The following is a 288,358-nucleotide window of genomic DNA, read 5'->3' as shown; positions in this document are numbered from 1 at the left end:
TATTGGGGAGGTAGGGACCCTCTTCTCATAGTCAGGACACCAAACACGAGACTTCAACTGGGGAGGTAGGGACCCTCTTCTCATAGTCAGGACACCAAACTCGGGATCCTAATTGGGAGGTAGGGACCCTCTTCTCATAGTCAGGACACTAAACGCAGGACTTCAACTGGGGAGGTAGGGACCCTCTTCTCATAGTCAGGACACCAAACACGAGACTTCAACTGGGGAGGTAGGGACCCTCTTCTCATAGTCAGGACACCAAACGCGGGATCCTAATTGGGGAGGTAGGGACCCTCTTCTCATAGTCAGGACACCAAATGCAGGATCCTAATTGGGGAGGTAGGGGCCCTCTTCTCATAGTCAGGACACCAAACACGAGACTTCAACCGGGGAGGTAGGGACCCTCTTCTCATAGTCAGGACACCAAACGCGGGATCCTAATTGGGGAGGTAGGGACCCTCTTCTCATAGTCAGGACACCAAACGCGGGATCCTTATTGGGGAGGTAGGGGCCCTCTTCTCATAGTCAGGACACCAAACACGAGACTTCAACTGGGGAGGTAGGGACCCTCTTCTCATAGTCAGGACACCAAACGCGGGATCCTAATTGGGGAGGTAGGGACCCTCTTCTCATAGTCAGGACACTAAACCAGGACTTCATCCTTCTCATAGTCAGGACACTAAACGCAGGATCCTTATTGGGGAGGTAGGGACCCTCTTCTCATAGTCAGGACACCAAACGCGGGATCCTAATTGGGGAGGTAGGGACCCTCTTCTCATAGTCAGGACACCAAACGCGGGATCCTAATTGGGGAGGTAGGGACCCTTCTCTCATAGTCAGGACACTAAACCAGGGATCCTAATTGGGAGGTAGGGGCTCTTCTCATAGTCAGGACACCAACACAGAGACTTCAACCGGAGGTAGGGACCCTCTTCTCATAGTCAGGACACCAAACTGATCCTAATTGGGAGGTAGGGACCCTCTTCTCATAGTCAGGACACTAAACGCAGGATCCTTATTGGGGAGGTAGGGACCCTCTTCTCATAGTCAGGACACCAAACGCGGGATCCTAATTGGGGAGGTAGGGACCCTCTTCTCATAGTCAGGACACCAAACACGAGACTTCAACTGGGGAGGTAGGGACCCTCTGCTCATAGTCAGGACACCAAACGCGGGATCCTAATTGGGGAGGTAGGGGCGCTCTTCTCATAGTCAGGACACCAAACACGAGACTTCAACTGGGGAGGTAGGGACCCTCTTCTCATAGTCAGGACACCAAACGCGGGATCCTAATTGGGGAGGTAGGGCCGCTCTTCTCATAGTCAGGACACCAAACACGAGACTTCAACTGGGGAGGTAGGGACCCACTTCTCATAGTCAGGACACTAAACGCAGGATCCTTATTGGGGAGGTAGGGACCCTCTTCTGATAGTCAGGACACCAAACTCGGGATCCTAATTGGGGAGGAATGGACCCTCTTCTCATAGTCAGGACACTAAACGCAGGACTTCAACTGGGGAGGTAGGGACCCTCTTCTCATAGTCAGGACACCAAACACGAGACTTCAACTGGGGAGGTAGGGACCCTCTTCTCATAGTCAGGACACCAAACGCGGGATCCTAATGGGGAGGTAGGGACCCTCTTCTCATAGTCAGGACACTAAACGCAGGATCCTAATTGGGGAGGTAGGGGCGCTCTTCTCATAGTCAGGACACCAAACACGAGACTTCAACCGGGGAGGTAGGGACCCTCTTCTCATAGTCAGGACACCAAACGCGGGATCCTAATTGGGGAGGTAGGGACCCTCTTCTCATAGTCAGGACACCAAACACGGGATCCTTATTGGGGAGGTAGGGACCCTCTTCTCATAGTCAGGACACCAAACACGAGACTTCAACTGGGGAGGTAGGGACCCTCTTCTCATAGTCAGGACACCAAACGCGGGATCCTAATTGGGGAGGTAGGGACCCTCTTCTCATAGTCAGGACACTAAACCCAGGACTTCAACTGGGGAGGTAGGGACCCACTTCTCATAGTCAGGACACTAAACGCAGGATCCTTATTGGGGAGGTAGGGACCCTCTTCTCATAGTCAGGACACCAAACGCGGGATCCCTAATTGGGAGGTAGGGACCCTCTTCTCATAGTCAGGACACTAAACGCAGGACTTCAACTGGGGAGGTAGGGACCCTCTTCTCATAGTCAGGACACCAAACACGAGACTTCAACTGGGGAGATAGGGACCCTCTTCTCATAGTCAGGACACCAAACGCGGGATCCTAATTGGGGAGGTAGGGACCCTCTTCTCATAGTCAGGACACTAAACGCAGGATCCTAATTGGGGAGGTAGGGGCTCTCTTCTCATAGTCAGGACACCAAACACGAGACTTCAACCGGGGAGGTAGGGACCCTCTTCTGATAGTCAGGACACCAAACGCGGGATCCTAATTGGGGAGGTAGGACCCTCTTCTCATAGTCAGGACACTAAATGCAGGATCCTTATTGGGGAGGTAGGGACCCTCTTCTCATAGTCAGGACACCAAACGCGGGATCCTTATTGGGGAGGTAGGGGCCCTCTTCTCATAGTCAGGACACCAAACACGAGACTTCAACTGGGGAGGTAGGGACCCTCTTCTCATAGTCAGGACACCAAACGCTGGGATCCTTATTGGGGAGGTAGGGGCGCTCTTCTCATAGTCAGGAAACCAAACACGAGACTTCAACTGGGGAGGTAGGGACCCTCTTCTCATAGTCAGGACACCAAACGCGGGATCCTAATTGGGGAGGTAGGGACCCTCTTCTCATAGTCAGGACACCAAACACGAGACTTCAACTGGGGAGGTAGGGACCCTCTTCTCATAGTCAGGACACCAAACGCGGGATCCTATTTGGGAGGTAGGGACCCTCTTCTCATAGTCAGGACACCAAACGCGGGATCCTAATTGGGGAGGTAGGGACCCTCTTCTCATAGTCAGGACACCAAACGCGGGATCCTAATTGGGGAGGTAGGGGCCCTCTTCTCATAGTCAGGACACCAAACACGTAGACTTCAACTGGGGAGGTAGGGACCCTCTTCTCATAGTCAGGACACCAAACGCGGGATCCTAATTGGGGAGGTAGGGACCCTCTTCTCATAGTCAGGACACTAAACGCAGGGACTTCAACTGGGGAGGTAGGGACCCTCTTCTCATAGTCAGGACACCAAACGCGGGATCCTAATTGGGGAGGTAGGGGCGCTCTTCTCATAGTCAGGACACCAAACACGAGACTTCAACTGGGGAGGTAGGGACCCTCTTCTCATAGTCAGGACACCAAACGCGGGATCCTATTTGGGGAGGTAGGGACCCTCTTCTCATAGTCAGGACACTAAACGCAGGATCCTTATTGGGGAGGTAGGGACCCTCTTCTCATAGTCAGGACACCAAACGCGGGATCCTTATTGGGGAGGTAGGGGCCCTCTTCTCATAGTCAGGACACCAAACACGAGACTTCAACTGGGGAGGTAGGGACCCTCTTCTCATAGTCAGGACACCAAACGCGGGATCCTAATTGGGGAGGTAGGGGCGCTCTTCTCATAGTCAGGAAACCAAACACGAGACTTCAACTGGGGAGGTAGGGACCCTCTTCTCATAGTCAGGACACCAAACGCGGGATCCTAATTGGGGAGGTAGGGACCCTCTTCTCATAGTCAGGACACTAAACGCAGGATCCTTATTGGGGAGGTAGGGACCCTCTTCTCATAGTCAGGACACCAAATGCGAGACTTCAACTGGGGAGGTAGGGACCCTCTTCTCATAGTCAGGACACCAAACACGAGACTTCAACTGGGGAGGTAGGGACCCTCTTCTCATAGTCAGGACACCAAACATGAGACTTCAACTGGGGCGGTAGGGACCCTCTTCTCATAGTCAGGACACCAAACATGAGACTTCAACTGGGGAGGTAGGGACCCTCTTCTGAACACACTAGCCAGTCAACATATAGAAATTTATAATTCCCTTCTTGGCAGTGTACAAATAACACAGAGACATGGGTAAGGCCATTGCAAGATTAAACAACCTCTTACTTCTGTTTGTTTCATTTAGTAAGCGTTGTTACCTTTATCAGGTTTTGCACAAAGAGTCTTGGAGCAAGGAATTCATCCCCGAAATGGCAACAAGACTGATAATGCCCATCCCCCTATACACCCCATCAAGTACACGGCCACCCTACAGGTAACTACTGCACCAAGTCTGTCTGAATAGGTTACTCCTAACTGAGATGTTGTTTATATGTTAAAATGTAAAATGTTCATCCTTACAACTTTTTACTCTTTGATATTGATATTTTTAACCTTGTGAGCTTTTGAGGGGATTGAAATCAAGATGCAGTAAAGAAATCCAATAAGAAAAATATTTTTTACAAATTCACAAACAGATAATCTAGTCAATCCTGACTAAACTTCTTATTTTAGGTCTTCCTAACATGAGATAAGCTCAGAACAAACTTTCATCCAATCACTTAGAGTCACACTTGATCATGAAAGGTGAACTTAAAAATGTCAATAAGGGCTACCCGAACGACAGTTCCGAGCTGTACAACTAATTCCTTAAGTGACCTGTAATAGGATGTCCTCATCTTTGTGTAGCGATCACGACCACTAAGAATCTGATTTTTTTCGAGATGGTACATGAAGCTATTACTTTTTGTATTAAGTTGCTAAAACATCAAGTAGAATTGAACTCACCTTTGATTTGTAGACACATTTAGTAGTTACCACAGAGACTTTGATGTGTGTTACAGGGAAATGATCAGCGTGTGTATGAGTTCGTGGTTCGTCACTTTCTTGCATGCTGCTCCCAAGATGCCCAGGGTATGGAGACGACAGTTGATATCAACATAGCAGAGGAGAGGGTAGGAGAAATAACAATTGTTATCACCTAAAATCAGGCGAGGCTTTGTAAAAATGACGATGTTATTGGGTAAATATCTTCTGATGATCCACCTTGTAATCTTGCCCCCTCTGGGGATAACGTGGTAGAATTGGACCCCAATAACCAATGCTTGTCTTTTGAGTCAACTGAAATGTTTTGGGTAGCCAGTGTTGCTGATAGTGTGTCATCACACCCGGTCAGATCCGGGGTAGAATTGATCTTCAGCAACCCATGCTTGTCACAAAAGGCGACTATGTTTGTCGTAAGAGGCGACTAACGGGATCGGTTGGTCAGGCTCGCTGACTTGGTTGACACATGTCATCGGTTCCCAATTGCGTAGATCGATGCTCATGCTGTTGATCACTGGATTGTCTGGTCCAGACTCGATTATTTACAGACCACTGCCATATAGCTGGAATATTGCTGAGTGCGGCGTAAAACTAAACTCACTCGCTCACTCACTCATACCCGGTCATGCAGCATGGGTTGTAATTTGTTGCTCGTGCTGTCAATGACTGGTTTGTTTGATCTGGAATGATAACACTGGAATATTGCTGACTGCAGCATTAACAACACTGGCATGCTTGTGCTGATACCCGTGAAAATCCAGGTTAGAATTCATCTTCAGCAACTCATTCTTCTTGTAAGAGGCGACCAACAGGGTTGGTAGGTCAGGCTCGCTGACTTGGTTGATACATGTCATGTTGTCATAAATGGCGTAGATCGATCCTCATGTTGTTGATCACTTGATTATCTGGTCCAGATTTGATTGTTTACAAACTGCCGCCATATAGCTGGAATATTGCTGAGTGTGGCGTTAAGGCCAGACCATTTTTATTTCTTGTTTTATGGATCTGCCAGTCGCATTTTTTCAAGAATAAGAAAAAAATAAAATCTGAATGTAAACTTACAAGAAAATTGTTTTCAGATTGTATTTTGCACCATATGCACTTCATAAATTGCCAAACATAAAATACTTTTAGTATTTAGAAGGAATATTACTTTGACTGGTGATTTTTTTATTTTATTTTTTTTCCCTCCTGCCTTTAGGTTTTCTGAGGATAAAAATCCATAAAACAAGAAATAAAATTGGTCTGGCCTAAACAACAAACCAACTCTCTCGCTCATGTGCCATCTCTTTCACTTAATAAATGTATTAATGTTCAGTTTGCAGCCAGTGGTTTGATGATCATTGCCAGGAACTACCTTGAGGTCTACCCATATGAGAAATGGAATGCTAAGGTAGGATTGGTGACTTAAAAATAACAGCTTAATGTTCATTCTCACTACCTTTCTCACCCTTGAGTTGTCATAACTGTTTATGTGAAGCCCATTTCTGGTGTCCCCCGCCGTGATATTGCTGGAATATTGCTAAAAAGCGGCGTAGAACCATACTCACTCACTCACTCATAACTGTTTAAAGAGAGGAGCGTGAAGAATTTATAATGATCCCCTTTTCAAATGTTGACCTTTATACAATTGTTATACCACAACTGAGTTTACAAATAACTTGATCAGTCTCTTTTCGGAACATATTTTAATCTGAGCCAGTGTAAAAGATATGAGGCCTATATTGAACATAGTTTACAGTGAATTAATGTTTTTTGCTATAATGTGACATAGGTTGCTCATTCTCTTGACGACCTGATTTTGTTTGCCAACAATGTCAGATAGCTGAAATCCATTCATAGTGTCCCTTTCTATAACACCTAAAAATGGTCCACTTTGTGGAATGTTGGTGTGTTTTTTCAGTAATATCGTTAGCATGATTCCTCATATCTTTCTAAACACATACACCCATGAAGGTCCGGGTTAGAATTGATCTTCAGCAACCCATGCTTGTCGTAAGAGGCGACTAACGGGATGAGGGTGGTCAGGCTCGCTGATTTGGTTGACACATGTCATCGGTTCCCAATTGCGCAGATTGATGATCATGCTGTTGATCACTGGATTGTCTGGTCCAGACTCGATTATTTACATACCAGGGATAAATCTACCCCTGCGTCCCGCGTCTCTGACGCAACAGATTCTGACAGGACTCATATTTATTTTACATGTGCGTCCTCTTGGACGCAAGCTTTTTGATGAAACACTAATGTTTATTTTTGTGGAGAGGCAATATCAAAGTATACATGGCTAAATCTCCGTAGATTAACTTCCATTCTCAAATAATTGACATGAGCTAATAAGTACACATTATTTGTAAAACGATCGCAGCTTTCATTCGTCATGATATTAAGTTCATTTCCGCGTTTCCAAAAATAGACATCTAGGTCACACCAAGGGAGGTAAGCGGTATGCAAATGAGATCCCAAGATTCACTGCTCGAATGTTCCGTAACGTTTTGCCTATTGAACGCGGGGCAGAACTACTAACCTAGTTTTTACACTCTATAAATAGACACAAACAGGCTAAGGGAGGTAAGCGATATGCAAATGAGGTTTTTCAAGACAAACTGATTGGTCAATGAACATTGTGACTCTGAATCAACAGTGTGAGCACTCAGTACCAGTTAGAGAAAAGCAGGAAGCTTTAGTCAGTAGCTTAACAACTGTTAAATCTATCTGCATGTAATTTGAAAGTGAAAGTGACATTTGACAGGTTAAATTTCTGCTGAGACAGAATGTCATTCTGTTGTTTAAGGTTCTGCATCTCAAGTCCTGGGAAAGTAATCATATAAATGAATCATTTCATTTATAATTATGATGACATTTATGATATAATTTGTTTAATGTTAATAGTTAAAGTAAGACAGTTACTATTTGTGTTCATACTTGTTAAAGTGGCTTCCAGTTGGCATATTTCTTTTGATGTAATTTGTTTTTGAATCACTGAACAGAGTGAAGAAATAAAACAAAACTTTGGTTGGAATTGTAGAACTTTATGCACAAAATATTACAGTGAAGTTACATTGGTCTGGCTAGTAACTTTTTTATTTTTCTAGTAAAAGAAAACATTTGATTGTCAAAGGTCCAGAGCCCTGCTGTTATTTTTATAATATAGCAGTCAACATGCCGCCCAGATAGATACTGTCAGAAAACACAAAGTTAGGACATTTCAGTCAGGTTGGCCTGATACTCATCGGTTATGGCTGACTTATGACAGGGAAGGTGATTTAATATTTTGTACTATTTAATAACTATGTACTGAAAATAGTATGACACAAGATGCTAAATGCAGAAAGTTTTAAAATATAACTTTGACCAGACATCTCATCATAATGATAATAAACTGTCCGCTCAGGCTCCAAAACTTTGTGATGATTTCCAGGTTGCAACTGCTCGTATGTATGAAAACAAGACAAAGCAGCTGTCGCCTTTGATGAAATCTGTTCATTGGTTAGCTTGTGAAAACATCCCACTGACAAAGTTTAAACGCTTTGTTGACTTTTATATGAATTTGAAAACGAAGACACTGAAATTCTCAAGGAAGGTAAAATCAACTATGATTCTCCAACCACTGCCAGTGATCTGTTAACATCTGTGTTTGATGTGATAGGGTATGAACTACAAGTTAAAATGGAAGAGTCTCCATTTGTTACGATTTAGGTACTACCAGCTCTGTTCTGTGAAATATCCCAGACCGGTCAGACTCACCTGTGCAACCTATAGTAACAATAAACCAGTTTGAATAATATTGGTGGCATTAAGTTTTGTTAGGGACTCATAAAAGTTCTGAGGGACTCATAGTTATTCAGCTCAGTGAGTCCCGGGACTCAGGCAGTTGAATTTGTAGATTTATCACTGCAGACTGCCGCCATATAGCTGGAATATTGGTGAGTGCGGCGTAAAACTAAACTCACTCGCTCACTCACTCTAAACACATACACTTGTGAAGATCTGGGATAGAATTGGTCTTCAGCAACGCATGTTTGTTGTAAGTGGCGACTAATGGGATCGGGTGGTCAGTTTCACTGACTTGGTTGACACATGTCATCGTATCCCAGTTGCATAGAACGATGCTCATGATGGTGATCACTGGATTGTCTGTCCAGACACAATTATTTACAGACCATGAATATTACTGAGTGTGGTGTGTTAAACATCAAACCATCCAATCTAGACACGTACAGTGGAAGCTGTCTAAACCGGCACTCGTCGGGACTGAAGAAATAATCCGGTTTAGACAGCGTGTCGTATTGTAGAGCTAACACAGTTACCTACGACTAGAACTGAACCAGTTTTGTCACTCTCATATCCATGTGGTATCACATGGTTCTCTCAATTACTGCACACATTGTGTACTAGCCATGGACGGGACTGAGATTTTACGCTGGTATTGACAACTTGCCGGATTGAACAGCTGCAGATTTTGACAGCTTCCACTGTACTCACTCATTCACACCTATTCTATTCATAGGGTTAGCAAGTACATTAATACTTCATTATGTCTTTGCAGGAAATCCCCATCTACAAGCAGGGAGATCAGTTTGAACCAAGCCTGATGGAGGTAAGTAGGAATATTGTAAACCTCCAGTAAGTATGTGCGAAGGTATAATGTTGCAGAGAAACCTTTTTGATGTCATATGAACATTAATGTTTTTTTATCAATTGCCTAGCCAGAGTTTTCTTTCTCAAACAGATGGCATGTAGTGAGACAGTGCCCCCACCTTTGTTGTCTGAAGCAGACCTGATAGCTCTCATGGAGAAACATGGAATTGGTGGGTGAACAGTTTGTCACTATTTCAGTTATTGTTCAAGTGAAATATAACTCCCAAGTACATTGTCTATTTCCAGTTTATTATTTGGCCATTATATATGAATACATAAATGCCCATGACCCATTATCTTCATTTGGGAATGTCATCACCCCTGGTCATATCTTTGTCTTTCCTCACAAGGTCTCTGGCTCATGAGAGTAATTTGATTGCACATCTCTTTTTCCAGTAAACTATCATAGTGACGAAGTCCAGGGTAGTGATCCATATAAAATGGACATATTCAACACTGGACAATCAGAGACGCTTCAGATGCTGACTTGCAATCTTATAATGATATTTCAGGTACTGATGCCACACACGCAGATCACATTGAAACCATCAAAGTCCGGAGTTACGTCGGTCTTCGTCCTGATGGACGTTTTGTGCCTGGACAGCTCGGGATGGGACTTGTGGAAGGTCAGTAGGAGAATGTGATTGTGAGATGGTAGATGGTTATGTAGTCGTATATTCCACAAAGTAATCTAATCGAATATAAGGGCTACAACTTGTTATAGTGATGATGCTTGGTCCACAGTTCAGTGTAGTCGTGTCAATAACACTGGAGGAAATACATAGCAGTCCTTAACACTAGTCCCAGACGAGATATGATAAGACATTGGGGTACACACAGTCAACCAAGGCACCTTGCCAAACCCTTAATTAGCAAGCATAGGTTGAATAACTCATACGGGTTGAGCTAAACTACAGGTGTTGACTGTTTGTTGTAGGATATGATGAGATGGGATACCAAATGTCCAAGCCACACCTGAGATCTGAACTGGAGGCTGACTTGCAAAGGTAAAGATGAAAGTCTTTATAATCATTTTAGTTGAATGTTAACACAGCAAAAACGTCTTTGTTATATTATCATTTATAACATAGAAAATCGGCAAGTATGTTTGAAGAGTGAGTGAGAATGTTTTTACATGTTTTTTAGCATTATTCCATCAGTATCACAACAGGGGACTTTGAAAATGGCCTTCACACATTGTACCTATGTGGTGATTTAGACTGACAAGCAAACACTTTAACCACTAGGCTCCTCAGTTTGCGGTGAACACCACCCAAATGTGTTAAAATCAAAGATGTGTTTTTCTCTTGTGACAGTTCCACTCCAATTAATCTTTCCCTTTTGTAATACACAAAATCTCACTGCATGATATGTATTTCTTTTATAGGATATGTGAAGGTCGAAAAGACAAAAATAGTAAGTTGGTTTCACTGTCTTTAGTTCTTTAATATCAAAGGTCAGATGTTCAGTATATAATTTCCCATCAGTTCCATTTCATATAGTCCATGATAAAGCAGAGTTTATATATTTACCTACGTTACACGGTAGCTTGATAGGAACCATAATGAGAGTGTACTCCTTTACTTTCTAGTTGTACTGAGGGAGCAGATTGAGAAATACAAGGCTGTGTTTATAGAGGCGAGCCAGCAGGTAATGTAGCTGTGTTATCTCCCTTGACCACTGCATGTTTTTGTGATAAGTGACAAACTAGTTTACCCAAATGGAAACATTTCCAATTCTCCAGGGTGTGACATCTCCAATCTTTAGCAGGGCTCCAGATAATTTTTTCAACATCAGGAGTACGTACTCCTTATGTTTTCAATATAGGAGTACTGGAAAAACTTAAGAGTACATTTAGAGTACTGAATGGAATTTAATGGCATATCAGTAATCTTGTGTTTCGTTTCATAAATGCACCACAACATTGCTACTCTTGTGTAAACAGGTCTATAAACAATAAAACAGTACTTTTTCAGATAAATACGTCTGTAAATGATTTTAAGACCGTACACCATTGCTGTGGTGCGTATCTGCTACGTTTTCTAAATTATTTCCAATCGTATCGTGCATATTTTCTATCCGTACATACACTGATACGGCCCTTATCTGGAGCCCTGCTACAGTAATAAGTATCTAATGTAACCCATGCACCAGCATAGGTTTGAGTCTCATTCCAATGGCTTGTCACTGTGCTGTCCACTCATGTTCTGCTCATGAGCATGGCAATTCTGTTTGAAGATACTGATATGAGCAGTGGAATCGAGGCTGTAGGGGTGGATAACTCCAGGGTAGTTATCAGAGTACTCGAAACAATCACAGCTATGTCTTACTTATTTGACTGCTATTACAACCTTCGTTGGTTAAACTTTGACTTCTGATATTCTTCATTTGTGAGGTCACAAATAGGGTTGGGTATCGCCAAAATTTTCGTATTGCGATATGTGTTGGCGTATTGCAATACGTATTGCAATATATTGTGAAAGTGTAACACATGGTTTAGCTCTTTCAACACCAGTCAACCAGAGGCTTTTACTGCCATGACACTGAGTTCCCAGAGACTCTGAGGTCATAGATGAGGCCTATGTTTATCAAGGAAAATATCAACTTGTAAAACATCATTACTGCTACATGTCATGCACCATTTGAAAGGTTTAATCCCAACATATTTATAAATATGAAAGTTATTTTTTTATCATAGTATTCAAATAATAGAACAACAATTTGAATAAGTTAAGTTTTAATGAAAATGTAAGTTTACACATTATAATGTCTAGATAAACCACGAAGGAAGCAAAAAATAAAGCGATTTTTTTCCATTTGTAATATATCATAATATCCCCTTACCTTTTTCTTCTATGTTTTCATTTTTTACGAAAATTATTATAAAAAGGTATCTGAAATAATATGTATAGACAGCTATTTCCCGAAAACGGGATAAGAAGACTCGTACCTGTATAGTACGCCATTACTGCCAAAAATCGTGGCAATCGCGTGTAGTAAAATGTGAAATGAGTCAAATTCATTCGTGACCAATTCGTGCTATTCCGGACAAGCCGAATAGCGTAGGTCACAGAAAGAGGCAAGTAGTTTCGAATAGGGTCAAATAGTTGCTTTACGATTATCGATTTTCATTATTAGTTTCGGGATTATAAAATTATCTTTTTACTGATATTTGTTAACGACATAAGAAACGTATGTTTCTTATCTTTTACCTTTCAAGGAGTGGCCATGTTTGGAAATTCAGAGTTATCTATCTTTGGAAACATTCCTAGACTAAATCTTTGAAGGGCATTTAGAAGTGGAATGCATAAGATAGCAAGATAACATATAAGATATATATGAAGGAGCAAGCATACACTCCAAAACATCGTGTTGTCCACAATAAAGAAGATGACATCCATAAATCTTGCTTTTCTTATTCATAGACTAGTCGTGAACATGGCCACGAGAGAGGTACGAGACGCCATCCGGCTTGCCGAATGACACGAGTAGTTACGAATGTCTTCTATAAGGCTCGTGATTGGTCAAAATCATGCATGTGAGCTAAGGCAACCAATATTATTACAGCAATGGATACCGTCCTCATTAACGAAAACTTTAGATTTAGACGAAAGTTTCTGGGTAAAATCATCCTATTCTGAACGGGTTACGCACAAAATCACCACCTTATGGAACTTAGTTGTCGTATCGTGCTTGGTTATGACCTGTGACAAAAATGCTTCAAGCATATATTTTAGCATTAAACATCGTGTGCAAGCATGAAGTTCGAGGCGACGAAAGCCGAAATGTTATTTGGCTTACATTTCATGATCACACTCAAAAAGATGGAAAATAGTAACTTATGATGTACGCTTGACAACTTTTATGAGTACTGTTCTTGATTTTATTCTTTAATTTATTCAATTTGTTTAATTATTTCCTGGAAACATCGTTACTTTCCTCTTTGACAACTTTGATGTGGACCCATTGCCGAATCGTTTTTTGTTTTCAATAACATTGCGAAAAATAGTTAATAATTTTAATTCTGCCGATAATATGTGTTCATTTGAAATGTAATAAGTATTTTCAGACATTGTGAAAAGTGATAGACTTAATAAGTGAATCATATGTTAGGTAGGTTCCTAAAATTATATGTACCATTTTGATGCGCCTACTGCCAGGCCGGTAAACTTTCGGTGTCTGGGGACTTATGACATCTTGGCCGGTTTTCCGGCCTGTGGTGTTGAATGGGTTAACTAAGGTATGGAAAGTACTGTCTTCCTTTCATTTGAAACAATGCCACTGGCCACTGTCAGCACACAGATGTGATTGACCAATATACATTCTCAAAACTATTTATGTTGATGATATAAAATAAATACAAATCTGATTAGTATTTTTAACTACATCACGAAAATTACTGATCACGGTCACGGAATTGCCGATCGTATCGGGTGAACTGGTTCGCGAAAAGTGTACCGCATATATCGTATTGCGGAGTTCGAATTGCAATATTATCGCCCAACCCTAGTCACAAATGTAATTATAGGCGTAAACATTCCCTCTGGATTATGGTTGCCGTATTTCTGTGGTTACCACAGACACATACAGAAAACATGGAAAAGAAAAAACTATCCCTAAGTCATAGTTCCCCTGGTGGTATGCCCTTCCCCTAAGGAGTTATCTCCCCTTAAATCATGACGTAAGAGCACGCCCTTTTAAACCTCACAATTTTTCTGTATGTGCTACGCACAGGATGTTCTTAGGAATGTTGGAAAAGATTCTCCTGGTATTCGTTTATCATCGATTAATTGGGAATTTTCAAGATCAACTCAACAGATTGGTCAGTACAATCGCATTGGTTGGTGCAACAATCGCATTTATTAACTTTGTGACATTGATAATTATATTTCATTGTGACTGGTTATTTTCCCGTGCTATGGCGCAAATCAAGTGTTTACAGTCTCAAAAATATATGTCGGATCTCAATCCTCATGCCTTGTGTGCAGCGTGTCTCAAGCCTCCCTGTACCATAGACAGTAGGTGTTTATTGTGCTCAAGTCTCAGTTCTGACGACTGGATCAAAATGGACACCGCCAGGAATTCTGTTAAAAAGAGGAAATCTTCTGTGTCTTCTGATTCTCAAAAACGTGCTAAATCTTCCTCAGACTCCCAGTCTAGTAAATCGGATAGTACTAGCAAAAGTAGTTCACATTCCTCTAAAGCCAAGTCTTCTGCATCATTTGATCTGGCCGCCATTACTGATTTGTTTGATTCTCTTAGACACAAACTTTCAGGCATACATAATCCAGAGGGAATGTTTACGCCTATAATTAGGAACAATTACAAGTATTGTTAGTAATTGTTAGTAAACTTACCTCTGGATTATGGGGTTTAGCTTCCCTTCCCCCCCTTTTCTTTGTTTTTATCCTCCCCACTAATCATGGCAGAAGATTCTGTTATTCATAAAAATTGTGAGGTTTAAAAGGGCGCGCTCTTACGTCACAATTTAAGGAGAGATAACTCCTTAGGGGAAAGGCATACTACCAGGGGAACTATGACTTAGGGATAGTTTTTTCTTTTTTACTTTTTCTGTATGTGTCTTTGGTAACCACAGAAATAAGGCAACCATAATCCAGAGGTAAGTTTACTAACAATTACTAACAATACTTGTAATTGTTCCTTTTTCACTTATGTCAATGAGCTAAATGTCTGTTTTGTTTTTAGGTAGTTATGTTTTCAAATTACAGATTTTCAAATCTGATAAGTTCCTTTTTAGTCTAGCATTCATGTATAATGATGTTATTGTCAGGCCTTGAAGCTGGACGAGGCTCTGTCACAGTACTTTGGACAGGCTCATGCTCTCACAGGAGCCGAAGGTAGGTAGGATGATTGTGGAGATTCTTACATACTGAGTTGTTTGGGCCACACATTCGTTTTTGCTGCCTTAGGCTCTTCAAAAATCTTCTGAAGGAAATATGATTTGGGTGTGTAGGAAGTCTAGCTTAAGTTTACAAAGTATGAATAAATTTGTTTCCTTGTAGTTGCTACCAAAGTTGAAATCCTAAGTTGCCAAGTCCAAAGTTGATGAATAATGTTTTATAAAAATAATTTGTTAATTGTAAAGTGTCTATTTGATATCAATTATACATCTCAGATATGGAGACTATATTTTTCGTGCCTGACAAGTGGAGGGTCTAGTTTTGTAATACATTGACAGAATGTATTGCTTTCAGTTACAGACATTGCTGGTCCTGCTGTTGTCCGCAGATGTCCACAGTGTGGTCAGGACATGGCCCTGAAGGTGAAGAAAGATGGAAAAGGGTGAGTGGGGAGTGAGGGTCATGGATATTAATTCTGCTGTTTGGAGATACAGTTCTGTCTGTAGAGGGCTAAAGAAGTATATAAGACCAGGCTATGGCACATCCTATCAAGGTGAGTGAGTGTGAATGAGTTTAGTTTTATGTCGCTTTTAGCGTTATGCCAGCAATATCACAGTGGGGGACCAGAAATGGGCTTCACATATTATACCCATGTGGGGAACTGAAACCAAGTCTTTGGCATGTCAAGCAAATGATTAAAGCACAAGGCTACCCCATCACCCGCCGAGCAAGGTTCATTACATAGTTTTTCTCTGCACCATTCTTCAGAGTGTTTGTAGCGCCGGGACATTTGTAACTGCCGTACTTTAACGTAGATTTACGACAGTCATAACGAAGCAGTCGCTTTTAACTGATTTCCAGGTGAGATAAGCCATAGCAGTTTAACTGATTTACACAGATTCAGTGTCTCCATTTCAAACAGGTCACTATTTACAATGTCTAGACCTAGGCCCACTTGCACAATGTGAAGGCAATGCCACAACTACAGGAAGTCTATGTTAAACAGGTACAATCATTGCATCGAAGTTAGCTTTATGCAAATGGGCCATTGTACACTTCTTTAACACAATGGGGCGGTGGGGTAGCCTAATGGTTAAAGCGTTGGCTCGTCACGCCGAAGACCCGGGTTCGAATCCCCACATGGGCACATTGTGTGAAGCCCATTTCTGGTGTCCCCCGCCGTGATATTGCTGGAATATTGCTACAAGCGGCGTAAAACCATACTCACTCACTCACTCACTCTTTAACACAATGAGACTATTCACCCATTGACAAACAATTCAATTGCAAAATGTTAATCATTTCTTCTAGCACATAATCAGTGATGTAAAAAAAGCAACCTAAGAGTCTCATCCTGTGATGGTGTCCAGGACAGGTGTAGGAATCAGGTTGAAACCCTGGAATATTCTGTTCCATAATCATTGACACTGTTAAAACAATTCAGCCCTTCTAGTTTCGATGGAAATCTCTGACGTGCTCCAGTTTCTTGAGATTGTGAGACAAGATTAAATTCTTTAACATGTGTAATTAGTTACTGACATGATGCTCTTTTCAACTCAGCATTGTACCATGACAAGGGTCATTACTTGCATTTTTGTTTGATGTTTACTGCTTCATTCAGCCACATTCTCGTTCTGTAAGTCACTAGTGACTGTCAAATCATTAAGTGAGTGAGTGAGTTAATATTTAACGTCACATCGGCAATATCTCAGCCATATCGTGACGATCAAATCATTAAGTCACTATCATGGTTACGTAGATCGATGCTCATGCTGTTGATCACTGGATTGTCTTGTCCAGTCTCGATTATTTACTGACTAACACCGTATTACAGACTGCGGCATTAAACAACAAACAAAAACAAAAATAACATTTATTTTTCCTTATCCTGACTCATGCTCTTTTTGCTTGTCTTCTTCTTCTTGCGAACATAGTGGAACACTTGTATCTCCCTAATTGAAGCTCCCTTCAATTTAAAATCACTAATTAGTATTCACCACGAGTTACCTCCTTTCCACAAGCGCGGGAACGAGGGCGCCACCTCTACCCATGTGCCTCACTCTCTCCTTCTTCGCCCAGTGAGCTGGACGTGAGAGCGCCTGTGTCTCCCGACACACTATATCCTTTGAATTATATTTAGTTAGTTACCCTCAGATAGACATCTATAGAGGTTTAGCTAGTATCCTTCAACGATTATATATTGATATTTAGTCGCTTTTCTACAGTTTATTCACGGACGCCGTGTTTGTTTTCAGTGGATTACGCTGATGAAAATTCTGTACTATTGCAGATTACGCTTTTATGCTGCTGCTGATCCGCCTTTAATATGATGTACGCGCCATGTTTATTATATTCACATTGCAGTTGCGTACTAATTTATCCAATTCTACCTTTTATTAATATTTACTTTGCGCTTTGGTACGCACAGCAGATAGGTCGCTGCATGCAGAGTCTAGTATGACTGATACACCGAACCCCTCGCCAGTCTACTGCTGTTGGCCGACTCCTCCCGTGTGGTGTTCCGCTAGAGTGGTGGAGAGGTGTGGGGCGAGTCCGCCATCTCCAAGAAGCATCCTGCTTCCCCAGACATCCCATCGCCGCAGCAGAAGACTAGAGGGTTTTTCTACTACATCTCAACAGCCGGTGACCGCTCCTCATCGCAGTTTGGGCCTGTATGATGATCAGCCGGTCATCATACCAGATGTACATCAAAGATTGACCGATGTCGGCACAGATCAGCATGCAGCCTGATGTACCAACGCGAGATATGCGATGATCGGCCCTGAGGGTCCCATCATTACCAACACTCAACGCAGACGCCGCGACACCCAGGGCAGCGCCGACCTCTGAGGGAAAATCAACGGTCTACTAGGACTTTCTCAACCGAGATTGTTCCAGCCGATGACCTGGACCTCTCACGATGATCAGCTGATCATCATCCCGACGCGACGCCACAAGAAACGACGGGTGACAGCTAACGACATCAGCAGAGATCACCATGCAGCCTGATGCCTCTACACTGATGTCGGACGATTTTCCGTGGACCCTCCATTAACACCGCAGATAAAGCACCGACGCGACCTTTCGCCACAGAGACCATCCCCAGAAGACATGATGCTACAAATTATGAACATCATGGAGGACCACTATATCTGCGTAGCAGGGTCCGAAGCCGCTAAGGCTCCAACGTAGACAGCACCCCAGAGGCACCCCGTCAACGTAGCAGCCAGGACGATGTCACCTTCGGCGAAGGAAGTCACGGACCACCTTGGACGGCGGACCTAGATGTACAGCCTTCGCGGAAAGGCGAAAGAACCTAGATGTACAGCCTTCGCGAAGGACTTCGGCAGGCAGGATAGATCATCACCTTATCGCGGTTTCATCCCTAGATGTGGACTCGGACCATCAGACATCACGGAAGCCTTCGCGAAGGTCATATCGTCGTTCCCGACCGGACGCAGAGGAAGCTTCGCGAAGGCATGCGCCAAAGGACACCTGAATCCAGATCATCATCATCTAGAAGGACATCGAGGGACTATACAAGAGCTTCACTAAACTATCAACGCCCCCTCACAAGTCTCCCGAAGATCAACCCATAGACAAGTTGATCATCGATATCAAGTATAAGAACTACAATCGTATATTGGTTCTGTTGAATCCATGACGAGACGTATGTTCGCTGGCCTAAATAGATCTAGAACGATCAATTAGACACTTATCACCAGACTTCGTAACACGACTTCTGAATATGATAAGATGATCCATGCGCCCTATTTGGGCAAGCGCCGATCCCACATCCTGTTAAACACAGAGGCTGTTCACGAAGCAAGCCATATATATATTTATATATATATATATATACTAATCGGCTTTTGACTCTCGACACCTTCGCCATGGTCGCGAAGGCTAAGGGGCTCCAAGTCTACTTCACCCAGAAGATCTAGAAGGGATACTTCGAGAACTTCGCGAAGTCTCCGGCGTTCACCGAGGAAGTCTCCTCCAAGGTTTCCATATACTAGCCACTCGTCATATATAGCTACTCGTCAGTCCGTTCAAGACGTCGCATAAGTTGATTATCAACTGTATGCCAGATGCCAGCCTATAAGCCTACGCCAAGATAATTGCTCAGGCTATTTACAACACAGAACGCCGCTGTATTATTAGTCAACGACATTTCATAGATCTTCACAGAAATCAACTATTCGTATAAATTGCTAATATACAATCCCGGACGACGATACGATTATCTACATGCGACCATTACGCATATCTGCAGACAATTCAATATCGAAATTGAACAGCAGCCTTGTTACAGCGAGTATAACTCTTAATCGCCAAAGTTTCTGAGAAGAAATATGTACAACAAGTTCAACGTTAATTCTACAATTATGACGATACATTCATGTATACAGTCTACAAGCTCACAACTTGCAAGTTGTTATACCCTTATATATAAGGAAGTCGGAATTATATTCAAAACTGAAATTACTTTCACGACAACCAGGAAAATAACCTACCCAGCATAAAATTACAGAGCGAGATATTTCGCTACCGGAGGTTTCACAAGGATTACCATTTACCCTCGAAACACGTGGTCACTTTCGGATAACTTCGGGAAGCTACGGTGAAGACCGACGCTTTATGCTAATATCAACGGCGACAAGAGAATTTATTCAAGGTGGGTTTTTCCCTCGCCACACCGGTGACATCACAGCCGGGTATTATACAGAATCAAAATGCCTTGTTCTGATTGGACCATGAGGACAACGACCTACACAGAGGTCGATCTCAATTCACAGTTCAAGACTTACGTCACAAGTGACAACTATATATCAGTGAACGAGCAAGCCTCATTACAGTCCAGTTAACCTGAACATTCATGATTAAACTGCCTTTCTTCAAGTTAGAGACCTCCCCTGTCAAGTTAAGACGAGGGATCGGCAGTCAGGCGATTTTTACATAAAGTTCAACGAGGACAGACACACCTGGTTGTGCACCTACATCGCCAAGGACTTCTGTGAGCTAATTACCTAGACGAAAGATACAAGTGGATCTAAATCCACAGCGTTTCAGACTACAGCTGAATTTCATCAAGCTTAATTAACACAACTAGATGGTTAGTAAACCTACTAAACTTCTGTTTGGAGAATAAACGGAAATTTCACCCAACCTGGGATATGAATATAGTGCTCCAACACCTCACAAGTGAGGTTTATGAACACGCTTGGATGACATACTTGGACCCCATGATACGATGATTCTATCAAGATGGCCAGCAAGAGCACTGTAAATTTATCTCCACCAAACCAAACAGGAGGATAAAATGCAACAGATTATTTCCTCTATCATCAACTTCTACGCAGAGTGAAGTCTCATGTACTATATCTCCATTTGGATCAGAACTGTCATACTACGTGCATATGCGGATGGACCTATTCCGACCCTCCATGAGCTTAATACTCATGATATTATAGCTTAACTTCTACAATTGTTCTACACAAATGTGATTGAAATAATGGAGGGTTTATTTCTGAAATCGATATGGTGGTTGCAAACCATTATCTGAGAGATATCACCACCGAGGACGCCTCAGGTATACACCAATTCGATCCCATGGTCCTCGCACAACAGCTGACAGTTCTCGGAGAAGATAAGTCAATCTAACAGATTTTTACTTATCTTATAACAATACTAAATAGCTTCATGCTATGTATAATTTACTTAAGTTCCTTTTATCATCACAGTACTATGATTATTACATCATACAATATATAAGTTAACAACTATACAGAGTTTGTTATTATATATATTTACCTTAAGTTATTCATATCTTAAGAGTAATACTATGGTTACATGATAAATGCATTAGCTAACAAACTCTACAGAGTTTTTGGCTATTTTATACATAGCTTAAGCTAACAAACTCTACGGAGTTTTACTATTATATAGGTAACTTAAGCTAATTATACCTTAAGCATAGTACTATACTCATATTGTTAAAATATATTGGCTAACAAACTCTAAGGAGTTTTGCTATTATATAGGTAGCTTAAGCTTATTCATATCTTAAGCTTAGTACTATGTTTATATCATATAAGTAGATTAGCTAACAAACTCTAAAGAGTTTTTTGCTATTTGGCTTAAGTATCATCATATTTCTAAGCAATATGGTTATATTATAACATGTATTAGCTAACAAACTCTACAGAGTTTTAGCTATTATATATAAACTTAAGCTTATTCATATCTTAAGCTTAGTACTATGTTTATATCATATAGGTATATTAGCTATCAAAACTCTAAAAGAGGGTTTTGCTATTATATATTTCATTAAGTTTCATCATATTTTAAGCTTTATGGTTACATTATAACATGTATTAGCTAACAAACTCTCACGGAGTTCTTGCTATTATATATGTAGCTTAAGTTTTCCTTCATAAGCTCAATACTAGGTTTATATCATAGCTAACAAACTCTAAAGGGTTGTTTCGCTTATTATACAATTAGCTTAAGTTTCATCATATCTTAAGCAGTATGTTTACATTATAAAGGTATTAGCTAACAAAACTTCGATGGAGTTTTGTTATTATATATATAGCTTAAGTTTCATCATAACTTAAGCTCAGTACTATGTTTTTAACATAAAAGTATATTAGTTAATAAACTCTAAGGAGTTTATTTTGCTATATACATTTAGCTTAAGTCTAATCTTATCTTAAGCTTAGTACTATGGTTACACTATAAACATATTAGCTAATAAACTCTACAGAGTTTTTTGGCTATTATATATGTAGCTTAAGTTAATAATATCTTAAGCACAATACTATACTCATATTGTAAAATATATTAGCTAACAAACTCTACGGAGTTTTGCTATTATATATGTAGCTTAAGTTAATTATATCTTAAGCACACTACTATACTCATATTATAAAAATATATTAGCTAACAAACTCTACAGAGTTTGGCTATTATATATGTAGCTTAAGTTAATTATAGCTTAAGCACAGTACTATACTCATATTATAAAAATATATTAGCTAACAAACTCTACAGAGTTTTTGCTATTATATATGTAGCTAAAGCTTATTCATATCTTAAGCTCAGCATTATATCTATATCATATAAGTATATTAACTAACAAACTCTAAAGAGTTTGCTATTATATAATTAGCTTAAGTTTAATCATATCTTAAGCTTAGTACTATGTTATATCTTAAAGTATTTTAGCTAACAAACTCTAAGGAGTTTATACTAGCATATTAACAAGCTTAAGTCTATTAGTCTTAAGCATTGTATTAATGTTATATATACTTTATCATAATAAGTACATGGTAATAACCTTTATATGGCAGCTGATAAGTTAGCAGCAGGAATTCATCAGTTCAGTGCCTTTATGAAGTTCCCATAGGGTTATTACAATCATCACAGTTCAAATCACTAATTATTAAAAATCCAAAGTATTAGATATTCCCACCTCCGTTCTCAGAGGCTATGCTACAAGCAAAAGAGCATGAGTCAGGATAAGGAAAATATGTAATTTTGGAGTAAAATTGATATTTTATACTTATCCTGACTCATGAGGTCAGCCCTCCCATCCTCCCTAAATAACTTTTTAATGTATTTTTAATGAAGGTTTTACATTGGCTGTATGGGATACCCCCAGTGTCGGTCTGCCATGTGGCTGCCAGAGTCTGTCCTCCAGGCTGACTTGTCAGAGGATACCTGTCCTCAGGTAGGATAACACTGTCACACCTAGTTAACAGTAGATATTGAAATGGTATGGATGAAATGTTTTCACAGTGCTCTGGTGGCATGAATAAATTTATATAAGTAATACTCACCATGATTCATTTAATGAATGGGACTAATTTAACCAATTCAAATGATTCAAAACCTATTTTTGCACCCCAATCAAACTATTTGTCGAAGGCACTCTTAGTCTGGCAGTCTAACATATGCATGGCCACCCATGAAGCTATATAATCTGCAAAGGTTGTAGAAACTTTGGTTGTGCAATCGGCAGGGATGGTAAACCAAATCACTTTGTTACTGGGTCAAGGGATTGTTTTTGATCATCAAAAAGTATGGCCACACTTTTAAAAAAAATTGCATTTCTATCTTTGTAACTGTTACAGTGTATTTCTTCCCCTTCAGTGTGGTCCGGGGCCGGTGCATCTGATCAAGTTCAAGTTTAGACGAGGATCAACACCACCCATGATACCCTCTGAGTAAGATGGCTTTTTCATTATCCCCCGCCGCGTGTTTAGCGGCGAAGCGGGGGATATAGTATTAGTACCAGTAGCATCGCTGGCTTTTTTGAGTGCACTGTGTGTACTGTCGGAAATAGTACACATGTACTGAATGACATTGTAGGCAACCTCACGTGTTTGTGAATGAATGACTTGACCCCGTTTACCCAATTTAGAGTGCGACATGATAAGTTTCAAATACCTGCAGAGTTTAATACTCTTTTAACAGTCCACTTTACAAGATACTAGTATACAAATGATTGAGCAGAAATATGACGCTTCTGAATCATTGCGTAGAAAGTAATTACTGCAAGGATCACAAAAATCATGTGTGCAAAGTTTTCACACCTGTTCCCCCTTCAAGTGGGTAGTGAATCAGTTCACGGCACGCTCCCCCCTCTCCTTTCACAAACACGTCTTTCACGCACCTCATTCTAATGTTGGTTGGACAGTGGTACCATTTTTGCATATTTCATACACTATGGCATTCATGTCAAGGCCAAAGTCAGTCTTGAAAATATTTCTGTGTTTGAACAACTAAAGAGCAAGATATCAAGAGAGGTTGACTGGTCATGTTTTTGTTAACATTTAACTTCATCTTAAACTTTCAATACTTTTTAAGTTTGATTTGATAATTTGCGGCGGGGGATTATGTCACCTTAGTGACAATGCTTGTTATGTCAGGGATGGCAGACGTCAAAATTTGCAGACTTACCATACAAGTTACAAAAAAATCTGATCTTTATTTGGAACTGAAACTTGTTTTATGGCCGTTTAGTAGTGACATTTTAGCACAACAAAAATGATTATTAATTAATTCCTTGTTATATTGCTTATGTCCTGATTGCGACTTAACCGTATTGAAGATACCCTATACATTTATCCTGTTTGTCATAAGAGCTATGATTTGAATTTTGTAGGTCCCTGTCCTGAACATGATGACTCACAAGGCTCTGTAATACATGAATGTTTTATGTCCACATAGAGATTGTAGTAGGTTAGAATTCTCAGTGTCCTATGCTTGTGTTTTTGTATGACGCAACAGATCATATGGTCAGGCTTGGTAGCTTAGATTGGTGCTCATGTTATCAGTCATTAGGCCAAATATGTCACAAATAAGGCCAACAATGATGTTACAAAACACACTGTACACACTAGAAAGCAGCATATACTCTTTCTGTGTTAAAGCAATATTAGCAGACATATATTTTGGTTTCTCTTACCAGATACACGGGTTGTATTGGTGGTTGTGATCATATGCTGACTGAAGTCCTCAATATTCAGCCCCTCGCTGCCAGAAACAACAGTAAGTGGTTATAATAATGTTCATTTTTATAATGTGCCATGCACAAAGCACTGCATTATTACAGTGAATCAGAATGTACCCCTTTTTTAAATCTCAACTCCCTGGGGAGTATACAACCCAAACTGAATGTGAGACTTTATATGGTTAACATTACCATTCCATCTTGCTTGGTACCCATGTATCAGTGGATGAACAGAGGAATATTTTAAACAAAGTCACTAGTCACTTGCACACCTTATGTGCATCATTGCCAGGCTGAAGCGCTAGGAGTGAGTGAGTGAGCATTATAATTATCTGGGGGTGATGCTAAGATTACATTAAAAAAATGCAGACTGTTTTTTTCACTTCAAATTTGCTGCACCAACCCCTTAGTTTTACGCTGCTTTTAGCAATATTCCAGTAATATCACAGCCAGCACTCACCCGTCTAACTACTCTCCATGATTAGGGACCCTTACTCTTGTTCTGCAACTTTATTAAATATATTTTGTACATTGTTGGTGAATAATGTTTGTGAGATGGAATCATGAGTTAGATCAAATACTTGTGTCATGTTGGAATCTACTGACATAATGTTATGCTATGTAAAACTATGCACTGGGACCACTGTCATGTTTATGGAGTTTCTGTGTTCTTGCAAATGTCTTACATCCAGCCCTTGTTTCTATCACTGAAACTCCTTTTCAATTGGTATTTAGTTTTGATAATGTGTGTATATTCTTTTCAGCCAGTTCTCAAGCTAACACTTCACTGCCAAGGAGAAACAGCAACATGTTTGACAGTGGTTACAGCAGCAGCAGTAACTCAAGCATCACCAGCAATAACTCACAACAACGCCGACCACAGAACAGCAACAACACACAACAAAACAGACCACGGAACACCAACTCTCCCTCTAGTAGAAGCTTCACCACAAACACAAACTCTTCCTTCAATAATAGTGCAAGGAACAATGTATCTTTCACTGGTAACCAAAGGGGAGGTAACTCTCGACCACCACTGACAACCATGCCTCAGCCCAATTCAACAGCACCTGGTGGGAGATCAGGAGATTCTGGATCTGCCATTGTGTGTAACTGTGGCACTGATGCCATGCAGCTGACTGTCAGGAAAGAGGGACCAAATACAGGTGAGATCATATTTAAACCCATTGGAGAGTGATTAGAACTGGTCCCCAGCAACCTGTGCTTGATGAACTTGATCAGGTGTGTGTTCTTATACCTTGATGGCATGGAACATTTGTCATGATGTCAATCTCTGGTTTCTCTAGCCCACACTTACTGGCCAGTATATATCTGGTGTATATATAACTGTTTACTGGCCAGTATATATAGCTGTTTACTAGTCAGTCTATATCTGGTATGTATAACTGTTTACTGTCCAGTATAACTGGTATATATAACTGTTTACTAGAAGTAGTATACACAATGGGGCTACGAGATTAGGGATTAGTTAAATGTTTAACTGTTTAAAAATTGAGCCCCTAGAGGGGGACCTGGTCCTGTAGCCCCATTGTGTATACTACTCTAGTAAATCTATATCTGGTATATATAACTGTTTAGTAGTCAATCTATATCTGGTATGTATAACTGTTTACTAGTCCATCTATATCTGATATATATAACTGTTTACTGCTAAGTATATATCCAGTATATATAACTGTTTACTGGCCAGTATATATCTGGTATATAATACTGTTTACTGACCAGTATGTATCTGGTATATATAACTGCTTACTGGTCTATATATATATATATATATGGTATATATAACTGTTTACTGGCCAGTATATATCTTGTATATATAATTGTTTAATGGCAAGTACATATCTGGTATATATAACTGTTTACTGGCCAATATATATCAGGTATATATTACTGTTTACTGGCCAATATATCTGGACTAATATGTGTGGTGTTTTGAATACACAGGTACCAAGCTTTTACTTCCAGACAATCATAAATTTGACAAATCAAAGTTTGACACAACAGTGTTTCTACTGCATCAGGTGACATCAGTCATTGTATATGTGAGACTAAATCCTGTAACATTTCTTTGAAGCTCTTCTATGACAGGCAGAATTGTATGTTCTGTCCCATAACACTGCTTGTCTGATACACTAAAATTGATCAATTGGTTTACACTTCCCAAAGAATCCAAGTGTCTCATATATATTCTTGCCACAAATGTTTGTGCGACAATCTGTCCAAAACAGATGTGACGTATTACTACATGTTGACTTACGACAGGTATCTGTGTGTGACAGGTCGTCAGTTCTACAAGTGTAGCAAACCCAGTGGGACAGGCTGTACGTTCTTCTTGTGGGCTGATGAAAACAACCAGAGATCATCAGGAAACAGGTTGGTACTTCCAGTACAAACACATGCTACCTTTACAGCATGTTGACTTGTGTGATCAACCTAGTGGAACATATACCGGGTATAGGTCGGGAAGAACTATATCTTAGATAACTATTCACTATATCTGTAGATGTTGAAAGATACATGAGTCTAAGTGTATTTCATTTTTTCCTGGCAATTCTGTGGAACAATTAATCCAATGAAACTACTGGGAGGATAGTGAGTGAGTTAGTATGGTTTTATGCCATTTTTAGCAATATTCCAGCAATATCACGACAGCAGACATCAGAAATGGGCTTCACACATTGTATCCATGTGGGGAATTGAACCTGGGTCTTCAGAGTGACGAGCAGATGCTTTGTCCATTAGGCTACTACCTAGCTGCCCCAAAACGATAAGGATAGCACAGCAGACTTTTGGCAATGGTTAGCAACTGCAGAACAGATCAGTGGGTTGAAGTCCTAATTCTGCAGAGAGGCAGTTCTTGCCCTTGAATGGTACTGTAAATCTTGACTAAATCTTGACAATAAATACCACCTATTTACAGCTGTGAATATGTTGTTTTAGCTCAAGACTTGATAACAGTTGGTCTTCCTCGCGGCCTCCAAGTTCTAATCAGTCCACTAGTTCCTGGAATCAAAGTTCAGGACATGGAGATGCTGTTGTATGTAGATGTGGGCAGACAGCAAAGTTGTAAGTTGTGTGAATATGAACGCTTCAAGATTTCATTGAATACTTTCACCTGTTATATTTCACCCAACCAATGATACTGTTGAGAGATCTTTTTACAAAAAACACAAAGATATTTCTGAAATTCTACGTTGCATAGTAATTTATATTACAACCAGCCAGAGCATGGTTTTTTGGAAATGTATTGGTGAAAAAGAACGGCCTAATTAGTTTTAACATTATGAGAGGTGCTGTTCTTGTGTCACATGATAAAAATCAGTTCATTTTCTGGAGTTATTTGTTATCCCCCGCAACCCGTTTTGCGGGGGGTATTAAAATGGACTCCGTCCGTCCGTGCGTCCGTCCGTCCGTGCACATTTGTCTTTTCCGGAGCAGAACTCTACAACCGTTCAATGTTTCTTCACCAAACTTGGCACATACATAGATCTGGTCGTGTACTGGTGCCTTTTGGTAGTTTTGGAATTCTGAATAAAATATTTTTGGCGTTTCCGCGGCAACAAGTTTGACTTAGCCTGAACTTGGTGGTAGTGCTCTTTTCCGGAGCTGAACTCTAAAACCGTTCAATGTTTCTTCACCAAACTTGGCACATAGATTGATCTGGTGGTGTACTTGTGCCTTTGGTAGTTTTGGATTTCACTGTACTCTAAAACCGTTCAATGTTTCTTCAAAGATCTGGTGGTGTACTTGGAATAAATTATTTTTGGTGGCAGTGCACTGTACTCTAAAACCGAATGTTTCTTCACCAAACTTGGCACATAGATAGATCTGGTGGTGTACTGGCGCCTTTTGGTAGTATTGTATTTCTGAATAAATTATTTTTGGCATTTCCATGGCAACAACTTTGACTAAAACTGAAATTGGTGGTAGTGCTCTTTTCCGGAGCAGAACTCTAAAACCGTTCAATGTTTCTTCACCAAACTTGGCACATACATAGATCTGGTGGTGTACTGGTGCCTTTTGGTAGTTTTGGATTTCTGAATAAAATATTTTTGGCGTTTCCGTGGCAACAGGTTTGACTTAGCCTGAAATTGGTGGTAGAGCTCTTTTCCGGAGCTGAACTTTAAAAACCTTTCAATACTCTCCTTCCACTTTTCTATATACACACCTAAATATTTGACATAATCATGAAGAGTATTTAGCCATTGCGGGGGATATTGATGACTTTGTCTTCTTGTTTGTATATGTATGATCAACAATTTCTGTTTCCCTTCAGTCTCACTGTACAGAAGGAAGGCCCAAACAAAGGGAGACAATTCCATGGTTGCCCCAAACCCAGAGACCAGGGTTGTAACTTCTTCCAGTGGGCCGATGACGTGGGTAGTGGTGGAGGAGGAGGAGGAGGAGGTAGGAATACATTGGTGGCTCAAATATGCCTCTGTAAAGGAAAGATAAATGTTTTAAATACCAGATTATTCTTGCAGATCATTCGCATATCTCTGCACATTTGGGGGCATTGATGATACTATGGTGCAAGGGACTGGGTTCTGCTGTGTAGAGCTCATTCACCTAATTTGGGGCTGTGAATTTCATTACGCACATGCACACGCTCACGTAACATCCATTACATATATTCCGGCACCCTCACTACACAAAATAAAGTTCAATGATGGGTTCCTTGACACCATTCCTTGGTCGTGGACTTTTACAAATCTCATGCTTTGAGATTTTGTTAAATCTTCTGATCAAGGACACTTAACAATTAGGACCAGTAGTGACATTTTTTTATGGACTACCACATTTACTGTTAGGTAGATGGCAATTCTGCATCAGAGACCTTCATTGTGGACTATAGTCCTTTTGACTCAAAAGCGGACCGATGAATTGCAGTCTAACTCGAAAACTAATAAACATATAATACTCAATGAACGCTGATCATAATCAAAACATCAGACCAACTCAGTGAGGTTTTTGCAGAATGTATGTCCTAAAAATAAAAAAGTTGTTTAACAAACTATCATTAAAATATTGACACAGTTCACTATTTGTTACGAGGGAGGAGTGCATGGAAAAGGGACAGCCAGGTGTTCGAGAACGGATGGAGAAGGCACAGCACGGGTTAATGAATCAATAACTTTGTCGGTACTTGTGCACGTGCTTCTCTAACACCTGGATGTCCCTTGCTCTGCACTCCTCCCTCGTAACAAAAAGTGAACTGTGTCAAAATTTTAATGATAGTTTGTTAAACAACTTTTTTAATTTTAGGACATAAATTCTGCAAACAAATCACAGAGTTGGTCTGATGTTTTGATTATGATGAGTGTTTCATTGGGTATTATATGTTTATTAGTTTTCGAGTAAGATTGCAATTCATCGGTCCGCTTTTGAGCCAAACGGTCTATAGTGACACTAAACATCATTTCCTAGCCCATGGCCTGTTCCATAGGAGCTCGGGGCGGTGAGTAACCCAGTGGTTAAAGCGTTCGCTCATCACGCAGAAGACCCGGGTTCGATTCCCCACATGGGCACAATGTGTGAAGCCCATTTCTGGTGTCCCCCACCGTGATATTGCTGGAATAGTGCTAAAAGCGGCGTAAAACTAAACTCACTCACTCACTCCATAGGAGCTCACTTATTATGTCAGCATACCATGACATAACTTAATACTGTTCAAAGCTGTGTTGGAACATGACATCTTCATGTAAACAGTTGGTGGCTAAGCAAGCATTCATGAGTTAAATGGAGCACTAACTCACTATGGAAATGTAAACTGTTACACATTGTGTCATTAGATAAAGCCTGTATAATGTTGTAGGTGGGGGTGGAGGTGGAGGTGGATGGAGTGGTCCGAGTGGTGGCTATGGAGGAGGAGGAGGGAGGAAGAGAGCTGCTTCTGGAGAAGTTGGAGGTCCTTTAGGGAAGAAGAGAAAGTGCGGGTTGTGTGGAGTAGAAGGTGAGCACACTCTACAGCATGTTTATTAGCAGGGAGCTGTGTGGGTGAGAAGTAGAGACTTTCATTAGGTTTTGTTAAAGGTGAAGGTCATAATATATTCTGTATTCTGTTTCAATGGGACTTTTGATTTATGTAATCTTAATAATGGATTAGTACTGATTTTTAGCAAATGAAAACATTTACATGAGTGATGTGAGTTTACTTCATTTCTGAACATTGCATAAAAAACAATCAATATGAATGGCAACAGTTCACAGTCAGACATATCAGCCACTCTGTTCAAACACCTGAAAGTATGAAAATAAATTCAGTTCAGTGAAAAGGAGTGATCAGGCACTTTGGTTGTGCATGTATCCGAATGTACACTGAATGTACTAACATGGGTGTTTATATTTCAGGTCACACAAAACGAACATGCCCTCACAAAGACCCTGGTTGATGTGCACCAAGAACAGCTTTTGTATATTGTGTACATGTTGCTGATATGTATCTAACAGTGTATATAGTGTATAGATCTGTCGGACTGGCATGGAATAAACTTCATGTTTTGGCTGAAACAGTTGAGTTCATTAGTGAGTGAATGTTGTTTCATCATCTAATGGAGGGTGTTATCGGTGCAATAATGCAATCTAATAAATTTTGTATCCAAATCTGATAACTATGCAAATTATGTCAATCCACGAACTACTTTCACAAATCTCCATTGCGAATCCAAAAACGTTTAACATTTTATTGATGACATCTTCGCGAGTTTACATTGTTTGTAAACAGACATGGCTGCCCCCAGTCCACACCACTCCGGCGCAGTGATGACTTAGCATAACATCACTGCAACTAATTTGCATATCACGTGACCGGACTTTTCTCTTGTTTGTAAACAAACGCGCATATTCATAATAAGAAGAGACTGGCCCTACGCAAGCTTTTTGGCGCGCTCTTCATAATGTTTTAGGGGCGGTGGGGTAGCCTAGTGGTTAAAGCGTTGGCTCGTCACGCCGAAGACCCGGGTTCCATTCCCCACATGGGCACAATGTGTTAAGCCCATTTCTGGTGTCCCCCGCCGTGATATTGCTGGAATATTGCTAAAAGCGGCGTAAAACTAAACTCAGTCAGTCAGTCATAATGTTTTACATTGTTACATATATATTCTTCCACAACTGTGACAGTAAGGTTTATGATAGTACATATATAGATATCAAACTGGTTGCATCGTTTGCTCTTCGTCGGCTTCATTGACAGCAGGTGGAGCCCTACAACCTATGTAAACAAAGGATCGCTACGCAAATCGAAATAGTTTTACATGTTTTAGGATATTTTCTGAGTGAAACTAAACCATTCTATCAAAGATGTTTAATTAGATGTGTAGACTCGTCAAATATAAAAGAGTTAAAAAATATGTACATTATATTGAATGGACGGTGCAAGATGTGACCAGTCTTCACATCTTTCTGGCCTGTGGCAGAGGTACTATGCTGGCTGGCCGCATAGAACTCTGGGTAGGAGAGTGCCCCCCATTCTCAAAATTGGTGACTCAGTAAGAATTGATGATAGAGGTTCTGGAGTCGTTACTGCAGTAATTGACTTTGGAAAACATGAAACGGAGTACTTCGTTCGAACTGAAGGTACGGATTATGAGGCACGACTGAAAGGCAATCGTGTAAGAAAGGTACCAACGAAGGATTTCGATCACAATACAGACGACGAATCGATTCCGTCAGGTATCAGAAACTGATATTGATGAGGTGATTACCCGCAATGAAAATAGAAACATGTTGTTCTTTTTAGACAGACAGATCTTATTTCACCTTGGTGTACCGCTAAGTATCCTTACGCGAATGCTCGATTCTCTTAATATAAATTCAAGTACGATTTGCTTCTTTATTAAGAGTAATTTTAAGAATGACATTATATGATAAACAGATTATTAACCGAGTGTGTTTCCATATCATCAATATCATATATTAGGAATACAAATTATGTATTATGCTCGCCAATGGCTCGCATAATACAATTTTTATTCCTAATATATGATATTAATGACACGGACACACACTTGGTAAATAATCTCTATTTATGCCATCAGCAGAAAAACTGAAAAATTTATCAGGAAGCATGTTGGTGATTCTGACCAGAATTGGGGGCGGTGGGGTAGCCTAGTGGTTAAAGCGTGCGCTCGTCATGCCGAAGACCCGGTTTTCATTCCCCACATGGGTACAATGTGTGAAACCCATTTCTGGTGTCCCCCGCCGTGATGTTGCTGGAATATTGCTAAAAGCGGCGTAAAACTAAATTCACTCACTCACTCACTGACCAGAATAGCCAATAGACTAATACCCCTACAGTGGAGGCAGAGTGATATCAAAGCCTGGGTCCAGTGAGTGTTCAGACCAGTGAGCTCTCAGCTTACATCACATGAATGGCTATGCAGTATGATGTAACCTTGCAGCTGTTTTCACTAGACATTTCTTCAATGTCAGGCAGTGGTTGAGTATTAAACCTTTTTATTATCTTACATTAAAACAACCCAACGTTGCTACATTTATTTGCTTAACGCTGCTCTCAGCCATGTTCCAAATCGTATATAGTGGTGGTCTCTAAATAATTGAGTTTGGACCATACAATCCAGTGACTGACATTATGAGCATCGATGTATACCATTGGGATAAGATGACATGTCAGTCAACCTGAGCACCATTTAGTAGCCTTGGTAACTACCAACTGCAACCCCCATCTTCATGGGCTCGAAGAGCTTCTGCAATATTTGAAATGCATATGTGACGGTAGTAGTGCAGTGACCTCAGTATAAACTACATGAAAAATAGATTCATTAGTGCTAAAACATTGGGATACCAAGCAAAGTTTAATAGGATACCGGTCTCAGAGCCATTCATCACATGTTTTATTCCCTTAAAGCCAAGAGTGAGTGAGTGAGTATGGTTTTATGCCACTTTTCCAGCAATATCCCCGTGGGGTACACCAGAAATGGGCTTCAAACATTGTACCCATGTTGGGAATCGAATACAGGTTTTCAGGGTGATGAGCGGATGCTTTAACCATTAGGCTACCCCACGTCCCCTTAAAGCCAAGAGTGAGTGAGTGAGTTCAGTTTTACACCGCAATATTCAGCAATATTCAATCTATATGGCAGCGGTCTGTAAATAATCGGAGTCTGGACCAGACAATCCAGTGATCAACAGCATGAGCATCGGTCTTCTCAATTGGGAACCAATGACATGTGTCAACCAAGTCAGCAAACCTGACCACTGGATCCGTTAGTCGCCTCTTACGACAAGCATGGCTTACTGAAGATTAATATTCTAACCTGGACCTTCAGGGGTAGCACCCTTTTACAGCGAAAATGGATGCCCTGACTGGGCCACTGGCAGCTCGTGCGCCTTCCTTGTATTGCAGAATAGTAACGATATATGTTCAGTCAATGTCTTTTTGACATGTTCGGTGTATATTATTATTCATATGCAGTATTTGTCAATGGAGTTAAATACAAACGTATCATCATGAAACTCTGCAATGTTCAGTCTAGTACCCTGTTCGCATGCACATGACTTACATATGTGAGCATATTTACATATTTACATATATGCAAATAAACACAAATGTGTAGATGTAAATTTACTATGCGTTCGCATGATAGATAAGCAATATGTACGTAAATAGGGTATGTAAATATTATTTTCATTCAAGTATTAATTCACGATTTAGTCAAAAGCTTGACGTAGTGGACATACTGCAGAGCTATCGGAGAGAAAGGTTCCCTACCAAGACATGGTGGGACGATATGATTAGACGACGACAAAGATTGGTATGACAATTTTAGAACGACTAAAGATGGATTTGAGTTGGTTCATACCAAAGTGGAAGAGTATCCCAAAAGAAATCGATGTACATCTTCCTTTAGATACAAGAAAACGGTTGCTATTGATCTGTATTGGTTTGCCCCAACTTCAGAGTACAGAATAGTTTCAAATCTATTTGCAGTTGGTAAAACAACGGTCTTTGATCGTATTAATGTTTATTCAGATCTTGAAGATGTTCTACAAGACGAGTCCGTGGTTTTCCTTAAACATGAAGATATCCGAGACGTCATTCAAGGTTTCGAGAAGAAATGGAAATTTGACAAACTGTTTCGCGAGCAATAGACGGCTGCCATAATTGGTCCACAAAAGTCCCACGGGGACTACCTGAATAGAAAAGGGTGGCACTCACTGATACTTCAAGGAATATGTGATCAGAAGAATGTGTTCAGAGGCATTAACAGTGGGTGACCTGGTGGTGTCCACGACGCAAGATTGTTTTCAAAGTTTGAGATCTTTTTGTCGAGGTGAAGAATCTTTTTAATTTGCACAGAGGTCAAGGAAGATTATGCTCACCAACAAGGAGATGTCCTGACTTCCAGTAGTTAACCTGGGAGATCTTACATCCTAAGATCATGACTTCTGAAACCATATTTTCACAGAGATATGCTTTCAGATGAACAAAGGGTTATCAATTACAGACTTATAGGTCGTGCAAGAATGCAGTTTGCCTGCAGTATCATTGCTGCCATTGCATTTTGGTAAAATGTTTGTGAAATGCATAACTAGATATGTGATGATCAGTGGGATGAGCACCAGGACGAGGGGGAACCTAGGGATCCTGGGGACGATGCTACACCCTGTCGATCAGATGATCAGTGGGATGAGCACCAGGACGAGGAGGAACCCAGGGATCCTGGGGACGATGCTACACCCTGTCGATCAGATGAGCACCAGGACGAGGAGGAACCTAGGGATCCTGGGGACGATGCTACACCCTGTCGATCAGATGATCAGTGGGATGAGCACCAGGACGAGGAGGAACCTAGGGATCCTGGGGACGATGCTACACCCTGTCGATCAGATGATCAGTGGGATGAGCACCAGGACGAGGAGGAACCCAGGGATCCTGGGACGATGCTACACCCTGTCGATCAGATGAGCACCAGGACGAGGAGGAACCCAGGGATCCTGGGGACGATGCTACACCCTGTCGATCAGATGATGAGTGGGATGAGCACCAGGACGAGGAGGAACCACCCTGTCGAGGGAGCATCCGAGGGACGGATGCTACACCCTGTCGATCAGATGATGAGTGGGATGAGCACCAGGACGAGGAGGAACCCAGGGATCCTGGGGACGATGCTACACCCTGTCGATCAGATGATCAGTGGGATGAGCACCAGGACGAGGAGGAACCTAGGGATCCTGGGGACGATGCTACACCCTGTCGATCAGATGATCAGTGGGATGAGCACCAGGACGAGGAGGAACCCAGGGATCCTGGGGACGATGCTACACCCTGTCGATCAGATGATCAGTGGGATGAGCACCAGGACGAGGGGAACCCAGGGATCCTGGGGACGATGCTACACCCTGTCGATCAGATGATGCAGTGGGATGAGCACCAGGACGAGGAGGAACCTAGGGATCCTGGGGACGATGCTACACCCTGTCGATCAGATGATCAGTGGGATGAGCACCAGGACGAGGAGGAACCCAGGGATCCTGGGGACGATGCTACACCCTGTCGATCAGATGAGCACCAGGACGAGGAGGAACCTAGGGAACCTAGGGATCCTGGGGACGATGCTACACCCTGTCGATCAGATGATCAGTGGGATGAGCACCAGGACGAGGAGGAACCCAGGGATCCTGGGGACGATGCTACACCCTGTCGATCAGATGAGCACCAGGACGAGGAGGAACCCAGGGATCCTGGGGACGATGCTACACCCTGTCGATCAGATGATCAGTGGGATGAGCACCAGGACGAGGAGGAACCCAGGGATCCTGGGACGATGCTACACCCTGTCGATCAGATGATCAGTGGGACGAGCACCAGGACGAGGAGGACCCAGGGATCCTGGGGACGATGCTACACCCTGTCGATCAGATGATCAGTGGGATGAGCACCAGGACGAGGAGGAACCCAGGGATCCTGGGGACGATGCTACACCCTGTCGATCAGATGATCAGTGGGATGAGCACCAGGACGAGGAGGAACCCAGGGATCCTGGGGACGATGCTACACCCTGTCGATCAGATGATGAGCACCAGGACGAGGGGGAACCTAGCACCAGGGGACGAGGTCGGAACCCAGGGATCCCCAGGGGATCGGGATGCTACACCCTGTCGATCAGATGAGCACCAGGACGAGGAGGAACCCAGGGATCCTGGGGACGATGCTACACCCTGTCGATCAGATGATCAGTGGGATGAGCACCAGGACGAGGAGGAACCCAGGGATCCTGGGGACGATGCTACACCCTGTCGATCAGATGATCAGTGGGATGAGCACCAGGACGAGGAGGAACCCAGGGATCCTGGGGACGATGCTACACCCTGTCGATCAGATGATCAGTGGGATGAGCACCAGGACGAGGAGGAACCCAGGGATCCTGGGGACGATGCTACACCCTGTCGATCAGATGATCAGTGGGATGAGCACCAGGACGAGGGGGAACCTAGGGATCCTGGGGACGATGCTACACCCTGTCGATCAGATGATCAGTGGGATGAGCACCAGGACGAGGAGGAACCCAGGGATCCTGGGGACGATGCTACACCCTGTCGATCAGATGATCCCAGTGGGATGATGCACCAGGACGAGGGGAACCCAGGGATCCTGGGGACGATGCTACACCCTGTCGATCAGATGATCAGTGGGATGAGCACCAGGACGAGGAGGAACCCAGGGATCCTGGGACGATGCTACACCCTGTCGATCAGATGATCAGTGGGATGAGCACCAGGACGAGGAGGAACCCAGGGATCCTGGGGACGATGCTACACCCTGTCGATCAGATGATCAGTGGGATGCGCACCAGGACGAGGAGGAACCCAGGGATCCTGGGGACGATGCTACACCCTGTCGATCAGGTCATCAGGTCCAAAGTTAGCAACTTGTCTGCTGACTTATTGTCTAACGGACTATAACCTATAAAGTGGTAATCGCTGAATTGGCGTTACAAGGTCAACAATCACATTACAGTTACTTACCAACATGAGTCTAGACTTGGTACCAATGATTATCAGATACTGCTGTCATATGTTTCAGGTGTTAGGAGGTGAAACAGAATATACTAACTCCTAAGTTTAATAACACGTTAGAGTCTTGGCTCGACAATATCGCCATGATGACAGCGTTGACAAGTATGTTACCAATTTTTTTTACAAAATGGGGTATACATTATGTATAACAAAAGTCCTCATCTTTCAGGTTAGAATGATACCTTGTGAGTCTAACTTCTGATGTTTAAACATCAAAATATAAATTGTTTTGTTAATGAAATAACTTGGAATACACTCCCGTGTGTGTGTAAATACTAGTATACATGTACATGACCTCCAGACCACATGCAAATTTGCTCCTTGTGTAAATATACCCACGTGTGTAAGATGCGTTCGCATGACATGTTTACACACGGGTGTATTTTTTACATGGTGTGTAAATTAGCTCACGTGTGTAAACAAGTGCATGCGAACGGGGTATAATTAGACTGCAAAGTTGTAACTTTTTCGTTTGTTTGTTTGTTTGTTTGTTTAAAGCCGCACTCAGCAATATTCCAAATATATGGCGGCAGACTGTAAATAATCGAGTCTGGACCAAACAATCCAGTGATCAACAGCATGAGCATCGATCTGTGCGCTTTGGATACGATGACATGTTTCAATCACGTCAGCGAACCTGACCACCTGACCACGTTCGTGTAACGGCTCCTACAACAAGCACCTGTTGCTGGATCTTCCCGGGCAACAAAGTTGTAACTAAAAGTATTATGTTCCTGGGAATATATCTGCCGTCATGTTGTTTCGAATGTCTAGATGTGATTTCACTGATACCAGTAACTTAGTTAATTTTGTAGATTATCCCTGCTGATAGCATTAAGAATTAAGGGTCCTGCCCGGAGGGGAGTTTAGTAAGAGGGCTACACAGAATGATTGCTGAATACATTAAACAGACAAAGGGGATAGAATTATTTCGGTGCACTTTGAAACAATTATGTTGTTTGAATATATGAAGTTTTACAGAAACTTATTGAAATGGTTTACTCTATGAAACTTTTTTTCATGTGTATTGACTAAACTGATGTGCAAAAGAAAGTACACAGGTTGTGTTTCTTCCAATAAGATAAAAATAGCAAAACCTTTTGATGAAATGGAAAATGTATGTTGAAGCACACTGCAATGCACGTGTTTTATCAGCAAAATGACACTGTAACAATAAACAGCGATGTAGTGATGACCACTGCAGACGGTTCCTACGATGCTGGAAGGTAAAGGCCATTCCACGCAGCGGTCGGTAGGCCCACACATGCCAGCAGGACGAAGTCGTCTTGTCACTGTGAATCAGCATACGCGATGACCCAATGATGTGGCTGCTGATGACGTCACCGTCAACATCCAGTTGCGTAGGTGAATAACCCGCAGATAGCGATCCTCTTGGGGTGTTGTGACTCTGGAACGTCCACTTCCGGGTCGATCACATGTCTGGCCTGTCGTACTGAAACGGTTAAACAGCCGAATTGTGGTTTGTCTTGTGCAACCCAATGTCCTTGCAATATCGCTGTTGAAAGCACCCATTTGTGTCATTCCTTTGGTCCATTCTCGTTGCACCGACGTCAATCTTGGCATTTCCTCGTGAGCTTTCTGTCAAGTGATTGTTCAGTCTTCACGACAAACAGGTTTTATACACTCTGTCAGAAAAGTGCTGGTGCATTGGACAATAATCACAATTTTGCAAAAATTCGTGCAAAACACGTACAAATGTTTTTGGTTGCATTTTGGCAAATGAAACATGATGGTTGCGTTCTATACAATCAATGTTTTTCAATAATTTTATTAGTTAGAACGCATATTTAGGATTGCAACAACAATAACACCTGTGTACTTTCTTTTGCTCGTCAGTTTATGTCTCTATTGATTATCTTATCTTAGCTGATATCTCAATACCCCAGCCCAACCCCAACCACTGTCTGCGACACCCGTCCTGGTTTTGCTTTTGAGACGAACCCCCTACCTATTTCTTTTTATAGTGATAGTGAGAAGCCATGGTAGCTACATCCTTCATAGTTTCAGTATTTAAGTTATTATTTTTTACGTCTGCTATCGTTTATAATGAAGGTAAGTCTAATTTCAAAATGATCATTTAAAAAGTGTCCTTTGTAAGGGACCGTTCATAATTTATAGCTAGGGGGTTGATGATGATTTTAAGGGGGGACCCATTTTGTTCTGAGGAGCTGTGGGAGGGACATAAATTTTGTACACACGTACGGGGGGAGCAATTTTGTACATGAAGATATGTTTAAAATTATGCTTAGAAATTATGGGAAGGGGAGAGGGGGTCATTGATTTTGTACATAAACTTTAAGGGGGGGTCATTCACATTGTACATGCTGCTCCATAAAAATCATTTCTTCCCACACACACACACACCCCACACCCCCTCTAGCCATAACTTATGAACGGCCCCTAATACAATATCACCGCACACTAATTTGCATAAACCCAAGGTCTGTTCTAAATAATTCGCATTGAACCGCAATTGCTCATTTCTGCACTAATCTCTCCTCAGTAAAATCCTTCTTTTACGTTTCCTATCTCCCTCCCACCGCGACTGTAGTTAGGTCGAACTTGGTTCAACAGATATTCCACACTTTCACATATAAACTACCTAAATTGCAGGCATAAATGTGAAAAAAACAGTGTTTTTCTATTTCCGACAGTACTTTAGCAGTTGGTTGGTTAGTCTTCTCTAAAATAGCATTAATATGAGACTAACATTGACTAACATCGATGAAGAAAATACATTTCGAAGCAGCCATTGTTTATTTTCTCCACAGCATTTAGGTTTCGAATTTACTCGTATCCTCTTTGGATCTGCAAAAGTATTTTGTTCCCGCGTTTCATTTGCCAAGACACCAAGGAAGGATTTTACAGCTGCTTCTTTAAGGTTGATGGTTATCTCCCTTCCTAGATGGCGTATTTCACTTCCGGAAAGTTTATCTCCAAGTGTTGTCACTGTCATCAACTTTGACTTTTTATGAGAAGCACTCTCTGACGTATGTATTACCTAGATACTTCCGATGTGATATCAGTGTTGTAATTAGCTTTGTGGGTGTTTTGGTTGATTTGTGTGTAGTTGATTTGCGATCATGAGTAAATTAGTCTCACGGAATCATGCCGACATGCATGTTGCATCTTGTTCGCCAAGTCAGTTCCTATCATTATTTGCACATTGCAAAGCTAATTGGTTTTAACATAATGCATTTGGTCCGATTACTGGCTAGAATGCATTTTACCAGGCGCAGCCCTCGCTGCTCCCTTTACGATCCTTAGGGTTAGGGTTGTTGTTTGACTCTAGTCTAAAGATGCGTCAGCTCCCTAAGGATCGGAAATGGTGCTAGCCCTAAACCCTAAGGATCGGAAAGGTTCCCTAACACTAAACCCAAAGGATCGTAAAGGGTTGTTTGTTGATGGTTGACGCTATACCACAATAATTGCAACGCAGCGAGCAGAGAGGGCTGTGAGGTAAGTTCATTTCTAGCCGTCAAAATGGCCATAGAAAAAGTCTATGTAAAACATTCATATAGAACTTATGTTCTATAGTGTCCAAGATTTCACCCGTACATTTGACAGTCATAAACCTGTCACTCTGTACGGTTGTTGGAGCAAGTGGACAATTCGGTCTCTGCTGTATTTCTGTCTTGATGCACTTGCATTTGCCTGCTTACAGTTATGCCAAATAAAAATCAATGTAAATGGTTGATATGTACCATGTGTTGAAGAACTTAAACCTGAAACTAAAACATTCACATTTTGAAGATGATATATTTTTCCACAAAGCACATATAGTGTTATCAGAAAGCCTCTCATTCACCGAGCTGTCATTGACATTGAATGTACTAAATGCATCATACATAACTCACCATGTTCACCTTTTTGTTTTTGCTCATTTACAGTGATAGCGCCATCATGCAGGTTGAACTCATTCATATTTTTATGATCAAATACTATCCTGTCTATTTTGCAGATGTAGAGGTGTGATTATGTAGAAGTCATGGAATCATTGCTCATTATAAGTACTCCAGGATAGTGCCACTGTTAACCTGATAATGAGTCGTTAGGCTCTACTGTGCAATTTGTTGATTTACAAGATGTAAATATGTCAGTCATATCATGTACATGTTTGCTGTAGATCTGGCATCTACATTTTTAAAGAAAATATGAAATTAAACATGCTGAATAATCTGAACCAAGAGTCCTTAATTATTTGTTCATCATGTTCATCACATCTCTGTGGCCTTCTGTTTGAATTGTTATAAGAATTGATTGAATAAGCAGTAAATCATGATATGATCTTTACAAGCAAAATGTCCAAAAAGATTTCCATTGGAATAATACATCATCACACACCTATGATAATAGATTTTCCTTCTCAATCTCATAGCTACCATTAATCACAAAATATGCATTGTTTATCAAACTCATATATATTCTTGTGTTTCACTTGCACTTGTAGATGTGTGGTTATAGTGTATCTGTAATACCTACACTGGCGGCTCAGACAACAGTGGGTGTACTTAATGTAATCCTTGTCCCATTCAGTGATACACCATCAACAATGTTCATCACGAGTTCGAGTTGTCACAAGGCTTTCCACCGTTCTTCACTTTATGATCTTATCCCTTGTCATCACTCTTCATCCAGTTCATATCTTACAGTCATCTACATTTTCTATTTTCACGTCTTTGGATCACTAAACTGGATATGCTGAATCTAAATGAAATTGTAGAATTACATCTCTGGTGCGGCTTATGTTTAAATGAACAAATTGAAGAATTATGATTATATTGATACATTAAAAGGGTTTAATTGTGTGAACTTTGTGTGGGATTCATCATGCCAAGGACACACATACACTCAGGAGAAATGGCTGACTCCAGTAACTCAGGTTAAACATACCTAAAACAAATATTTACTGGACATGCTTGATGCCCTGGACAGAATATTTCCTAAAAAATAAATAATCGGTTGTCTCCTTGAACAAGTTGAAGCTGTGAATTAATTCTGTCTCTAACATATACTCTGTTTTGCTGCTGAAGTTGCAGCTGCTGCTATGCTTGCCATGAACAAGACAATTCCATTCAGATTAGCTTCAAACGTTACATTGAGCAAACTGGACTGATCCAATGGAACAATTTGAGATTGCACAGACTGTTTTGCACTTAATCACTTTTGAAGACTCATTTAATAGTGTTTAGTTACATCATCATAGTAACTTGTACATATAGCTTTTCTAAGACTTTTTAGTAATTAATCATTTGATACTCACCATGTTTAACCATGTCATTTTTGTACCAACTGGAATTTATCCTATGCATTGAGTGTGATGAATACTGCTTGTTCAACAGTTTTGGTGTGTTTTGTACTAAAGAACCTATTTTTCTTGCCACTTCAGTATGTAGTCATTATATTATTGGATTTTAGTTGTTAGTGAAACAGAACATTCTTTTTGGATGTCATGATTTTGTGTTGTGAATGTTGTACGAGCAGCTTTATATCATCTATATTGCATGTATCATGTATTGTGCTTGTATCATGTGTATTTTGTGTAGCAATATTGTAAGATTGTGAAATTAAAACAAAGTTATTTTTCATTTATTCAGGGAAAAGTAGATTGATTTGTCTTATTTGCATTAGTAATTAGAATTATGCTTGCCACAAGTAAACATGGAAAACTGATTTGATTTTGGTGTTACAGATGCCACTATTTGGAAATAAGTTCTCCCCCAAGAAGACACCACCCAGACGGGCCCAGTCTTTGTCCAACCTTCACCTTGATGCCACACAATCAAGGACAGAGTTTGGCCTTGACTATGGTCCAATCAAGGTCAATCTGGGTGGCAGTGAGGTAGCCTTTGAGAATGGTATATGGATTCCTGGTAAGAATACTTTAAAAATTACATTATTTTGATGATCAAAAGTCATGTGTTTACTGAAAAATATTTGCTGTGGCTATTCTTTTCAGTGGGATATAACTATTAAACTAACATAAGACTGAAGTAATACAAACAGCTACCCACACATAGTGTATAGGTGCAGTGATCTTTAACAGAATGTTCAACCCCAGTTTGCACCACCTCATCTCAGTATTCACCACCTGTTTAGGGACTGTTAATAATTTATGGCAAGGGGTGTGATGATGATTTTTATGGAGAAGCACGTACAAAATGATTGACCCCCCTAAGATTTATCTTCAAAGTAACTTTCCCCTGCATGTCATGTACAAAATGAATGACCCCCAACTCCCTATCATTTTTTAAATATATAATATATACAAAATTCTAGTGCACATGTACAACCGTGATGACCCCCTTCCTCTCCAGAACAAAATGGGTGACCCCAAAAAAAAAAAAAAACACAAATAAATAAATTAAATATTTAAAAAATCATCATCATCACACACACACACACACACTAGCCATAAATTATGAACAGTCCCTCAGCAAGTAATGTCACACCACCATCTCTCTATCTTATCACAGACTGTCTCTTTCTTGCGAGAGTATTTTGATGAAATGGCATTCTATGCTATTCAAATAATGCACAAGAAGATGCTAATGGGATCTGTACCTTTACCATTGTAAAACCATGTGATACAATACATTACTCTTATCAGCAGATGCTATCCAAATCACACTTTCATATTCTCTTGGAAAATACTCAGATATTGACATACTGATGCCGTGTTACCATGATTACAGAGAGTGGCGCTGGTGGAGCCAGCCACAAGGAGGTGAGTCGGCTGCGGAAGCAGAGCCAGCAGTTACAGGAAGAGAACAACCTCCTCAAGTTTAAGATCGACATCCTCCTAGACATGGTCAGTATTCAGGGTATACAGGTTTTTGTATATGGGCCAAATATTTGGGTACATGTAATCAGCCATTTTGCCCATTTAATTACGCATCACCCAACACAGGGAATTATTATTTGCTACTGTTTACTGATTTGCATTAAAAATAATACAAAATTTCTATGAAAACAGTTGTCTTATCTGTATTCTGCCAAAACAAAATAACCAAATAAATGCAGATATCTCACATTGTGAGTGATACAGTGAGAGTCCACTATTACAGCTGTTTCTTTGGTCAGTTACAGTAATCGATGATTTGTTTTGATCTGCATATGTACTTTTTGTACACGCCACATGTGGGAAGGGGATATAGGTTTGAGCTCTGTCAGTCCGTGCGAGATGATTGGGACAGATTTTCTTGGAAACTGTTATGGATACAGAAACCTGAATTTGATATGTGTTATCGCCGTTGTCATGCATTTCTTGACATAGTGCACGGTATCCCCAATGGGGACAGATTTTCTCAGAAACAATTGTAGATAGGGAAACCAAATGTGGTATGTGTTTTCATGACATGAATGTCGTGGTGGAGTTAAAAAAACAGGAATCAAATAGGAACAAAACACTGTGGCGGGAGATATTGATGACCAAATCCTTTTGTTATCATTGTTCTTAAATGGGTAATACACACTGTGTGTTCCTGATCATGCTGAAGTATTATATCCTGGACACTTGTTCTCTAAAACAATACATATCATCATTAATGTGCTAGATAACCTGTGGTTGGACTGCAGGTCAGTGGTGTTCCCCAGGGCCTTGCTCCTGTCTTAGATTGGGGATAGGGTTGTCAAGGCCTGTAAGTTGAGGGTTGGTATGATAGCCCAGTGGTTAAAGCATTCGCTCATCATGCCGAATGCCTGTTTTTGATTCCCCACATGGGTATAATGTGTGAATCCCATTTCTGGTGTCCCCTGCTGTGATATTGCTGGAATATTGTTAAAAGTGGCATAAAACCCAGCTCACTACTCACTCTGTTAGGTGTAATAATATTTTACCCGAATCCTGTCTAGCTTTCAAGCCATGAGTCACTTGTTTCCTGGTTCAAACCTAATATTTACAGGCTTCAATGATATTGCCAGTAGAGTAATGAGACATTCAAGTTAATGCTCATTTTCTTGGTGTACATATTTGATTTGATTCACTAGTTCAAATGATGCATTTTATTTTATTGAGACACAACTTAAGTAATCAGGAATCTTTGCCGTGCTTACTATTCGTTCTAGTAAGATCAGCTAATTGTTTATAACTTAATGTGTACAAAACAATTTTACTGAGATCCAAGTTTGGTACAGTGGACTAGAAAGTGTTTGGCACGGACTGTCATTTCCAATGTATATACACTTTACTCCAGCTTAAAGAAATATCTGTCACATCAATGGTTTTGTTAAACGTATATACACATTGTTCCACAGCTTGCAGAAACATCTGCCATGTCTCATTTTCATGAAAATGAACTGAAACAGCTGAGGGAGATGAAGTCCAAGAAGAGATGATGATATTCCTGACCGCATTCCTCATGACCCTCCATGTGTATGGCATGGATGTACACCAGCAGCGTCCAGCATCACCAACACTCGAACTGTGATACTATTCCGTCCTCATCCATTCTGTCCCTTGTGAGTGTCTGTGCCGCGACCTGGAAGGCACTACCTAGCATTGTTACATTTATAATGGACTTCATTCTGTGTATATACATATCATGTTTTAGATGGAATTTTTCAGCAAGTGATTCATGTCATTATTAGATTAATAAAAATTCTAAATGATTTTGCATTTTATAATACAGTTGAGCACCATTGTCTCGATATTCTTGGGACCAAGAAAAAATATCGAGTTATCCGAACTTCGAGACATCCGAGCAGGGCATATCATCACATATCACTATGAAAGAAAACACAACAAAAAGTAGATTTCATGTCTGTTTATTCATGTATATATATCTATTTACTCACAGGGATCGCAGCTTATGTTATAGTGTCCATCTTGAATTATACAAAGGTTGGATTTATTCAACGGATGAAACGGAGAATTCTGAAAGTTTAGATTGATGGGCATTTGGTGGTGGCATGAAAGCGATAGTAGCTAACCACTCTCGATACAACACAATAGCTTTCAAATTGACTCCTAATCCATATTTCTCAGTCCGCAATTTAGAAACAACTCAACAATCACATACTAGTCACGTGTTTGCACAAAACCCTCAATCGATTCTCAGCATGTTTGATTTAAAACTATAATCTGTTATCAGTAGTGTTTAGTCGTAACAGTGAGTACTTCCTAATTAATTCCTTCTTAGTTAATCCTAATTAAATAACAAACAACTGACACCTTCAACTCAATTAGCCCTAATTAGTTTACACTACCGCATCCCTTTGATTCATGCCGCACCGTGTGTAAACGTGTGGAAACAACCTCAGTTCAGAGGGATACTTGCCTATGAAAGGTAGGTGAATATCGAGTTTCTTTGCAAATATCAAGTTAAAAGAGTAATTTTGCTTGTTTGGACCATGAAATTATATCGAGATATCCGAAATATCGAGACATCCTTATCGAGTTAAAAGAGCTTGAATAATGATAAATTATCAAGGATTTCGCCGGGACCGAGATGTTATATCGAGACAACCTAGATAATAAGTTATCAGAGTTCGACACAACGGTGCTCAACTGTATATTTGTTTTGTCTTGATTTTATACCTGACAGACTAACTTCCTAAACCATCCCAACTTCCACTGATACTGGGTTTGAATCCCACATTTGGTCCAACACAATATGTGTTTATTAGGACTTTCTTCAAATATGTATAAATTTAGAATGTTTCTGTCTTCAAATGATTTGAGTTTATTGAGATAACTATCTCAACGTTATATATACATTACATATCAACACATTAATATAAATACTGGACTACTATAGTGTAAATCATGCAGGAAGTCACTTACTTCCGTTATATGCACATATGCAGTGTATAGACTGAAAAATAATTACAGATTAACAAACACATCCAAACAGACACAACATTTATAAATAGAGTAACACAATTTAGAGTATCAAATCATATAAAGTGACAGAAGTATTTACATTTTGCTGTGTACAAAAGGTACAAACATCAAATTGTCTGAATGAGTTTCTGATGTTGATTTAGAATAGTTTACAAAAATATGTAGTTTCATTAATACTTTAAAAGTTCCACTAATGTTGAGCCAAATCAAATGTCTTTTTTAGTACAGAGTGAACAGTCTCTTGATGAAGCTGAATACACTGGGGCAGCATGTTGTCTCAAGTGACTGTGGTAGGCTTGTTTCTCCAATGTCATTCATGTCAATAATGACAAAAGTCTCAGAGCTGACATGCTGTACTGCAAAGGGCCCAGTGGGATCTCCCAAGTCTATCTCGGGGATGTCTTCATCCAGGTTCATGGAGGAGCCATACAGAGAGCGAAGGGCAGGGTTTGGGGTGGGGGTCTGGGTTACAGGCTGGGAATTAACTTCAGCAGTTGGGAGCTTAGAGAGCAAAGAGAAGAGATTGTAGATAGTTTCCAGCATAAGTAAAGTGTACAGAAGTGTAAAATAAATATGAATGAGGTTACTTATAATCTAGAAATCATAATATTGAAATGTGTTAATCTGTGTAAACAAATGTCAAGGTGATTTAAATATGTTCACCAAAGAGCCAGTGTTCTATATTTAGTCACAAGCCCTCAGTTTAGACACAGCAGCAAAATTGTTTCCTAATGCTCTAGATGACCTACTGGGAGAGGACCAGGAAGGTCGGAGAGGGAGCCAGCAACGGTTGGTGGTCGAGACTTTCTCAACTCTTCCCAGGCTGCCGTGGGAAATGAAGCAGAAATACAAACTATGCAAAAAAGACATGACCCCTGAGAATGTTCTCATATAAATGTCAGAATAACACTCAAGGCTACTTTCGTAGAATATTGAGGTTACAAAGGACACTGATGATGATAGAAAAAGAAAGAAACTGAAGTAATAGTGGAACTAAAGTAATCCTGTGCTTTGAAATAAAAATGTAAATAAATTATAAATATATATATTTCCTAATTTTAATGCAGTTTCGATCATATGGCTAGACGTTTGTTGATCAACAGGAAAACGAATCCTTCGGTTCCAAAGATATTGATGTAGATCTATTTGAAAACAATGCAATATACCAACACAAGACTTTAATAAGATACCTTGATGATAAACGCTTGCAACGCTCGTAAACATGGTGCTGAGCTTGCGAGAAGTGTGTCACAAATCGCAAATTAATAGAAGAACTTTGAAGCTTGCAACAGTGGTGCTAAACAACAATGGCGTCGTTTACAGACCAAGTCACCATGGAGACCATGGATTCTCGCGAGATCAAAACGGTTTTTGATGAACTTGTACTCGGTATATGATGAACTGGTATCGTACATGTTGTGCGCAGAACGTTATTCAGTCTGAGTTTGGAATAGGCCGTATTCCAATCTCATTCAAGTCATATCACAACGGAGGGACACCAAGAATGTGTTTCATGGAAACATCTAAGGGATACAACTCTGTATAACAAATCCAAGGCATTAGATGAATGGCTGTCTGTTCTGTACTTAAATATTTTTGTCCACAATGAACATAACAATCCATCATTGCTCTTGACCTATTGATTCAGTACCAGAAAGATCGACACTGAATATGTCATAGTGGACTTTATTGATTGGATAGTTTGAAATTAAAGAATCTTTTCAAATTAATTGGTTCCAAATTTAGTAAATTTATTTGTTTTTCAATCAAGGTCAGTAAGCGTCAGAGACAGGCAAGCTTTTAAGTTCTGTATTGGTTTTCATTTTCTGCTTGTTGGGGTATTTAATGGTGGTCACTCACCTCCTCCCAGTACCTTTATTATGCCTTGACATGCACAGCTTGTGTAAAGCATCAGAGAGATCCCATATCAGGTTGATGATAATTAAGGTTTTGTGAAAATACTCATACTTTAGCCGAGTGGGAAAACAACAGCCACGGTCGTGTTTCAGCTGACCCTGGATTGAAGTGGACAAACCACAATATTTATAGTAGCTTGTAAAATGTAAATGCATGTACCAGACAAACATGTATTCTTAGTAATGAAAATATTTTTATAATTCTTAAATAAATTGTTCTCTAATAACTAATAGAAAGTATACCAGAGACTCTCTTCATTATCAGAAGAAATTTAAAGTTGCCAAAGTAAAGTTGCAGACTTGCTTGGGACCTTGAGATATTTTTGTTTTAGGATTAATATGCGAGGCTAATGTACCAAGCAACATTTCAGTTTTAATCTAATTAAATGCTAAATCTTGCAAAAGAAGATTTTATATATTTACCTAACTAGTACAGGTTCAAAGATGAAGTCCTATTCAACTAGATATATGGGGTGTGGTGGGCGAGCTGGCTAAGGCGCCAAGCTAGTGATTCAGCGAGCTTGAGGTGACGGGATCGAGCCCACCTGTGACCAGGTGTAAAAACCTTGGAGTCAACTTTGCGTGCAGACTCTATCAGTGTTGTCACAACTCCTAGTGTGCAGTACACAACCCTGTGCACTTAAAAGAACCCATGAATCCGTTGGTATATGACCAGATGGTGGCCACATGAATACGTGCAAACACTTAGTTGCGGGTACAGCAACGTGCAGTAAACTTGGACAAAATACTGTGACTACGTGTCCCAGTCCACCCAGCTGTGAATGGGTACCTCGTAAGGATTGGAAAGCCACATTAACTCTGTGCGCCTAGTGGCTGCAAGAGTTGTATGATCCCCAGGGAGTTGAGATTGATAATACGTTCAATGATCGAGGGGAAAACAAAGCGCCTCTGAGCAGGTGATCTGGATATTGGCGCTATATAAATATATAAATATAAATAAATAAAATAAATAAACATACAGAGATCACATCTGATGAGTGAAATTCCGAATCTCAAATGCATGGCATCATGTGGATGCGGTTCCAGTAAAATGTGTTTGTATTAATGCACTATGTAACACTGTCGTGATAACTGCATCCCATCCATCATACAATATGGATCTTGAAAGTCCATGTCAACCATTAGAGAACAAGAAGACTGGTTTCTTCTGGACATTGTGTTTTAGGAGATGATTGTTAGGGGTTTATGTTCTTGACCAACGAGCGAACAGGTTTGGTGTGAAGCTTTAGCTCAGAATAACCACTGACAGCTCTCAGCCTATAATGAGAGTGTTTATTAACATTGTGCCCTATGTTATAGGAAAAATGTCCAATCAAGTAGGCTAACAAAGTAATTGTTAGCTTTTCCTACTTATCTCCCTTTTGTGACTCTTTTAAGGTCTTAATCTTGGGTTCTAGACACTCAAGGGTGGGGATTACAGAATTCCGGTATTGAGGGGCAGGGGGTATCATGGCAGTCTGCAGGCATGGCAGGGGGTGTAGAAGTGACCTGATTGCTTACCCATAACTGTCATATTGTATGGACATAGGGTGGATTGGTAAGCTGAGACCAGAAGCAGAACATGCCTGGGGGCATTATACCAGAGACAGTGAAACACATACCGGTTTTCTTTACAGAGGGTATTTGTAAATCATGGGATTACTCCTTCAGGATGCTGATTCAAAGAAAGCAAACACAAATTTTGTATGACAGTGATTGAACGTGATAAAACTCTCGGTGACCTTCATCTCAGAGATAAGCATCTCTCTGCTCCATGTCTGTGTGACCTCGTTTTGCCATTGTTAAAGGTTTATGATGGAATTGCTTCGGTGCTCTATCCAACAACAAACAGAACATGATGATTAATGCAGTTCGACATTGTAACCGAGCAGGATATTGTTCTGCAGCAAGCAGCTGTATGTCCCTACCATTCACTTGCTTTGTTCAAAAATAGATAGAAAAGCTTGAATATACAATATGATACTACGTGATTTCTATTGTTTTTTATTTGTTATTTTATAGAATTTTGATGGTAATGTGCAGGTTTCCTTACAATTGACAGGCCAATGGAATGAAACCCAATATTGTGAAGTGAATATAGAAAATATTTAAGTGTTCATGAAACTAGTGCTGAAATTCTACCCCGCAACAGTGGTGCTATGTGACAGACTGATTGGAAATACACCTACAGGTTCAACAATGGAAACCATGGCAACCAGAGGGATGTAAAAACATCACAGCTCATGTCTTGTTAAAGTCAGTGATGTCTACATGGCTGCTGTATGAGGAGATCACACAGCTCAATTTCTATGTACTTGCCAGTTGTTCAGTAGCTGTTCAGGCCGTAACAATTTAATCTATACAGACTGATGCATCAGTCCATGTTACCTCCTCCGACAATGGTCAGTCCTCATGTTACCTCCTCCGACAATGGTCAGTCCTTGTTACCTCCTCCCACAATGGTCAGTCCTTGTTACCTCCTCCGACAATGGTCAGTCCTTGTTACCTCCTCCAATGGTCAGTCCTTGTTACCTCCTGACAATGGTCAGTCCTTGTTACCTCCTCTGACAATGGTCAGTCCATGTTACCTCCTCCGACAATGGTCAGTCCTTGTTACCTCCTCCGACAATGGTCAGTCCTTGTTACCTCCTCCGACAATGGTCAGTCCTTGTTACCTCCTCCGACAATGGTCAGTCCTTGTTACCTCCTCCGACAATGGTCTCCTTGTTACAATGGTCCTTGTTATCTCCTCCCTCCTCCTCCTCCGACAATGGTCAGTCCTTGTTACCTCCTCCTGACAATGGTCAGTCCTTGTTACCTCCTCTGACAATGGTCAGTCTTGTTACCTTACCTCCTCCGACAATGGTCAGTCCTTGTTACCTTCCGACAATGGTCAGTCCTCCTCTCGACAATGGTCAGTCCTTGTTACCTCCTCCGACAATGGTCAGTCCTTGTTACCTCCTCCGACAATGGGTCAGTTACCTTGTTACCTCCTCCGACAATGGTCAGTCCTTGTTACCTCCTCCGACAATGGTCGGTCCTTGTTACCTCCTCCGACAATGGTCAGTCCTTGTTACCTCCTCGACAATGGTCAGTCCTTGTTACCTCCTCCGACAATGGTCAGTCCTTGTTACCTCCTCCGACAATGGTCAGTCCTTGTTACCTCCTCCGACAATGGTCAGTCCTTGTTACCTCCTCCGACAATGGTCAGTCCTTGTTACCTCCTCCGACAATGGTCAGTCCTTGTTACCTCCTCCGACACCTCCTCCGACAATGGTCAGTCCTTGTTACCTCCTCCGACAATGGTCAGTCCTTGTTACCTCCTCCGACAATGGTCAGTCCTTGTTACCTCCTCCGACAATGGTCAGTCCTTGTTACCTCCTCCGACAATGGTCAGTCCTTGTTACCTCCTCCGACAATGGTCAGTCCTTGTTATCTCCTCCGACAATGGTCAGTCCTTGTTACCTCCTCCGACAATGGTCAGTCCTTGTTACCTCCTCCGACAATGGTCAGTCCTTGTTACCTCCTCAGTCCTTGTTACAATGACAATGGTCAGTCCTTGTTACCTCCTCCGACAATGGTTAGTATTTGTTACCTCCTCTGACAATGGTCAGTCCTTGTTATCTCGTCCGACAGTGGTCAGTCCTTGTTACCTCCTCCGACAATGGTCAGTCCTTGTTACCTCCTCCGACAGTGGTCAGTCCTCATAAGAACACAAGCCCTGGAGCCAGTCCTCATGGGTCAGCTCTACATCGGAGGGCTTGCAGGTATCATACCTACATTGACAGGGTACCAGGCATCATACCTACATTGACAGGGTAACAGGTATCATACCTACTAGTTGTGGTCCGATTAATTGAAATAATTGAAGATTGGTCACAGTGACTAAACGACCAAGCAATTGATCATGTGTCCTCATAATCGAACACAAACAATTTTTGAAGATTTGTTTGCATTAAGAATATTTTTCACAAGGTTCACATAACAGGTAAATTTGATAAATGGCACTAAACCAATTATTTTCGATGACTGCTTGGTTGTAATGGATCAATCATCAATTATGAGATTTTAACCAATTCCCAACACTAATACCTATGTATACATTGGCAGGGCCACAGGGCCACAGGTATCATACCCACATTGGCAGGTCCACAGGTATCATACCCAGGTCCACGGGTATCATTGGCAGGTCCACAGGTATCATACCCACATTGGCAGGTCCACATTATCATACCCACATTGGCAGGTCCACAGGTATCATACCCACATTGGCAGGTCCACAGGTATCATACCCACATTGGCAGGTCCACAGGTATCATACCCACATTGGCAGGTCCACATTATCATACCCACATTGGCAGGTCCACATTATCATACCCACATTGGCAGGTCCACATTATCATACCCACATTGGCAGGTCCACATTATCATACCCACATTGGCAGGTCCACATAATCATACCCACATTGGCAGGTCCACATTATCATACCCACATTGGCAGGTCCACATTATCATACCCACATTGGCAGGTCCACATTATCATACCCACATTGGCAGGTCCACATTATCATACCCACATTGGCAGGTCCACAGGTATCATACCCACATTGGCAGGTCCACATTATCATACCCACATTGGCAGGTCCACATTATCCACATACCCACATTGGCAGGTCCACATTATCATACCCACATTGGCAGGTCCACAGGTATCATACCCACATTGGCAGGTCCACATAATCATACCCACATTGGCAGGTCCACATAATCATACCCACATTGGCAGGTCCACATTATCATACCCACATTGGCAGGTCCACATTATCATACCCACATTGGCAGGTCCACATTATCATACCCACATTGGCAGGTCCACATTATCATACCAACATTGACAGGTCCACATTATCATACCCACATTGGCAGGTCCACATTATCATACCAACATTGGCAGATCTGCAAGTATCACGCCACCAGAAGTGCCAGCTTACGGACTTGAGTTGGCCATGTTTACTCACCCAATGAACATATTGTGTGTACACCAATCTCTTTAAAATATCTCGGTAGTGATTGAAATAACTCAGATAGATATCACTGCAGCTCATTCATTGTGATCCAGTGGATTAACTTTCCAATGGGTTCTGTGTGTATAGCACCAGTATAATGATCGGACATGTTTGTTGTGAGGGGGCAAGACCTCCCTGACCCAAGGGTAGTTTTTATCCCTCTACTTGAGATGTCAGCCTTGTTTGCCTTCAAATCAGGATCCCTCAGGGTCAGCTGAAAGAACGTTGTTCAATGCCTATTATGGCACTGGAAGTAGGGCAGAATTGTATGCCATGATGGAATATCAACAGGATTTGAAATGTTTGATTTCAAGCAACCTCATCACTGCAATGAATGAAATAGATGTCTACAGCCAGGTTGTATGTGACACTGCTCAAGGTTGTCAAAAATACTACAATGAAGAAAGAGGCTGACTGACCTTGTACCTATTTCCTAGGTATAGATTTATATGCCTTGTGTGAATCTGTGATCTTGTGGAATGTGATTAGTGTTCATTAACTCCATTACTTAATCATGTGGTCTGTTTTAAGAAGAGAAACAAATGGTGTTTGAAAAACTTGAATGAAACTTGCTTGATGTGTGTAATCAGAGACCATATAATAGATGGTGTAATGTCTCTACGCCTAATGAACAAAAACTGATTACAGATAGAGGCAGGCCTACTGTGGACAGGCCAGTGCAGATCACCAGCACTTGATATTACTGTGCACATACATACAGTTTGCAGCTGCAGATGCATCAAGCTGTTTAGTTTACGAGAGCATTAATTGATGATTGATTGAGTACATGAACACTTGCATATAGTGGTCAGACCAGTACTTAAGTACTCCAGCTTGCTCTTAAGTGCATCTTAAGTGAAGACCATAACTTGAATACTCGACCAAGGGAGATAACTCAGTCACACAGTCTTCTCACTGACTTCATTTCTTTAAATGTGATGTGTCTCAATGCACTTTGACTTGTAAAAAGACACAAATGTCACATTTTCTTTTTGATTCCATGTTTTCAAATGTAGTGTTGCAGATAGTGGCCCAATGTCTGATTGCTCTCTGGCTTACAGTTAAAGACAAAATGTTGATTGTGTGGCATAACTATTAATGTGTTGTCCTGTTTCATGGGCTGATGAAATAACAACATAGCACTACTCCAGTTAAACATCCCTGCTATAGTTTGTTTGTGTGTGTGTGTGTGTGTGCGATGTATGTCGCGTAAACACGTCCCCAAAAACAAAAAAAAACGTCGCCCCCAAAAACAACACAACTTACTAAAAAATTATATAAATAAATAAATAACATAAGCAACAAAGCTGTGTATTTTCAATGTTAGTTGCAAGAATTACAAAAAGTACCATAATGTAAAAGTAAAGAAATCACCATCTTATACAATGATGAGATATAAAACATAGCATTACATACATGTCTGGTTTTGATATGCAAATTTTCACATGGACATCAATTTCATTGCTTATGATGCCAGATGCCATTGGATGAAACGTGAGGGATAAACTCACTGCAACCAAGTCAGATGACTGTCAGCCTCTTCTCCAATCACATGCCTTAGTTCCATGAATAGTTAATAGTAGTAGTTATTGTAGTCGAAATGTACAGACCATTGACAGATTTTTTATGTATCCAATTAGTTCTTTGGCAGGTGTAGACAAGATTCTCTTGTCTTCTTTCGTGATGCCTTGATAGATAACTCAGCGAAAAGTTGTATTTTTCCAAAACCTGATGTTATATAACTACTTATATAACTGTGAATGTCTACCTTTGAAATCAGTTCAAATTTCAAAGGTGATGTCCATCATCAACTATTATTTTGTTTAATAGCTTATTTACTTTAAGATGTACAATTACTGTGAACTGTTATCTATTTTATTGTAATGTCACATCATGACTATGTATTTATATCTTAACAAGTGTAGTGAGTCCTAGCCCCCAGGTTGGAGACAAGCCACTGATTAGTACCTCTAGCCCATCTCATCCATTGCCCTGGTCCCCTGTTGTTCTGTTAGGTAGTACCTCTAGCCCTCGCCTCCTGGCTGTTCTGTTAGCTGTACTCACTTCCCTGTATCTGGATTAACTGCTACTAAGCTTGTTCGGTTAGGTGTTGGTTGTGAATCCAGCCAAGTACAGCTTTTGCAACTTAAGTGTGGACAGTCTGCTCCCAAACATTATGTGAAAGAAATCTTGACTCCTACCTGGACATATGATGGACAATATGTATGTTGCGTAAATAAACAACTGATCTGCATTCAAACAATGTGTCAAGATCTGAATTAATATAATGTGAATGTAAATAAATATAGAATCTTCATATTTGTTTTGTCAATTATTAGCAACAGTGGTCATCTACTGATCAATAATTATCACTGAGCCGTGATTCTCTATCTATACCAAGTACCCATCGTCACCTTCTCACAACCAACACCTGACCTAATGAGTTAGTTAATAGTAACAGTTAATCCAGTTACAGTACAGACAGGCGAGCGGCTAGAGGTACTAATTAGTAGCTTGTAACAAGAGTTAAGTGATTACCTCGATAAGCAGGTATGTCTGACTCGGCCTTCATTTGTCACTTAATGGAAGTCATCAGTCTCACACTGAGTTTGAGATTGATGTGAATACTTTTGGGTCAGTTGACCCAACTGTGAAATTGTCATCTGTTTTTGGCAGGGGTCATTAACTGGGCCCCTTGGCAGTCTTATGTGATGATCATATTATTTGAATTGTTTCATCTTTTAGTTGAAGACCCTCAATGGGATGTGTAGGTCACCTGGGTGCATTCAGAAGTACAAAGCATATGTGACTCTTGAACAGTATCAGGTTGGATGTTTCAATCTTTGATGTTTATACTGGTGAAGCTTTTGGAATGTCAAAGTTTTCGGAGAAGGTTTAATCCCAATACATGCAATGTAGCTGCCGAAGGCTTGATTTCACTAGTTTACTTTATGTACTGAGTGAGAGAGTATGATTTTAAGCTGCTTTTAGCAATATTCTCTCAATATCACGGTAGGGGACACCAGAAATGGGCTTGATACATTGTACCCATGTGGAGAATTGAACCCAGGTTTTCGGCGTGACTAGCGAATATTTGACCACTAGGCCACCACACCGCCCTGATAAAGTATTGAGGAAGAGTAAAATAGAATGAAGATTTTATTGCAACAGGTGCCATTATTACTATTATACAACATAACGGTAATAATGGAATTTGTTAAAAATATATCTTCCAACTATTGTGGTTCTAATCAAAGGACTGTCCTGTTACATTATAGTGATTGCCTCGGATTTTCCATTTACAAGTGTATAATGATGAATGACTGCCTGACTGCTGATGCGACAACATTCGTGATAAAACCAACCCAACCATGAAATATTTCCATTCAGATCATTAGTTCAAGATATTCATGCATTGAAGCATCACTGATGTAAAGTCATGCCTTCGATTGTGACACTTTCTTCAGTGAGCCACAAACAATTTCATTTACCTGTGTGCATAAACAAATGTGAATTATTAGATCAGCCTAAAGCATATAATTTTTTGCATCTGTCATATTTGTTAAAGTTATTTTTACTGCAATTTGTTAAGAAAATGCTGACATTGCACTTGTCAATGATGTTATGATGAGCTTCAATTTATGCATAGATTTGAAAAAATATTTTAAAAAGTTAAAAATATTTTCAGGAACAGCTGTTGTGTATGGTAAACCTGTCAAATCCAGGAATATTTATTATGCCTTGCTATTTGTGTTTAATGATCCAGGAATATAGTCATCACCGAAAATGATGTTACACCATGGTGATTTTACAGGAGTTTTTGTAAAATAGCATTTAGAAATTGCTCTGACATTTTACCTATTTTCAGGACCGTCAGCTGTTCACTGTAAGATTTTAGCAGAGAATTATTAATGCTGTTTGTAGTTAAATAGAGTCTTTCATTGAAGTTTGTTGAGGGTCATGTTATCAGGTGCTAAATGACCTTCTTTTATTGTTAATCAGCGAATTGTGTCCGCTTCACACACCTTGCCATCAGTGGCAGCAAACATTTGGTGTTCAAACCACCTGACGCTTACCCCAAGTTCAAATACCGTCTGCTTGGCGTAAATATTGTCAGGCTTCCATCAAACATGCACAAGTAACACATTCATACGCTGAGCAGTTGGATAAGATGGCTCTCCAAGCAGTCGAACATGTATGGCATGTGTGAAACTAATTCTTTTGTTGAGTTTTTTCACTTTTTTTCACTGACAGTTGGGTGTGATGTTTCATTCGGAGGGCTTTGCTAATTCTTCAGCATTTTATTTCTTTTGGAAACTCTTTTAAGAGAGAATACATAATGTTCACATTAAGCCTAATGAATAATGTATTGAGCTTGATAATAGCTGCAAAAGGGCTCTGCTTGGTTTATCTTTGTAGGACAAAGAGACGCTTTCTTGCATGCTTTACAAACTAAATTTGTTTGCATGGATTTGTTTGTCCTGATGTGTTCAGAAGACAAGACACTAATGTTTCCTGTTAGTGTGAGTCTTGACCTTGCCTCCATCTTCGCTGACACCATGTACAAAATGAAGTCTCCGTTCATAAGGAGAGGTCAACTATGGGGAAGAATCCATGACAAAATGGTTATTTATTCATCAGATGTTTTGTTAGGACCACAGGTGGCATTTAAGGAAATGATACATCGCTAGGAATGTCAGGCCAGTTTAACTTCTTGGGTAATAGATTTTCTTTGTCGATGCACAAAAGGAAAGGGGTAAATTTGGCTAAATTGTATAAAATTTTGCTTTGGAGTGTGTTGGGAAATGTAGGTTTTGACAAAATATAAAAACAATGAAATATGAAGTAAAACCATAACTTCAATTTGATTTGAATTTTGGGGGTGGGGGGCGGGAATAGATGGACTAATGTTGGAAGGCATGTGTTTAATACTAGTTATCAGAGTAGGCAAACTATTGTTTGATGGTATGAGTTTAATGCTAGTTATCAGAGTAGGCAAACCATTGCTAGAATGTATGAGTTTAATACTAGTTACCAGGCTAGACAAACCATTGTTGGATGGTATGAGTTTAATGCTAGTTATTGGAATAGACAACTCATTGTTGGATGGTTTGAGTTTAATACTAGTTATTGGAGTAGACAAACCATTGTTGGATGGTATGAGTTTAATACTAGTTATTGGAGTAGACAAACCATTGTTGGATGGTATGAGTTTAATACTAGTTATTGGAGTAGACAAACCATTGTTGGATGGTATGAGTTTAATACTAGTTATTGGAGTAGACAACTCATTGTTGGATGTTAGATGAGTTTAATACTAGTTATGTAGACAATCATTGTTGGATAATGAGTTTAATATTAGTTATTGGAGTAGACAAACCATTGTTGGTAATTATGAGTTTAAGTCATTGTTGCAGTTATTGGAGTAGAGTCAAACCATTGTTGCATGGTATGAGTTTAATACTAGTTATTGGGTAGACAACTCGAATTCATTGTTTGATAACATTGAGTTGAATAGACAAACCTAGTTATTGGAGTTAGACACAAACCATTGTTGGATGGTATGAGTTTAATAAAACTAGTTATCATCATAGTTATTTAAGTTTAGTAGACAACTCATTATACAAACCATTGTTGGATGGCATGAGTTGAATACTAGTTATTGGAATAGACAAACCATTGTTGGATGGTATGAGTTTAATACTAGTTATTAGTAGACAAAGCAGACAAATTACTACTAGTTATGTTAGAATTGTATGAGTGAATAATACTAGTTGACAAACCATTTGTTGGAGTAAGACAAATCAGTGTAAACAGTTATTGGTATGAGTTTAATACTAGTTATTCACAAATAGACAACTCATTGTTGGATGGTATTGGAGTTTACGATACTAGTTATTAGATGGTAGATAACCATTGTTGGATGGTATGGAAATTTGGATTAATCTACTAGTTATTGGAGTAGACAACTCATTGTTGGATGGTTTGAGTTTAATACTAGTTATTGGAGTAGACAAACCATTGTTGGATGGTATGAGTTTAATACTAGTTATTGGAGTAGACAACTTATTGTTTGATGGTATGAGTTTAATACTAGTTATTGGAGTAGACAAACCATTGTTGCTTGGTATGACTATGCCAAACTGCTGCTGGATGATTTACACGGGTTATTACGGCAATTCTATAATAAAATTAGAGCAAGATAGTTGATAGTTTTGGGTATTTACATTTCTTACATGTATTTAAACTTTCAAGTCCTTTACATGACTAGAAATTAGACTGACTGACTGAGTTTGGTTTCTATACCGCTTTTAGCAATATTCCAGCAACATCAATGACTGAGGGGACACCAGAAATGGGCCTGAAATTAGAAATAATTCAAAATAACAAAGACTTATAAATAAATCATGTTTGTCTAGCTTCTCTATATTAAGATTTAGCCAGATACATTACAGGAGATATTTAAGGTGTGGCTATACCCTGTGATTTACAGAAGTATATGCAGAAAAGTACATTGATTAACAGCAAAGATATGTTGTGTTTGAAGGTTTAGCAATACTGTATATCTCTAGCAGAACATAAATCAGTGCTCTAATTGGACATGAAAATAGATATTGTTTAGTATTGACGACAGTGATGAGAAAATATTTGTTATGAAAACCATGTATATAATATGTTAATGAAAAGTTAAATGTTTAAATACACCTGAAGGCCCACAACATTAGGTTTGTGGAAGTGAAATAAACTGACGTGTCCTGTCATGCAAGGTGTGTTTCAATTCATTTCAAGAAATTTCAAAAACAAATAAGTTTTTTTTCTGGATTGGCTTTGTGACAAAATTTGTCTGTTTTACATTGTTGATATGTTACTTAACATTCAAACAGAAAATATCAGCAGATTTACAAGAGGATTGTGTAGGTATTCCACTCTCCTCATGCCTGTTTCATGTCAAGCGTCAACCAACATAGACAGGTTTCACTGTGGCATACCAGGAAAAGTCTCATGGGAAAACATGTGGGCCCTCTGCAATGTAAATCATACTCGAATGTAGCATAGAAGTATATTATTGAATGTACACAATTGTATAGAGACACTTGCTTGCTCCCTCCCTCCTCTCCTCCCTTCCTAACTCACTCACTCCTCTCTCACGATTCTGTTCAATCTGCTCCTCTCCTCTCAACTCCTCTCCTCTCCGCTCCGCTCCACTCCGCTCCACTCCACTCCACTCCACTCCACTCCCTCCACTCCCTCCACTCCCCCCTCTCCACTCCACTCAGGCTGGTATGGGCCATCATTATTTAAGGTAAGGCCTGTATCATTTTCATGCTATATGGTTCAAACATTATTTCTGGAAAATACACTACCAAGCTTGAGCTTACGATTTCAAGTAGTTGGATGGTTTGTCGATGGATCACTCAAGACATCAAGGTGTCAGCTGACTGATGAGTATCTCTGAGGTCCACAAGAACTCACACCAGGAAATGGGAACGAATAAATGTTAAGACATTAACATATTGACAAATTTGATGGCTCTCTCCAACCAGATGACAGAGATGTTTTTATTGTGTGTCAGGAAGACAGGTGTCATAAGCCACAGGTTCTGGGGCTGACCTCATCTATCTAAATTAACATTAGTCATTTTGTCAAGTTTGTGTTAGTAATTTCCATGTGTGATTATAGATTCATTGTAAACAATAATACTAGTTCCTCGGGATTGGGTGGTCAGGCTCGCAGACTTGGTTGACACATGTCATCATATCCCAGTTGTATAGATCGATGCTCATGCTGTTGATCACTGCTGTTGATCACTGGCCCCCATATAGTTGGAATATTGCTGAGTGTGGCGTTCAACAACAAACAAACAAAACAAACCAAAATAAATCCTATGGAACTGACAACACAAAATCAAAGCCTTATAGAAGTAAATAAATGATAAATGGCTATTATTGACAGAGTACTTGTATGTTCATTTGCAACTGAGTTCAACTTCAACAGTTATTATGTCAAAAGACTTATATGCTCATAGAGAGATTTTCCACTTGAAAGCATTAGGTTTTTATTAAGAGTGGATGGCAGTGATGTAGTCTGGTGGTTAAGATGTGCAGTTCATACCCAGTCCCAGGTTCAAGCATCCACATGTGTACAATGTTCGAACCTGTTACTTGTGCCCCTGACTATGATAATGGTAATATTGAAGGTGGCTTTAAATGATAATCCTTCACAAGGAAATAATCGCCTGCAATCTTTTGACAGAAGAAAGGAAACTTGATCTATTTCTCTGAAAAGCCAACATTATGTTTTCATAAATGTGTTCACAAACTTACTGGTTGTTTTCTTAAATAATAATATGAAAACCAAATTAAGAATAAATTGAATCTGTTCATTTCTCTGCAGTGATGTGTTGATGTGAGCCTCACTTGCCCAAACAAACAAAATATATTTCCACTTAAAAGGGTCATGGTTTTTGGTGACAAATTCAGAAAATGAATCTTATCTTTGAATCAGTGAACGTCAGTGATAAGTGAGCTGGATAATATTTTAGCATCTGTTATTGTTTGCCGACACTTTTGATGTCTGACAAGATTGTCTGTCAGACGCCTGCTTCACCTGTCCAAATACACTTCTTCATAACTCAGCCTTCATAATGGATTATTATCATACAGCTGCCTCCATTAAAAAATGCATGTTTTTTCATACAAGTTATACTGTCTCTGACTATACAAGAGAGCTGGGGTTAGAGGAGTCCTTCTGCATGAGTGTTGCTGAGGTATTGAATCAAGCTATTCATGAGTGATGAGTTTTGTTGGCTTAGCAAGTCAGGCAGAACTTGAAAAAATATTGCATTTGAAACATCTTTGTTGTTCACCCTAATTTTGAACAAAGTTATTTTCTTGTTTGCATGTGAGGGAATGTTAGAGCACAGATTTTTGTTACAGCAGATGACAGATTGCTGATCTTTCCAATCCTCATCTCCAATGATGCAACAAAATACATCATATACATACAGTTTCAGTAAAACAGAACACTGATGGATTGAAATAGTATCCTCATTATCCACAAACTGTGATTGTGTAGCTGCTGGGATGAATTCTACTCTCAACAGCAGCTCACCCACACAGTCTTCTAGTAAGACACTTTGACTGGACCAAGCTGCCAGAGCCCTTCTGTGAGATGTTGGCTGTCATGTTCAATGTCAAGGCAAGGAAAGTGTCAAGAGACATACATGAATCTCACCACTACAGCTCCCAAGGTGCATAATTTGTGTGAATAACGGAATATTGATGCTCTGTCTGATTTGATCTTGCATAAACGAGACAGAAGAACATAGGAGACGGTAGAATATAGAATGTGGTCAAACAGACCTAGATTGAGGGTCAGGTGAATACCATTGAGGGTCTGAATTGCACAAGTAACCACCAGCTGTTTATTCTTCTGATGAAAGGACAGCAGGAATTCTATTGATTTCAGCAGGTAATTCCTGGTACATAACTGCAGGTTCCCTCCGGAGAAGTGTTTGATATTGTATTGTGCTTCAAGCCGAGAGAAATATGTTAATGCTGGTGGAATCTCACATTTCCTGACTTTCTCTGGAAGCAGCGACCATATTCAGTGAGTATGATGGATGACTTTATAACACTGATTTGTTAGCTTTTCATGCTTCGTGTCGTCTGCTTGTAAACATGCATCAATACAACTGGTTATGTTTTCTTGTACAAATTGACGTAGAATGAATTTCACATTTGCAGATAATTTCAATGGTGAACATTCCCACTCTTTCATACTCCTCACAGTGTGGGTGATCACTTAATGTATTTTTTCTCAATTAAGTGTTTTTAGGTTTTAGTAAGAGATGGCCTAAAATTCAAGAAATATCTTGATATATTTGCTTAACATTAAGTGGTGTGCATGAGTAACAGAATTGCAAGTTCTGCAAAATGAGTCACACTTATTCTGGTACAGATTTTGACCTTTAATACAATATTGAAGAGCCCCTATCTAAACATTTTATTATCAACCTCTCCCTTCAAAAACTTTGCCATTCAGTGTTGATTTGTGGTAGCTGGTTTGTTGAGATTTCTACAGCCGAGCTTGCTTGTAAGGCAGCCATTTGAATCTAAGATATTGTGTGTAGGTTTTCTATAGTAACATAATCATCCATTGAAGAAACCGTACAATATCCGGGGTATTTCCGGTCAAGTTTGATACAGTGTAATAATCTTCTATTTGGCTGTTTGAACAATCAGCACATGGTCCGTACATTGTGTTGTGCTTCTTTCCTGTTGGTCTCCCAGGGGAGTATCAGTTGGATTACAAGCAGACTATGCCCAGTTAACAAACTACAGATATCATTGTCAAGCTCTGGCGTTGTGAATCGCATTGTCTAAACATATTGGTTCTTTTTAACATTTGTGAGTGGAAGGTTCTTGTCTATGAAATATGAAAGTAGGGTAACTGCGGATTAGGACCGTGACATTTTGCCAGAATGTATGTGAATCACTCCCATGGGGCCGACAGTTTATTACGATGAATGTCTTTGCGTGTTTCCCTCTAGAGTAGTTTATGGTGGATTGACAATAACACAACTATCTACACATGGAGTCACGAGGCCTGTCCTTCCAGGGTGTCGACCCAGTGCTTTACAGATTTCATGCTTATTGTTGTCGTGCTAGGGGGGCAACTTTCTCTCTAGGAGTCAATCTGACAAATCCTTGATATGTACCTTTTCAAAGGCACAATCTGTTCCTGCAATTTGCCGCTGCAATCATTGAATTTATCAGGGTATTAGTTGCTGAGATATTGTATTGAAGGCTTGACTACTGCTTGTATCAGAAGTTACTCCCATACCTCTGTTGGTAAGATGAACTGCTTAGATTGATATTAGCTGTAACAAATCTGATTCAGGTTACGACGATTCATTGGATGGACATACTAATGCTATGCAATAGTGTTATAATGCATTTTATAATATATATTGTTATAGGTCCAAACTTTAAAATGAGAATCCAAAGCTTAAGAAAAGAAGGGGAGATGAATACCCCGAACCAACATTCTTTGAAAGTATTTGGCATGTAAACTGATATGTGGAGAAAACTGATAGAAATCAGCCACAAAATGTTTTCAGAGTTCTCTGCCAGTATGCCTGATGTAACAGAGAAATTGGAAAAATTGCAGAAATATTCACCAAATGAATAGATTGTTGGCAACGGAAACAAAAATGAATAGTTAAGTTTGTGACCATATGTAAAGAAAAGAATGTTAAAAGTGATCAGTATATATATACAGTTTGCTTGACATAGCTGGCAAAAAGAAAACAAAATCTATAACATCTGCCCTAAAAGTCATGGCCTGGACTGATTTTCCAAATTAAAAGGATATAATCAAATGTTAGCCAGATGATAACAGGATTTGGAAATTGCCTCCCACCATCTTCTGGTGACTTTGAGCATCCTATTGTCCTAGTTACCATGCATGGTGGTCTGTCAAACTATTATGAGCCCCATGGGCCTACAGTAGCTTATAGCAGTAACACCAGGCACCATCAGGCTCAACTAAGGATGCTGCATATATTATCTCCACACGACCAAGGAGTCCATTAAAAAAGGCAGTCAAGTCTTATTGACAGCTTTTCTGTATCTAATATCTGAAAGTATATCAATCTTTTATTTCGGAATGTATAAAACCACAACCAACAATATCTGAGGATGTTCAACAGAGTCCAACAATGTTTTAACATTTGCTATGTCAGTCTATCCACCAGTCATTTACACCTGAAATCTGCCACATCACCTCTGGAAATTGGGCTTTGCCCTTCTGCATGCAACTGAAATGAAATTATGTTTTCATCAATGTTCAATAGTCCTTAGTCATTAGACCAGACCTTAGTACTGAAAGACTAGACCTAAGTATTGAAAGGCAAGACTTTAGTATTGAATGACTAGACCTTAGTATGAAAAGACTAGACCTCAGTATTGAAAAGATTAAAGGTCTGAAAGGTCTGACCTTAGTTTGGACAGACTAGACCTTAGTATGAAAAGACTAGACCTTAGTATTGAAAGATTAGACCTTAGTATGGACAGACTAGACCTTAGTATCAAAAGACTAGGCCTTAATATCAAACGGCTAGACCTTAGTATCAACAGACAAGACCTTAGTATCAACAGACAAGACCTTAATAACAAAAGATTAGACTTAGTATCAAAAGACTAGGCCTTAGTATCAAAACACTAGACCTTAGTATAAAAAAATTGGACCTTAGTATTACTGACCTTGGTATCAAAAGATTAGACCTTAGACTAGTCCTGAGTAAGAATATGATCCAGCTTTCTCTGGAATTGCTATATTTTGGGATAAAAGTTATCACATGTCTACTTCTTTTTGATGCACATTTAAAAGAATATGGTTTGTGTTTTCATGAACAAATATAAAAATAATGCTATTTTTACATAGAACATTAATGTCATCCATTGTATTTTGAGGGTGAGAAAATAGATACACTCTGTTATCTTTGGACATAAAAAATTTGTCACACTTTAATATTAACGTAAACTAGCTCCATGTGGCCCTGCCTTGTAAGGTGCAGCAAGCTATTCACAGTGCGGAGTTGTTTCCCCAAGGTATACTAGGATCCTGTGATCACTGGTTCCAATCCCAGAATGCACTGGTTATCATTCATGGTTATTCACCATACTCATGCTTGTGGGTTTCATCAAAGTGCTTCACTTCCAAGACCTGCGTCATGTGAACAACTGATTCCCACATGATGCTGACACACCCACACAGAACAGATATACTGGTTGCGGTATCAACTCTCTCATACACTCCCCAGAAAATTAATATTCCTCTCTTTGCTTTGGTGCTCACAGTGAGGCAAGACCAATTTAGTTTCATGTTTAATGGATGATTGTACCTCAGTTTTTGCAAAAGGACAAACATCTGCATTTTTAACAATGCTGTGAGGAACAGAATAACATTTTGTTTGTACATATTTAAAAATGTTATTTTAAAAGGATGACCTCATATCAACAAAGTGGTGCTGTGTGGTCTTGTGCATAAAGCTCAGATCACAAATCAGTTGAAGTTAAGCAACGTTGTTTGGCAGCTTGACTCCTGAGAGTTTCTAGGACTTCAGTTCTGCCCCACAATGAAGCACATGTGATGCATGTAGTCTCACCTTAGGCAAGTGAGTTTGTTCAAAATTGCCCGTTCACCCAGCAGAAAATGGGTACCCGGTGGGATAAGTCATGTGACAACAGGCAGCTTGGGTTAGTCGGGGTCTAAATAATGTATTAGCGCTTTGAGCATGCACAAGCGTGTGGAAACAGGTGCTTTATAAATTGCAATTATTATTATTATGTTATATTTGCTCATTCTTTCTCCAGCTGTTTGGTATATAAATAAACAAAAAATCAAGACAAAACAAAACAAAAACTCCAAACAATGTATTTAAATAGCCTCTCTACTAAACAATATCAGCTCAAATGCTCCTTCCAGTATAAGAATATTCCTTATTTTCAAAGAATTGCTGATAATACCATGGACACCAACACTGATGAGTCCGACTTTTAGATAAAGCGCCAACACTGTGCATATGTAGGAGTATCCGACACCAATTGTCTGACAGAGGAGCCCAATCACCCTCCAACAGTGATAGTTTATTTATATTTATAACAGTCTCCTATGACAATGAATAGAAAGGGTGTCGGGACAAATCTCTAACGTCAACAAACCCAGTCTCTTCCTATACCCCTGTGTAGATGATACCCACTTAATGGAAGAGCAGAGTGATGTCACTAGTGGAAGAATGCATGGTAATCCTTGAACAAGCTCACGGCATATAAGCTTGCGATCTCACTGTGTGAACAACACACCTACGATCAAGTGATGGCCTCAGCCAATTTGCATTGGAAATAGGGATTGGGTGTGGTCAGGTTCACGTCTGATAGCATGACTATTTGATTTTTTCCCAGTTAATGATAAGTGGATACAGTGGACTGTTTAACCTGCCAGGTGAGATATCCTCAACCAATGAATCATTAACATACTCTTATGATATTTACCAAGGTATTTACCCAGATATTTACCCATTCTTTGCCATAGCTTCATTTCAGAAAGTGAAAAGTGTCACCAGAGAATAGAGATTCCAATGGACATGAAAGGCAAAATAGCTGTAAAATTATATGAATGGATCTCTGAAAATCTGTGTTGACACCAGGTGTTCATAAAACGGGTTGGCATGTCCTGCCCTAATGGAAGCACCCACAATCAACATTCTTGTTGTGAACGCAAGTTTCACATACATCCAAATTAAAAATATGTCCTCATGCCTGGATAAGCAAGCATTTAAGTTCAGTTAGTTTTAAAATCATTCTTTTAGTTGAAAAACAGGGAAAAGGAACTTATGTTTTAGCTAATGTTGCAAGTTGTGTTGGAGGAAGAAAACAACGAGGCTGATGGGGTGCTCTTGATATCCATGTTTGTTTAAAACCCAGACTGAAGAAGAAGTCACAGCCTCAAGGTTATATTGAAAGACAGTACTGATTTCTTTAAAGTTTTAATAGAGAATAGGTATTCTTGAAATCTGTAATGAAGTTACACTAAGTAACTCAAAAGCACTTGTAACCAAATTTGAAAAAACATATATACTGTTAACATTCAATCCCCTTACTCTACCAACAACCATAGCTATTGTTTTGCACAAGAATTCCAACTTGAAGACAATGATGAAAACCCCCACTATTTTCTTTAAATACAAACAAGCAATTCATTGTGAGATATTACTTAAATGAAGTTTGTTTCACTGTTATGACTATGTTCAAAAGTATTTTGGAGAAAGGGTATTCCTAAAAACTTATCTTACATGAAAATACACAATGCCTCATATGTTTGTATGTTCAACTCCCACATGGAATTCTATAATCTAAAAATATAACCACTGATTTTAATGAATGTATGACCTGTAGAGAAACGCTATGAAAATAGAAATTGAATGTAATTGACAGATTTATTTTTGAAGTAAATATGACTTGTCAGGAAAAGCAAGCTGAGCATCAACATTAAATCACAAATCTTTAGTGAGGCTGGACCAATTATATCCTTGACCTCTCATTACAGAGTTCGTCCTTATAACATGCTGTGATTACACCAATAAAGATATGAGCTATTCCTAGCTCCAGTGTTATTTCAGTTCCCATTTGGTAGATTATATTTCTTCAGAAGAAAACATGCAAAGACTCTAAGAGGAAGTAGACAGGCTGTGATGGGATGCAAGGGTTGTTTTTTTAGCACATCTATCCAGTGCAGTCTGGCAGTATTGAAGTGCATCACATGTATAATAGGATCTGTTTTTTCACGTCCTGGAAATAGTGGAATCTAGATTTTGAAATGAGTCTGCCAAAGATATCCAACTGACCTGTTGGAATAATTTCCCTTCGATCTGACTTTAGACTGTTTCCATGATGCTAATTTTGTCAGAACATCTTAAAGTGTTCATTGTCCTGGTGCTAAAAATGGTCTCCTTTACAATCAAGCTGAATTGTTTGCCTGAACTTTATGTCTGGTAATGATATTTTGTTTATATATGTGTAATATCATAAACATGTGAAGTAATGAATGAACATTTATATCCAATGTAATATAACTAATTCTAAATACATGACATGAATATAATGTAAATGACCTATGGATTTTATGGGTTTTGTGTAAGACTTGTTAGTTATTATGAATATGCATGTGATTGACTGACATACATCTGTAATAATGGGGGGAAATTGTTGGTGTCTGGTAAATATGGGTGAATGAGCTCAGTGGACCGATTGACAATATCATCAGTAGGCTCAATAGAGGTCATTACACATTTATACATGGTAGTTTGTTAGTCAGGAGAAAAGGGGGTTAATGCCAGATCGGTTAATGCCGAAAGTTATTGCACATATGTGGCACCATAATGGTACATATGTGCCTCTGCTGGTTGTACTATAGACTTTAGTCTCTAAATATATGTATATATTGTTGATCGAAACAATTCATTCCTTTTTGATTGACAAGTAGACCTAATGAGATGGGAGATTCAGAACCAGAGGAAATCTAGACTTTCTTCATTTAGGGCTTTAGCACTGCAGAAAGGCCTGGTTGGAAGGGAGAATAATGTGGTTCAGGGACTGTGAAACAGTCTACTTGTACTGGTCAGGACATCTTCCCACTGAGAAACCTTGTCACACTGGTTCTTACATAGACTATGCTTAGTCTCTGAATATGTATAATTTTAACAGAAACAAATAATTCTTGTTAAATTGAAAAGGAGCCCCAGTGAGATGGGAGAACATACATATGCCCATTTGGGTATAATTCAAATTACCTGTCTAGATAATATTTTTTTTTATGCTTCCAGTGTCATCTTTACTTTTTATGATTGAAGTCCTAGTTGCTGTCTGATTAAGAGGAACCAGCTCCTAAAATTCTTATTGCATTATTTGTCTCACTTTTAGAGAGAGAATGACTAAAGTGATGTGGAGACCAGCCAGCAATAGGGCCAGAACCTGATTGGACAATGATGCCAGGGCCAGTCACTGATTGGTTCCAATCCTCTCCTGAGGTATGGGACTTGGACAAGGAATTTCCAGAAGTATCAAGGTATGTTTATATTTACAGTGCTGTTTAATGTGTGCAGTATGTACTGATATCTGATCTGACACTCCTGTCAAAAAATCATGTACTCCTGAAAGACACAAGCTAATTTGCACATCAGTGGGATTCACTGTTACGTATTTTCATCTAAATGAGTCAATTTACCTTTGTCACTGGCACACAATTGTGACAGGTAAATAAACAAATGAATGATAAAACTACTTATGATTGTGCCTTTCAAGGATGGTTTTGTTACTATGAGTATGACAAATGTACGTGATAATTGTGAGAGACTGCTATGTCCCCTCATTTAGGATCAAGGTGTCTCAAGCACATTTAATTACCTGTGAAAATACCCATGAAGATCCGGGTTAGAATTGCTCTTCAGCAACCCATGCTTATGAGGTGGGTAATGGGATCATGTTGTCAGGCTTACAGAATTGGTTGACAGATGTGTTCATATCCCAACTTTGTAGATCGCTGCTAATGCTGTTGATCACTGGATTGTCTGGTCCAGACTTGATTATCAACAGACCGCCGCCGCCATATAGCTGGAATATTGTTGAGAGAAGTGTAAAATAAGAAACAAACAAACAAAACCTCTTTTGCTAATTGATTATAGTTTTCATAAACAATCCCTTTCTCAATGTTGTTTTTTATAAGTGCTCAGGACCCGTGGAGGTCCGGGTTAGAATGAATCTTCAGTAACCAATGCTTGTCGTAAGAGGCGAATAACAGGATCGGGTGGTCAGGCACGCTGACTTGGTTGACACATGTCATCGGTCCAATTGCGCAGATCAATGCTCATGCTGTTGATCACTGGATTGTATGGTCAAGACTCGATTATTTACAGACCACCGCCATATGGCTGGAATATTGCTGAGTGCGGCGTAAAGCTAAACTCACTCACTCACGAAGTGCTCAGGGTGCTTATTATAGTTATTGTGGTACATGTTGGATTACTGTTCTCCAGGAAGTGATGGAAAATGGGGGGAGGACATTTCATCAGCCTGACGAAGATCTACCACACTGGGGAGGGCTTATATTGAATTCAGATTTTCTGATAAGGAATTATGACCTGATATGTATCATATTTAGTGTTTGGGATATGACAGGAAGTGATAAATGGATCAGAGAGAAGCAATATTAATATATCGGGTCATATTTTTCAAAAGATACATCATATGATTATGTTTCATTTTCAATAAAAGGCAGCCTTATTGAAACAGAGTTTCTGTTTCTGTTATCTTTGGTATAATAAACTTTGATATCAAAATGTTCTAGAAATGTTTGGTTTTTCAATTATGTTCCAACTTCTTTTGAGTTACTTAGTGTGAGTTCATGTCACACTTATAAAATACCTGTTATCCATTAAAACTTTAAAGAAATCTGTAAAGTTCTTTCTATTTAACCTTGAAGAAGGGACTTCTTCTGTCTGGGTTTTAACAAATTGCCCTCTGTTGTCCAAAGTTATGCTCCTACATTTTCTACTGGATCAAATTTGTGTCAGTGAACTATACAAGTGTAAATGTCACATGTTTTGCATGTTGATAATATCCTCCAGCTTTCACATATAATAGACAATCATGCAGTACTTGGGAACTGTTGAAGTAAAGGATATCACAGTATTGTCAAAATTGGTTTTTGTTTGAAATTTGTAAATAACTATTTGATACTGATAGGCAGAGCAAGCTTGAGCAATCATGATTAATGACAGAATAAAACACTTTTCATGGGTGTCAAAACATTTATCAAACTGAATCAATCTCATGTGTATATTAAAGATACATGTTTGTCCTGTGTCGATGAAGAGGTACTTAACTTTTTAAAGTGTGTTTGTTGCAATTATTTAAATAGAGAACATAACAATTTCACAGAGTGATATGAGTTTGAATTGACTGCTGATGCAAAGATTTTATGAGGGGTTGAATCAAAGATGAAACTGATACTGGTTGAAATCAATTATTCATTATCTGCGAAGGACTGGTTGTGTCATTACATAATGAAAACATCATTTACTAAATGTTTTGCCGTTATTGTTTTGTTATGTTATGATTAGGTTTTCAAGTAAACAACTTACAGAAAATTTGAGTTATCTAAGGTGCTTTGTGGAGTTACTTCCCTTGGATGTACCAGAATTCACTAGTCATGTGTTTGAATCCTTAATTTAGTTCATTTCTGATTCTTGTCTGCCAGGTCCATATCCATACTAGCTTGTGTCAAACGTGATAAGCATCTAAGACCTGGATCACTTAAGAAATGGCTTCCTTCAAATGTGAAACTTAGATCCTATTCAAAGCTGTCATCGTATTCAAATTGCATAGATGCTGTTGATCACTGGATTGTCTGGTCCAGACTTGATTATTTACCGACCATACAGCTGGAATATTGCTGTGTGGGGCTTTAAACAACGAACAAACAAAAATAAAACAATTCAGAGCATCACACAATCCAACTCACTCACTCACTGCTAGGGCATATGACCAATCATTAAATATGATAGAAATTTCCCTCATACAAGGGTGGTACGTCTACATGAAACGAGTGTGACTTTCGAGGACTCTTCTGAAACATAATATCATATGAATTACTTGCATTTGTTCTCAGAAATGAATTATTGACACAAGACTTGGATGGCTTGCAGTATAATTTAGCTTCATCAGTTAATATTAACCCAGACTATTGTTTCTGTTCCCAGTAGACTGTCAAGAAGGGTCATCAGTGTGTCTGACATTTACACATAACTGCCAGTGTAATTAATCAAATCAAACCTCTATTCTGATCACAAACAGGTGCCCCTTGTGATTCATCCAATTGTCGTATTATGAAGACTATAGCTTGTAATCACCCCATACGTTATCCTACACTGTAATACATGATCTCCTATAATGACCCACGGGTATGGAGGTGTGTGGAAGGGGGATGAGTGGGAGGGAGTTTAGTTTTATGCCACTTTTAGCAATATTCTAGCAATATCATGGTGGTGGACACCAGAAAAGGGTTTCACACATTGTACCCACGTCTTTGGCGTGACGAGTAAACACTTTAACCACAATGCTACCCCACCGGCCCATGCATGGGATGAAGGGGTTAGGCGAGTAAAAGCTACTTCATCTCGATAAAAACCAAAAACAACAACAACAATTTAAATTGAATGGGAGCCCCAGTGAGTTGGGAGGAAATCTAGACTTGCTTCATTGAGGGCTTTAGCATTGCAGAATGGGCGGTCCAAAGGAAGAAAATTTACTTCAGGGGCTGTGACAGACTAACACTTAGTTCCTGAATATATATCATTTTGAAAGTAACAAATAAACCCATTTAACTGAAAAGGAGCCCCAGTGAGTTGGGAGATAACCTGAGGAATCTAGACTTGCTTCATTTAGAGCATAAGCATTGCAGGGAGTGGTAGGTAGTAGGGAAAATAATGTGATTCAGGGAGTGCGAGACAGACTAGAACTGTGAGACAGACTAGAGTTCTTTGCAGGGTTGTCTCCATTAGACACATGAGAAAGCAAATATTCTGGGTTCGAATCCTGGTTTTCTCTGATTTTGTTTCCAGGTTTGACATCACCATTTCCGTACTTATGACCTTTACTGAAGTGGTGGATATTTACAAATTGCATCACTTCAGGCGTTCCTTCATCAACCTCATGTGCTGAAACTCACTTGGTTAAAAACTTCTCCATAAATTTTGCTATTTTGTTAATTTTAAAATGTTAAAGATTCATTGAAATCTTTTTGAAAATGTGAATTCAACAGTGTCAGTCAAATAAATGAAAACTGCGAAAATAATGACTTAATAGCCATTTTGAAGTTAAGGAAAAACAAATGTTTTATTAAATTTGAAAATTTAACCTATGTTAATCTTAGCATAATTTCATTTTCCCCAGCTAGTTTAGCATGTTACTAGCTATTATATATGCAGCTTTCCTCTGGTCTGCGTAGGGTCTAGATGGTCAATCTCAGTAATGTAATCTGTGTAAGTGGCATTGTCACTGCAACAAACAGTAGTGGCACTGGGTGGCGCCCAACAGAGGGAGAAAGTTAACACCACATTTACCTTTATTTACCTGTGTGTTTACAGCTGATAGTTATCTAGTGAAGCATTCATGTCATTAACCTATAATACAAGCACAGATAAAACAGATAAGACATTTTGGGGGCTTTCAAACTGAAATGTTAAGTATAGGGTGAGAAAACAGCTGTGATAAAAGGAATAAGTATTAATTTGACATCACTTAAACAAATATAGAAATCTCAAAATGTTTTTGTTGTGTAGTAAGTTATTGACAGGAGATGGTATGTAGTCTCCTTAGGACGTTAAAGACGCTTACACAGGGGTGGAAATAACTTTAAAATTGATAGTGTACTCCGGTACAGTGGCACAAGTAAAGTCACTTGCCCTGATAATTTTTCCACTATACCGACCATTTTCTTGCTGATTTTTTAAATAAACAACATAATTAACATTGGAAAGTCAACTGGACACCGGTACAGTGTGATATACAAATTTGCTTGCCCGACAGACAAAAACACTGGACTCGGACGTTGGGCAATGGGTTATTTCCACCCCTGTTACATCCTTTATAGTTTCTATAATCTAATTCATGATATAAGCTTATTTGTGTGAATGACAATATGGTTTTACACATCGCTCTGTTTTCTTGTTCATGCAGAGTTTTTTTTCAATTTGCACAATTATATTGTTGATGTTTGTTTTTATTAGTATTTATTCCAGAAATTGTACAAATTGTACGCACATGAAATTCAGTCATGAACTGTGGCTGAGTACATGTCATCCTTTTACAGATATCATTCTATCCCATTACATTTTGTACATAAAGCCTACAACATGATTGTAAGTGATTGGTTAATATATTATTCAACACATGGACAATAACTAGCAGACTTATGAAAGTATTTTATCAGGGAGTGTTGTGTTGCCTTCTAGAACTGTTCAAATAATACAACCACTGGCATTGACGTAACACTCTTGTGGTGTAACAGGCCAAACTTCCCCCTGGCCAAACCTTTCCCGGGGAAGTAGCCTAGCTATGCCAGAAACTCCCCCTTTTGATAAAAAGAAGGGTGGGGAAGAAGTAGCCAAGCTAGAGCAAAATCTCCTCTTTTGACATAAGAACAAGGGTGGGGAAGAAGTAGCCAAGCTAGGGCAGAAACTCACCCTTTTGATATAAGACTATTAAGAGTAAGGGTGGGGAAGAAGTAGCCTAGCAAGGGCAGACACTCCCCTTTTTCATATAAGAACAAGGGTGGGGAAGAAGTAACCTAGCTAGGCCAGAATCACCCCCCTTTTGATATAAGAACAAGGGTGGGGAAGTAGCCAAGCTTGGCCAGAATCTCTCCCTTTTGATATAAGAGCAAGGTTGGGGAAGTAGCCAAGCTTGGCCAGAATCTCTCCCTTTTGATATAAGAACAAGGGTGGGGAAGTAGCCAAGCTAGGCCAGAATCTCTCCCTTTTGATATAAGAGCAAGGGTGGGGAAGTAGCCAAGCTAGGCCAGAATCTTTCCCTTTTGATATAAGAGCAAGGGTGGGGAAGAAGTAACCTAGCTAGGCCAGAATCACCCCCTTTGATATAAGAGCAGCAAGGGTGGGGAAGAAGTAACCTAGCTAGGCCAGAATCACCCCCCTTTTGATATAAGAGCAAGGGTGGGGAAGAAGTAACCTAGCTAGGCCAGAATCACCCCCCTTTTGATATAAGAGCAAGGGTGGGGAAGAAGTAACCTAGCTAGGCCAGAATCACCCCCCTTTTGATATAAGAGCAAGGGTGGGGAAGAAGTAACCTAGCTAGGCCAGAATCACCCCCCTTTTGATATAAGAGCAAGGGTGGGGAAGTAGCCAAGCTTGGCCAAAATCTTTCCCTTTTGATATAAGAGCAAGGGTGGGGAAGAAGTAACCTAGCTAGGCCAGAATCACCCCCCTTTTGATATAAGAGCAAGGGTGGGGAAGAAGTAGCCTAGCTAGGCCAGAATCTCTCCCTTTTGATATAAGAGCAAGGGTGGGAAAAAAGTAGCCAAGCTAGGCCAGAATCTCTCCCTTTTGATATAAGAGCAAGGGTGGGGAAGTAGCCAAGCTTGGCCAGAATCTCTCCCTTTTGATATGAGAGCAAGGGTGAGGAAGTAGCCAAGCTAGGCCAGAATCAACCCCCTTTTGATATAAGAGCAAGGGTGGGGAAGTAGCCAAGCTAGGCCAGAATCTCTCCCTTTTGATATAAGAGCAAGGTTGGGAAAAAAGTAGCCAAGCTAGGCCAGAACCTCCCCTCTTTTGATATAAGAACAAGGGTGGGGAAGAAGTAGCCTAGAGCCACTTCATAGAAAACAGAACAAAATGTCATAGTTTAAACAGGAGGAAACTTTGGCCTAGGGGGAAAACTTTAGCCTAGCCCAAACTCTCCCAGGGGTTAGACTATCCTAGGACAAAACTTCCCCGTGGAAAGTTTGGCCTAGGCCAGATTCTCCCCTGGGAAAGTTTAGACCGGGGAAGAAATGGCCTGTTACACCGTGTTCGCTTCCCCATATGGGTACAATGTGTGAAGCCCATTTCTGGTGTCCCCTGCCATGATATTGCTGGAATATTGATGAAAGTGGCATTAAACCTTATTTGCTTACTTGTCTCAATGTAATTTTTGCATTCAGAAAAAGACTGTTGTTCTTATAGAATGTGTTTGAAATTGTAGGGTTGACTAATTTATATATGAATCAAATCTGGTACCATTTAGTTCACTTCATTAGATTCTCAACTCACAAGATGCTATTTGACAAATGAAACAGCATCAATATTGGCACCTGCTTAAGCACTGAGCATTTTTGTCTGAAAATGTTACCAATGTTGAAGAGGAAAAAAGAAGTCATCTTGAGATAAATTTGAATGGATTGTATTCAAGATTGGGAGATCTTTCTGACTTTATCCCAATCTCTCGACATTTCAACCAAATGTTGTTTGATTGATTTATTGTTTAACACCACACTCAGCAATATTCCAGCTATATGGCGGAGTCTGTAAATAATCGAGTCTGGACCAGACAATCCATTGATCAACATCATGAACATCGTTCCCCACAACTGGAATACAATGACATGTGTCAACCAAGTCAGCGAGCCTGACCACCTAATCCCGTTAGTTGCCCCATACGGCAAGCATGGGTTACTGAAGAATTCTAACACAGATGAGACTTCACGGGTGTTCAACCATAGGAACCAAACAAGTAATGAGCTAGGTCTGATCATATACAGACTTTCTAAAGTGTCTGTATTAATGTCTACTACAGCAAACAGTAAGCAGTCAAACCAGCTCACATTATTGACTCACAAATGTAAGCTGTGGTAATGAATTCAAAGTATCATCATTGTCAGTGACACAAGTAAATGATAGTGCAGGAAGCAGTGTAAAATCTCCAATTCATGTGTCTCAGTTTTGATGTTACAATTACTCGAAGTGACGGTATATAGGAATTATGTGTAATAATCCTTAGATTAACCAGACAGCGTTTCTTAGAGATGAATTTGTGAGTAATATAAGCCAGGAATCATATATATGTCACATTCAATCCAAGCATATCTGATGTTGGACAGAGATGCATGTATTTATTCCTATTTAGTCTGGTCCCTGTCAGGAGGTGGTGCCATATCGTGAAGACATCTTGTCAGTTGCATCTATTGTTTTGCAGGAAGGAGGACCAAGAGGAACCGGAGTTGTACTGCTTTGAGGACTTCGTCCCCTCCCAGGTTCTGCTGAAGCCTTGCACTACAAGATGGCTGCAGGAAGTTGATGAGGATGAGGACGATGATGTCTTTCTCAGGTAGGCAGAGAATAACTTTTTATACCTTCTGCTGTATCATGGTTTTCATAGTTTTGAGGAACTGTGGGAATCAGGATTCTGTCTGACTGTCTGAAAAAGGAAAATCAGAAGAAACATTTTTACATTGTTTTTGTTGTGGAATTCAATTTCAGATTCCTGTGCCAGTGAATGGTTATTTCAAGAAACCATTGATTCGGTTTTCATGGACATTTGTTTTCTGCTGAATCAGCATCAGTTAGCAAGTATAGGGTAGGAAGAAGGACCAATCAGTGATGGTCTTGTGTGACATGGAGGCAGTGTTTCAGTCAGTAGTGCTGCTGAGGTAGTCACACTACTGAATTGTAATATTGATGAATTATAGCAAATTTTTAACCATTTAACAATCTAACAATAGTGTTCATTCTAGTTATTGCAAAGCCCATCATTTCAAAATGGGTGCACTTGCAAAGAAAATCAAGGAATCAAGTCAACAATTAAGATTACTTGCTCCAAGACATCACCATGTCATGTTGCTGCTTTCTTCTGTGACTTCGGAGCTTGATAAAGTTGAGTTTTATCCAAAATCTTTGTTTTCTCCATCTTTGCCTGTAGTTTGATTTTGAAAATAATCAAAATACCTCACTACTCCAGCCACCATGTTAATTTGTTCAATGTCTGACAAAGAGAGCTATTGTTGATCAGTCAGGTTACTTGAAGCCAGTAGTCACCTCCAGATCTATGTTCCAAATATTGCTGGAATGGGAATCATTTTATGTGTGACTCTTCTCTGCTGGCTTTGGGGGTGTTTTCAACTGATCTCATCCAAAGGAGAGTCATCCTTTTGTGTCGTCTTCAATAACATTTTCATATTTTACTCCTTCTCCATGATTACTTGACCTCAATCTAACATAAAGTAACAGATAGGTTTGTTTTCATTTAAAAATCATTATGAAATTCAGTCTGATTTTGTGAATGAGTGTCTATTAAATAATATTTGTATGAATCATTCCTGTAATACTTTTCTGATGAAACACAATGTGACATATTCACTTTGAAGTACTGAAAAGCAACATCACTTATCGAATAACATGGTTAGTTTCTTTGAGTGGCATTTTAGAAGTTGGGAAGTACAGGCATCCCTCGCCATAACGCAGGTCTTGGGGTCCATGGATGACCCCCCGCGTTATTAGACACCCGCGTTATAGTAACGATTACATAACGCGGAACAAAGGCCAAGTAAAATCGTATTTTCCATGGACTTAACAAAACTACTATTTCGTGTATTGTGCCCAGTCAAAACTATATCGTATTGTTGGAGGTGAAAAAACCCAAAACTTTGTAAATCAAAAATAGATGTGTGTACATGAAACTTGCAATCAAACATCAAAAGACATGATAATTCAATTGTTATTCCTGTCATGCTACCTGTTATTCAACTAAGCCGGAAAGGGAGACGGTGATTTCGTAGACAAAACCAGTTCGTAGACGCGGTGAATTCGTAACCCAGACCGGTTCGTAGACGGTGATTTCGTAGACGTGTATAAATAATTGAAAAATAGTATATATTAAGTCTGATTTTTACTTAGAATGTTTATAACGAAGTTGTTATGCTTTGTTTTCAGTGATACGAAACTAAGGGCAGCTAAAGACTCAAGAAAATGTGAATGAATATTTTCCCGTATGCTTTGTTTTCAGTGATACGAAACTAAGGGCAGCTGAGGACACAAGAAAAAACGAATATTTTCCCGTATCTTGTCTACCTTCCTGAGGTTTATATACCATAAGTGTGTGTACAGGTAAACTTTGTCGGCGGATTAGAGAAAATTAGTCTACTCATCATAATTGCCGACTGGTTTCATTGTTGTGGGAGAATTAACAGGTTTCACTGAGTTGTTGTGAATGTGGAAAGAGTTCCGCCTACCCCCCCTTCTAAAATATGATTAAAACGCAATGACAGTGGTAGGATTATAAAAAAATGCAACCAACATTCAATAACGTGAGGGCAAAATAGCAACTTAATACGATTAAGTAACACACCTGAAACACCCTCTGGGAATAGAACACTAGCATATTTTGTTATTTTATTATTTAAGGATATTTTCACCGCCGATCATACTTACCTGATATATTTTATTTATTTCACAAAATGCAAACACTTTTCGTCGATTTTCTTCATCATTGAGGGTGATCTTTTCCAATTTTAATAACGTCTACGAATTCACCGCTCAATCCGTCTACGAATCCACCGGATTTCCACGTCTACGAACCGGTTTTGGTTACGATTTCACCTACAGCCGCCGGAAATAGCAATCAGCTGGGCACACATCGATGTTTTGGTCCAATGTACCGGTGATTCAATTTAAAACGATCCGAAAATATAACATCCAAGAATTTCTGTTTCATAATCAGAATAATTTATATGTCAAGCAGTTATTCTAACAGAGATCTTATATATTGCTAACGTATAAGTATAATGCATGTTTTCTACGAACATATTTAACATAATAATAAGCATTGCTAAGCACTTTGGGTTACCTGGCTGGATACATTTTACGTAGGAGACAGTTTCACAAGTCACCGCTGACTTCCTGCGGTACGTGCCACTTTGATTGTAAAAACAAAATGTTAGCAATTAATTGTCAAATATGAGTTCAAAGAGTCAATAACGCGGGTCTTGGGGTCAATGGATGACAAGGCTGTAATCTGTTCGTGATTGCTGAGAAAAATGTAAAATTGGTGCTATCGCGGTAGGCGCGAAAAACGGACCCTCACGAATGTGGTAAGCTGGCGTTGTATGGAATGAGGTAATGCCATTTCACTCGCGGTTTCTCCGTTGTTATTGTAAACAGTTTTAATGAATGAAAATGGGATTGAATTTAATCAAATAAAATGTGTTTTCTGACATCATACATTCTCGGATGGCGGTGTGTTGCATCATAGCAAACGTAAGTACTCCGCTGATAATCGACATGTCTTCATGATAAAGTTATTACAATGTTTCGCTGTTCATCAATTTGTATTGAAAAAGACCCTGTATGTTTTAAGCATCTGAAAAACCATGGATATGTACGATAAACACTGTTAATTGCAATCCGCACTGAATTTCACTAGTTTACAATGTGATTAACTAGAGCTCAAGAGCGGATTTGTTGATGTGCTATTTTCGATGACGTGAATATGTGTGATCACTTGGCAACATTTTTTATGGGAGCCACGGATTACCCCGCGGTTTAACCGAATCCGCGATATCGCGAAGAGCGTTATTGCGAGGGATGACTGTACAATATAGAACAAACTTTATGGATAACAACTTATTTTTATTACAGTGACGGCGTTTGATACAGATTCTTGTACCGTTGTCATGCTTGACAACGGTACAAGAATCTGTATCGAAACGTCGCACTCACGAATAAAAAGAAGTTGTTATCCATAACGTTTGTTCTATATTGAACATGGTCAGTAACTGTTCCATGGCAACATTTATTTGACTAACCTTCCTCTTAATATTGTCTTTGTCTCAGACAGGCTTATAGACAGACAAAGTACATTCAGTGCAAATGATTTAAAGGGCACATTTTGTTTAATAGTATATAGTTTGTACTGGAACACTGTAAGAGTGGTGTTAAAGCAAACTCATGATAGTTTTCAAGAATATGTTTTCTTGATGTAAGTATGAGGTTGTGTTACATAGCATCAATGTTATTCTTATGTACCAGTGTCTCTTTAACAAACTTAGAGATATACAGAGAATGTCAGTGTAACGATCACAGAGATGTAAAACATGTTTCATTTCCAGAAGAGTTCAAACTTTTGAGATATGCATTATAGTTGTACTCCACCTTGTCCATATTGTTGTAAAATGACTGCATCTCAATGAAGAGATGACTACTTTCAAGAGTTGATGGATGTCAGAACATGAATATCCTTCTACACTGAAGAGTGTTTAAAGTGTTAGTGACGGTATGACTTTGAGGAATCATTTGTAGAGGACTGGCATGGGTTACTGAAGACCAGTTCTAACCCGGATCTTCACAGGTTGTTGTTAGGGATCACATACATCATATGACTTGAGAGAGTTGCTTTCACTTCACATTTAGCAATATTCCTGCTATATGATGGTGGGGGACACCAAAATGAGCTTCACACATTCTACCCATGTGGAGAATCGAACCCAGGTCTTTGGCGTGATGAGCAAATGCTTTAACCGCTAGGCCACCCCACCGCCCACATATGACTTGAACCACTACTTGTGTCTGTCTGTAACAACATGCTGTGTTCCTTTAACAATATTTCATCAATTATTGGTCCCATACACATGTCGTCTCACCTTAGGCATTAGTGAGTTTGTTATAAAATGTCTTTGTTCACCTTGCAATGAATGGGTAGCCAGGATATATGACTATTAACCATCTAGTGCCTCACAGGCAACTTGGATTAACCGGGGTAATAATGTCCATTATGTTGAATGTAGTTACAGCAGCCGTGGAGTTCAGCGTGGTATAAGTGACCTTAGTGTTATATATTGCACATTTATTCATTGAGATCAGTGCCATGTGTAAATGTTTCCAAATGTTACATGAAGATAAGGATGTATCAAAATATAAAAGTACCAGGAAACATCTGGACCTTCATATGTTTCATTACAATTTCTCTAACATGCCTATTTGTTACAGGCGATCAACTTTGCCTTTTATTCTATTTTGTTGTTGCTAGCACACCTTACTTCCATCTACAAATAGTTTACTGGAAACAATAAATCCTGACAATAAGCAGAATGTGTTCAATATATCTACAAGGATTCAGCATGGAGGCACAAACTAACGGAGGCTATAGTGTCAGACTATATGTTGAAAGATGCAACACTTTATAGTAAATTTTACTTTGTGAAATTTGTATATTTGCCTAGGACATCATAATGGTTCAACTGATGTAAAAAGAAAATCCTATTTAATTTCTATTTCCTATTATGGAGTTGTGGGGGTTTCAGTGGAAATCGGGAGGGTCACCAAAACTGTGATAGTCTTTGGGGGTGGGGGTGTGTCATACAGAAAAAAATGTACATATTCATGGAGTGTCATAGATAATTGACTTATTACAATAACTATAAAGTTCTTTTCTGTAAATATTTTCAAGGTCATCAAAAATATTGACAAGGACATTGGGAGGATGAGCACAAAAACACACAGTCATTAGGGGAGGTACTTTCTGTACATTTGTGCATCAGCAACCTCTGCCTATCCTTGTAAAAAAATCACAAGTTTGAAAATTCTTTATAATTTTCACGTATCTGGTAGTTCAGATTATTTTATGTTAACGGCTAGGATGTGCTTTACAATTTCAGTTCACGAAGAGAAATCTCATGAAGAATCGTCAGTGATACAGTCCTAGAAAATGTAGTACATGTTATAAGATTGATGGAAGCGTTATGTATATCTGGTCTTACTGAGTGAAGTGATGTAAAATCTCTAAACATAGCCACTTTGAAACACACGACAGATGGTTTTATGTAAAATCAAAGAATATACAAGAGCTGACAGCTTGATTACCTGTTGGAATAATGGTCAGAATTGTTCCATAAATCCGTCTGTTTGCTATTTCTCCGTCTAACTTGATGGAGTAGGACAAGTCTCATGCATAGATAGAAAGCTTGTACCAATGTGGACATGTGGGTATTTATTGCCTCTTTTCGTGTAAATCAGACTGACAATAAACAACTGTCTTTTGTATACATGCATATTGGAGCCACAACACCAGAAACAGTTAACATTGTCAGCTGTGTTCTAGGATTACACAGGTTGACATGACCTTCCCAAGTTCATGAAACGACCTAATCTTGATGCAGTTATTGAACAAGTTGTGCCAAGATTTGATGGATGGGATGAGTGCCTTGTGCAGCTTCTGAAGGTAGTCTGAGATTCTCAGTCCCAAGTTATGAATATTTACAACACAAGGATCTTGTTTTTTCCTCCTTCTGCAAAGGTAATCCAGGACTTGTGCAGCATCGGGAGCTGATGTATGGGGTTACCCCAGACACAACCGTGCTGATGGATTCAGAAGAGTGACCTTGCTCGTCCTATATCAGTCCCTGCGCTGTCTTTGCAGACGGTATGTTTATGGGTGCCGGTTTAGAAAATACCCCAGATTTTCATGTCAAGCTGTGTTTAGATTTGTGCTTGTAGGTTAATGGAATGTAATCAAATGATTGATGACTGGTTGGATCTGTATACACAAATTGTGTCCGGTGGCTGAGGGATTTATTTAACCAGTGCTTAGAAGGGGATCATATTTATCCTTTTTTCATCATTAAATTGGTGTCTACATGGAATAGAGTGATGATGATGATGATGATGATGATGATGATGATGATGATGATGATCCCACTTAATGGATCAGATGATATAAGACATGTATTTTGATGGTGATTGATGCTTTGGTGATTAAAACAGCAGGATGGGATGAGGGTGATGATGATGATGATGATGATGGTTGTAAAGTTTGAGTGAGTGTGTGAGTTTTAGTTTTACACTGCTTTAGCAATATTCCAGCAATATCAGGGCGGGGGCCACCAGAAATGGACTTCACACATGTGGGGAATCGAACTCAGATCTTCAGCGTGATAAGTGAACGTTTTAAGCACTAGGCTACTCCACTTCCCTGTAAAGTTGGATGTAGTAATAGTGTATCATAGCTGGGTGGAAATATGTCTATCATATCTAGATATGTAGGTTGTGGTTTTATATTTATACTGCTCCCTCCCTATATCACTTTTACTCTCTCTCCATTTTTGTCTCTTTCCCTTTTGTTTCTCTCTCTCTCTCTCTCTCTCATTGTGTCCAAGCTATATAGATCAATGGTGGATGTATTGATCTTTATTGACTCTTCTGCACCGTCACCAGAGTACTTGGGGACACCATGTCCCCGATAGCCACGTGACCTGTGGATTATAAACTGCATGTGTTCACATGAGGCAGCCATGTGACTTGGTCTGAAATCGATTCTGCACAGAGACTGTAATTGATGGGACATCAGGAGCTTCTCAATAAATCACATCATATTTCCTGCACCACTGCATTTATCCATTATCTATGTCAGGTTACTGTTTGCTGATTCATTGTCCTGTTTATGCAAGGATCTATTCATTTTGCTTTGCAGACAAGGTATTTTTTGGTTTTGATGTTTTTGCAATTGAAGAATCACGTGTTTATATTCCACACTGCTTGGCATGCGACTTGGTAGAAAGCTTTGTGTTTATTCATTGTTGTTTACAAGACAGCATTCCAGCCATATTCCAGCCATATTCCAGCAACATTCCAGCCATATTCCAGCCATATTCCAGCAACATTCCAGCCATATTCCAGCAATATTCCAGCCATTCCAGCCATATTCCAGCAACATTCCAGCCATATTCCAGCCATATTCCAGCAACATTCCAGCCATATGACAGACATCTGTAAAGAATCAGATCAGGACCAGACAAACCACTGGTTGACATCATGAGCATCAATCTAAGCTATTTGGATTTGATGGCAAGCATCAACAAGTCCGTGAACCTAAACACACCATCCTGTAAGTTGCCTCTTACAGCCAGCTTGGTTAGCTGAACACCTGGAGCATCATGGGTATACAATGTTCGAAACTTGTAAGGCATGTCAAGTAATTTGTTTTGTGGGTCCTCTCCCAGGATAAGGTAATGGGTGGTTAGAATAAGGTTAAAAGGCTTCATTGTCTGTAAAGTATAGACCAAATAAAAATCAACTATGTCAGTTTTGTTCACTATGTAATTGAATGCTATGGTATCTGCAAGAAAGAAGACCTGGGGAATAATGTCACAGATGAAGAAATACTAGGTGTGAAAACAAAATGGACAAAGTGTTGAAAAAGAGAAGAAAATAAAAGTCCATGCACATACAGTTAAGCTGTCTGAAATGTGCAAGGACACTTTCTCCAGATACCTAATAAGGTTAAGAGACCTTTTGGGTCTGTAATTGTATGCTGGCAACCAGTGGTTTGACCTATTGCAATGATTTCATCTTTTCACTAATGGTATGACCCAAATTGTCAACCCCCAACCTAGAGGCAGTGCTAAGAATGTGCTCTGTGGAGAAGACGAGGTCCCCAGTACCGCATGCTTGTCAGAAGAGCTGACTTTTGAGGATTGGATGGTCGGATTGGGTGACTTGGCTAACTGTGTGTCTGTTGGTGTCACACACCAATCACACATATAAAAATCTCACACATCTATACCACATCTATCACAGACTTTGCCCACTGATTTATCATATGCTTATGACATTTCAGACACATGCTTCACACTAAAACAAAGTGGCACCTGACACAGACCTGGGTTGGTGGGGTAGCCTAATTGTTAGAGAGTCCGCTCATCACGCTGAAGACCCGGGTTCGATTCCCAACATGGGTACAATGTGTGAAGCCCATTTCTGGTGTTTCCTGCTGTGATATTTCTGGAATATTGCTAAAATCAGCGTAAAACCATACTCACACTATCACAGACCAATAAAAAACGTCAGATGAAACGTTGATTTAAATTAAAGATGAACTCATCTATACAATTCACTGGTTTCATCATTCATGAATCAAATTTTCCATCACCTTAATTTATAATTGAAACTAATTCAGGAAGTTTGTTACAGTAATCCTATTGATGAAAAGAGGGAGGGAAGGAGGACATTTTATACACAGCTACTTTGTGGCACACAATGTCTTTACTAGTCCAAAAATGCTTCTAACATGCCCCGAAACCAGTTTAGCAATTAAGGAAGTGAAGATTCACTCAACAAAATAAATGATCAATCTCATTTTGCAGTTTTATTTCTTTTCTGTCACTTTTAATTTTATTTCATTTTGAAGTATTCTGGGGAAAACTAATTTGATGAACATGCAATTACACAATATCACATGAACAATTAAATATTAAACGGTGTGTGACAGGAACTGGGATATAGCTTTTCTTGCTCATCATTCCAGGATGAAATGTGTGAGAAACTGTTTACTTGATTAATGGGAAAATCATCAAGAATGGATAAATATCTTCAAAGTTTTTGTTACGAGAAAGGATTTAGTTTAATGATAAGCAGTAACAATGTTTCTGAAAAAAGCTCTCTTTGGTTTAAGTAGTAAAGATTTCTATGGAACACATTTTGATGAAAGGAATACTTAAGAGGCCGCCACCTTTGATGTACCTTAGATCGAGTGGTTTCTCTGTCGATCCAAGACAAGAGGTACTTGCTTAATCTTACTGAATCACAATTGATTTTCTGAGGAAGGGCCTCAACAGTTTTCAGATCATGCCAATCTCTTTATGCCATAAACAAAGGTTTAGACATCATTAAGCTTTCACTGGGAAGAACTAAAGTGCCTATTCACTTAAGCTGATTCTGGTTTCTACGGAAACGGGATGACTAAATTGTGTTATTTTGCTGATTGAAAAATCCTGCTAATTTGGTGGTTGGCAATTAGAACAATTTTTAGCTCACCTTGACATTTACACTGTGACGTTATGGGTCTTCGTACATTATCCGTCAATAGACAGATGTATCAGACACATACTATCTGTACTTGTCACATGTTCTTAAGAAATGCTTGTCATTAAATTTGAATGTGAAGGTCACTTTTAAACTACTTAAGACCACAATAATTTAATACTTTATGAAAGAATATTCAAAATGGGATCATTCGTGTTAATGGATATTTAACTGAATTAGGATATATACAAATAAAGAAGGGGCATCTATGGCTTAACATAATTTGTTAACATATTAAATTTTGTTGAGAATTCTCTCTAGCCACATGTTCTTGCCCTAATTCACACATCACACATTAGGTTCAGATCTAAACTGATTATCTGAAATAAGACAAATATAATAAGAAAATACATCAGTGACATGTCTCTATTCCACACCAAATAACCAACTGTGATGTTTGTAAGTAATAACCAAAGGGATCCATTGTAGACAGTAGTATGTGGGTTTACTGAACCATATTCATCCCACACAGGCTAAAACCTTTCTTGCAAGGGAGTGACTATTTGAGGTGAATGTTGCATACAAATTTAATCATCTAATAGTGTGAAGACTTTACTCTCCACCTTGATACTAAAAAAACCCATTGTTTCCAGCAAAAACTTAATTTGTAACAGTATTTTGGTTTGCCAAAATGAATGACTCACTAAGGCTGAATGTAGATCTCAGCTGATCTTTTGTTCAGAGGTTACACAAAACTAAATGGTCATAGACTTCCACAGTAACGTTATATGTTCTTAAAAAATAACCAGGATGTTTCAAGACATTACTTGTAGATATATGCACAATGTCACCTTAAAGCTGCAATAAAAACACAAATTCTGACTAGGTTAACCAGTTCCTTTTCCGAGTACAGGAAGCTGACCATACCAACCCTAGGTCCGCACCAAATGTCACCCACTTGAAAATATCTTGGCACACATTCGGTATAAGTCATTGTGTTAAAAAGTCAGCACTGGATATTTAAAAATGTGGTCAGTTGTAATTACTGGATGGATGTACATTTAAAAAAACATAAATATCTTACACAATGTCATCCAATCATACCTGTCACATGCCTCCATCAGAACTGAAGTTTATGTATGGTACTCGCTCAGGGAGCAATAGATTTGTATTAAGTGTAGTAGAACCTCAGAAGACTAATTTTGATATTTATTCAGTTGCCGTTCATGGCCAACAAATGATGTGCTAAATGTTAACAGTGGTGCAGAAAATGACATCACTTCCTGTACTAAGCTGTAATAGCAAGGGCAATGGACACTGATGTTATACACTGGATAATATGTATGGTGTCAGCTACTGTGGAACATCACTGTCAAGTGTGGAATAAATTTTCAAACTCAACAGTTATTGAGTTGGGTTTTACCCGCTTTTAGCAGTCTAAGTAAACTTAGGCTCAGTATTATTTGTTACACTGCATGCTATACTGAGTCTAACAAAACCTAGTAGAAGGTCGCATCAGCTAACCTTTTGGACTGACCAATCAGAACACAGCTTACCAAATCGCGAAAGTTAACATTCGCACATACCGTTTGAACCTTTACCTCAAAAACTCGAATGATTCCGAATGCTATTTTCCGCACGATCGCTTCCGAGTGATACACACAATGAGTTAATAGTCGCTGAAGATAGCGTTTTTGTCAATATTTTAGGATGTCATCTTGCGGATATATAAGCTAATAGTAACCATGTCATTAGAAACCCCTAAGAGTATATACTGCAGGTCAAATATCTGTGTTTTATACAGATTTTCGTTTGTTGATAGATCAGAGTCAGCGACCAGGAAGGAGAAAATCCAAAAACGGCGTTTTGTAAGTCCTGCCGAACACTAACAAGGAGTCGTTGTCTGATTGGTTAAATTCGTTCGTCCGTTTCGCGTTTGATTGGATGGTCATAGGTTGCTCAAAGGTTAGCTGACGTGACCTTCTACTGGGTTTTGTTACACTCAGTGTAACGAATAAAACTGAGCCTAAGTTTACTTAGACTGCCACTTTTAGCAATATCTCAGCAATATCAGAGCGGGGAACAAAAGAAATGGGCTTCACACATTATAACCATGTTGGGAATCGAACCCAGAACTTTGGCATGATGAGCGAACGCTTTAACCTCTGGGCTACCCCACTGCCCCTCAATCTCACAACAAGTGGTATTACTTTGGTTATATAAATTCTAACTTCACTTCCTCACATCTTCATGGCAGTTCTATTCTCATTCTATTCATTTCCATTTATCAATTGTTTTTTCATTGTGAAATGTCTTCAGAACTTAATACCATCATTATGTATTGAAGAAAACGTCAACCAAACCATCCTTTGAGTGAGTTATTATTAGTATGAATTGAGAGAAAGAAGAAACATCTATTTGATGGAAATATAAGTTTTTTGGTATCGCCAGTTTCTGTACGTGAAGAACCATCACGAATGAGCTGTTGGAACTATGAATGAGGCCTGCTTTCTTTTTACACGATTTAACCAATCTCTTTGATCAAAATTGCCTTTAATGTTCTTGAATTATTCATATGATTTGAAACCACAGAATATCAGATACAAAGATAAGAAGTTTTATGGCTTCATATGTTTTTGAGCCATTCAAGTCAGACTTGTGTAGAACTTGCATATATTTCATTCCCCTGATGAACATGCAGGCGTGGAAAGAACCCATTGCCCGACGTCCGAGTCCAGTGTTGTTGTTTTTTCTGTTGGGCAAGCACATTTGTATATCATGCTGAACCGGTGTGCAGTTGACATTCCCATGTTAATTATGTTGTTTGTTTAAAAAATCAGCAAGAAAATCGTCTGGTAGAGCGGAAAAATTATCAGGGCAAGTGATTTTACATGTGCCACTGTACCGGAGTATACTAGCAATTTTAAAGTTATTTCCACCCCTGACATGGAGGGTCCTGATGGGGGTGACATCATTAGAAGGCAGCCATGTGTAATGCCTTCAGTCAGTAGGCGGTTAGCTATATTTTGTAAAAATGGTGCAATGTGTTTGGAGAGCTGTTGGTTCTTTGTTTAACATGACATTGAGCAATATTCCAGCTATGTGACAGCAACCTGTATGTATTTAAGTCTGTCCCAAACCATCCAGTGGTTGATATGAGCATCAATCCATTCTGTTGATGGTATGATGACACACAATATACAGAATCACCAAGCAGGGCCCCGTTTCACAAAGCTCTCGTAAGCCTAAGATCTCGTAACTTTTCTCGTAGCATTCGTGCCTCCCATACTGTAACATATGAGGTACTAATGCTACGAGAAAAGTTACGAGATCTTAGGCTTACGTGAGCGTTATGAAACGGGGCCCAGGACCACACAGTCTATTTGAGCATCTATCCATTCTGTTGATGGTATGATGACAATTTGTTATTATTAGAATTACTTTTTATTATTTTATTATTAGAATTATTATATTGATGTATATATAACTTCATTCCTGTGAACTAACGGGATCGGGTGGTCAGTTTCGCTGACTTGGTTGACACATGTCATCGGTTCCCAATTGCGCAAATCGATGCTCATGCTGTTCATCACTGGATTGTCTGGTCCAGACTCGATTATTTACAGACCGCCGCCATATAGCTGGAATATTGCTGAGTGCGGCGTAAAACTAAACTCACTCACTCACTCACTCATTCCTGTGAAGATCTGAGTTAGAATTGACCTTCAGTAACCCATGCTTGTCGTAAGAGGCGACTAACGTGATCAGCTGACTTGGTTGACTTGTCATCGTATCCCAATTGTGTTGATTGATGCTCATGCTGTTGATCATTGGATTGTCTTATCTGGACTTGATTATTTACAGACTGCTGCAATGTAGCTGTAATGCTGCTGAGTGTAGCATTAAACAATAAACAAGTACATACACATTCAACTATGATTTTGTATTGATGCTCCCATTTACGTCTGAAAGATGAGAAAAAATTAATATCTATATACTGATTCAAAAATGTTTTTTAAGATAAACAAAATAACATCTAAGTATGTTTGTCAGGATGTAGCTAACTACATGGGATTCAAAAGTATTTTCAGAAGAGAAACAGCACGATATCTATCTATTAATGTTTGTGATTGTTAGCCAAGTCATTACTGTAATTGGAAACACAGCAGGTACTTGGAACTGATTTGTCAATATGTACACTACATGGCCTTCAAAATTACATCAGGAATCTTGCCTTAGATAATCATGACTGACACAGGAGTATTAAGAAAAGGAACATGAAATATTCTTTCATCCTGTTTATTGTATACTTGCTGCTTTCCATAACCTTTATCAATGGTCGGTCTTCATCCACATGGTTTGATGGATACAAACTAAAGCTGTGTTTACATATAGTTTGCTAGGCTAAAAAACAAGTGTGAGAAAGTTTTGTAGAGGATGAGAAATTACTGCAGCCAGATATCTAGAATCTAGAAATAAACCTGAATGTTAATAACACCTTGTGTTAATTCAGTAGATGGGCAAACCACTGTCTGGGTAAGCATCCTGCTTAACCCTATGATATTGACAGGTTCCACATTCTGATTGGATGAGGCTCCATTAAAAGATCTGTACAAATAGTCTGACGCTATGCTTTCTCTCAGCGGAATTGTCATAACAGTAAAGAAAGCATCTTCCCCTAAAAAACAGTTTCTTTTTTTAACTTCACCTTTTTCTTAGGCATGTTGAAAGAAAATACTTGAACAAGATTTGGTTGCATGGAACAATGAAATCCATCATTGATCAACAATAGAGAATACACAGAATGATCAGGATGGAAAGGGGATTACTGTCAGTCCTATTGGTCAGTTGACCTGATGTGGGGGTCACATCTACTCCAGGCGTATCAACTACCTGCTGTAGGGGACCGTGAAGATCAGGGTTAGAATTGATCTTCAGCACCCCATGCTTATCTTAAGAGGTGACTAACGGGATCGGGTGGTCTGGCTTGCTGACTTGGTTGACACATCTTATCTTAACCCAATTGTGTAGATTGATGCTCATGATGTTGATCACTGGATTGGTTCAAACTTGATTATTTACAGACTGCTGCCATATAGCTGGAACATTGCTCAGTGCAGTAACAACAAACAAACAACCCTGCTCAGAAACCTGTACTTTAATGAGAAAGTTGAATCCCAAATACAACATGTTACATTTGACCATTCTTTAAATGGCATTGTGTATTCATATACCAGCATTAGATTTGAGAACTGTTACTTGCTATATTTCCCTGATTAAATGTCAGCATGTACACTTCTTTTGACACTTTTTATCCTTACCATTTAATAACCCCAAAAATATTCGGGAGAAAACAGTGTCCCCAGAAATTGCCTGGTGTTAACTTGAGGAAATGGGGTAGATTTGAAGGATGATTTGACAAACTACATCCATCAATTCACATTTGATCAGAATTTATCAGTTATGTCTTGCTTTAGATACAGTAAGTTTAAACAGTGTAAAAACTGAAAATATGGCATACCAAAGAAGAAAGACTTTGTTCAGATTGTCTCATTTGGAAAATGAATTTCCATTAACATATGGTCAATATTTTCTTCTTGGTATGTCAACCCTGTTTGCATGTTTGGTTTGCTGTTGAATTATGCTAAAGTAAGCCTTCATATATGAACAATGTTTTAAGTGTGCAGAAACCAAAATCAGACAAAAGAAATTTCATTCCTATTTAATGATAAAATATGTGATTCCACTATCAAAACATTTTGTTGACTGGAGTGTGCTATTTGATTTTAATTGCCTAGATGTAGCAGAATTGGTCCCTTTAGAATGAGTGAGTGAGTATGGTTTTACGCCAATTTTAGCAATATTCCAGCAACATCATGGCGGGGGACACCAGAAATGGGCTTGTAAAACATCTTTAAAAACAATAAAATTAAAAAAAAGAAAAAAAAGAAATGGGCTTCACACATTGTATCTATGTGGGGAATCGAACACTTGCCTTGGGCGTGACGAGCAAACGCTTTAACTACTAGGCTACCCCACCGCCCTAGTCCCCTTAGACTATAATATAGGAAATCAGGTGGACAAAATGGCTGAAGGATTCTCACATTCTTGACTGCAGGTTTGTTTACTACATGCCTCAAAGAAACATGAAGCTGGAATATGAGCTTGATATCTTCTCTATTCATTCACTTTTGACATGTTCAGCTCACTCACTCACCCTTCTTCAGTCACTCATTGGAGAATTTGTCTCCAGGGATTTGACTCCACTGGAACATTAGATGGACTTAGTTTCTGTGTTCATAATTGCTGTTTGTGACAGTCTGAAGAATGGACTTGCCAGGAATTCTACCCTCACTGTCTAGTGATTTAGGACTTATCTGTCCATTACGAAGCAAAGCAGTATAGCTGTTTAAGCTTCATCTGTTTGTGTCCTGTGATTCCATGTTCCTGTCCCTCAGCTAGACCATTGATTCATTACAATCGAGTCTTTCAGATGAGCTCTTCCTTGCATCCATCAATTCCAAATCTCAATTCTTCCTGCTGCCTCAATTTAACCAGGAAAAAGTGTGGCACAGTTTCATAATTGCCTGCTTCTTCCCAGTGGTATGTGATTAGTGATAAGAAGTTTGGCAGAATACAGAGCTGTGGACATAATGACGCGGTGACCGTGTTGTTGACACTAATATCCTCACTGTTGCTGATGTGAAATGGCCAGAGGCACAACCGATGAAATCTTCCAATGAACAGATACCTTTTATCTCAATGCTCTTGCCAATGGATTTACATATGGCCGTTAATAGGGGATTTGTGGGTACCATGTGAAGGTGCTGTGAAGTTTGAATGAAATAGTCTTTCTGTTGTTTAAACACAGGATAAGTGCTCAGAGAAATATGTGTTTGGGGGATATCCTTCCATAAAAAAACATTCCAACTCATAGGTTTTCTTTTGGAACTGTAAACAAGCAAGGATGTTGGCTACTCCAATAATTGTTTTTTCCCAGGAGCTAGTCCACCATATCCTCAGGTATCTCACATTTCATCATGGATCCAAAATCATCTTAACCCTTACTGTAACATGCTTTCAACTGAAAAAATATATGAATTTCCCATGAATATTTGCTACTACCACCAAGATCTGCACCGGAGGCGGCTCCACTCAGACTCGTGCCCCAAGCTTCCATGCTCACCTTGGCGACCCTCCTACTGGTGGCGTGATTCCCCTGAGAAGTTCTGTAGGACAGCAGCGGTCCAGTACAGGTTCCAAACACCAAATCCTAAATCTTGCCTTTCCATGCTTTTAGCTTAAAAGACTATTTGATAATCATGTGACCAAAGGCTGTTAAGTACTGATACATTAAGCTTGCTTGTATTATAAATACTTTGGGGATTGAGTGTCCACAATGGCTCCTGAGTGATCACCCAAGGAAGATCACCTTGATTTTAATATAATACCATAACACAACAAAATAACACAAAATGCCTGACATACTGGTGGGATGGCTTGGAAATGATAACTGAAAATGATCACCACTTACTGAAATGTGACATGTCCTTTTATCTGTTGTTTATAAACAACTATCCACCGTAAGACCTCAACTCACTTCTGGCCTTACAAATTTCAGGAGTGAGAGAGTGAGTTTAGTTTTACGCCGCACTCAGCAATATTCCAGCTATATGGCGGCAATTTCAGGAGCCATTCTGCTTACTGCTTTTAACATCCTCTATCATCTGGTTACTACGTCTTTATTCTGTGAGATTTAATACCCAAGACATGTTCAATACCACAAATAGAGGATATTATATGAGTGCCCATGTCATACTATGTTTATTTAGGCACGAGTGTTGTAAATATAACATCATATTATAATTTAATATCTATTTATTACCGAAGTCATCAAATTGAGGAAAATAAACCCAAATCTACTTTCAAACATAGGCTGCCTATATATAGCTATAGCTATAGCTGCCATTGTAGAACGCAATGTCATAGAAGAATCGTGACGTCATAGCATTGTTCATGACGTAACGTCACCATGACAAAGTGATATTTTGCCCTAGGGCATCGTATGGAAAATATGAACCCCAATATTTTAGCCCTCTTCTCTTCTCCGATGTGTTCTACAACTGAATAAGGTCGCATGTCCATCGCAATGAATGTACCAATTGCACTGAATACAAGACATCTTCCTCTGACAGTGTAACAAGGGTGTCTGCATTTTTCCTGATATTCTTCACTGTGAGAGTGGCAAAAATTGCAGCTTGCTGCTCGAGATATCGCTGAAGCATGTTGTAGCTAGAATTCCATCTCGTAGAAACATCTTGGATCAGTTTGTGATCGGGCAATTCAAGAAGTAACTGTTTTGACCTGAGAACAGATGCAGCATGTGAGCTTCTATGATAGAATGAAACTATTCTTCTCACTCTCCCCAAAATTCTGGACATCTCCGGCACCTGCATGGCTTTTTGGCTTGCTATGTTAATTGTGTGCGCAAAGCACCTTATATGAGGTGCAAATCTCGACTGCTTTACAGCACTAACAATATTGCTAGCATTGTCTGTGCTAATGGCAATCTGAGAAAATTTGCCTAAGTTCCATTCTTCAACAGCTGATTCCAGGACATTAGCCCCAGTGTGGCTCTCTTGTAATGTTCATGTTTAAAGTACCGGATTTTAAAGTTGCCAGTCTTCGTTAACAGTGATCCGTGATGGTACCATAGCTCTCGGTGGAACGTGAGGTCCAACCATCAGTAGTGACAGCCATTGATGATGCACGAGCAATACTTTCCATCACTCTTGATTTTACTTTCTTGTACATTTCAGGTATCACATAATTTGTGAAGTGGGTTCTTGATGGGATTTCATATCTCGGTTCAAGTGTGTGGATGAGGTACTTGAAACCGATGTTCTCTACAACTGAATAAGGTCGCATGTCCATTGCAATGAATGTACCAATTCCATTTGTTATTGCTTGCGCCCGTGTCGAGCTAGACGACAGTTTGGTCTTGAAAGCCTCACTAAATCTAAGTTGACCTGCTAATGATGGGCGTTTCTTATCGTCAGAAATGTTCAAAGGTTTTGAACATTTTGATTGTCCATAATCAATATCGGGGTGATGTTGCTGAAGATGTGTGGACATGTTAGTTGTGCTCCCCGTGTACTTGATTCGCAGGTAACACAGACGACAGACGGTCTCGTCTTTTTTAACAAGTTTGTTACCGTCAATGTATTCAATTGGAAAAGCAAATGCTTGCCAAACAGAAGATTTTAATGAAGCCAGGTTTTTTTTACTTCACATTTGATTTCGCTGCTTACCAGTCCGTCTTCAGCCATTGTTTTGACAGCTCAAAAAGCACATTGCATCTGACAGTGAACTTGAGCTTGACATTCGCAGTAACGCGATCTGATTGGTCATTCATTTTACTGGCCACCAATGAGCAAACAGCATGGCTGTGTACTTTCGTTTTCCTGGAAAGGCGTGTTTGTGTGAAGTGTTTCGAGTCATGGTTTTCATGCAGAACATTTTATCATTAACAATTTATTGATTTCTATGAAAAGTAGTATATTCAGATGATAGGTATGCTTTATTGTTTGATGGAAAATATTAATGATCATAAACGTTTTGTCACTGAAAAAAAAGGCTGGATATTTTCGGAACATATAGTAAAAACATTTAAGCGATTACAGCAGTTTTATGCCAAACGTCGATCTAACTTGCACAACAGAGACAAATATAGACACACTGAGGTAAGATGCGTTTATTCAATTCAATCTAAACAACACGGACACTATATTATGTGAACAAGATCATTTACTGTAATTGACAGCACAAAAAATTACACTGTTTACAGTTTTGTATCGTAGCATATCCATTCACGGGCAAAAATGTATCACGCATCGTATCGTATGCCATAGATCGGAATGCACCGGTGTACCGGTGTATCGTTGCACCCTTACTATGTACACTCTTCTTTAGACTTGCTCAAGTCTCTAAGGTAAAAAGTAATAGTTCAAATCATAATCTCAAAAATAACAAATAACAGACTGAGGTCTTGTCCAGTTATGAAGACTTGACTCTTCCGAAAGATAGAATTACTATACATCCATGGGCTCAGCATTCAGTGCAGCCTTGGAGCAAGGCTAACTCTTCTAATAAGAAATCTCACTTAGTAATGACTTCAAATCTTTATGCAAATATCAGAGTTTTGGCAGCAGCCCAATTGGTTCAGAATTGCCAGTGGATGGCCAAATGCCAACTGTGAAAAGTGCCAACACTCAGGTGTGATCAGTTTATTGGTTTCCATTATCCATTTAAACTTTTTCAGCTGAGTGTGTCTACTTCAGCCATCATCCTCAGAGTATGGCCTGACTTGGGTCTCACCAGTCTTTATTGCAAGCACCATTTCTGAAATGAAACCATCCTATTTCAAACACCCTACCATCTTACCACTAAACCCCACCAATCATACACCCCCATCCCAAGCCCAACAAACCACTAAACCCCATCCATCATATCACCCTTCCCCACCCGCCATACCACAGAACCGAACCACCATGTATCCTGTATCCTAACAAACAACAATGTCACCTTAACCCAAACCCATGAAGATCTGGGTTAGAATTGATCTTCAGTATCTCATGTTTGTTGTAAGAGGCAACAAACAGGATTGGGTGGTCAAGCTTGCTGACTTTGTTGACACATGGCATCATATCCCAAATGCGTAGATTGATGCTCATGCTGTTTATCACTGGATTGTCTGGTTTCAGCACCCCAGCCATATAGCTGGAGTAATGCTGAGAGCAGCATAAAACAGAAAAAAACCCAACCACCTGTGTGCCAAATGACCAAATATTTTTGAAGCCATCCAGTGTTACATCTTCCTGCCATCATCAACCTCCCCACTCCTATCATCAAACCTCCTTTATATGACACTTCCCAGTGACTGTCATACATCCTTCCAGTGAACACCCCCACCCACTCCTCTCCACCCCCTGGTCAGTATTGACTGAGTCTAGCCTGGTGGTTGTAATGGTGTAAACACTGAGAACGTCTCGAATGGCTGCTAATGGTTCATGCAGCAACTACAGATGTCTGTCTGGTCTTTCACTCAACCGTCGTATAAGCTTCACAGACGGACAGGCTTACCTGGTTCCAAACGTCTGGGAGTCTACTTTCCATCAACACTCGGCACTTTCTTATCAGAAAATTATATCAACATGTGTATAAATGGCGAATTGTTATTTTTGAAACCTGTAAAACTCTTGTCTTCTTGAACTTCTGGAGAATTTGTTAAGTTTCTGAAAGTAGAAGAAGACAACAAACTTTAACACAGCTCTTTTTTGGTGCAATGTGCAGTATCTGGTTCCTCTTCTGTAGTTTGTGGAGTTAGAAATTACCTTGAAGGCATTGATTTCATTCAGTCTGCATAGTTTTTGCAGATGTCCAAGTTGTAATGCCAATTTATCAGTGAGGTTTGTGGTCTGATCGACTTCATGGCCTAACACTTGAAATAAGTCACCTGTAGACCAGGATACTAACGATTCATACCCTATAGTCATAGATCAATATGATTGGTCTGCTTCTGACCAAGGGGTACTCGATAGAATATGTTTGTGGAGTGGTACCCAGTTTCATGACAGTACCTATGATGGGAATGTGGTACTATAACCGGGTAAAGAACCATGATGTACCTTGCATGGGTGGGTACCTTGTAGAATGACATGGTAAAGTGAATGTGTTTGTTGTAGCATGACAGGGTAAAGTGAATGTGTTTGTTGTAGCATGACAGGGTAAAGTGAATGGGTTTTTTGTAGCATGACATGGTAAAGTGAATGCATACCTTGAAACTTGGGTTGCATACGGAATAAAGTCCATATTCAAAATACTAAATTAGTGCCATTGTGGTGGCCATAAAATGTTCTCAACCCGTGATGGGAACAAACCACAGACCTTCAGATCCAAGGTCGGATGCCTTAACCATATGACCAAAGAGGTGAACCCCTTGAGCAAGCTGACAAGGGAAAGATGTCGTCCTCTACACAGAGATGCCTCCCCTAACCTTATGGGCAAGGGTAGTGTTATATTTACAATGACTATCTCAAAGTTGGCTCCATTTTCCATCACCTGTTGTCCTGATGATATAAAAGGAGATTGTTTCCAAGCAAGTCAGCAAATTTACGCTGACAGACAAATCCATGGAAGTATGAAGTTCAAATTGGATTCTAATATTTCCTATTGCCACTCAACACTTTTTATGTTGCTGCCTTATTTTCCTTCTTTCATAACTTGTAAAAAATTATGTTTGAATATGTACATTCCTATGGAATACAGTGTAAAGTTTCCCTGGAGGAAAAGTCAATCTGTAAAGTCGATCTAGAAGGTTACCAAGAGCAATGATTACTGACAATATGGCCTACCATACCAAACCAAGAATGCCAAATAGGTGGCCATGTTTATATATATTTGCTATTGCCAAGATCATTTGGATGATGGTCATGTTTTAACAAATATCAAAAACATTTTTTTACAAAATATTCTTGTGAAATGTTAGTATTTAATGGACTTTTATGAAGTTCAACATGGTCAGTATCTACTGTTGAGCTCTAAGACTTTTAAGGTGTCCGATATCCCTGATCCCATGAGGACCATGGAGTCATCAACTGTCTGATTCTTCACTTCCCAATCAGTGTTAATTAAACTCAAAAGTAAATATTTTGCCAAGCACTGAAATTGAAAAACATTAATTCATAAATCGATAGGTCCAATTTATTTGTAATATAAAAATGCTCAGTTCCTTGGTCTTAGTGGACAAGTTTGTTGAGTATGATATGAATGGACAGTGTAAATGTGCTGCTTCCCTTGTGATGTGAACATGGCTTTGTGAGCACATTTCAGTCAGATACAGCTAACACTAAAAGTGCAGATGGCACTGGAAAATTGTCACAGATGAGTTTTGCCAAAAGGAAGGATATAATTGAGTACAGCTATCTCTTGCCTCGTGTATTGCCTCACGATGATGATAACTACATCCGATGTTATTGGCACAAAGTGTCTATCGCAACAGATTTCCTTTCAGTGAAGGAGAAGAATATATATCTTAATTTATATCTTGTCTGATTGAGTGGACACTGAGCTAAATGATCATACTAGTAATTCAAAACAGTTTGTTATGTAATTTTTATTATCATCTAATGGAGGGTGTTATCGGTGCAATAAAGCAATCTGATAAACTTGGTATCCAAATCTGATAACTATGCAAATTAGGTCAATCCACGAATGACTTTCACAAAACTCCATACACGCCAATCTGAATCCTAAAATGTTAATATTTCATTGATGACGTCGCCGCGAGTTTACATTATTTGTAAACAAACATGGCTGCCCCCATTCTCAAAATTGGTGATTCTGTAAGAATTGTTGACCGAGGTTCTGGAGTCGTTACTGCAGTAATTGACTTTGGAAAACATGAAACGGAGTACTTCGTTCACATTGAAGGTACGGATTATGAGGCACGACTGAAAGGCAATCGTCTAAGAAAGGTACCAACCATGCAAGGATTTCGATCTATCGATCACAATACTGACGATGAATCCGTTCCGTCAGGTATCAGAAACTGATATTGATGAGGTGATTACCCGCAATGAAAAAAGAAACACTGCCAAGAAAAACTTGCCCGATTTTGTTGTTCTTTTTAGACAGAAAGATCTTATTTTAAGCATGAGTTATTATTTTTGCACTGTATTTAGCAACTAGTCACAACTATATGCCATGGTCATGAACGACCTTCACCTTGGTGTACCGCTAAGTATTCTTACGCGAATGCTCGATTCTCTTCATGTACGATTTGCTTCTATTTTTAGAGTAATTTTAAGAATGACATTATATGATAAAGAGATTATTAACCGAGTGTGTTTCCATATCATTAATATCATATATTAGGAATAAAAATTATGTATTATGCTCGCCAAAAGCATCGCATAATACAATTTATATTCCTAATATATGAGTGCTTAATATTATGGGTGCTTTACAACTAACAAAATGATTGGTTTGTTGATTGGTTGAACGGCAATATTGTTTTTCATGACCATTCTTGGTTTGTATGTTTTAACATGCTGGTTTGTTTTATGACAAATGCTGTTGACTGTTTTGTCTCAGTCAAGTGAGTTCCTGGCATATAGCCCTCCATTGTATTTCTCTGGGTTTTATTTTTATAGAACTGGTTCCACGTGACAGGGATTTGATTATAAATTTAATGGTAAATAGTTCGAAAAGTTCGTTTTTCAAATGATGATGATTGTAGTGTAACGTGAGTAATGTCACTAGATCATCCAAATCGACAATGGCTAATACCAAGAAATACATTTGAAGTTGTGAATAATATTAATTAACCTTCTTCAAAACAATAACAGTTGCATTGACATTTTGCCCAAGGTTGAACTCTCCTATTTTTACTTCTCAAAGCTGTGAAGTTACACAAGATAGAAGCTTCTTTCCAGACCTATACTGTACTTTACATATACAAAGCAGTAAGTGTTTCATGTGCTATAAAACAGGGCCTATCCTAAAATTCTGTGGCCAATAATGGATCATATTGGTACATATCATGACTGCTATATCTAGATATAATCAAGATTGTTGACTTATTCATGGCGAGCCATAATGAATTATTTAGTATATTTTCACCCCCGTTGACCTCACGACCTCACATCTAACCAATAATTTCATTGTCTCCAAGTCCCTGCAGCTGAATCTCTGCAGGTGTTCCCATCTTCCTTTACTTGATGAAGGGTCCTGCCAAATATTTAAGGTACCGGGTACATGTTAATAACATTCGTTGACAATTAGTTATCAACAGATAAATGAAAAGCACCTCGAACAAATTTGCAATTTCGATGAAATTTTGTGAATCAGTTTATTCCAACCTTAATACTAATAGCATAAGTAAATATGAAGTTGCATTGAAAGTTTATTTCAGAAATACAAATTGCAGTTTGTATATATATTCTCTGATTGACCTTTTTGGTGTATGTTAAACACCATAACCCAGTTAGATCCCCATGAGCATAGATCAAGTTTCCCTCAGTTATTTACACACTGAACATGATACTTTAACGAAACATTACTTAGAGTGAGTGAGTGAGTTTAAATTTACGCCGCTTTTAGCAATATTCCAGCAATATCCCGGCGGGGACACCAGAAATGGAAATCACATATTGTACCCATGTGAGGAATCGAACCTGGGTCTTCGGCATGACAAGCAAACGCTTTAACCACCAGGCTACCCCACCGCCCCAATTATTTAAGAAAGTGATGATAAATGACTCTTCAACACTTTCATATTACCATAAACAGAGATAATTTTTCCAACTGATAAACAATTCTATTTTTATGCTATCCTTATCTATGACTGATGATGTTAGTCATGTAATGGAGTGAAAATTGGATGACATATTAGCTGCTCTATAAATGACAATATGAGAGCAAACTAATGTCGACATTTATCATGAACAGACAGAATATAAGTTTGCATAAAACATTAACAGACTGATGTGTAAAAAGTCATATAAATGACATAATGAGAGCAAACTAATGTCGATATATCTATCATTAACAGACAAAATATGAGTGTACATGTAGCATTAAACAGGCTGATCTGTGTAAAAAGTCATTTCATGTCCAGGAAATAGCTTTCTCCTTTTCATGATTTTATGATTGTGTTTTTCATCAATATAATGATCCTTAAAAGGACTGGCAATAATGTGTTTCAAGTATTCCAGGAATTGATATTTTTGTTTGGAAGATTTCCTCCCATGGATCAGGAAGAACAGCTTCCTGGTTTCATCGCTGGAACTGTAAACAAATCCTGCTGTTCACACTGTAATTTGTATCCCTCTGTTATAATGCTATCATTGTCGAGAGTATGTGAGTGATATCTTATTTGTACAGTACCCCACACCAACCTGCCAGTCAATACCTCGGAGAACAAAACACTCCCTACCTTGAATAATACAGTTCATTTACTGATAACATCTAATCATCAAATATACTACGTCACAGATGACATGCATGTTTTGTCTGACAAACATTTTGCTATGATTTACTGCTGACAAACCCACAGCTTTTAGCAAGGTAACTCAGAGCAAAATGAGGCAGTTATATTTTCCCTCCACTTGCATTGTGTACAAAGTGGGAAATTGATTGTGAAAACTGTTAGGGCTTTGACAGGCATTAACACATGACATCGATGTCTCGATAGACTTGGATGTTGTGAAGGAAGAAGTCAATCAGATACAACTATAAATTAGTGTATGTTCTTCAACTAGAACTTGAAACCAGGATGTGGAAACTCCACCTTGTTGTGCGATTTGTCTGAGTGGGAGGGATTGACGTAGGACTGCTTCTTCATTTTGTCTAACCATTTTCAGTTACCTATTTCTGATAAAATTTCTCACCAGTGTTTTCACATCAGTCAATCAATGTGTATTTTTATGAACCAAGGATGGGATAAATGGTAATTTGAGTTGATGGCGTCTGCTTCTGTGATTGCATTTTTTGCAACTCTGAGATTTGATTAATGTATGATTCAGAATAATGTTTTTAATAGTATTAAGACAGCTCAACTATAGAAACGTAAGAACATCATTCAAAATAGGAGGATGGGCTTGAGTTCCACTGCAAAGCAACGCTCTATTATGCCAAAAAACAGTAAAGTGGGTATGTGTGTCATTCTGATTTTGTTAGTTTCATTGGCATTCTAGAAGTCGGTGAGTCAATAATATAGCATATGACTTTGTGGATAACAACTTTTTTATTGCTGAGAGCTTTTAGCTTGAAAATGGTATAAGAATGTATAAACATCACTATACAATAAACAAGAAGTTGTTGTCCATAAAGTCGAATGCTTTATTATCATTCTGATTTCACAAAACAAGTTTCAATACATGCATACTGACTCAAGTTTCGCAACATCTGAGTAGATTCAAGGTAATAATATCTTTACCGTCCATGCTTCATGGTTAGATGGAAGGGGAAACACTTTATTACATACACTCTATTAAAGCCTGCAAACAGCGTTGAGAACACAAGTCACGTGATCAGAATTGAAAATGACATAAGTGGAGTTGATGTGTTATGTCAGCAACGTTGTATGTGTTTTATCATTGTACACAAGCTTCATATTGATTTTTATCAATTTTCTCACCTTGAGCCATTTGTTCAACAAAACTCGGTATGTCCACAGTGCCTTGCTATTGGATCATAAAGAGCAAAGTGCTTTCATTGATAACCCCTGGTTTTATTGACAAACTATAGAAATGATGCATCGTACTACATGCACACTCCCAGGCCAATCATTTGGAAGTCAATTCCTGGAAATGTTTACAGTCGACAAAAGATTGATCTTAAATTAATTCAAATTTATTTCATGAGTGATTGCTGCCTATTTTTGTGTATTTTAACTTTATTCAACATCAGTCAAAAGTTCAGAATTTGGCTGAAATGTGTGAAGACAAATGATCACATAGTTTTCAGGTGGTGCTTTTCAAATGTGTACACATGTACTAGTCAACACAACCCATACTCTTTTTCACAAGGAGTGAGTGAGTGAGTGTGTATGGTTTTACGCTGCTTTTAGCAATATTCCAGCAATATCACGGCTGGGGATACCAGAAATGGGCTTCACACATTGCACCCATGTGGGGAATCGAACCCGGGTATTCAACATGTCGAGCGGACGCTTTAACCATTAGGCTACCCCACCGCCACTTTTCACAAGGACAAATCTGACACTTGTTACATGTACAAGGGGTCATCTTCTTGAATTTCTCCCCATTAGTTATTGACTTTAGTTTGACCAATGAGTAAGAAAAAAACATCAAATACTGTTCATTCATAATAGATAAGAATATATAAAATAATGTTCACATCTTGCTCAGGATAGTCTGGTATAAGAGATATATATGTTGCCATTTTGTTACATCATTACCACTTGTTATTGTTGTACATATATTATCACTTGTTGGAGAAGCTTTGGTACTTAATAACACAATAAATTGATAACTTTCAAGGCACTGGTAATTGAAAGTGGAATCAACTGTTGTCTGTATGTGCTGAACTTTCTGCATGAAAATGTAATAAATACTAAATCTCTGGTCCACAGACGAGGATGTTAAGCTTATGGAGATATATTTCCATTTAGTGGGCTAAGAGCAACTACACGTTTGGCAAGAGGGTTTCAGTTACTTCACTGCTATATCCAATGGACATGAGGAATAAAAAATTAGTAGGATCTAATCTAAGACGCACATAAAAAGGAAATATTTCAGAAATGAAATAAGAAAGCCAAGGGCTTGTCTGATTCCTTTATTAAAGATATTTTTGGAATCTGAAAAACAGTGGTGGGTACCCATCCTATGAGAAAACATGGCTTGATTTCCTGGAAGTCTGCAGAGTTGTTTGTTTGTCCCCGATCCTACCAAACACATGTTGACTCATGAATGACTCACCGATTTCATATATCAGACAAGCCATTGCAGCAAGTCTTACTTTCTTCATCCAATTTTCTTTTGTGGTGTAATAATGCGGAAAAGATCGATACCCAAAGATCTTAGTAATGAAGTCGCCACAGACATTAGTGTCACTAGAGTATGTTGCATTTCCTTGTTGCAAGAACAACCCTGAGCTCCTTAGACATTACTTAAGATTTCAGGAGCCATGGATTGGAAATTTCCATCACATATTCCCCTTTTTTGTGGGCACTGTCAGTATGGAAGACTGTGATAAGTAAGCAGGTGACCAGGGAACCTGTACGTGTAATTGTGTTCTTGAATGTTTTCCTTGTCTGTGGTGCAGTCGTCAACAGAATCAACTTTATTGAGTTATTGGTCTAGAGCAGACGTACAGATGGTCATGGCAACTAGCCAAACTATATTGAAGGATTTCTGCTGTTTTGACAAGATATTTGTTAGAATTTCTTATGCTGAACCATTTCCCAAACATTTTCACTGAATTTGCTTCTGATCAATTTTATCATGAAGTTTCCAAGATGACAGTCTGACTTAAATGAACTGGCAAGTGGGCTTTTGATGAGAAAATCAATTGTGATACTTCAGCAAACCCAACAAGATTTGGGGAAGTGGGGCTGTTATGGACTTCATGAACAACATAGTCTCTTCTTTATTGGAGCAAAGCGGCGTAACGGTGACCGCTTTACTAAATCACTTTCCTCGCAGATATATGTGGCCATTGTCCCTTCCATCACAAATTCCCCCGCACTTGACCTATCATTCTGCCAGGCAACGGTCAATCTATTTTGGAATCCCAATGATGTCACTTTGAATGGAGATATTGTACTAATACGAATCAGCTGGTATATAAGGATATGTATTGATTTCAAAGGCGACAAATTTGGCAGCATATCTTATTTGTAGTACCTTGCTGTCCTGGCAGTATTAGATTCCAGGGTCAAAGATAATGATATTCGCCAGATGATTGGCAGCAGTTGTCAAGGGTTCCTCTTATCATTCCATGGCCACCAGACTCTCTCCTGGAATTACTGCCTGGACATTTTGACCCTGACATTTGACAAACAAGCATGGTTGTGTAATTCATTGGCTCCAGCAAATGGATTACTTTGACAAACCTACAGTATCAGCAGGGAAAGACCTCTGTACCATATTTAGTAGCACTAATGGTTTTATCATTGTTTTTTCCCAGTTAAAGTTTTTGAGAAAAAAACAGGGAAAAAACCCTTGGGAATTCTGAAAAAGTTAATCCCAATGGGAATTCGAATCTGGAATTAGAGTCACAAGATCCTAGCAAGGTTAAGGGATGCAACTCTCTAACTTGTAGTTCCTTAGACTGTATCAGTGCCATTTTAACCAGCACTGACCATTGTTACGACAGAAACCCTTACTGAAATTTATTTACTTTACAAAGTTTGGTTAATTTAGATAATAAAACTACTTAAGCTCTAATGCAATATCTTGTCACTATGTGGCTGAAACATTGCCAAAGTGACGTTAAAATTTAACTCACTCACTCACTCTAATGCAATATAAGTGCCATGAATAAACTTCATGCTTCTCTGAGCACAACTGAGTACAATAATTTTTCGTAGGTGTATTGATTGAAATGTGACAAATTTCCACTTGCACTTGACAGATTGACCTATCAATATGTATGTTATGCAATATGCCATTTTTCCTTATACAAGGACGATGGCCCAGTTTGTTGGACCTGTGACGGCTGAAGTTGATTGATGTTGCCGAACGTTTTCTGTCAGAATCAATGGCTGAAGTTGTGAATCATGCCAGATTAATCAATCATATTATTGAAACCTGCGCGGTTTACTCCAGACATTTTATGTTCAATATTCAATTTTCCCAACACCTTTTCATATTTGCGTGTATATGCAGCCGAAGCTATGCATGTCTTGGGTCTGTCTACACAAATTACATGCTCTAAATGCTCAAGTCTGGAATTATTTCTAATGTAAACACCGTCAAATAATTGAAATTTGTTGGAAGGGTGCCCCATTTTGGACCTGTGCCAGTGCTATTTCAGAGGAATATTGACTAATAATACAGAATCATGAATGTTCTATGAGTGCAAAGATGATTATCTTTTCAGACTATATTGTACATTGTACTATGTCTGTGTGTACAATGTTTCCATAAATAGAACTCACTTCAATAATTTTCTCATATCTAACCTGATAACCTAATCATGAGTTCAGTTTCAAACACAACATCAAAGTCTGCCGCCTGTATCTTGTTATTCTCTTCTATATTCTGTATATTCATATACCCATGATAATATGACTCTCGAAATTTGTCTGCCATGATAAGTGAGTCCATTGGTCTCAAGATGACCAGTCAAAGCTGTCAAGTTGTCTGTAGTGATCATTACATGGCTTCAGAAACACACACTCTCATTGGGTGCTTTGTGTATCAGTGAATTATCATTGGCTGCAAGAGATATCACTGAAATCCCTATTGGCAAGTTTGACTTAACTTGAGTATGTTCAGAGCAGGAAAAGATGGAATTCTTGATACTTCTGACAAAAAGGCAAATTTGCGATTATTTGTGCTCTGCATTGTATTAGGATTTTATCTACAGTCTGTGTTGTATGGTAAATCATTATTTGGAACAGCTAAACTTGTTCTAGTGCAGAACATACTCTTTTATGTCCAATTGTAGATTCAGACTTGATTTTGAATGCCTGATAACACTTTCTGTAACTGTGGAATCATTGGGTCATGTCAGTGCTCAGAGTACCTTTGGTGTATGTTATGTTGCAGTGGAACCCTACATATCCACCTCAAGATGTCAAACCTCCCCAGAGAATATTTATGTGAAAAGAATTATATACTGTTTTGAGGCTTCATTTATCTGTAATTCCTGTTTCTTGATCTGATTCATTATCCAACAGTGCAAAATGCACGGCATTGTGTCCAACATACCATAATTTCCATTTATCAGTGTATCGCTCCTCATCCAACATCAAAGGGATGGGTATCATGTGATCTCAGTGTTAATTTTGTCATGTTATTTCAAATAGTTTTAAAAATGGTTTGGATATATGAACTTTTGTTTTTAATATATTTGATTGATTTTACTCAAAATTTTGTTTAATATTGTGTACATTAATTTTAGCAAAATTGGGTGATGAGCCAACTACTCATTATATTCCCTCCAACCCCGGACATGTTTATCATGTACATATAAATAATCAACTAAAGAAGTTTGAACTCCTTCGTCAACATGTAGTAATGAGCTCGTTCCCCTGTTAACAATATATATGAGTTGACAATACCTTGAAACAAACTTGACACTTTACTTGTTAGACTTCATTTTTGGCGTAGCTGGACATGCCAACATAACACCCCATAGAAATAGTCTGCTGGACGAGTAAGAAGTCAAGGTAATATCCCTTGCTGTCATCTACTTGTGGATATGAACCCCAGTCACTGTGTATTGTCCTTAGTCTGTCATCATTTTAACTGTGTGAGTTTCACAAAGGTGGAAGATATCTATTACTTACATAATTTTTAGGGCCATTAGTAGTCATGCTGTGTTTTAAATAACAAATTGAGGCAGTATTAGCCTTCCAGAAAGAGAGGCCCAAAACACTACTCAGGCCACCTGCTAAATCCGAGGTCATTCATAACCAAATATTTCAGAATAAAAGCTATACCTCTCATTGTCAATGAAACTATGGGTAATTCAGAAGGAAATAGGTTTGACAGAGTTGGGTGGAAATGAATATTTCATAATGTTATTCTTATGTCTTAAAGGTCAACATTCATCTCTACTGGTTCCCATCAATTTGTCCCATTTACATTAACAATATTTTCAGTAAGATATTTGACTACAGTTCTTCTTCATTAGAAGACATTTATTCTTAACTCAAATTGCAGTGATCCAATTTGTTGGAATGGATTTAATCAATGTCTGTCATGAGAGGTTGGAGGAGATGCCGTGATTGGCGTGTGTGACTGAAGACAAGTGGAATGTAGGGCTGGCGTGCAACCCATCCACTGTGTTCTTGCTCTGTGGGATCTTGACTAGCCTTGCTCCAAGACTGTACTGAATGCTCAGCCCATGGATGTATAGTAATTCTATCCTTCGAAGAGGCTAGTCTAGATCAGCAGACAGCACAAAATCTAAGGACCCCAGTCTGTTATTTATTATTTTTTAGAAATGATCATTAAAACTATTATTTTTTACCTTGGAGACTTGTGCAAGTCTAGATCTTGATCTGCACTCATGAAGAGGCCATATTGGTTTTCTCCTTATATACACATAGATAGATGTTAATCTGTCTGCTAATTACAAGAATTTGGTTGATCTTCTACTGTCGGAATGATTAGACTCTCTGAATAAGTACCAAACTTGGTTACTGAGATAATTATAGAGTATTTGGGATATTTTCAGCCATGTGGAAATCTATTAGATATCAAAATCAATAATTGTAACCTGATTTTTTTATGGTTGTATTCCCCGAAGCCTGATATGGACACTGATCTTGTTGATTCTCTGTATCATTTCCAGAGTAACTTTGTAACAGTTTCTGTCTTATTGTTCAAAAAATGTATATACAGCCAAAGTATGGCAATGATGGTATATGTATCCATTCTCTCAACAAATGTTCACTTGAAGGCGTCATTAGTGGTAATCTGATATGAAAAAACAAATGTGTGAGTTCATGTGGTCGCTCACAATTTTGAAGAAACATATTGAATAAAATTTTATATAAAGTTAATAAAATAAATGTCAAACGTCAGTCTAGACATACAGTGAATACTTTATGTAACCAATATTTGTAATATCAGGATTTCACTAACGCTGCGATCTCACGCTACCTGTCCCTTTAATGTTGGAAGCAAGGTGATGAAGTGCGTTGTGCGTTGTTGGTTGCTGCCCAGAAACTGGGACATGATAGTGCGTATTTGGCATTGTTCATAGGCGGATCCAGAGAGAGGTGGGATGGGGGGTTTGTGTGTGTGTGAAAGTTTATTAAGTGACCATTGAAACTCTCGTGAAAATGAAGTGTGCACCCCAACTTTCTAAAGAGTGTCCATTCCTTCTTTCTCAAAAAGCTGTATCCGCCCCAGTTGTTGGTAATTGTTGGTCACTGACCAGATCTGGAAACTGGATTTCTGGATAAATAGATCATTTTATATAGTAAGTACCGGTATTTTGTTATATGAAAGTGTACATGTCCTACTGGCGAGGTTTCAGGATATCAAGGAATAAGTGGGATTCCACAGTAAAGGTTGCGTGTTGAGAAAGAAACATAAAGATATTCCGTTTTGAAAAGGATTTTTAGATACATTCTGTGGAAGACAAGTATATATATTGTTGGGAAAGATGTATGGATATAAATATATATAATCTTTGTTGGAAACGTGTATGTACATAAGAATGTACAGATAGAAAACTTGTTAATATCTGATCATGTTTATACAATTTCAATATTTGTTCGAACAATATGAAGATGGTCAGCCAATGTTGTTGACCACCACAACAGCAATATTCCAACTTTTTGTAGATCAATAGTTGATAGCTAAGGCAAAACCCCACATCGTTATGGTAACAAGACACACCCCAGCAAGGACACATACTGCAACCACCCAATTCTCATTTGTCAGCCAACCTAGGGGTTTCTGGGTAAATATTAATTCTCACAAACCAAGGTTGGATGTAAAAGATGACCAAGTGGATCATATGCTCCGACTTGGGTGGTTATTGTACCTGTAATAGCTGTTCACTATATCACTCCTTGGATTGTCTGGGCCTCATTTCACAAAGGCTAAGATCTCGTAACTTTCCTCGTAACATTCCTACCTCCTATACTGTAACATTTACTTACGATAATCGTAGGGCTACAAGAGCTTTGTGAAACGGGGCCCTGGTCAAGTCTCAGTTATTTACAAAGTAAGTGTAATTCTATCCTTGAAGAGGCTAGTCCTAGATCAGCGGGACAGCACAAAATCTAAGGACCCCAGTCTGTTATTTATTATTTTTAGAAATGATCATTAAAACTATTATTTTTACCTTGGAGACTTGTGCAAGTCCTAGATCTTGATCTGCTCTCATGAAGAGGCCATATTGGTTTTCTCCTTATACTTACACATAGATAGATGTTAATCTGTCTGCTAATTACAAGAATTTGGTTTGATCTTCTACTGTCGGAATGATTAGACTCTCTTGAATAAGTACCAAACTTGGTTACTGAGATAATTATAAGAGTATTTGGGATATTTTTTCAGCCATGTGGAAATCTATTAGATATCAAAAATCAATAATTGTAACCTGATTTTTATGGTTGTATTCCCGAAGCCTGATATGGACACTGATCTTGTTGATTCTCTGTAATCATTTCAGAGTAACTACTTGTAACAGTTTCTGTCTTATTGTTCAAAAATGTATATACAGCCAAAGTATGGCAATGATAGGTAGTATATGTATCATTCTCTCAACAAATGTTCACTCTTGAAGGCGCCATTAGTGGTAATCTGATATGAAAAACAAATGTGTGAGTTCATGTGGTCGCTCACAATTTTTGAAGAAACATATTGAATAAAATTTTATATAAAGTTAATAAAATAAATGTCAAACGCCAGTCTAGACATACAGTGAATAATCTTTATGTAACCAATATTTGTAATATCAGGATTTCACTAACGCCATGCGATCTCAATACCTGTCCCTTTAATGTTGGAAGCAAGGTGATGAAGTGCGTTGTGCGTTATTGGTTGCTGCCCAGTAACTGGGACATGATAGTGCGTATTTGGCATTGTTATAGGGCTGGATCAGAGAGAGGTGGGATGGGGGTTTGTGTGTGTGAAAGTTTATTAAGTGACCATTGAAACTCCGTGAAAATGAAGTGGAGCACCTAACTTTCTAAAGAGTGTCCATTCCTTCTTTTCTCAAAAGCTGTATCCTACCCCCAGTTGTTGGTAATTGTTGGTCACTGACCAGATCTGGAAACTGGATTTCTGGATAAATAGATCATTTTATATAGTAAGTACCGGTATTTTGTTATATGAAAGTGTACATGTCCTACTGGCGAGGTTTCAGGATATCAAGGAATAAGTGGGATTCCACAGTAAAGGTTGCGTGGTTGAGAAAGAAACATAAAGATATTCCGTTTTGAAAAGGATTTTTAGATACATTCTGTGGAAGACAAGTATATATATTGTTGGGAAAGATGTATGGATATAAATATATATAATCTTTGTTGGAAACGATGTATGTACATAAGAATGTACAGATGAAAACTTGTTAATATCTGATCATGTTTATACAATTTCAATATTTGTTCGAACAATATGAAGATGGTCAGCCAATGTTGTTGACCACCACAACAGCAATATTCCAACTTTTTGTAGATCAATAGTTGATAGCTAAGGCAAAACCCCACATCGTTATGGTAACAAGACACACCCCAGCAAGGACACATGCTGCAACCACCCAATTCTCATTTGTCAGCCAACCTAGGGGTTTCTGGGTAAATATTAATTCTCACAAACCAAGGTTGGATGTAAAAGATGACCAAGTGGATCATATGCTCCGACTTGGGTGGTTATTGTACCTGTAATAGCTGTTCACTATATCACTCCTTGGATTGTCTGGGCCTCATTTCACAAAGGCTAAGATCTCGTAACTTTCCTCGTAACATTCCTACCTCCTATACTGTAACATTTACTTACGATAATCGTAGCGCTACAAGAGCTTTGTGAAACGGGGCCCTGGTCAAGTCTCAGTTATTTACAAAGTAAGTTGAATGTTGCTGAGAGGAGTAGTAAACAACAAACACACACACATTTGCCAGTTATTACAATACACTTGAATAACAGAGACCTAACTATCCCACCATGAATTCCAATTTTGGGGGCAGTGTAGAGAATCACAACACCCATACAACCCCATTCCACAACATGCCAGTAATTGTGACAAGCAACATCACAATCCATGTCTTGTATTCATAATTAGATGATGAGCAATATCTGTGTCTTGTATTCATAATTATGATGAGCAATATCATCCATGTCTTGTATTCATAATTATGATGAGCAATATCACAGTCCATGTCTTGTATTCATAATTATGATGAGCAATATCTATGTCTTGTATTCATAATTATGATGAGCAATATCACAGTGTGTCTTGTATTCATAATTATGATGACCAATATCTCCATGTCTTGTATTCATAATTATGATGACCAATATCACAGTCCATGTCTTGTATTCATAATTATGATGACCAATATATGTGTCTTGTATTCATAATTATGATGACCAATATCTGTGTCTTGTATTCATAATTATGATGAGCAATATCTGTGTCTTGTATTCATAATTATGATGAGCAATATCACAGTCCATGTATTCAGATTTATAATTATGACGAGCAATATCACAGTCCATGTCTCAGATTTATAATTATGACGAGCAATATCTGTCTTGTATTCATAATTATGACAAGCAATATCACAATCCATGTCTCAGATTTATAATTATGACGAGCAATATCTATGTCTTGTATACATAATTATGACAAGCAATATCACAGTCCATGTCTCAAATTCATAATTATGACGAGCAATATCACAGTCCATGTCTCAAATTCATAATTATGACGAGCAATATCTGTGTCTTGTATTCATAATTATGAACAAGCAATATCTGTGTCTTGTATTCATAATTATGACAAGCAATATCTGTGTCTTGTATTCATAATTGTGACGAGCAATATCACAGTCCATGTCTTGTGTTTATTAGAGCGCACACTTTACGAGGACAACATGAAGTGTCCAGTGTCAAAAAATAGCATGTGGCATCTCCACAAGTGCTAATTAGCCTAATGGCTTGTTTCTCTTCAGCCCACAACAACAAGGGTCTGTTCTGGCTGGGAACCCTGTTTAATGAGACTGTGGCTACTTGGTCTGCTGTGGTCACCCTCAGTGTTACAAACTCTGACGTATATGACCTCAGCGTATGAATCATTCCATAAAAGTCCTGAATATAATACATCTCTGTTCAAAATTTTCTCTTAGCAAAATTTCCACAAATTCAGTGTCATTAAACAAGGGATAGGTTTGTCTATCTTTCAAATAGGACATTGACAAAAAACATACACTAAAGAATTTATGTTGAAGAAATGGTATTGTGACTATACCTTAGGAGTGACCAAATATTCTCAAAAGTTCAAACTATAATTCTGGAATTTAAATCAGATGTTTTACCCCAGTATCATAAAAGGCAGTGTATAGCCTAGACTAGTCTGTCTCACAGTCCCTGAACCACATTAATTTCCCTACTGCCAAGCCCTCTCTGCTGTGCTAAAGCCCTAAATAAAGCAAGTCTAGATTTCCTCAGGTTCAGGAATGAATCTCTGGTCTCCCTAGGGCTCCTTTTCAATATAAATGGGCTTGTTTGTTACTATCAAAATTAAATATATTCAGAGACTAAGCCTTAGTCTAAGCCTAGACTAACAACTAGTCTCTGAAATGAACATATTTTACTGAAAAAAGTTCATAGTAAAATAAAATAAAATATAATGAAAAGGAGCCCTGAGACTTTCTGTGCCTGAAGCTGAGGAAATCTAGACCTGCCACGTTTTCTAGACTTGCGTGGGCTTTCTTGGATATATTTACTTCAGGGTCTGTACGACAGACTATGTATAGCCTTGTGGTTACAGTGTAGCCATAGGAAGGGACAAGGATTGGATGCCAAACATTGGTACAATGTGTTAAGCCTATTTTTGTTATCCAAGACCAAGTTACGGCTGGAATATTGCAAAAAGCAGCATAAACTTTCATGATGGCGTAAATGTCACGTCAAAAATAGTCTTCCCCACCATCATTATTTTCAGTTGCATGAATTTTGCTGAAACCGTAAAACAATCTCCTCTGTTTGTGTTCATGCATGGTACATTTTGAAAATCTTTATAATGATTGTTTCCAAACCTTAACTGCCAAAACATATTGATCTTATTGATCATGCCATCATAATAAGTAAAACAGTCTCCTGGAAAGAATATGTTAGCTTAGTTAATTCATTTGGTAACTTTCAAATGTCAGACGTCCAGAATATAATTCAGTGTTCACCTCACGTCTCTTGAGAGTGGTGCATACATCACAAAATGGTCCACTTCATCTTGGGAATTAAACTGTTTCACTATCACAATGACACAACTATCAGAGACCTAAAGTCTGTGTTGACATGAGGTCGGAAAATGGAGGTGTTGCTCTCAACAATGATAGCTTGATAAAGACCCACTTTTTGTATTGATTTTGGTGAAATATACATAGTGCCTCATTAGATCTGATTGAAGCCAAATCAATCAGCTCATCCTCAGACAGGTGGACGTTTGATCAGTCAGAGCCACCGTACATCCCTGAAATCTTGTGCTTGCTTCAGGCCGTGATTAGTCCTGGCCATCAATGACTTCATAATGTCTCGTGCTGGGAAGTAGGTTAAGTTGGAGGAGGTAGTTTTTTATCACATACTTGAATAATTATGTTAACAAATGTCCTTCACAGATTTATGAGGTCGTATTTGTGATGCACTGTACTCATTCTCTCTGGAATAAATATAGAGATGCTGTTATCACTACTGTGTATGTAGATGCCATTCATGCGTCTTTATAAATTAGTATATCAGTTATGAGATTTTTATTCGCTGTTCTTAAGAATTTCAATAATGCAATATCTTTTTGTATTTATACTTACTATATAGTATTTTTTAAAGGTGAGTTTTCAAGCACCCTGAATTTTTTTTGGTTTCTATAGATTCATAGTTCAATGTTACTTAATGATATATTCCTTGCAGCTACGATGGGTATAGCATGCTAGTCCGATGGGTAATGTGTCTGCTACTAGTGGATGGTCTGGGTTTGGTTCCTCATATGGGTCATGCAATCTTCTTCCCATGATTGATGCTTAGATGTCGGTCATCCAAAAGGATGGTCTGCTGTATGAATAGAATGTTCATTTGAGGAGTGACAGTGAAATTTGGTCATTGTGCCTATAGACAAGGGTTCTTGAATTAGGTCAGGGACCAACAAGTACCATATTCTAACGTCTTTTGGTTTGACGCGGTCGGGGATCGAACCCACGACCTTCCGCTCTCCGGGCGGACGCTCTAACCACTACACCACAGAGGCGGTCTGATCTTCAGTAACCCATGCTTGTCGTAATAGGCGACTAACAGGAGATGGGTGGTCAGGCTCACTGACTTGGTTGACACATGTCATCGTATCCCAACTGCGTAGGTTGATGCTCATGCTGTTGATCACTGGATTGTCTGGTCCAGATTCGATTATTTACAGACCGCCTCCATATAGCTGGAATATTGCTGAGTGCGGCGTAAAACTAAACTCGCTCTCTACATTTATTGACTTTGAAAAACACATATGTGATGAACCTGTGTTCACTGATAACTTGGATAGTAGACTTGCACAAGGCTCTAAGGTAATAATTAATAGTTTAAATGATACTTTCTACAAAATATAAATATCCCTCTAACAAATTGGCATCCGTCTGCTTATCTAGACTTGCCTCTTTAAAGGATAGAAGTACTATACATCCATGGGCTTAGCCTTTAAGGCTAGTTCCAGAGGTGATCTCATCAATCTGAACATCTGCCCTACTTGCTTACCATCTCTTCCCAAAGTTCAGAAGTTCTTAAATAACTAATCTGTAGTGCATACATGGGATCAGAAACTTCTTATAAAAACCTGCAACTTGTGTAGCAAGACCTAGACTAACGCTTAGTCTCTGAATATATATAATTTTGATAGTAACAAACAAGCCCATTTAAATTGAAAAGGGGACCCAGGGAGACCAGAGATTCAGAACCTGAGGAAATCTAGACTTGCTTTATTTAGGGCTTTAGCACTGCAGATAGGGCTTGGCAGTAGGGGAAATAATGTGGTTCAGGGACTGTGAGACAGACTGTAGCAAGACCCTACAATTAAATAATCAGTAATTTGCTGCACACTGATTCCTACTGATGTCATCAATAATTACTCCTCATGACAAATAATCACAAAAGCAATGCCCATCCATTGCTGACACCTCTCTGACAGATGCATTTGTGTCTGTGGGCATTCATTTGGCCATACTGTTTCAGTTGTAATTTGTCTGGTTCTGTATTCATGAGAATATGTCACCTCCCACACAGACTGTTTGCATTTGGAATGTGACCTTTCCTTCTCCATTGCCTTTTCTACGTCCTACTGATTACACAGCGCCCGTTTTAACCTGTCGCAAGGTTCCATGACAGACTCAACCTTTGCATCCCGTAAAACACAACTCATAGAGACATTTTCATTTCTGGTTCAGTTTCTATTTATCTACGATGGCGTACCCCATCCTTTGCTATTTCCAGGCTGTAGTACATCAAAATACCCCCATCCCACTATTTTAGTCACCCATACCCATATTGATATCCATGTTCCTGGTCTTGAGTTTAGTCAAGCCCAAATCTCATCACCCTGCACTGTCTTCCTGGGTCTGTATTTAGCCGTCTGCTATTTTTATCCATTCTCTGTTTTTGTATGGTGATTATCTGTTGATCCAATTATTTGGTCCTCCAAGCTCTCTAGTTTTATTACCTGCCTTCTTATTTCAGGCAAGCTGTTTTAAATGGTTCCAGGTTTTATCTCAATTGCATAGAGCAAGTTACATGTTTACACAATTTGTCAAAGTTCTTTTCAAAACAAGCCAGTCATGTTTATGCTTAGTTATCATTAAGGGAGACTTGGCATCAAGGCTTGCTCATTGTGCATGTTGTTTTCATTACCAAAGATAGAAAATTTCTGAAATTGAGTTTCTCATTAAAATATATATGTCTACCAAACAGAAAATACATGAAACCCAAATGGAGTCAAGAAATAATCATGATTCCAGGCCTGGTGCTGAAGCAATCGACTAACATATAGTCTCTGAAATGAACATATTTTACAGAAAAAGGGTATTCTAGACTTGCCATATTGTGTATGACATTTAGACTTCTCCAGTTATTCTAGACTTGAGATGGACTCTTTAAGTGTATTCTCTAGTGTCAAGAGATCGACTAGACTGAAGGCATTCAGCGTCAGACAGCCACCTCCATGTTGCCCTCCTCCAGTACTGCTCTGTATCACTTATACACTGGTTGTTGATAGTTTCATCTACTTATCCATTTATAGTGTTAGTCTAGACTTGGCAAATATAGTGCCTGCTTCCACTGGAAGCATAGTCTCCATGGAAGTAGGTAAACTTAGTGCAACATCAATAGAGGGAAGATGGAAGTAAAGAGTTTCTTGAATGACATGAGGTTGATTCGGCCTTTGGTAGGACTGCCATTTGAACGACTCAGGGTAAAATAGTGACAAACCACACATCATGCTTTTCCAGATAATTATATTTAGTGGTTTCCAAGGTATCTTCGAGCACATGAAAACACAATTTCCCGTTAACGAAACACACTGTGTCTTTATTTTTTGCACACTACCAGATGTATAAATGAGCACAAAATAATTTGCGTTGACTTTAAAAGTCACACTAATATTTGTCCGGAATGACCAAACTTTCAAAAGCGATTATCTCGAAAGTAGGTTTGTGTGGTTTATCACTATCTTCTCCGGAACCATTCATTTGATCTAAGTCTGGTAGAAGGGTAAGATGATAATTCCATACATAGATGTGCAGGTGGAAAAAGTTTGCAATTGAGGCCCCTTTTCCACACACTTCCCAACTACCACTTCTTGCATAGACGCTCATACTGTTGATCACTGGATCCAGATTCGATTATTTACAGACTACCGCCAAATAGCTGGAATATTGCCGAGTGAGGTGTTAAACAAACAAATACTCACTGAGACCTGGATGATATTTGGCCTTTCTGCCACATTCAGCTGACATGCTGGTGGTATACTGGAATGCTGTTCCAAGCAGTGTTAAGCTTGACACACACACTCACTCATTTGACTATTGCCAGAAATATAATTTCAGTCCTAGTTGCTACTTTTGATCTTCTTGGCATCCAGTTTTTACATGGTGTTTGCTGTATCTGTGCGTCCTTGAATGTGAGCACTCAAGCTGCCATAGTGCCCGCTTCCAGCAATAAATAGGCAGTGAATCATGAAATACATTTTTTGTGAAGTGTATGTCTTTTATAGCCTGTGGCTGAAATAGAAGGAGCCATGATCACTCAGGATTTCTTGAGATCAGTCATCGTGTAATGCACATCTCTTTGTATTTGGAGAGTTGACACCAATATTGTATAAAAATTCCCCAAACTTTTTATCATCACATTTTTATTTGCAGCGCATGGATTTATTATCACAATAATGGGTAAATATTTATTCCAAGATTTCCTGTTAAATAATTGACATGTCCTTCATGCATGTTTGATGAGAAGATCGGGGGATGGGCAGCGACTCACGGCTATTTAGGTATGTGTCTTGAAGTAAACAAAGATGTTAGTGTGCACAGGTTACATTAAGTACAGTGGAATTTGACAAAACTTGGGCAGTGGTATGGGTTAGTGAGATCGTGTACAGAAGTTGTATTTCTTACTGTTCTGGAGGGGTACAGTGTGTGAAGCCCGTTTCTCCCCAGCCATGATATTGCAGGAATGTTAGCATAAGGTGACATATAAACATGCAAGAATATAATTGGACAAGTCTAAATGTCATACAGACCCTGAAACAAATATACCCAATATAGACAGTCTAGATAGAATATGTGGCAAGTCAAGATTACCACAGTTCCTGAAAATGCAAAAGTCTGTTGGGTCCTTTTCATTACATTTTATGGACATAAAATTTTAACCCTTTTTCTGTAAAATAAGTCCATTTCACAAACTACATTTTAGTCTATTGCCTCAGCACTAGGCCTGGAATCAATCTTAGAGCTAAGGTGATCGTAAGTTCCATACCATAACACAGACTTATGACTGGCACAGCACTAAGGATGCTTTGTGCAACGCCACCCAGGCCACTTAATGCTGTGCCAATCGTAAGTCTGTGTTATGGTATGGGAGTTACGATCAACTTAACGCTAAGATTGGTTTGTACAACAACACACTGGATATGAATGTTCAAAATGAGTGTCAGTGTTAATTTTAAATTATACAAGTAGTTCGCTTTATCAATAGTGTTATGTATTTACTGAAAGAGATATTCTTTGGACCTGTTTTAAAAATTGTAATCCATTCTTTTTAACGAGTTAAATAGTAAAAATGATACTATTTCAGCATTGTCTATCATATGTGGAGTCGCATGATGAGAATGGCTTATTGTTTGTGTGAAAAGTTTGACTGCATTATTTACATGATACTTTTGACCGCAGTCCTAGAATTTCAGTCATGAACTGGAATTGACAGAAGTTTCCACTGGACAGATTATGCTTCATGATATATGAGAAAAAGTAGTTAATTCCGGACATAAATTTAATCTGGTATTGACAAATATCTGGATTAGTCAGTGTCTGGTTAAGAAATATTCCACTGTACAGAATTTACATTTTTATGTTTGTGAATACAGAGAAGTAATTCTTTAGTTCACTTGGACCGATGCCTGTTCTGAAGCAAAAATGAAAAGGTTAAGCAGTTTTTCTTTAAAAATGTTGCATCAATGAATGATTTAATAATTTAATTGAATATGGTGATTTAGATCCAGATATGACACGTGAAAACATAGTTCTGTGAAAAACAACAGCCGGTGAACATGCTACTTGAATACAATCTCATACCAGGAAACCAGTCTGGTACTCTGATATGTTACCACTCCATGTCAAATCTGAGGACAGTCCCCCATAGAACCTTGCATCAGATGAACCCAGAGTGATTTTTGTCTGCTTGATCTAAATTAAGGCTGCCTAGTTCTTGAGCCAATCAGGTGTCAACTTTCTGAAAAGATTCAGGTTCATTTCTGTAGCACCTCGATTTAGAATTTTCGATTTTAACTGAAGAATATCAGCACAAAACATTTTGGATGCCATGATGTAAAATATCCACAATAATGAAATACTACAGCTATATTATGAACATTTGGACTGCATTGAGGGAGGAGGATTATTAACTCTTTCACCACCAGTCAACGAGAGGCATTTGCTGCCATGACACCGAGTTCCTAGAGACTCTAAGGTCATAGATGAAGCCTATGTTTATGAAGGAAATTATAAGCTTGTAAAACGTTATTGCTACTACATCTCATACACCATTTAAAAGATCTAATCCCACTGTTGGTAAATATGAAGTTTATTTTTATAATGTTATTCAAATAATACAACTACAACTTAAATAGATTTATTTTTGTAATGAAAATGCAAGCTTACATTTATAACGTCCAGATAAACCACGAAAGAAGCAAAAACTATGGCGATTTTTTTCCATTTGTGACATGTCATAACATGCCTGTGCCTTTTTCGTTTATATTTTCATTTTTTCGTTATCAGAAAATTATTATAAAAACAACAACATCACTATACCCTTGCCGAGAGTATTTTCACAGTTGTAAGAAGCGATTTTATTGGATAAAGATTGGTTTCTAATGGCGCTTTTAGCCACAGTCTGCTATAAGCGCTTAATATGTTCAAAATGATTGGTCAAAAATCAAACCATGTGACCTAAGGCAGCCAATCATATTACGGCAATGGATACCGTCCTCAAGTAAATGAAAACTTTTAGATTTAGACTAAAGTTTTAGGTAAAATAATGCTATTTTGAACATATTAAGCAAAAACGTGGGAAAGATCTTTTTTATGGAACTACCTATTATCGTAAATTATGGAATGCTTAGGACATGCATGTATTTTCGTGATTAAACATCGTGTCCGGCGTGAACATCAACAACATCACTATAAGAAGATTGAGGGTGGCGAGAGCCGGGATGTCACTTGTCAGTGACTTGACTTACATTACATGATCGCACAAAAAGATGGAAATAGTAATTTTATATGTACGTTTGACAACTTTTATGAATGCTGTTGTTGATTTTATTCATTAGTTATTCAATTTATTTAATGATTTCCTCGAAACATCGTTACTTTGCTCTTTGACAATGTTATTGTGGACCTGCTGCCGAAGCATGTGTCCGAGAATTGTTTTTTTCAATAACATTGCAAAAAATAGTTTATAATTCTAATCCTGTCTATAATATATGGTTATTTGAAATTTAATAAGTGTTTACAGACATTGTGAAAAGTGACAGATTTGATAAAAGAATCATATGTTAGTTAGGTTCCTAAAATTTATTATCATTATTATATATAATTTTGATGCGACTACTGCCTGGCCGGTTTACCGTCCTACGGTGTCTGGAGACTCATGACGTCTTGGCCGGTTTTCCGGCCTATGGTGTTGAATGGGTTAAAAGCAATATTATTTTATACAAATAGGTTATGAAGTCCTGGAGTGAGCGATGACACTTTTTACCTGTAAAATTTTAATCAGTATAAATGTAGCCTTGAACAGAAACCAAACCAAACAAGGCATTATAATTATCTTTTGGTGATGCTAAAATTCCATTAAAAAATTGCAGAACTGTTTTTCACTTCATATTTGGGCCCCAAGAAACCATGATCCTTGTAACAAAATACTGACTGAGTGAGAGTGAGGTGAGTTTTATGCTGCCTTTAGCAATTCCAGCAATATCATGGCAGGGGTCAGCAGAAATTGGCTTCACACATTGTACCCATGTTGGGAATCAAACCCTGGTCTTTGGCGTGATGAGAGAATGCTTAACCACTAGGCAAACCCACTGCCCTTAGTAACAAAGTAAACGGTGGGAATGAAGCTGTCTCTCCTGTCCTCTGCTGCTGCTGCTGCTGCGGTGATGGCTAGCAAATGACTGCCTCCAGGCTAAAGCTTGAGTCTGTGAAATAAAACATTCTGCTGGAACCTAATAACTTCCTTTTTATCTGAAAAGCAAAACCAGTGAGATGTGAGATTCAAAACCTGAGGAAAATGTAGACTTGTCTCATTCAGGCTTTTAGATTGCAGAAAGCACTGGGCAGAAGGGAAGAAATATACTTCAGGGACTCTGGGACAGACTAGTCTCCCTCCGTCACTAAGTCCATCCTGTCTCAGGTCCAGCCATAAACCATAGGATCAGACCCATGCATCATCTTTCTCTTGTAAACCTGATGTGTAGCTTCATCCCAGTTATCAGATCACCACCTGCCAACGATGTCCATCTATATCACTTCCAGAGTGCTTATATAAATGGTTCATCATCTAACACACACAATACGCATGCCTGGTGGAGCTGCTGGATCAATTAATTAACAACTACAAATGTCAAGAGTCACAAGGCAAAACTGATAGAAAATGTTCCCCCAAGTAATCGTATCTAAACGTGTAACATATTCTTCATATGGAGCTTTCTGTTCTGAAATTTCTGAAACTGATGTTAATATGAAATGCCGCATTATTCAGCTAAACTCATTTCTCTCAAAATAAAATAATTTGAATGGAATGTTTTGACACACAGAAAACTCTCACATTAGCAGCAATTATGATTTTTGACACGTTATAATACTCAAGTACTGATGGATCTTCATCAGTGATCTTCTGTACATCGATCTGTGACGTCAAATAATAGGATAACTGATTCTGTATTGTAATACGAACTTAGTAGAATAATGGCCCACAGAGCAGCGATCAGGGCTTGCCACATGCATCAATAATTTAACAACTGTCTTATGTATGAGCAGATTGATCTATTTGTAGACCACTATACAACTACACAGGCAGGTGTGTCACATACATGAAGACCAACGTTGTCCCATTATGAGTATTTTTCAGAGATAAAGATAATGATTATGTGTGTACTTGCGCAGCGCTAGACTCCATTCTGAAAGCACTGACATTTTTATTGTGGTCAATGGATCAGTAAGTCCATCTCCCACACCACAGAGACAACATTTAATAGTCTTACTCAAGTGTAGAAAGATTTGGCAGGTATAGATTGCCTCAGCTCTAGCCTGAAAGTAAAGATTGTTTGGGGTTCCATTTGGATTTGTTTTATCTATATAACAATTTTAAATACGATAACTTTATTTCTTGGACTAAATGTCGATTTATGTCAGTCAATTTGTTCTCAGCTCACTAGGAAGTATACAATCCAAAGCTGCCTGTCATGCATATGCACAATCACAATACTATCTTATTCTGCCAGGTACCCAGGTGGGGCGGTGGGGTAGCCCAATGGTTAAAGCATCTGCCCGTCACGCTGAAGACCTGGGTTCGATTCCCCACATGGGTACAATGTGTGAAGCTCATTTCTGATGTCTCCTGCCGTGATATTGCTGGACTATTGCTAAAAACGGCGTAAAACCTTATTCACTCACTCACACACTTGAAAGAAATGTTGTCTACCATCAACTGAAACAACCAAAAAGCATCTTGTTCTTCCTATTTCTTTTGCGAAAAGGACATGTGGTTACCAAGGATATACATGATTGATGATGATTTAAGCCAAGAGACATATATATAGTAACAAATTCCATGTTAATTGTGACCACTGTATTTGTATGACAATATTAACATGTCTGTGGTGAACAGAACATGTGCTAAATATGCCTGTTGGGTGATCTTAATTTTGAGGATATTACTGACCTACTCTGCCTTCAGATTTCCCCAACTACTGTTCCTCAGGTTGAGAAAATGTCCATATTTTCTACAGATAAACCTGTTGAGAGATTTAGGCAGCAGTAAACCCTGACCACTCCCTATATGCTTTGTGAGGGAGTGAGTTGGATATTACGCTGCTTTAAGCAATATTCCAGCAATATCACAAAGGGGAACACCATAAATGGGCTTCACACAATGTGCCCATGTGGAGAATCATATCAGGGTCTTCGGTGTGACGTGCGAACGCTTTAACCACTAGGCTACCCCACCACCCTGTATGCTTTGTGAGAGGTACAGGAGGTCAATGGTTATAATGCTTGTTTCCCAACAGTTTAAATGGTTACTCTTGCCATCAACCATTGGTTCGACAAAGTCATTTACTGACCATTGTGATATAGGAATGGACTTCAGTATAACTTATGATTCACTCACATAAATACATTTCTTAAATATGAGGATATTCATAATGACAGGATTTCATATCAGCACTACTTAATACTGCTTAGGGTCAACACAAAGCCAAAGAAATTATTCTCTTGAGGCATTTTTAGCACATCTTACATCTTACATCTTACATCTAGTGACTGACCACTCTAAATCTGGGCCTTCAGATCCATCAGGCTAAACTTTCACTAATGCCCTCTGTGAGATAGAGCCACTGAACTTGAAAATGAGTTTGGTTTTGTGTCTGAATGATTAGCACACATATCCCTCACACAGTAAAAATTGTCCTATATTCTCCTCACCTTGGTAGTGTAGGCCAGCTATTGACATGATTAAAGTATGGCTATCTTGAATAGAATGCTTGAGAAGGATCTCCCAGGAGATGAATTGATAGATTAAGGAATATTCAAGTGTCATTAGCCTTAAAAACCATATCATGTCCCGACTCATTTCACTCCTTGTCATCAGTCCATCACTGAAGTGCTGGCGTCCTCCTACCTCAATTCCAGGATCCCTTCAGCTCATGCCACATGCACTCTTGTAATCAATTAAAGGGATTGAAGGCAATTTGACACCTTGTAACTCTTAACTACACTTTCACCAACATCAACAAATTTCATCTTGGATCTGTCAGTTTGTTTAACAATGTATATACCATGCTCTTTCTAGCTGACAAAATATTGTCACTTTGCTGATTTAGGTTCTTTGGTCTGCTGTAGTACCACTTGTTGTAAAAGGGGAATTCTTGTACTCCTTGCCAGCAGACTGTGGTGGGGGAAAGCAAGAGGTATACAGAGATGGTGCAAGCAGCGAGGGTATCAACAGCTTTCGCCATGATGTGGAATCGAGAGGCGTGTATTGAAATCACTCCCTAGTATCGACTAACGTGCAGGAGGAAAAATCAATGAGAGCGACTTCCCTATTGGAGGAGGGAATTTGTCAACAGTGATTTTCTGTGTGGAGTGGAGTTGGCTTCAGACCATGAGTTCAGACTCACCCATTTAACCGGAGACGAAAACACTTGATCTTGGAGGATTTAAATTCTGCTTTCCAAATATTCTACCAGTTGTGGTGTTTGATTCTGGGGAAGCAATCCTCAAGTTAGTAGTGTTGCCGGGTTTGATAGTTCCATCGCTGGGATTAAAGGGACTGTGACTGATCACAAGATCTGACTCTACTTTGTTCTACAACTGTTTTCACACCTATTTCAGAAGGATCCGATCTTTTACTTAGTGTTTGACTACCAATTTGGGTGTGTATTTTGGTCAATTTGAAAGCTGTCGTCCAACCTCACAATGAGCCTTCTGTGGCAGAGACTGTACCAAAAATGGAAGACAGCTCAACATGAAGCAACTCGCAAAAAGGCAGAAATGACAGCTACAACTTTCCTTATGAGGTTTAGTAATAAGAAGAAAAAGCTGTAAGTACTCTGAAATATCAATGTTGTTTGAAATTTATGAGATTATTGGACAGGTGGCATATGTATGACACAGACTTCTGGTATTCATTATATCCTGTTTATTATATACATTGGTTTTCCATTTCCTCCTAAGGAGAGATATATGTCTCTACATGAAAGCCACCTAACACACTCAAGTTCTTACAAATATACACAGGTATTCTTATTCTTTATGACATCCTCAAGATGTCTAAGGGTCAATGAATCATTTAGACAGGACTCACCACTGATGGTATTCTTTTATATGAGTTGTCATCCTTCAAAATAGTCATTTGTTGAAGCAAAGGCCAGACCATTTTTTTATGTCTACAAGTGAAGCATGTTTTGGGGTAAATAAAAAAAACAAAACAAATTTCTAAAAATGGATTCACTTCAAGAGAATGTTTTAGAAACTTTATCCCTATATTGACCCTTTAAACATTTATGCTTATTATTTGGCTTCTTGAAATACTGATTGAAAACATCTGTAAATGAAGAAATTCAAATGGTTTTAAAATGTTCACAAATTAAAAATATTGTGCTTCTTATTCATCTGCTTTTATCAGGTATATAAACCTTGACATCAGAGAATTTCTCAAGGTACATAAATGTTAAAATATCTTGTCCCAGACATTCCAGGATTCCTAATTCAATCATTTAGTGTTAGCAGAATACAAATACTGATACAATACGGATACAATATTGATAAAATACTGATACAAATACTGATACAATACTGATAAAATACTGATACAAATACTGATACAATACTGATACAAATACTGATACAATACTGATACAAATACTGATACAATACTGATACAAATACTGATACAATACTGATACTATTCATCCCAGTACATCTTGGTACTAGCTGCCACGGTGTATCGATACCTGAGGATGTCATTCAACTCAGAGAATTTTAAGCCCCTCAGGTATCGATACACCGTGGCAAGGGAGAGAGACTTTGTACATTATAAGTTTATTAAATCATTGTATACAGTTGAATATTATGTATCAAATATTAATAGTAGGGAAGTAAGAAGATACTTATGTTTGTTAAGATTTAATGTTGTAATGTTAGACAAAGAGAACCTTTTACTTTAAATAGAATATGTAGAATGTGTCATAATAATAGTATTGAAAATTAGTTTCACTTCATATTTGAATGTGATGCATATGTTTCTTTAAGAAAGAAGTATATACCAAATTGGGATTCTTTACCAAATATTTGTAAATTCCATAAATTATTGACCTCACATGATGTGAGTATTCTGATTAAATGTGCAAAGTTTATTAAGGAAGCTCTGAAATGTAAATCTGCACTAGTTGAATAGTAAAACACATATACCTGTCAATTGCCATACATATGTATATATGAATTGTATATACTTTTGTACATGGGCCGATGGCCTAGAAACGGAAATAAAGTCTCTCCCTTGCCACGGTGTATCGATACCTGAGGGGTTTAAAATTCTCTGAGTTGAATGACATCATCACTGTACAGATAAGATGACTCTTTGACTTTTGTGGTTCCTATTAGTGTAAGTGAATGTAGCCTTTTTCTGTTCCAACATTCCATTAGAGTTCTGTCCATTTACAGCAGGTCAGTAGAGTTTCACAGACAGTGTTCTGGTGCTTTCAAGAGCCCTGTGTTTATGTGCTGGAATATCAACACTTTCAACACATGTGGTACTGGTTTCTTGCTAACCATGAAAGGGTCAAATCGGATGTCGATTCCAAATGCTTTATTTATTAACACAAGGACTAATCTATGAGATCTTATTAAAGTCAGTTTTTAAGTTTCATCTTATGTCCTGTTATTTTTCAACTTCCAAAGCATACGTTATGTTTTGCAACTTTTGAGTTGTGTAGGAAATTACGGTATTACAATGTCAATATGACTTTACAACTCTAAATACTGCCTATACTACACAACTTATGATAAGAATACGGAGATATTCTTCAATTTTCATATTTGGTGCGAAATGCTGATAACTTGTAACGTACCATATGAGTCAAATTGACAGGAGTATGAAATTCTCAGATGGAAGGATCACTGGTGTCAGTTTCGTCCAGTATATATGTTCACCTAGCCATTGTTCCAGAGAGAATAGGCTTTTGGGATAGAAGGGTACTGACTAACTGGACTCTAAGTTGTGTTTTATGATATGTGTGGATCTATGTGTCATGGATTACCGAACTATTTCCATATTTTTTTTATTTACCATCAACAGATTTCTTTTTATTGTCTTAATTGTCATGTATGATGACGATGATAATAATTATTTTGAGAATTGGCTTTTGGTATAGAAGGGTTCTGACTGACTCGACTAAGTGTCCGTGCTATATAATTGTGTGGATCTATGTGTCATGGATTACCGAACTACCATATTTTTGTATTTACCATCAACATATTTCTTTTTATTGTCTTTATTGTCATGTATGATGATGGTGATGATGATTTGGAGATTTAACATGCACTTTATGACATAATGCATATTTTGCACACATATGTTCATGTAATATTATCCCCAGTTATTTACTTGCTGTAGAACAGATGCCACCATTATTTCTGAAATATTTGGATTTTAAGAACATTTACCAATAACTTTAATTATTTTAAAATATCAGCAAATCACTCTGTTCAGCCTGTAGAAATAGTTAAAGGCAATTTTTGTTATTCAGATTACAAACAGGAAATATAGGAAGAGACAATGGGAAATTATCACATGCACTTCTTCCTTTATTCTTATTGCATTTTTGTCTGATCTCTGGTGTCACATTCACAGATTCTATGCATTATAATGAATGAGAAAATGTTTTCATAAACCAGTCGTCTACTGGCAGATGCAAACCAGCGAACCCTAACGCACATTTATTCATTAACTATGAACAGTGGTTTTTGCATTACTTATCCAGGAGATGCATGTTTAGAAATTAGTGGTAAAAATAGATTGTATGACCATATTTTGGGAAATGACAGACATTTGTAAACAAGGAATTAAATCTTCATTATCTTGCTGGAACTAGCTGGAAATTGGTGACGTGGAATGATCAACATGTTCCTTGTCTATTTTAAAGGATAGAATTACTATACATCCATCGGCTTATCATTCAATAGACTAACACTAAAGTCTCTGAATGTATATAATTTTGATCGAAACAAATAATTCCTATTAAATCGAAAAGGAGCCTAGTGAGAAGGGAGATTCAGAACCAGAGGAAATCCAGACTTTCTTAATTTAGGGCTTTACCATTGTAGAAAGGGCTGGTTGGAAGGGAGAATAATGTGGTTCAGGGACTGTGGGACAGTCTACTTGTACTGGTCAGGACATCTTCCCACTGAGAAACCTTGTCACACTGGTTCTTACATAGACTATGAATATGTATAATTTTGACAGAAACAAATCGTTCCTATTAAATTGAAAAGACGCCCCAGTGAGATGGGAGAACCTGAACGTGAGGAAATCCAGATTTGTTTCATTTAGGGCTCTAGCATTGCAGAAAGGTTGGATTCAGTTTTGTGTTGACTGTGTATGGTAGAAAGTTTGTTTTCTTACATCATTTAATTTCAAAATCTCTTTCCCTGCTTGGAGAAAATCTTACAGATCCTGATTTGGGGAATGTCAGGGTCAAAAAGAACATTAACATGTTGGCCATCTGATCTTTCAGAATTTGGGAATATTTTTATTAAAGCAATGTTGCAGTTGGTTCTAAGAATAGCTTCAAAGTATATGCAGTTCCAATTTGTCCATAGGGGTATTGATTCTTAGCTGACTGTGTCAAAGAAAAATGCATCACTGCTAAAAGTATTGATGAGAAAGCATTTTTCATTGTTGACAGCAGTGTGAATGCTTCTAGAATGTGAATGACAATACAAAGTGCTATGTTGCTATTGCTGTATTTATTAAAGCTACAGAAAATGAGGCAGTATATTTTGGTAGAAACACAATATATAACAAGTAATTGGTTTTTCGAATTCAGTAAACCTTGGTGGAATTGGAAAAATATTCTTCATTCAAATTGTGATGTCTTGTGAATGTAATTGCTTCACAGATCTTGTATCTTTAATTAAAAAAATATCCTCAATGCATTTTCTTGTCAATTCAAATTAAGAGATAGAGTTGGTTTAAATATTTTAAAGTTTTATTTAAGATTTCAGGGGAAATTCATTTTGAGCTGTCATTATCAGCTGGAGGTTGCGCTGTCTGATTAATTTACAACAAGGAAGCCATGGAAGAAGTTTTGTGGGCTTTGAAATGTTTTTGAGCATAGCTTCAGAAATGTCATAAATTGATTTGTGATCTCTAGTCATGTAATTTAGCAATACATTCACCAAATATCATTTTTGTACGATGCCAGGGGTATGATTTACAGGATATAATAAGCAGCTGAAGCACTGAAGATTAATAGCCAAAATGCCTAATAAAAAACTATTCTGTTTGGCCAAAGAAAGAGCTATGCAGTAGATTAGTGGGCATTGGAGAGTTCTATGAGATATTTCCAGTTCCAAGGACAGATGAACTCATTCTGATCAATTGCCCTTTCTTAAGAACATTACAGTACTGCTCAAAATGAATGAGGAAGATTAGCTTTTTAAATGTATGGCAATGTCAAATTGATAGCTTATCAACTTGAATAATTTCAATTTATATGTTTTTGATAGCTATGTTTTGTTTCAAGTGATAGAGAGAGTATGTTGATTTCAAAAGTCCTGTAATGTCAATAACCACTCAGCTCAACTGTTGTGCCAGCCTATTCTTAAAACCCTCCCCCATTGTCTAAAACCACCCAGCTCACCTGTTGTACCAACCAGCCCTTAAAAAACATTCCTATTGTCTAGAATTCAATTCACTCATTGTGCCAGTTAGCCCCTAAAACCTTCCATTATTGCCCCATTGTGTCAGCCATCCCCTTAAACCTTCCCCCATTGCCTAGAAATGCTAGACTCACCCAGTCTGTCAAACAGCACTTAAAACCTTCTGCTATTGTGTAGAACCCTTCAACTCGCCCAGTGTGTCTCACAGCACTTAAAACCTTCTGCTATTGTGTAGAACCCTTCAACTCATCCAGTGTGTCAAACAGCACTTAAAACCTTCTGCTATTGTGTAGAACCCTTCAACTCACCCAGTGTGTCAAACAGCACTTAAAACCTTCTGCTATTGTGTAGAACCCTTCAACTCACCCAGTGTGTCAAACAGCACTTAAAACCTTCTGCTATTGTGTAGAACCCTTCAACTCACCCAGTGTGTCAAACAGCACTTAAAACCTAGAACCCTGCTATTGTGTAGAACCCTTCAACTCACCCAGTGTGTCAAACAGCACTTAAAACCTTCTGCTATTGTGTAGAACCCTTCAACTCATCTAGTGTGTCAAACAGCACTTAAAACCTTCTGCTATTGTGTAGAACCCTTCAACTCACCCAGTGTGTCAAACAGCACTTAAAACCTTCTGCTATTGTGTAGAACCCTTCAACTCACCCAGTGTGTCAACAGTGTGTCAAACGGCACTTAAAACCTTCTGCTATTGTCAGAACCTTCAACTCACCCAGTGTGTCAAACAGCACTTAAAACCTTCTGCTATTGTGTAGAACCCTTCAACTCACCCAGTGTGTCAAACAGCACTTAAAACCTTCTGCTATTGTGTAGAACCCTTCAACTCACCCAGTGTGTCAAACAGCACTTAAAACCTTCTGCTATTGTGTAGAACCCTTCAACTCACCCAGTGTGTCAAACAGCACTTAAAACCTTCTGCTATTGTGTAGAACCCTTCAACTCACTCCAGTGTGTCAAACAGCTTAAAACCTTCTGCTATTGTGTAGAACCCTTCAACTCACCCAGTGTGTCAAACAGCACTTAAAACCTTCTGCTATTGTGTAGAACCCTTCAACTCACCCAGTGTGTGTCAAACAGCACTTAAAACCTTCTGCTATTGTGTAGAACCCTTCAACTCACCCAGTGTGTCAAACAGCACTTAAAACCTTCTGCTATTGTGTAGAACCCCTTCAACTCACCCCAGTGTGTCAAACAGCACTTGAAACCTTCTGCTATTGTGTAGAACCCTTCAACTCACCCAGTGTGTCAAACAGCACTTAAAACCTTCTCCTATTGTGTAGAACCCTTCAACTCATCTAGTGTGTCAAACAGCACTTAAAACCTTCTGCCAGAACCCTTCAGGCGTGATCCTGCGCTAAAACCTTCTGCTATTGTGTAGTGTCAAACAGCACTTAAAACCTTCTGCTATTGTGTAGAAACAGCAGTGTTAAAAGCCTAAAACCTTCTGCTATTGTGTGTAGAACCCTTCAACTCACCTAGTGTGTCAAACAGCACTTAAAACCTCTCTGCTATTGTGTAGAACCCTTCAACTCACACCAGTGTGTCAAACAGCACTTAAAACCTTCTGCTATTGTGTAGAACCCTTCAACTCACCAGTGTGTCAAACAGCACTTAAAACCTTCTGCTATTGTGTAGAACCCTTCAACTCACCAGTGTGTCAAACAGTGTGTCAAACAGCACTTAAAACCTTCTGCTATTGTGTAGAACCCTTCAACCCTCACCCAGTGTGTCAAACAGCACTTAAAACCTTCTGCTATTGTGTAGAACCCTTCAACTCACCCAGTGTGTCAAACAGCACTTAAAACCTTCTCCTATTGTGTAGAACCCTTCAACTCACCCAGTGTGTCAAACAGCACTTAAAACCTTCTGCTATTGTGTAGAACCCTTCAACTCACCCAGCACTTAAAACCTTCTGCTATTGTGTAGAACCCTTCAACTCACCAGTGTGTCAAACAGCACTTAAAACCTTCTCCTATTGAGCAGAACCCTTCAACTCACCCAGTGTGTCAAACAGCACTTAAAACCTTCTCCTATTGCGTAGAACCCTTCAACTCACCCATTGTGCCATCTAGCCCATGCATCCCTCCCCTACTGCCTACAACCCACTCGACTCGCCCATTGTCATCATCATTGACTGGATACCTATAGCATCACTCCTGGCAAGAATTGTAACAATTTTCCATGGCATGCAGTATGTGACGTCCAAGCATGTGACATCGGGCCATTATCCTGCCCCCACCAGAGATGACACCATTGCTGCTAGAGCCACCTGTAGGCACAGGAATAGAGTGGAGCTGTCACCTTCCCTCTTGTATTGTCTACACATTGTCTAGGATCGGCTAACCACACACTTGTTAAGAGATAATTACCCCGATTCCATGGACTTAATTGGGAATTAAGCTCAGAGTAGTAAGCCTTTTAGCCAAAGCTGACAAATGTGAGATAACTGACGTACCTGTTGGTCCAAGTGTGAGTTAGAACATCTTGTTGGTGTGGATATGTCCCAGGATCAAAATGGTTTTGACGTTTCTGCTGTGATGAAGAGATGCTTTTGACTACAAAGTAGTAGAAAGAGCCCATTGATGGAGATGATTGTCTATTTGAGGAAGATGTGGATGCGATCAGGCTTTCAAGTTATTTCTGATCGTTAAAACAGTTTCAGAGATGCATATTCTAAAGTATATTTACATATGTGATACCTGTTCCTACCCAAATTTTTGCAGTATTTTATTCTTACACCTAGATCAGGGCGTGGGGTAGCCTAGTGGTTAAAGCGTTCGCTCGTCACGCCGAAGACCCGGGTTCGAATCCCGACATGGGTACATTGTGTGAAGCTCATTTCTGGTGTCCCCTGCCGTGATATTGCTGGAATATTGCTAAAAGCGGTGTAAAACCAAACTCACTCACTCAATCACTTACACCTAGATCACTCTTTCATCACATTTCACTTTTTATTTCTTTTAAACCCTCCTCATAAGTTCGCAGTTGAATGACACATTGTGTCATCGTTTCCATGGAAACCAAATGTCAGCAGTAGTTCTTTGCTAACAGGTAGAATAATATGCTGTGTCATCATTTCCCGAATACCTGCATTACTCATGCACACTCTCATCAATGTGCAAGCCAAAACAATAAGACATAAGTTCTCAATCATTCATACCCAACAGCCTTCTGACGAAACTTCTCATGTATTTGGGAAGAGAAATCTGGTGTTTAGATGAGAAAGGGCACAAATTTTCTCTTTAATACACAGGCTAACAATGCCTTGAGCATTCTGTCAGAATCCATTTGCTTTGCCCTTTTGATAGCTGCATGTCATGGGCAATACCTAGACACTCTCATTACAGATTTATGTAGTCTATATATTTACTAGGACCCCCACAAAGAATCATGCCAGTGTTTTGACAAAGTCCAGCATATTTCTTTGTAGATTTATGTGATTGTTTGGGTTACCACAAGACAAAACGCAAAGGCCAAAGTAACCGCCATCTCTTTTTATGTTCCTCTGAACTTTGCAAAACCGTTTGAACTTTTTCCTGGATGAAATATTGCTTTGCTCATCAAGTAATGGGAGAGACAGGTAATGTCAGCCTGTCGTGTGGGTGGATTTAAATACCATGGAGACAGGAGGAGCTGGGAACAAGAACTATAAATTTGAAAAATTCAAAGAAAAATGGATTTTGACTTGATTGGCAGTTATTGCTATGATCATATGGTTTTAAGTATCTTGTTGGAAAGGTAGACCAGTGCTTGGCAATGTGAACATTGAGCTGTTCATTTGGTTAAGATATCAGGTGACAAATAACACCATATTTGGATGTAATGAGAGGCATACTGAGGACATATTCTGCCCTAGAACAATCTCAACAGAATCAGAACTTTTACTTCAGTGTCATGCCCGTGTACGTGTACACCTCCATCAGTGTTTGCATCAGGTGAACTTTCTAGTCAACCGATAAGTTAAATCAATCAGCGTATCTGATTTCTGTATCTTGAAAATGAATATAATCAGGAAATTCTGAATGCAAATAAATAAAGCAGTGCTCTTATATTGTTGTGGATGTTTTATACAGTCTGTTGTTTCTGAGTGTTGTGATGTCTACCTCAAAAAGGGGTACCACTGATGGTTTAAATGTGCTCTGGTAATTTTCTGTTGCTAAGATCCAACTTCCTAGTAAGGAAGGAAATTGAATAATTTTAGAAAGCTGACATCTGACTTGCTCAAAAAGCTATCCATTTTATTTAGTTTGAGGAGTCAAAGATCGCACCAGGTGGTGGCTTCTGATCTTGACACAGATAGGTATCAAGTTGGAGTAAAAGATGAACAATGAGATTGTCCTGGAATCCCCAAGGGGAGGCAAGCAAGAGGTACATTGTATCAGGGACATGGAGTCACAGATTTCTTAATACAAGAATCAAAGTCTGATAACAGTCAGCTATACAAACTTCCCATCAGCTTTGATTGAAAAAAGCTTGATTTAACACATTTTGAATTTATAAATTTGTAAATCTTGCTTCTGCAGAAGACACAAAAGTCTTAAAAGATTTGCATTGTACCAACAAACAGCTACGGTATATGAATAATAGTGTCGGCCTAATTAAGCATTACTATGATTGGTTTGGTCCTAGTTAGATCTCTTTGCTGTGAAATATTACTTGTGTGTCCATTAAAATATGCATCAGCTGTTAGAACTATTGAATTTTCATAAAGTGTTTTGCTACATTGGTCTGTCTGTCAATTTCCTTAATAAGACATTAAATTTTCTAAGAAATGGATTCATGCAGCGATGGTAAGTAGCAAGCGCCTGTGAAGCTGATGTGGTTAAATTGATCAAGCTCAGCTGGTGATCTGCTACTCAAGGCAATTGCAAACATTGGCAGTTTTTGCATCATGGCTTTGAGTTTATCCAATGTTCCTTGTCTCATCACATTGGTATTATTTTTCAAAATGCATAGGACACTATTCTGAAACACAATCATGGAAGGTTTAACACTCCTTTTGTTTCAGTTCGATAGGAAGTCTAAATAAAGTCTTCGATAAAGTTTAAATGATACAGGTCTGAGATGTCTACCATTTTCGTGAAACTTTCAAGTGTGTGTCTGGTCCTCACAAACCAAAAATCATAATTGTTGTGAATCTTGGATTCAAACCAAATTTATTTCATGATCAGATGTTGCTGTCATGACTAAGGAACATATTTCATCAGCAAGCTCCAGCATGAAAATTGTCTGGGTCAGCAGTGCCCCCATTTTACAGAATTAATCATGGTTATACTCTTCTGTAAGTTCTAATGAAACATTGTCAGCATGATGTGCCAACAGAAATGACCAGATTTTATTGCAGGTTGTAGTCACAAAGCTTTGAGGCAACACAGATTAAAACAAAATGCTTTTATATTCTTCACAACAAAAATAGAAAAGTTAATCAGAAATGTGCGATTCTAATACATTTTTGTCATCTGTTTTTACTAAAACAAAACATTCATATATAAATGTAGTCTCTTAATTGGGAATTTTTGTGTTATTTATTTTGATTGAGATGAACAGAAAAAAGAAAATATCTCACAGTGGCTATTGGTTTCTCATTTTTCATTTATACTTATTTCAAGTTTCTACTATCCATAATAAAAGCTGTCGTAAATTTTACTCCCACCTGAAGCCAGAAAGTGTGGCATCGGTGTCAACTCTCACATGCTGTCTAGTCAGGTTAATTTGGTTTCCTCACCCGTATGTGTCCGACTCACACGGCAACTTCTACATCGTTCTGTCTCACACGGCAACATCTACACCGTTCTGTCACTGCAACATCTCCATGATGGAGTCTGTGTCTGTACAACGATGTGTTGGAGACGCCCTCGTCATACAGCAAGGATGTGGGGGTGGTTGATTTAGTTATCTTCTAATATTGGACCTATGAACTGAGTTGCAGAACATTAGTAGAACTAGGTCCCTATTTTGCTCAATGGTGTTGAAGCTCATATTGAACACCACAGATGAGGAAATTTGCGTTAAACCTTTCTGACTTGATTGCTTAGTTAACTTTTTTCATTTAAGGAATCAATAAATCGATGCCATCCAATTTTAAATGTTGCTTTAAGCATGTTATATTACTTATTTTTACAGTTCAAGGTTGTTTCGGGAATAATATGACAATATGCTCACGGTGCCAATTACTGACTTTTTTCAAATTTAAAATCTTTCAGAAAATCAGCTTGTTCTTCCTTCTCTACTGAGCCAGAAAACACGGTTGAAACATTTGTTGATGAGGAACTGCTAATGTAATCGTTTTGGAATTTTTAAATCATACAGCTGGAAAAATGCATGTGATCCAAGGAATGAGAAAGTTTGTTGACACTTCAGAACAAAAAGTTCTTGAAAGGTTTCCAGCTTTGGGAAAACTAAGGCTGACTTGCATACAAATTGCTTTCAACCAAAGTTGCTCAAATCGGAGTGGTTGGGAATGATTGACGGATGGATGAGACGTTCCACAAAGAAAAGAATAATTTCTATTGAATTCTTTTGGCAATAATCCTAGGAAAAGGTCTCTGAGTATCAATGCGCACTTTGGACGGTTAGTGTCTGGTTTGTCTATTTCTTTCCTCATCAAATGGAAGGCAAACTCTGGCCCTCATCTTGCTGCCACTCCTCCAGCTCACAGCCATTGCATCTGACCTGTCTGCGTCCGATATATGTGTGGATCTGTTAGTTCTTGTGTATACATATCTGTCAATCTAGATGTCCTAAACACATCAACAAATTGCATCGCATTGATTCCATGCAAACGGGTTACAGGGCAGAAAATAAAGAGCTCTTCATGAAAAGAGATAGATCAATGGAGTTTGTCCTGCTTTGGCTACAAGATCGGCATGTTTGACGCTCTCAACAATGACGTGAAATTGAAATGGGGATAAATATGGAAACTTCTCAGGACCTTATTGATGGTGAAACTACTACAGGTCTGTCCTAAGGTGACACAGGTCTTGAAATAGTTTGTTTATCAAGCACTGGAACTTCAACAAGGCTTGGGGAGAAGGGATGGTTCAGTGAATCATTAGGTTTCTTTGTGAACCATGCATGTTGACACTAGCACTACTTTCTCATCCAATAACCACCAGGGAATCTGGCGCCTTCTTTCCTCAGGACTTTGGTTTCAGCAAACAAATTTATGTTACGGTCATCAAAATGGAGACATATATCCGAGGTGTTCTATACAGTACTTACTGGTTCTTCAAGCTAAAACATATATAACAAGATTTGAAAATGGTGCGTTTTGTGTTTTCTTGAGCACTTGCCTGCTAGGAATTGCTTTTCTATGTTTTTCAGGAACTGGTTGTCAAAATGTTTAAGGGTATCATTCTGTGAATCATTTGGTTGTTGAACAAAATGGTCAGGATACCATTTCACAGGGCAGTTTTAGGACTAAGACTATTGTAAACCTTTGTTAAAGTGAGGGTAGTGGAATCATCTTAGTGTCAGCATCAGTTTGTAAGAGGGCCTTAGGTTTTATTTGTGATGAATACATGCTATATTTTCTTCCCCACACCCATATTTCATTACAGACAAGTGTCGTACGATACTCGTACCTCACTCACTCATTCACTCTATGGTGATGTGCCTTCAATGATACTGACTCGCATGATACCTCACTCACACACTTTTACATTCACCACAAAACCCTGGTCAGTGGAAAGTCATTACTTGATCTTTCAGGCTTTATATCTTTTCTTTTATAAACTCAAAATAACTATTGCAATCATAGTCAATTCTTCAAGGTGAATTATGGTTTGTTCAAAATGGCATAAGGAACAAAAGACTATAGTGTCAGTAATGAGCTCATTTAGAAAGCTGAGCTATGTATCGAAACTAATAATCTAATAAATCAATATAAAATGGCCTATCATTTATAAAGCTTTTAGTTAAGTCTCACGAAAGAAACATACAGTTATGGAAGGCGAAGCAATTTAGATAAGTCACATCTATGAATGGGGCCAGACATTTATAGTGTTTATTAAGTTTATACTGTGAGGCCCTCCCTCATTTGTTCATCTGCCTCGGAGGCTTACTTTTCAACAACCTTTAGCTAGCTGGTAAAAAGATCCATCTACTTATTGTACTTGTCTCAATATTAGTCAATTCAATTGTAGGCCAGAAGATTCCTGAACATTACTAAGCAATGAAAAAACTAACCACATGTATAGTAGATGGGTATGGTGTATGTTTTAGATCCAGCAGTCTAACATATGGTAGATAAGTATGCCTTTATGTTTAATATCCAACAATCAAATATATACATAAATGAGTATGGTGTATGTTTAAGATCCAACAATCTAATGTATACTAGAGGAGTATGGTTTATGTTAAAGTTTCAACAATCTGATATATACTAGATGAAAATGGTGTATGTTTAAGATCCAACAATCAAATGTATACTAGAGGAGTATGGTTTATGTTAAAGTTCCAACAATCTGATATATACTAGATGAAAATGGTGTATGTTTAAGATCCAACAATCTAATGTATACTAGAGGAGTATGGTTTATGTTAAAGTTCCAACAATCTGATATATACTATGTATACTAGAGGAGTATGGTGTATGTTAAAGTTCCAACAATCTGATATATACTAGATGAAAATGGTGTATGTTAAAGATCCAACAGTCTGATATATACTAGTTGAAAATGGTGTATGTTTAAGATCTAACAATCAAATGTATACTACAGGAGTATGGTTTATGTTAAAGATCCAACAGTCTGATATATACTAGATGAAAATGGTGTATGTTCAAGATCTAACAATCAAATGTATACTAGATGAAAATGGTGTATGTTTAAGATCCAATAATCTGATATATACTAGATGGAAATGGTGTATGTTTAAGATCTAACAATCTAATGTATACTAGAGGAGTATGGTGTATGTTAAAGTTCCAACAATCTGATATATACTAGATGAAAATGGTGTATGTTTAAGATCTTGTATTTGAAGTATGTTCAGCATCTTTGTCAAAGCTTTTCAGTTCTGTAGCACACCACACACAAGTCTTAAACTTTTATGTAGACTCTATGTAGTGTTAAATTCATGGACCATAGACCACTTAAGATGTTGATCCAAGCAATAAGAACATTGATAAAGTCTTTGCAGATTTCAAAGGAAACCACATTCATCTTAGCTGTCCGTTACCTTATGATGATGTGTCACTTGCAGGATTTATGAGCCATGTATGTTTTACCTGATCCGTTGCAATTAACATCTAATATTTCACTATCTGATATGATCCCAAGATCATATGATGCAACATACAATATTTCATATACTTCTCAGACTATCAGATGAATATTGTGTTTCCCTAGCAACGTGAAGCAAATCAGAGCCTTCAATTACAAAATCACAGCATGTATTGTTTAGGAAACTAAACGGTCAATTTATCTTCTGTAGTACCTTCCCTGCATGGTGGAAATGATTGGTTATAGGAGGTGTGTTATGAATTTCACGTGTCAGTACTCGCTGGTCGATCAATAATCTCCTTAGGTGTCATGTGTCAGTCAATACTATTGATGACATCCTGTAGGATATGGCCATTATTGAGAACAGTCATTAGTTTTGACAAAGATAAACTAGTCTATGCCAATATTGCCAGGCTTTTTCAAAGGTATTTGTTTGTTTATTAATGATGTCAGCCTCATCTGTGTCACAAGCCATCCTCTGACATAACTATTTATCTAAAAAAAATCAAACAGGACAGAATACACGGATCCCATGGTCTTGTGTGTCTCCACTAATAATGAACAAGCCTATATGAGCGAGATGCATCACACACAATGCCATTAAATATAGAGAATATACTTAATATAGGTGAGTGAGTGAGTGAGTTTAGTTTTTCACCACACTCAGCAATATTCCGGCTATATGGTGGCGTTCTGTAAATAATCGAGTCTGGACCAGACAATCCAGTGATCAACAGCATGAGCATCAATCTGCGTAATTGGGAACCGATGACATGTGTCAACCAAGTCAGCAGGGTATAGAAATTGGCTTCGAACAACGTGGTTCGATTTAAGCATTTAGAAAATGAAACTGCAAAATGCAGCCTCATACTTATGCTAACTTGCACCCATATTTTCAAGAATACTTCAGCTGGAAATAGAATGAGGACGAACTTCCTTGAAGCAGTGTCTCTAACCACTACGTGACAGTGACTGAAGAACTCTTCCTGATCATGTCATGAAATTTTATGAAGTAAGATAAAATGATCTCATCAGACCTAGAATAATTGTGTAATTTAATGATGTTCAGAATCATCCATACCAAAATTCAAGCATTATGTGTAACCTTATATTGAGCAGCAGGTGCAATCTATTTTAGTCTGGTGCAACAAGTTTATTACCAAAGGTAGCACTGGGTGCAAGTAGATTTGATTTCCTTAAGCCCTGCGCAATTTACTCATGCTGGAAATCAAACCTGGCTCAGTGTGATGAGCAAATACTTTAGCCACAAGGCTACCACACCATTCCTCAGAGAAACCAACACAGAACAGCAAGATAATGTACTTCTGTGCTCTGTAATTAGTCGATACATGTTGGCGGTAATGAAGCTCAACTGATTGCTGTAAATCCCTCCAGACTGTTTCATTTTGTTGAGGCAAAAAAACATATCCGTATAATAAAAAATGTGTCAATGGTATTTATAGCTATGAATACCGCCTTTTGAAAGACTACAAACACTTTCCTTTGCACAATCAATCAACTCAATTCACTAAGATGGTAGAATATGGAAACAAATTATATTAATGAAGACAGTTGGCTTTGAAGCTAGCTGCCATAAATATACTTTTGTTGATGAAACAAGATTTTGGTCTATTTAAAGTTTGTGTTTTGAATGATTGGCTAGTGATTTTTTATGGAAGTTGACAAGAATTGCTTAGAAACCACATGACGTAAATGCGTATCCAGCTTAACAATATGCAGAGGCCTTGAGGATTTACCAACTCTTATATTTTGTGACATAAACATTTCGGCCTTGAAAGAAAAGCACCCACCCAGTATTATGTCAGAATACACAATTTAACATGATGTATGTTTTAGAGGCAGTGTTTGGCTTTTTATTTATCTTACCCTTTTCCTATGATCACTTACAATAAGAAAATATTAGGATGGGTTATTGATTTTGAAATTTGAGCAATTTGGTGTGCAATTGACTATTCTTGACTTGATTCAAGCTAGAACCAATGATCCAATTAAGCTGTAACATTATAATTTGTCTTCTTGAAAACAGTCTCTTAATCCAGCTTTGAGTATGCCGTGATGAACACCATGGTGATGCATGCAGTGTTTCTTCATCTCTGGTAAACACAGTGCTATTCCGGCTGTATATTCTAGTCCTCTTGACCCAGGGCCCTGAGTCTTATTTGTGGAAACCCTCAGAGGCCCTCCCTCTTCATGTCATCAACAGAGCTCTCATGAATGAGAACATGATGGCTGGAGGTTCCTTTTTACATTCTGTTAATACAAGACATCCAATTTCTGAATCCTAACAAGAAAATAATAAGCAAGACGAAATTTAAAGGTTCCAGTTCAGATGAGATCAATGATAAGTAATTTCACTGATTTAACATTGACATGTATGTATTGAATTTGGTTCCAAGGGAAATAACACCAAAAAATGAGTTTGAGAAGTGGACGATAATCAAGAATGGTGCAATAACAGGCTGAAATAGTGCCACCGTGGCAGCAATGGTTCTGTGACAGTCAGGACATCTGGTGAAGGTCATGACCGTCTGACAGGATTGATCTGTCAGGTGGCAGTTCTAGGATAACTGCACCAATCACTATTTAGTTGAGGCAGTTATGTCCATGTGGGCTTGACATATGTTGTTCCAACCAGAAATAACTTATGTAGGATTAATGAGGAGTTTTCGTGTCAGGTATTGAGAACGATGTGTCATGAAAGAATGTGTTTGTTCAATATCAGTGAAGGTTTTAGCAATACATGTTTTGGCTGTGAGGAGAATGCAATGATATTGCCTTATCCATCCAGCCATCCTTCCAGCCATCCTTCCAGCCATCCTTCCAGCCATCCTTCCTTCCTTCCTTCCTTCCTTCCTTCCTTCCTTCCTTCCTTCCATCCATCCATCCATCCATCCATCCATCCATCTAGGGTAGCCTAGTAGTTAAAGCAATTGCTTATCTCGCCGAATACCTGGGTTAGATTCCCCACATGGGTACAATGTGTGAAGCCCATTCTGGTGTCCCCCCACCGTGATATTGGTGGAATACTCCCTCAGTCACTCACTCCTTCACTTCAGATAATTTTCCCTTGTTTCAAGGTTACGTAGCACAAGGAGCATGTGCTTGTGTGTGACAACTAATCTAAGAGTTATTTTCCGTTTGACAGACATATGACTCATTGCATGTTATATATATTTTTAACATTTTCATGTCTTGCAAAACAACATCAAAATGTGTCAAGGTCTTCAGAGAGCATTTGAAAACTGTTGGAACACGAACAAGCTCTTAACCAAAGCTGATTTCCTTGTGAAACACATGCAACTCCTGTTCAAACACTTAGTGAAAATTTATTCTTTTTTCCTTTTTTGCCAGAATATGCTTTTGCTTGATTGTTCTCCAAAGTTTGAAATTAATCAATTTAAAAACACTTTATTTCCTAAAAAGATACCTTTGTTATTATTTCCTGTTATTGAAGATGACTGATGTCACCTGACTAATCATGATTTTGTTATTGCTGTCAGTCATCCCATCCCAGATATTAACAGCCTCCAAGTGAGTTGGGGGCAGTAGACTAGCCTTGTGTTTAAAGTGTTCATTTATCATGCCGAAGACCCAGGTTTGATTCCCCACTTGGGTACAATGAGGCCCATTTCTGGTATCCTCTGCTATGATACTGTTGCAATATTGCTCAATACGGGGTAAAACTGTAATTACTCATTCGAAGTGAGAAAATACTTGGCAAGCCATGACAGCAGTAGCCAATACTGTATGGCTGACAATTTGGCAGATGGTCAGTGACTTCAAGCTGGAGATGTTGTTAGGTAGATAGAACATAATCAGAAGGAGTCACAAGGAAATTACGAAGTCATGATGCGATTGTCTGTGAGATAATGACAGGAGTAATATGACAGGATGCCATCAGTGCTGACAACACAAGACAGGTGTTGATATCATCATATGTTGTCTTTAGAATTATTCCAACGTGTGCGTGTTTAATCCACATCAGTCATGACACGATGACATTGATGACAGTATGCCTTTTTTCAACATGTAATTAACACCAGGATGTAGTACAGTTACAAATCATACATTACGGTATGTATTTTTGCAAAAAATAATCCTGAATAATTGAACTATTTTCCATTAAAATATTTAATTTTGAGTTGTGAGCATTTCAGTTTAAATATTCAGGATGTTTTGTTCTACTTGGTCTTTTGATGTGAAAGTATGGAGACAGTTTTGGATAATCCACTTCAAGTGGTCTACGACATTTGACTGATGAAGAATTGAATAAAGGGAATAATGAACTGTCAATTTTTTAAACTTTCAAACAGCTTCCTCTATCCTGTCCATCTTCACTGTATGGATGTTAGAGAGAGTGTTTTTCTGAATGACAGTGTGTGCTTTTTATGTTTGCCTTCAAAGGACTTTCCGTAAACAGAAGCCTGTTGGGTTAATAAGATTTTGGCTACAGGACTGAAAAAAAAGTGTGCAGCTAAATAAAGACTCGTTGATTGTCAAGTGTGTGCCCGACATGACTGTAACAGTGAAGTATAAATTAACTATCCCCTAATGGCCACCCCCCAGTGAATGACATCAGCGCCCTCTATAGGAAGTCGAAACACGCACCTGCGGTACCCTCCATTATTATTGCTATTGCCAAGAAGGAAGGGAGCAATCAAAGACACAGTATGAATATTTAACAACCGCTTCCTGTGAAGTGTTCAATGTTGGGCTTGTGATGTACTATGACATATGAGTCACTTCATAAACTTAGAAAGAATGTTTGTCTGAGTAATTTCTTTTGTTTTGTCTGAGTAATTCTCTGTTCAAGTATCATCCGGGTTAGAATTGATCTTCAGTAATCCACACTTGTCGTAAGAGGATCGGGTGGTCAAACTCACTGACTTGGTTGACACTTCGTTGCATCCCAAATGTCTACCAATTGTGTAGATCGATGCTCATGCTGTTGATCACTGGACTGCCTGGTCCAGAATTGGTTATTTACAGACTGCCGCCATATAGCTGGAATATTGCAGAGTGCAGCGTAAAACTAAACTCACTCACTCACTGTTTAAGTATCTATGTTTAATCTCAACAATCTCATACACATGCTGTGTTTGAATCTGAATCATAACAAAGAGAAAGTTGTAAAAGTAGTTTCAGTGAAGTAATTCCTAGTTCTCAGTCAGTATGAAGAGTTCAGGTTAAAAACAAATACTTGCAAAACAATTGAAAACATTGAAATAACAATCGGTATTTACAGAACTGAAACGTTTGATTGATGATATCAATGGATTGTGGACTATTGCACGTATTAAACCACAAACACGCGGAACTTCAGCATGAGTGAAATTTTCAATTCATTAATTTAAAATTGTGCAGCGTAAGAGCCAGCATTTTGTTCTGTTTGTAAGGATTGGAGGGATGCGTGTGAACAATTGTATTTGATCTGGTGCTGAATCCACTCCGTAATCTATATACGTCACAACACCATGTTCAAGTGTTTACCCGGAATTCTGTTGAATACATAGTAATGAATTGATGTGAAGCATTTGTGTGGGCGGGTCCTGTTCGTTGTTGTATTGGTGTTACAGTCTGATTTCTGAACAGGTGTGGTTCTTATATTGATGACTAGCAACTAATTTAATAAATGATGATAGATGCGTAATAGACTATCAATTCACACAAAAACAAATATCAATTTGTGATCAGTAATGTCTATGAAGATTGTTCTTGATTCAGCAATCCCTTGTGTTCTTTCTTTAATCAGATGGAATACCAAAATATCATTGAGGCTATTTCTAGAGTGGAAATGCTGTAAAAATAGCAGTATGACGTCAAGAATCTTGGTTGGAGTTCCTGGAATAAACGATATAGATGACACTTCATGCCTGTGATGATCTGGTATCATACAGGGAGATGGCTGTCCTGATAGAACTATTACTTATTTTACGACTAATTGATTTGAGAGCATGTAGAGGTTACTGTCTGCAGTCCCTAATGGAGCAGAATTGCCACTGTTATGAGCGGTTCTGTGGACGCTAGCACTCGATCATAGTGCAGCATTTGATTCTCTGTTGGCATCCAACTCTGTCAGCAAGAGACGATGAGCTCGTCATTGCATGATGTTATTGTTCTGGCAGATTATTTCCAGATATTCGTAAGAATTGTGAACTTTGGCTGAATCAGCACAAAGTGATTAAAACACCAATATCTCTTCCATACTACAAATTCAAATTCAAATTATACTTTATGTTGCCCTTACTTCTGCATATATGCTGCACAAGATTATTTGGGATCATGATGAGTATTTCCGTTAATGTTTTTTCATGCAATATTGTAGTCAGTCTTCCTGACAAAAGGGGGTGGTGGGGTAGCCTAGTGGTTAAAGTGTTCTCTTGTCATGCCGAAGACCCGGGTTCGATTCCCCATATGGGTACAATATGTGAAGCCTATTTCTGGTGTCCCCGCCATGATATTGCTCGAATATTGCTAAAAGTGGCGTAAAACTAAACTCCCTCCCTCACTTCCTGACAAAAAAATATACCCCCAAATATTCCTGATCCCTATTTATTTTTCTTCATATATGTAAACAGTATTCTGAAAGAACTAGTAGAACCTTTGTTACAAAAGCTGTTATGAACATTACACTAATGTTTTTGTGCAAATTGGTCATAATGATTCTGCTTGTAAAGCTGTAGATTGTCTTTGTAAAGTAATATGCCTCTAGTAGTCTCAATGATCAATTTCCCTGAATGTTAGTCAGGGGGGTGGTTAACCCAGATATATGATCATTCTAACACAATATTTATGACAGTAATAAACCTCTGATTTCTGTGATAAGTTAGCGGCAAGTCGTATCAGTGCCTTCTTAAAGCAGTGTAAAGATGAACTATGGAGCCCCACCCTGTCACATGGCACAAACTATTTTTAACTGGCACAGAAATGTCTCATATACAATATGTTTATTCATTAAAACTATTGACCTTTTTGTTAAAAGTATTTCATGTGAGTGAGAGGGTTGGGAGTTTATGCTGTAACAGTTTCATCCTATTTTATGTGAACACATAACATGGAAGGAAATCTCAAAGTAATGCAGTGATACATGGGTAATAATATAAATAGGGTGAGTGAGTGAGTTTTTGTTTACGCCACACTCAGCAGTATTCCAGCCATATGGCGTCAGTCTGTAAATAATAGAGTCTGGACCAGACAATCCACAGCATGAACAGCATGAACATCAATCTACGAATTGGGAACCGATGACGTGTCAACCAAGTCAGCGAGCCTGACCACCCGATCCCGTTAGTCTCCTCTTTTGACAGGCATGGGTTACTAAAGATCAATTCTGACACTGAATTTCATGGGTATAAATGAATATTTATTGACCTCTCTGTCCTTGTCCGGGGACAAATGCTTAGTCTCTGAATATATATAATTTAAAAAAAAAAAAAATAATTCCACTTAAATTGAAAAGGAGCCCCAGTGAAAAGGGAGACCTGGACCTGAGGAAATCTAGACTTGCTTCAATTGGAGCTTTCTGTTTGTAGAAAGGGCTGGCCGGAAGGGGAAATAATACAGTGGAAAGACTGTGAGACAGACTTGCCTTAAAGTTGGTTCCTGGTGCAACAGGACAACTCAAATATCCTCTACACTTCCTGGAGACAATAATCATTTACATTGTTGTCTCATCTGCTTGGATTAATTTTGAATAGGGTCACATGCCTTACTTGGTCTGGAATAGTGCTGCATTTTAAAGAATATGTCTGTGGATGGATTTAAACCAGTGAATAAACATCAAATTGTAAACATTTCCTTTATTAAGTAACTCAGTACAGTAAAATATGGAATGGATGACCATTTCTAAAGTATGCTACCTTGGAGAATGGTATTGGTGCCATTGTACAAAGCGATCTTATAGATTTTATGATCGAAACTCCCATACTTTAACACTGACCTATGAGTGAGTGAGTATGGTTTTACCCGCTTTTTAGCAATATTCCAGCAATATCACGGCGGGGGACACCAGAAATGGGCTTCACACATTGTACCCATGTGGGGATTCGAACCCGGGTCTTCGGCGTGACGAGCGAACGCTGACCTATGAGAATAGTAGTACTAAGATCGCTTTGTACAATGACACCATGGTAAATAATCCATGCGTAAATCAATTAGATGTAGATGTTATTGATCACCTGTCATTTATTCATATTGATTTGTAACACTCTACTGACTACAAATTATCATCATGACCTTTACTAATTCAAGGTCAGCTTTTTGATCGGAGATGTTAGTACAGCGTCAACTTTGGTCGTTGCACCGAACTTATCCTTGCATGATTCGTAACATGATCATTGGAGTTAGGTTGATTGCCTGATCACCCCACCATGCTGTCTCCTCGACACACAAACCCAATAACGTTTTCCTGACTCCTACTCTACACATGACTTGCTGCACTGGTTTCCACCATACATCAGATTACAGGGCCAGTTCTTGACAGATTGAATGTGATTGGTTTTCCGATTAACCTGTTAACTGCTTTCATTTGTCTATAGGACTTTCAAGCTATATGTTGATTCAGATGTCTCGTCAGTGTGTGTGTGTTGTAAAGAGGTCACAGTTTAATATCAAAGCAGGTTTAGAATGTATTGTTGATGGTTTAATAGCTCACCTTATAAAACAGAAGCTAAGTGGTTTATTTTGCTTCTTGTCATCGTTAGTGTCAGTGTTTAATGAAATTTGTGTTCATTGTTAGATTAGATGATAATTTCTTACATGAATGCTTTTGATATAACAATAGACATAGCTATCCACTTAAGTTATCTTATATTTCAACAAGTCTTGAGATGTATGTTGGTTGTTGTTGGGGGTTGTAGGGTAACGTAATGGTTAAAGCATATACTCCTCATGGGTGTAAAAGTCTCAAAGTGTTTGGTGATTGTGGTTGTATTTGGGATTGTGGGGTAAACCTTTGTGTTCCCTTGGCCACTTATATAGTGTTATTACATTCTGCAAGTTCTATACCATGCTAGGCTAGTCTATATAGGTGTTCAGATTTCAGATTCTGTTTGACTCCAAAAGCTTCAGAATATAGTAACTTCAACACCACTGCTTACATTACATAGGAATACATTCCTAACAACAAATTATTACTAAAAACAATATCATCAAATTCTACTGAATCTACAGAAACAATGTAATACTGCCATATGAAGTACCAACTACTTTAACAAATCTGTCAGCATTAATGATCTGTTGAATACATTCCTGACAACTAATTATTGTTAAAAAACAATGTTATGAATTTCTACTAAATCTACAGACACATTGTAGTACTGTCAGATGCTACTTTATTTTTAAGGACATAATACTGCATGTTATTCTCAAGTTATTAATTTTGTTTAGTGACAAATTCTATTGTGGATGTCGAAGCATGGTCTTCGCTTGACATGATACAATGAATAAAACCCAAGCTCTCCTCAAACCCTTAACAACAGATGGACAACTACGTGACTACTCTATTATCCTAGCAATTTGCTGACATGACAGATAGTTGGTTAAACAGCAAAATGACCACAAATACGGTAATTGATACAATGTTACACATGCATGTTAAGTTAGGCATGCAGATAATTGTTGTACAGGTGGGCTTATCTCATATAATCTAGCCTGAAGGAATCTGAGTCTAGTGTGTACCTCTTCGGTTGGAATGTGAAGGGTTTGTTGCCTTGTCCACTCACCTGAAATACTACCTCCAATAATGTCAGGTGCCTGAAATCCTTGTGTAAGCATGCCATCAGCGAAAAACAAAAGATTTTCGAGTGCTTATTGTTCTGAAAGATAAACGTAAGAATTACAACCATAATCTGGCACTTATATCAAAGTACTGCTGTGTTGAGCTTGGCTTATCGGTTAATGGTCGGTTTATGGTTTATTGAAACATTTCTTGGCTGGTTTTATTATAGAAGTCATTTTAGATCAACAATTCGGCAGTATCGGTAAAGCAGGACATCCACTTATAACCACTCGTGCATAATATGGCCAAACACATCCTTTCCAAATTCAGCTCTTCCCTCCTGTGTTAAATGTCATTTTCCTACTGCTGTGTTTAGGGAATGGAGGACTTATTTGTATGTGTTGTATACTAACATACAGAAACAGATTCTGACATAAGTTCAACAAGTCAACAGCTTGTTTGGGACTAGTTTGTATGTAACATTTTGAGCACTCAGCTAGTCCTTTTAGATTTTCACTAGTCACGTGACAAGCTGACAGGTTTTCAAACCGTGGAAATGTACTTTGGAGGACATCGCCAAAATGCATCACAGCACTCTGGTTTTGATGTGTCTGTGGAATTGTTCCTGGAGATCTAGACAACACTGAAGTGGAAGTTCAAGTGGCCTACCTTGATTGAGGCATGGTTAGAATAGCACATTACCTTTTAGAATGGTTTGGAAGTGCTCATCGGAGGTGTTTCATCTGTATAACTGAATTTAGATCAACACATTGAGATTGACTCTTTGATCTAAACACCAATGCTAGAACTGCCATTGAATTTGAGTGGAAGGACACAGTATTGGTGTTTTAGCTTCATTGATGACTTAATTCTCACTGGATGCTGTTTCCATTCAAGAATTAGAACTTTCAGGTGCACCCTCTGTTGGAAGTGTTGTTCGTTGTTACCAATGGATCCAGTCCCATTGAGGACAGCGTGAGATTTCCCTAAATATTCATGGATAAATGAATGAAACTGGTGAAAGTCATTGACTTGTGAAATTGTCAGATTATGACACAAAGATTCAATGTGCGGATTTAGAATTATTAGGATATGTTTTATTAGGGATTTATTAAAGACTACAATTATTTTATCATTCATGCCACAGTGATGGATTTATTCATATTAATGGGAACTCTGTGCTTGTGTCAATAATTATTTTGTATCAATTTTCCATTCAGGTCTCTGAACATTACACATGGTATTAGAGTACCTGCTTGAACCACTAATTAGAAAGTGTGCACTTAGTGAATGAGAGGTGACAATAGACGGGCCCCAATAGACTAGTCTCTTAGTGACTTCAAGGTTTGTAAAGTGGATAATCCAGTGGATCAATATGTGATGTATTTGGAGACATTGATGACAGGTGTTCAGTAGGTAGAGTTTGTTGTTTTTAACGCCACACTCAGCATTATTCCTGCTATATGGCGTCAGTACGTAGAGACACAATGCAATTATATTATCTGGGTGACTGAACACTTACAATGTCAACTCCGTTATTGACTTACTTAAAGCAGGGCCTAATGTTTTCCTTCATCTGTGTCGTCATTGATGTCCATTCAATGGAGCTGTGGTTTCAGTGTACCTGAATTTACTTACCTGCTATTTGCTTGTCACGTTCTCCATTCAGTATCTGATAATGTTGACATGATATTGTTGACACAAGGCTGTTAACATTAAGTACCTGTCAAATGCTTCCCACCACAACATATGACTGTCTTGTAATGGACATAACCATCTAGTGATTGATAGATCTCTAAGGTTATATATTCTGAACCCTTGCAGAAAGTCATTAGTTTTAAGCTGGGTAGTATGAGAGTATTTCAAAACTGTTTATTATAATATTTCCTTAACCAGTGGGAGACAGTACAGTCTTGTGGGTGGTATGACAAATGTTCAGTATTGTGCAATACTTAGGAATACATTATTACATATGTCAAGGGGTTTACAGACATGCAAACCTTGCAAAAATGAAGCTGTGCACCAACAGTTCAAGAACTATGGAGTATTGTTGTCTGTGGATTCTTGGATAATATGAGACACTTGCAAGTATATGTAAAGAGTTTTGACCTCTCAGTGTGAACAGGGATGGGAGAAAATTATTGATGTAGAAGATTTTATGCTGTCATCTTACTTTGTGAATGAACATGAAACTGTATCATTGATCAGGACTTGAAAAACATATTGAATGAGTTCTTTAGTGCGAGATCATCAAAGACCTATGAATGATCCACTGGAAAGGTTCAGTGCTTGTACCTGTATATGGAATACCTGTGGGTTTGTTCACTGTTGAAAGCCTGACTCGTATCAGCTTGGATAATATCATTAGGTTGATATTGACACCAGTTGATGTTATATATGAGATTCTAGGCTTCATTCATAAGTCTTATGTTATTTGTTGCTGTTTTCTTATCTACATGTGTGACAAGGTGCATGAATGTTTTTCCTGTCACACATGTCAATACAGTAATTCACACCACCCTGTGTTTTGATCCAGATCTAGACTGCATGTTTTGTGTAATGTTTTGTAAAGGATTGTCACCTAAGATCCTTTGATTTAGATTTGTATAAGAAGTGTTTATCATTTATTTCCAATGTACACACAGATCTTTTACCTCCAGATTTATCATATATCCATATATAAAAACATGCTGAAATTGTGAAAAGTCATGATGTGAATTTAATACACCTCAACATCCATCCCAGAGTGTATAGAGTGGTTTAGTGTACTGTGGCGTAAGCCTTGTTATGTAATCATAGATTAGAGGGCTGCATTGGAATTTCATGATTAGAGTTGACCTCGCAACCATCAGGCCTCGAGCTAACACAGAATATTTGATGCCTTGAGCTTTCCTATCTCAGTAAAGCAAATCCTATTGCCTTATGACTGTGGAAAGTTGAAGATTGTGTTAGTTTGAGTTACACTTAAAGTTGATTTACTTTCATACCGATGGACGAAATGGGAATGAGTGCAAATCAGAAGAATGTTTTTTACAATATTTTTTTCTGATTACATATTATTGACTCTATGGAATGTGATTAATATCTCCGAAGTTGTTCACATTTTTTGGGTTAGCCTTGAGGAAAGTATGATCACATGTTTAGTTACATCAATATTTTTTTAGTTAAATTTTGTCACCGAAGGGCAAAATATACACAGAGTTGGATGCAAATTAGATGCAAATGTTTTTGTTAGTTATTGATATTATTTTAATCAATATTGTCCTAATACTTTTTCAAGTACTGTAGTCTTAAATGCAATGCGAGGTGTATTTAAAAAAAAATGATGTGATTTCTTTAAATGTCTTTGTTATGCATACATGACATCTTTTGTGTCCTATGAAGGAGAATTGGTTGGGAACATTTGAACTTGTTGAGTACTTTTATTACAATTTAATGTGTTGCTGTAGCCATTATGCCTCTCTAGCTTGGAACTGTCTTCATTTGGGCCAAGTGTTATGTCATGTGTAAAGCGATCGTAGAAATTATGTGTTTCAAGGGATCAGACTAAATCTATCATGCGTTGACATAGACATTATTTTGAACTTTTATCTTTTCTGGTGAAGTGAAGGATTAAAATCAGCAAGCCTGTGTTAACCCTAATGCTATTCCCAGCGTTTCTGTACATTTCATTGTGATTGTGAAAATATTGAAGTTTCAAGTCAAATACACCACTGGCCAGTTGAGGTCATAGTAGGTTGGTAAGGACCTCATTTCACTGTGATGAGAACATTACCCAGATCATGAAATTGCTCTCAAAGGACCTGTTGTGAACAATGGAGGAGAACATTCCCTCACCTATGGCATCCCTGAATTTGATAGACTTTTTCCGATCCTCTCTCCGGAGACATAGAAGGTAATACTTCCACCAATGCACATCCCATTACACAGGAACTGTGGGAAATATTGTTTATTGATGCTGATTGAGTGTCAGACGGGATTTATTCATCGCAGTTACAGTTGTCAAAATTACTACCAGCTCCAGCAGCTTCAATTGTCCAATCTTGCTTTTTGTGCCCACCAGGATCTGTCTGCTTCAGCCGACCACTGACATGGTTTCTATGCACAAAAAGTTTTATTTTGAAATATTTTTGTTGACATTACTCTGTTATGGGGTATTCGAGTGGAACTAAAACTACTCATCACCTTTCATGGTTTGTGGGTTAAAAGGTTTTTCTTGATGTCTCCCACCAAGGTATGACTGGAAGGTTGCTAAAGGCAGTATGAACAGTATTTACTTATTCTCTTGGTTTGAGTTGTTTGTATTTAGATCTTTTGTTGTGACTTGTTCAATTTTGTGTGTTTGTTGTTTAAAATGTTGAATATTCCAGCTATATGAAGGTGGTCTATAAATAATTGAGCCTGGATTAGATAATCCAGTGATCAACAGCATCAGCATCGATCTCTGCTATTGGAATATGACATGCATCAAATGACAAGCATGGTTTACTGAAGACCGATTCTCAGTCAGTTTTTAACATGTAGTCTTGTTTAATTACTACAGTATAATTATGTTATGATCACATTGCTGCTTCAGTGTCAAGAGTCTTATGTAGACTTAGATAACTTCTATCTGTGGTTGATGGACATTTTGATAGATGCACAGCTGCTGATACATCTAAAGGGACAAAATCATTATTACCAGTATTTTGTTTAAATCACCGTTTGTGGATTTAGTGTTGGTAGAAAGGCATCGGTGCCAGTGTAGGATAGTCCATCAGCTCAGTTCAGGTGCTGACAAACCATTGTACTCTGGCTTAGTCTGGGCTTCAAACAATGACCAGCAGACCCTGGTGCAGCCAAGGGACACAACTCTGCAAAGAAAGTTGTAAAACTTGACCTTTTGTTATGGCCAATGCTATTGTTAATGCTAATAAATGTTAATGCCAAGGAATATTTATTTCCATGGTCTCAGTGTCAGTGAAGAATGTTGAACATTGCTGAGTGTTCTTGAGACGAGGTAACTGAATAAATTTAATATTATTATATGGTCTCTGGTGTGTGATTCATTGGTCTTCCTTTTCAGGAAATAATTGAATGTTCAGAAAGCGTGTATAGGTAATCACAACCTGACAAAATGTTGATCAGCCATGTTGTCTGGTCATTACTTGCACAACAAAACTGCCACAGACACAATTTTATATGTTGAACCACATGTTCAAAGTGAATCATATTTGCTAATGAAAGGAATTTATTCCAGTCAATCCTCCTGAAAGCTTTATTATCTTATTCCAGTAAAAAGGAACTCCAGCGGTCTAAGACTCTGCCAGTGATTGATGTGAGCCACATCCTGCCAGTCACCTCCAGCAACAGTCTCAAGGTCACGGACAACACATCCATCAGGAAGTACTCTGCACCAGGGGAGATAACTGAGACATGCAGTAGAGATGATTCTAACAGTTCTGGTAGGTCAAAATTGTCCGTTTTCCACATGAAAAAATTACTGGCAAAAATGACATTAGGCCTCACCAATGTAATTCCTTGCTTACAGACCAGGGTGCCATTGTATGAAATGATATCTCAAGAAAGGAAATTGTAACTCCCATTCCCATTGACAATCATAGTGTTAAGGTTATTTGTACAATGAACCCTACCTGCCAAATATATTTATTGTTTTTACTCTGTAATGGGAAATAATTATGATGTAAAATATACAGGTACATAGTGAGTGAATTTTAATGGGCTGTTCAGTGTTGAAAAATGCCTGCAAACCTTAACTGCAAGTAGCAGCTGAATATAGACAATACTTGACAAGGTGGACTCTTGGAGATTTGTTCTTGTAGTTGAAGGGCATTGTCCTTGTACTCTGTAGACCTTGATTATTGGATATAACAGTTTTCTTGATGGCAAGAATTACACCTCATGGTCATATTTGATTGCTACAAGAGAACAGCTCTGCTATCACCTATGAGATTGAGTTTCACATCCATCTGAGAAGCCATTATATATCAGAACCAGACCTACCTTTGTGGGCTTCTCAGAAGCATTATTGAGTACATTCATTGCCAGGCTAGGACTGCTGTCTACACAGTGGCAGGCTGAAGAAAACCATTCTTTCCTGACTCTAACAATCAGACATTTCTGGTCAGCCCATGCCTTCCAATACATAAGGGTCAACCAGTTGATGATTTGGAAACTTGAATTTGATAAAAAAAATCCCTAAACAGTATGAATATTATTTGTCCTTCAGATTTATGAAAAATAATCACTCATTGCTAGATCTGCTAATGTGTTTTAAATTGTTTGGCATGTCCTTTAAAAGAAAATGTGTAATTTTTGTTGACTGAAAAATTATTTTGTAAATGTGACCGGACCTCGGAGTGTCTTGACAGTTGCTTCCAAGAGCCCGTACTACCGCCTAAACAACTATTTATTTGTCATGAAGGCCAGTCAACCCTTTTACAGTAATAAATCTCGGCGAGAAGTCATAATAGAACCGAGACTGTTGTCCTGGTATCTTCAAATCTGAATCTCACTAAATGTGTAGACTCCATTCAATTCCATGAAGTAGCAGAAGTCATGATCCTCGCATCATCGGAACTTGGCCAGTCTGAAGAAACAGAATACTGGAGCTCTGGGCATGCATGTACTGCATGTCTGGTAATGAGGATCAATAGACTCTGGAGACTTGATGGAACTGGGCCAGTCATGTTCAGGCAGACTGACAAATGTAAAACATGATATCATCATCACCACTTTCCTATTTCCCAAGCCGCTAATTAAGGTGTATACTCTAGAGCACTGACCTGTTAAAAGGTCCTTGGTGAGTGAAACGTTGACATAGATGTGCCATTTTAGAGGCACCACAACAGATTCCTGGAAACTGCTTTCCTAACTACATTTCCTGTGTGCAGATACTGTTACCCTGTTGCAGGAAACTCAACATATCAGGAGCCTCAGAATTAATTTGAAATACCTGTTTTCACTTGAAAAATAATATATACTGCCAATATGGAGGATTAGAATTGGTTCAGACATTGTCTTTTTTTGGTCAAAGACAGGAAGGAGCAAGGTTTTTAACTGATGGCAGGGTCTTGTTATGCATGGTATTTTTTTGTGAACTCATAAACTAGGTTGTTTGTAGTGTTGGGAATTGGTTGAAATCTCACAATTGATTACCAACGAGAAATCATCGAAAATAATTGGTTATCGTCATTTCTCAGATTTTTCTATTCAGGTTGTTATTGCAGATATGTATAACATGATGCAACTTGCTACTTTAAAGTGATGACTAATATATCATGAACATTAACTATTCAGAGTCTTCAACTATTATTAAGTCATGACTTTTCAGTTATTGAAGTGAGTTTTCTAAGAATTAACACATTTTCAGGCCCTGACAACTTCGAATATATGTTCCATGACAAGAGTTTCAAAGACTAAAACAGTAGTTCCAAAATTGTTTGTGTTCGATTATGAGAAAATGTGATCCATTGCTTGGTTTTTGTCACTGCGACCAATCTTCGATTATTTCAATTAATCAGAACACCACTAGTTGTTTGTAAGTTTGTTGTCCAGTAAACTGCATTTAGACATGACTGCACTGTCTACATATCGATATGTATTGGACACAGAGGGTTCTAGAAAAAGGATACGACTGTAACTCAGTTCTGGTTATGGAATTCCGAATTTATTTATGTGTCATTATGAATTTTAAGAAATGACACCCAAATCAACAAAATTTTATCATATTCTCATGTTGTAGTCAAGTGGTACGTGGGTTTATTGTCAAGGCTGTTGTTACGACCATGTTCAGGGTGTCAAGTTTTATATCTGATCTGAGGCAGGAGAGAACAAACCAAGTCTAAATGTTTATCAAGTGGTAATATTTGAGATTGATGGGAAACAGGGATGTTCTCTTGTTTTTAATTGTCTGTGTGTTTATTGTTTATTAGAATGGTACAGGTATCCGTTAGAAGTGGTTCTCAGCAACCCATGCTTGTTGTAAAGGATATTGATGGGATCATCATTGTATTATCAGGCCAAGACTATCATTTGTATTGCTGGAATATTGCAAAGTGTGGAGTTAAACAGCAAACATAATAACAATATTGTTTAAAAAATGGCGTTTCTAAAATGGCATTGTGTATTTCATAGCTTTTGGCCGTGGGAGCCGTTCCAATTAACACTTATCAGAGGGGTACACAAAGTTCGCAGTCTAGACTACCAGTTGTCCGACTTCCATTTTTGTGGAAGCCGCGGTGGCTGAGCGGGTCTAGACGTCTGACTTTGTGTGCTGGCAATTAGGTGCCTGACTCTTGAGTGTGTGGGTTCAAATCCTGGATGGGACTCAATCCCAAAAGTACTTGAATCTGTACTTTACGAAGAAAGTGTAATCCCAAATATAACATGTTAAATATTGTTTATAGTCTAATATGCATTGGGTGTCATTGTGGATTGTTGCTACAGTTTGACTGGCCCAGATTACCTCTGTGCTGCCATGACAACATGCAGGCCCAGTTCTCAAGTATGTGAGCAAATGGCTTTTCAATTTAAGTAAAAATCCTGACTGGCGTATGCTGAAGATTTGATGAAATTGGCTAACAAATAGCTTTTATTCCATTTAGTTTGTTTATGAATCATATATGATGTAAATTGCTTGGAGTGGCCCTTAACTAGTTGAAGCAGTCGAGGTAAGCCGATATGTGTCCTTCTTGGAAACGCCTTTCTGACACAAATGTAGCTGTCTGTCTTTTCTCTGAATCATGCCAAAGAGAATTTTGGACCAATCCATCAGATTCTATAAGAGCTGCCATGATGATTTTTGTCTATTTTGATTTTGTCTATATTGACATCCTTTTCCTCTGAGTGTAATCTGTGTAATCTTCAGTTCTATGCTCTATTGGACCTGTTGTAAGTTTTGAATAAGTTGTAAGTCTAATATCATTGGGAGATTCAACTAACATCAAATAAGGTGAAGCTTTGTGGACAACTAAGTAATTCTGATATAATGCAGCAGCTGAGTGAGTGAGTGATAGTGTGAGGGAGCTATTGAATGTACAAGTGAATGTGTGAGCGAGTGAATATGTGTGAGTGAATATGTGTGAGTGAGTGAATATGTGAGCGAGTGAATATGTGTGAGCGAGTGAATATGTGTGAGTGAATATGTGAGCGAGTGAATATGTGTGAGTGAATGTGTGAGTGAGTGAATATGTATGAGTGAATATGAATTTATGCTTTGAACTATGTGAGTGACTGAGTGAGTGAGTTTGGTTTTACGCCACTTTTAGCAATATTCCATTAATATCATGGCAGGGGACATCAGAAATGGGCTTAACACACACTGTACCCATGTGGGGAATCAAACCCGGGTCTTTGGCATGATGAACGAATGCTTTATCCACTAGGCTAGCCCACTTCCCCTTTAAACTATGTACTGATGCAGGTTAGTCACCAGTATAGAAAAACTGTGTGTCCTTTTCCTAGTACTACAGCGAAGGTGAGGATTAGATGGTCACAATGTCCCTGGTGGTGGTTGGTGTTCATGCTATCCACCACTGGTTTGCCGGGAAGGGTTGTTATTATCTCCAGACCACTGTAATGTCGCTGGATTGTTTCTCGCCAGGACATGAATCGGCTGTCACTCACACTGCAAGGTCAGGTACAGCCTCATCAACCTCGGTTAATTTGAATGATGAAGGCAGAGCTGTATCACATGCAGATGTTTGGATAGCCTATCCCACAGTCCCTGAACCATATTATTTTCCTACTGCCTAGCCCGCCCTAAAATTCTAGAACCCTAAATGAAGCAAGTCTAGATTTCCTCATGTTCAGGATTTACAATCTCACTGATTCTCCTTTTCAATTTGAATGGTTGTTGCTATGAATATTATATATATTCAGAGACTAAACATTAGGCTAGTGTTTGGAATTCGGCATTTCCTCCCATTCAATGGTGTATATCGTCTCTCCATTATGACAGTAGTTTGATGTGATTATAATATTCCTGCGATAGAAGACAAAATCTCCCATACTGTGTAGTTGTATCACTTTTAGTTATTCAGAATTAAGCATGTTTCTTTCAATGACATGTCGTTTCTCCATTGTGACAGTATTTTGATCATGATAAACCACCTTTGAAGGAAGACAAAATGTACTTTGTACCATGTACCTAGATTGTTACATCACATTCAAAAACATGTGTTGCTCTTGTCAGAGTGAACGTTTTGAAACATCAGAATTTATGAACATCAAATTCATACAAGTAGACAAAAACTGTTTGAATGACAGTTTGAATAATTATTCTGAAAACCTGTTTTTGAAGGAAATGTTCTTGTCAACATGGAATACCATGTCGGTGACAGATGACAAGACAGGTTATTGACACCGTGCAGAAATATGTGAAGCAATGCCCTGAACATAGTTATACAGCAGTCAGCAACATATTGATTCAGACTTGTTAATCTCATCCTGTATTGGTACACCACAACTCTTGTTTTCCAATATAACCTGGCTACACTTGTGTAGTGTAGGCTGCACCTGTCATGACTGAATATATAGTCTGTGACATTCTAGCCTGATGTGTTGGAGCAGACGTATCTAGTCTGCTGTGTTGTAGCAGACATATCTAGCCTGATGTGTTGTAGCAGACGTATCTAGTCTGCTGTATTTAGCCTCATTCTATGCCTAAGAATAGATTTTTTTTAATAAAAAGCCTAACCCTAACAATAACCCTAACCCTAACCCCTTAACCTAACCCTAAACCCTCGAAAACATAATCCTAATAAATAGAATACATTTCAAGCGGGGGTTACGGACGGAACACTTGCCAACATATCTAGTCTGATCTTATGGCAGACATGCTGTATTGCTTCATGGTAGTGTCAGATGATACAACACCAGTTGGCTACATCTCATCCAGTGTGAAATAGAGAATGGACATGTTTGACTTGCCTTGTTATGACAGACAGACATTTCAAATCTGGCTGCTGAACTGGCAATAAGTATAACAAGTATATTGCTGATCCAAACGGTGCTTATTTTGTCCAGTCGATTCAAGAAGTTGCTATCCTATTGATACTGTCTGCATGTCTGCCAGAATCTCACAACTTTTATTCCAAGGATGAATTAGGCTTGGTAGATATGTCTGGCGCTTGTCCCAAGATTACAGCACCAAGGGGGCAAGGAGGACAGACGCTTGGACAAGACTAAAACGGAGTCCATGTCAAGTAGAGGCTTTCCAAGATAGCCAAATAATCATTACTGCAATACTGACAAGGCGCTGGTTTAGGAACTAATGGAATGATGATGCATGTAAATCTTGTCATACATCCTTCCTTCTAAGTGTTGGTATGAGAGACTTTTTACAAGACAAATACTTAATTCCTTGGGATGATGGGGTAACCTAGTGGTTAAAGTGTTTGCTCATCACACCAATGACATGAGTTCAGTTCCAGACATGGGTACAGTATGTGAAGTCCATGTCTGGGGTCTTCTGCCATGATATTATTCATGATGTGGTGTACCAAAGTCACTCATTTATTTCAAATAAAATATACTACTCCACTTTTGATAAGATCAACAAATAGGTCGGATATGTTTAAATATTCACTTGACATGTTATGAGAATTAGTTTTGTGGATTGTAGATACAAATATCCATATGAATGTGATTTGGGTTATTATGTCAAGAATCCTGTTGTCAAGGCTGCGTATATGGTTGAACATGACATGGTCTCTTCCTAAATCACTCGATACATAAACCACTCTTTTATCATTTGTTTTGTAGATTATCTGATTTTCCTGTGCTGTTTTCCCAAATCTGTTTTAATTGTTGATTTAATCTTTTAAAAAAGTAATCACAAACAGTATTTTGAATGAAATCATATTCCACTGTACCATTTTTACTTTAATTTCATGTATTTGTATGCAAAAATATGAAAATAATTAATAACTGAAATAAGATAATGTGAAAAGAAACTCAAAGTTTTGCAAAATATCAATGTAACTAAATATATAAAAATAAAAAATAAAACAAAAACAAAATGACATTCTTTTTTTCTTTTGATTTAGTACCAAAAACTCAGGAATCGAAGCATTAGAACAAGGATGAAAGTATTACAAAAATCCATTTTGCTACATAGTTCTTGCTGGTCATTCAGAAGAAAGCCAATACAGCTGTCTGGGAACCAGGTCAAAGGAACACACAGGCACATATTAGCCATCAGGAGAACAGCAGCTCTCCTGTAATGACAGACTCTTGTCGACTTGCTTGACTGAGATGAGACTATCACCAACTAGTATGTTCTTAAGTGTAGAAAATCATTCACCTTGCTCAAGGCAGGGACTAATTACCAATAATCTTTTGATGAAGGAGATGCTAATTAATGCAATGAGTCCATTCAGATATTGTGAAACTCCACACCTGTGAAAATAATGAAGACAAGGTTTGCTCTGCAAATAACAAGACACAAAAATTGGTGTGTGTCTCTGTTGGAATCCGTTACAGTTTGCTCTGCTGAGATGTGCCCAGACCACATAATCATGCTCAGCTATGCCTTCTGGATGAAACTGAAGATTGTGCAGGATGGGGTTGCACAAGTATAAGATCAATCACTTTGATTTACCAGACTTGTGTTCAGGAATCGTAAGGTCAACAATGCTATAGTTTCTTCTTATTTTGAAGGTAATCCAGTAATGCCAATCAACTCGACATCAGCGTGTATATATAGCTTTTGTCAATGTGGATCAGAATAGAAGGGATGAAAATAACTTTTCCCATCATGAGTATCAATCAGTTTTAGTGGTTGTGTCACATGTACAATAGAGGTTTGTTCTTTAGTTAAATTGAGTAATCAGAAAAACAAATTTGTGTTTGGGTAGAGTTCAGCAGGATTGGATACACGAGCTGAATGACATGGGATTGTAGGAATTGGGTTCCTTACTTGTTGGAAGAGATGATTGCAGAAGAGATAGGGACCTAAAAGGAAAATACAAAGTGAGAGGAGCAATTTGATGAGATGATAAATGATCATTTTTTATCTGCACCTTTGACCTTGAACTTGCGTTTCTGTCTCTTTTTTACTCATGGCCTGGAGTTTGTTCTCTAACAAGAAACTTGCATAACATAGCAGCTTCACAAATATCACAGTCTATTCTGCTTGTTAAATTAGGTAGTATATGCAGATACCAATATCACTACAAGCTTCCCTTCATCAGATGGTTTATGCAAGTACCAAGATTACTACAGGCTCGTCTTGCATAGGTAGTTTATGCAGGTACCAAGATTACTACTGGCTTCTCTTGGTCAGGTGGTATATTCAGGTAACAAGGTCACTGTAAGCATCTCTTGGTCAGGTGGTATATGCAGGTAACAAGATCACTGTAAGCTTCTCTTGGTCAGGTGGTATATGCAGGTAACAGGATCACTGCAAGCTTCTCTTGGTCAGGTTGTATATTCAGGTAACAAGATCACTGTAAGCATCTCTTTGTCAAGGTTGTATATGCAGGTAACAAGGTCACTGTAAGCTTCTCTTGGTCAAGGTTGTATATGCAGGTAACAAGATCACTGCAACCTTCTCTTGGTTAGGTAGTTTATGCAGGTACCAAGAGATGGGGTTGCACAAGTATAAGATCAATCACTTTGATTTACCAGACTTGTGTTCAGGAATCGTGAAGGTCAACAATGCTATAGTTTCTTCTTATTTTGAAGGTAATCCAGTAATGCCAATCAACTCGACATCAGCGTGTATATATAGCTTTTGTCAATGTGGATCAGAATAGAAGGGATGAAAATAACTTTTCCCATCATGAGTATCAATCAGTTTTAGTGGTTGTGTCACATGTACAATAGAGGTTTGTTCTTTAGTTAAATTGAGTAATCAGAAAAACAAATTTGTGTTTGGGTAGAGTTCAGCAGGATTGGATACACGAGCTGAATGACATGGGATTGTAGGAATTGGGTTCCTTACTTGTTGGAAGAGATGATTGCAGAAGAGATAGGGACCTAAAAGGAAAATACAAAGTGAGAGGAGCAATTTGATGAGATGATAAATGATCATTTTTTATCTGCACCTTTGACCTTGAACTTGCATTTCTGTTTCTTTTTTAATCATGGCCTGGAGTTTGTTCTCTAACAAGAAACTTGCATAACATAGCAGCTTCACAAATATCACAGTCTATTCTGCTTGTTAAATTAGGTAGTATATGCAGATACCAATATCACTACAAGCTTCCCTTCATCAGATGGTTTATGCAAGTACCAAGATTACTACAGGCTCGTCTTGCATAGGTAGTTTATGCAGGTACCAAGATTACTACTGGCTTCTCTTGGTCAGGTGGTATATTCAGGTAACAAGATCACTGCAACCTTCTCTTGGTTAGGTAGTTTATGCAGGTAACAAGTTCACTGCAACCTTCTCTTGGTTAGGTGGTATATGCAGGTAACAAGATCACTGCAACCTTCTCTTGGTTAGGTGGTATATGCAGGTAACAAGATCACTGCAACCTTCTCTTGTTCAAGGTAGTTTATGCAGGTAACAAGTTCACTGCAACCTTCTCTTGGTTAGGTGGTATATGCAGGTAACAAGATCACTGCAACCTTCTCTTGGTTAGGTGGTATATGCAGGTAACAAGATCACTGCAACCTTCTCTTGGTCAGATGGTATATGCAGGTAACAAGTTCACTGCAACCTTCTCTTGGTCAGATGGTATATGCAGGTAACAAGATCACTGCAACCTTCTCTTGTTCAAGGTAGTTTATGCAGGTACCAAGAATGCTAGAGCAGTTGAAGGACTTGCTTGTTAAGGGTTCACTTCCCAGCATGATGTGTGAGTACCTGTCCCCAGTTTTGCTGGAGTATTGATGAAATTCATACTTTCAAACCATATACTTTCACACTCAAATTCTGTATTTAACAGAACACTCTGGACGAAGTCGTGAGCGTGATCATCGAAAACTGCAGCTTAGAAGTGAAAGTGTGGATCGCAGGAAGAGTTTAAAACGAGGGGGATCTGCCAGGTCTCGCAGTAAGTGCCTAGTTCATCCTTTTACACTATATTTACTTGGTTTCCAGGTTTTATAAATGTCCCAAACAATCTTTTGCAGTGTTTTAAAAAAAAAATAGATGATAGGATGAGATGGTGATGTGGATGTCAACGATCATGAATCTCATACAGCAGCTTGTGTTGCATACCCCTAGGAGTTGAGAGCAGAATGCAAGTGCATGTTGATCAAATGACCAAGTATTACTACAAGCCACTCTTACTTCATTTTATATGGCTGGGATTTGGTGCATTCTAAATACTGTAAATCTTGAAATTAATGCGTCTCCAAATTAATGTGATTGCAGCCTAAAGTGCAACCCAATATCAATATGACTTCCCTTCAGGCCCAGTGGAATTATGTGCAGTGAAGTAGAGATGTAGTTAATCCTTTCCTTAATCCAACCTAACATTAATCCAGTTGAATAGCCAGTAGCACAGCTTATTAGCTCAGAGTAGAGTACTTCCACAAAAACATGTTTAAGACAATAAAAAAACTTTTCACTGATTGGCATGTTGAGAGGAAGCCATGAAGGCAGACAACAAGACAGAGGCTGAAGATATGAGGATATGTGTGACACAGTGCACTTCGTTGTGTTTGCCTGTGATTCAGTCCCAGAAAATGTGACATATGGGTGGTGTATGTCTGGGTTTGCTGGAATACGCATCGATACCTTGTAGAACACCAGTATGCTTTGCTCTTGACCACAGCAATGACAACTGATTTGCATATTCTAGTGTTTGCTCAGTAAACTGTGATGTGGAATAGTTTATGGTATAAGCATAAAAATGGTATTAGTATCTATACTGAAACGTCGCTGTTATACAATAAAGAACTTGATCATCCATAAAGACTTGTCATTCTTATTAGTTACAACTTTTAGAATGCCTCTCAAACAGTTCTCATGAACCCCTTAACCTTGTCTCATGAACCCCTTTACCTTGTCTCATGAACCGCTTTGTCTTGTCTCATGAACCCCTTCACCTTGTCTCATGAACCCCTTCACCTGGTCTCATGAACCCCTTCACCTTGTCTCATGAACCCCTTCACCTTGTCTCATGAACCCCTTCACCTTGTCTCATGAACCCCTTCACCTGGTCTCATGAACCCCTTCACCTGGTCTCATGAACCCCTTCACCTGTCTCATGAACCCCTTCACCTGGTTCATGAGACCCCCTTCACCTGTCTCATGAACCCCTTCACCTTGTCTCATGAACCCCTTCACCTGGTCTTGTCACCTGGTCTCATGAACCCCTTCACCTGGTCTCATGAACCCCTTCACCTGGTCTCATGAACCCCTTCACCTGGTCTCATGAACCCCTTCACCTGGTCTCATGAACCCCTTCACCTGGTCTCATGAACCCCTTCACCTGGTCTCATGAACCCCTTCACCTGCTCTCATGAACCCCTTCACCTGGTCTCATGAACCCCTTCACTCATGAACCCTTTCACCTTGTCTCATGAACTCCTTCACCTGGTCTCATGAACATGAACCCTTCACCTTGTCTCATGAACCCCTTCACCTTGTCTCATGTCTCACCTTTGTCTCATGAACCCTTCACCTTGTCTCATGAACCCTTTCACCTTGTCTCATGAACCCACCTGGTCTCATGAACCCTTCACCTTGTCTCATGAACCCCTTCACCTTTGGTCCTTCATGAACCCCTTCACCTTTGTCTCATGAACCCCTTCACCTTGTCTCATGAACCCCTTCACCTTGTCTCATGAACCTTGTCTCATCTTCACCTTGTCTCATGAACCCCTTCACCTTGTCTCATGAACCCTTCACCTTGAACCCTTTACCTTGTCTCATGAACCCCCTTCACCTTGTCTCATGAACCCCTTCACCCTGTCTCATGAACCCTTCACCCTTGTCTCATGAACCCCTTCACCCTGTCTCATGAACCCTTCACCCTCCTCATGAACCCCTTCTCACCTTGCATGAACCTTGTCTTGCTTTACCTCAGGTATGTATTGTCGAAACACATAAACATATGTACATGCTTACCCGAGGTGTTAATTGTCTGTACTATGTGATTACATGTCTCAAAACTGACAGTATTGTAAATGTATTGACAAGTAAACTGGCCAACAATGTGATGTTCAGTTGTCACACAACTTGCAGTGGATGGGAAAGACATTTGTTATCCAGGGGAAATAACTCTTGGTATCTTGCTTGACAACAAGAAGTCATTTCCCACCAGTTGCTCAATTGTAACATTAGAATATAATAAAATTCAGACTCTGTTCCCACAACTCAAGAAGGTTCTAAATTGGTATAAATAGACTCAATATGTCAAAAGAAAGATAGTTAACACAAAGCAGACAAAAAAAGATTAGGCTCATGACAGCAGTAACTGATTGAAGCATTCTTAAAATCTCTGAGAACCTTCTAATGCCTCATGCAGTGGAAAGTTGAAGAGATCCTGAAGTAATGTATGTCATCACTATCAAGGAATTATGTTGATGATGCTGCCACCCAATGTGTGCCTCCTTAAGCTGACAGGAAGTGGGTATTCCCTTATGCCTTGTACATAGAGCCAAAGGCCATACAGAAATACACAGAGTGTTTTCTAAAGATATCTTTGGTAAAGTACGGCGCCCCTTTGGCAGTCTAGACTCGTTAAAACAACATTCAGACTATATGGATATTACATTTAGTGGTGGCACGAGAAAGTGAATATTTGTCCTAGGGGTATTTAACACAGTTTCCTTGTATCTAAGATAACTTCCAAATATGCATCTGTAGTCGAGTCAAGAGAAAATGTGCTTCTCAGAACATGATACAAAGTATATTAAAACTCATATAAGCTCAAAACAATATATTGTTTGTATAATGTACAGGTAGTCTATAAATGTACATTTACAGTCTACAAATTAACCCAGTTCATTTTTAAAAAAAATTGCTAAGAAACAGTGTTAGCTTGTAATATACCTCAAATGAACTTTGTCCCAAATGATGTTTTTTACTTTATCAAAGACATAAACATTAAACATGAATTGTTGAGTCTTTTATTAATGAAAATTTAGTTTGGCCTTGTAGCACTTCAATGTTAATATCTTAAATCGTTCAGTGTTTAAAGATGTTACTGCACTAGTATCTTTATGAAATGATTTTGTTTTAAGTGTCTTTAGGAAAGTGAATTTGTTACCATGTATGCCCTGTTGCCATGGTAGCTGATTAATTGATGTCGCCAAGGCCATCATTGCCCTTCCTTTAAGGGTTGTAGTACGGTACATTATCTCACGGATAACAAGATTATATACAAGATGGGAGATAACATCCCATAATTTCAGGTTTAGACTGAATGTCATTTTTGTACTTGTCCAGTTACAGCAAGTAAGTGTGGTGTCAGTCTGTTGGCGACACTGACAATGTACACTTGCAACATAAACACCTTATTATCTACACAATGCTAAATTCTGAAGATTAATTTTTATATTATTTTCTTTGGCTTCTTCACTAAGGCTAGCAGTATTCAGTATTTATGTTGTTAATATTTACAACAACAATAAAAAGAAGAAAATATTTTTCAGGGATAATTTTAGATTAAATAATAATAAAAACAACAACTCTTAGCCTAAATTTTGACGTAGAAATAATAAAATTAAAATTGTTTGTTTTTGTGTAACATGGTAGGAGTAGGAGTTTGTCGAAGAGTTTATGTTTGATTTCACAATCACCTGCTGTATATCTAATTTATTCTTGTAGATAATCTTCATGATGCGGCCAAATAATTTCTAGTCATAAATTGGATCGATGCTTTTCAACAAAACATACTTCTCATATATGTGCTTATTTCTTGAATTTCTTCTGCTAGATACATATACAGTTGTGAATGGAAATTTACTACAGCAGGAAATCTAGGGAAAAACTGAAAAGAAGACATGTTATTGTGGAAGGAGGTTTAGTTAATGATTTGTTTACATGTGTATAATGTGCCAGCTGAAAGCCGTACAACTGCCATGTGTGTAACATTGACACCATGCCAAACAGCTTGGTGATATCACATACAAGACTGTGGGATTAAAGTAATATCACTGTGGTATATGAGCCCCTGTGTAAACTCCCCTGTTATATGGGCCCTTGTGTGAATTACCTCTGTGATAGATGAGTCCCTGCGTAAGCTTTATTGTAGTATATGGTATATGAGCCATTATGTAAGCTACACCATGGTATATGAGTTCCTGTGTAAGCTACACCATGGTATATGAGTTCCTGTGTAAGCTACACCATGGTATATGAGTCCCTGTGAAAGCTACACCATGGTATATGAGTCCCAGTGAAAGCTACACCGTGGTATATGAGTCCCTGTGTAAGCTACACTGTGGTATATGAGTCCCTGTGTAAGCTACACCATGGTATATGAATCCCTGTGAAAGCTACACTGTGGTATATGAGTTCCTGTGTAAGCTACACCATGGTATATGAGTTCCTGTGTAAGCTGCACTATGGTATATGAGTCCCTGTGTAAGCTACACTGTGGTATATGAGTCCCTGTGTAAGCTACACCATGGTATATGAATCCCTGTGAAAGCTACACCATGGTATATGAGTTCCTGTGAAAGCATGGTATAGTCCCTGTGTAAGCTGCACCATGGTATATGAGTCCCTGAAGCTACCTGTGTATATGAGTTCCTGTGTAAGCTACACCATGGTATATGAGTCCCTGTGTAAGCTACACTGTGGTATATGAGTCCCTGTGTAAGCTGCACCATGGTATATGAATCCCTGTGAAAGCTACACCATGGTATATGATTCCCTGTGTAAGCTGCACCATGGTATATGAATCCCTGTGAAAGCTACACCATGGTATATGATTCCCTGTGTAAGCTGCACCATGGTATATGAATCCCTGTGAAAGCTACATCGTGGTATATGAGTCCCTGTGTAAGTTACACCATGGTATATGAGTCCCTGTGTAAGCTGCACCATGGTATATGAGTCCCTGTGTAAGCTACACCATGGTATATGAGTCCTCAATCTCTACTGTGGTATATGAGTGTTGTATAACTTGCTATATAAGTCTCTGTGTGAGTTATACCACAGTATAACTGTGCCCCTGTGTCACAACTCTGCTGTGGGAATATACCCCCTGTTACAGGGCTACCTCTCAGTGGTTGCTGTGGGAATATAACCCCTTAATACAGGGCTACCTCTCAGCGGTTGCTGGGGGTAATGAGCAGCTCAGAGCTGCATTGTTTGCAGGGCTCACTTCAGGCCTTCTCAGTGTACACAGTTACAATAGCCTACCTGCTATTGATAGATTAATGATTTATTGCAGGTATTTGTTGTAAGCAGTTGCAAAAACCTAGAAGGTGAAGGCTGGGTATTTGACCTTTTGCCACATTTTGGCTTAATGCATTTTTTGACTGTCTAAGTGTATTGTGTTTTACCTGCATGGGTTTCGTTCAAACAAGAAACAGTCTGGTGTGACATGTGTTCATACCTGCCTAAACCTTCTCTCATGTGATAAAAGAACAATGACTGGGTAACATGGGGTTGATACGGCTGTCATTTATTTTTAGAATAAATGTTACTTTTCAATTTGATGTGAAATTGTATTTTGGAGGTTTAAATTTATATGTTTGTTGACAATTCAGTATTTATGTGCCCCAGAGAATATTTCATTTAGCACTTTCATGGCTAATTTGTATATATTATGTGATTCACTTATTACTGTTTTCTGATAAGCTGATATGCTGTTCAAAATAGGTAAAGGGTCATACTTTCATTATGTGACAGATTAACAATAGCACTATGAAAGAAGCTTAGGTGATCCTTAACTTGTTTGAGCAGTTTATGTCAAAACTGTCATTGATAAATACATGTACAACTGTACTCTACGTCAGAACAACTGACCAATCAGGTCTAGTCTTTCATATAATTTCATCAATATGTTTACTATTCGAAGATGTTGAATAAAAGACCAATCTATCAATCACCTTGAACAGTTAAAGTACTTGTTTCCTGTTCTAGTGATGTTTCCGGGCTGAGTCTGATTATAGGTCAAGTTTCAGGGTTATGTCACGATCATGCAGCTTCCCAACGGAACTGTCAACCCACTCACAGATGTTGACAACACACATGAGTGGACAGACAGACTCCGGACATGATGATGAATAAAGATGACCCAGGTCAGCTGTGGAGACAATTCAGAGTGTGTGAGACTCAGTGGGTATGGTTGAGGATGGTTGAATGATGGACGTAGACAGGGGTAGCCACGGTGAATACATCAGACGGTTTGGGATTTTATGATGGAGACAGTTTGATTATTGGGAATAACAAATGGCATAGTGTGTCGTGAGTACTTCCCATTGAGCAGATGGGTCTGTTGAACTGATGGCTATCATGATTCAAGTTGTACAGAGTTGTGGGACGTGCTAACAAACATGGACTAAAGAGAACACAGGATTCATTCAGTGAAGTGTGCATTAAACAGACACTTAGAATTCCTATCAGGTGTGTGTCCAGACAAAAACGTAAAAGTGCTGCTTTCAGAGTCTAGATGTAAGCGTGACAATATGATATGGGCATGATTCAATGCATGTCTTGTTATGACAACAGAATAGACCCAATACTAGATCTTGATGAGCGAGGGCCATCTGCTGAAAGTAAATAGTTCATTCAATTACTTTTGTCAGTGTTCTCATTGGACACTTGGGACGATATATTTCATGTTCATTGTAAGATTCATACCCTTTCAGTGTGTGGTGATGACATAGTTGCACTGGCGTATCATTTCTCATCCTATATTGCCTCCGTTCAATACTCATTTCTCTCAACGTAATATCCAGGTAATGTTACATCTATGAGCAAGTTTACATCACTCTAGGGTATTTCATCCCATGATCAGAATCATCATCAGTGTTGCCAGAATGGTCTAAATGATAATGACTTGGCCGACTTGATCAGAACTCAGACAGCGTCACCCAAAGGACACTCGGAGGAAAGAAAACAAGAACGAAATCTGTCATGATTCTAGTTGTCCGTCTAGGAGGAAAACGATCTGACTTGATTGCGTGATCCCCACTCTGGACTTTTTGCTCCTCTCTAAACGATTGATCTATGGTCTATTGATCCCTGACAAAGCACTGGGGGTGTTTTATGTGAACGACACAATGGAGACAGGACTTATAGCTGGTGTTGGTAGCAGTACCTGTACGGGTGGTCAGTTTTATTAACCTTCAATGAGATGACCCTTTGCTGTGCCCCCACTCCAACTAAATGCTTTCAAAGGATTCGAAGTGTGGACAGAACGTCATGTTTATGGAAGCTATGATCTGTCGGATAAAGCAAGCGGAATGAATTGCCTAAACATGATATCAGTTTTGCGGAGTTGTTGCAGCACTGAGGAGACCTAAGTCAACAAAAGAGACAGGTGTCGTTTGTCACCAGGACAGGATTATTGGAAAATTAGTTGAATCGCTTAGGTAACGAGATTGTTAATGTGATGCTAACGAGGAGGAGACTCGAGGGCACTGTCGGCTTCGGAAAGTGCAAATCCCCATTTCAGTTGCGTGAATGAGGGTGGAACGATATCTCATTCAGGTCTTGACTAGGTGTGTGTGATCCCAATTCTCTAAAACCAACCTGTGGAACATTTGGACATGAAATATAACTAGTACTACTTGGTGACTGTCAACAAAACAGTGCTCAGGGAGACATTTACAACAATTAGTGCCATGAGACAGGCATGTTGGATAATAAGCCATATATATATCTTATATTCCAAGGACAACAACAGTGAACGGTGTGAGCTATAGAATACTGGAACATAGATTGGACAGCTTACTGCAGAGCGATTCAGTTCACATAATAACTGTTATTGAGGACTGATATATTTTATCATCAGGACATTATTTTATCATTTTATTTTAAGAGAAATGTCCTACCCTACTCTATATGAGAGGTCTGAAAGAGGGAAATGTGTACAATGTTATCACAAGATATCACAACTTGAAGACTTGAAAATATATTCCGTGGCATTGTGTGAATAGAATTGACATCTCAAAATGATGCAGCGTCACACAAAGTTGCAGGAACTTTGCCGCTCAGCGTCATGGAAGATACGGAAAAACTCACTCTCTATCTTGTCATTGCCTAGGAGCGGAAGCTCTATGGAGCTTTCCTGTGAGGAAACTGCCCCGCCTTCCAAGCCTCGTAAGTAGGAAAATATTGTAATGAAGATCGACAATTGATGAAAGTTTTCAGCTACATTATCTTCTCTTGTAATGGTATTTTTATGCAGGAAGTTTATTTTTGTCGTTGTTGTTAAAAACATACTGACAGGTATTGCTGTGAAATGGTGAATCATCAATAATTATATCTGATTATATAAATCTATGTTTGTTGTCTCAATAGTTTCGTTAATCAGAACAGTGGTTTATGCCATGTCACTGTAAAGATAACGACAAGTATTGATTAAATACTGTGATAAATTATTCATTATTTAAGCTGATTTCAATGAGTTTTCTCAGACAATTTGTGTCTGTCATGGACAGAATCTCAAGTTAGATATCACTGACTGACATTAATAGCTATTTCATAGAGAAGAATGATATTGCTTATGATGTATATGGGGAGAATTATTCCCAATATGAATACTGCATTGTTTGCTTAGGTTTAATTAAATCCTGTGGTAATCCCATGATATAATCCCTGTCAACCATAACGTACCCTAGCTGACCCAGGGTTACAGTCAGTGCAGTGTACAACATTGACTCTAATGGGAGCAAGCCTAGCAGTTAAAACATTTGTCGTAGCCCCGGGTTATGACTGGATTGTTGCTACAAGCGGCATAAAACCCAACTCGCTCGCCGCTTGTCTCACTCACTCACTCACTCGCTCACTCACTCACTCACTCACTCACTCACTCACTCACTCACTCATTTGCTGACTGTGGTTGTTTTTTACCATGAAAAACATGACTTATTTATTAATATTATCTCCACCCCAATTTCTATGTTGACCTTTGAAGATTCTTGTTAGAACTGTTCTTCAACCTACTCTTGTCGTAACAGGCGACTAATGGGATTGGGTGGTCAGGCACGCTGACTTGGTTGACACATGTCATCATATCCTACTTGCGTAGATCAATGCTCATGCTGTTGATCACATGATTGTCTGGTCCAGACTCAAATATTTACAGACTGTTGCCATACAACTGGAACATTGCTGTTCTATTCTGAAGTGCAGGAAATGTATTGCTAGTTTCTACACCGTGATGGTGATAAAAGTTGTTGGGGCAACATGACAAATACTGGAAGATTGGTTTGGAGGCTCCAGTGGTTTAGTAATCCTGAACACACATTAGGGAAGGGCCCTACAGAGAGACTGGTTCCTGGTGGTCAGTTGTCCAAGTGCTCCATGTTCTACTTTCAACTACCATTGTGACCACCTGATCCACATTCAATAATCTGTGAATACACACTTGGCTACTTTCAGAACTTTTTGCTATTTTTTAAAGCCCTTGATATGGAATAGGAACAAGAATATGATTGAACCTAGAACTGTAGTAACAAGACAGTATTTTCTATCACATTTTACAACGTTGATCAGGCTTCAAGCAACATTGAGAGCATTAGCCTTGCTGTGAATTGCAGAACAGTTTGACACATTATACTTACATTTACACATACTAAACATATATATGGCAGTTCAGTCTGACTGGAGATTGACATGTTGTCAAGTAAACCATACATCTAATTATTCTTTTGTGATAAAGATTTCAGTTTATCTCTCTGAAGAAGTATATGTATTTGTAAGGGTCATTAGCAGTCTGTAGATGATGCATGTAAAGTTCAAAGTTTCACATTAGTGGCAAATCTGGCAGCCATGTTATTAATCATACTACCGATTTTTGCTTGTCATGATGATATGGATCTAAATCATCATGGAAACTGTTACATACAAATGCCAGGACCTTAAGCCCAGTGATGGGACTAAACCTGGTTTAATAACTTTAATCCAACAAAGATACCTTTGAAGATAACCACATTTTTTAAGACAAAAAGAAAATGTTATTTTTGTTCTTCTAATATAAGGAACAATGACTCCAAACTTTGATTTGAAGAATTTTCTCAACAGAAAATATCGGCTTTGGAAATAACTATAATGGAGAGCAGTGAACATTTGTATGGTGTAAAATAGGAAAATGATTAAGTTATTTAGCTATGAAGTATAATTCAATTTCATGTTTTTTCCTGCTAGGGAGCATCTCGTGCATGTTTCAGTAGTGTGTTTAGTACGTATTATTTGACCTTTAACTCCATCTAGGCAAGTGTATGATGTATCAAAGCCTTTATGAAGAAGACGACCAGTGTCTGATGCAGAGTATTAAAGTGATGTGATGAATCACATCATACTGTAACAAAATTAAGATGCTGATCAAGGGATGTAAATGTTATCCACCTTATTAATTTTTTAAAGAAAGAGTTTTTTAAATTCATTGTTTGAAAGATTTTAAAGTTTCTTTTTTAAACATGAAAGGATTATGGTTCTGTTTTTCTTGTCTCATTACTATTCATGTCCTGTGTACTTACATTCAGTTTTACAAATTTTTATGGGTAATGAAAACATTGTGTTGATGATGTATGAATTGAAGATGATGGTCGGAAACAGTCTGTGTCTTAGCAGACTGAGGTTATTTTACTTACTGAATGCCCTTTGAGAGTCACTGATTCATACTGCAAGGCTTGTGGTCCTCAAGCACCACCATATGCACAACAAATGCCTTGGATAACATATAGAACATATCTATGTTGTCATTGTCGTCCTTCGTCTTTAGCAGGTGAAGAAAGTAGCATTTTCCGTCATTAAGGTAGATTTAATTTAACTTGGCATTTAATTCCAGAAAAGTTATCTTATCTAATGATATGAAAAAATATTTATATCTGCAAAACAAATATGAATTGAGCCTAGAACAATCCTTATGAATCATTCAACAGCTGAGAAAAACTTCCATTTAATTGATTCTTGAAGGTCCGTCATTAAGGCTCCGAGACAAAATGGCTAAGAGCCCTATTGTAATTGTATTATTAGTACTGCCGATAACTCAATAACAAGTGACCCAGTTCTGTCCTGATTTTGAATCAAGGTTTCACCACCTGGCCAAGTCATTGAAGAAATGTTGTGGTAGATAATCAAGAGATAGTTACTTTATGTGACATGCTGCTTGTCAACATGATGCATGATGCTACCCCTTGCCTTGACCTTTACAGGGCAGCTTTCACACCTCCCTATCCAATGTCACCAATCTCATGGATGTTCATCTTCATTCATTGTGTTAGGTAGAATATTCCATGACATGGGGTGTAGATGCAAGGAGTCGTTTAACATGGCATTGCTCCATAGCATCTTCCCTTTAAACAAAAGACAATCCAACAGGTGACATATTTTCAGCCTGACAGGCAAGGTCATTCTGCTCTACCCTTATCCTACTGTAATCCAGATTGGGTCAGTGTGTTGCTATGAAAATCAATTTATAATGAGAGCTGGTAAAATGGAAGGTGGCAATCCATGTGACAAACCTTGGTAAGCTAAGTGATCCGCTGCATTAGGCTGCTGACGTGTGCGATTACTGAAATGTCAATAGCAACCAAATGACCAAGTTTCAGAGGCACAAACAGGCGACAGCTGACACATTTCCTGGTAATGTTTGCAATATTTTTGTGGCATAATTCTAGTTGTTTTTATGGAATAATTTTTCCGTGAGTCATTTCTTATTTGTTCTAAGGCTGAATAGCAGCTAAAATGTCAGATACCATAGCTTATTTAACAAGGTGTTGTCATTTCTCATTGGGAAGCACAAAATAACGACTGTAGGGTACTTTATATGGAAATATTCCATGTGAATCTCATGTGTAAATTACTTTGCTCCTGGTGTAACATTTTCTTTTCATATGTTAAGAAGTGTCAAATTAAAAAATGATAAATGATGCCATATTTTTATGCATGACCTCATAGATTTTCAAGAGAGACCATGAAGATCCGGGTTACAACTGATCTTCAGTAACCCATGCTTGTCGCAAAGGGCAACTAACAGGATTGGGTGGTCAGGCTCACTGACTTGGCTGACACATGTCATCGTATCCCAATTGTGTAGATAGATGTTCATGATGTTGATCGCTGGATTGTCTGGTCCAGACTCGATTTATTTACAGACTGCTGTCAAATAGCTGGAATATTGCTGAGTGTGGCATGAAACAAAACTCACTCACTCACTCAAGAGAGACACAGTATGAGTGCACCTTGTTGATTCCGGTGGGGCAGTCACTGACCAATTCTAAGTATTCCATCAACATTTGAAGCACTTCATCCATACTGATTACAGGATTGCCATTCCATAACCTTTAGGAACAGTGTTCAAGGTTTCTTCAGGCTAGACACAATTAAACCCTAAATGTCACCATTGCCTAACCTGACTTTCATGTCGCAGGGGATTTGGACACTCAGGTTTCCTCATTAGCAGCATCCAGCCATCCAGAATGTTGCCATGGAAACACACAGGTACTGTGTTTCATCAAGCCAACAATGGCTGTGATACACAGGTACCGTGTTCAGTCAAGCCATTGGTGACTGTGGCCATTGAAAGACACAGGTACTGTGTTCAGTCAAGCCATTGGTGACTGTGGCCATTGAAAGACACAGGTACTGTGTTCAGTCAAGCCATTGGTGACTGTGGCCATTGAAAGACACAGGTACCGTGTTCAGTCAAGCCATTGGTGACTGGCCATTGAAAGACACAGGTACTGTGTTCAGTCAAGCCATTGGTGACTGTGGCCATTGAAAGACACAGGTACTGTGTTCAGTCAAGCCATTGGTGACTGTGGCCATTGAAAGACACAGGTACTCTATTCAGTCTAACCATTGGTGACTGTGGCCATTGAAAGACACAGGTACTGTGTTCAGTCAAGCCATTGGTGACTGTGGCCATTGAAAGACACAGGTACTCTATTCAGTCAAGCCATTGGTGACTGTGGCCATTGAAAGACACAGGTACCCTATTCAGTCAAGCCATTGGTGACTGTGGCCATTGAAAGACACAGGTACTCTATTCAGTCAAGCCATTGGTGACTGTGGCCATTGAAAGACACAGGTACTGTGTTCAGTCAAGCCATTGGTGACTGTGGCCATTGAAAGACACAGGTACTCTGTTCGGTCAAGCCATTGGTGACTGTGGCTATTGAAAGACACAGGTACTCTATTCAGTCAAGCTTTTGGTGACTGTGGCCATTGAAAGACACAGGTACTGTGTTCAGTCAAGCCATTGGTGACTGTGGCCATTGTAAGACACAGGTACTGTATTCAGTCTAGCCATTGGTGACTGTGGCCATTGAAAGACACAGGTACTCTATTCAGTCAAGCCATTGGTGACTGTGGCCATTGAAAGACACAGGTACTGTGTTCAGTCAAGCTATTGGTGACTGTGGCCATTGAAAGACACAGGTACTGTGTTCAGTCAAGCCATTGGTGACTGTGGCCATTGAAAGACACAGGTACTGTGTTCAGTCAAGCCATTGGTGACTGTGGCCATTGAAAGACACAGGTACTCTATTCAGTCAAGCTATTGGTGACTGGCCATTGAAAGACACAGTTCGTCTGCTCAATCAGGTTTAGTGATTTGTATAATAGAACTTTGTGAAAATATGTTTCTTAAATACCACATCTACATTCAACTATAGCTATTGTTAAAAATTTCATAATAAATACTTTTCTTTCATTCAGTTAAATTGTATCAAAAAGCATTTAAAACCCTCATAACAATCAACCTGTCCATACTTTAAATGGCCAATAAATTACACTGCAATATAGTTCAACACACACACATTGTTGTGTACGGGAACCTTCAGTGCTTTGGAGCTATTTCTGTACAAATGAGGTGAATATTTTTCTCATGATACCAATTGTATTTTTTCAAATACTGGTAATGCTGCTGGTAATGTTTATTGGTGCGAGTTCTGTCTTCAAGAGTTAATTTAAGAGCAATTCCATGAAGTCTTCTTGATAGCTTTTAAGATAAGTCAAGCATATTTGGTGCTATTTCTAGAAGTTGTGACTGCAGTTTTAGCCTTTTCTTGGGTTCATCTACATCATTGCCTGTTGAGCTGCACTTTTAAGGCCACAATAAATTCCCTCTGGGTTAGAGGGAGATGGGGTAGCTTAGTGGTTAGAGCACTCACTCATCATGCTGAAGACCTTGGTTCAATTCCCTGCCATATTACAGGAATACTGCTAAAAGGGGTGGCAAACCTCACTCACTCACTCATACTCTCACTCATGCTCTCTCATACTCATACTCACTTACTCACTCATTTGCTTGATGGAATTGCCTGACAGGTATTTAAGAGCCAATTAGTATGTAGATTTGAAAAAATGTATTGTCTTACAGCTTGTTCAGCTTGACCTGATCAAGTGAATACTAATGCATTGCGTGACCGTGTCACAACTGGTTTGGTCTATTATTGTGAAGGGGTGCACCTTTGTCAGTTGACTGTCAACATGGTTGAACAGCTGAGTCAAGGTCGCCGTTTGACATCTCTGTGTCGAAAAATCGTCAGCAATGTCCTAACTTTCTTTTAAAAAGAAGCTACAGATGGTTTAATGTTTCCGAATCGTGCTATAACGAATCCACATGTGCATGTTTCGCACGAACGCAACATTAATAACATTCTCTGCACCCCTATTTAATGAAGTTAACTCGACAAGCCGTTTGTGCCATTTGGCCTCCCGGGTCATGCATATGTAGAGTAGCTCAGGTCAAGCTGAACAAGCTGTAGAATATCTGTAGTGCCTTCCAAAACAATACTTGAGTTACCACTACTTTGAATCTAAAGAGCATGTGAATAAATATTCTTTAATACTGCAGTTAGCAATATTCAGTCTTTGTATCATCTATCTTAAAATAATCATAAATGAAATAGGCAAATAAATGACTGAAAGCACTGGAATGACCCACACAGGAGAGCATGCAATCGTCCATGTGACTGAGACAGGCCATCCATCCATTTTGGTTTGATTCTTACATCAATTACTGTACATACAGTACAGTTGCTGGAACCCCAGACGGATCAGTCCTCGCCAACTGTACCTGTCACTGTACACTTAGGTACTTTGTTCCAGTGAGCTTGCCTGTGTTTGCTGACATATATATTTATTATTGGTTTGACACTCAGATGATGTATTTGTTTTTTTCTACTGAACACAACAATAATCATTTGAAATGTATGAAAGCAGGGTTAAAAAGTCATTTGTACGTTGCTATATATTTTCTTGAATATGGAAACACATAAATGAGAATAATTAGCATTTGTTTTGGAAGGCACGACAGATATTGCAAGACAATACATTATTTCAAATCTACATGCTAACTGGCTCTTAAATACCTATCAGGCAATTCCATCAAGAAATGAGTGAGTGAGAGTATGGGTGAATGAGTGAGGTTTGCCACCCCTCTTAGCAATATTCCTGTAATAAATCAACAATGAACAATGTGGTTAGATACAATTCACTGGATGTTTTTATTATGCAAATGGTCAGGATGTATTTTGTGTCTGACAAAAAACTAATGGGGTAGAGTGATAATGTGGGAAGAAGGCTGAAGGTGATGGATGTTGAAGATATTTACATCTTTAGCAAATCAACCAGCAAGGGTTCTGAGTGTCAGAAACACACAAGAATACATGCACATTAAGATATGGGAATAACTGGACTAAAGTTGGGTAATATTTAAAGAATGTCTAATAACCATGAATTCCATATTGTCTTAAGACCAACGCCTCCTTCAGATGTTCATCACGAGGACTTGATATCTAGTCAGGAATTCCCGTTAGTGATTCCAGGGCAGAAATGGTTTTCATTATTCTTGGAATGAGGATGAGGTAGTTACAATGTGTGACCTGTCTGTTCGTGTGTCATCGTGCCCTGTTGGTGTGGAGCATCAACATGGAACCAGAAGTTGATGACATTCAACCATGCAACCAGGAGTTGATGACATTCAACCATGCAACCAGGAGTTGATGACATGTCAACCATGCAACCAGGAGTTGATGACAGTCAACCATGCAACCAGGAGTTGATGACAGTCAACCATGCAACCAGGAGTTGATGACAGTCAACCATGCAACCAGGAGTTGATGACAGTCAACCATGCAACCAGGAGTTGATGACATTCAACCATGCAACCAGAAGTTGATGACAGTCAACCATGCAACCAGAAGTTGATGCAACCAGGAGTTGATGACAGTCAACCATGCAACCAGGAGTTGATGACAGTCAACCATGCAACCAGGAGTTGATGACATTCAACCATGCAACCAGGAGTTGATGACAGTCAACCATGCAACCAGGAGTTGATGACAGTCAACCATGCAACCAGGAGTTGATGACAGTCAACCATGCAACCAGGAGTTGGTGACAGTCAACCATGCAACCAGTCCATGACAGTCAACCATGCAACCAGGAGTTGATGACAGTCAACCATCAACCAGTCCCTGATGACATTTAACCATGCAACCAGTCCCTGATGACATGCAACCAGTAGTTGGTGAGATGCAATCAGGGAAGTCTGTACACTTGACTCCCCAATCCAATTACCCGGTAGTCTCTTAAAACAAGCAGGTGACTGAGATCTACAAAGTGACCTTAATTGCCCATAAGGTGCACTCTCTATTTGTGATGTAAGAGTAATAGGGCCGTTAAGTTTATCTCTGCACAGAAAACATTTTCTTGATGTGATTCTGATTCTGCTTTTATCGTGATCGTGAACAGTATAAGATATAACACTGAAGTGGGTTGTTTTCTAACAAACGAAAGTGGATGTTCATCTAAGAACACCTAGGATTAAACATCCAGTTTAGCCTATGACAAAAAATGGCATTCTTTCAGCTTCTAGTGTGGTCTATGGCACCTGTATAAGTGCCAATTTCATCAACACAGGAACACAAAATCTTACGTCTACTTGAATAAAAGCATCCAAAGCATGCAGTTTTCAACCGCCAGATAGCAGATGTGGGTTTGATCGTAGCAGACGACAGTTATGTGTTGCAGACGTCAGCTAGCTCTCAGCCTGTCAGCAGTGGACAAGAGATATGGTAGTGGGATCCACAAATATTGACCTTTTTGCATTGCTCTTACAAATGAAATCGTATTGTAAATGTTGTGGTGTTCAGCCATGTTTACATTACACAGAGAGTTAATTCACTCTGACTGACTAGATCAAGTCATCAGAAAGATTGCTTGCTTTACCTTCATTGCTCACTTGCACCCAGGGACAATTTTTTAAAGGAATCTCACAAGTCAAATCTAGACATTCTTCTCTGTAGATTGTCAGGAATATTACCACTGAGAAACTGAAGGTTATTGTACATGTCATGGTGTTTGGACATGTTTGCTTTACTCACAAGATAAATCACACTGACTAGAACTGAATATTGTTTGAGGTAGCTGTCCATCAAGAGGTACAGGTAATAATGAACCTATACTTCGTCAGATTTCAAGTCTTAAATGCACCAAAGAGACATTCGACAGAATTAAAGAAAAATATTTTCAAGAAGTCTACATCATCATGATCATCAATTGTCCATATTCAGAAATCAGTTCTACACTAAAAAATATTTATGAAATATTTTTTTAGATATGGAATCCTTCCTCTTTCCAAACTTTCCCAAGCCTGATGTCTGGTGTTTAATCACCGAGATCATCAAGTTTAAACCCAGTAGATCTGACCTCCCGCTGCCTTTCTGTGAAGGTGTTCATTAATACTGTCATCCAGCCACTTAATGCTACTCTGCTATTTGCTCAGCACAGATATTGCTACTTACGTACATATCACATGGCCAGGTAAACATTTAGCCTCTGTTTTCGGCAGAGCTAATAGGTACATACGCATGTTGTGTTGTGACAAATGGTTCCTATAAGGCTGTTTCCTCATTTGTGTGAAGATAATCTTTTAACATATCATTATGGTAGTCAATATCTGTCAGTCAATACTGAAATGCATTATTAATGTGCATGTTCTGGTTAATATTCTCTGACATACAGCCCTGACTATGTATATGTTACTGAGGTTTCATTTTCATGTGGAGATGTTGTGTGTGGCAGTTAATAAATCTGCACATTTTTAAAATTGAAAATGATAAGGAATACATGGCTTAAAATAACAAACTATGAACATAAATAAACACCAAAAAATATAATGGCTTAAGTTATTTATAAACAGCCCCAGTGTGAATTCGGCATTTTTCTTTTGGTAACAAACGACTTGAGTATTCCTGTTGTATGTAATCGTAAAATGAGTTAAAAATAAAGTTATATTTAGCCTAGTAAATGTTTGAGACTGTATACTTTATGAAAGGGTTACTTTTCATGTACATGTATTTAATAGTAAGATTTGTATGATTTTGTGAAATATGCTTTGCAGGCCTCAAAGTTTTGATTGCACATACAATCTAATTTTCATTTGTTGTTTCTTCAATCTCCATAATGACAAGGTATAATAATGTATGTTTGGCAACTGGATGGTTTTTTGGTGTAAAATAGCAATGTCAATTTGATGCAGGAGTGCATGTTAGATGATGGAATTTTTCAGCCACAAACTCAATAAATTACGGTCAGTTATCTGTTATCTTCACAGTTAACAACAACTGGTCATGTTTCTTCCCAACCACCTAGGCAGTGTTTAAAGTTTCATGATTAGTACAGTTTTGACAGCTATGGCATGACTATACCGGGTTCTCAGTTATAAGTCAATATCATAATTTAGGGGAGAAGGCCGATATAAAACCCAAAATTGAAAAGAGAAAATTTAAACAAGGATGTGGAGTAACTAGAAGAAGCTAGAAGCAGTATCTGTTTGATCTCTAATGTTCTGATGATTCATGCTGATTCCCACCATTTGGGGTCGGCTCCCAGACATCTGAACTGGCGCTTTGGACAAAATGTGGGCAGCACTTGGTTCCTCATGAAGAAAGCAAACCTTGGTGCTGCTTTGAAAGTGTATATTGCTCAGTGGAAAAGGATGCCAATGACAGCAAACGGAGACAAACAGCTCATACCAAGTCAGCAACTATTACCCCTTTGACATCTCACAAAGTGCATTTAATAAAAATAACATGAATAGAATGAGAATTTGAATGAAATCAGCATTTGTAAATATGTCCAATCTTTTTACAAGTGGAATGCTGTTCTTTTCACCTTTACAGAAATTATTTCTTTTTGTTTTACCAATGTCATCATGTAGAGGTCCCCACTAGACATGTAGTGTATGATTGATAGTCTCAGCTGTTTTCTGATGGGACTCCATGCGATTCTCCAGGAATTCATGCTTCCGTATTAGATAATTGTGATGGATGTTCCATGGTTTGTCTCAAGAGCCATATGCACTCTGGCTGTCAAAATGGCGATCTGTTTCAAATATTCATGCTTTATTTTTGAAAATGTACTTGCAAGCATTTAATGGCATAATGTTTTCAGTGACCCTTGTTTCAAAAATCAAAAACCTTTTTTTTTTTTTAAGATATTGGTGTGGATGTTATAATGCTATGCGATGTCCATGGTTTTGAATGCTGTGATGAATATTCACTCCCTGATTATAAGCTAATGGATGAAAGGTATGTGGGGACAAACAAACACCTAGAGATGTAGAACTTCAACTTTATTTGTTGTTCTACGAAATGAGACACATCTGTTGCTTTCAAATAGAAACTATTATATTAAGAATTTTTATTCTATTTCAGTATAATTATTCAAACCCCAGTATAAAATTAGCTGCAAAACTACGACAGCATCATTCTGTTGTGCTATTTCTGTTATAAGCATAAGAAAAGTTGTTTGTGTCTGTGAAAGAATTAAAATACAATATCTAATTTAGAAAAGATCTTAAGTGTCCTATAATTTTTGTGTCTGAAATGTTTGTCCAGTATGAAACTTAGTAAATTGAATTGAATAATTTAGACATTTTATAAATGAAGTTTTAAGCATGTAAAAGGAGTATTCTGCCACTGGGTGTTATGTAAATGTTTTCTAAACTGTATCAGAATTGCATGCTACTTAAGATTTGTTAATTCTCCTTTTTCTGGAAAAAAAATTGGTTACATACCTTAATTTTTATGTCAGAACACTTTGCATTGTATAACAGAAAACTACATCTATGAGAATCTTAACAAAATTGCTTATATTTTGAGATAAAGTAGTGCTTTTTGGAATCAGTATAATGCCTTGTCAGTCTTATGAATAATACAATTTTTTTGTAGAACAGAAAACAGGTAGGGGTCTATAAACAAAGAGATTTAGTGTTAACTGAAAGAAATGTGTTTCTTATGCTATTAATGTCCGAGTCTGACAGGGCATCTCAAAGACAGAAGTCATTATCAGTTATATATGTATTAAGTGAACAAACCAATGGTTTCCTGAATGGGGAGCAGCTCAAAGTTGATATACTTTGTCTGAAAAATGTGTGTATTATAAGAGCAGTATGTCCTAATAATTGTGAAAATAATTTATCAAATGTATCCATGCATATCACGAAAAAGGATTGCAGAGGTGATTTGAGTTTTGACAGTTATGTAAAATATAACTCTTAATATGTAAAACCATTTTTGATATGGTCCCTCACAATGATAAAGATAAGTACAAAAGTGTGTTCTCTACGTAGAAATATATGTTGAAATGTGTTATTCTCATCTATGATAAACCTATCAGCGGATGTTGAACCCCAGACTAATGCACCCACATCAAGTTCAGGACAACATAACCTATTCTTTCCTTCAAGAACAAGTGTTTTTGATGCACTACTTAAAGAGACACTCTCAATCTTAGGCATATTTGTGGATGCTTATGACAGGGAGCCTTACGGGATTTGCCTTGATGTCATGCATAGGTTTAGACTGATGAGAAAATATAATGGGATCTATTAATTTCTGACTTGTGTAGTATTTAGAGTTGTAATTTTTAGGAAGACTACGGAACCATGACTTTTAGGTACTTGTAGACATGTTGTGATGTCATATTAGAGACATTCTTGTAATGGTGTGTATGGTTGTAATTAGCTGATTCAATGTTCTTATTAACTTATTGATTAACTGGTGTAAAATCTTTAAACATGGCCTAGAATTAGATTATGATGAACCAGCAAGTCAGATCTGCTTTTAGAACATATCAAAGGTGTAATTAAGTGCTGGATAAAACATCTTAGGAAATGTTTCAAAGAAAAAGGTTCGTAGCAGTTTTCTCAATGAAACTTAACAAATCCATCTATATTGTTGACTATTTTTAGATCAAAAGGTTATGTCAATCAATGGATTGAATATATTTTATGTTACATTATATAAGTAATACAAATTTGGGCATTGGTTTCACTGATTTTGTAATTCTTTATGCAGAGTTGCATCCCTTAGATTTGCCAGGATGTGCTGTTTGTGCATTCAGATCTTAAACTATCCTAAAGTATTAACCATGTATGATGAGCTTTACTTTGGACCTTCATGAACATTTAGTGCCATCATTTTGTTACGGTGATTCATAACCACATCCTCATGATACAGTGAGATACATAGCATGGATTCAGATTTGCAGAGATTGGCTATGATGATGGGAATTGTGTTGCTATTATTCTCAAACTGAGCAGAATTATCAGGATATAACAAAGTGTTTAATTCTGCAAACATTATCATCATTAAGTTTAATGTGTAAAAGAAATTCATGTGTTTCATTTTTGGAATTTGATTAAGTTTTCTTCATATCTCCTGCTGTGGCTTTATCCAAATTAGAATTAATAAAAGTTACAAGTTATTTCATTAATCTGCAAAACTATAAGTCTCGGTGGTAGTGGACACCCTGACCACTATGATTATTCTTGTTGCACTAAAGAGGCATTTGAAATATAGTTTCATTATGTCTATAGCTATTGTGCTGCTTTAAAAGTTACAGTGTTTTGTTTGTGTTCAAAGCCTCTGCAGTATTGCCTCTTTGTTGTGTTTGCGATTACACGAGAGATAAATAATTCGCTGAGGTTGTTTACCCTGATACCTGAAACCATTTTGGCGAAAATAGCTGCCATGTATTGGTGATTAGATGATAATGTCAGAATCTGTCGTAACATTTTCCAACAGACCAGTCTATTTTCAAGATTATATTCTCCTGCTACAAGCAATTATTGTACACTTTTGTTCAGAGGGTGTTCTGTCTACTTGTGACAGGGGAAAAAGCTTGGTTACAGTGTATTGACTGTTTCTGTTCACTCCATATTTCTAAAAACTGAGACATGTTTTTGTTGTGCAAGGATCTTGTGACAGATGGGAACAGGATGGTCCTTGTTTTTTTTCTGTGTGATGAAGTGTCTAGTGTTTACTCATCTGTATATACAACCTGTATTTCACTTGGCTTGTATGCTCCTTGGGTTCATTGAACTTTGAAAACACTGGAGAGAACACCTCCAGCAGTTTTTAGTGTGTTGTTCTGTCAGTGTTCATTCAAGTTGTAATCATTCTCCATTTAAAGAGAAGTTAGAAATAGAGGGATGTTTCAGTTGGAAATTAGTGAGTGAGTGAGTGAGTGAGTTCAGTTTTATGCAGCTATCAGTATTATTCCAGATATATGGCAGCAGTCTGTAAATAATCGAGTCTGGGCCAGACAGTCCAGTGATCAACAGCATGAGCATTGTTCTAGCAGTTAGGATACGATGACATGTGTCAATCAAGTCAGCGAGCCTGATCACCTGATCCCTTTAGACGCCTCTTACGGGTTACTGAAGATGAATTCTAACCCGGATCTTTATGAGTGAAAATTAGTAATTTTGATGTCACATTACTGTATGTCTGCTCTGCATCCCTGCTGAAATGTTTCTGGCAAAGATTGTCTGTCATAGATTTTTCTATATATACTGAGGGAGAAAATATAAGGGATCACATGAAAGCACAAGTGTTCCTTATTTTTTTCCAGGTTTCTGCACAAGTTGTATGATACAAAGCTTGTGAAGAAACCTGGGAATAAAATAAATGAACGCTTGTGCTTTCTTGTGATCTCTTATTTTTTCCCTTCAGTATATCTTGAACTGAGGACAGACCCATGGTTCAAGTATTAATGTCTTAGTAACTAATGTGTACAAAACTGATCCTGTACTGGATGATCCTGTTGACACTTCAGTGGAAACACCAACATCTGAGAGACAAGATTATCTTCATTCTTCCACCATTATGCATAAGCTGCCTTGAACAAGTGCAATCTTGTTGAGTTTCTGTTCTGCTAAATTGTTACTGTATCACTGTATCAATTCTGTATCTGAAGGACTATAGATTTTTAACATTTTCTCATAGAAAACACTATAAGAGGACTGAGTGACTAAAATTCTTCTTCATGAAGTGTCCTCTAACTTCTGTGTGGACAATGGATCCTGTTTTCACATTCAGCTCTGTACTGGTCTTGATGGAACAGAGTGGCTCTCTATCGGTACATGCTGATACTGAAGATGTTCTGCTAATGCTGATACACAGTGAATCATCCCTACTGAACAATCAATATATACCATTGTTTAACATTTCTATGGTGTAAAACAACATTCACTCCCTGGACAAACATCTGGAATGATTTCCACTTCTGGTGAGAAGATTGTGGCATGTGAACAACATTGAGCAGATTGGAAGGTGTGAAAGGACTAATGGGAGGGACCCCAGACGAGGCTGAAGGTGCCAAGATTCCTCCCAGACTGGAATGTGGTACAAGCAAACAGTGGTGGTCACCTAGATACTTCTCACAGGTCCATTTTGCCGTAGATCACTGGGCAGCTTCAGAATAGGATGAGTCAATGGAGATCATCTTGTTGTGATTGTCATAGGATAATTGACACTGACCTTAATAGCAACTTCACATTCAGGTGCTAGAGTCAAATTTCAGGATAGGTTGGTTAGTGAACACCTAGTGTGATAGTGAACCATTCACATGATTTTCATTACCAATTTGCTTTCCCAGCAGTTTCAGTTTCAATTGATAATATCAGTGAGTGAGTTTAGTTTTACGCCACACTCAGCAATATTCCAGCTATATGGCAGTGGTCTGTAAATAATCGAGTCTGGACCAGACAATCCAGTGATCAACAGCATGAGCATCAATCTGCGTAATTGGGAACCAATGACATGTGTCAACCAAATCAGCGAGCCTCGTTAGTCACCTCTTATGACAAGCATGGATTACTGAAGATGAATTCTAACCGGATCTTCACTGAGTTGATAATATCAACTCAGTATTCTTTGGTAATGATGTTTCATAGTTTGCTTGCGCAAGCTGGTTCAGACATGCTGTGTCATGGTGACTTATTAAAACCATCCACAAGTAACATTCTATTGCCAGAGATCAAACGGTGTCTTTAAAGATGAATTATAGATGGTTGGAAATGTTGGTCAGTGGGCGCTAAAATGGCAGAAACAGTAATGTTGCTGAACAGAAGTCGGTCAATAAATCTTATCTTCAAGTATGAGTGGGCCATCAGCAGATATACAAAAGAAAGTTATGATCAGATGATTATGGAGACAGGCAGAATGCTTATGTATTTTATCATTGTGCCATACAGCGTCTACTAGGAATGTAACAAATTTAAACAATCTTGTGTTAACAACATTTCATCATGGTACAACATCTGTGTTTACCATGTTTACCTTTTGCCGTAATTTGTTAAGGAGTATATCTAAATATACTTACCCTAAACAGCATGTGAATGCCTCTTATTTCGCATTCTATTAAAAGAAAAACAATCCCCAAACAAATGAAGTGTTTGTGTGTTCTTTGTAACTGTTGGAGCACAGATTGACAGTTTCCCCTAAAACTACATCTTCTCGTCTGACTATCAGCTCCCTCTAGTGGCACTACTGACACACCTGGGCGTCTGCCACACATATTGGAACAGAAGTGCATAAACTGTCTGCTGCTGATTGCCTCACAGGATCAAGGGCCTTACCCCTTGCTGTCATGTTCAAAAGCAGTTTGCACAGACAAATATATCAGCAGCATGAGGTAATGTTTTGAGTCAACAATTACACAGATAGTGACAGAATTGCATGTCTGAACATGCATTAAGTGAGTGAGTATGGATTTATGCCACTTTCAGCAATATCATAATATTTTAGTGAGAGCAGAAATGGGCACACATAGTACCCATATTGGAAACTGAAGTTTGGTATGACAAGCGAATGCTTTAACCATTAGGCTACCCCACCACCCTCTGAACATGCAGATCCTGTTAGGGAGATATTGTACAGTAGATAGTAATATGTATCTGGTTGCATCACTCATTGGTGTGTAGCTGATATCACTGGCTATGTTATCTGACAATATGATAATGGCTGTTTCAATACATCCCTCCATTCATTGAGTTTATATGAGGATCAGTTGTTAAACTGACACATCAACATAACCACAGGTAGTGTAAATTTAATTACATGTATATACAAATGGGTCAAGTATTATAATCTGCTGATAGAAAGGAATGAGGAAATGTTATGAACGGTAGCATGCAGGCAGTAATAGTTTCAGTCTGATATGAACAGAATAAAGTTGAAAATGGAAGCATAAAAGGAAGCAATGTGGAAACAGTTGAAGCATGAAAGGAAAAAGGAAGCTGTATGGATGAATTACCAGATGGATGAATTGAAATTATGTCAAAGGGGACATAACCCAACAAGATAGTTATTCTGTCGATGGTTATTGCTTCAGAAACACCCTTCATGTTTGTTGGGGCTTGGTAGTTATGGATCTCCTGTTCCTTGTTCTCTGAATCATCTATATCTCCATAGCCTCTTATGAGATGACCCTATGTCCTCAACAGTTTGAGGCCATCAGTCCATCACCCAGACGTAAAGAGAGGAAGGTTGACTTGAGAGTGCAGTGACACCATGAAGGTGCTGTCAGATGGCTTGCTGATCAGTGGTCATGGTCTTGTGTTAAAAGCATGCCTGACAACCTACATTTTAAGATGATAGGAGTGAAGTATTGTAGACATGATGTGAGAGTAAAACCTTCTTCAGAAATACAGATCTGACATCCATAGATTGTGGTAAACATCTGAAATAAAGGCATAAATCCAAGGTCATGGTTGGCTTCAACAGTTTCAACATTTTACACATCTGACGATACTGGATCTTGTCAGTCCTGAAACAAAACTTCTGGACAATTATATTTTGTAACAATTCTAGTGAAACACCGATAGGCCAGACCAATTTTATTTCTTGTTTTATGGATCTGCCTGTCACATTTTTTCAAGAATAAGAAAAAAAATAAAAATTAATTTTCCCTGCTCAAAAAATAAAATCCTAATGTTTTTCTTGGCCAAAAATGTAAACTTACCCAAAAAGGTTTTTTTTAGATTTTTTTTTTGCCCCATATACACTTCATAAATTGCCAAAAGTAAAATACTTTGAGTATTTAGAACAAATATTACTTTGACTGGTGATTTTATTTGTTTATTTTTTTTCCCCTCCTGCCGCTAGGTTTTCTGGGGACAAAAATCCATAAAACAAGAAATGAAATTGGTCTGGCCTTATGTTGAAGTTGAATAGTCCTGTGGAAATGCTCCAAGTTATCTCATGGTTTTACACAAAATAACGACCAAAAGAGTAAATGCAGAGACCAAGATGTTTCTTCGAGACAGCCATAAGTTTAACACATCTCAGCCACACAATGTTTCACTGTACTTTGTATAAAAAAGCGGTTCTGATTAAACACTCACCTGTTAGTAAATTACCCTCAATCATGTAGGGCTGATGTGATTACAATCAGTATGGGAGTAAATAAGCCTTGAACATTATTTCACTGTGTCAGGTTTGTGTGAATTGATGACTCTTTTAAGAGTTTACTTAAGGAACCCTGAACCAATCGTCTGAAAATAGTACTTTTTTTATGTCATGCCTAGTGCACCATGGTATATGAACCCAGAAAATCTATTTAACAAGTAATTCGGTTGGTCTAGCCTTATCACAGAATACTTTCAGTCTCATGTCTAAAGAATTGAAAAGGTTTTGTATCACATTACCGGTTTTATGGAATTTTGGCAATAGCGGCATAAATTAGTGATCCCCTCTTACGACCTCCTGTAATTCTATGACATGTTTATTTTGTAATGCCGTATAAGCAGCTAAGAATGTCATAAATCGTAATCTAAGACGGGATAAAGCGTTCCAGGAAGACGCTTCCTCCGTCGTTATGTACACTAACATTCTTTTTGATATGCCAGAAGAATTCTGCCATATGCTCCAAGAAAATCAGGGATTTCATTTTCTAATCAGCGAGTTGGAATGGATTCAGATAGTTTCCAAATACTAGAGACCTTCCGTGTGTTAGCCATGGAATGTCTTTGTTGAGAAGAGGCTCTGCAGCAACACATTGGCCAGATATGTAGGTAGACACCCTTGCAGCTATTTTGCCTTAAACATGTACCTGATGACTGTTTTTTCCTTTCATATATGATGTTCAAACATAGAAGATTGTCTCATCAACCAGGTATTCCCAATGTATTTAGTAGGAATGTATCCTTGCTGTACTGGGGAATTTAAGTGTGTTTATTCAGCTCAGATTGATATTTTTCTTGTCACTGATATTTCATTCTTTGCATACCAAAATTAACAGATGCCATGAGTACTGTATTTTGATATGAGAATATGTTAGATTTTTAAATTTATTAATTTGATGATTTAATAATGAAGGAAAAGGATTACCATTATACTCTCATGACTGTCTGTCACTTTACAAGTAGCTTCACCAACACTCCCCATCACCTGCAACTTCACCAACTCTCCCCATCACCTGCAACTTCACATCAACTCTCCCCATCACCTGCAACTACCCGACTCTCCCCATCACCTACAACTACACCGCTCTCCCATCACCTGCAACTAAACCAGTCTCCATGATGTCCTACACACATTTACTCTCTTCCACAGCTTCCCCTCATATATACTCATGTTTTTCAACTTGATGACTGGTGTAACTCTATGAACCCTGTTCATTTTGAACTCAGTTTATCTGAAAGTCTTCCTATATGGATGAGTACTGTGAAATTTCTGTATGTTTACACAAAGGATCAAGCATGGTCAAGAAGGGGGCTGTATTTTGTGACTTGGCAATTTGCAATTTGTTTCTCTGTATCATTAAGTGCATGTGTTAGAATAGCACCAACACAGTATGGGAAATTTAGAAGTTATATCAAATGATGATGTGGGCTTGAAATATCATTTCCTGAATCTGAAGCTGGAGTGACGTAGATAGTGTAAATAGCAACAAGTGTTGCATGATTCTGTAAGTAAGTTCCACGTTATCTGATGCATGGCTGACATGGACTGACCTGTAGGCGCTCAGCCCAAGTGGACTTTTCCTTGCGGTGCCTTTGTCATAGATACTGGTTTCCTGTGATTCATGTCTTGTGCCTCTATGATACATATTGTGTGCCCTGAGTGCATAATTAGCCATATTGTTGGAGGAAAAACAAACGAGTTGATAGGTTCAGCCAGGCATTCTGATGTATAACTATGGACATGATACAGGCTACATTGTAGTAAACAGAGACAGCTTTGGTCATAGAGGCTACATTGTAGTAAACAGAGCCAGCATTGGTCATAGAGGCTACATTGTGGTAAACAGAGACAGCTTTGGTCATAGAGGCTACATTGTAGTAAACAGAGCCAGCATGGTCATAGAGGCTACATTGTAGTAAAAGAGACAGCTTCTTTGAGTGGCATGTTAGAAGTTGGGAAGTACAATATAGAACAAACTTTATGGATAACAACTTCTTTTTATTTGTGAATGCGACGTTTCGATACAGATTCTTGTACCGTTGTCAAGCATAATGGAACATGGAGAAGGGGGAAGTGTATATATACTGGATGTAACAATGTAACAAAGAAAACAACATAATTAACATAATTGGCTAGGCAGAAAGTTGATGAAGCCAGAGAGTAGACAAAGGACAGGCGTGGAAGCCAATGATGTACAAATAATAATGAGATGTTTATACAGCAGAGTTTATACAGTAGATTGGGCTTGGTGGATGAGTGCATCATAAGCGAATGGAATGAAGTATCCTTGGTCTCGGTTGATGGTGGGCTTTTGGCGTTTGATGTGGATGGCTTCGGTGAGAGACAGCATTGGTCATAGAGGCTACATTGTAGTAAACAGAGACAGCTTTGGTCATAGAGGCTACATTGTGGTAAACAGAGATAGCTTTGGTCATATAGGCTACATTGTAGTAAACAGAGACAGCTTTGGTCATAGAGGCTACATTGTAGTAAACAGAGACAGCATGGTCATAGAGGCTACATTGTAGTAAACAGACAGCTTTGGTCATAGAGGCTACATTGTAGTAAACAGAGAAAGCTATGGTCATAGAGGTTACATTGTAGTAAACAGAGACAGCTTTGGTCATAGAGGCTACATTGTAGTAAACAGAGAAAGCTATGGTCATAGAGGCTACATTGTAGTAAACAGAGAAAGCTATGGTCATAGAGGCTACATTGTAGTAAACAGAGACAGCTATGGTCATATAGGCTACATTGTAGTAAACAGAGACAGCTTTGGTCATAGAGGCTACATTGTAGTAAACAGAGACAGCTTTGGTCATAGAGGCTACATTGTAGTAAACAGAGACAGCTATGGTCATAGAGGCTACATTGTAGTAAACAGAGACAGCTATGGTCATAGAGGCTACATTGTAGTAAACAGAGACAGCTTTGGTCATAGAGGCTACATTGTAGTAAACAGAGACAGCTTTGGTCATAGAGGCTACATTGTAGTAAACAGAGACAGCTTTGGTCATAGAGGCTACATTGTAGTAAACAGAGACAGCTTTGGTCATAGAGGCTACATTGTAGTAAACAGAAACAGCTATGGTCATAGAGGCTACATTGTAGTAAACAGAGACAGCTTTGGTCATAGAGGCTACATTGTAGTAAACAGAGAAAGCTATGGTCATACAGGCTACATTGTAGTAAACAGAGAAAGCTATGGTCATATAGGCTACATTGTAGTAAACAGAGACAGCTTTGGTCATAGAGGCTACATTGTAGTAAACAGAAACAGCTTTGGTCATAGAGGCTACATTGTAGTAAACAGAGACAGCATGGTCATATAGGCTACATTGTAGTAAACAGAGAAAGCTATGGTCATACAGGCTACATTGTAGTAAAAAGAGACAGCTTTGATCATACAGGCTACATTGTAGTAAACAGAGACAGCATGGTCATAGAGGCTACATTGTAGTAAACAGAGACAGCTATGGTCATAGAGGCTACATTGTAGTAAACAGAGACAGCTATGGTCATATAGGCTACATTGTAGTAAACAGAGACAGCTTTGGTCATAGAGGCTACATTGTAGTATACAGAGATAGAGCTAATGTCATAGAGGCTACATTGTAAACAGAGATAGAGCTAATGCCATAGAGGCTACATTGTAGACAGAGAGCTAATGCCATAGAGGCTTAATTGTAAACAGAGATAGAGCTAATACCATAGAGGCTACGTTGTAAACAGAGATAGAGCTAATCCCATAGATGCTACATTGTAAACAGAGATAGAGCTAATGCCATAGAGGCTACATTGTAAACAGAGATAGAGCTAATGCCATAGAGGCTACATTGCAGTAAACAGAGATAGAGCTAATGCAATAGATGCTACATTGTAAACAGAGATAGAGCTAATGTCATAGATGCTACATTGTAAACAGAGATAGAGCTAATGTCATAGAGGCTACATTGCAGTAAACAGAGATAGAGCTTTTGTTGTACTATATTAAACATAGGCTTAAGACACTGCCTCAGTAAATATAGACCTTGTTAGTCCTGTTTAAGGGAACTTTCTTGGGCATCAGTTGTTGGTCTGCAGTCATCCAGATGATGTTTATGAAAACTTAGCAAAACAAGCTGATCAGTCCCAGTGACAGTAATTACCTACTTAGGGACAAAACTCTCGCTTGTAAATATCCCATCTGTCTTTGAAAGAACAGGAGTAAATGTTTGTGTGTATTTCTAGAAGAACTGTTAATGTATATGGGCTCATTCTGTCAAAGAAAACAAGATGTAACCTTGACAGTAAACAGACATTTTCTTGTGGACCGATTCAGTTTTAAATCAGAAGTTTACTGAAAGAACACTGTTTTCATGCCCTAATACATTCATTGCAATGAGGGATTCTGCAATTTTTCTGACAGTTTGTCTGAGAAAAGAGGACTTCTCATGGATATGGTCTAGACTAACGCTTAGTCTCTAAATATATATAATTTTGACAGAAATATATAATCCCTTATAAAAATGAAAAGGAGCCCCTGAGATGAGATCAGAACCTGAATCTGATTAAATCTACACTTGTCATTTATTGCTTTAGCGTTGCAGAAAGAGCTGGCGGAATTGAAAATAATGCAGTTCAGGGACTGTGAGACAGTTAGGGTATGGTGCTGAATTCATAAGAAGAAAGTTAGGACATTGTTATACAGGGGCACAGTCCTCTTTTAACCTTTAATGTCTGGCCATTAACTGGGTGTTGAAACCATGCCACTGCATGTGCCATCTTGTTGAGATCATCGTGGCAGTTTTTATGGCAATAACTGGTCCTAGTTTATGGTTTACCATTGAAAGTTAATGAAGGTTGTTGAATGCAAGGTTTACAGTAATGCTGAATGGTAGGAGATACCGCCACTGACGATGCTTCATGGGAAGAGAAAGCCTTAGTGTTGTATAGAAATAAGCTTGACACTGATTCTGGTGATAATCATACAGGTGTGAAATGTGCCTTGTGTTGTTAGTTAATGGACAGTTACACAAGGATCATATTCAACATGTGTAGTGTATACATCATAAATAAATAAATAAGTTGTTATCCATAAAGATGGTAATGTATGATGGATTATTAATATGTGTTGAAATGGTGATGGACAGAAAGATTGACTGATTGATTGTTGTTTAATACCACTCTCAGCAATATTCCAACTGTATGGTGGCACTCTGTAAATAATCGTGTCTGAACCAGACAATCCAGTGATCAACAGCATGAGATACGCGTAATTTGGATACGGTGACATGTGTCAACCAAGTCAGCGAGTTTGACGACCTGATCCCGTTAGTTGCCATCTAACAACAACATGGGCTGCTGAAGACCAGTTATAACCAGTTATAACCCGGATCTTCATGGGTTGGACAGAAGGAATAATACTGGATATATCCATTATTAATATACTCAGTTGGGTTTCCAGATTCAAGTATATATTCCTAACAACCTATGCTAGTTGTGAGAGTCAACTTCTTGGATCAGATAGCAGATACTGTCACTTGGTTTTGATATTGCGAGATATTTTATTGTTCATAATATCAACCTCTGTATTTCCTGGTTGATTGTTTACAGGACACCAACATTTGTGTTCCTGAGCGCAACATTAAAACTATTATTTGTATTTTGTAATAAAGCTGTCTGGATTCTGTCAACAATGATGTAGTGCCTGAAAGTATATGTGCTTTGGATGGCGCTTTTATCAATATTCCAACAATATCACGGACATTAGAAATGGGCTTCACACATTGTACCCATGTGGGGAATCAAACCCGTGTCTTCAGCGTGATGAGCAAATGCTTTAACTACTAGGCTATCCCACCCCAGTGTTCACTTGAAAGCCATATGAATCATTCAGGTCTTACGCTCCAATTGGTAGGTCCTGTCTTAACATAACAGTAACACACCCACGTATAAACAGCCAATCACACAAAGCTGTCATAAAAAAACAATACAATATGTAATACCCAACCACAAAATAGGATTCTTTGTGTCTGCAGATAGTGAGATATAATCTTATGTTGATACACATGAGTTCATAAAGACAGATCCTATCTTGGTATAACAGTAAACAGGGTTTTATGAGCCATTATGCATAACATGATAATAAAATGTCAAAAGCCTCTAACCTGAATCCATATATAAAAATTTGATAAGACAGGGCACAAAGAAAATACCTGTTTTATGCTTAAATAAATTTGATTTTGATACACAACATCAATGAATTAATATTGTCTCCATCTTAACTCCCGATCTATGTCATGTACCATTATGATATGCCTAAAGAAGATGGATGTTCTTCTTGCTGTATCCTGTATTATTAACACAAGGTGCTTGGGATTGCTCAACAATGCAAAATACACCCTAATGATCTAGGAGGCGCCACTTAGGATAACGATCTTTGTGTTATCAGGACAGACGCAAAATGCAAAAACGTGAAGCCATGTGGAAACATGGCCTTGATGGTGGAGTCACGCCTCTCATTTTCGAGAGTGAGGTTATCACAGACCCTGGGTGTTGCCTGGAGCTAAAATTAAAGAGCTTTGGATTTTGTTTTGAATTTTATTGTAAAGTGAACATTTATGGCCTGTAAAAGCAGAATGTGTTATTTGTCCAAATTTTTATTCATGAATCGTTATGGCAGATATATTGCATATAGATGTGCTGGAAATCCATGTGAGGCATCATGTTTAGCCCTTCATGGGGACAGTGGGTAGCCAATAAGTAGTTTGCTGAAGTCCTGCAGTCCCAGTTTGATTCCCTGTATGGTAAAGAAAGGGACTACACACATCAACACGATATGCCAGGCTCTAGGATTGAACATCAGTAGCTCCTGCACTGATATGGTTTAACTGGTGCTAATACTTCCCAATAAACTTATTCTAGTCAATCATATTTGATTCTTGGTTTCTAAGTACTGCAGTTTCTGACACATTCAACCATTGTCCCAACATTGGGTATCTTGTTTATTTGACTGATTACCTTATTCCTTTCATTATAGTGAAATATGGGGTTCCCTCTACTTGAAGTGGTGTCAGACTTTCTTGGATCATGATGATGTTATGTCTCACTCATGCTATTTGTGATGGTTGTATTTTAATGTTGTATTTAACTGTGGTATAAGATTCATGGCTTTGTAGAACTATTGTTTATTGTCGTACTGTCTGTGTTTAGATTCATGATTGTATTGAATCATGGCTTATGCTTCATGGTTGTATCGAATCATGGTTTATGATTCATGGTTGTATCGAATCATGGTTTATGATTCATGGTTTATGATTCATGGTTGTATCGAATCATGGTTTATGACCATGGTCATACTGAACTGCAGCGTATATTAATGGTTGTTCAGAACAACAGTTTTTAATCATGGTTGCATGGAACGTTTATTAGTAGTATCATTATGCTTTCAGGTTCTGCATGGAATTTTGATGATGACACAGATTCTACGGCCTCATCAGAGACAGTAACAACCGGCTCTGACGACCCTTCAACATCGCGCACACCACAACTGTACTACACAACACCCCCGAGAGCCGTAAGTCTCTTATAGCATCATAGCTACCATACATTCAAATCCCAGTAGTCAACCAATATCAAACCATGGCAGTTACTGATGAACTCTTTGTGTATCATTAGTAACTGCCTGGCTGCACTGAGTGTGTGTTCTAACCCGTATGGTGGACTGATGATTATGGCTTCAGTGAAATGTGAGTGAGTTTAGTTTTACGTCGCACTCAGCAATATTCCAGCTATATGGCGGCAGTCTGTAAATAATCGAGTCTGGACCAGACAGTCCAGTGATCAACATCATGAGCATTGATCTATGCAACTGGAATGCCATGACATCTTCAGTGAAATGTAGAGTGACGAATTTCTCCATGCAAACAGTTTCAATACCAATATGATTTGATGTTGCTCCTCTTGCTGCTCCTCCTGCTCCTCCTGCTCCTGCTCCTCCTGCTGCTCCTGCTGCTGCTGGTTGTCTCATGAAAAAGAGACAGCTGGTGCATGACTTTGTTGGACTTCATATGATAGAGCTGTAATTGTATTCTTTGTCATGATGAAAATTTCAACGTGTTACCAAGGTTAGGATGTAATGCAAGGTATTTGGAAAATGGACGCTGTCATATGAAACAGATGTATTTACGTTAAGCAGAGAGACTCATAGTCTAAACAAGGAATGTTAAGAAAATTGTGTCATTTGGACTAACAATAGGTTGTGAATGTTTGTAAATACTTTCAGAAATAGTGCTTGCTGCTTTTGTACTTTCTGTTTACTGAGGTGTTTTATGGACATTTTAACAGATTAATGTTTCTGGTTGTTTAATGGGCACACCACTGTCTTATAAATACATCAGGGGCGGTGGGGTAGCCTAGTGGTTAAAGCACTGGCTCGTCATGCCGAAGACCCAGGTTCGATTCCCCACCTGGGCACAATGTGTGAAGACCATTTCTGGTGTCCCCTGCCATGATATTGCTGGAATATTGCTGGAATAAAACATACTCACTCACTCTAAATACATCATCTTTATTTAATAAGAGTCTGATGAACATGGCTGGCCTTATCATCTTTTACTGCCACTGTATTCAGCAGCTAAGTTATTGAATAATAACGTCATGCTGCACGAAGTCATGACAATCTTCCCCATACTATCCTTAACTTGTCAAAGGTACGCCCTGGGTTTCAGCAAGGTGGTAAATACCTGCAATCTGCATCACTTGGAGCTTCCCTCCCACCCCAGCCTGACATTTCATGGTATAACAGTAAGGCAGTGTTAAACCATACTCACCTGATCCTCTATCAATGTAACACTGGGATGTCCTCTATACAGGGTAGTGCTCATAGGTTTCACCAAGGTGATATAACATGTTGAAGGCATTTATCATCCAACACTGTGTTCAACAGGAGATATCGCTTGTGTGAGATCATATGATATCTCCTAGGAGATATTGTTTTGAAGTAGATTTTGTACAATGCCATGACAATGCTATGACATCATCAACTTGATGACATCACAATGCTATGACATCACTGAACTGCAAGTCTAATGGTAGTACAGTGTTGAGATGTACATTTTTCATTGAAAGCCTTGGATATTTGTTACTTTATCAACTCGTGTTGATATAATTGATATCAGTAGACACTTGGGTGAGATTCTCTATGTATCACTACAGGCTTTCCTCATACTGAAACAAAATGCTGTTCTAAGTGGTGTTAAACATGACTGACTGACTCTCCGTCTCCCTCATGTTCTCACTCACTCACTCACTCTCGCTCTCACTCTCTCACTCACTCACTCACTCTCAGTCAGCAGGGTAGAACTTTATGGAATTCAACTTGTAATAAGATCTTTCTATATTTCCTGTTCACATTTCTATTCATTTCATTTTAACTAAAGTTCAAGGTAACAATTTAAATTAATTTCATTCAACAATCCTTTACATTATTAGTCCAGTTGCTGACTTATTGAATGAGATACTTATCCATTCATTGCCTTAGTTTCCAGGTGTGTCACTTAATGTCATATATGTCTCACGAGATATTGACCAGGTAAACAAACCTGAGTCATCTGAGTGACTTGCCACCTATCTGCTCTTTGAAACAATCCCTCTTTACTCTAGAAGAGCCTCGAAACTGTCAATATTGCCCTCATTCTTTCAGATAAGACGTTCATTTCTGTCACTCATACCATTAGCCAGGACTGGTGCACAAGCTGGTTGGTTGATATTGTTAGTGACTGCCGTTATGGGTGCCCCTTCACCTTTCGTGGGGGAGCAGGTTTTGGCACGTTAATTAGCCTTTCGTTGTTCCTTGCATACTGATCTGGGATAACACCCGAGACCTGACCCACTCTCCCACACTCGGTCATAGACGGCCTCGTTGTACCTGTGTATAGGTACATTGCATTAACCAACCTGCGTTCAACAGGTAGATTTGCATTCTTTGGCTTGAGAATCTAACTTGTGATGTGAGAATGTTGTCTTTGATCTGACATGTGGACATGAAATGTTTCATGATGGAAGTCAATATGGAGTTATTCATACCTGTACCTACCTGTACCTACCTGAAACCAGGAACTACTAAGAAGCACTCAGGTCTTTCAAGATATTCCATGTGATCCTTGTGTAAAACTGACCACTAACATAACAAGAGTACCATCATAGTCTGTTACTTGACTCAACTTACAAAAAGCAGCTATTTTACACAACCACACCTGGTTTAACTTCCTATGCTGTGTTTTTGTGAATGACTGTATTGTCAGTGACCACTGTGGATACTGACCACTGGAATCTACAATGAAAGGTGGGTGTCTATATTTTATCACACGTTTTGGAGTAGATGTTACCATAAGATTTTTTCTGTTATAACACCTGTCATTATAAATGGTCAAACAAAATCAATCTATTATTTTTCATTTACTGATGGGCCAGTGTAATTGAGATTTTTCTTGGTCAACAAGGCAAGGAGAAAAACAATTCCCAAAATATGTTGTGACTGGTTGATGTGAAGTCATCGCAAAAACTGTAAACAAAAGAATATTTAAAAACCTGTGATTAAACATATTATTTACATAATGGTATGAGGTGCATATATTAAACAATAAAAAAAAACTGACCTGACCATTTAAAATTATAGGAAAATAAACTGACCTGACCATCTACCATTAGCAATGTGGTTTCATCTGTCACACTTAATCCCCTACTGTAAACCACCCAAGAGTCTCAACATACTAATCTGATATCATTTTACTGTATGACATATTTTATTACCCTTGAAAGGATATCTATTTTCAACATGCATTTTAATTTACCCATCAGCATCACTCACATACATGTGTGCATAGTGACTCCCTTCAATTACAATGGTGATTTAAGGTAAAGTATGTGCTCAGGCTAAGCAAGTCCACATGATATCTGACGTCACGCTTGTAAACAGACAGTAAGTTGGTTAGGTTACGTGATACTGTTCCATAACATCCAGCTATTCTTCTTCCCTGCTAACTTAAAACACACATGTCAAACCAGCACAAATTCATTAAGGTTGCATGTGTTTGGGCTTAGCTACAAAAATCTTCCAGTTTGGAAATGAAGATTGGAATTACCTGAGGAGCAAGATGAGGTACCCCAGGTGGGGTTCCCCCCAAAATACAATTTTAGAAATAAAAAGTTCTTTTTAACTTTTTTTTTAACAAACGCTGAGGTTTATATGTGAATACAGATCTATGAGAAATGAGGATTTTTTGTGACATTAATCCTCTTGATTGTAGAGGTGAAATATTGAAACGGGACACATTTTCTGTACTCATTTGATATAACTGTATAATTGATCCTCTTAGTTAGCATGTTACCTTATTGCATCCAGTGAAATGACATTGATCACTATAATTATACATGCTAGACAGTGTCATGTACTACTGACACTTATTAGAACCACTAGAACCAGTTTTGATGATCTTTTTGAAGTAGGGATTAATACTTCTTAAGTGATTGAAGCTTTGGGAATTTCTTTTCAAAGACATGTAAGTAAGCTAAGGTTTTAGATGACTGCATTCTAAAATCTTTGATCTCTGTGGGTGCCCATGTGCATCCTCTAAAAACATAAAACACCCGATGAAACCCAATAGGCCATGAAATAATCAGTCTTCAGGCTAATATTATTAGATATTTGAGAAATGCATTACAAGTACTTATGATGTTGTTTCATTTGGGAACATGTGTAACCATCATTGGGTACTTTCGAGGTGTAGACAAACAAGTTACAGATAGGTTTGGGAATTGACTTCACCTGAAAACATGTCTGTAAATATGATCAGGAGCTTGTTATGATAGAGAAGAAACTGACATGAGGTGCTATTAATTTTGTAAACACACTTGGCCAATTGGCATGGATGTTCCAATTGCTTGCCTTACATCTTGAACAGGGACAGAGGTTATAAACTGACACTAAAACCAAACCTAGAAGATCAGAGAGAATGTGTGTGGATCAGACTGTGTAGATGTTAGGGAACTGAGTAAGACCCACGTGCAACTAATAATGATGTCTTCATCTTGTAAGGCTCCCCAGCCTGTTGGTGGAAGCGCCAACTCAGGCCCCTTCCATTACAGATAATTTTATTAGCTTCATAGCTATCTGTAAACCTTGACAAAACAGCACAGGTAGCCTGGCTTCCGAGGCAGCACTAGGGAGGTGATATGTTTGGTGTCAAGAGTGGGATAACTTGGCCGTCTGCTCCACTGTCGTCTGCTCTCTGGTGATCTTCTGCTCATGTGCGTCATCTGTGACATGGTTGGGCCTCTATAATGCTCTTCATCTGCACTTCCCTGTACTGGACTAGCCACTTAATGAGATGGAGATTAGGTGTCACACTGACAAGTAAGACATAATGGCCTACTAATACTAGGGATTAGCCCCTCAACACTGATTGATGGTGTATCATCCTAGTAACAAAATGTTGCATCAAATCTATGCTAATGGTACAAATTTGAAAAAATATTTCCTTCTTTTGGGTTGTGTTTTGTGGTAGTCTTTGTTTGATACTTTTGTTTATTAAGGAAACCATTATTGAGAATATTCAATGTGAATACATTTCATGTTGGTATTAAGATATGCATTGCCAGAAATTGTTCTCTGCAGAATCAAGGTTGCTGCTAATTGTCACTACATTGTATTACATCAACAAATAATTATGAATATAAATGGACACAGATGGTATCTCCTGATAATGGAATAATGTCAAGAGTGCTTGACCAATTTAACCATTCGCTATGTAGACCCTGTCTTATCAGCTTGTTGTAACAGTTTTGTGTGCACAAAAGCATGTGTTAGTGCCAGATATGCAGTGCTGTGATAGATAGCACCTCTGGAGGTTGTTGTCTTATCTGCTTACAATCTGTGTGGTGGGGGGCAAAGGGCTGCGGTTCCTTGTACTACTGTTTGAAAAGACTGCGTGGAACGACTGTGTGGAAGGACAAGCAGATTAGAGTAATGCACCCAGTAACCTCTGAGTTGTAGATCATTATAAAATCAGGACAGAAGTTTGGTTTGTGTGACTGGCTTGTTTTGTTTGTTGTTTAACGTCACACTCGGCAATATGCCAGCTGTATGATGGCAGTCTGTAAATAATCTGAGTCTAGACCACACAATCCTGTGATCGACAGCATGAGCATCATTCTACTCATTTGGGTGGGTGAGTGAATTTAGTTTTATGCTGCACTCTGCAATATTCCAGCTGTATGATGGCAGTCTGTAAATAATGTGAGTTTAGACCACACAATCCTGTGATCAACAGCATGAGCATCATTCTACTCATTTGGGTGGGTGAGTGAATTTAGTTTTATGCTGCACTCGGCAATATTCCAGCTGTATGATGGCAGTCTGTAAATTATCTGAGTCTAGACCAGACAATCCTGTGATCAACAGCATGAACATCATTGTATGCATTTGAGATACAATGACATGCGTCAGCCAAGTCAGCTAGCCTGACCACCCGGCCTCTTACGACAAGAGATCAGTTCTAACCCAGATCTTTACAGTTTTTTTGTGTATCGAACTTTGAGCTAATATATCTCATAAAACACTCAGGTTTGTCGAAGTATGGGGCACATGTAATGTCATATATCAGAAAAGAGTTCCAAATATTTTATGAAGAATACAGCTTTCATTAAATAAATGCATATGAATAGCATTGTAATAAGATTACACTTTATGCTTTGAACATAATAGGTTTCAAATATAAAAGTTATGTGAATCAAACAGAATGTCCTTTTATATGTGTTTGTTCTTCATGGAAGGCCCAATACCAAAAGATGAAATGTGTAACCTATAATGAAAAAATATTTAATGTTACTGGGTGTCTAAAGTATATCAACTTGCAACCTCTAAATGAAGGTAGCAAACTACTCAAGTTGGGTTGGTGTGAATTAATTATCAGATATCTCACCTGTCTAATTAAGATCCAGTCTTTCATTATTGTTTGTCCCTATGTATCCATTTGAAGAAAAAAATGTGTTGGTTTAGCTGAGTGGTTGAAGTGTCTGCTTGTCGGAGAACTAAGTTCGATTCCTCACAGTGGTACAAGATGTTAAGCGTGCTGGTGTTTTGGGCATTCCCTGCTGTGACATTGCTGGAACATTGCTAAGAGCAGCATGAAATTATTCTCACTCACCTGTTTTCTTGGATAATATACATCACATGCATAGTTCAACCAAACATTCCATCTTCCTGTGAATCCTGTTTGTCAACAGTAATGAATATCAGTGCCTTAAACAGTTTCTAATGAAAAAATAAGAAAAAATACATGTCTCATATTTATCAACAGGTAATTATGCGATTCCTTAAACTGTTTCTCAAATAATTATGCTCTAAATTTTGTCTCCCATCTCACATTTTTTCAAAATGTAACTGAAAGTTGAATGATGTATTTTTTAGCCTTAGTGTATGTTAGATGAGAAAGAGATCCTTTTGAGTGGAAGTCCAGATGTCTCATCTGAAGGTTAGGTTGTGTAGATTCAAGAGGTGGGGTCACATAAGGCCAGTTGGTGAGTCACTGTGTCCAACTTTACTGAGAACAGAGTCAATGTAATCTGTCCATCTGGCAAACAGATTCAGTCCCTTGCCCATATGACAACATCTGTGTTGTTTTGCATCATAGCAACACCTGCTGGAGGTGGTCCAGACATATGTTGAGAGATGGACTGTGTTGGGGCTTCCAGGTTATCAGAGAGACAACACGTGTAGACAACACGTGTATTGGGTGTACTGGTAGAGGAGATGACAGTCCTCTATTGAAAGTATTGGGTCAGAAAAACAAAGTCACTAAGGAAAGAATGTGTGAAACAGCCATTATGGTCCAATAATTAAGAACAGCAGCTCAGATAAATACTGAAATAGTATTTTTCTGAAGTTACTAAAACTTTTGTGATCCCGAGGAAGAATATGTCACCACATGCTTGTGTGTGAGCAGTCTCTTGACAATTACGTGGCTGCATTGGGTGCCTTTGTTGATTGTGTGTCATTGTTCAAGCTTGGATCATTAGCTCAAGCTGTCAACAACTGCTTCACCCAGCCCGGAGTTGATTATTTACAGGCCTTCATGGTATACTTCTAATATTGCTGACTGTTGAAAAACAGCATCCTCTCACTCACTCACTCACAGGCTATCAGGTTTGAGCTAACAAGCTGTTACATTGCTGTGGCCAGATAGGAATTGGGAGGATTATCTTAAGTGAAGTGGATTGGTGTCCAGAGCAGGATGGGATGCAGATTAGATGAACATCTGCTGTAGAAGAGGAAGTAAGGGTTATCTTGGGTGAAGAGGGTGACTGGGGGATCACAGGAAGGTTGTGGATGGGGTGTTGCTGATGTATGGTGATGTTACCCAACACAGAGTCATACTGATTCTGTATCGTCCACGGTACTAACATGCATCATCCACTGTAACAGTGTGTATCATACACTGTAACAATGTGTATCATCCACAGTACCATTAATGTGTATCATCCACTGTAACAATGTGTATCATTCACTGTAACAATGTGTATCATTCACTGTAACAATGTGTATCATTCACTGTAACAATGTGTATCATCCACTGTAACAATGTGTATCATTCACTGTAACAATGTGTATCATCCACTGTAACAATGTGCATCATTCACTGTAACAATGTGTATCCTTCACTGTAACTGCAGTGTTGTGTAGAAGTCATACATCACTGGTGTTTAGGATTTACACTGAGTTTTTGCAGGGAACGGATGAAAAGAAAAAAGGAATGTTTTAGCTTATTAAGAAATTACCCTCTTGACTTCATATAACCACAGAGTCACAGTTATTTCAAAATTCGAAAAAGGGACATAACCTTACATTCAGCTATAATATATACATGAAGGTCTCCAAATATTTTGTTTTGGGTGTCAATTTGGGTTGATTAGAGTGAAATGTTAGGTGTTGAAAATATCAATATTGCATTTAATGAATTTTCTGCATACCATAGGAGCAAATGATGACTGGATCTTGCACCCTTTATAGTGAGAAAAATGCATGTTTCTTCATGTTCTTCAGTTTGATGAAAAACAGTTGGTTTTCATGACAATTCAAATTACGTTTGATTAAAATAACTTTTAGGTTCTTAAGGTCAAGTTAAGCTTGATTACAATTTTATTCATATATTTCCCGTTTTGTGATTTGTGTTTAAACTTAATTTTTTTGATCTGAATTAATGATAACATCTCAGTATTTAACATGTACTTCGTCCATATTAATGACTTATCAACACACACGTAATGTGCTATTGTTGGCGTCTGCTTGTTGAGTTAACGTCTGCTCTTGAGACTGTGCAGCAGGAACTGACTTGTACTGGGCGTCAGGTGAAGGGCAGTCTGCTGTGTGGGGGCTGGATGTATGGCAGAACTAGCCTGATAACTACTGAGCACTTGACTCCGACAGTAACGGGACTGACGTTGATAACCTCTGCCGTGATGCAATATGGTGGCAGAATAAGTGTGTGTGGCCTGTGTATCAGATTGATAAGCCTAATTGCATGGTCAAAGCGGTCATGTTCTTTTTCTCAAAAATATTTGGGGATACTGTTTCAATGAAACATGCAGTTGAATTAAAATTTTATCGTGTAAAATAAATTTTTATAACAGTGATGTTTTGTCATGAATCCAGAATTAATGCTTCTGTTATTGATGACAAATACACCCTTTTAAAATGCGCCACCTCCATTTTTGTTTCGATGCTGTTTAAATGTAGGTAAGATTTGTCTGTGACAAAGCCATTAAGGTAAAACCAAAAGTCCCCTGTTCAAGTGTATTGTTCCTCCATTGAAGGATCTGTCTGGAACTCGAAGAGGAAATACATGAAAAAGCAGAATTTACTTCCTTGTATGGTCTAAATTATTTTTCAAGGACTTTTTATGTCCTGGCTCTCTGAAATGCTAAAAATGTCTCACACTCAAAAATAAACTAAAGCTCCTCAAGCTTTCCGAGACATTGTTTGAATCAGGGATTCGATTTTGTTGTTTTGAGGAGGAAACAATTACAGCTACTTAGGAAATACTTAAAATATCATTTGCAGGATCTGGAATTTAGAATTACACCAATTTGGAATTTGATTGAAGGAATATATGTGGTTTAGGATTGGTTTCTAAGTTTTCAGTCATGCAAACTTTGGTACATAAATGATATTGACATTATCAGGTTATAACATAGTATATCTTATGGCCAAGACCGGATTTGTTGCATGTATGGCAGTATATGTTGATACATATACATGTATAAATTACTTAGCAATACAGTAAGTCATGGTTGTAATGAACTCGGAGGGAATGCTGATTTTAGTTTGTTATAACCATATTATAATGTACTGCAAGTGGCAAAGACAAAACTGAATTTGTAATTTCCATCTGTTTGTTATAAACATTGTTTATTTTACTTATTTAAATTACATAGAAAGGTAATGAATGTTGTACATATGCTATAAACAGAAAAGATGTGACAGAGACAGAGGTCATATGATATGAACATGACATGAGCCTTGAAGGATATGAAAGTTTATACTCATGGAAACGAATAAGGGAACACCTGAAAGTACAAGTGTTCCTTTATTCTTTTCCAGGTTTCTTCACTAGCTTGGTATTGCACTGTGGGTGAAATTCTGGAAAAGAATAAAGGAACACTTGTACTTTCAGGTGTTCCCTTATTCGTTTCCATGAGTATATATATTGAAAAGGATCTGCACAACACATGATATAGTCAAAAAAGATATGACAGAGACAGTAGAAATATGATATGAACGTGATATATTGGACATTGATGTACATGTCAGGGATAAATATACATTGGAAAAGGATGTTATACACATGGTATAGACAGTTAGATATGACAGGGACAGAAGCAGTATGTTTGGAACATGTTATAGACATTGAAGGATATGACAGGGTTATATGGTGGAAAAGGATGTGATAAGTAGAGGTGTGACGATACAGAAATTTTTGGAATGAATATCTTGGAATGATACGATTCGATTCGATGCATATCACGATATGCTTTCTTTAGTTATTTTCTTTAAAAAATCATATTTTAATAGCAAGAAAAAATGTATCGATATATTTATCGTTAGATAAAGTATCACGATTATTATTGATACTACGATATATCGTCACAGCCCTAGTGATAAGCACATGATACGTATGTGAAAGCTTTGGATAGCGATATACCAGTAAAGGATATGATTAACACATGAAATGGACTTGTGACAATGATTCACAGGTATGAGACATGATGACTAATAGCCACAAATAGAAATACTAAAAGTGAAGTCCACATCATTCAGTTTTGACCATACAACTCAATAGGCATTATGGATATAGTAACATAACAGTGTATGCTAGATTGTAAAACTTAGTAATTCCTTGATGAAAATCTGTATACCTGCGTGATTTAGACAAGAAAAATGTAAAAGAATTTAAATAAGTATTGAATTTTTAAAAGCATCTATGAAAATGTGCTTAATGGTTTCTGCTTTTAACAAATATAACCCTGTATACCTGGGTGATTTAAACAAGAAAAATGTGAAAGAAATAACGTAAATATTGAATTATTAACAGTATCTTTAATAAAGTGCTTAATAGTTTCTGCTTTTAACAAATATAACCCCAAATAATCAAAATATTCAAAGTAAGATAGTCATTTTGTATTGTGTGGTATAAAAGATTCACTGCATTGACCTTAGTGCAATGTTCAATAGCTGTAGTACATGTCAAGCAGGATGGCAGCGAAGGTGTGTAGGAGTAATTCCTTCTCTGGGTGTAATTTGTAACTATTTGTTTTATGGGATGTGAAAAACATTTCATCATACCATATCATATCTCTCAAGTACATTGCAGTCCTCAGGTGTAATGCGTAACATATATTCATCAATCCACACACTGTCCTGTAGTGTAAGAGCAGATAATAGATGATTGAACTGGCAAATTTCCTCTTGGCAGTGTGGGTTCAATGACTTGTGACAATAACACATTATGTCCCCCGCATCTCAATAAATGGATTCCCTGTCTTTGAACACTCCCACCTTCCTAGGAAGATGAGGATGATGAGATGAAATAGAAACAAGTGTTTGTCCGAGGTAAGTCCATTGCTCTACCTCTGTGTTGCACTCAGTTGCCACCATTAGCAGGGACTGATAAAGACAGCCACTGACCGGGCGGCTCAAAGGTACAGCCTTAGAGGAAGAAGTGCTCTTCATCAGTAATTGTGGTGGTTGAGGAAGACTAGGATGTGGTCTTAGAATGGGATGATCGTCTGTTAGATGAAACCTGTTTGTATTTGTGAGGTATAGGGGAAGCTACAGATGTATGTTCAAACTGTCTCGTATTTTCTGATGGTAGTGATGGATGAAACCTTGTTGGGAGAGACTCTTCTTTGTCCAGGTGTTATTGTGACTTCGTAATAGAATGTGTATGAATGAATACATCACTGGACTTGGACTTTACCTGTTTTAATCTCTTTGGAATATCATTATTACATCAATATTTGAATTATCCGGAGATATGTAACGTTGTGCTGACGAACAACGTACACACTGTTTACTTAGTGCTTACTTCAAAGCTGACCGTATACAGGGACAAATCCTGTTACCTACAAATTGGCAAAGCTTGGAAATAATAACTGGTGGCATGAGTGAGTATGAAGAAAGAATCCTTCTTTGCATACTCTTGCTAAGATATCAGCAGTTTTGTTCTTCTGTGCTATTTGGACTGCATCCATTTATTTCCCCCCAGTCAATGACCGATTGCTGACATGGTTTGTGATTTGGACCAACCTACAGAAGAACTGATTCAGACAGATAATCCTGTGATAAAACAATAGGTAACAGAGATGAACACTAACACACTCTGTGATTACTGCCCAGCATCTGTCTGCTGCATCAAAGTGCTTCTATCAGCTCTGTGATACGGAAATGAAAGGTGTGCTCTGATCCTGAACAACTTGCATTTGTGTGTAGTTCCACAGTAGGAAGCTCTTCAGCAATGTTGGGAAGTGTAGGGAGCTGGCACAGCGGTGCTTTCCTTAAGCTTGTCACTGCAGTAAGTGCATGAACTTCGCTACAGTGCTGTTTTCTAATGTCATATTTTTCTGGTTCTCTTAATTGAATTCCTGTGCGGCTATTTGTGTTGATGATTACTTCTGACATGATAAGATATGATGATCAAAATAGTGTCACTGCTACTTTTTGATGAAACATGTTTCTTACTATCACCCACTTTTTATGACAACAGGCCTGAAGGAAAATCTGATTTTGTATTCTGGTACAGCTTCAGCTACCACTGCTGGTCAGAAGAGGTGACTAAATTTATCAGGTGTTCATGCTCAGTGACTTAGAGGGTTGTGTAGGACTTTGCTCATAATGTCAGTCACTGGTTTGAAAGGTCTGATTATATACTGGTTGCTATGATACAGCTGGCATATTGCTTTGTGTGACCGTAATCGGCAAACAGGTTGAAACATTTGGATCATGTGCTAATGTTGTTGAAGTTTTAACAATGTGTTTATGTATCATTTTCTCATTTAAGTATATTGAAATGCTAGTCCTCTCATAGTGTCATCATTAAACTTTTCAGAGTTGTCTCCCTCAGTTTTGCCCGGATCTGCTGGTTACAGATTAATGATATGCATTGATTATGATATTTAAGCAGAAGATTGATTAACAACCGCAACTTGCACACTTTTTAGGTTCCTCTGTGATAGAACTGAAATACTTTTCAAGCAAAAATGAAACCCTGACAGTTTTGTGATATAAACTTATCCTTTTTCTTTCCAGAACATGGTGAAGGGAGCTGATCACGAGAGAAGGTAAGAATGAATGTTTTATATACTTTTTACAATCTGTTTCAACAAATAATCAAGACTGATTATTCTCTGGCAATGATGTTTCATATTTGATTAATATTTATAAACTTACGTCTTTATCATAATGTTTCATGCTGAAAAGAGACATTCAAGGAGACCCTTCAGCTGTGTGTGGTCTTGTGTTGACCTTTAAGGAAAACAGTCGGGCTAATTGAACAGGTGCTGTTATTCCAAACAGAAATGAAGGACAATTATTCTGTGATTTTTTCATGTCAGAATTCTTTTTAAGAGTGATAGGAGTAATTAAATCCTTTTTAACAAACAAAACCACTTCATCCACCAAGAAGTCAAACAATCTGTGTTATGTTAAGGAGATAAAGACATTTGTAATTAGGACACTAATGATCATTATACAGGTAAGTTACCTGTAAAGGATCGCAACAGACTTCATTTACACCAGCCAGTCTACTTAGCTCTGTTTGTTGCTAATGAGGTTTGGAGGTATTTGTGGCTTGAATCCTGTTAAACAGTCATCTTCTATCTTGTGATCACGTTACGAAGTTGACTGTTTCATCGCAACTTTCATCATCTGTCATGATGTATTGCAGTGGGGCAGGTCTTGCATCTTAATGAAGGCTAACATGAAAGTGATATCACATTTCATGAACTATTTCCCACACTGTGATATCTCAGAGTATGTGAACAGTCCCCTGATAAAAATAGTTTTGTCCCTTTTGAAATACAGATGTTTTAAATCATCTTTGAAGGTTAGTATTTACATTTTTAAATCATCAAGGTAATTTTGTGCTAATAAAACCAAAACCATCCTGTAGCTTGTTTTAAGAATCTCAATTTGCCATGTATCATTATGACCCGTACTATCTAAAGGTTACCTATCTGTCACACCAGTTAATTTTCTTCCCTGATAATTGATCTTTATTATGATTGCAGTCTGGTAGATTAATTTGAAACTTGCGTAATGCAACTAGAAAATATCAACTTTGTCTTATTTATGGGTTGCTATGGCAATGGGAATTACATGGAAGTGCTTGGAACAAGAAAAAGATGTAAACAAAAATACACCGGAAAGGCTTGTATCTCAATATGGGTTTTTATTATCATGCCGGAAATTGAATTGAAATGAAGATTGTTTTTATGCTTGATTACGATATTTACAGCCTACAGAATGCTTTATTGTTATCCGTATATATTACAGATGAAATTACCAAGTCCAAGGAAGTTTTCAGGATGTTTGATTCAATGATTGCATTTTGATTTCATCAGTAAAACAAAAATGCTTCAGAGAAGATAAATCTCCAGCTGTGTAATATGTTTTCTAAACTAACTTAACATACAATGTGGTATTATACAAGTCACCAGCAGCAGAAAAGGATTATTTTCTATGTTCCCAGGGAGGGACATGGGAGGCCCAGCAATCTAAGATACCACAATGAGCTGTACAGGTGTCCCTAAGACCTTTGGCAGGAACATGAGTTTGAATCCAAGATCATTTCAGTTTTTGGGTCAGCACGAATGCTTGTGATTTTCTCCAAAGCATGAGCATTTGATACTCTGTTTGGGCATGGGATCTTTTAAAATTAAAATTTAAAAAATTAGGAGGAAAAAATTCTCTTATTATACATAAATTAAATTTTTAGAAAAGAATTCATGTCAGTGGACAGTCCTGAAAACAATGTCTGTGCAAAGACATTCAGACGTGCGCACGCACACGCACACACACACACACACACACACACACACACATTTACTAGTATTCAGTTTTCTCTCGTGCCATGTTGTAGTCAACTATTCTCAGTCCATGATCGGTCATGATTGAGAAGAAACCAAGCCTTGCACCCAACAATTACTGATCTACTTTCTGTTATGTGCTGGAACGTGTCTTTGAAGTTGTTATCTTAATGGGGGCAAGCCCATTCATCACAACCTGATATACAGCCCCTGAGTGATAAATATATTATATATCACACACTCTCTGGTGAAGATTAGTATTATTAGGAGTCTGTGCGCATGTTGTCCAACTCTGAGATTGTATCTGTCGATTTGGTCTGATTAAATATACTTTGTAGTTAATCTGTAAAGGTTGAGATGTATTTTCATTTTCTGATTGTACAAACTGTTTTTTAACTGTAGTTAATATTGGGTTTATTTCGTGGGTTCAGGGCAGCAAGGTACCAAGTGCACTTTGGGACTTTTTCACTTTTATAGATTATTGATCACTGTGATGTCATTGATATTCTGTAAATTAGCCACTAAGGGTCCTATGTTGCTGTTGAGGTTTCTACACATGGCACTGCTGTGAAGTACTATTTCATGATAAAATACTAGAATTGACAGTTTACTTGATACACCCATCTTAGGGAAGGGAACCTAAGCTTGGCATGGTTGTAGACCTATTCATACGTGGACAACGATTTGAGGAACACATGGACAAAGTAAAAGTATGTGTTATTCACTGACGTTTTAAAAAGAAAACAAACATTTATATCTTGTTAATTATGGAGCCATTTTGTGTGTAAATATTCATAAAATTGTATGACAAGAGACATTATTTACTTCATCAATGGTAAATTAGTGCTATTTATCTCTTTTTATCGTACAAAAATAGCATTTTCTCTATGTAAACCTGCCATGTGTCAAACAGTCATTGTTGATCAATACAAAAAAACTTAAATGTCCTGTAGTGTTTGTTTGTGTTGTTTAAAAGTTAGCAGAGCATTGGTGGCATTTCGTTTGGACGCTAGTTTACTTTTTAAGCTGTCAATATGTGGAACTAGACATAGCACAGAGTAAAGATAGCTGCCGCAATCTTGCCTATATTGCTGTGCCCGGTGAGGAACATTATCAGGGCATAGTTCCTTTGAAAGCAACACCTGCAACACCAGAGAAGACCATGGAAACTCAAGGGGACACATGTACAGTCTCAGCATCTACATTAGTGCCATCCCCAGTTGTAGCTCCTCACAAAAGGGCAGACTACAGAAGCCCCAAGAAAAGGCCTTCAAGTAGGAAGAAGCTCAAAGCTCAAGAACTATGGAAGAAAAATATCAGAAAGGCAAAGCGCTGCAGAGGGGAAACCTATGTATCCTGTAGAAGGAAACTTGTAGAAGAAAACCACGGGCAAGATATCAATTGTGATAGGTGCCGTTTTGGATGCTCCAAAACATAGATATCTGCGAACAAGGCAGGCAATCTTTGAGAATTATTACCAACTACCATCCTATGAAAGGCAAAGAAGCTTTGTGTGTCAGCTGGTGGATTCTGTGTCACCAGTAAGATCAAAGGGGAAGAAAACAACTCTCGACAGTATCATTTTGTCTATGAGGGGAAGAAAATGTGTGTGTGCCGGGACTTTTTCTTGCAACACTCAATATTTGGAGGAAGGTTGTGGATCATGCATTGAAAATGAAATAACATGGTGTGTTTACAGCCGAAGACAGAAGAGGTGTCACTGCATCTGGCAACAAAATTGACCTTGAAACAATTAATAACATAATCTCCTTTCCACAAATGGAATCACACTATCTTGCCGGAAGGACACTGTGAAGAAATACCTCTCATGGGACTTAGATATAAAGAAAAGTATATGCTTTACAAGCAAATATGTCAAGAATCAGGTTCAAACTATGTCAAAGAGAGCAAGTATAGGGAAAGCTTCTGTACAGAATACAATATTTGATTCTTTAAACCGAAAAAGGATCAATGTTCAAAATGCAGTCTGTACGAGGCAAAGAAATTGGTTGGTACCATTGACAGCGAAATTATCAGTAAGTATGAGGAACATCAGAAGGAGAAGGTAGAAACCAGAAATGAAAAGGAACGAGACAAAGCCGATGCCAAATTAAATAAAGCTCACTATGTGGCAACGTTTGACTTGCAAGCTGTTCTAAATACTCCATGCAGTCTTGTTGGGGAGCTGTATTATCCAAAAAATTGTCTGTCTATAACCTTTCCTTCTACTCTCTTGGGGACCAACTAGGAACATGTCAGCTCGAAGGTCTGTTTTGTCATATTGTGCCCAATATTTTACATCTCAATGAATTGATGTATGATAACAACTGAGATATGTAATAGATAAAACAACAAATCACACATTTCCACCAAACAGATATAAGGTTAACAAGTTACAGTTGACAATACAATATTATTTTCTAGACAAACATATTTCATTAACATCACCAGCAGCAGTTTGCTAAGTGTCAAATGTCCATATTATATAGATAAAAAGTCAAATGCTTAAGTAACAATGAATCTTGTGTCATTAGGTACTCCTTAAATCAAACTTTGTGGTACAAATGCTACGGACAACAAAGTACCAAGTGCCACTTGGCACACTGCAACACTATCTTTACTGTGAAATGTTCGTGCAGCAAAGAACCAAGTGCCACTTGGTACATTGCAACCCTGTAATGACTGTATATATGTTTGGGGCAGCAAGGTACCATGTGCCACTTGGTCCTTTGCAGCTCTGTAACTTACGTGAACATTGGTCAAAATGTTGGGGCAGCAAGGTACCAAGTGCCACTTGGTACCTTGCTGTCCGGAATGTTTGAACAAATTCTCTTCATTCAAAAGGTACCATCTACAATAATTGATGTAATTAAGAAATTAAGGCTTCATTAGGAATGGCATCAGAGCATTTGATACATGCTCACCACCTCTATTTAACATGTATGTATTGGTTAAGCTAAGATATGCAGTGCAACAGATATGAGCATTGAAAAATTCAAATGCGATTTTCTCGGAATGATGAAATGTGCACTTGGTACCTTGCTGCTCCAAACCCTCGATTTATATAGTTCATTGATTAATCCCTGTGTCAAACAATGATGTCTGTTTATGCCAGTAATCAATTAATCACTGCTGAGATAAGGTTAATGGCATGTTTAATGATTGCCTGAGTCAAGTAATTGATTGTTCATAGATTAAGTGGATTTTGTTCCAGTCAATGATTTCAACTCTAAGAAGATATCAGCATCATTATATACTCATTGTGAATATGTTATGGTTAATTTAGGCTTCTGTTTTAACTTAAGAACTAACAGTTCAGCACATATGGTGTTGTAACCATCCCATAAGCACATAAATTCATCTTGGTTTAAAATAATGGGAGAGTCTTTTTTATGGTTCAAGGAAGGAGTCTGTTTCTTGAAGACGTTGTCAAGGCTATCAGTTTCCATCTAAGGAGTCTGATATGTCTTAAGTTGTTTCCAAACATTTAGTCTTGTATCAGCATTTAACAAGTTGAGTGTGAGTCCAGGCTTGACTATGGGTGTAGGGTGTGGGGGCCACTATGTATGAGTGGCTTGTACACAGGCAATGAACACGCAGGGTATAGGGGTACTGTTCTGTCAGTGTTTGTCAGTCTATAGTAAAGTCGGTAGTGCCCTACACCACGGAGGGGTCACGCTTACTCACATAATCCCACCGAAAGGAGAACCGTTGAAAGCTTTTGTGAATTGCGGGTGCAATGGAGCCTAGGAGGATTTGTGTACACACAGCAGTGGTCGAGGAATTCCTGACGTTGGCTTGTTTATAATGGATATTTCTTTATAAATATACACAGAACTTTGTGATAGCACTGACAGTTAATATTTCTGTTTCTCACACACCCAGGTGTGAGTTTTCTGGATTTAATTTACTGATATTGAAGTGGATGGTTTAAGCCTGGTGCAATGACTGATAAAGGTAGTGGAATACTGTTTGTTCGAAAGTGGTTGATTTGCCGTCGCTGACATTGTCATGACCAGCAACATGTATGTACAGGTAGGTCTGTCGGAGAGCAGAACATGCTCTGGCTGTGTGATATGTTTTACAGAAAGGGAGATTAGTTCTGTCAATTTCCAAGCTGTTCCGTGAAATCACTACGGAATGATTTGATCCTGTTATAACAAATTAATGTTTCACAACACAATGATACGCGGAGTTGTGTGGGTCACAACACACCTGTGTCATTTGTACATAGATATCTAGGCCTGTACTGAAGTCCAAGAGGTGAGATTTGTATCATTTTTTATAAAGAAAATGAATTAATTGTCACTTTCTGTGTAGAAGATTTAATCCACTTGAAACATGAAAATTACTATTTTGATACCATGTGATTTTCTAGCAGCGTCTCTGTCTGTATACCTGTCAAACACGTGTTTGTAATCCAGGTGTGATGTTGCATTGATAGACTTGGCTGAGGTAAGGTGAAATGGGATTTAATGTCTTATTCAAGTTTATTACGCTTGTGTAGCGATAGACTTCGAGTTGACAGACACCGAAGAATGTGAGCGACTAAGAGAAGACTATTTCATGACACAGCCCTATAGAAGTCTATATTCATCCTAACCTGCATACTTGTACATTCATATGGAGTTCCTGTTGCTGCTTGTGCATCCTAAACATCTAACAGTTTGTAAACATTATGGGTGATCAGGTATTTTAAATGACAACACTATGACAGGTATGACTGATATATTTTCAAAATTACACATTTACTGAACATGGAATACCAAATTACAAAATGTTCCAGATTTTCAATTTAGTCTGTATCTGTACTTGTGTGTTTGTTAAAATTTTGTACCTATAAATACAAATACAATTTTTTTAACTGTATTTCCTGGTTCAATAGTTCTAACTAAACGTTGGCTGCCGATTAATTGTAATTATGTCAATGTAATGTATTATTGTATCAATCACAGAGTGACAATGGCAACAACGTAACATATTAGAAGGATATCAGAATATTCAAGGTATTAAATAAATATGAATGTATGAATATGTATACATTTTTCAAGAATTTGCTGAGATCCTATTGTTTTGTGAAATAATTACCTTAATATTCCATCTGTATTACCGTTAATAAAGTTAGAGTATACTTTTATCTAGCTTTCTTAATGTTTGAAAATTAGTGGTTCTTTTGAGTTGTGTTATTATTCATGATGAACAGAAAGGTTATTAGTGAGTGAGTGAGTGAGGTTAGTTTTATGCTGCACTCAGCAATATTCCAGCTATATGGCGGCGGTCTGTAAATAATCAAGTCTGGATCAGACAATCCAGAGATCAACAGCATGAGCATCGATGGAAGGTTATTAAGCAGATAAGATGGTTTATTTAAACTAGGAGATATTATATATTTGAATGCAGAATAACTGAAATCAATAAAATTTAGTGCAACAGATGCAATTGTTGTAGGGTAATAAAAAAATCAAATATATATTTCTTGAAAAGTAAAACCAACACCAATTAATGTTCTTGTCAGTATATATATTGCATGGTGCACTAATCATTGGAGTTATTAAATGTAAACTCATATGATAATGGATTGAAATATTAAAAAATATTTGAACTTAAATATCAGTTCTTGCCTAGTCATACAAGCTGTTAAAGAGTGGGCAGGTTGACTTGCTCCGCTGTATTCAATAAGACTTTTGTTGAGTGTTTAAATGTGTACGCTGTGTAAATATACCACTGCCATCTGACTTACCTGCTCTCTTACAAGCTCTCATTTGTCTCATGAGTCACTGGAGAAGATAATTGGTGTTGACGTTGTTATTCAAACATGAATATTATGCGTTATTGTAAATCTATTTAAATGTCAAGAAGAGTTTTTAAGTTCTGATTATTGTAAAGAGCACACGAGTGAACAGATAAGTGTTCTGTAGTTTTTGTGACAATATTTTCTATGTGTCTGGGTCCTGGGAAAACCCTCTACCTTTGTGAGGTAATCCAACATATTTTCACTAGTATAAAAACCCTTTATTTGAAATTCAGAGTTTATGTTGCAGAGTTTAATTTGGCAGAAAATTTTATTTTAGACTTGAACAAGCACCCACAGCAGGAGGCAAAAGCCCAACGTAAATTGAAGTAATACATTCATTTTCCCAATGTCTAGGACAGTAAGGTGGGCTGCTGCTATATATGATTTGATTTACACATAGGTATAAAGTACACAGCAGATTCTTGGTGTGTTCGTTTGGATATAGTTTGAATATTACAAAAACATTGCTTACTTGCTCAAAGGCATTTCCTAATAATCCATGTAGGTGATATTAACTGAGTTTCCTTAATGATAAGGTAGGATAACTTCTACAAATATGTCAAAACTTAAATTGGAGAAAAATGCTAATAAGGAAGTAAAAATTATATGTCAAACATTTTAAAGCAGATTTCTAATAAAACAAATCAGTTAGTGACAGCTTTTTGTATCCAATGAAAAGCCGTTACCATTTCCTTATGTTGATGACATTACTACAAGCATGACAAGTTATAATTTTAGTCAAGTGTTCATTAACAAGGCTACTGTTTGTCAGCGGTATGGAGTGATCTCGTCTATTGCGGAAGACGTCAGTCAAGGCTAAAGTGTTCAGACTCGTGGATATGACGCCTCCCACGTGTGGGGAGGGGTCAGGGAGGCCTCGCTTACACCAAAACAAAGCTCTATTAGCACATTGTCCAGTACTGTCACATGAGTTTCATGAGTCAAGTCATTTGAGTGCAACATAGCTGAGTGAGCCCAACTCAGTGGGAGCATAACGGCACATTGTGGCCCAGCAGTTGCTCAGTGGTGAGCGTTGTAGGATAGTCACACTTGTGTTGTAGCTGCCCGTTACACAGCAAATATGAAGATCAAGCGAAGGTACTGTCATCTTTCTGTAATGTTAATTTCAATTTAAACATTTGATATTTTTGATATTATTGAGATTTCAGTATACATGTACATATTTTAAGGATTTTAGTAATTGTAGGTTTTGTTTGTCACAGTGAAAAGTATTTGCCACCTCTTACTGTATTAATGTCATGTTTAAGGCAAACTAAGCAAATACATTGTCCTGAAATATAGTAGTATATGAGATTAATTAAAAGTAATTCTGTATAGAATCTTAATATTTTAAGGAATACTCAAATCTCTCAGTGTCAAGAGTTGAAATGAAGATGAGTATAGGCTGCTTGACCAGAGATTGGGATGAGTTCAGCCTGCTGGAACTTGGAAAGGGATGAGTATAGGCTGCTTGAGACAGGAAGGGGTGAGCATAGGCTGCTAGAGACAGGAAAGGGATGAGTATAGGCTGCTAGAGACAGGAAGGGGTGAGCATAGGCTGTTAGAGACAGGAAAGGGGTGAGCATAGGCTGCTAGAGATAGGAAAGGGGTGATGAGCATAGACTGATAGAGTTGGGGAGGGGACTAGTATAAGCTGATAAACCTGAGATAGAGCATAGGCTGCTAGAGATTGGAAGGGGGTGAGCATAGACTGCTAGAGTTGAGGAGGGGACTAGTATAAGCTGATAGACCTGAGATAGAGCATAGGCTGCTAGAGATTGGAAGGGGTGAGCATAGACTGCTAGAGATAAGAAGGGGGTGAGCATAGACTGCTAGAGTTGTGGAGGGGACTAGTATAAGCTGATAAACCTGAAATAGGGATGGGGATAGGTTGCTATCACATTGAAGGGGATGACTTTAAGCCATTGGAGCTAGGAAGGGGTGAGTATAAGCTGCTATGCCTGTTGAAAGCGATGAGAGCAGGACATCGTCTTTTATAAACATATTGCCCAAGGGTCTGTATGAGGGACTAGGGGCAGGGAAACAGATATAAATTTGTCTGTATGGGCCACTTAAGGATTGGTGTGACACTGGCTACCTTACAGGTATGAAGGAAGACTATTATGACAGTGAAGTTTCAGGCACATTTCAGTGGTTCATGGATAACCAATAGTAGGTTCAAGTGGAATGTTGATCAGTTGTTTAGTGATAGAGTGGGCAAGTATAGGAGTACCTCTCCTTGATCAGTTGTTTAGTGATAGAATGGGCAAGTATAGGAGTACCTCTGACACCATACATGATGTTCCTTTCTCCCACATTATGTACCCTACATACCAGGGATGTTACGCCTACTTCATGTGTTGATACATATTGATACTCGAGTCGTGATACTCAAGTCACAGGTTACACATCACAATTCTAAATGTATACTAAGTCATGTTTTAATATATTTCACAATACAAGAGTCTTTATACATAATTTAATAAATGTGTCTTAAACTTTCTGCGAGGTTCTGTGCGGGTTCATGTTGTTGCTACCAACCAGTTTGTGTTTAACCTACATAAATTTCGTCTTGTTTTGACGATTAAAAACCACCAGCCAAGGTAGTTCTCAGACTGGGTTATTGCATAAGTCAGTAAAAATATTGTGTTTTTAAATCAATATACAGTTCAAGCTCGAATCCATACATACCTAGAGGTATAGAAAACCGTGAATTTGTGATACTTGACATTGTCAAATAGTGACATCCAAACTACATACGCCCTTTCAATCCCAGACACTATTTTTATTGATGTTTGATAGGTCTTTTACAACTACAGAAGAAACACCAGGCCCAAGTAAACTTACAAGTTGGTCACAGTTTATTTCTACAATGTAAACCTAGCTTATGATACCTCCAGTGTTTGAGGGGAAGATGACGGCATCAGAGGTGCCAGATATCTGTTTGAACTGTAAAGTAAAAGCAAATGTGTCTGTGGAATTTAGAGTAGAGATGCCCTTGCAATAGGGTAGAGTATTAACATACTTGCTGGCCATATAGTGGATAGGAATGTACAAGTATACTGTGTTTATGGTGAAAGGCTATGTCCAACTAAGATGCTGTCCCACCAGATGGTCTCTTCAGGTATTCTGCTGATTGTAACCAGTTCCCTGGAAATTACTATTATAAAATATTTGATGCTGTTAACATACTTTAGGTGATATTAGCAATGCCCTGTGTCTGTAGTTGAGCTTGCCCCTGTTTCGAACAATTTGCAACTTAAAACCATCAAACTTACCTCTGTGGCATGGCAAAGATGTTTAAATTTCATACTTAATGGGATTTTTCCAGCAGCTCCTACAGAAACCATCAAATGTTCAGGTGTACATCATATCTTCCTGAAACCATCTTAAAGGGGGAGTAGGCTGCAACAAATGGGCATGCCCAGCCAGTTTGATTTGAGTTATTCAAACCTACCTTTCATTTGCATGCTCAGTATATAAGATATGTATGAATGTTACACCTAACGTTACACAGACAGTGTCTCGATGTGATGCTTATTGATGCTAAACTTCTAAATATAGTTTCGAGATTAAACTGGGACTGTAGAACCAAGTCCCTCTTGAAGATTACAACAAATACCTATTTGAAAGTTGATCTACCAAGGAAAGAGAATGGCCAAGCCATTGTAGACATGGATCAGGAATAACAGCCACATCATCATCATCGTCGTTTCATTGTCATCATCATCATTATTATTACTAACTGTCATGACTGATTTATAAGAAGAAGGATGTACTGCAACTTGGAAAGAGGGCATAAGAGAAATAAATAAAATTGCGGCCACTTGATCTAAGATGTTTTAGTTTCTGCTCACGTAATATACACTTCCCTGTTATTTAATGGGAAAACCCGGGTTTCATGAAGAAATTTTAATGCTAAAGAGTGTAATGGAAGAAAGGAAAACTGGAAAGCAAGGGAAATCAGAAGTCCTTATCTGATGGATTATTGTTCCTTCTTTGTTTGCATTATTTCTTATCAAGTCTATAAATTATATTGGGTGACAGATCTACTGACTGTTGTCACTGTGTTTATTTTATCACTGAATACGCTCATCATCCCATCATAAAGAAGGTTAAAAAATTTTTATAATGTTCTTCCATCAGATAGAATTACAAATCTATTTTCAGTAAGTGCATATACTTTTAGTACTAATATACTAACGTATATCTGTTACGGTTCATCAACAGAAGATGGACCACACATGGATAACGGCATGGTTCACTGATTCATACATTCTTAGCAGCAAGTTGAAGCATCTCCCCACCAGGTGGAGCTAGTGATGTTGGAGTGTGTTTTCACCATTAAACAACAACCCCCTCTAAGTTGCCGTGTATATTTACAATACACCATTAACAGACATGGAACCCCACACGAGCTGTTATGCTTGTACCCTTCTTGCACAGGCTTAAAACATGTGTACCCTCCCTTTTTCAAGCTTTGTAGATTGAATCTTCACACAGAAACACTGACTCACAGATCAAAAACACATGTGTTAAGTATAAAGTCGTCACTTTTCTAATCTCTTTTCCAACTTTTGTTTTACGTTTTTTAGATTTTTTTCACATTTTCTTCATTGTGCTCGCTGGGGATTCTGTTTTACAAGTTTGGTTTCTTGAACACCACATAAAACTGCAAGCGTGCCGTAAGAATAAAAAAGTTGGTTTGATGGGTTCTCAGAATAATGTTGCTTCAACTGTCAGTTATGATGATTAGCAAAACATCTCTTCGCAGGTTTTCACGAAAAGAAAACCTAATGACATGAGTCATGTGATTATAAACATTTGTCAGTTTTTTTAAAGTTTCTTTGCATGTTTGGTTGAATATACATAATTTTAAGAAGGTTTTCCTTAACACTGTTTACTGTATTGTAGAAAATCATGTCATATGGGGTCAAGCATATATGTAGAGATACATAATGCTTAACAGTGAGACAAATTTCAGAGGAGGAATATTGAATTAAGAACATTCTCTGTGTATTTGATTAAATTAGACATGTTATCTAGTGACATTGCATTGTGGTATAACACTGGTTTTCAAGCTTATCAAAATCAGTTGTGCTAATGTACTAGCAAATACTGGACATTCACTTTTCTCTACAATGACCTCAAGCTGAATGTAAAATTATCCAGAATATTAATATAATATATTTTCCTTGATCTTTAAGACATATGTTTCTTAAGAGTTCTTGGGTTCTTGGAGTCCATGCATTTAAATCAGCCTCATAATCACCAGCACAAATAAGCTGGCAGGATTCCCTAACCTTTCCTAATAGTCCATGTTTAATTCTGTCAAAATGTGACTCCAGCTAAATAATGTTCACCTGACAGACCGGGGATCAAAGTGGAGGTGGCCACCGGGGGATGGGGGAGGAGCATGGACACTCGGTTCCTCCCCTTCCCTGCTTATTTGCCTTGTGGTGTTTGATGTGTCAGTTAGTATGGACACCCACTAATGAGCAGATGGGATCATCTGATCTGCCATCAAAGGCTCGCAGCAAACGCGGCCATGATGGCTTGGGGTGCAGGTCTTTTACCAAGACAACTGCTAATTAGCAGTATGCCGGCTGTAGAACTGCTCCAGGAACTGTTGCTCAAAGGGTTGGAGATGGTACACAGAAACGTCCTTCAGACTCGTTTGTAGTATAGGTCACCAGATACTAATGGCTACAACTGGAGCTGCAGCATTTCAGCACTCTGATGGTGACACCATAATATTTACAAAATATCATGGAAATTAAATGTTAAATATGTTTTTAATTTGAAAAGATATAATTTGAAGAATTTTAGATAAAATTTATGTTTATTTGGGGAACACTTGTTGTTGGTATATTTTTGGCATTATTTAGTATAATATAAAAAAAAAAATCCATCCCCTGAAACAAAACTATTTGAGGAAAATTAAACTAAAGAAGTTATTTTAAAAAAAGAATCATCATTCACAAGACATGATGTATGTTCTAGGAAATAATGTGCTTTGAAATCCCCCAAAATTGTTAAGCTCATTCATCCAGTATGGTTAGAATATCTGAAGCTGAAACCGACCCATCATTAATTTGGTCATTCCTCATGATAAACTGTCTAGAAATCCTTCAGCTGAGCTAAAAATGAATGCAAGTGATTGCACACTATTGAAACGTATATCAGTGGAGGTCCATGTACTCCAGTAAGCTGACTTGATTGGTAGGGGGAGATTTGCACCAAGAGGCCTCGTACATTGTTTGAGACTGCACTGGAGGCAAGGTACACAGATAGCAACCTCTACTGGTGCCTACAGATGTACACGAGGGTGACAGGATGGTAATGATTCTATGTTCAACAAGCTCTGTGGTACATGAATATTTATAGACTAATGCTTAGTCTCTGAATATGTATAATTTTGATAGTAACAAATAAACCCGTTTAAGCTGAAAAGGATCCCCAGTTAGATGGGAAATTCAGAACCAGTAAGATTAACCTGAGGGAATTGGGACTGGGAAGGTGGGGTAGCCTAGTGGTTAAAGCGTTTGCTCGTCGCGCCGAAGACTCGGGTTCGATTCCCCACATGGGTACAATGTGTGAAGCCCATTTCTGGTGTCCCCCGCCTAATATTGCTGGAATATTGCTAAAAGCGGCTTAAAACCAAACTCACTCACTGATTTGGGACTTTTACCATTGCAAGGAGGGCTAGGCAGTAGGGAAAATAATGTGGTTCAGGGACTGTGAGACAGACTTGAATATTTACTACAGCAGTCCTTACTGAGACAGTCAACTGCACTGATTATTTCTCTGTTGTGTATTTGTATAAGATAACTGTATTTGTATTTGTATTTTACCAAAGTACATTTCATATAAATGTTAAGTAATGCTTATATATACAGAGGTCAGTATCAGTAAGTAAGTGAATACAGTTTTTCGTCAGCTTTTGGCAACATTCCAGCAATATTACGTCAAGGGACACCAGAAATGTCACACAATGTACCCATCTGGGGAATGGAACTCAGTTCTTTGGCATGATGAGTGAACACTTTAACCGCTAGGCTAGCCCACTAGTGGACCCTATATCTGAAAGAAAATGCAAGAGCAGGTGGAAGATTTTATTGTCAATATGTCTGGTTGAGTAAATAATTTCAGTCTGGTATAATATACTTATTCTAAATCAATATTTTAAATATTCTTGATTATATGGTTGTGACATTTTTGTGAAGAATGGTCTTGAAAAAGAAAGGAGAAACAATTCTTGAGGTTTCAAAAGGGCATTATAGAATTTTTGTAGACCTTTATTAACTTTTGCAAATCTAAGGTCGGCATGGTTGTACAAGGAAAACGATACGACAGACTTAAGCAGGTTCAAAGGGCACACATATTCAGGACTTTAGAGTATATTGCACTTAGTAAGAGCATTGGCTTGCACCCAGTGACCCATGGATCAGTTTAACAATACAGCCCTGTCCAACGTCCTCATGTTTTAACAATATACAGTGATTCTGCTGCACACAACAGAAGTATTTGTGTCAATAGTTAATTAATTTCAAGGTGATTTTCAGTAGAAAATTCAGTAGGGGCATTTTGGGCGTATGTATGTGTTCCTTGAATTTATGCAATATCATAAAGGTTATTTTCAGTTTCAGTTCCTTGTTTAACCAACAACATGTTTATAAAAAACCCAATGTTTTGTCCTGTTTACAAATAATCTTATCTGTGTTCAGTAATGATTTCCAGACTTTACAACTGGTTTAATCTTCCATGATTCTTAAGCAGCAGTGATGTAGCTAAGTGGTTAAACCCCTCTATGGTCAGTCACATGTCAGGCTCGGGTTCAACTAAACCACATAAGTACAATTTGTGAAGCCCATTTGTGGTAGCTCCTGACATGATACTGCTGAAAAACATGCTCACTCACTCACTCACTGACAAATCTGTCGTAAGATCATTTCTTCTGCTTCAAACGTTTTTACCCCAACAACGATGCTGTCAGTGAAAATATTTATGTTCCCTTTTGTCAATTTTGAATTCCTTGCAGTACACTACCGTGACAAGAGTGAAAATAGAAATAGAATAATGGAAAAAATAGAAAATAGGATCCTGTCACCTCTTGATGTTAGAGTCCATGCCTCATCTACCTGCATTGAACTCTCCTGGCACTTTTACCAGACATATTGCTCCTAGTGTGATGTTATTGGCTGACATGAAAGCCCCTGCCATAATGTAATCCTTCACTCATGAGTAATACTTATTGTTGTATGGAATATAGCACTACTGGAAGATTCTTGAAGGGGGTCATGCCAAAACAAATTCTGTACAATTTGATGACAAATTTAGAGATGACAGTTATGATTTTGGAACTTACATTTGATCAAAATTAGATTATTATTTTCGAATCTTTGATTATAGAGAATGTGGTATTTATTCAAATTCCTGTATATATTCTAATGTTTCATTAATATCATGCAGTCTTTACAACACATTCCTAGGGGGATTATTGTTTGACAGGCCCCCTGACAGAGTTCACATATAAGGTCAGTCTTTCTTAGATTCCATAGGCTTTGCAGAGTTTCTAAGGGTTTATTATTCATATAATCCTCTTATTGTCTACATTGTAAGTGTGTTGGGTTCCCTTCAGTGTTACACAGGTATTATACCCCTCACACAGACAACACACATTCGTGTATATACATTTCCTTGTGATAAGAATGCTTAGTTTTCTGTGATATGAATTTCATACTTGTCAAGGACATTTTGAATATGTTACTCCATTACGCCAGATTTGAAATTAACATTCTATCATGAGAATGTTGTGATTTATGAAACAGTTTAGAGTTTTAAATGTATTGATTATGTTTTTAATTTGTACCTTTCTTTATTTGGTAATAAATTAAGACAAACACATGAACTACATGAAGTACAATGTTTCCTATTATGTATGTTTTTGTGGAAAGGATTTTGTACCTGTATTGCTATATCATCCATTTTACTTCTATGCTACTGACATTGGTGTGTTGCCAAATATGTGACAATAATGTGATTAGCATAGTTGTGTGTATATATATAGACAGATATATATATATACCAATCTGCTGTGTAATTGACCTCCTTCCTTCCCCATTTATCAGAAACCTTTAAATGTCAATGCCAGCGTCTCTGGGTCAACATCATTCCTTATCTTGTCTTGAATTTACACACTTGGAAAGCGAAAGAAACAGGCACAAAGGTCCGCAACCTTGACAAATTGCGCAAGGAAAATCTGCAGTTATGGTGATTCTGATTGGCACAATCACCATGTGCCTTGGGTGGCTGTCGACTGGCAGCAAAGATTACTGTGTCATGGCTTCCGGGGGAGGTGATACCTTGAATCTGGTGTCTGGAGACTGGTCGCCCCTGTGGCTGTAGTGTTTATCATTGCATGCCCTGACAGCTAGGGGTTCTTCAGCCTGGAGACTTCAATACTCTTGTCATCTGCTCAGTAACAGCAGATGGTCAACAGGCATGCACCAGACGACACAGTATTTCTCACGCGACACTTGAAGGACGTCTCTGTTGTCAGTGTCAGAAGAACAAATTGATGACTTTGACTTGTTTTTTAATGAAAAGTGGAGTTAATAATCATTTCAAAGGCTTCAGGGATATTACCACTGGGATTAATATGAAGAAGTAGTGTTTTTTGGGGCTCTCAGCTCAGAGTTGCAACTTTTTTGTAAGAATTGGATCAGGCGTGATTACCACTTGTTGCTAGCACTGCTGCTCTACTGAGGTTACTTCATGAAGAACAGTCAAGATTGACCCCAAATGGATTCCTTCATTTCTAATGAACCTGAGCTAACAACATGCCGTAGGCACTCTCAACTTATTGACAAGTTTTTTATTTGTTTTAAAAGGTAGTGTGCAATAATCGTTTCCTTGCAGCATTGGCATGTGAAATATTTTAGATTCAATTTAGCACATAATGTTGTCATTATTTAAATGTTAAGTGTTCCTTAGAAATGGCCACATACCAATGGGCCTATTAAATGGACATGAATATTTTCCGATGATTTGCATTTCAGACAACGTGTACCATATATTTTGTGTCTATATTTCATGAGAATTATCTATGTTTCCTTCCTTCTTTTAAGATTGGAAAGTTCGGGAAGTTTTTACAAATTAGCCCGTCGTCTAAGTCAGAAAGATCGGAAGGACGCAGACTCACATTCTCGACAGCGTTCGGTCAGCCTTGATTGGTGAGACTTGCATCCTGTTTGATGGAAATGTGTTGTTTTGATTGGTCATCCCATGCATGCTGGATTTCATTTTCCCTCACTTCACTAGCATGTATATACTTCACGCTGTACCTTTGGGTTTTTCATGTTCCTTGTTTTTCCATTTTGTTCTCATTGTGTTTTACTATAAGCATTACAATCATTCAGTTACTGTTTGTGATACATCTTGCATGTTTGTTGTAAGAAATAATGATTTTGTGTTCAGTTTTCACATACTGTCAAGTATTGGCATGGGATCCCTACTACTTTTTCAGTATCATTTAAGACAAATCCCTCCTTCAACATGTCAACACCAAACTTAAAGAACAGTTATGCTGTGATAATGGATGTTTCACTAACACTGGGGTGGTTGGGAAGGCCAGTTGTCAAGACCAATAACAAGACAGTTTTGAAGAAACGATACACTGTAAAACATTAACCATCACTTTTGCCATGCGTTTATACATGCATAAACAATCTGCCTACTGAACCGACATTCCCCTCAATGGCAGTTTTGCTGTTAACAACCGTAACAGACATAATTGAGTCCAAATCAAAATGTCCATGACCCTACCTGTGTGATCGTATATTGCTCTGAACAGCTGTACCTGCTATGTGAACTCTTTATGAGTTGTTCAGTATTTCATTTCAGTGTACCACTCATGCATCATTTAACATTTAACACACCATTCAGAGATCGGTGACCCATACTGGTTTAATCTACTTTCAATGGAGTTAAGCTAGGAGTACCACAGGGCTGTGTAATTACTCCAACCCTTTTAATAGTGAACTCAATCAAAATCTATCATATGGCTATTTACAGTCACCAGCCTTCCATTAGGCCAGTACTGTTCCAGACCTGTTACAATGGTTATCCAGTTGTATGTATTAAATATTTAGTACCGCTCTGTTAGCCACTGTCTTAAATATTGAGTCTAATATGCTCATTCATGAGGCAATGCTGCCCAGACAATGGGCTCAATTTAAGATATTTATGACCGTGAGCCCCCCTGGTACTGGAGTATGGTTACTTATCACCACGTTACCCTGTGGTATACGGGACTATGTGTTTGCTATGTTATTGATATGAGCAATACCTGCCTCATGTGAGACAATATGCGTCTTGGGACTATGCAAATATTGTCTGTCCTTGGCTACCCTCAGTTAAAACCAGATTGTGATGGCATCAAGATGTACATAGATTCGGAAATTATGTTACGAAGTATGGCCAAAATGTATACCCCACGGCGGTTGTTGCCATGTTTGTCAGATAGCTATAAGGAGGATGTAAAATCGAGTGATGAGGACGATGAGGACACAGATGATGATTTTGACTTTGAAGAAATGTGAGTTCCATGACAACTTTCAGAAAATGTTCATCAATGTACCAGAAAGTTTTACAGTATTACTTTGATATTTCAGCAGTATATGACATTGTGACAGTAGGTTCATATGACGTATAGTACAGTCTGTATTTACCTGCGTTAGTTTAAAATTTAGAATTATGTTTATGGCAGCTTGTCCTCAACATTGAAATATTACATTCAATGAGCAGTGATATTCAATATGTGAAATGGTAAGATTTTGGTTAAAATTATGTTGTAATATGGTTTTCATGTGTGTTGTGTTGTTTACTGTGTAGTTACTCATGCATGGAGGGATGTCTGGAACATCTCATGTACTGCTAATGCTCATTGGCAAAAGTTGCTTGGTACTTGGTTGTGTCATCTAGCCTTTATGTCTCTAGGAAGTATCACATTCTGATTTTATGTTGTATTATTAAGATCATCAGACATTTACATTTTCAAGACATCATTATCAAAGGTTGTAGACTCTGTATTCTGAAAGTGCACCTAATCTTTATGTCTATAGGTAGTATTTAACACTTTCTGATATCTTATGTTTATTAAGATCGAGGAGGAATAAGTTATATCAATTGACAACTTATTCATTGCAGTGGATGTGATGTTTTGGTGTATCCAGCAAGTATAATTAGTCCATACAGCTTGTTCCTCTTTGATCTTAATAAACATAAGATTTTAGAAAGTGATGCCAGCTTTGATAATGCCACTATCAGAAGTTTATTAAGATCATAAGACATTTGCCCTTTCAAAACATTAGCTTTCCACTTTGCTTGCAAGTTCAAGTCTACAAAACCATCTTCTGTGCATGACATATGATACTGTGTTGTCTTCAGTAGACACTCTGGTCCAGAAACTTTGCATCTCATTATCCATAATGGCCCTGCCAGCAGATCCTGAGAATGTTTTCTTTTGCAGAAATGCATGTTATCTTTAACACATGATGAATACAGCCCCAAACCATTGTGGTAAAAGCCCCAGCCTTGAACTCAAAACGTAGACATTCCTTTGATTATTCTCATCATTTACCTTCAAGTTGGTGTGAAATGTTGACAGCCATTTTCTTTCTTTCAGTGGTGATGGACGAACTATAAAGATATTCACAACAGATGACCTAACCATGGATGGCATGCCGGCTTTAACAGCCTCGCCCAGTGCCCCAGCCTTCCTCAGTAAGGGTGGGGCACCGAGCCCCTCCCCGAATCGGCAGCCAAGGTCACTTGTTGGTAAGCTGACATGTCATTTCCCGTTATATTCTTGTATTGTCTCCATGGTTTGAAGATGTCACTGACATTTTGCATGGGAACTCATTTCATTTGACATGTCAGAAATCCATGATTCTGGGTTCAAATCCTGGTTTGTCCGTATCATAGCCGTCTTGCATCACTTTGGCTCCCACATCAAGTTGATGGTCTTTTGTACAAAAGAATATTGTCCAAAAAAGTATAGTTCTTGGTCCATCTCCAAGGTTTCAGGCACTGGAAGTTAATTTCTTAAAAATCCCACAGTATTTAAGACAGTCCTTCTTTCAATCATTCTCCAAACACCATTCTTTTATACCCAAAGTGCATCATATTAATTCTTGTCAAGTTGCTGATGTTATTGAAGTCATCTCCCTGGAATCACTGTAGAATAAGGATTCCATAGCCTATATTTTGTTCATATAATGAAGATTTTTGAAAAGGTTAGGAAATATAGTTCTTGGTCCATCACCAAGGTTTTATGCACTGGAAGCAATGGTTGTTTTTTTACAAATCCAAGGGTATTTAAGTTTTTCTTTCAATCATTCTCCCATCACCATTCTGTTATGTCCGGAAGAACATTGGAACATAACAGACAGTCAATAAAGCGAAGCTATAAGTTTGACATGTCCTTGTATTCCAGAACTGGTAATGGTACTGAGGGAACTTCAGTATAGCTTCACCATTCTTGGTGATGAAGTGGAAGTTATTATTATTTCAGTAGCGTTAAGAATGGTTCTGTGAATTCTTGTGACAAAAGGTGGCATTGGTAGCCTAGTAGTCTAAGCTGCTTCAACTAGACGTGCCAAGCCAAAGCTATAGGTTTGAATCCAACTTCTTTCTTAATTACAACACTTAAGCGATGGCACCATACCTGTTTTATAGGTGTCATGCTGTGCTGTAACACTCTCCTGATGAAACTATTATACAGGATTAGTCCATGAATTCTACATTGATAATTCTAAATTTCAAAGTTGCTGATTTTATTCTAGTGACACCGAGAAAGAAGGGTTCAAGTAGTGACCTTGAGAGTTTATCACCTGCAAAGATGGAACGTCGACGCAGTGAAAAGGATAGACGGTCATGTTATGACATCCATGGTAAGTGCAGAAGTCTTTGTAAACAGTGAAACATACCTGCAGACGTCACTCATCACCCATTAGACATTGGTAACAGCAGATGCTCTCCACCACTATCGAAACATATTTTTGCGACTTAAATATGTAACATATTTACAGAAAACAATTACCTTACCAAACACAAAAAATAACAATTGATAATAAACCAATTTGATTTGACTTAAAAGATTATGTGATGAACATAAATATATATAAGTTTTGACAGTGTTAAAACGTTTGTAATATAGTTTTTATAAACAATTTTTTTTACTGTTTTACATTTAACTTAACGAGTTTAACATTACAAAGTAATCATTAGGCAAGTCCTCTTTCATGTGCATATCAGATGAAATCTTCTTATATTTGTATGAATTCAAACAAATATTGAAAGTATGAGTACTTTTAATAAAAGCTACTAAACCGTTTCCATAACCATAAAAGCAGAGTCCATTGTACAATTCTGACTATATCCAGCTACGTCATGATGTTCATGAATCTCTATCAAACAGTAGTGACCCTTGAAGATCTGAGTAAGAATTGGTCTTGAGGAACCCATGCTTGTCATAAGAGGCGACTGACAGGATTGGGTGGTCAGGCTTGCTGACTTGCTTGACACATGTCATCATATCCCAATTGCGTAGATCATGCTCATGTTGTTGGTAACTGGATTGTCTGATCTGGACTCGATTATTTACAGGCTGTTGGAATATTGCTGAGTGCAGCATAAAAAAACAAACAAACGAATCTATCGAACAGTGATGACAACTCTTGTGTGTGCATGTGTGTTTTTCCTCTAACTTTTACAAGTTAAGTAAGATAAGAGAGATGCCTTTGTGACCGACTGAGCAGCATAATTGATTAGCATAACCTAGAGAACGCTCAACTATCCCTTCAGAGTTTTGCATTGAATAATGACATTTCGCTTCCAGTAAACCATTCTCATAAGTGCTGTGTACTTTGGTGCTTGTTTCAAGGATTTGTTTGATCAGAAAGCTTACACTGGCAAAGGAGTAGCCCACCTCATTCAGTCGCTATATTCTGTCACTTTTAATTACAGAAAGTTACTGTTTTGCAATCAAGGGGGCCAACAGCCTCTGGTGAAACTCGACAGTCTAGTAGTTTAATCCTGAAATAGAGCACTCTTTTGGCAAGGAATTGTCCATTTCAAGCGCTGCCAACTCACTGTGGTAGATTGCTAACTCAGCAATAACTACTTTGTACTATTTTTGTGAGAAAAAAATGCTAAATTTAGATATTAAGTTAGGAATAATTTGACATTATAGTATAAGTTTCATACCAGGCCCTTGTTGTGCTGGTCTTTTCATCATAACGATAAATAAACACGAGGTCATGTACTAGAAGGAGCAGAAATAGTGGTTGTCGTCATTGCAGGGACGTTCATGGGTTTCACTAATGAACTGAGGTCTTTGATAATTTGTTTCAGTTTCTCTTACCTAATTTGATATACAGTTTGCTTTGAAGAAGAATTTTGGGGAATGGCAAATATGTTTTATTAATGTGTGCTGTGCATGTGGTATGATTTTACGACTGCTTGTGACAATGTGATTGATGGATTATGTCAAATGTATCTGGAGTCTAAGAATACAAAGATTTATTCAGTTGACATGGGAATCTTGATAACTCCTGGAGTTCCTGGATACATTTCAAAGATCATACTTAATCTCAGTCATCTAAATACCACAAACTAATCATGCAAATGATAAAATGTCTGTGAATGACAGTTTCATGTAATGAACAGATATAAAGTGCATGACTGTCATGAGCATTATGAACAGATAAAGAGATAAAGCAGCTTTAATCTTGTACTATGAGGGGATGGACTGTACTTATTACTTATGTGATTAAATGTAATCGCTTTGATTTTTAATATCTGCTTAAATTTTAGCCCAACAAAATAGAACACTTAGAAAAATACTTTTGCTTTGAAATATAATTATACAATTATATTTAGTGTCTCTTTAAGACATTCTTTTATAATAACATAGTAATTTTTAATTTTCTCTCTTTAAAAATCCTGACATATTTTCAGCATCAGTGCCCTTAAAATATGTCCATGACATAACTGACATCATCATTTTCTTCAGAATCTTTTTCTCGTTAAAGTGGCTCAAAATAAATCTGCAATCTGGCTTTCTCCTTAACTAAATTAACCAGCCACTGACCCTGAATCGACAACTATTGCAAAAGTCTGACATTCTGAATGACAGCCACGATATGCTGCTTTAAAACTCATGAAGGTTCCGTAGTTAGATTAATAAGAACATTAGCAGGGGATAATTACATTACTGGAAGTTCATTATGATGTTTAAGTGTTTCATGGCTACACTCAGTACAGGCCTTAGCTGTAGGGCTACCCGGTGCATTGTGGGATATGTCTGTAGTGGTTTTAGTCTGGTCTCACCCATGCATGATTACATTCTTGGAATATCCTAATTTCTAATTATTATCCCATGCAGGTTCTGTTAAAACCTTAAAAAATCTCAGCATTTGAGAAGGTGTTGAAAGAGAGTTAAAATATTGCAGAAGTTTGTGATTCTTGAATTCTGATTTTAACGTTTCTGATTAGTTTCAGATAAAGATTATTTTGGGAAATGTCTTTCAAAGAATGTTAGGCTTTATCTGGAAGGAATTCTTTAATTACTCAGCTGAAAATATTTTGATTCAACAACTTTTAACTTAGTAGTTCCATATTATGGTTTCATGGCACATGGGTCATGCAAAAGTTGCCCATAAAACACTTCAGTATCCTTTTCCATTAAAGCAGGTAAGTTCAGTTGTGTTGAGAACAATCCAAATAGATTTTGTATGAAGTAAAGTTGTTATATCTGTTTACTACAGACTGTATCAATGCATGGGAAGTAACTCTGTAAAATGTTTATGTCAGTTGAAGCAGTTATAAAATCACAGTTATTGCAAGAGACTGTGAAATTAATAAAATGAGACAATGAAATTAATGAAACTCTAATAAACTTAAGTAAATCATCAAAATGTACAATTTCCATCAACTCCAAGTCAAATCTTACTGCATCAATGTGACGTATCTCTGATAATTATTTGCTTAAATTACAATCTCTATTTCAAGAAGCACCATCACAAATAACATTTGATATAAATCCTAGTTTGGTGCTCGAAAATGCAGTATTCATAAATTAACACTATAACAATACCTGCATTAATTTAAAGGTAAAATATCTCAAACTGCCATTCGGTGTATAACAACCACCTATTTAAAAGTCCATCGCTTTAAAAATATCCCCACAGAATACACAGACACTAAGACAACACCGTACAGGATCTAATCCAAGTAAAGCCCCTTTCTCTGTTGGAGCGTGCTGTACCTGTAGATACAAGAGGTCGTGACATTCTGCTGGCCTACTGATTGCAATTGGTCTAATCACCTGTCTGATGTGACATTCCTCTCTGGTCAGGGGTACTACGAATGCTGATGAGGCATTGGCTTTCCCGTCAACCTGCTATTTAGAGAGTCCTTGTTGACAAAGAGATAATGTATGTTTCCTTTATAATGTATTTAAATGGAGGCTGTTGAATGTATCTCTATATTACTGTCACTATTGGCAAACTGTTACAGCTTTTGAAGAACCTCCTAACAACTAATTGAGATAAAATAAGTTTAAATCATATTCAAATGCAAACATATCATACAATGAATGTAGTTACGATGAAAAAAGTCTTGTTAGTTGGTCATGAACACAAAAGTGATGAATTATATATTCTTCCTTCTTTGAGTGGCATTTTCGTGTTATGGTGTGATGAACAATGGGGAGAGTTCTATGGATATACAACTTCTTTATAAGTAGTATGAGCTATGATTTCCACATGAGATCATGTTTTTTGCTAGATGTTCAGAAAGTGGATGATTATCTGTCTTGTATGTTGTCAAGGTTACTATGAATGTGGCAGAGGTATGAAGATTCCATTTGACATGAAATTTGGACAATCATTCAGTTTTTTCCCCTTAATTTACTGTAAACTCAGAAATCCTGAATTACAATCAATTATAAAACCTTTTATTATCAACAGTTATACTTCTGATCACTTACTGTGTTAGTTTAATTTGATGCTTTAATTAGGCCAGACCAATTTTATTTCTTGTTTTACGGATTTCTGTCCTCTGAAAACCTAAAGGCAGGAGGGAAAAAAATAAAATAAAATCACCAGTCAAAGTAATATTCCTTATAAATACTCAAAGTATTTTCCTTTTGGCAATTCATGAAGCGTATATGGGGCAAGTTTACATTTTTGGCCAATGAAAACATGAGGATTTTATTTTTTGAGCGGGGAAAATTAATTTTAATTTTTTTCTTATTCTTGAAAAAATATGACAGGCAGATCCGTAAATCAAGAAATAAAATTGGTTTAGCCTTAGGAAAAGTATTTTATGATGAGGATAGGGAGATTTAACGTGCGCTTTCTGACATAATGTGTGTCTATCGATGATGATGATTTTGAGTTTCAATGTGTTTCTGGCATAATGTGTATTTATTGATGATGATCCATATTTATCAAAATATCAAACTTGTTTATATTTGTTACCAGGATGTGTAGTAGACTGGTAAATAGTACCTGTCCTCACGCTAATTATTGTGACAGTAATCAAAAACAATTAACAAGTCTAATTACATATCAATTAGGTACCCGTTATGTCATATGCACTAATAAATACATTCCCTCTTGTCAAGTTTAGCTATGAATTAATCCTTCTGGCACCGCCAGCATGTATATTGTTCTGATGATCTGCCAATGATGATAGACAAAGGGTTCTAGATAGCCATATTATGACATCAAAGGGAGTTTAACGACAGGTGATATAAGCCTAGGATTGGGCTGTGAGGTAGAAGCATACCTAGCTCTGTTGTGAACACACCCTCAGGCTAGAGCTGTTTGCTACACTCAGGGTCTGTTAGCACTCTCATACAGTGTATAATACGAACTGTCTCAGCCAGGCAGGGGGACGTTTACTTTTGGAGCAACAGAGGTTATCCTGTGTAAATTTCTCTCGTATTGGACGTGTTTGTTGAACAACTTGTCTGAGAGGCCGTTGCAGGTGAGGTGATTGTCGCATTTGAAAGCGATCAGCATTTGAGATTGGAGTACACCTTGCCGGAAGCCTTAGCGCCAGGCTGATAATTAAGTGTTTTCCTGGAGGATTTTATACTGTTAATTCCAAATCTATTTTAAGGTGAGGACTTGTACTGCATTTTAATTTAAATTTTTATGTTGGTGAGAATTCGTGTTAAGAACAGATTGAGTACTTTCTTCCCATGTAGTTGTGTCATATCAGCATGGGGATAGTGTTGATGTTGCTAAATACAAAATGCCAAATCAAAATACTTTCTATGCATTTCAAATGTCACGGTTGTATTTCAACATGGCAGCTTTTAGTTTCATTGTTTACTATTTGAAGTTAATCACAGAGGTCTGACAATCATTTCTGATATCAATTTAAAGAAATCATAAAAATATTATTGATATATTCCAAGATTTCTGTGCCAAACATCCCTTTTTCTCATGTTATTGGCTGCTTAGCAATAATTTGGTATCACAGACATTGGTCTGAAGTGTGAACAAATTACTACATGTATATTCTTTGAATTGAAATGTGTTTTCAACATGGTTATGTTTTACAGTGCTATATAGCAACTTGTATATGTGTAAGATCAAACCTCAAATATTAGATACTGTTCTAAACTTCATGATGTCATATTTTTAGTTCAATATATATATATATATAGTTCTTGTATACACACACCTAGCTTGGCTCTAGTCATGATATGGCTGAAATACTGCCGATGGGGCTTGTGAGAGGACGTGAAAATTTAACTCACTCACTGTAGCTTGGCTTATACAATCCATTCGTTAGCTTCAACCTTCATTGTTATCTTACGAATGTGTCATGGATTATGAGTCATGGAGTGATATTAGCTGGAGGATTTGTGTGATTATCAGTTGATTTTCATATACTTTAGTGAAAATATGTTTAAATTATGTGATTGAAATTGTTATTAGATCTTAAATATTTCTCAAGTGTTTGACAAATTGTTCCCCACTGTGTGCCCCAAAAGGAACAAATTCAAACTGTTGAGAACATCAATACAAAATGGTGACATGCTTGTAATATTTGTGTCCAAAACAATTAACACAGACTTGTTTAATGTTAAAGCTTGCGATGCTGATGCACTGTTTAATGTCGAGGTTTGTGTCATTGCAGCGCTGTTTGATGCTGTGGAACAACAGGACATTGATGTGGTCAGGGCTATATTGGACACTGGAGGAGTTGAGCTTAACAGGTGTGTGCCGAGCATTTGCAAAATGTTTTTGATAAAATAACACATTCAAATATCCAGACGTTCCTGTCTTTGTATTTAGTCATGTAGACTGGATATCTGTTTTGGGATGAATTATTTGTCAGCAGAAAGAATTGCAGATTCAAGAATATTTAATAATTGAAGAGTTGAAAGGACTCTGTTATGAAGTAGGAAAATATTAAAAGGAAGTGTATACCATGACAGATGTAAAAAGACAGGTGTACCTATTCTACAGACATATGAGCTCACAGGTGTACAGGTATGTATGTATGGAGATTTTGCCTGAGGTCTCAGGGCTTATAATCTAGTAAGATATGAGATAGGGACACAGTCAAATATTTGCCAAGAGCCTTGACAGTATCAGCTCAGCAGGTCATAAAATTTATCAGTTTGAAGATGGTCTTTATCAACATGACAAGTTGAGAGGCATAAAGCAAGTGACACATGAAGAGACACTTTTACAGCTGTAGTTTAGTACAGATTGGGGTGCCGTTGCACAAAACAACCTTAGCACTAAGACTATCGTAAGTCTATGTTTAGACATGGGAGTCACGATCACCTTAGCACTAACATTGTTTTGTATGATGATACCTAGTTCTGTATTGAAATTGCTTTGGGAATTTTATTTTTTTTCTCGTCTGTTTGATGTTTCTTCTGGTGAAATACATATTTCTTTAGGAAAAGTCTTTGGAAAATTTAATGATTGTTACTGAAAATGATCATGTTAATAATCAACTATTGTATATCTTTATTCATGAAGATTGTTCACACAGGTGGACTGTCAGCATATAATGTGACAATATATGTAGAATTAGTCCACATGGATCTTTCTAAAGCAATTTGTATAATATACATAGCCAGGTGTCTAACAATTTCACATCTGTTGATGCTAAACACACTTTGTTTCTTACGTTAATAATCAACTATGAAATAGTTACATGTTAATCACAACCATGACCATCACAGACATCAAACATGTTAAAACAAGCAACTCACAGATGCTTTTAGCTGTAGTGGAAGAAATGTGTTTATGTGACTATGATAATAGAGTTGATCTCCTGTGAATAATTCCTTTGAGAGTTGAGTAATATTAGGAAAAGGATTCTAGGTGTATTATAAGCCCTGCTGAGTGGTGGATAATCCTCTCAGTTCCTAAGATATGAAGGCTATTTCTAAGAAGATTATGATATTAGGGTTGATATGAGGTTTGTTGTCATACATACAGCACCATAGGTGATGGTTACAACTACTTATTATAGTCTTGCAATCAAGCTCTTCACAAATACCTCTTAAACACCTTGTGTGTTCGAGTTGTTAATGTGTTTGAGCAAGATGTGCTATGTATATTATGTAGGGTTATGTTTGAGTGAATGTATTTTTAGGGTCTATAAGAAAATCATGGAATGTTTATGGCTTAGGTTTCTTGTGAAGAGTTGGTATGTAATATTTTGGGGGGCATGCCTACCAATTCTTTTGGACGTCAAGAAGCTGAAGCAGGAATGCATTAAACTTTGTTGTTTCAGGGTTAACTTTAAAAATTTATGAATCTGCTTTTAATGATAAGCTGACATTATAGTAGAATATTTAAACCATTTTTATTCTTAGCTATTGTTTCATTCCAAACTATTATATTTCAGAGATTGATGTATCTTTCATCTTCTTTGGGAAATAGTCTTCATCATTACAAGAAATTCTTATAGGCTGTGTAATGACAGTGAAATTAGGCCACTATTGTTGTTTGCTCCCAGTTTTGAAGGTAATGTTTTATTTGCAGTGTCAACAGTGAGGGTTTGACCCCCCTGGATGTGGCGGTCATGACCAACAACATCCCCATGGCCAAAATGCTCCTCTTCCACGGGGCAAGGGAGAGTCCTATATGTAAGTATGTAGACATCAAGACAATTATGGACTCGTACTTGGAGTCAGTCTGAAGTACTGGGATATATTTAGTCAAGCTGGTCCTGATTTTATCTATGAATACACAAGAAAGTATTGTGGAAGAACTGGAGGCCAAGTAGGAGTGATAGTTTGCTAATTACATTGATCAATAAGACTTGAAATAGATGTATCATCATCTGTTACTCATGTGGGTTCTCAGCATTTAGAAAGGATGTGGGTACATTATACCTGCAACATAATACTGAAGTCTACATAAGAAATATGATTATATTGTCCCGTTGTTTATAAGGAGTGCAGTAGGTCAAGGTGGTAGTGTCCTTCATGAAACTAAACAAAAATCTGTAGCATAAGGAGAAATGTGGTTGACACATGTCACCATATACCAGTTGTGTAGATCGCTGGTCATGATGTCAATCACTGAATTATCTGGTCCAGACTAGCTTATTTACAGACCACCACCATATAGCAGGAATATTGCTTAATGTGGAGAACAGACAAAAACACAAATAAAATGTCTGCCAGACATGACCATTACATTAGCAGATTTTAGTCATTCTTGTCTGAGTCAGCCTATAGAAATGAAATAGTTAGTTAGTTATTTACTTTATTTAGCGTCGCTTGCACAACTAAGGTATTTCGGGTCAGGGTAGTACATTTATTAAGAAATGAGGGGGAACAAAAAAATAGAAATTTTAAAAGAATGGTGTAACTACCCCCAAAAATAGAAACGGAGTATTAAGGGAAATTTAAATGGAAGGCCGAATTAAAAAGTAAGGAAAACTAAAGTAAGTAAAGAGTAATAGAGATTTGGAATTTAATATTGATGTGGTATAATAAATGGTTAAGAAATGAAATAAATTAGAGCACATCCACATGTATTCTGATATAAAGCTTCCTTTTCTCCACTCTTAGACACATTTAGTCTCTGACCTCTCAAACCCCTATACTCTTGACTAATCTTATCAAAGCTCAACCTAAAACAGAGTATGTTTTCACAGTCCCATTTGATAACTTATACCATGTTACTAAAGGTCCAAGCATAACCTCCCACCTGAGATCCTGCTGGACATTGTCCAGGATCTCCTGTAACAACATACTTGTTGTCCAGCCTTATGTTATGGCTTGGATATGTAATGGCTGTGTTGTTTCAACCATTTACCTCTACTCATGTGATCAGTCCATCTAGCAAGCCCAAGCTTGACAGTAATATATAAACCTAGCAGACCCATGGTCCTCACACTTAGTGCAAACTGCATCATGAAGTTCCCTAGCCTGCAGTCCTTTCAGAAGAAATTAACTCATGTGTTTGTTCACAAAGACAAAGTTGCAGGTAGGAAAAGATTCTGAGGAATCTATATCGCTCTTCTAAATAGGGATTGGTATATAGGTTGTAGATCGTGTGTCAGAAAAATAAGTGCAGAACCTACCATAATCATTTATGTTTTTATGGTTTTTATATGTTATATAGACATATGTCTGAAAAGTGACCATTTGATTTTTCAATTGTGCAAAGGTGTGAAAAGGTAGTGACATTGGTGTATTGTTCTCTTCCTAGACTGTGTATAATTACATCGTACACCTACCCCTTGCTGCCCTAAGTTGTCCAATAATGTACTACACTTAACAGGATCAATGCTGTTTATTGGTAGCCCAACATTAATTTTTTTAAACAAAACTTGGTTTTCAAACATTTGTGTCTTTAACCTTATTCGTGTCTGAGTTGACCTTTACTGAAAGGAGCTGGTGTGTTTTCAAACACTTGTGTCTGCCGAGAACCTATTGGTCTCTGAATTGACCTTCTCCTCACTGTTATTCTTCCATGGATCACTATGCACTATAAACCATGATAATCAAAACAAAGGATTTAGGAGAAAAAACTACAAAGGCATGCCAAACTTAAGCATTTAGATAAACATGTAACTAGCCTGTGTTTTATTTACACAGTGTATTATCAGGTACAGTAACACCCTATTGTGTTGGTCCTTTGACTGTTGTCCCAGTCAGCTTCCCATGTCTGATTGGCTGATGGGGATGAGGAGGAGGGGGAAGGCTACAGCTGAGATACTCATTTATTAGGAATGTCACTATGAACATGTACAATATTTCCTGACTTCCCTGTCTTTGCTTGCAGTTCAGCAAGGTGACTGTCGCCTGGACAAGCTGGAGGCTCTCATAGCCGAGGCTGAGAAAAAGGTTGTCGACTTCACTGCAGCAGTTCTGAACAGCTCGTCGGGAAATGCAAACATCTCGCCTGCTCAGCAGAAGGTAAATATGCTGGGACATCATGCCTGTGATTTTTTAGGAGAAGAGAGGGATTTGGGATTTTGTCCATTGAATTATTTGAGTTTGAGGAAAGGCATTTGCACTGAGTGGTGTTCGGCTGCCCTCCGAGTAATGTCGTCTGGTAATGAATACAAGTGACTGTTGTAATGCATGTATTTTATATAATGAATGTATGTCACTTGAGTTAGAAAGTCATGAATTACAAGTATGATGTGTGGATTTAGTTTAACTGGTACATTATGATTCTCTAATGAATGTTTATTTGGATTAAAACATGCATTGCATTTTCAATGACATGTCTATTTGCATTGCAGGAAAACGAGACTCAGCTAAGTCACTGGGAGTTCCGCTACCGACTTTTGAAGAGAATGCGCGCAGGGTACGACCATGCAAGTACGTACAACAAACTTCACTTTTTATAATCCTCACAGCTATGTGTGGTGCGAGAGTAGAGTAGTAGAAAATTCAGTTTAGCTGAAAATGCTGAAACTTGCTGCATGTTGTCGGTCAGGTGGAAGCTTTTGTATTACATTGTAATGTAAACATTGTCAAAAGTTGTTATTGAATTGCTCAGTGATAGTTAATGGTATTTAGTAAGAAATTATTTAGTCAAGTTGGGTGAACACAAAATGCTTTGTGGACATCTACTTCTGTTTGGAACTAAGATTGAAAGTTCAGGTAATAGTTGGTTGGTATGGTCTGAATATTAATGTGTTTTCTCTTCCAGGGCCTCCAGATGCTCCCACCAATGTCCGTCTCAGCGTCGCCAGTAGCTCCTCTCTACTAGTCAACTTTGGGGAGCCACTGAACCACAATGGAGCCGTAGTCACCAAGTACAGAGGTAAGACTGGAGCTTACAATAACATCATCTATAAATTTATATGTTCAGTCTGTATGTATTTCCACAGTGCAGTATTTCTCTATCAGTTTGTGTACTGTGTCAGTTTCCGACTGGTTTTTGAGTAATGTTGAATATATGGTCACATAAAAATTGCTGAATACATATTAAAAAGATGTATATTTCTAAGTATTTTGGAAATCCTGTAAAGTTTTTCCTTACATGTTAAAAATTAAATATTATTGTTATTAATTTTGACTATATGACAGTGTATGCTAGGTAACTGTGTACAAGGTGTACTTGTGTACAGCTGATTACACTGACTTCTTATTGTTTCAGTGGAATGGAGCAACACAGAGAACTTCACCACTATAGCAGGGGAGGTAACTGTGGAAGATGTACGTCAGCTGGCATTTGAGATTCAGGGTCTTGTGAAAGGAAGTCAGTACTATGTCCGTGTATCAGCGTGCAATATGAAGGGTTGTGGGACGTCTACCCTCAGCAATCCACCTTGTGCTGTCCCATCAAGTACGTCATGCAATTCTTATTCATAAAATTATTTTTATCCATAAAAAATAAATACATTGTACCATGTGTGTCCATCTAGAGTGTTTATACTCTTTTATTTACTTATTATCATTCCTGTTTTAAAACTTTTAAAACAATATTTATGTTGGAAGTAAACGATTATATAATTTACTCATCCTGTTTTTCGTTGTGTTCCAGATTGGCGTGATGTGGACAGTGTTAGTCCCCGTCTAGACGGCAAAGTGCAATCTCTACAAATCCTCTTCCATCAAGTCAAACAGTCAAGACCATCTGATGCCTCTGAGCTTAAAGGTGAGAAATGTATATTGAGTGTAGTACTTACTGCCATGAATGAACATGACAATGTGTAGTGTATTTAAATCTCTTCTTGGACCAATACATTGTTGCTGCATTGTTGAATACCAAGATATTTGTTGTGCCTGATTCACATGAAAGCCATTTGTATTGCCAGATTCACGACACCGGTCGACCGATTCCCCTCAACAGCGGAAACGAATCAGCATCAAGAACCTCTTCATCTCTGCACCAAAGTTCCAGAAAAGTCTCAAGAGGTAGATGTCCGATTAAATCTGAAGCTTATGAAATAAATGAATATCAATTTGTATCATTTTATTTCCATATATATTAATTTGTTATTATTATTACAAAATACACTTTTCATGTAGAAAGCATCAGCAAACCTTCTTGTAAACTAATGTTGACTTGTTTGTGTCTGTCAGAGGGGTGTACATGGCGTGTCTGCTGTACAATGAGGACAGAGTGTTGGTCACGTCCGAGGAGCAGCTGCCCATCATAGAGGTCGATGAGAACTTCTCAGGCCCATCTATACAGTCTGACCTCTACTGGATGATGAAGGTATGTATTAGGTACAGCAATATATTTTTGTCAAAGACTGTGACTTAACTCCTGCTTCAGCTCTACCACAGTTGTTTGTTTATCATAATATCTTTGTGGGGTAATTGACTTGTAGATTGCAAAGTTGTTAACAAACATGTTGTATTTACAGATTGCCTGTACATGGGATGATGTGAAATCACTCCGTCACGACATGGACAAGAGTAACAGTGCAGGAACAGTTCACTTCCGCAGCAAGTTACTACAGGCTGCTTCCACACTGCAGGTGAGTTTACTTGCCTGGATATCTCGCTTTGAGCCTTCATTGTGGGCCAGAACTGCTTTTCTGACCTCATGAGATATGGAAGTCCTGTAAAAAAAATGTAAACATATCTGTCTCATATAATTTTTTTTGTATCTTATCCTTGCAACATATGTTACATTCGGGATTTTATTTTCTTAGTAAAGTACAGATTCTCTTACTTTTGGGTTGAGTCCCATCCGGGATTCGAACCAACACCATCAGAGTCAGGCACCTAACTTATCCTTTTTGTTTTTCGTTGTAGTCTTCCTTGGGTATTCATGATCTGGGTCAGTTCTACCACAAACCTCTGAAGGATCCGAATGGCAGCATTGTTCTCATCACTATGAACCATATTCGTGAGACCAAGTTCGTCGCCCTTGGATCTGGTAAATGGGTGTCCCTGGGCAAGCTGACCCGACGACAGTCGTTGGCTGGAATGGACATAAATGATGCTAACAGTTTACTCCTTAGTAGTGTACCGGTAAGTTTACCCCCCAAACTTTGGAAAAACTGTTTTGTAAAAGAGAAAAGGAAATATCCTGAAACATAAGTTCCTTATAATAATGAAGTTCACATCCATAAATGCCATTCCAAAATATGTTTTGTGATGTAAAAAAGGACAGTAATGAAAATATATTGTCCAACATTTTTGAAAAAAGTTACCATGTTTGAGTTGTTGGGTAAATAGTATGGTAACGAGTAACCGTGTAATGTGTGCTAATCATCAATTCTCTCTCTGTTCCCCCAGGACATGATCCTGTACCATCAGGTGAGCAGCATCCCCTCCCCGAGGCTTGTACCTGGGATACCTCAAGATCCATGTCTCTGTGGAGAAGCTGCAGGTGCTTGTCCAGCACAAGATGCCCAATGTCCTGCCACATGTCAAGATCAGGGACTGCCCAAACGTATCCAGGTATGTAGTCAGGTTCCTACTCAGCAATTCCTTCTCAGATATGTAATTTGGGATAAGCATCGATTGAAGTAACTTGTTCGGGCCAGAAAGAGATGTCCTGGTAGTAACTTGCATACTTTCTCTAAAGACTTACATGTCTGTTAGTGTACTCCAGTATATCCTTTTCATTAGGAGGACAATGCATAACACAGATGAGTGTAAGGAGAAAATTTAACACTTCCACACATTGTTTTCAGAGAGGAGTGGGAGTATTTGCAGAGTCTAGGTTCCGATGAATCTGTGATGAAGCCAAGTTCCACCCAGCAGGAATTCCGCACCAGCATCAGCAAGGCATCACGCAGACTTCTCTCAATGCTTGGTATGTATCAGTGTGTTTCCTGTTCTGGTCAGAACAGGTTCCTGCCACCCCGATCCGGCTCAGCCAAGGACCCATCTTCCTATGTCCTCTCCAATCTTGTAAACATTTGTGTTACGTTTTCTGATGCCCAGATCTTATTTGTCAGTGTATTGAGGCAACAACTGTCTGGTGTCCAAGCAAACTCTCATATTTTCATTGCCTCTTTCTAATGGACTGAAAAATATTGATATTGCTGTAAAAATGTTTTCTGAAAGGTATCTCATGTAACATTCCTTTCTGTCTCAGGCATCTCACCTGATGTGGACCATCGTGTGTACGACTTTGAGGTGATAGAGCTGTCACCACAGGTGTCCTTCATCCTAGTGCTGCCCCCTGCTGAGGAAGTGTGCATCGTGCCAGGTCAAACTGACGACCTCACGGACAAGAAGGACCTCTCCTTCCTTCCGGTGCAGGTGTTTGAGATGAGTGAGTACACATTACGTTTCCTGTTTTCTTTCTTCATTTTAAAGAAATGTAACTGAAGATCTTCAAGAAATCTACAAGAATGTTTTTTCTGTTTTTCCCTTGATAGTTAATGTTCTCTTAGGACACTTCAGTCAATAGTACATATCACAGAATAGAATCACCGCACATGTGATTTACATATATATGTAGGATTTAGTGTGTCAGAACTGTGGTCCATGTTAAGGTTGTTAATCACACCTGACTATGACACTAACTATATGCTTGTACATCATTTCAGTCAACTACTACACATACCATCCTGAGTTCATCTCTCGCTACTCAAGACTATCATCCATCATTGAGATGGATGTCAACCTAGCACAACAGGCTCATCGAGAGGTAAGCAGATCACGCCATGGGTATTCAATAAATGTTGTCACCATTACAACTGAGATGAAGTGTGTGTAATACTTCTTTATTTTTACAATTCTAAAATGGTCTCAAGTGGTTGAGACATCTTGTTTGGCAAAAATGTCTTTTATTAGTTTATACATAAGCAATATAAATTTGAATTTTTATGAATCAATAGAACTGCTTCAAATGCCCTTTATAAATTTTATTTTGTCATACCCCTGTTCTCATGTATTGCTTTGTCATCACCAGGCATTCTCCAGTGATGAGCTGAGCACTGCTAGAGTTCGTGTGGACGTCATGGTACAGCTGCAGCAGACGCTGGATAAGATCTGGAAGAGTGTACGCTGGGTGATGGACATTATCACCTATGCCCGGGACAAAACTACCCGTGGTGGCATTCCCCTAGCAGCCATCTCCCAGTACTGTGACGACAACGACACTCCAGAACCAGAACGGCGATCTCGGATCCCGGACAATAACAATTCCTCCTCCGCCTTCTCCTGTGATTCCAATGAGATCAGTGTCGGCAAGGACAATCGTAAGATTGCCAAGTTCTATGACCCGAATGACGACGTTCCCGGACAGTCGAGCGAAAGTGAAGCAGGGTCATCTAGTCATGCTCCATGTTCCGGTGTACTGCGTGTGTACGCTGCGTACGAGACAGGACTCTCTAAAGGTGTGAGTGTTAAGCTTCATGTGACCACAAAGACATCAGCTCGGGATGTGATTAATCTAGTCGTGAGACAACTCAACAAGGCCATCATTACACGTGGTATTGATGGACCTCTGTACACAGAGGATCAACTGAGTGACTTCTGTTTGGTGGCTGTAATTGGTGCAAGGGAACGTGTGCTTAGAGACGATTATGTCCCCTTGCAGCTTCAGAACCCCTGGACCAAAGGTCGTCTGTATGTACGTTTACGGAATAACGTTCTAGCAGCAATCCAACAGGGCCATGCGACGGCTGTGTAATGTGTTCCAATGGTCCATTTCTCACTGGATCCTTGTTCAGATGATGTGTGTATTCACACTAAGGATGAAACTGTGGACGCAGGTCACATTGACCTGGTTGTGCCCACAGGTGTAATCACAGTGCTCCTTCATAAAGTGCTACATGATGTTGGTCCTGTACCATTTGTATATAGTCAGTTTTTGAATGTGTTACTTTAGACACTTGACAATCGTGAACAGCTGGACATTACCAATCTGAATTAACTTTCAAAAAATTCAAATTTTTGAATTTGTAAATCAAAACTGAACAAATGGTCAAAATCTTCACGGTCCTTGGCTTTATTTCATTCATCCCCGCACCCATCCACAAGGTGTTCACCCATTTTCATGAATTGTAATGAAGTCAAGTGTTGTTTATTTGTGTTGGCATAATTCTGGTCATGAATGTCTCTGCTAGAATACTCAACAGCATTTAGTATGCAAACTAATGTTCTGTAACGACAATCAAGCATGTGTAAGTGTTTCATCTGTACAAACCGACATGGACAGAAATGTTCACTGACATTGTATATATTTAGATGTATTTGTATATATGTTGCCACAGAGTGTAGAAAGTGATAGATATTTATACCAAACAAAGAAGAATGTGATACAGTGTTTCATAGCTCTGTGTGAGTGTTTGTATGCCCTGCAAGAAATGTTTGATCAGTACTTTCCTGAAGACTTATCTTAACCTTAAGGTTTTGCTTTATAAATTTATGCAAAAACATTTTATTGCAAATTATGCAAGGTTGTTAAGTTATTTTAAAAGTTTTTGAATATTATTTTAGGTATTTATTGAACAGCAAGCCATTCCAGTTAGTTTGAGTCTGTGGGTAGATTCACCTGCAAAAATGTGCCGTCAATAACAGATGCTCAAATTGTAGCCAAAATATTCCATGTCGCAGAACAGAATCTGACAGTAACTACAAGAGATTTTTTCTCTCATTTACTCCTAATTCTTACCTATTGTTCTGTTTAGGAATTTAATTATTTAAAAATTGAATCAAATTTTTAGATGTTCACTAGCCACAATCAGTTGGTTATGGACAGATTTTTGGTTTTGGATTTTCTACAGTCGTAGGAAGAAAGAAAAGTGACCCGGTTTACCCTGCTCCTGAGTGAGTGGTCCCCCCTGTGAGAGTGGTCTCCCTTGTGCACATGTATATTGCCTGCACAACATGGTCTATTTATTGTTGTTGAACGACGTCTTTCATATGTCTGTGATCATCATGATCAGTGCATTCTGGTCTTCATTCTAATTGATTATCATCAATAAACAACATGAGTCATGAATACACCTGTCTGTTTTGTTTGCTGAATCATAATAAGGTCTGGATGGAACAAACCAGCACGTGTTAGTTTAGGAAGGTAAACAATATATGGAGGAACAACTTTATTAAAGTGAGTGACGTTTCAGTGTATGTTCTGACACCTTTACCAAGCAAGTTGTTCATCCAAATATTGCTATCCCTCTTAACTGCTCCAAATGTGCGAGATGAGTGCATTACAGCCAAATGTGGGGGAATTGTGACAATATTCATGAAGCACCAAACATAATCACCCTGTTCATAAATGGAGTTGTCCAACAATATTGCCATGATAATAAGTGACATTAACACAGTGTTCTTTGTTTATTTCTACCTTCAGAATTGTACTGTATGATACCCCACCCCTTTCTTATTTCTTAAATAACACAATGGTGGTTTGTGTTTAGTGTATACAAAAGGATAAACCAAGGAGACCCTAAATCACTACTGTGTTTTATGATATGTCAGTATTCATGATTTTATATAAGATGTAGTAAATCTTGTAGCAGAAAATCTAGTTTATAAAATGCTAGATCTAGATGACAGTTGTTGTAGTAATTGTGGAAATATTAGATACACAAATACCAGTGGACATACAGATACTAAGATATTGCTAAGTTGTCGTGTTATGTATGTTGAAAATACAAAGTTATGTTTAAAATCAGAATAAAATCAGTCAAACATATTGTAGTATAACAATATAAAACAATTCAATATATTTATAATAGAAATATATTGTAATAATTCACATACAAGATGTAGAAATACTAAACTGCATCATTTATTTGTTGAAATCGTTGTACTCAAAATTCTGACAAAAATAATTGTGTGCTGTTTTAATTGTAAAAAACTCCTCGGTATGTATAAAACATTTTCTAGGTGTGTTTTACTGGAAAATATATTCATTTCATTATCGTACTGATAAGTTCGGATTCTTGTCATCAAATTATTCTCTCCGCCTGACTTGGTGCCTTTTACGAGCGCTTTAGTCAACAATTATGAAGGGACTGGCTTCAACATGCGTTGACATATAGCACAAAATTGAAACACAGGCAGACAGCTCAACATCCGAACTAAGATACCTTGCGATCAAATATATTAACGTAGATAAACAGAAGCATCGGTGTAGATGGTGTCCATTCAGCCTGGTTCCACGGTGCATTGATTAGAGTATTTATTTACTATCCGTATCGGGTCTGTTGTAAATTGAAGTAATCGTCGGAAAATAACATCTTTACCTGTTGCTGCATTATCTAATTGTCACGTGGTCTTGAAAGTATGAAAGTGAACAGCACCTTTGCGATTTTCCAAAGTTTGGAGGAGTGATTAAGTATGGGTTTAGTCCCCTCTTGGCGGGGCGGTGGGGTAGCCTAGTGGTTATGCGTTCGCTCGTCACGTTGAAGACCCGGGTTCGATTCCCCAAATGGGTACAATGAGTGAAGCCCATTTCTGGTGTCCCCTGCCGTGATATTATTGGAATATTGCTAAAAGCGTCGTAAAACTAAACTCACTCACTGCAATGTATAGGGAGGGAGACACCGGTAATGGAGATCACACACTACACTCTTCTGACGAGCCAAACTGGGGAAGTGAATGCTTCAGTCACAAGCTTTAATCACCGCCCGTTCATATCATCGTAGCGTCTCGGCTTGAATTTATAGGCTTCGTACTTAGGTATTTGATCAACCCCTGAAGATCCGGGTCTTCAGCAACCCATGCTTGTCGTAAGGGGTGACTGACGGTTCGGGTGGTCAGGCTCGCTTGCTTGGTTGACAAATCATCGTATCTAGATCGATGTTCATGATGTCAGTCACTGGGTTTACAGAGAGCCGTCACATAGCTGGAATTAATGCTGAGTACGATGTTAAACAACAACCAAAAAACATATTTGATAATGTCAGAAATCCCAAATTTCATATTGTAAGAAAAAAAACCCGCTACTTTTCTGCCATCTGAGCGTGTCCACGCGAGCTCTCTGATTGGCCAACGCTTGCAAATCTACGCATTCTTTATTTCGCGGGAATTTTTCCGTTTTCGAGCAATGGCTTCCCAAAAGAAAGCATCAGTTGCAAATGTTTCCCTAACAAGCGTCAACCAACCAGAGGGCTTGCTTCGACCACACCCCGTTTTTTGGACATAACGTCATCCATTTGTGTCAAGATCGTGTAGGTGAGGGTCAAAATCGGGTTTCAATCGACTTGCAGAAATAACATTAAAGAATTGGTAGAGTGTCATGAGTGGTGGTCGATATGCCAATCATCCATGATTATGTTAACATTAAGACTTAATCGATTGCATGCGATGGTACCGTAGCAATCGGTAAAGCAGGCGGGTGGGGTACACCGAAGTGTCCGGCCTTGTCATAATTTATTGTAGTGTAAAGCATTTCGAATAAATATACTGAAGACACGAGGGCCTGTGCCTACAAATCCTTAGTCCTTCTCAGTCCTAAAACCGCATTATTTTCCCTTCCGCCTGCCCTTTCTGCAATGATTAAGCGCTAAAGGAGACAAGTCTAGATTTGCTCAGGTTATCTCTCATCTCACTGGGGCCCCTTTTCAGTTTAAAAGAAATTATTTGTTTCTATCAACATTATACATATACTAGTATTCAGAGACTAAGCCTTAGTCTACCCTACCTTTTCTATTCGTGATACCATATGGCTTGATTCTATTAGTTATATGGCATATGGCATATATGGTAAATAAAATCAGGGGAAAATATCCAAAATACATGTATGTACGAACCCGGGAACCTGAATCGCAATGTGGTGATAGGTGGGGTGAGGTGAAATTGGGTTTAACGTCGTGCTTGAGACTATTTCGCTCATATGACGACGTGCATGCGTGTGTATGTGTATGTGCGGCTGCTTGTACTAGGCCAGACTGAAGCTGGTTTTATAGTGCTGGCCCACTGAGATACCATGCCGCAGTGAAGCATGAATACGCCACTCAGACACATTATACTGACTCCGAGCCGACCAGTCCTTGTTGTACCCATTAATGCCGAGCGCCAGGCAGGGACTAGACTAACAACTAGTCTCTGAAATGAACATATTTTACTGAAAAAAGTTCATAGTAAAACAAAATAACATATAATGAAAAGAAGCCCTGAGACTTTCTTCATTTTCAGAAGCTGAGGAAATCTAGACTTGCCACATTTTCTAGACTTGCGTGGGCTTTCTTGGATATATTTGCTTCAGGGTCTGTACGAAAGACTAGGCAGGGACCAACAAGTACCATATTTTAACGTCTTTTGGTATGACGCGGTCGGGGATCGAGCCCTCGACCTTCCGCTCTCCGGGCGGACGCTCTAACCACTACACCACGGAGGCGGTAGTGGTGATTGGAGACACATGTCAATCAAGTAGGTGTAGTAGGCTAATATGTGAGTTCATTACCCATATGGTGAAACATAACCAGTGTCATGTATATGATATGTGCACATGTGCACTTATCACTTTTGCCTAGCAACCATTGTTTCTGTATTTCGTCGTCTGTGACGTCATTAAACAATTGAACGTGACGTCAATGAAGAGCGCCGTCACGCATGCTTACCGTGTTTTACTGCACAAATGTACGTGAATAAAAGGGATAATAAAGAAATTATTACACTCGTCAGTGTGGCATACGACTTATAAGAAACTCGTGCAAAATTATGTATCTAGCCCTCGCTCTCGCTCGGGCAATGCAAAATTTCACACTCGTTTCGTATAAGTTGTATGACACACTTGCTCGTTTAATAATCTCTATATTAACATATAAATGAGGGAATATGTAATTAGCGACATCATACATTGTTAGATGTTAAATACACAGCTGTTACAGAACTGAAATATTGATGATTCAGCAAGCCATTGATATACACTACTGTGATATCGTTTGGCTTACAGTGTCACCTGGATTAATTAACCTTCAACACGTTTGTCATCGAAATGAATACCGACGACTTGTGAGGATATATCAGTATTTAGTTTGTGAAGAAAATTACCAGTGTGAAGAAACGGAAAAATTATTCCACCACCGGAGACAGCACCACCATCAACAATAACGACGACAACAACAGGCTGTTTATTTCGCTATAAGGTAATACACACGACTATGTAGTGATATCTGCGGATTTACGTCTTATGGTAAAAGAGGTGGAGACAGCTGTGCCCAGTATATAAGAATTCAATTCTATTTCCGTGCAATTCATGTTATTCACATAGGGAAAGCTACAGAGGTTATTCCCATTAAAATTACCGTACTTCCTCTAATAAGTCCCGCGGGCGCGTTTTTTTTTTTTAACGGACTTTCAGACCCGGCGCTTATTAGAGGCCCGGCGCTTATTGGAGACCCGGCTCTTCTATCTTTCACTATCAATATAGCATACCTGTCATAGACATTACCAGGATCTAGTTTGGTCTGTAAACATTCATCGAGCACCGGATCCCATACATATTTATACACATGAAAACCCCTGATTGCAGCTTCGACGATTAAATACTTAAGAATTTCTTTTCTAAGATGCCAAATTTAATACTTTGTAAGGATAATTACAATTAATCTAAGGCAGAAAACAAACGACGGTGTCTGTGTCCTAAATTAAGAATCCTCGCACAGGGCTAAATGACGCGCTGTTCCATTGACGTGTTGAATCCATGATTTGATCCTTAGCAAAGTGTAGTATACATATGTGATTAACGTAAACCATATGGCGCAATATGAACGTCGCTTTTCTACTAGCAACTTAAGTTTAGATCAGTACATCCAGATGAAGCTGACTGGTCAAGCCACATTCCACGATTGCATTGTGGGAATGTAAACATTGCGAACGTTACCGTGTCGCTGTAAAATTGTGAGTCGAACTGAGACATTTTATCCTTCAGAAAACATAAACATACAGCCCATTAGAGGAAATACGGTAAGTTAACGTGTGCTCGTATCCCTAGTAAATATCGGATGACAATGTACGTACACTGTAATTTGCTGCCGGTTGAATGATTGACTAGAAACGACAGTGGATTACAGGTGGGATAGGCAACAGGTTGTTATTTTCACGGCCTGTCTGAATAAAGGACCAGAGAGGCTGACATGCTGGTATCATTATCACGTTTAGCGGATGCTGGTACAGGGGTGGTTTAATGGAATGCGGAGAGGATTAATAAGTTTATATAAGGCGACAACGTAGCAATCGATGGCATGCGTTCAGTGAACTGTAAGTCTGTATCCTCCTTAACAAACATGTAGACTGTACATATCTAATGAAACGAAACCGTGTGTATATGTGTACATGTATGTATGTGTTCACTGCTTGTGATAGAGACCACCCTGCAATACGGTGGGAGGGTCGGTTGTTGTTTTCAATTGTCAGTACAGATGTTTTCTGGAAAAATAACCCAATATAACCTAGCATATTGTATGTGACCGCTGAAGGTAGTAACAACCAACTCACTCATATGTTGCCATAACAGCGCCTGTGTCAATGTACAAGACACATGTACTACTACCTGTGTCCATATACAAGACACATGTACTACGACCCGTGTCCATGAACAAGACACATGTGCCACTACCCGTGCAAATGAACAAGACACATGTACTACTACCTTAGTCAATGAACAAGACACATGTACCACTACCTGTGTTAATGTACAAGACACATATACCACTACCTGTGTTAATGAACAAGACACATATACCACTACCTGTGTTAATGTACAAGACATATGTACCACTACCTGTGTTAATGTACAAGACGCATGTACTACTACCTGTGTCAATGTACAAGACACATGTACTACTACCTGTGTCCATATACAAGACACATGTACTACTTACTACCTGTGTCATTATCTTACTTTCATGTTAAATGTACAAAATGTCATCGGTACTTATAATGTTTACAACTTATAATGCACAAGACACATGTACCGACACCCGTGTAAATGAACAAGACACATGTCCTACTACCTGTGTTAATATACAAGACACATGTCCTATTACCTGTGTCAATGTACAAGACATATGTACTGCTACCTGTGTTAATGTACAAGACACATGTCCTACTACCAGTGTCAATAAACAAGACACATGTCCAACTACTTGTGTCAATGTACAAGACACATGTACCACGACCCGTGCAAATGAACAAAACACATGTCCTACTACCTGTGTTTATGTACAAGACACATGTCCTACTACCTTAGTCAATGAACAAGACACATGTCCAACTACTTGTGTTAATGAACAAGACACGTGTACTACTACCTGTGTTAATGTACAAGACACATATACCACTACCTGTGTTAATGAGCAAGACACATATACCACTACCTGTGTTAATGTACAAGACACATGTCCTACTACCTTAGTCAATAAACAAGACACATGTACTACTACCTGTGTTAATGTACAAGACACATGTCCTACTACCTGTGTCAATAAACAAGACACATGTCCTACTACTTGTGTCAATGTACAAGACACATGTCCTACTACCTGTGTGAATGTACAAGACATATGTACCACTACCTGTGTTAATGTACAAGACACATGTGCTACTACCTGTGTCAATGTACAAGACATATGTACCACTACCTGTGTTAATGTACAGAGACATATGTCCTACTACCTGTGTCAATGTACAAGACACATGTACTACTACCTTAGACAATGTACAAGACACATGTACCACTACCTGTGTTAATCTACAAGACACGTGTACTACTACCTGTGTTAATGTACAAGACACATGTCCTACTTCCTTAGTCAATGTACAAGACACATGTACTACTACCTGTGTCAATGTACAAGACACATGTCCTACTACTTGTGTCAATGTACAAGACACATGTACTACTACCTGTGTTAATGTACAAGACACATGTCCTACTTCCTTAGTCAATGTACAAGACACATGTACTACTACCTGTGTCAATGTACAAGACACATGTCCTACTACTTGTGTCAATGTACAAGACACATGTACTACTACCTGTGTTAATCTACAAGACACATGTACTACTACCTGTGTTAATGTACAAGACACATGTACTACTACCTGTGTCAATGTACAAGACACATGTCCTACTACTTGTGTCAATGTACAAGACACATGTATTACTACCTGTGTTAATCTACAAGACACATGTACTACTACCTGTGTTAATCTACAAGACACATGTACTACTACCTGTGTTAATGTACAAGACACATGTACTACTACCTGTGTCAATGTACAAGACACATGTCCTACTACTTGTGTCAATGTACAAGACACATGTACCACTACCTGTGTTAATCTACAAGACACATGTCCTACTACCTGTGTCAATGTACAAGACACATGTACTACTACCTGTGTCAATGTACAAGACACATGTCCTACTACCTGTGTCAATGTTCTGTACAATGGTACAAGACACATACGTACCTACTACCTGTGTCAATGTACAAGACACATGTACCACTACCTGTGTCAATAAAACAAGACACATGTCCTACTACCTGAGTCAATGTACAAGACACATGTCCTACTACTTGTGTTAATGAACAAGACACGTGTACTACTACCTGTGTTAATGTACAAGACACATATACCACTACCTGTGTTAATGAGCAAGACACATATACCACTACCTGTGTCCATATACAAGACACATGTACTACTATCTAAGTCAATAAACAAGACACATGTACCACTACCCGTGTTAATGTACAAGACACATGTCCTACTACCTGTGTCAATAAACAAGACACATGTACCACTACCTGTGTAAATGAACAAGACACATGTCCGACTACCTGTGTGGAATGTACAAGACACATGTCCTACTTCCTTAGTCAATGTACACAAGACACATGTCCTACTTCCTTAGTCAATGTACAAGACACATGTACTACTACCTGTGTTAATGTACAAGAGACACATGTCCTACTACCTTAGTCAATGTACAAGACACATGTACTACTACCTGTAGTCAATGTACAAGACACATGTACTACTACCTGTGTTAATGTACAAGACACATGTCCTACTACCTTAGTCAATGTACAAGACACATGTACTACTACCTGTGTCAATGTACAAGACACATGTCCTACTACTTGTGTCAATGTACAAGACACATGTCCTACTACTTGTGTCAATGTACAAGACACACGTCCTCAACTACTTGTGTCAATGTACAAGACACACGTTCAACTGCTTGTGTCAATGTACAAGACACATGTCCTACTACCTGTGTTAATGTACAAGACACATGTGCCACTACCTGTGTTAATGTACAAGACACATGTGCCACTACCTGTGTTAATGTACAAGACACATGTACTACTACCTGTGTCAATGTACAAGACACATGTCCTACTACCTTAGTCAATAAACAAGACACATGTACCACTACCCGTGTAAATGAACAAGACACATGTCCTACTACCTGTGTGAATGTACAAGACATATGTACCACTACCTGTGTCAATGTACCAGACACATGTACTACCTTAGTCAATAAACAAGACACATGTCCTACTTCCTTAGTCAATGTACAAGACACATGTACTACTACCTGTGTTAATGTACAAGACACATGTCCTACTACCTTAGTCAATAAACAAGACACATGTCCAACTACCCGTGTAAATGAACAAGACACATGTCCTACTACCTGTGTTAATGTACAAGACATATGTACCACTACCTGTGTTAATGTACAAGACACGTGTGCTACTACCTGTGTCAATGTACAAGACACATGTACTACTACCTTAGTCAATGTACAAGACACATGTACCACTACCTGTGTTAATGTACAAGACACGTGTACTACTACATGTGTTAATGTACAAGACACATGTACTACTTCCTTAGTCAATGTACAAGACAAATGTCCTACTACCTTAGTCAATGTACAAGACACATGTACTACTACCTGTGTCAATGTACAAGACACATGTCCTACTACCTGAGTCAATGTACAAGACACATGTACCACTACCTGTGTTAATGTACAAGACACATGTACTACTACCTGTGTTAATGTACAAGACACATGTCCTACTTCCTTAGTCAATGTACAAGACACATGTCCTACTACCTTAGTCAATGTACAAGACACATGTACTACTACTTGTGTCAATGTACAAGACACATGTCCTACTACTTGTGTCAATGTACAAGACACATGTCCTACTACCTGTGTCAATGTACAAGACACACGTTCAACTACTTGTGTCAATGTACAAGACACATGTCCAACTACTTGTGTCAATGTACAAGACACATGTCCTACTACCTGTGTTAATGTACAAGACACATGTACCACTACCTGTGTTAATGTACAAGACACATGTACCACTACCTGTGTTAATGTACAAGACACATGTACTACTACCTGTGTCAATGTACACAACAAATGTACTGGTATCTGTGGCAATGTAAAGACACGTGTACTAGTATCTGTGTCAATGTACAAGACACGTGTACTAGTATCTGTATCAATGTACAAGACACATGTATTACTACCTGTGTCAAGTATCATGTCCTACTACCAATGTACAAGACAATGACACTACCTGTGTTAATGTACAAGACACATGTCCTACTACCTGTGTTAATGTACAAGACACATGTACTACTACCTGTGTCAATGTACAAGACACATGTCCTACTACCTTAGTCAATAAACAAGACACATGTACCACTACCTGTGTTAATGTACAAAACACATGTACTACTACCTGTGTTAATGTACAAGATACGTGTACTACTACCTGTGTTAATGTACAAGATACGTGTACTACCACCTGTGTCAATGTACACAACAAATGTACTGGTATCTGTGGCAATGTACAAGACACATGTCATACCACTTGTGTCAATGTAACAGACACATGTACTACTACCTGTGTCAATGTACAAAGACACATGCATCGACACCTGTGTTAATGTACAAGGGCCATACACGTGTCTGGAACCACTGCTTATGGATGGGAAGTTTAGATGCGCCCGAATATGATCCTTTGTCCATGCTCGAGCTCGTGAGTTCAACCAAAGTGTAAAACGTCTTAAGAAGCAGTCCGGTGTAAATACTTGTATTCTGTTTGAAAATCGTGTTTAAACCATCTCCGCTCATCCAGCTTCGATAATGATCCATCAGCGCTGTGCATGGTTATATCGGAACACAAAACACATGTTAAGAAAAATATGTAGTATTGGATCTATCCATAGAACCTGGTTTGGATTACATACTGTAAATTCAATTTTCTTTGAAAACTACAAATACCAGAACCCCGAATGGTCCCTCTGAAATTATCGCTGAGTTTCGTGAGATCAGTCAGGTGTGATAACGGCCACTGAGGCCAGAGCCCTATATATATGACCGACGCTCACCCTCAACCGTCTTGTCATTCGGCACAGCTGCATTGAACTTGAAATCTCGGTGCGAAAGGATTGTAGAGGAAGTTATACCTGGGTGGGAAAGGTATACTTTTCTCTATCTCTGGGGACTGAGTGTGAACGTTTCTTCTGTCTGGCACATGCCTGTTATTTTTGGACAATTTAGGTAAGTTAATACTTTGTCATTTTATAGGTTTGACATAAATAGATATGATATGATATGCATATTTAGATATATTCCAAATAAGGTGATGGTGGTGCCATATCTGTCAGTCGTGTCGTCTAGTATAAGATAGGTTCTATGTACAATTGTAACACAGCGCAATGAACAAAAGCTTGTCATGTGAAGGTTCTATTTGCAGTAACTACTGAAAATTCAATTAAATGGATGTTTTCAGTAGGTTTTGTGTGACATATGATATGTGCACATACATTTAAATTCCAAATATGGCAAAATGGTGGCATACCGTTCAATCTAAAATACAATCTAGTTAATAATGCCACTTAACACACAGCCGCCATGACATATACAGACTATACCGTTATATTTACGTTAAAAACCGATTTAAATGTTGTTATTTGTAATTTGTTGTGTTTTTCTCCAAATATGGCAAGGTAGTGCCGTGTCTTCAAATGGGGATAGATTAACATAAGACTAAGAAACATTTTCACACACAATAGACCTGTATTTCTGTCTTAGACATTTTTCACAGATTGTTGGTAAACGTTTTAATAATATAGATTAATGTTGATGAACTGAAATGCCGATATCCCACGGTCATATTGCATAACAAAATGAGACTGTGGAAGCGCAGTATCACTGTACTTTATCAACACAGAACCATAAGCACGCTCAAAGGCGGCATTGTAGTTACTGGGGGGCGGTGGGGTAGAATAGTGGTTAAAGCATTCACTCGTCACGCCGAAGACTTGGGTTCGATTCTTCACATGGATGCAGTGAGTGAAGCCCATTTCTGCTGTCCGTTGTTCTTGTGATATTTCTGGAATATTGCTAAAACGGCGTAAAACTAAACTCACTCACTGATACAACGCTCATTTTATATTCTTTCATTCTCTTGTAAGAGATTATATATGTATTCCGAGGTGGGGTGACAAGAGTGAATCTGGTGCTATATGTTTTGAGAAAATTTAATTTTCTCGCTTCGTTTCGAAGCCTTCACTCTTTGTTAAGAGATATTATTAGTTTATGTATCCAAAAGAAAAAAGGGGGTGTTAAATAATGGCTATCAAATAAACCGCTAAACTGACCCAGTATTTTTGTTAGAATTGATATCATGTGGTGTGATGGATGTATACTCTATTTATACAAAATATGTAGACATAGACAAAGGATAAGCAATCCCGAAAGTTTAATGTCGCTCCACTGCGAATGGAATTGGTCAAATCGTTTTTGTAATGACACGAACTATTGTGGCAAATGATCTTCTAGAGTCTTGACGTACTCGTGTGAGTGAGTGAGTATAGTTTTACACCGCTTTAAGCAACATGAGCAATATTCCAGCATATACCACGGCGGCTGACACTAGAAATGGGCTTCACACATTGTACCTATGTGGGGGCGTTTCGGCGTGACAAGCGAACGCTTTAACCACTATATGCTACCCCACCGGCTCCGTACTCGTGTGAGGGTTATGTTAGATTTTGTTAAACTCTGAAGCATAAGTCCCGGTCCCTCTATTTAAGATAATAGGTGGTGCCTAAGTACGTTTTGTTGCCATGTTTTTTTTAAAGAACGACTTAAATACAGACGGAGCTTGAGAATTCTTCACCTGTCTCATGTGAAATGTTGTTAGCAATTGCTTAACTTATGTGTCCCTACGGTTTTCTAGCGTTGTAAGATTGATCAAGACTATTTACAGAGACTATTTTCATCAAGAAACGTTGAAGAATTTTCTGTCTTCTTGGACTCTAATTTTGAATGTCCATCACGAATACATGGATAGCCTACATATTGTAAGAATGGGTAGAACAGGTAGAACAACGGTAGAACAGGTAATGTGTACCGAATTCCTATTACGTTATAATATACAGTTGAGGTAGTTAATTATTACAATGCATGAGTGTACACTATGCGCGGGCACGGGTAACCCAAACGCCTGATCGAGGCGCCGCACTTCGCTTTTCATGGTTACGTCCAAGGGCACAATAGAAACCTGTGATCATGGGTTCGAATCTCGATTATCCGTGATCTAGGATTTTATCACAGTGGTTAACGTTTCAGTACTGCATTATAATCTGTTTTCCTCTCATATCAAGCTCTCACTGGATTACTTTTCAAACCACTCACTCATTAACTTGTGGCGGTGGGGGAAGAACGTTGTGGTTAAAGTGTTCGCACCGAAAAGCCGGGTTTTTGTCATTGGGTACAATGTGTGAAGCCCATTTCTGGTGTCACCCTGTCGTGATATTGCAGGAATATTGCTAAAATAGGCGTAAAACCTTACCGTTCACTCATTCGCTTACAACACTGATATCTTATTGTATACTAAATGTTTTAATTATTTGGCCTCTGAATCTCTGGGGGTCATACGAGCGTTTCGTTGTTCTCAGGCATGACGGGTCAATGTTATCACACGGTGGGTACGTGTGAGGGACATGATAGATAAAGTCTCATGTCGTAACCAGGGTCAGTGGAACAGTGAATGCTCTACATTATATACTCTCTCTTTCTCTCTCTCTCTCTCTCTCTCTCTCTCTCTCTCTCTCTCTCTCTCTCTCTCTCTCTCTCTCTCTCTCTCTCTCTCAGATTACAACTGTAATCACTTCTCCCTGAAGATAAAAGTGAAACACGTTGGAGAAGGTCTGTGTCGTGTGATTGTTTCAGAAACTTCTTCTTATATATGTACTATACTGTACGCTCGGTATTCTCATCACTTTTTTATATATATATATATGCCGGTGTGTGAAATAATAATAATAATGTCATGATGTCAATCACATGGATGTCTGGTCAAGTCTCGATTCCTTGCTAGAATATTGCTGAGTGTGGCGTCAATCACCAAACAAAACTAAGGAAAGGAGCGAATGGGTGGCACTTGCGTGGAGACTATCTGCATGTGACATGTCCACATGCTACCATTGCGTTCCACTGAGTTCATGGTATGTGGGTCGGTGGGGTAGCCTTGTGGTTAAAGCGTTCGCTCGTCACGCCGACGACCCGGGTTCAATTCCCCACATGGGTACAATGTGTGAAGCCCATTTCTTGTGGCCCTAGTTCATATAAATAAACTCGTATGCCAGCCAAGGCCTACATGGAGCACACCTTGGTATAGTGCAAAGTCGTCTAGTTATATGCTGGACTATTGTGTCCCCTGTCGTGGCATTGCTGGAATAATGCTAAAAGCGGCGTAAAACTAAACTCACCCACTCATTCATGGTATGTTCAAAAAGTATTGTTAAATGAATTTCCTACCTATTCCTCTTGCTGAGAAGTTGTTTTGAGTGCCACGTGCCTCTCTATTGCATTGTACAAGTGATACTGCACCGTACATGACATTTACGGAACAAACATGTTTAGATGCACCCCCACCCACATCCTTACCCCCACCCTCACGTGAAGACAACGTGGTGAGCATTCGTGACCAACACGTGTTATTCCGGGACAAGCCGAATTACGGAAAGAGGCAAGTGGTGACGAATGCGTGGTGAGAAGTGGGTTGATATCCTCTCACTGCACGAGTCGATTCCTTACTGCTTGCCAAACAAATCACGTGCTGTACACCGCTTGTTTTCATGCACTTAGCGACCTGCGTGTTGTCGTTGATGGTGCACTTGTGTACAAACTGTGTTTACATGTAAGTATGTAGGTTGTTGTCAGACCTGTAAGATATATATAGTTTCTGCAGCTTCATACGAACAACTGGATCTATATGCATATTAGTATTATAACTATATATCGGACCAATGAGGACTGCATATTTTGTTGTTAGATTCAATTATCTAGTTGTGCGTGAGTTTATATTTCGACAATATCACGGTGTGAGAGTGGACCTTGCCTGCTTATGAACAAGATTACGTTATTTTGTCGGATCTGCGTTCTTAATGCTGGAAATCATGATAATTCTATCGTCATAGCCATACAGACATATGTAAGTTTAGTTTCTACGCCGCACTCAGCAATATTCCAGCTATATGGCGGCGGTCGGTAAATAATCGAGTCTGGACCAGACAATCCAGTGATCAACAGCATGAGCATCGATCTGCGCAATTGGGAACCAAGTCAGCGAGCCTGACCACCCGATCCCGTTAGTCGCCTCTTACGACAAGCATGGGTTGCTGAAGATCAATATTCTAACCCGGATTATCACGGGTTCTTGGGTCTATGATATGAAGCTATGAGCGGCCGAGGTTCGGGGAATATGAATACAAGTGTATGTGTTAAAAGTACAGTCAAATATGTAACAACATTATCTGCACCTTATCTACATGTATGTTTACACATAGCTCGGCCTGGTATGACAGTACGTTGTATAAACTGAACCTGCCCACTCCATTTGCGTAAAGTTCGGACCTAAATATATCATCACTATCAACGATTCTTTTCTATATATTTGCTATATATACGTTTTAGTTTCATATCTTTGCATTTAGATTTCTACGCAAAGATATGAAATCAAAACGTATACGTTGATCGTAATTACCCAGTGTGGCCTTTTCAGACTGCGTATACTTGTATGTCTTTACAGATCCGTAGCTGAAAGTCAGATTTAATGAGACATCACGTACATGGGCTCTACTGCAGTGTATAATGAAACGTCTTGAATATTGTAACGTACATTACGCTCCGAACGAGCTCAAGCGGTATACGCGAATCCTTGCGGCATTCCAGGGACTGATAAAATTACAAGTCACCTGATAGATATTCCGACAGAAATAGAAAAAGGTTAATCTATGTTAAATTATAGCCAAAATAGTAATAAATGTGTTCAAATACCCAAAACAAACTATTAATAGGCACTTTAAGTGGCATTTAGAAGCTGGCATGATGAAGAGGAACACTTTTAATGGATAGACAACTTCTTTATTGAAGTGGATGCGACGTTTCGGTGTAGATCCTAACACCGTTATCATGCAACCGTGTTAGTACCTACACCGACATGTCGCTTTCACTGCAATGAAGACGTTGTCTATCCGTAAAAAGTGTTCCTCTTTCTTAATAGGCAGAGTGAGTTATAACTTGTGACTAAATAATCAATGGGTACAGACTACAAAAGACAATTAATAATTGAAATTAGTGTTGTCACCCTACCTAGGGCTCTGCAGGAGGACCTAACCTAACTCACCTTCATCTTGTATCGCCCTCAAGCCCTAAACGCACGCCTTGCAAATATATAGTTACCTAAGAGTGTCGTTCAAGTTCACGGGCACTGCGCGAAGTATCCTTATCTCCAAGTGTGATCGATCACATCCACAGCGTAAAAGTAGGCCTAATTCTTTAATGTCTTTTGCTTAATATCATCTGGAGCATACAAGGATTGATTGGCATGGATTCAAAATATATTAGGTATTTTTACACAATTATTAATGACGGTTATTAAATATTTTCTGACACAACTGTGGGTATACCTCGATAAGGTAATCCCGTACACCCGGATATTCATCTTCTCGTGTCAAAACGAAATAACAGGTTATAAGAAAACTTATGACTTTTATATTTATCAGCACATCGACGCTGATATTTCGCTTTTATATACCCAGAAGCAAACGTTATTGTGACACACGAACGGAAACAGCGTTAGCCTTTTACTGCCGCGAATGAAATGCTATTACAACTGTTTCAAGGTATGGTAACGATCAAAAGCCCATAAAACAGCGCACCTGACATATACAAATGAGCCACAACACAACAGGAGGTTCATAAGCAGGTACACAAGGTGAGCCCCACAAGGTCAGTAGCGAAAGTGTCCACCTTGTGCATTGATGCAGACCGGGCATCTTCACTAAACGTGGATGAACGTCCGGTGATATGGCGGGGGGACACCAGAATTGCCTTCACACATTGTGCCCATGTGGGGAATCGAACCCGGGCCTTCGGCGTGAGGAGCGAACGCTTTAACCACTAGGCTACCCCACCGCCCCATATCCAAGGACAGGTTTGGCGGAGATCCTGCAGTGGTCGATTAATTTCATCCCAGGCGTGTGGGTGACAAATCAGGGGATTTTGCGGGCCAACGTAAGAAAAGTCACTCATAGGTGAAGATAACTCTTCTCCACACACGTGCTCCCAATCAGAATAATTATTGGCCGTCAGGCTGGGTGTCTTGCACGGATGCCGTTGACGTCGTGGAACTGTTCACGCAGATACACCACTGTTGCCAATTTTGGAACAGGCTGTAACAAGGGTCACTGGCTGGAACCTGTGTCGGAGGTACGTGGTTCGAATCCACTGGTCATGACATGGGGTCGAAAACGTCGCCTAAGAGCCAAATGTTAATTATGGACGAGAAACGTCAGGCTGCGCGGTACTGACGGCAGCATTTACCTATTCGAACAAAAGCTGCTTGGTCGCGTTTCTTCCACCATTTTACACGCTCTTTCTCTGGTTCAAATCCAAAAATTAATTCTCAAGAGTAGGCTACCACTGAAAAGATTCCATGTCATAATTACCTTTGCCTCCGAGTATACATGTAGTTAGTTGGATGGTTATTCTGACGTCTCATATACAAAAAAAGACGTCGAAAGATGATATTTTTCACCTTACCTTGGGAGTATGACTGGGGACAAGTTGGCTCGTAATTAGTATGATATATTTCTGGGTACTGTATCTTCCATAAACTGTCTCTCAGTGGGCAAGATCTAGCATCATAAAACCTGAACACAGTAATATTAAGCCCCAACTAAAGGATCGTTCTTAATTTATGGCTTGGGGTGGTGGGGGTGTTTTGATTATTTTTATGCAGAAGCATGTACAATGTAATTGACACCCCTCCCTAAAATGTATGTTGAAAGTAAGTGTACAAACTCGATGACACACACATAAAGCCATAAATTATGAACGGTTACCATCTATTAGACACATGCATGCATGTTGCCATATGGTCGCGACAATGTCACCTCTTTATTTGTAGTTTTAAGTTGGTGACATGAAAATAACACCATTATATAACTGTATGGGAAAAAAAAGTCGGTCAAGGGTTTATAACATCGCAGTTATAATCTCTTCGAAAATGAAGGTAGGTGTGTCTGTTTACGACTTTCTTATTGGCTTAAAACGACCTTCAGAAATGCGGTGACAACCAGTCGAATCCCTAACACGTGGAGTTTGTTGTGGTTTGAACCAGTTTTGACTGGTGTGCTGCAATGCTGATACTAGTACCTTGACGAATAATCTTATGTAATAGTACTAGGTAATCTGTTGAGAATTATCAAAATCATGAAATGGGAATTTACAGTTTATCAAGGAAAGAAATTTTAAAGAGGCGATCGGGTCAGTAAGCTTCCGTGTTTCGTTTGCCTTTTTCATAATAAACATTACGAAATTTACAGAAAATTGTGTTTAATTTGTATAAATCAATAACTAAATAAATAAATAAAATAAATGGATAAATATATGAACGCGAAATTAGTTTGACGTATATCGCTTGTAAATCTCCAATCAAGAAACGCTACATGGGCAAACAGTGTACAATAATAATGTCTCGTGTTGGGATACTTCAGCGAGCTTATACGGCGTTGAAAGGCAGAACTGTCACAACTGTTCGATATGACACTTGGCGTGGAATGTGAGTGGCGCCTTTTAAAGCCGTATTAGTCACGGATCAGTAGAAATAGCCTAAATTAACATCTCTTACGCCAACAAAACCCTAAAATGTATTTAAACAAGCTTCACCAACGAAACTAAATTAATCGTCGCAACAGAAGCCTTCATTCGTCTAATATTAGTGGCGAGGTAAGTACAATATCAGTCTTGCGGTAGTTCGGTGCCAAGAAAGCACAGACTACAGTTGTTTACATGCGGAACGATCGGTGTAGAGGCAGAGCAATCAATGTTGGAGCTGCTGTCAGCGAAGTTAATTCATTAGCCAGCACTATGGGGGTGACACGCTTTGGTGTTGGCCATTATAGGCAGCACTGAACCAGAAGACCTGGATTTGTCATTGAACATCCAGATCTTTGTCTATACCGTTAGGCGTTATATATAACTTTCTGCGATACAACGTCTTAGAACACCGTGATTGACATTTAGAAACACCATCTGACTTTCAGTGTAAGAACTACCTCAAGTCTGAAGATCAAGGGAGAGGTGCAGGATTGAGGCACACCACTGCCTGAAGACTGTGTTGGGGAAAGAATGGATGCAGCCTTATCTGTGAGTATCCTAGTTCCTCACCTCACATGACGTGGAGGGGGGTACACTTTAAATAGTCAGGTACGGGAGTGATGCAACAAAGGGAACTATTTGTTGAAACTGGGGCGATGCACAGATCTCGTGAGGTAAAATAATTACACACACACACACACACACACACACACACACCCGATTTAATCAATAATTATGTGTTCCATCATCCATTTTTAATAGAAGAAAGTGCACGTTAACGAAAGGTTTTGTTAATTGCTCATGGGTTCAGATTCATCCGTGAATGTCAACAGGTTAATTGATGATGTCAAGACTGGCGTTGTTGGTCAAAATGACAATCGATGTGAAAGACAACTATTTTTATTTACCTATCTGGATTCATCATGTCATAATATTGATATATGCATCAATTCATGACATTCCAAACAGATATACATACACCTGCAGTATTTGGATCCCTGCCAAAGGCAGCTTCCCTGTCTGTTATTTGTCTCAGCTCAATAGTACCCAATTCTGTTGTAATAGAGGCAAAAGATGCCTGAAAAGGATCATCCTGAATGGTGGATGTGCCCATGAGTCTGTGTCCATATAGTGATACTGTACATTCAAGTTTTTCATGTGCAGAAGACAAATTATGTCATGTCTTACACCACATAAGCTAAGCAATTTTCAGGAAATTGGAGTACTTTTCATGTATTTGTCATGTATGACAAATGAGAAAGAATTGGAGAAATTCCTACCTATCACAAAATCTGTTGAAATCTATTCATATTTACTTTATAAAATCAGGTCAATTTTAAATAATGACTATTATAAGGACTGATTTACAATATCTCTTCTTATCCCGGCTAAAACTGTTAATTAAAATCAATGATATCAGGTTACAAGAAACAAACAAGGTTGCCCAGTCTGCTTGACCCATACAGCCCACATGGGTCAGGCACAGCATCACATGCATGAAATGTAGAATGTAGGTTACTAAGTACCTGAGTGAGCTTCATATAAATAACTGCATGACAGTGGTGCAGATTGTATATGTCATCAGTTTACACTGATCTGTTTGAGAGAGGAGAAGTACTGTACATAAACACCCAAAGGGGGCAGGTACAAAGCATGAACATGACTAATCATTAAAGAACGATATAAACAGTGTAACAGAAATATATGCACAAACTGCATTTAGTAGGGTGTAATTTCTTCAGAATGTTTGAGAGATCTCAACTGATAACAGGCTTTAGCATTTAGTGATGACACATTTCACAGAAACTCTACAGTTAGAGCATGAACAGTTGTGAAACTGTCAGCTATGACAGCAAGAAAGCTTAAATACATTGAAATGACCATGTCTGTTACAATGCTATCAAGCAATCATTTGTCATCTATGCCCTTTGTATTGTTACACCAAAAATAGTGTAGGGGCGGTGGGGTAGCCTAATGGTTAAAGCGTTGGCTCGTCACGCCGAAGACCCGGGTTCTAATCCCCACATGGGCACAATGTGTGAAGCCCATTTCTGGTGTCCCCCGCCGTGATATTGCTGGAATATTGCTAAAAGCGGCGTAAAGCCAAACTCAGTCAGTCAGTCAGGCCAAAAATAGTGCATTGCGAGTAGAGTGACTTTAGTCAAATTCTTTGTCTTTTTGTTTTCTGAAGTTATATTTATCTGTTCTGTAGGTCTCACAAAAGAGATAAAAGTCTGTAACTCGTCCCAGATTGTACCATATGACATCAACCATTCGTTTTAACTATTTATCGTCACCAATAATATTGACAGTCATATCAATATGGTCAATAAACTCAAATATTTCTTTGAAGCAACATCATCTTAACTGAGTTTACATAACTTACTATTACCTCCTTGGCATATTGTCATAGCAACTGATTTGGGACAACCTTTGTCTGCTAGAACTAGTAAATCCTAAGGCTAATTATGCTGTAACCATGAATGCATGCATCTAGAATCACCTGACTGCCAGCACTTAATCCCAGCTGTTAATCTCCATTGTAATATATTTTGACTGTCATCCATTCTGAATGAGCCGTGCGGTTATGTTACTTCTTATTATTACTGATTAATTCTTAATCCCGATCAGATGACCTTGGATTTACAACTATCAGCCTTGGTCCAGAGACAACAATTCTGTGCGAAGTCTGCATCATGTCAGGAAGCGCGCACATAAAATCCCCAAATCCTCATCATTGACAACAACATTGAGAAGGCCTCGCCCACAACTGCTAGGGTTAGGCTAGGTGATTCGGGCCACCAACACAACACTTTGTGCTATCCAGGCATACAACAATTCTTTTTTGTGTGTGTGTGTGTGTGCGTGACCGTGTGCGTGTGTGTAAAGTAGAACCTGTAAATACCATAAGCTACTGACTCCATACAGTCATTTCCTACAGATACCGTTTTCCATATAATTTCCTGTAATACTGTTGTAAAAAGCTTTCATGCCGTAGTTCCCCACAATTCATATTAAGCTTGGGAAAAAATGATCATTTTATGATCATTTATCATTTTATGTAATTGGACTGTTTCAATCTTAGTATCATGTGAATCAGGCTGAAGTCATTTTGTTTTGTGCATAACATGCTCATGGCATTTTTATTGAAAGTATGAATGATTATAGAGATGATAATTTCAGACACTTAAAATTATTTGTATTTGTAATGTTTGCATTTACCAAGGTATTTAAAGATTAAAGACTGTTTTAGCTTTTAATTCAAGAACTAGGTTAAAGGTAATAATAGAAAGGAGCCTAATTCTGATCATTTTAAGTCAGGTAAGAAAGTCAGTCTCAGCTTTCAACTAACATCCATGCTCTAACATCTTTTCAAACTAATATGACTGACTTTCTTTGTTTGAAGATGTTTGACATAACAAAAAGAAGAGCATTGCATGGTTATGGTAATATATATTATGATGACACATGGTTATTGTAATATATATTATGATGACTCATGGTTATTTTAATATATTATGATGACACATGGTTATGGTAATATATATTATGATGACACATGGTTATGGTAACATATATACTACCCATCAAAAGTTTAGACTCACTTAAAGCACTCACTATATGTTATGTATATGTATGTGGTTACATCGAAGATGAATTTCTCCACCAACTTGGGGGAACCAACTGAAAACCTTATGCAGATGAATTGCACAAGGATGATGCTTCAAATTGCGAAAGGCATGAGCAAATGTCGTGCATGTGAACAGATGCGTTTTGGTGTAAAGTTTTGTTAAGAATTCGCCAATTTTCACAGATTTTAATCATTTACTGAACTCATGACAATAATCTTTTCAATGTTACGAATATGTTTTACAATACACCAGTTCATAACTAAACAGTACCTTTAAACAGTATGGAATATTTTGCAAAAAGCTAGTTTAGAACAGTGGACAAGTAAGTGGCTACATTTACACTAGTGAGTCTAAACTTTTGATGGGTAGTATATTATGATGACACATGGTTATGGTAATATATATTATGATGACACATGGTTATGGTAATATATATTATGATGACACATGGTTATGGTAATATAATTGCTTTGTAATTGTAACCATTGTTTTCACATTTCAGTCACCAATAGTGAAATCATTTGTGGCAGGATCCTTTAGTGGAACATGTTCAACGCTACTTTTTCAACCTTTAGATCTTGTGAAAACAAGAGTGCAGTTGTCAATAAACTTTGGGTGAGTACAACTTTCAGTGTCACTGTAATAAAGAAATTGTTCATCCATATTTTGTTATTCTTCCTTACTGTTCCAATTTCTAAATGCGTCTCACCCGTGAAGATACGGGTTAGAATTGATCTTTAGGACCCATGCTTGGCATAAGAGGCGACTAACGAGATTGGGTGGTCAGGCTCACTGACTTGGCTGACACGTCATCATATCCCAATTGCATAGATTGATGCTCATGCTGTTGATCACTGGATTGTCTGGTCCAGACTTGATTATTTACAGACCACCACCATATAATAACTGGAATATTGCAAAGTGCGGCATTAAACAACAAACCAACCAATCAAAATGCCTCTCAAAGAAGTTTGCTACTAGTTGAACAGACATTGTTGCTTCATCCATTTTGATGCATACCTGTTGCAGTTGTTGAAAGCTATGATTGTATCTGAGAGAAAACACCAAGAATTGCTTGACGACTGTTATTTGCAGAATATCTGATAGTTTGAAAATGAATTTTGTGAAAATGGATGCAGATGGTATTTGATGGCCCTATAACATATATACTATCCCGCAACTTGTACATGCTCAGTTCACCTGTTATTCATGATGTTCTGTTTGAAGGGACAATTAAACCGTTAGAATCCCAATAGATTGTATGTTAAACATGTTGAAGTATTGATGAAACAGTTCATAAGTTAATATGATTCCAATTATGTGTTTTGTTTGTAGGAAAACACAAGGCATTGTCAGTGTTTTGACACATGTTATTGAGAAAGATCGCCTCCTTGGACTATGGAGGGGAGTTGTACCGGTAAGTCAGTACCGGCCACTGTAATGGTATTAGTATTATTGTTGAAAAATTATACAGGACAGCAGTACAGTTTGATTGCTTCCTTAGTCACTGTAAATCATGAATTTAATGTGAGTGCGAGGGTCTAGTCTAAAATGTGTCACGAAATTAATGTGAGCTCAGGAATCAGATGATAAAATGTGATACCCTGAATCTTTGATGTTCATTTTCTTTTCACACTTGTTAATTACCAAATATCTTGAATTGAGCTTGTTATGTAATGAATGGAAATGAGCTGACAATGTTTTGATTACGTTGCCATGTTTGACCACTTGATTGCTTGCTACTACTTGTCTTATGACAACTTTTATAAACATAATCCGACTTGATAGACTTCTGTTGAAAGGATTTGCTCAAATGAAAAGGTGAGCAAAGATCGCTAAACAATCATGCGTGGCTGGAGAATGTCTGGTCTGGCTGATGTGCTTGAGTGACTTTAAACAATGACCAGTGATTGTAACCAGTGATAATTAATTACATGTGGCTGTACCTGTAATTAGGAAGTGACCTGTATTGGTGTAATGTGGTGTCAGCACTTCCATTATTGTTACATAATTTGCCGATGAATAAGTTCAATGGATATCAGTTAGTGTCATGGAAATTAGTGCTCATTTGTGAATTAAAGAGATGTCTAAATTGTTGTTATATGCTGTAGACAAGTGATTTACGTTTTCTGTCTTTAAGTAGGTTCTTAAAAGTAGACATCAGGCTGAAATGCGTCATTATAATAATGCATTAATAAAATGCTCACATTAATTTCATGATTTACAGTAGTAATCGTTAGATGTTTTGTCCAAAATGATTGATAAAATGTACAGTGTGTGAAATAATTGTGACACATATGATTTATCCTGTATATACTTTGAGCTGCATATAACTTACAAACATGGTTATCTTTCTCATATATATGATATTGTTTGTTTCAGTCAATCACACGATGTGTTCCTGGTGTGGGTATCTACTTTGCTTCTCTACACTGGCTAAGAACAAATTTCGGGTGCGTGATCATCTTTTCTAATGGTAGCTACCCATGAAGGTCCGGGTTAGACTATTGATCTTCAGTAACCCATGCTTGTCGTAAGGTGGTCAGGCTCGCTGGCTTGGTTGACACATGTCAGGATTTGTCATCGGTTCCCAATTGCGCCGATCGATGCTCATGCTGTTGATCACTGGATTGTCTAGACCAGACTCGATTATTTTCAGACCGCCGCCATATAGCTGAAATATTGCTGAGTGCGGCGTAAAACTAAACTCACTTACTTCTAATGGTAGCTGCAACTGTGGTGCTATAACATGCTTACTCCTTCCAGTAGTTCTACTGCTTGTTGAAGAAACCTGGAAAATCATTTGACCAAGTACAGCACCGTGCCAAAAGTGTTGCAAGAAAAATGGCCTCCTCTCTAAGTTGAGGTTCTCACCTGAAATTTTCAAGCAATGAATATGACTTTAAAATAATGTTCTTCTTACCTTGTTTTGACTAGTATTTGGTGATATAACCTCTCTGAATCCCTACACTCCTCAATCTCCGTGGAATTGACTGGTATAAACTAGATATATACACTGGGGTCAGGCTTTGCCAGATCCTAGTTACACAGTCTTTGAGGTCCTGGTGTGTTTTGAGGCTGGCGGTTTCTTTATTAAGTCTAAGTTTGACACATTCCCACACATTTTCTATAATGTTGAGGTCTGGAGATTGTGCAGGCCAGACAAAAGTAGGGAGGTTGTTTGCTGTTTTCCACTCAGTGGTCAGTCTTGATCTATGGGGTGTGGCATTGTCATTTTGGAAAATAAATTCATTATTTCCAAACACTTTGGTCACAACAGGCCATAAATGTTCATCGATGAGTTCAATATACCTCTCTGAGTTGAGGGTACGGTACCCTCAACTGGCACAAGTGTTCCAACGCCATCCTTCGTTATGAACCCCTAAAACATACAGCTAATCCGAGCCGGTATCTTCAGTGCGTTCAGACACTCGGGTCTCCACTTCTCATCAGATTTTCTCCAAAAATAAACAGACTTGTTCTTTCCAATCACCACCTCAGTTTCATCAGAGAAAATAATTTTCTTCCAATAGTCAAGTGGTAAATGTCTCTTATTCCTACACCAAGCAATCCTCTTTCTTCTGTTCACCTAAGAAATTGTGATAGTTTTCCGAATAGCACATTTTCGAAAACCATACAAATGGAGTCTTCTTTGAACAGTTCTTTTAGATAATACTTGGCAGTGTACCTTATTGAATTCATGAGTCAAATCTGTCAAAGACTGCCTACGATTACCTTGCGCCATACGACAAAGTCGGCGATCACTTCTCTGGTCAGACAATTTGGACCTCCCACTTCTAGCCTTGTTTTCTACTGAACCGCAGGCAGAAAATTTCTTCCAGACTCTAGAGACAGTAGATTCATGTATCCCCAAAATCTTAGCAATGTTGCAATTTTTTCTCCACTCTGTTTAAAAAATGTTAACCTTTCTTTCAACCTGGGTGTCAATTCTCTTCTGACAGCAGCCATGATTTCATCTCCAGTGTAAACAGGATGTCATCTGCTCCACCTACTTCCTGTAGGTGTTAGGTGAAAAAGTAACCCCTAAAATATGTTCCTATACCAAAATTTATTTTTTGATGTAAACAGTGTAAACTTTTTTATCCAAATACCTAACGGCCATCTCAGCTCAAATACAGTGGCAGCCATTTTTCTTGCAACACTTTTGGCATGGTGCTGTACAATAGGGGCAGGCCAGCTGTCACTACTCTAAAGTCAAAACATGACAATATCAGCTGATTCAAATATGAGGGAGTGTTTTTCAGAAAAATTGCAGGTTGACAATAACATTATACTGGTAAATGGCCCACATGTTTAGAATAGTATAATGGAGCTCAGTAGTAATGTTCACACCAAAGTTCTGTCCATCTACCCTTTCTGAGTTTTTGGAACGTAAAAACTGCCAAGTGTTGAAAAATATTAGTGTACAGCTATAACTGTTTTATGCTTGTCAACAGGACTACAGATCCCCATCCTGTGGAGTCGCTGCTGATGGGAGCAACAGCTCGCTCTGTTGCTGCAGTGGCAGTCCTTCCATTCACTGTCATCAAGACTCGTTATGAGGTGAGTTCAAGCAACCAGTAGATTACTCAATTCCAGAAGTTATGTGTGCATCTGGGACTACAGTCATCCCTCGCAAAAACGCTCTTTGCGATACCGCAGATTCATTTAAACTCTGTGGCTCCCATAAACAAAAAGCAATTGCACATCTTCACATCATCGAGAATAGCATATCACCAAATCTGATGTTTTGCTCAAGTTAATCGTGTTGTTCACCCCCGAGGATGCGACATAGTTTTGAGTGGGCACAATGCACGAAATAGCAGTTATGCTATGCACATGGAAAATGCTATTTTCTTTGGCCTTAATTCCATGCTCTGTGTATAAATATAACGCAGGTGTCTCATAATGCAGGGGGTCATCCATGGACCCCAAGACCAGCGTTACAGCGAGGGATGACTGTACTTTTACAAAGTGTTCTGCATTGAAACCATGTTTGCTTGATGTTGAAGTTGGAGACTAGTGTAGTGACTGTTTTAGACAATGGAAGTGTACTTGCTGAAGTAAAATCTTGTCTTGATGTCTGTGGGAGCACCATCATGCTGAGTAGTTCTTGAGTTACTTCTTGTTGGTTAACAAGCTCTCTGTACATTTACGAATCTTATGTCTCAGTATCTTTCAGTCTGTGTTAAAAGTTTGAAAGTAGCGAGTGAGTTATTAGTTTTACACGGTTTTAGCAATGTTCTAGCAATATCATTGCGGAGGACACTAGAAATGGGCTTCACATAATTTATTGTACCCATGTGGGGAATCGAACCCAGGCCTTCGGCGTGACGAGCATATGCTTTAACCACTAGGCTACCCCATCGCCTAGTTTGAAAGTAAGGGAGTTACCTTCGTAAAGTAAGATTCCTTTTTTAGAGTACATTATGTTTTTGTCATGTGCCAATGATGATTCTGTTGATAGAGTGGCAGCTTCCAGTACTCCAGTATGACAAGGGCATTGGTTATCACTCATCAGAAAGAGGGACTGAAAGGTATACTGACTCATACTCTAGTTTCCTCAAATTATCAGTCATAAATTTCCATTCATCAATGTGAAGTCAAGGAAAACTATCTGGAATATCCCAGTTAAATCATTTGTAGACCAGAACTTTGATGTGTATTTTATCTTGTATGTGAGCATGTTCCTGAGAACAATTGTTTGTGTTCCAGGTCTGTATTGTGGTTTGGGACCTACGCTGATGAGGGATGTGCCCTTCTCCTCTCTCTACCTCATGTTTTATACTCAGCTTAAAAAGACACTGCCAGAAGGTATGTTCATACAGAAAGAATGCATGCAATGATTCACATGTTTATCGTAAAGTAGTACCATAGTCAGGGTATTAAAGGTCCAAGGACTCATTTACGAGAGGACTCGTGGCAAAGCAACTTTCGAAAGTTCTTCAATGGATGCCAATTTAGCATTAAAGTCACTTCGTGTCAGGGGATCCTTTTTGAATTGTTTCAAGAGTTCGTTGAGGAAATTGTGGTAAAGTTGTCTAAGGTAGCTCAATTCACTGTACAGGGTTGTGTCCCTTGAGCAAGTTAGAACGCTATGTTTGTGGCTTATAATTCCTGTTTGCCCTCATTATGTTTCTAGGTTTGTTCAGACCATACTCATGCTTGTGAGTTTCACCAAGGACATGCTTCACACTCTATGATATAATTTAAATACTATTCAAAGTGACGTTAAAACCAAACTCTCTCATTTGGCAGCTTATGACATGTTGCATCAAAACTTTTGCAAGGCATTGGTATGGTACTGTACATGTAAATCTCACAAATCTTTTTGGGAAATTACTCTCAGCTACATCATTCACAATGGAATGTATTTTTGTAACAATGCATGGTAAACCATGGTTTATTATTCCATTCCAGACATGCTCCAAGAGAAGTCTTTGCCTCTTTTCCACTTCCTGTGTGGCATCATGGCAGGAACTATGGCATCTGTGGTTACTCAGCCAGCAGATGTCATCAAGACACATGCACAGCTCAACCCATCTATGTATGGCAACATCAGAGCATGTGCATTGCATGTTTATCAGGTGGGTTGGAAACAAACAACTTGAAAACATAATAATATTCGTAAAACAAAAGTGTGAACATTACTGTGACTGTAACTGTTGCAACGCTGTACAAATATTCATTCACATATATCACATCACCATAACTGTTACTGAAACATGCTGTTTCCATAACAGAAATTGCTTTTTGCTAGTTCCCTTCGGAAGTGGGGTAGCCTAATGGTTAAAGCGTCATCACAGTCACTGTAAACCTGGGTTCGATTCCCCACATGGGTACAATATGTGAAGCCCATTTCTGGTGTCCCCTGCCGTGATATTGCTAGAATATTGCTAAAAGCGGCGTAAAACCACTCTCACTTACTCCCTTAGGAAGTTGTTGTGCTTTGGAGTGCAAAAATTCTCACTTGAGATGTAAAGAGACTGAGCACACTGACAAATCTCTAATAAAATAATGTGAGACTGTATCAGAAACTTACCATGATCTTACATCCAACTGCAGTCTGTAGGGGACAGGTTTGAATGATTGTGTCTTTGTTGAAATGACTGGTGGTTTGTAATGGAGGATATACTTCTTACAAGGATGTATATATTTTACAGAAGGATGGTTTAGTTGGGTTTTGGCGAGGAATCATTCCACGAACACTGCGTCGAACCCTCATGGCATCTATGGCATGGACCATTTATGAGCAGGTGTGTATCTCCGCTAACCAATGAAAAGTGTTCAGATGCTTAAAGAACAAAGTTGTGTTATGCCTTAATATTGGTTGGAATTAACTGAGCTTTCACTGTCTTAAGGTTGGAAAAACAAACTTAAACATATACAAAAACTGGAATTGGTGCATTTCGTCCATGCAAGATGCATAAAACATTTCCTCTAACTCTGTACTCCCTTAATGTTGTGTTATGCCATTTATCTTTTCTGTGTAGTCATTATCAGATAACTAACAGTTTGAAGTACACTTTTAATCCAGGAATTTTCTTGTTTATTTCAGGCGATGAGACATTTTTGCCTCAAGACATAGCACTGTCTTCATCTAGACCATCAATTCATCCTCAGCTGGAATTTCGTGTTACAATTTACACAGTTCAAGCCTTTTGAATTCAACATAGCATCCCTTAGTCATGCTAACTGTGCTAACAACTGTTGTCCAACAAAGTCAGAAGAGTTCTGACCTTGAATTCGTTGTAATGCTGTTTTTGAATGCATTGTGATGGATAAATCTATGCTTCTTGATGGAGAATGCTTTCATGGATCATGAACAGTTTGTAATGCATGCTAATGAACAACCTTGAATTCATCATGGTGATGCACCATGGTGAAAAATGCTTTAGTGAAGAACAGAACCTACTACAGAATCGTTTTGTTCAGTATGTATCTTTATCAGGATGAACACTGTTTGACCTGCGGTTTGAAGTATGGATTACAATGTTGTCTTTCCTGAAAATGAGGGCTTCCATAACATGGCAGTTTTCATGTACTGTTATTCTGTACCGGTGATTCTGATTCAAGATCGATGAAATAATAACATTTTAAAATATGATGACTCTCTGTGATAAGGATGTGCTAACACAAATCTAACTGCCGACGCATCTACACAAATACTTTGCGAGAAACCTACATAAGGGACAGTTTATGTTTTGTCTTTATGTCTTATATGAGTACATATGACTGCTTCTGAACTTAAACAATACCACATTGTCTGTTTGCATCTATGATGCACAAGTTCAATCTGTGTATTCTGAACAAATGGCTGTTGGGGAAATATTTTGATGAATATCACAAGAGCGTGGTATAAACAGTAGAGGACGCAACCTGTACGCAAGACTGGTCCCTTTGTGCAAGTGACTGCTGGGAGATGGAAGAGTTGAAACAATTCCATTTCTATTTTTATTATGTTTGATGAGAGCTTAACATTCTGTTTATATATATGTGTAACGATGTTGGTACCTTCTAGATGGAAACAATCCTCTTGCACAAGTGTAGTTATGCTTGTTATCTGTCAGACTTACGGTTGCATATTTGTAGCTTTTTTAATTGGCACCTCAGAAAATAAGTAACGTCTGTGGTGACTAGCTGGGAACTGCAGGAGCAATGGTTTCAGCAGTCACATTGAAGCAAATATCAAACATGCAACATCAAGTGCAATGATGTGTAGGGGTGGGTATTGCAAAGAACTTTCATATTGCGATATATTGCGATGCGAAAGCATGTATTGCGATATGTATTGCAATATATTGCAGGACGTTAATGCTTGATTTATAAAGCAAAAGCACAACAAAATCACTATGCCTGATTAAGCTTTAATAAAAACTACTTTACCATTGCATATTTTACATACCGCCTTACTCTTACCAATAATTCCATCTACCGTGAACTTTTTCAACCCAAAATGCTACCTTACCGATGCCTTTGCCCTAGTATTTGGCACCACAATAAATTGTTCGTTGTTGGGGGTCACCATTTTACAACACACGCATGGCTTCCGGTGTAAAAGATGGAAATATCCGAAGATTTTCGAGTGTTACCAAGTTTTCCGAATGCATGTCAAAATACCGGCTTTCGATCAACGTATCACAATAGTATCGTTTTCATGTCTGAACCGGTATATACCGGTAAACCGGTTATATTGCGCAGCCCTAATGATGCGAGACAGGGTCAGGAGGACACAATCTGCTTTCCACCTCACCCTCATGCTACAGCCTCTAAGAATGATTCCTTTGTAGCAGCAACTGCATCTTAAAAACATTGTTTTGGTACATTTTGTTAATGACGATGGTGTCTGTTTATTCTAAAGTGTACTCTCGGTTGATAACAATGTTTATTGTTTGTGTTATGTGATACATTGCCAGGTGATATGTTTGTGGAGTAACATCTCACATAGTTTGAACCTGTACATGCATGATGCTTGGTGATCATTTGTTTACAATCTATGATGAATCAAACTTGTAGATGAAAAGCATCTTCAGAATCCATGTTGAATCTCACTGTGCACATCTCACTGTGAATTTATGCACCATGTAAATATATATTTCAGTGTGTTGATCTGATCTCGTGCATTTGATGATTCAACAAGCATACCCTGGTTGTCAAAGTAGAAAATACACTCATCACTGGAAGCTGTTTCATTCAGTGCAAGATTTCTTTTAGTGGCTATTAGAAACCCATATGAATCATAAAATAGATTTTACCTTGTTATCTCATACTGAGGTTATTTATGAGAAAATGCAATAAACGTATTTTGAATGTATTTCAGGAGTTATTGCTTATTTAATATTTGTTTCTGTTTGTTGCTTGTACATCTCAGGGGTATCAAGTTAGTAAATAGAGGATATTATATGAGGGCCCATGTCATACTATGTTTAGGACACGAGTGCCTAAATGTTGGTATTTCCCGAGCGAGTGATATACCGATATTTAGGCATGAGTGTCGTAAACATAGTATGATATAGGCACGAATATAATATTCTGTTTATTACCGAAGTCGTCAAATTGAGGAAAATAAACCCAAATATACCTTCAAAACAGGCTGGCTACCCGCCGTCGCCGCATGTAGAACGCAACGTCACAGAAAAAATGTGACGTCATAGCCTTGTTCATGATGTCACGTCACCATGTGATATTTTGCCCTAGGGCATCGTATGAAAAACATGAACCCCGATATGTTCGCCTTCGTAGGTAATAAATCTGATTATCTACCGGTAAATACTGGCCATCATGTGCCATAGGAGAAAAACAATGTTATGATTGCAGGGTTTGTTTGTTGCTAAATGCGGCATGCGTCACTCAGTGTATAATATGTTCTTTTCTGTGGTCCAGGCTCTATGGTCTAGAAGCCAGACCCCCCAAATGGTGAAAATGTGGTGCAGTTCTGGCGACCAAACGGGATGTGATTTTTCACAATCAGGAATGATTTAGCTTTGATTTAAAGCCGGTTGTCATCAGCTACCCCGCGTGACTACCGTACAGAGGCCCTTTTAAGGTGCAACATGTCATGTCAGTTATGGCAATATTTTAACCGATAACTGGGTGGTTTAATTTAATAACTTTGTTTTGGAGTGACCGATTTTCATCAAAATAGTAGTTTTGGAATGCTCAGATCATGATTGAAAATTGTGGACAATAATATTACATATATGTTCATCGCAAAAATATTTTGGTAAGGTCAAAGGTCAGTTTTAATAGAAAGGGCATTTGATGAGAAAATATGAGTTGAACTTTACAAAACAAAGGTAATTGTTTCCAAAATTATGTTTTTCTAATTCAGCTACATCATTTGAAGATCATATATACCTTTGGTTTGCACTGTATGCATGAAAAAACCATTACAAGGAAACAAAAGTTGGTACTTTGTATCTAGGTCAGCAAACTATTATATAATGTCTGTTCAACAGTAACAGCTCCATGCTTTACATAGTCAACGATACCAAATATGTCGATGATACTGTCGGACTATCTCTAAAATCACACAACATAACAGAAAGCTCTTAAATGTAAAATTCTATTATTCCAGATGTCTTTCTTTACTCATCAAAGAATGATGAGTCAGCCATGTCATCATAACTCAAGCAACATTTCCTTCATATCAGTTAGTGTCTATTGTTCCTAATAGTCATAGTGTATTCCTAGTTGATCACGGGAACATGTTTCAAGTCCACATCCACATGCCGAAGTACACAACAGGTTCAACCTCTTTGACACCTTCCGTACATTGACTTTTACGTGTACAGTTATGAAGTTGGAGAAGGTCCACGGAAACCATTTAGTCTTAACTTATTTGCAACTTTATCAATTTTACAAATTTTAGGTAATTTTACCAAAATTATGTTTTTATAATTCAGCTATATCATTTGAAGATCATACATATCTTTGGTTGGCACTGCATGCATGAAACACAACAATTCAACTGATGTCAGAAGGAGATATGTTTTGATAAGTGTCAATATTGTTTATATATGTGTCACTTCACGCTCCAGCTGCAATGACATGCCGTGAAACCCTTACAGTTGATGGATAATAGTATGACATCCTAATGAAAGGTTTACAAGTGACATTATGGTGTTCCATTTTTTTCTGTTTACAATGTGAAATATTACGACTTTGGTTTGATTTCTTTTTTTACACCAGCAAAAGATATGACACGCTGATCAGAAAGGCGTTATGGTATCTTACCACCAAATGTACACACCCGTCATATACCTCTGAAATACTTGCAGCTCCTGTAATTATGCTCCGGGTATGCTTATTGTTTTTTCAAGACCATATCTATGTTTCTGAATTTCTCCCACATTAAACAAACTGTTGTTAGATCCAACATTACACTTGCACGCTGTGTAGCCTTTTTATGGCATTGGGTTTTTGTGCGTGCGTTTGTTTATTATTTTCTTTGTTGCAAACAAACTGTCCATTGCGTTGTGATTTTACTGTCCCGGAGTTGACAGATTATAGTTTTAACCGTCGGGTGATCGAACGTTATTCTAGAGATATTTGTTGTGAAGAAGAATGTTGGTGTGATGGAATGTGTTATCCATTTTGAAGGAGGGACACATTATTATGGTTGTGATTAAGAAAATATGCTGGATCAGAGTGTGGTGTAATTCTGGATAATTGTTTATCGCCTGACCCTAATTCATAGCTCTCAATCAGCTAATTTCAAATTAACATTATACCCATGCACGGATCTGAGCACCCCTGTGATAGCACTTTAACATCACAGCACAGCACAGAACCGCACCGCACCGCACAGCACTCGGGCAAGAAGGCAACAAGGTTCAAGTGGCAGAAGAAACATTTAACAGACCAGTTAAGTATACTAGGCGTCATTAATAAAGGGTCAAACGATATATAGCACATGTAAAGAAAGGTTTTTCAGAAATAATAGAACTAAGAGTGTCATAATGTGTAATGTACTGACAAACATGA

General features: G+C 38.4%; 5 protein-coding genes across 6 annotated transcripts in view; 4 read left to right on the top strand and 1 right to left on the bottom strand.

The window, feature by feature from the left end:
- The window catches only part of LOC124278021 (DNA topoisomerase 3-alpha-like), a 31,708-nt gene extending 391 nt beyond the window's left edge, over positions 1 to 31,317 (top strand). Inside the window, exons 2-21 of the mRNA XM_046713757.1 lie at positions 4,107 to 4,213; positions 4,782 to 4,892; positions 6,080 to 6,154; positions 9,311 to 9,361; positions 9,494 to 9,572; positions 9,915 to 10,028; positions 10,340 to 10,409; positions 10,790 to 10,818; positions 10,994 to 11,052; positions 15,194 to 15,260; positions 15,618 to 15,705; positions 22,899 to 22,998; positions 23,421 to 23,494; positions 24,742 to 24,821; positions 25,548 to 25,949; positions 27,087 to 27,180; positions 27,748 to 27,873; positions 29,084 to 29,214; positions 30,635 to 30,760; positions 31,159 to 31,317. Of these exons, the coding sequence (XP_046569713.1) occupies positions 4,854 to 4,892; positions 6,080 to 6,154; positions 9,311 to 9,361; positions 9,494 to 9,572; positions 9,915 to 10,028; positions 10,340 to 10,409; positions 10,790 to 10,818; positions 10,994 to 11,052; positions 15,194 to 15,260; positions 15,618 to 15,705; positions 22,899 to 22,998; positions 23,421 to 23,494; positions 24,742 to 24,821; positions 25,548 to 25,949; positions 27,087 to 27,180; positions 27,748 to 27,873; positions 29,084 to 29,214; positions 30,635 to 30,760; positions 31,159 to 31,199 (1,845 nt within the window). The 5' untranslated portion in view covers positions 4,107 to 4,213; positions 4,782 to 4,853 and the 3' untranslated portion in view covers positions 31,200 to 31,317. The remainder of the gene's footprint in view (positions 1 to 4,106; positions 4,214 to 4,781; positions 4,893 to 6,079; positions 6,155 to 9,310; positions 9,362 to 9,493; positions 9,573 to 9,914; positions 10,029 to 10,339; positions 10,410 to 10,789; positions 10,819 to 10,993; positions 11,053 to 15,193; positions 15,261 to 15,617; positions 15,706 to 22,898; positions 22,999 to 23,420; positions 23,495 to 24,741; positions 24,822 to 25,547; positions 25,950 to 27,086; positions 27,181 to 27,747; positions 27,874 to 29,083; positions 29,215 to 30,634; positions 30,761 to 31,158) is intronic.
- A 9,432-nt stretch (positions 31,318 to 40,749) lies between these two features.
- On the top strand, positions 40,750 to 46,476 carry LOC124278020 (protein chibby homolog 1-like). Of its 2 annotated transcripts, XM_046713755.1 has the most exons (5): positions 40,756 to 40,856; positions 41,757 to 41,775; positions 43,559 to 43,739; positions 44,562 to 44,677; positions 46,123 to 46,476. In XM_046713755.1, the coding sequence occupies exons 2-5, from the start codon at positions 41,770 to 41,772 to the stop codon at positions 46,201 to 46,203; spliced, it is 384 nt and encodes a 127-aa protein (XP_046569711.1). In that variant the 5' UTR covers positions 40,756 to 40,856; positions 41,757 to 41,769; the 3' UTR covers positions 46,204 to 46,476. The 2 variants fall into 2 exon arrangements, with proteins under 2 accessions (XP_046569712.1, XP_046569711.1); XM_046713756.1 differs by lacking the exon at positions 41,757 to 41,775 and having other exon boundaries at positions 40,750 to 40,856.
- A 1,453-nt stretch (positions 46,477 to 47,929) lies between these two features.
- Positions 47,930 to 48,978, bottom strand: LOC124277921. The gene is made up of 3 exons (XM_046713647.1): positions 48,901 to 48,978; positions 48,460 to 48,533; positions 47,930 to 48,211 (listed from the first exon to the last, which is right to left on the bottom strand). The coding sequence occupies exons 1-3, from the start codon at positions 48,932 to 48,934 to the stop codon at positions 47,930 to 47,932; spliced, it is 390 nt and encodes a 129-aa protein (XP_046569603.1). The 5' UTR covers positions 48,935 to 48,978.
- A 22,204-nt stretch (positions 48,979 to 71,182) lies between these two features.
- LOC124278019 (ankyrin repeat and fibronectin type-III domain-containing protein 1-like) lies at positions 71,183 to 254,066 on the top strand. Its single transcript, XM_046713754.1, is given in 26 exon segments — positions 71,183 to 71,321; positions 79,001 to 79,132; positions 157,686 to 157,855; positions 167,309 to 167,416; positions 201,641 to 201,765; positions 215,053 to 215,084; positions 232,755 to 232,859; positions 235,313 to 235,464; positions 236,472 to 236,579; positions 242,848 to 242,926; positions 244,719 to 244,822; positions 246,975 to 247,108; positions 247,441 to 247,519; positions 247,854 to 247,967; positions 248,304 to 248,492; positions 248,691 to 248,804; positions 248,965 to 249,064; positions 249,233 to 249,368; positions 249,520 to 249,633; positions 249,914 to 250,132; positions 250,400 to 250,437; positions 250,439 to 250,564; positions 250,801 to 250,922; positions 251,208 to 251,387; positions 251,665 to 251,765; positions 252,030 to 254,066. Coding segments are annotated over 26 exon segments (3,687 nt in total). The 5' UTR covers positions 71,183 to 71,238; the 3' UTR covers positions 252,753 to 254,066.
- An 18,310-nt stretch (positions 254,067 to 272,376) lies between these two features.
- LOC124278018 (mitochondrial glycine transporter B-like) lies at positions 272,377 to 284,829 on the top strand. The gene is made up of 10 exons (XM_046713753.1): positions 272,377 to 272,789; positions 276,375 to 276,487; positions 277,208 to 277,289; positions 278,255 to 278,325; positions 280,330 to 280,435; positions 281,340 to 281,409; positions 281,588 to 281,686; positions 282,293 to 282,459; positions 283,036 to 283,128; positions 283,431 to 284,829. Exons 1-10 carry the CDS (start codon positions 272,772 to 272,774, stop codon positions 283,458 to 283,460), a joined length of 849 nt encoding a protein of 282 aa, XP_046569709.1. The 5' UTR covers positions 272,377 to 272,771; the 3' UTR covers positions 283,461 to 284,829.
- Positions 284,830 to 288,358: the final 3,529 nt, after the last annotated feature.

Source organism: Haliotis rubra, unplaced genomic scaffold (genome assembly GCF_003918875.1).
Source record: "Haliotis rubra isolate DU_JTF1 unplaced genomic scaffold, ASM391887v1 Scf23, whole genome shotgun sequence".
Taxonomy (NCBI): Eukaryota; Metazoa; Mollusca; class Gastropoda; order Lepetellida; family Haliotidae; genus Haliotis; species Haliotis rubra.
Note: the sequence above shows the minus strand (reverse complement) of the source record. Positions and strands in the feature narration are given on the sequence as shown.

Coding starts and splice junctions, on each gene's coding strand:
- LOC124278020 (XM_046713755.1), top strand. Junction 43,740..44,561: donor GAATGGTATATGGATTCCTG/GTAAGAATACTT, acceptor CCATGATTACAG/AGAGTGGCGCTGGTGGAGCC. Junction 44,678..46,122: donor TCGACATCCTCCTAGACATG/GTCAGTATTCAG, acceptor ATTGTTCCACAG/CTTGCAGAAACATCTGCCAT.
- LOC124277921 (XM_046713647.1), bottom strand. CDS start 48,934: ATGTTTACGAGCGTTGCAAGCGTTTATCATCAAG. Junction 48,534..48,900: donor TGCAAGCGTTTATCATCAAG/GTATCTTATTAA, acceptor TTCCCACGGCAG/CCTGGGAAGAGTTGAGAAAG. Junction 48,212..48,459: donor ACCTTCCTGGTCCTCTCCCA/GTAGGTCATCTA, acceptor TTGCTCTCTAAG/CTCCCAACTGCTGAAGTTAA.
- LOC124278018 (XM_046713753.1), top strand. Junction 276,488..277,207: donor CAGTTGTCAATAAACTTTGG/GTGAGTACAACT, acceptor TTTTGTTTGTAG/GAAAACACAAGGCATTGTCA. Junction 283,129..283,430: donor CATGGACCATTTATGAGCAG/GTGTGTATCTCC, acceptor TGTTTATTTCAG/GCGATGAGACATTTTTGCCT.